A 288,358-nucleotide genomic window follows, 5' to 3' on the forward strand; every position below is an offset into this window, starting at 1 on the left:
TGTACTTTTAGTAAATTTTAGTAAATTACGTACTACAGAGTAACTCTGATTCTGGATTTGGTATTAGGATTTATAGCGATTTTCTGATTCTGGATTTGGTATGGATATTTATAGCGATTTCAAGATCCTTAGATCCTCTGGGTTTGATTGAAAACAATGATCGTCTTTATGTAATTCTCCATTTTGATTATTAATATAAATAACTCCAGTTCAAAAAATAAAAAAATCATTATCATAATTCTTATACATTTAATATATTTAAATATATTTGCATTTTTTTTTCATTTTTTCTTTAGGAATATATCAGGAAGAAACCACTTCAACAATTCCCCTTGTTTAGAAAATAGTAATTAGGATAAACCCTAGATTTTTCGGGGCACAAACCAATGTCAACAAAAAGGCTCAAAGCCATTAGAGCAATATACTCATTAAGAATATAACATATCAAGTATGGGAATTGAACCAAAATGAAGAAGATAACACTACTCTCAACCACCTATACTAGACTACATTACATTTTTCCTTATTTGTTTCATTTTATAAATATTCATAAAATCCCATTACCTTAATTTGAACACAAAAAATCCTATTACCTTCTCCCTCATTTATTCACATGAATATAATCTTCTCGAATTCAAATTTTATTATAAAACATTCTATATTACCTTCTCCCTCATTTATTCACATGAATATAATCTTCTCGAATTCAAATTTTATTATAAAACATATTATATTTATGATGAACTCTGAGAAATTGCATTCACACATTTGTTGTTTATACCTAATACCCCATAATATCCCATATTTACCATGTATTATGAATGAGAAATTTGTTCTTAAATTTATCTTTTTTAAATAATTTCCAGAAACATATCCAGGGTGCTGCACGGTATAGTATTAACTTCTAAATTACGTACAAATGGGATGATTTTCATAAACCTATTTTATAAAATGGGAGCTAAACGCGCAATCTTTTGGAATTCACGTAATGTAAATCATGCCTTATTTGTGATAGAAGCGCGTATGAATAACATCTATATTGTTTCATTTTGGTTTAGGCTCGGTGCCTTGAATATATGAACTTGGAATTTTTTATTCCAAGTAGAGGTGTCTTTTATGTATTGCAAAAACACTACAGCTGCAGGTGATTACCACAGAATTCAATAGCAGGCAGAAGAATCGAATAGTAGCTTATAGCCTGGATAGTAGCTTAGCATGGGGCATGTATTTCATAACTGTTTTTTTCTACCTGTAAAGGAAGAATAACTCGAACAACATTGACAATCAAACTATTGTCATAAAAATAGCGGAACAGTTCTATTCCTCGCATTAATTTGTATTCCAACTTTCCAGATCCCGAGATATTTTTGTGCTTGGGATCCATGCTGCAGGTGTAGGCCTTGTTTTCTTAAAAAAATAGTTATTCCCTACAAATATGAAGACCCTTGGCTAACGAAGGTACGAACTATAAAAGAATGGATTATCAAACAAATTTTGAGCAGGGTACGTGCACAATGAGCTCACCTGAAGCATCATATCAATGTTTTGGAAACAAACATGACAAGCTCTAACGAAATTAATTGAGAAAAAAAACTATTGAAATTGGCTGCAATGTTATGATTTTACAGCGGCATAAAATGGCCTCCGATGCTTCACCCATACCGCATATATTAGATTAAAGATCTCTTCACATTGTAGAGTTTAGATGACTTCTGCCTCTAAAAGCTACAATGAAACATTAGCAAATGTAATAGGGTCTATGTACATGTAATATACATATATTACAAATGATCCAGTGCGGAGGCCTAAAATTCAAGCTTTCTAAATCCCATGTCTGATTAACTGCGATCCATTCGCAGGACTCCAATTGTTTTCAAGAAACGCATAAAAAGAGGAGTGAATAGTGAGTAAAAACTATTCCCTGATTACCATACAATTTTCCAAATATTTATACGTAAGTTTAGCCTACTAACCAAGAGGTGATTTTATGACTCTTCTAGTAAATTTTTACAATGTCAGGTTACAACTCTTGTGACTAACTACATAGAGACGCGTTAGTCAGATGCATAAATTGCTTCATTGGTATGATCAGCATATCTTATCAGAATACCCTCCCAGGGAAAACCTTTTGCCGTAAAAATAGCCTGAAAGCAGCCACTGCTGCATCATGGAGGGGGTGGTCAATAGCAGCGGCAGATTGCTCCAGTGGGGCTTAAGTTGCAAACAACTTTGCAAGAAAGCAGTAACTTCAAAATACAGAGATGGAAAAGTAACAGCACACCATGCAGCAGGCTCCAGCGTCTCTCTCAGGACAACAGCAGTACAGGCTGCATTATTCCGTAAACACCCTCCCTGGGAGAACCTTTTGCCGTATAAATAGCCTGAAAGCAGCAACTGCTGCATCATGGAGGGAGTGGTCAATAGCAGTCCCAGATTGCTCCAGTGGGCCTGAAGGTTGCAAACAACTTTGCAAGAAAGCAGTAACTTCAAATGCCAATGATGGAAAAGTAACAGCACACCATGCAGCAGGCTCCAGCGTCTCTCTCAGAACAACAGCAGTACAAGCTGCATTATTCCGTAAATATTTTACATGCACCACGGCCTGTAGGTAGAGTGTAATAAAGAAACAGTGAAAAACAAGAGAAATTCAATTCTTTGTGTTTGGATAGAGATTTGACGCAACAAAATGAAAATCTTGTATGTTTCTAATAACCCGACAATCTTACAAATACAGATATAAGACTAACCATGATTATTTTATACTGTCCAAGAAATAAATAATTTCATATTCCCTTAAAATGAAAGCTAGATTTGAGACACTGCAAGATGAATTCCCACTTTTGAGATACAAAAATGCTTCTTTCTTAAAGTTTTATTTAAGTTTTAAGACAAGTCTCCCATCTGAAATGCTTCTTTCTTACAAAACAAGTACCTCAAACAGGCAAGATTACCCAACAAATATGACTACTCAGCATTGACTTTCGTTGCCAATACTTTCCAAATAAAACGATTTAAGAGATCAGGAGTTTAGTACTTTTAATACATCGTAGTTCCAAAAAAGATATGATAGATCTATGGCTTGAAAGCAATCACAATCCGGCGTTAATTGGACAAATCATATCCCTGAAACTATTGCAGGATCAAAATTTATTCTTGCCAAACTGAAGTTCTATAAAACCCTAAATGCTAGAAGTATTTCCTAGGAACAATCTTATGTTAAGCATGTTAGAAGTCCTTTTCTCCACCTTCTGATATAGTTAGTCCAGGAGACTCATTAGAAAGACCTACATGCAAAATATAGATGAACAAAACACAAGTATTTGAACATAACATTTGAGAGAAGAGTTACCCATTATTACCTGCCAAGTTGCCACTTTCTACTAGGCATGGTGTTCGAGAATCAATGTGTTATTCAAAAAGAATCAAACTCACTAAATAATCACATCATAATAAAAAACCCATAATCTAGGAATGATACAAATACACTAAAACAGATACAGGAATGATTACAAATATAGGGGGACACAGTCACAGCCAGGTTTTCAGAAAAGTTGGATATGATACAGCAGTGAAACGGCATATATGTACACACACACACACACATTTATCTTTTTCAATTTTTTAGATATCTAAAGCAGCAACAATATCAAATAAATGCATTGTCACATAAATATGAAAATAAAACTGAGATATAATATGTCTAATGATACATCACAAATCAATACTAAATCATGTTGAGTCCTAACTAGGTTCGGTCTTCATAATGACAGATGTAATCATGATTTTATGTATTTAATAAAAAGAGAAAAGATAAATTTATTATTGTGAGTCTTGAGGCATGGGTTTCATGCTCAAGAGAATTTATTTTTATAGGTCAAAGCGCCCATTGAGTGCTTCTAGGTTTGTCATAAAGTCATTGAGTCATTGTCATGTATGAATGACCCATTTGGGCATGTTACATATTGTAAGAAAAAATTATTTGAGTCAAATTAGAGTCAAAAGACCCTCCAAGAACATGTCAAATGTGCAAGCATCAAGTTGGCCTCATGAAGCAACAAATCGGCCTAAAGACACTTCAAGTCAGCCTAAAAGGATGTCTCAAGAAGCCTATATATAGAGCCATCAACCTCATTTGAAGAGCACTCACTCAAGCACAAGAAAGTTCGAACAAGGGACTAGAAGAAGTCTCCTATCCTAGCGAAGTAAGAAGGAAGAACAAGATTATTTGGATCTGCTTTTTGGGCTAAAATATCTCACAGATGCGAGAAGAACTAGGGCTCTCGCTGTTGCAGGGAGACCAAATATTACTATCACCATAGAAGTCCAAACTTGGGTGGAAAATGTTGAGAAATCAGAGACAAGAAGTGATTTCTCTAGAAATGATAACTGCTTGTGAATACTTTTTATTTCTTTTAATTAGGTTCTTCTTTAGCTTGATTATTATGGTGTTCTTTTCATCAAACAACGATCAAAATATGAACAATAATAAGACAAGGGCCACAAGATGTAGGCTATCAGCCAAGGCCAAAACCTTTCCAATCTTGAGAGGAAAACCCAAACGAATTCTTCTTCTTATAGAATCTTCAAATGACGAATTCCAAGACCTAGACCCTTGACCACCAACCCCTCCAAGACGAAGTCAATGCTTCGTCTGGATGAACTTCTTCTCCAAGTCAACGTTGGTTAAACTTGTGTCACAACTTCAAATTTCGGCCCTAACTCATAATTTCGACTAGTTGTTGCAGACCTGCAATTTTCGGCTCCTTCTGCAGAAACCCTAGATCACACGTGTGGCTGAAATATGGTTCGATTTTCCTCTTTTTGACTTCAGTGGGCCTTCTCTTCTCTTTTTGACTATTTGGCTTATCAAATTGAACTTTCTTGACCTAAACGTCGGCTTCTTTTGAGTGATAGTAATTTCAGCTTGTATTACAGCAAAATGATGCCCTAATCTTCGCATGTGTGAATGAGTTTTTAGCCCAAAACAAATCAGAAATTATCTCACTCTTCTTCCTCTCTCCTTCGCTAGGTATTGGGCTTCTCTTCTTCTTTAGATCGAACTCCTTCAATGTTGGAGTAAGTGTGTCTTGAGTGAGGCCGAGTTCCCCTTTATATAGTCCTTCTTAAGCCCACAAATAGGCTGACTTCAACTTCTACAGAGGGTGAATGCTCCTTAGTAGGCCGACTTGATCCTTTGCATTTGACAAGGTCTTGGAGGGGTATTTAACTTTTTATCCGACTCAAAGAATTTTTCTTACAATATGTAATATGCCCAAGAAGAGTTATTCATACATGACAATGACTCATTTGACTTTATAGGCTCTGACAAATCCTAGAAGCTCTCAATGGGAGCTTAACCTAAAATAAATCTCCCTTGAGCATGAAACCCATGCCTCAAGAACAATAAAAATAAATTTATTTTTCTATTTTCATTGAATACATAAAATCCACATTACATATGCCATTATGAAGACCGAACCTAGTTATATATTTCAACGCTCCCTCTTAACTAGGGAGTTATTCATAATCCATACAAGGTACTTGGACATTCTCAAACTGAAGAATTCTCATAAGAGACGGATTGGTAACCCATCTGTATAGCATCATATCATCCAGCATTGTCATATAGCAAGGCCTTGACTAACAGCTCTATCTCTCCCCAACATCAAAACACAATGTTGGCAAGACTAATTATTTATAGGCACCCTCATCATTGTTTCTCTCGGAGCATACCCCACCCTGGTTCTCTTAGAGTATGTTCCACCAAGACTATCCTTATCTTGAATTCTCAGTCCTCAAATAATATCGGCCATTAATGACTACTCTTATCTTGGATGCCTTACCACATCCTCAAAGAGTATCGGATCCCAGATGCTTACCCAATCCTCCATTCTATCTTCCCAGGTGAAGACAAGAATGATGTGTCTATCTCTCCCTCTCAATTAGGGAGGATATGCCCATTCCAGTGAAAAAATGTACCCATTCCTATAAAAGGAATGTAGTAATGTACCCAAGCTCCCTCTTAATTAGGGAATTGATCAAGCTCCCTCTTGATCAGCTTGCTTCCAGCAGCTCTTTAGGTGGAAATCATGGGACAACTAGTTGCTTGGAGAGCTCCTCCTTTCGATGACATGAACTTCTTTTTCTTCGATCAGGAGTCTTCATCTTTTTGGGACTTCTTCGTAGGGCGTCGACCATCCATCACTTTCATTCATGACTCATGTTAGTCATGTCATCCTTTCCTTCATTGGAAAGTGATCCATTAGTCCATATCTAGCCTTTCCTTCATACCTTGCTACCTTCTTCACATCATGTTTCTTTCAGGATTTTCATCCTACCACATGAGTGTCAGTTGTAGATGACATCTACAGCTCTTCCTTAGGTAGCCTTGCATTAGCCCATCCAGATATTGTTCAAAAGATAGAAAATGAACATTAAATCAAAAATACCTTTGCAATGGTCTTTCATCATGACATCTCCTTGTTCGCATCAACATCTTGCACATATATTGACACATCTCCAAAAGATATACAATGTCAAGGGTCTCTTTCTTTTTCAGACTTTATCAGGATCTTCATACCATTCCCATGGAGATATCATAGTCAAATCATCTAGTCCTTGGATGTTGATTGCCTTTTCCATAGTTTCATTTTTCAAGATCTCTTCCTTTCTTTATTCACACATTTCTCCCAAGAACTTTTCAATCATAGATCCTTCAACTTTGTCAACCACCTCATATTTTATATCAGGGCATATTATGTTGATTTCATCTAGTCAATGTGTGAACCATGTCTTCATGCATTCTTTCAAAGGAGGAGATCCTTTCTTTTGATCATGCTCCTAGGGTAGAGCACTCATTCATGATATCTACAACCATATGACATGACTCTAAGTACAAGCATACATACCTCATCTCTTTCCTTTTGGTCATTTAGACTTCCTTCGGCAGTTTCCTTGATTGAAGTAACTTCAATCCCCTGACCTGCTTCACTTCTTTTGACATCATACCATCATCCCATGAATCCCATACAAATTGGAATTCCCGGCGAGACACTTAATTCTTCCAGTAGGCGAACCTTCCAATGGAGGATCTTGATTATCCTTATCCTACAAATGCTCCTTTTGAATGATGTATGATGAGCTCTATACTAGATGACTTTCTTTTTCCCATAAGTACTACTTATGCTTCTAATGAGGTTACCAAGAGCTACATCCTTCTATAGATGACAACCATAGACTTCTATTTCAGCTATCTTTCATGCTTCTTTATGATGATGTTACGAGCTCTTGCTTTGAAGCTTATGCTTCTATGATGCCGTCTCCTAACATGATGCATCCTACGCTTCTAATGATTCCTATCGTGCTAGTTATATTATAAAACAGAAAATCTTGAAACGGAAACTTGAAAAAAACAAGGTGAGGAAGACTATCTTAATCATAGTAGAGATCTTTTACTTCCTCTTTCTTGGATTTATTCTTTTCAACGTCCTCCACTTCTTTAGTGATATGGGCTTCTTCCCTTCCTCTTTTGTTTTTGTCCTTCTTGAGCTTAGGACAATCTCTCTTGTAGTGCCCATATTCTTGACATCCATAACATTGAACTTTTTCCATATTCTTCTTTCCTTTCTAAGGACCGAATTTTTCAAACTTTCCTTTTTCTTTTTTCCATTGTAGCATATGCTTGATTTTGCTCATTTGATCCTACATCAGATTTTTCCTTCAACCTGGCTTCTTCAATTTTGCATAGTGACCATAGATCCTTGAATGGAGTAGCTTCCTTTTTTCCATAAATGCTTGATTTGAAGTTGGTCTCCTATTTCATATATCCTTCATAAAGTATGAGGCTATTCCTTCTTCTCTTGATATACTCATCTTGTAGAGTTCTTGTCTTAACGAGATTACTTCTCCTACAGTGCTTAAGGAAAACAACTCTACAAGTTTGTCATATATTTCTTTTGATGTCTCTAATTTTGATATATTGGGAATGAGGGGATCCTTGATGGATTCTATGAGAATCCTGTGAGCCCTTACTTCCCATTTCATATACCTTGCAAGTGCTTGAGCATCTTCCTTTGGAGGTTTGGTGATTGAGCCCTTAACACGTCCCATGACCTCATTTTTTTTTTAGGTTCAAATTTGTCCTTTTCTTTGATGCAAGAAAGTTTGAAGCCCCGACCAGTTTGTTGCTTTCCTTGCAAAAAGACATTTTGATAGGATTCAGATGTAGACATAAATATACTTACTTGTGAAGATGCTCCTTCAACCGATTGCCTTCTTGAATTTGATGATGATATAGATAATAGAAAACTTCTTCTTGATTAATATGGTTTTCTTCAATAGTGGTCCTTGACTCCAAAGAGAGGGAGATCACCTTGAGACTTTTGATGATGCCAACAGCTCCTTTCTTCTTGCTTCCCTTGGATGAGTATACTTCAAGATGCTTTGATTTGATGATTTCTTCAATTCAAGTGGAGTTAGGGTTTTTTGAGGTCTCCTTCCTTGTGATGGTGATTTGAGCGAGAATCCCAAGAATGCTTTTAACAGTGGACTTCTTCTTTGATCGATTTACGGTTTTGATACTTCCTTCAAGATTATGAAGTAGCCTTTGTCTTCAAATTGCCTTGGAGATGAAAGAATCTTCTTGATTCTTTGATGCCCTTGATATCCTTCTAGAAACTTGAACATTGAGAGCTTGAGTGTCCCTTATTGAGTTGCCTTTCCGTAACTTGTTACCTTAACTCTGGTACCATGTTGAGAAATCTATGGCAGAGACAAGAACTAATTTCTCTAGAAATGATAACTGCTTGTGAATACTTTTTATTTCTTTTGATTACGTTCTTCTTTAGCCTGATTATTGTGGTGTTCTTTTCATCAAACAGCGATCAAAATATGAACAACAATAAGACAAGGGACACAAGATATAGGCTATCAATCAGGGCCAAAACCTCTCCAATCTTGAGATGAAAACCCAAACGAATTCTTCTTCTTATAGAATCTTCAATTGACGAATTCCAAGACCTAAACCCTTGACCAACAACCCCTCCAAGACCAAGTCAATGCTTCCTCTGGATGAACTTCTTCTTCTCCAAGTCAATGTTAGTCAAACTTGTGTCACAGCTTCCAATTTCAGCCCTAACTCAAAATTTTGATTCACTGTTGCAGACCTACGATTTTTGGCTCTTTCTGCAGAAACCCTAGATCACATATGTGGCTGAAATATGGTTCGATTTTCCTCTTTTTGACTCCGGTTGGCCTTCTCTTCTCTTCTTGACTACTTGGCTTATCAAATTGACCTTTCTTGACCTAAACTTCAGCTTCTTTTGAGTGACAGTAATTTTGGCTTGTATTGCAACAGAATGATGCCCTAATCTTCGAACATGTGAATAAGTTTTTAGCCCAAAACTGAGCAGAAATTATCTTGCTCTTCTTCCTCTCTCCTTCACTAGGTATTGGGCTTCTCTTCTTCTTTAGATCGAACTTCTTCAATGCTTGAGTGAGTGTGTCTTGAGTGAGGTCGAGCTCCCCTTTATATAGGCCTTCTTGAGCCCACAAATAGGTCGACTTCACCTTCTAGAGAGGTCGGCTACTCCTTAGTAGGCCGACTTGATCCTTTGCATTTGACAAGGTCTTGGAGGAGTATTTAACTTTGTAATTGACTCAAATAATGTTTCTTACAATATGTAACATGCCCAAGAAGGGTTATTCGCACATGACAATGATTCTTTTGACTTTATAGACTCAATGACAAATCCTAGAAGCTCTCAATGGAAGCTTAACCTAAAATAAATTTCCCTTGAGCATGAAACCCATGCCTCAAGAACAATAATAATAAAAGGCAGTGACCACCTAGTAAGGATATTTATACAAGCACGTAGAGAACTGGAAGGGGGGAGGGAAAAATTCTAAACTGAAGATAGGAATTCAGAACTGAAGATTGGAATTCAGAACTGGAGATTTGAGTAATTATTCTTGAAGCTTTTGGGCACGGAGGTTAGAGTGCTTCAATTACAAAGTATTTTGGAGCTGGGTAACAAGGATTGTGCCCAGTTTGGCAGGGAGGATTTGGTCATTTGGTAACAAGAGCAAATTGGAGATACAACTACGCAGGATCGACTTCAAACTCGAAAGCAAGGTATGTATATGTGAATTAAATTGATCGCTGATAAATTTTGTAGAATTTAGATATTTAAATTCTGAAATAATTAATAGTTAGTAAATTCTGGTAGAATTTCTGAAATAAAATTGTGGTTTGGTCCTTACATTTTGGTATCAGAGCATTGTTTCAAACCTGTGGGACCTTACAGGGCCTACACCAACTTTGTGTTTTGCCCCTCTTGGATTTAGGAAAATTCAACTGTATCTAAACCCACCAAAGCTAGGGCATGGAATTTTGTCGACACGGTTCCAAAGTCAAAGAAATGTTCTATCTTGCCCTACAGTCACTTTCACTGTAGCCAAACACCTGCAAGCGAGAAATAAATTCACACCATGGTAGCACGTCTATTGACCTCATAGCTTCTCAATGTCCAAAACAACACTGTCAACATCTTTTTCTTTTTCTTTTTTCATCCTTTTCCCTACATAAAATTAATGAACAACAAACATGATTGTGTCTCCCTTACCATCCAATAGGTCATTTTAATTTCTATTTCCTTAACCATGCACTGGATCTCCCAGAATGTGAGTTTGTCTTGAAGTTTTATGGCGTATTTCAATATACTTACAGGAATAGTATAGTAGCCGAAGGCTACGTTGATAACCACCATTGAAAAAAGTGAAAGGGGACGTTAAACCCTATGGCACGAAAGCCTGCAAGTTCAGTCAGTTTAAGTCTATTTTAACTTTCCAGTTTGTCAATTTTAAGGTCATATAAAATTGGACAGAAGGAAAGATCATATTAGTGTTTACAAGTGACCAAAACAGCTAGACGTAAGCTTGCGAAGAAAACATTTCAATGAACAAAGACAAATAGGTCAATCACGATCATGTATAAATGAAAGGATTCGAGCCAGACATTCCACCAACCAAAATAGATTGGCGTAAGGTCTTTATTTTGTGATTTGAAATACTGAGATCTTGTAGTAGTTCCACTAATAATTATACGTGATTGTTGGAGAGAGCAATTAATTTAGAAAATGTCGCAGAACAATTCAAACAGATCTCCAGACAAGGTCTATTTGTCACTTTTACCGAAATACATAAGAATAGTGTCTCTGCATAGATTGAGTGTTTAGGCTAAGCGGATTAAGATCGTCATGTCTAATAAATATATGCTAAGTTTCCATCAAAACTATGGTGTTAACCATTGGTCGATAGATTTAGATTAACATGATTCCAAATAAATCTAATTATGTTTTCTTAAATAGTAAATATTATAGCATTTTAAAATTATATATAATAAAAATAAATAATAATTTTACTATATTATAAAACGTATATGTGGAAAATAACCCTTCGTGAGGTGCACTTTGTAAATAGCTCAAATTGATTAAAATTATTTAATTTGAAGTTGTTAAAATTTATAATATATTTACTTTTCATTTTTAATGTTTTATAATAGATTTATTTTTCGACCAAATCTTATAGTTGTCATGATTGTTTGATGAGGCGAGGGAGGATGAAGGTTTACGGAGGTAGCAGGATTCGACCCTAGGCCACCTAGGCCGATGGCCTAGGTTGCTGCAGTCCAGGCTTTCGGTAGGGTTTTGGCAGGTTCCGTAATGGTACGGGAAGCGACAGCTGGTGGATACCCCGAGGCGTAGGACGCGTTAGGAAGTTTTTTGAAGGGCCGTTTAGGGTTAATACAGAGTTTAACTTCGGAACGGATTAGCTCATCGCCAAACCGGAGTGGTTTTTTGTTTTCTCGCTGTTTGTTCTGTTCTGGTGAGCCGGCGGTCGACGTTCCCAAGCGGTCTCGACAGCAACAGGTAACGGGCCGCTAGCGGTGTCAGGTATCGGTTTTTTACTGTTTATTTTACCATGGTGAAACCTAATGAGTCTGTTGACCTAGACCCGGCTCCTGAGGATATACTGTCGGTGTGGGGAAAAGAGGTAACTGCCCAGAATTTAGTCAAGTTTTTCGGGTCAGATGGCAGCCATGCACCCGCTGATCTGTCTGTGGAAGGCGCGTGGAGCATCAAAGGGTCAAAAGCCCTGTTAGGGGAAGATCTGGGTTTGGCTGGGCTGCGTTTCAAAGGAGGGAAGGATATCCTAGCACCGGTTTTCCCGGAGAAAGACTCACATCAGGTTCCAGTCGGCTCTCATGGCAGTAAAAATAGACCTCTCTCAGGTGCAGTCCGACTGTCAGGGGGGCTCGAGGATATTATCAATTTCCAAACAAATCAGGGAGTTTGGAGGTCGGTTGGAGGGGAATTAAAGTCTGGAAGAGTTGTAACGGAAGGGAGCAGTCAGCCAACTGTTATTAGGCGCTCACCTTTAAAAGAGACACCCAAACCCAGTCTGAGCATAGAAGGGTTTATCAATGAGACAAGCGAGGCTTTGAAGGTTGGGAAGGTGGGGGAAACCCTAAGCGATGGAAGGGAAGCAGTGATTTCGGGGCTCGGCACAGCTGATAAGGAGGGTTTGGAAGGCGGTCTCCAGGGTTCTCGTGCTGACATAGCCGTTCAATCCCTTGCAGTAAAGCAGTTTGGACATCAGGAGTCTCAGGACAATGCAGTCCCAATTTCTTTAGGAGGGGAGGAAGATCCCGGTCAGGATAAGGCGGGGGGTAAACGAAAGAAGGAAAAACCCTTAAAGAAGAAGAAGATTGAAGGCAATCTGGTTCTTGGCATGGACGTCCAGGTTGAGGAAGCATTGGTAGTGGCGGAATGCACTTTAGTGGGTAGAGTTAGAGGGAAGGCTTTATCTGGCAAAACTTTGAACCAGTGGGCGGAGATCCAATGGAAAGAAACCCTAGTTAATTCGTTCAGAGTTGCAGTTCTTGTGAAGGGCTGGTTCATGGTCAGTTTTGAAAAGAAGGAAGATGCCGAATGGGTTGCAGGGAGAAACTGGGCCTTTGGGAATCGCCCGGTCTTGTTTAAGAGGTGGTCGCCATTATTTGACGCAAAGAGGGAGAAGGTAGACGAGTTTCCAGTTTGGGTCAGAGCACCCGGCCTTCCTCCTTTTCTGTGGGTGGAATCTGTTTTCAAATCCATAGGGAATTTGCTGGGCACATACCTTGAAGCCGACATGTCGTTTCTTCACACCCACGAAAGAGCTATGGCCAGGATTCTTGTTCGGTTAAACCCTAAGGAGGGGTTAGCAGAATCTATAAATCTTCAGTATAGAGATTATGTGTTTGAACAGCCATTGGATTATGAGCACCTTCCCTTTAGGTGTCACAGATGCCATGAATATGGGCATTTGGCAAGGGACTGCCCACTGGGAAATCGCAGAAGGAGATCGCAGAAAAAAGGTGAGCAGAGGGAGAAGAAATTGAGGAAGGAGAAGGATTTCGTGACTGAGGAACTTCATAAGGATTCCGCTATGGAGGAGATCCATCTCGAAAAGGAAACTGTTGACAGTCAGGCCACAAAACCTGCTCCCGAAGACATAGAGGCCCAAGGTCCCCTGGAGAAGAAAGCCATGGAGACTACAGCTGAAGGAGCTGATATCGTGATGGAAGAACCAAACGGTATGCACCGAGACTTTTGCAATTCCTCTCCTTTCTCAGATCTTAATGATAATCTTTTAAAAGATGGAATTCCTGTTAAAAATTGTAGTATCGATGATCAGTTAACTATAGAAAATCTTATTGATGCAATTCCCTCCATCGACCTGAATTGCGAAGATGTTCCTCAAAATAGCCTGAACCCTGCCCATTCCACACCGTCATGCCATTATAACTTGAGATCTCTGGACAAAAGACAGGGCAAATTGTTAGAATCCCCTGACCCGATTGGTGGGTTAGGCCCTTCTTCGTCTCAGGTTTCCAAAAGGAAGGGTAGGGGTAGGAAATCAAACCTGTCAAAAGCACAGGTTAAAGCGAAGTTTGATGTTGCTGATGGAAAACAAATGTCCATCCCTGGGGCGCTTAGAGCAGCAAATCCCCCCGATCAGGTTGTAAAATGATTCTCTTATCCTGGAATTGTAGGGGTTTAGCCAGTAAACCCAAAAAACTGGCTTTAAAAGAGTTAGTTACTCGTTACAATCCGGATATCCTTTTTCTTCAAGAGACCCTTGGCAGGAGTTTAGAGGTGGAATCTGTACTTAGGATCTCTTTCCCAGGATGGGTTTTCCATGCCATAGATGCTGAGGGGCATTCGGGGGGTTTGGCTATTGGTGTTCGAGAAGGTAGGTTGCAGATAAATAGCCTTTGGGGAATGGCTCATGTCCTTGGTATGGAGGTCTTTTCGCCTGAGATTGGATTCCCTTTTCTGATTCTAAATATCTATGGGCCATGTCAGGGGAGAGAGTCTTTCTGGAACAATCTTCTATCCAAATCTCTTTTGAAAGACAGAAGTTTGATTTTAGGAGGAGACCTAAATTTCTCAATAGGTAATGCGGAAGCCTGGGGTCCCTCAGCCAGGGAAGACCCGCTTTCGGATTTCTTTGCAAACGCTCTCCTCTCCCATAACCTGATAGATGTAAATCTAATCAAAGTAAAGCCTACTTGGAGGAACAGAAGAGCAGGGGAGGGAAGAGTGGCAAAGCGGTTGGATCGTTTTCTCATAAGTGAAGATTTGACAGTCAGCATCCCTATGTTCAGGCAATGGGTTGGTGAAGGGGGGAACTCTGACCATTTTCCCATCCTAATGGAGTTTCAAAAACCTCCCCTTAAACCAGCTGCTCCTTTCAAATTTAATGCCTCCTGGTTGCAGGAGGAATCTTACAATATCCTTTTCAGGGATACTTGGAGACATCCGGGCAGCTCTTCGTCGGAGAACAAAGGGGTCCTGTTCATGGAAAATTTAAAGAGACTTAAAAAAGCTACCATAGAATGGGCAAAAGCTAGGAAGATTACTCAGAATGAGGCGCTTTCCAAAATCGATGCTGAAATTCGAGCTATGGAGGAACCTGAGGCAGAAGGGTATGTAAATCAGGAGTCAAAAGACAAGATCCTGATGCTAGAAAAACAAAGAAGCAAGATTTTATTAGACAGAGAAGAGGAGTGGAGGCTAAAAAGCAGGGCGATCTGGTTGAAAGCCGGAGATGAGAACACAAAATTTTTCCATAACTATGCTAAAGGCCGGAAAAATGCAAACACTATTTGGAAGCTAAAGGATCAGGATGGAAGAGAAGCTACCTCTTTTGAGGACCTTTCAAGAATGGGAAAGAACCACTTCCAGAATCTGTTTACAGAACAAGAAGGGATCACTTTAGCAGAGGTAATCAGAACAGCCCAATGCTTTCCCCGCTTTGTTGAAGAGGAAGAAGCTGAAGGTTTAGTGGATGTTGTGACAAAGGAGGAAGTTGAAAATATTGTAAAATCAATGGCAAAAGATAAAAGCCCAGGCCCAGACGGGTGGACTATCGAACTGTTCAGCCATTTTTTTGATTCAATTGGAGAAGAACTTACTGAGGTTGTGGAAGAATCAAGAAGAAAGGGTGAGATTTTCCCCCCGTTCAATGCTACTTTTATAGCTCTCATCCCAAAAAAGGAGGACCCGGACTCTTTTGAAGACTTCAGGCCTATTTCCCTTTGTAACTGTGTTTACAAAATTATAGCAAAAATTATTGTTGTGCGCCTGAAACCGGTCCTCTCAAGAAGTATATCAAGTGAGCAATTTGGTTTTTTGGATGGTCAACAAATTCATGAAGCCATAGGGGTAGCTCAGGAGACAATCCACAGCATAAGACAGTCTATCAAGAAAGGGGCTGTGATTAAGATAGATTTGTCCAAAGCATATGATAGGATCAGCTGGACTTACCTCAGGATGTTGCTGACCCATCTGGGCTTTAAGCTGGATTTTATAAATTGGGTAATGGGATGTGTAACCAGCGTAAGTTTTGCAGTTTTAATCAATGGGGCTTCGTCTCATTTCTTTAAAGGGCAAAGGGGACTGAGACAAGGATGTCCTCTATCCCCACTGCTTTTTCTCCTAGTGGCAGAGGGTCTTAGCAGATTGATTCTGGAAGCAAGAAGAACAGGTTTGATAAAAGGTTTGGAAGTAGCTGTAAATCTGTTCATTTCTCATCTCCTTTTTGTAGATGATATTTTATTATTTACAAATGGGAGCCTGAATGAATTGAAAGAACTAAAGAATATCCTTGATCTGTTCATGAAAGCCACAGGAATGCAAATAAATCTCAGGAAGTCTCAGCTAATAATGGAAGGTTTCAGCAGAAACGAATGTACCCAGATCACAGCTATACTGCCTTTTGAGGTCTACAATATGGAGACTTCTTTCAAGTACCTGGGATTCTGGCTGAAGCCAAATTCTTACAAAAAGCAAGACTGGAATTGGCTGGTGGCCAAAATTGAAGCAAAAATCGCTCACTGGAGTTTCAAGTGGTTATCTAGAGCAGGCAGATTGACCTTGGTAAATTCAGTGCTGCAGGCCATGCCAGTTTTTTGGGCAGCATTGACCTGGATTCCAAAAGGGATCCTCCATAAGATAAAAAAGATTTGCAGTAGGTTTCTTTGGTCCGGGTCAAAGGAGGAATCTGTTCTACCTTGGGTAGCCTGGGATAAGATAGCTAGGCCAAAAGACTGGGGTGGCTGGGGTATAAAGAATCTCAATGATTTCAGTATTTCACTGGCAGCCAAATCCGGTTGGAGACTCATAAACTCTGAGAATTTGTGGACAAGAGTAGTGAAGCGTAAGTATATAGATCCAGTTCCTCTGGAAGAATGGATCCGTAACCAAAATAAGAAAGGAAGAAATGTTTCAGTGATTTGGAAGGCTACCACTGAAGCATTTAAAATCATAGAGCAAGGTCTGGCATGGCAGGTAGGGAACGGTGAAAATGTGAGGATAGGCAGGGATCCCTGGGTGGGATGCAATGAACTCTTCGCTTTGTCCCCAGGGCTCATCAGACATCTGGAATCTAAAGGCATTGTTCATTTACATCAGATTGAGAAAATAGGGCAGTCTTCTATATGGGGGCAAGCTTGGAAATCGGGAGAAGACCTTGAGATTAGTCCCTTATGGTGGAATGAGTGGCAGACTTTCATTCAGGAACTATCAAGATCCAATGTAAGACTAAGAGATAGACCTGACCAGTTGGTCTGGGCCCATGCTGATTCAGGATCTTATTCCCCGAAAGCAGGTTACAGTTTCTTAATGTCGAAAAAAGGATGGGAAGATCCAGGTTGGTGGGCAAAACCTCTGTGGAAATTAAAATGTCCTAAAAAAGCCAGGCTGTTTTTTTGGTGTGTGCTGAAAAAGAAGATTCCAACCTGGGACGTTCTCCAAGCAAGATTTAAACAAGGGCCTGGAAGATGTCCACTATGTAAAGATGACTCGGAGACCATCTTCCATCTTTTCTTGGGATGCCCCTTCATTAAAAAGGTGTGGGAGGAGGTACAAAAATTACTGAAGAAACAGCTAAGTTGGGATGGGGGAACCATATTGGCTGCTTGGGAGCAGTGGTGGAGCCATCGTTCAGAGGGGAATATGAGGAATCTCCCACCCATCATCTGCTGGGGAGTCTGGATAGCCAGGAACAGAAGCATTTTCAATGACAGAACTCTCTCAGCAGAAGCTATCGCCATTCAAAGCTCAGCCATTCTATCCAGTATTCCTGATCCAGAGGAGACAAGGAAAAAGTCTCAGAGCAGGGAGGAACAAATAAGATCAGGTATTCCGTGGGCTTACTTTGATGGGGCTTCACAGAACAACTCAGCTGGGGCAGGGATAATCATTCATTTAAACGAATCACACTCTTTAATGGCTTCAGTGGGCATTGGATCCGGATCAAATAATTTTGCTGAGCTATCAGCCCTAAAACTTCTCCTCTGTTGGCTTATCCACAGGCACATCTTCGCAATTCAGATCTTTGGGGACTCTTTGAATGTAGTGAAGTGGGTAAATGGTAACAGTAGATGTCTTAATTATATGTTGAGGCCGCTTCTAGAAGAGATCTTGACCTTAAAACAGTCCTTTAATGTATTTTCAATTGATCATATTTACAGGGACCGAAATGAAGCCGCGGATAAACTTTCTAAAGATGGTCTGCAGCAAGCTGTGGGCATTTGGAAATTAACTGAAAAAATCCATGAACAGATCCGTGTGTCGGATCTTCCTCCTTATGCTTAAAAGTTCTCCATATTTCTGCTGATGTTTATTTTTCTTTTTGTATATAGCCGCATGTATCTCTTTTTCTGTTTGTAATGGACAAGTTTTTGCTGGACCGTATGAGCGATCTGCCCAAGAGTTTCGGGCGTCTTTTTGTTGGTGGGCTGTTTTCCTTTCAAGGAGGCCCACGGAAATCATGTACTGTCGATCTAAGTCTTGGTTTTGAAAACACAAAGACTGAGGCCTCTGTTTGGATCGCAAAGGGGAAAAACCTGTCTCAGGAACAGGGGAACTGAAAATTTTTGACGAATATGGTTAGTTTCAGAGAAGCTTTATTTTTCTCTGGGTCTGTTGAGGGAGAAGTCCTCACAGTAACTGAATGCTATGCATCTGCTTGTAACTTTTTATCTATTTTATATAAAAAGTTCGCTTTTTTTCTCCGGAAAAAAATAGATTTATTTTTCATTATTTTTATTGTTTTATAATATATTTAAAAACCGACATTTATTAGACCGGAGTTCCAGAAGTTTGGTTCTGCAATCTAAGCAAGGAATATTATTCCGGTTTCTTTTCTTTTCCAACTATGTAAATCAAGACCAAACTCTAAACTCACAGCCTTATGTGATTCCCAAGATAAGTCCAAGCTTGTTGGCGACTTCATAAATCAAAAAGGTAGAAGCAATTGTTAAAACACAACAGTGTGTGTGTACACACACACACTGTTGTGTTTTAACAATTGCTTCTACAATATTTTAACAATGTGTGTGTGTGTGTGTGTGTGTGTGTGTGTGTGTGTATATATATATATATCTGTGTGTGTGTGTTTTCTAACTCATTTAGGGTCATTAATTCAAAGGAGTACTAATATTTTATTTATAAGGAATTATCATTGTTTAAATAGATATATTAAAATAATTTTCTTTTCAGTCCATTTCTAAAATGTCATCTTCCAAATTCATAAGCTAAGATTTCATTTTAAAAACACAAAACATGATTCACACATATCCAAAAGCATTATTTCTGAAGGGTCACAGAAGGTCATGTTCGGTTTAAAGAGATAAGGCTTTAGAATATAAATGAGGAAACATTTATATAAGTTTTGGAATTGAGATGTTTTTATTTTTGAATTATTTTTATAATTGATGAATGACAGTTGTATTTTTTGATGGTGCTTCGGGAATGATCTGATAGTCAGCTCTGCAATTTGAACTAGGGTTTTGTCGTTGGTTACCATGGCAGGATGCGGAGGAGGGAGTTATGCTCCTTCCTACAGTCAAGTAGTTGCGCATAGAAGCAAGGGAGTTGGATCGCATCGCTTTGAGAAACCAACGAAGGTGGCAACAGAGGCTATTAACACAAAAAAACTGGAAAACATCAGACCTCATGGGCAGGAAGAGAATCATGAGGAAGCTAGTGGGGAGAAGAGGGCAGGGGGTAGCAGTTAGAAATTTGCTCCTATGAGTACAACAAGGGTCTGTAAACCCAAATCGACCATTATTCCTTGGGTCGTTTTAAGTGACCCAATGCTACAGGTGCACAGAGATCACATGGCGGAATACGCGGTTATATGCAAATTTATGGGGATTTGGCCGACGAAGAAGGCTTTGCAAGCATGGATAAGGAACCACTGGAAACCAAAGGGGGAAATAAACCTTCACCTTAGGTCCAAGGGCTTCTTTACGGTGGTGTTCACAAGCTTAGAGGATAAAGACAGAGTGTTCGAGGGAGGACCCTATTTTTACGCTGTTGCAGGCCTTTACATGCGACCATATGAACTTTGTCCCAGAACGAGAAACTTTCACATCGGTACCAGTATGGATAAGACTTTACTCCCTTCCTTTAGATTATTGGCTGTCGGAGTCTCTAAAGGCTATCGGCAACAAGCTAGGGCATTTTATAAAGATCTCAGATGCTACTCTAAGAGGCAAATACACTTCCTTCGCCCAGATATGTGTGGAAATGGACTTATCTGGGGCACTTCCAGACGTGATCATTTTAGAAGTGTATGACGAAGAATGGGTGTAGGCGGTGGCCTATGAACACGTCCCATTTAGGTGTCGTAAGTGCCATGAACACGGGCACCTATACAGGGACTGCCCATTAAACAAACTAGAGAGCAACACGAAAAACACCAAAGGCAAAGATCCCAAGGGTTTTACTAAGGTTGGGGGTAAAGGGAAAGGAGGAAAGCGGTACCAAAAGAAAATTAATGAGGACGGACAACCGAGCCACAATAGTTTCAAGATCTTAGAAGAAGAAGTTGGAAACAACAGGACAAACCAGGAATCGGAGAATAATCCCACTGAGAAGGAAAGGGATGCTAGCATGGAGGATATACCAGAGAACAGCCAACAAAAGGATGATCTGTCGAGCATTATGGAGCTCAGTAGGGACCATGAGATGACCCCAAGTGAGGTTGGAATAGAGGACCATGAACTGCAAGAGATTCTAGAGAGGGAGAATTTAGATCTAGAAAAGTTTCTGGAGCAGGGAATCACCAAAGGGGTAGACTCCCTGCCAAAAGAGGAGTTTGACAGGGTTCAACAGCTCTTCCTCTAGAGATCACAATCAAAGGGTTCTGGAGTCAAAAGAAACCATGATAGCCAAGAGAATAGAGGGGTGAAAACGATGGAGGATACACCGATGCATTCTTCCAAGAACCCGAGTAGGAAAAAAGAAAGAAAAAGATAGAATGAGTTGCTGACCGAATGTGGGAAACTTATGATTAACTCAGGTAAGATGAGAGATCTTACCAGTTACTCCTTTACAAACCTTTTTTAATGAAGCTTACAACCTAGAACATTAGGGGTCTAGGAAGTAAAACGAAACAAAGAAATCTTAGCAGTAGAATAAAAGAAGAAAAAACAAATATGGTTTTTATTCAGGAAACGAAGTGTTCAATGGATAAGATCAGAGAGATACACAGCAAAAGGTTAATCAAGCATGAGTATATAGAGGTTAAAGCAGACAACTCGGCGGGGGGTATTCTTACGCTTTGGGATCCCCAAAAACTTGGAATCCTGGATGCTGAAGCGCCTAGGAACTATCTATCGTTGGTGATTCAACCTTTGGGTGATAAGGAGATTTACATGCTCACAAATGTCTATGGTCCTCAAAAACTAAAAGACAAACTCAAGCTTCTCACCTCCCTTGAGGAGCTGAGAGAGAGATATCCTGATATTCCCTGGATTCTCGCAGGGGATTTCAATATGATCAGATCTCTTACAGAGAAAAAAGGTGGTACCGGAAAACTAGGCAGAGACTCCATTGCCTTCCAGAACTTCATAAATAACATGGGGCTAGTGGACACTGAAACAATAAATGGCACTTTTACCTAGAACAATAAGAGGGGAGGGGCTTCTCAAGTCGCCTCTAAACTAGATAGATTCATAATCTCAAAGGACCTCTTTCTCACAGGCCTTGACATGTCAGCTTTAATCCTTCGCTTTGGAGACTCGGACCATTGCCCTGTCCAGCTTGAAGCTACTTTTATGGGTACACCGAGGAACAGACCTTTTAGGTTTGAAAATGTCTGGCTCTCTCACCCTGACTTCACCAGCAATATTGACAAATGGTGGATGGAAGATATGCCCGTTCAAGGCACTAAAATGTTCATGCTACAACAGAGACTTAAACACATCAAATCCAGGCTTAAAGATTGGAACAAAAAAGAGTTTGGTAATATTTTTAAAGCCAAAAGAGAAGTTGAGCAGAAACTCCAGGGGATTAATCAGATCATCATCACAGATGGTTTTACCGAGGAACGGAAAACTCAAGCTGACTCTCTTCAAAACGAATGGGAAGATCGGTGCATGCAAGAGGAGATTTTCTGGAGACAGAAATCGAGGGTGCAGTGGATTAGAGAAGGAGAAAGAAACACGAAGTTTTTTCATAAATCAACCTTGGATCACAGGTCACATAACAGAATTTCAAAACTTAAAGATTCTCAAGGGAAAGAGCTTGTCTCTCACAAAGAAATGGAATCTATCCTAGTTCAACACTTCCTTAGCATAGCAGAGGAGCCTCTCGTCAACAGATCTCGGTTCATTAACAATTTCACAAAGTACATTCCTAAGCTTGTAACCAAGGAAGACAACCACAAACTTCACAGGCCAATGTCTGAAGAGGAGGTCAGTGAAGTTATCAACGACATGCAAAATGGGAAAGCTCCTAGCCCAGATGGGTTCAATGTGCACTTCTTCAAAGCTTGCTGAAAAACAATCAAACAAGATATCCTTGATGTTGTGGAAGACTCAAGAAGATTCAAAACGGTTTTGAAGGCTCTTAGTGCCTCTTTCATAGCTTTGATTCCTAAGCGGGAAAAAGCTATGACACCAAACAGATTCAGACCCATCGCTTTTTGTAATGTGGTGTAAAAAATTATTTCCAAAGTGATCGCTAACAGACTCAAGCCCCTTCTTCCAGCTCTTGTCTCAGAGGAGCAAACTAGTTATGTGGAAGGAAGACAAATTCTCAATAACATCATACAAGCTCACGAGGTGGTACACTCTCTTAAAAGCAATAAGCAAGCTGGTATGATCATACAGCTTGACCTAGCGAAAGCTTATGATAAGCTAAGCTGGTCTTACATCAGGGCAGTGCTAAGAGCTTATGGATTCGACCACAACTGGATAAGATGGCTATGGCCCTTGTATCCACAGCCAGTTTTTTCATCTTGCTTAACGGCTCTCCCTCTAGAACCTTTATGCCTCCTAGGGGTCTCAGACAAGGGGATCTACTCTCCCCCTTCCTCTGTGTTCTCATGATGGAAGGGCTACGCAGAGCGATCAAAATGGAAAATGCTGAAGGAAGAATCCAGGGTCTGAAACTTACCCCAGATGGTGTTGCTTCTACTCATCAACAATTTGTGGATGACACAATGTTGCAGGGTATTCCCACGGTCAGGGAAGCCAGAGCTTTCAAACAAATCCTGGACGACTTTGCTATGGCCGTTGGTACAGAGGTAAGCCCTGATAACACTGACATTGCTATTCAGAGGAACCTCACAAGAATTCTAGAGTTTCAAAGGGATCAGTTACCTTCCAAGTACCTTGGAATGCTTCTTACAGACAAACCTTTAAGCAAGGGAGTGTGGGAGCCAGTAACTAATAAACTTCAGGGCAAGGTCAGGAAATGGACATGCAGGTCTTTGAATTTGGCGGGGCGTCTTGTGCTTACAAAGGCTGTCCTGCAAGCTATTCCCATTTTCATGTTTTCAGCTCTTCCTGCTCCTAAAGGAGTTATGCAACAAATCAAGAGTATTCAACGAGATTTTCTTTGGGGCAAAGGGGAAGAGAAAAAGAAGTGGGCTTCGGTAGCTTGGGACAAGCTCTACAAACCTAAGGTCCATGGTGGTTTGGAGCTTCATGACCCTAAAACCCTCAGTAAAGTTTCGGGAGCAAAACTTTGGTGGAGGTGGCTTAAGGAATCGCAACCCCTTGGGCCAAGCTTTGGAAACAGAAATATGCAAATAATTGGCAGGAGAGGGATCATATCCGAATGTCAGGGCTCATTAAGGGCTCCCACATTTGGAACCTTGCTTGGGAGAATAGAGCCATTGTCCAGCAGCATAGTTTTTGGGAGATCCGAGCTGGGAACCTGGCACGATTTTGGGAGGATAACTAGCAGCAGGAACCAAATTTGTTTAGGGAAGAACTAACCGCTCTCAAGAATGACATTGACAACAAAGGTTTACTTATGGTAAGTGACTTCTGGGATCAGGTAAGGAACAATGGTAAATGGAGAATATGGAAGGATCTGGGTTATAGTGAAGAGAGCCCTTTGAAGGCCTAGGCGGTTTCTCTTGCTCTTGACTTGGAACAGAGGAAGATTTTGGTGTCATCCTCGTCTGACCAACTGAGATGGGGAAGAAACACTGAAGGCAACTTTAACCTCAAAGAAGCTAAACGAATGGCCCTAGGGTTTGATTATCAAAACCCTAATCAGGTATGGAAGGACCTTTGGCAGAACCCGCATTGGATGAAAATAAAGTTGTTTATGTGGTTGGTTCAACAAAAGAAAATTCTAACTTGGGAGAATCTTTTGAAAAGGGGTTTTGTTGGCCCATCCAAATGCCATCTATGTGGCTTACAAGAGGAGACGATGGAACACTTACTCAACCTTTGCCCATTCACCTCTACCTTGTGGGATTGGGTGGCCTCAGTCTTCAGGCAAACTGACAGGGACAGACTCAGCATCACCAACACTTTGAAGAATTGGAGGAAAGACTTCTTAGGCAATGAAATCATCAACAAAGCTTGGAATCTGGTTCCAGGCTTTATTATCTGGGATGTCTGGAAAGAACGCAATGGTAGGATTTTCAAGAACAAAACAGGCTCGACCCAAAACATCATTGCACAAATATTATGACAGCTCAAAGACACAGTTGGAGCCCTTTTGTGGAAACTTCCTGAGAACCCTCCTTTGCCCCAAGATGCTCGCATACTACTGCAGTTGGGTCTCCATTCGCTAGTTCCCCAGGGCATAAACAAGGGTGTGAGCCAAACAACTGTTGGTAAAGACATCTGGTAGCCTCCTCCTCATGGTTTTTTGAAAATCAATATAGACGGAGCCTCTAAGGGCAACCCAGGGATGGCTGGATTTGGCGGGGTCATAAGAGATGAGCAGGGGTGCATAAAGGATATCTTTCATAGTCATTTGGGGACTACCACTAATAACATGGCGGAGCTCATGGCCTTAGAGCAGTGCCTGGAAATCCTGATCGAGTCAAATTTACACAACGCCATCATTGAAGCAGACTCTGAATTGGTCATTAATGCGGCCAAGAAGATATGTAATGGAACGGCACCTGGAAAAGTATCGAAACATTGGAGGCTATTGCAGGTCTTTCAGCGTATTCATTCCCACTTGCAAACCCTGGGAACTGTCAGTTTTGTTCATGTGCGAAGAAAAGCCAATATGCTAGTGGATCGTCCGGCGAATGGAGTGCTTTGTAAGGAAAGTTATATTAGGTACACTTGGGATTCGACACCCTCGGGGAATTTGCGTGATGATTGTCAAAGATAGGCGGCCAAAGACATGGAGCACTTCCAGACCATGAGCAATGAGTAGAAGGAAGACTAGTGGAAGTAGGAGAGAGCAGAAGTAGGAGTCAATCCTAATCGTTGATCCCACAAAGAATGCTTAAGATAGAGCTAACTACAGGGGAGGAGTACATGGTAAATAGCGGGCTAGTTGAAGGGCCACCGACCATAAATTTTGATGGCCTTCGTTATCGAATGCCTATCGGGTTGGAAAATGATCGAAGGTTAAGTCTACAAGCGAACCCGAAGATTTGTAGATCAGCGATTTATAATCTTTATCGGCAACGGTTTATAATCTTTATCGGCTCCGTAAAGTGGGTAAAGGTCGCACTAGTTTCAGATCCAATATCTCTGAAGACCGATCTGTGAAGCGGGTAAGAGTCGCGCATGTTGTTGGGGCGATATCATTAATGGCCGTTGGATCATACGAGATCTTGATCGAAAGGATATCAGGTTTCAAAATGGGAGGAGATTAAGTCCAAGAACGAACCAGAAGTTTTATACATTAATAGTTTATTTTCTTTGTCGGCTCCGTAAAGCAGGTAAGGGTCGCGTAAGTTTCCGATGCGATTTCTGTAAGGACTGTCGAATCACTGGGGTTCTTATCGAATGGCTATCGGGTTGTATTATGGTCGGAGGTTTATGTATAATCTTTGAGGTTTTGTTTCGGGTTTTGCTGACCCTGTTGACTGTTAATCATCAACGGGTTTGTCTTTTGTTGGTCTTTACACTTGTAAAGACGTGTAACATATGTAATCTTTCTTTCAGTTAATTGAAGGCTCCACTCTTACTTGACCAAAAAAAAAAGAATGACATTTGTATTTTTCATATAAAAAGAAAGAAGAAGAAAGAAATTATTTTAACGTCCACGAGGCTAAAGATAGCCTATGGAACAGATTGTTTCTTCATCCGCTTGATGTTTTCGGTCTTTTTCTGTGAAGCTTCAAAATAAATGCTCCCATCTTCTTGACAAACCCCTCGCTAAATAGATTATCCCAAGATCTAGCTACCAGCATATCTGCATAACTTTCCCTATTGCCTTTGAAGGCCTCACATTCTAAAATGAAATGTTTTATGTTTCCACTTTTCCGGAAGAACAAAAGATGCATAATCTTTCCTCCCACACTTCCTTTGGCCTTTTCCAGCACCCTGTTTCACAACGGAGTTGATGAGAATTAGTCCTTAACTGAGCAATAAGAATTTTGGCTCTCCAAGAGATATTGACCTCTATGTATGCTTTTGGTTGATGACTATGAGTGGGATTAAACACTTCAATATAGTATTTTTTCTTTCTTCCTAGCTCCTTATCCCAAGTACGCTTGTGGAACTTTTCCATAACAAAAGCTTTTATCTCTTTATTGTTTATGGGACACGTGTTCAAGCAAATACCCCATTTACTAAACCATTTGTTATTTTGTTGCATCCAAGTTTTTTTTCTCTTGCACAATCTATCATTAAAGACAACCTTAGGCCATCTACCCTCTTCCATTTGCTCAATTTTTTTAAATACCTTATGACTCGCACCATAGCAATTGCTTCAATAGGAGTAGTCCCTGTTTCACTTAACAAGATATCATAAGGAACTGCACTTTTAATCTTAAATTTGTTTGTAACCAAATGCTTCTGAATTTTCTCAATTTGTCTCCACTACATGTCGAATGTACTGCTGCCCATTTTTCACAACCATAAAGAATCACCGGAATCACTAGAAGCCCAAAAAGAGTTTGAAGGGATTTCCAATCCCATAACTCTGCCTCTCTACACCTATTTTGAAAAGCATACAATGCTTTCCAACCCCCAAAGTTCTTTTCTTTCTACAACCATTCCAGCTTAGGATTTTGTTGAAGTCAATTCCGAGGTATTTGTAATCCGCAACTTCTTCCAAAATGTTGCCTTCAAAGTAGAACTTATGTTGGTTATGTTTTCTTTTCTTAGATAAGACCACTACTTTCGTTTTGCTGATATTGACTTGCATCCCCACACTTCTACAAAAAATCTCAAGGGATAGTAAGTGCTCTTGCAAACCAAGAATCGATTTAGCAATCAAAATAAGGTCATCTGCATACAAAAGAAGCCTTATAACAAACTTGCCCAAATAGATACCATCACCCCCTTGCGAATTTAACCACTCCTCAAGTGTGTCGATATATAAACCAAAAAGGGTAGGAGACGGTGGGCAACCTTGCTGGACCCCGATATCGCTTCTAAAACTTTCAGAAATGCCTACTAAAGTTCTAATTTTGACTTTCACCTCTTCATACAGCCTATGCATAGTTGCTCTCAAATGTTTAGGAACCCCAAGTTCCTCCATTTTGTGCCAAAGCTTATCCCTAGGAACAGAGTCAAACGTTTTTTCTGAAATCAACAAAGCAACAAAAGACTTCTTCCTTTTTCTCCCAAACTTTTTCAATGATGTGCCTTAAAGTTATACAATGATCAACTATGGAATGTTTAGGTCTAAAACATGCTTGCCCTTTAGCACGCTTATCTCTTTCTTCTGCCCACTTGCTAATTTTGTTTTCTAGCATGCTTCCAAATAGCTTTGCAAACAAAGGGTTTATCATGATGGTCCTATAATTGGAGGGATTATTGACGTCACTGCTCTTGAAAAGAGGTATTGCCAGACTAGTTGTCCAATCTGTGGGGAGCCCTTGTTGTATGATGTTGTTGAAGATTTTTGTAATGTGAGGTGCAAGAATCTTTGAGCCCCACTTTAGATATTCTGCTTGGAGTTCAGCTAAGTCTTTTGCTTTTCCAACACCCAACTTCTTGATACCCATCTCTACCTCTTGTACCGTGAAGAGTTCAATATCAGTGTTGACCAAGGGGGGGGAGTCAACCTTGGGAACCTGCTCATAGAGTTGTCTTGCATAGTCAAACCATTTAGAAGTTGTAATAATATTTCCAATTTGTATCTTTTTCGGTTGGAGCTCCTTCCAAAATAATTTGGGATTATTTTTCCCAAGGAAGATTAGTTCTTCCCTCCTTGAACCATGAAATCGGCCTTTTTCTTGCTTAATAACTAATTTTAAGCTTTGAGCTTTATGTTATCCTTGTTTGACTCTTTCCACATTCTCCTTGCCTTTTTGCATTCCCCGTCAAACCAAACATTAACCAGAAAGCAATTTGTTTCAGACTTCTTAATTTTTTCTCTTTTGCACTTTGCAAGTGCGCATTGAATTAAAGGTGTTAATTCATGACAATGAAGGTTGTGAGTTGTAATTTTCTCCTTCTCTAAGAGCCTCTCTAGCGTCATTTTGAAAGTACTACAATTTTCTGGGGTCAAAAGAATTCTGCCCTATGGGGGATTTTGTTGGGCGTGCTGAATCTTTTACTCTAATTGTTTCTTTCCAATCCAAGAGAAACATAAATGAATTGGCTTGTGATCTGATTTCAAGATCTGATTTCAAGTCCCACAGCTGATCTCCAATCAAAACTTCCTCCATTTTCTCACACAAACCATATGAACAAATTACATAATCTACCACACTTGCTCCATTGTAAGTATGGCAAGTGAAATTACCGACTTTGCCCATCTAGTCAAGCCATTACAAATGACTAAATCAAATGCCCCACATAGAGTAAGCAATTGTTCACCAAAGAGATTGCAGCCCTTGTCCTCTGAAATTCTTCCCCACTGATGATTACTTTCTTCTGTAAGCCAAATAGGGTCACAATCATCATTACAACAAAGAATGCTAGCTTGCTTACTTGCAGTCCTAGCATTGAAATCACCCACTATAAGGACTTCACCTAGTTGCAAATATGTTGCAATATCCGCTTTTAAGGCTACAAATGGATCTTTGTGGTCAAACCCTCTACTTTGAAACCTGTAGTGCAAAATAGCATGCTGCAATTCTAATGTGGTTTCCATTTTCTGATATTTTAAACCAAATGAATTGCTTATTTGAGTCTTCTTTTTCTAACTAAATGAGACAACCTTCTTTCTCCCTTACTAAAACCATGATAACCCCGTGCCCTTTGCCATTCCCTATTGCCTTGTTCCAGACTGCCATCTTCAAATGAAACAATGAAGATTCAAATATTGACTCTCTAAATTCATTCGAACAATATGTTTCAAGTGGTACCATGGGGTTTACAATGTGCACATTTTAATCATGATTATTAATGGCCACATATGAAACACCAGCATTTGAAAATTAATATAGATTATATATATCAATGAGAAAAAAGTTAGATTGTATTAATCAAGAATTGTGTTATGTAAGTACGGGGAGTATTAAATTAAAATTATATTATTATTGCGAATCATCATAGTATAACATTAAAAAAAATGTGTTTTGTCAATAATACGGTGGGAAAGAGTGCAGTGCTAATTAAAGTTTATATATTTATTAAAAGAATATAATGAAATTTTTAACATTTTTTTATTTTATTTATATAATAAATTCATAATTTAAAGGTGAATGAAAATTAATATAGATTAAATTTGAATGATTTGATAATTATATGAAAAAAATTGATTGATTGTTGCATTTAGGACTAGAAAATGTTAGGCAGGTATTACGAAGTAATATTATGGTCTATGAAGACCCATGCATTTAGCTAAGAATTATTATGCATAAAGATAGAACACCATGCATTAGGACAAGGAGGAGACGATACCACCCCTCTTGACCTTTGTACCAGTGAGACCTGCCTACAAGGAATAATAGCAAAAAAATATATGTATACTGTTTGTGAGCTTGAATTTATGAAATTATATATATTAAATCTAAATTGTACCTCAGATTTTTATAATCTTATTATATGTCCAAGAAAAGTTGTGATGGTAAATACATATCAACGACGAGGAAACCATCGGGTAGCATCACCATCACTAATGCCACGACCATCGTCATCACCACCACCGAGACCATCATCAGCGCCAACCACTTCAGCACCTATGTTAACCATTATTGGAAGCCATCTTGGAAAGATTAAAAAGGCCACCAATAGCTAATACCAAGGAAGAGCAACCTCAGCTTGAGGAAAGAAATCCAGGGGAGCATAAGGGTTTTGATTATAGACAACCAAAGGAAGATATTTATAGAGAGCTACAAAAGATCAAACTCCCATAATTTTCAAGACGAGCCAGAGAACGTGTCGAAGCATGGCTAGAAGGAATGAACAAATGTTTTGTGCTAAGAGAGTACTCTTCTACCTCCAAGACGAAGATTGCCATCTTTCAATTAAGGGAAAGTGCCTTGGTTTGGTGGGGAAATCTGGGAAAGCAATTACACCTCACAGTGGATAATGTTCTCTGGGAGTTGTTCGAGGAAAGATTATGCGTTAAATACTTGCCACCTCACTTTCAAGAGCAGCAAGCCAAGGCCTTTCATATGCTAGTCCTAGCAAATCAGTGGAGGAATATGAGATAAGGTTTATGGAGCTCATATAATATATTCCTTATCTAGAGACTGACAAACGTCAAGCTGACGCTTTGTATATAAATTATATCCTCGAATCAAGACCATGGTTAAGATGTGGAAGCCATCATCAGTCGCTGAGGCAATTGAATGTGGTCGTTATGCAGAGGAGCATCTCGGGATATAAAGGAATGTTAAACCGACAAGACCCTCACAGTCAAGATTTCTAGGGAAGGCTCCCCGAACTTCTTCAGAGGAAGTAGCTCAAGACCACCTCTTTATGGTAATAGATTTACTCCAAGAGGAGTAAGAGCAAGAGCTCCCATGACAGTTAATACTATAATTGTTGAATCGTCAAACACAAGTTCATGAAAATCTCAAGGAACTACTAATAGAGGAAGAAACGTGAGAGGAAGTAGCACAAGAGGACGAAGTTCCTTGTCTAAAAACTCACAATCTGACTCAAGGGGACCATCCCAGGTTAATTGTTGGGGATGTGGAGGACCGCACTTTCAGCGTGATTGTCTGGAAGCCTCGTCAAATGTAATGCATCGAGCAGGAAAAGAACCATCATCAAATACCCAAGGCAATCATAGAATCCATGCAGTAGTCAACAATAACTAAGCAGAACATCATTCCACTATAGTGGAATCCTTGGGTACTACTATTAACGACATAAAATTTAAAATCTTATTTGATACTGGTGTGACTGATAGTTTCATTTCATCATATGCATTAAATAAATGTGGGTTGGCAGCTTGCAAGAAAAACGATTTCAGACAGGTGGAAATGGCTTCAGGAGAACTTCAGTCCGTAGACTTAAGTGTTGAGGAATGCAGAGTTGATCTAGGGATCTGTTCAACTAAGTTAAAAGTTTATGTCACAACCCTAGGAACTTATGACCTCGTCATAGGGATGGACTAGTTAGAAGCTCATCAAGCATGGGTAGACTGTTACGGGAAAACAATTCTCTATATAAATGATGAAGGGGAGACAATCCAAATCCAAGGTATTAAGAGGAAAGTATCTTTACGCTTCATCTCAGCAATGCAAATGAAGCGTTGCTTAAGAAAAGGTTGTCAGGTATATGTAATTCAAGAAGTAAGCAAAGAGAAAGGACTGTCCTTAGAACAATATTTGGTTTTATCTGAATTTCTAGATGTTTTTCCAAAGGAACTACCAGGATTACCTCCTGAAAGAGAGCTGGATCTCACAATAGAATTGAAACCTGGTACAGAACCAATCTCTAAAACACCTTACAAAATGACAGCTCCAGAACTTCAAGAATTACAAATTCAGTTGAAGGAACTATTGGATATATGACACATTCGACCCAGTATTTCACCTTGGGGTGCTCCTATCATTTTTGTCAAGAAGAAGGATGATTCCTTACAGTTATGTATAGACTATCAAGACTTAAATCGAACTACAGTAAAGAATCAGTATCCAATGCCTCGAATTGATGACCTTTTCAACCAAATGAAAAGCGTTGATGTCTTTTCAAAGATCGATCTACAGTCAAGTTATCATCAATTAAGAATTAAGGAAAGCGATGTCTCTAAAATTGCATTCCGAACACGCTTTGAGCATTATGAGTTCATAGTGGTACCATTTGAGTTGACCAATGCAACAACAGTATTCATGAACCTTATGAATAGTGTTTTCCGCAAATATCTCGACCAATTTGTACAAGTCTTCTTAGATGATATTCTCATCTATTCCAAAAATGAGAAAGAGCATGAAGAACATTTGCGAATAGTATTATCTTGCCTCAGGGAACACCAATTATATGGAAAGTTATCCAAGTGTTCCTTCTTTCAAAAGAAGATTCATTACTTAGGTCATATTATATCTGGTGAAGGAATCTCAGTAGATCCTGAGAAGGTAAAAGCAATCATGGAATGGCCGATGCCAAAAAATGCGCATGAAGTGCAAAGATTTATGGGTTTAGTTAGCTATTATCGAAAGTTTGTAGAAAGATTCTCGAAAATTACAAATCCTATCACAACCCTCCAACGTAAAGGAGTTAAGTATGAACGGACTGAGGAATGTCATTAAGCATTCTCTGAACTTAAAAGATTGTTGACCAGTGCATCAATTTTCGAGTACCTAATATGGACAAAGACTTTACTGTGTGTACTGATGCGTCCAAGCAAGGATTAGGTGCAGTATTAATGCAAGACAGAGGAGTAATAGCGTATGCCTCAAGAACGTTAAAGCCTCATGAAGAACTCTAAGCCACGCACGATTTAGAGATAGCCATTGCAGTGCTAGATTTAAAGATATGGAAACACTACTTGGTAGGGAGAAGCTTTATGCTCAAAAGTGACCATCAATATCTAAACTATTTGTTTACCCAACCAGACTTGAATGCTAGACAAAGATGATGGAGTGAATTCCTCAGTGAGTATGACTTTGGAATTTCCTACATAAAAGGGAAAGAGAATGTAGTGGCAGATGCTCTAAGTAGAAGACCAAGGATCTTTTCCCTCATACCTATCAAGGTAGACTTGAGGGAGCGAGTACTAGAACATATCTTAAAAGATAGTTGGTATTTAAAAGTGAGATCCGACCTTAATAGTAAAAAGCCAAAAGAACCTAAGTTTGAGGGATATGAACTAGAAGATGATGGAATTTTGTGATTTCATGGAAGGATGTCCATTCCTGATAGTCGGGATCTTTGAAACACCATCTTTGAGTAAGCCCACAGAGCATTGTATTGTACACATCCTGGTGTAAAGAAAATGTATGTTGATACATAAAAACTCTTCTTTTGGGCAAGCATGAAACGTGATATTGTCCAATTCATTGCACAATGTCTCGAATGTCAACAAGTGAAGGTTGACCATTGTCATCCAACAGGTCTCCTACAACCTCACGACATTCCTATGACCAAATGGGAGATAATTTCTATGGCTTTTATCGTCAGGCTACCTCTTACTCCACAAAAGCATAATGTCATTCTAGTTGTGGTGGATAAATTAATGAAAAGTGTCCATTTTATTCCCATAAGAGATACTTGCGAAGTTGTTGACGTAGCTTGGGTATTTATAATGAAATTATCAGATTTCATGGAATACTTAAGAATATCATATCTGATAGGGACTCACAATTTACTTCAAGGTTTTGGACTTGTATGCAGTCAGCCGTAGGAACTTAACTAAATTTAAGTACAATTTATCATCCTGAGACTGATAGACAAATAGAGTGGGTGAACCAAGTACTAGAAGATATGTTGAAGATGTATGTTATGGACCAGCAGACACACAGGGAAAAGTACTTACCTTTAGCTGAATTTTCATACAATAGCAGTTACCATAGTTCAATCAGGATGCCTCCATTTGAAGCATTATATAGCAGACCTTGCAAAACATCGTTAAGTTGGGATAGGTTAGAAAATCGGGTGATAGTGGGACCGAAATTAATTCAAGAGATGGAAGAATAGGTGAAACAAATTAGGCAACGATTGAAAGAGGCACAAAATAGACAAAAGAGTTATGTTGATGCACATAGGATAGATAGGAATTATGAAGTAGGAGATCAGGTTTTCGTCTGCATCAGACCAAATAAAAGCATTGTCCAATTCGGAAATGGGACAAAGTTGTCACCCCCATTTATTGGGCCATTTAAAATCCTCGAAAAAGTTGGACCTGACACCTAACATCTTGCACTGCCACCCCATTTGCATAAAGTTTATAGTCTATTTCATGTATATGTATTAAGACATTATATAGCTGACAAATCTCATAACCTTTAATGGAAGGAACTGCAAGTATCGGGTGAGGGAACCATTTCGGTCGAACCATTACGTATACTGGAACGTAGAGTTTGACAGCTCAGGAACTGGCTGGTAGACCAAGTTGAGGTCCAGTGGAACAAGTATAGCGTTGGATCCGCTACCTGAGAAGATACAGAGATCATATGTTGAAGATATCCCAACTTGTGTTGATTTGACGAACTTAAAACCTTATTTTGTATATGACTACTTTATTTTAATTAGATACTTAAGACTATCATTTTGAATTATCACATGTAAAAATGAATTTTATTTTGTTGGTACATGGATACCCATAAAAATATGATGTTTGTTTAACTCTAATGATACATGATATATGTTATTTGCTTAACTCTACTGATACATGGATATGAAATATGTTATTTAATTAACATTGTTGGAATATAAATACCAATATGAAGTTTATTATTTGATTAACCTTGCTATAAATTCTAAATCATGAATTATGTTATGGATGAAGATATCTATAATTTTGTTTCATTTCTGCATATCGACATGATTGATGAGATAGAAATAAAAGAATAATTACATTTCATATGAAAGTTAACTTACTGATATATGGGTTGGATATCGCCAAGTATGTTATACCATAGATAGTAACATATATGAATTATACAGAAATTATTATTTAAATACGAATTATTTTAAATATATTGATGCATATGTTATAATGTATGGACAAGTGCTTACATTGTAGATAGCATCGTTACCAAATGACCACGTGATGACAAAAGCTCCAAAAACAATTGAGACTCAATAAGGTTTCATGATAGGGTGTTGTCCTTGGTCCTACTAGGAGGGGTGGAGGTATTTCCCACTATTTATCATCCAAAACCTAGAATCATGGGAGAACTGTGCGAGTTGCACTCCCCTAGACGTGTGAAGATGACTATCGGATGCCCACTGAGCAATCAGGTCTATATAATCGATGCTGACACCCTTAAGGTTTACGAATGGTTAGGTCAATATAACTTACGCCATGGCATATTCCAGTAGAGGACAGATTGGATGGGAGCGGAAGAGATTAGGAAGGATAAGATGATTTTAGAATAGCTTGGAAGTCAATTGGGGCAGGGCTTGACTATTAAAATTATAAATCAATAAGTGTTCAAAATATAAATTTTAAAGTGTCCTCACAATTATAAATGAAAACCCAATCACAAAACACAATTCTTACATGATCACACTAGTCACTATAGCAATTACTGATATATTATATAAACCCTAAGATTGAGACAAAGTTTTCTGAAAGAAGGGAGTATGTAATGACCCATTTCGATTTATAGGCAAAAAAGTATTAGCATGTGTACGATGTATGCATATGATAGCTACATATGCATACATCGCATGCCTTGCACTAGCATATTTATTAAATAATTATGAAAGATGTTTAAGTACCTAAATTATTAAGAAGAGAAGTATTACCTAAAACTCGACACTCTCAGAATATACATATTAAATATTTCATAAGTATAAGATTATTAAATAAAATTAATACTCTCCATCCTACTAATATAAATATTGATCACCATAGTATTAAAGTTATAAGTTAATAAATTATAATATAAATATAACTATTCACTTTATTTAAATATTATAATTAAAATTATAAGTTAAAATTTATTAATTAATATCACAAACATATTAATACATAAAGTACCTATAATTAAAATTTAAAAGTTAAAATCTATTTAAACATCATATATATATATATATATATCACCTTCTAGCTACATGTAATCTTATGACTATCAAAACCAAATCAGTCGAGAGCGATGGAAGAAGGCGGTGACTGCCTAGTAAGGATATTTATACAAATACGCAGTGAACTAGAAGGGGGGAGGGAAAAATTCAAAACTAAAGATTGGAATTCAGAACTGGAGATTTGAGTAATTGTTCTTGAAGCTTTTGGGCACGGGGGCCAGAGTGCTTCAATTACGAAGTATTTTGGAGATGGGTACCAAGGATTGTGCCCAATTTGGTAAGGAGGATTCGGTCATTTGCTAACGGGAACAAATTGGAGCTATAAAAGCGCGGGATCGACTTCAAACTCGAAATCCAAGTATGTATATGTGAATTAAATTGATAGCTGGTAAATTTTGTAGAATTTTGAAATTTAAATTTTGAAATAAATAATAGTTGGTAAATTCTGGTAGAATTTCTAGAATAAAATGGTGGTTTGGTCCTTACACTACAGCTTTCAATCATTAATCAAGAACGAACCAATCAGCGAGCTTTAATATTGTATCCATTAGGGTCTTTACAGTTCCCTCTTTACAATTGAAGTGAGTGAACTTCTTGTCCTTTAATCAACTTCCATGAAAAATAGTTCCCTTCTTCTTCATCTTCATGCTTTGCCACGTTCTTTTACTTCTTCCTATTGTTAGTCAGACTTGACCTGCAACCTTTATGAAAGAACAAAAAGGAAAAGTACAAGGATAAAATAGTAATAATCAAAATGTGGAGTACCTATCCTTTTGAAGAGTGTACCTATCCTTTTGAAGAGTGTTAGCTCCCTCTTGATCTTGGACTTGTTGACCACCCTTGTCTCCATTTCATCATGATGTCATACCTGTCAAACTCAAAAGCTAGATTATTTTTAAAGTAGAAGCAATTAGTTAGGGTTTCTTTTTCCAGGGTTTTTAAATCCAAGTCTCATCTAGGGTTTATGAGCCCTAGACACCAAAAACCTTCAAGATGTTACAAACTGTAAAATCTACAAACCCTAGATTCTTTACGGTCATCTAGACTGGTCATTCATGCATTGCATGTTGCAAGGCCCTAATGACACTATTTGACATGCCTTTCATTTGATTTCAAAATCTTGTTTACATTTGCAACATGACATCAAACTCACTATCTCTAATCCATATTCATGCAAAACCTTTTCATGATCATTGCCATGACCTAAAGGACTTAACATTATAAGCAAATGACATAGGTCATGGAATGCACAAAAATTATACATACCTCTTGGAATCTTACCTGTCCTTTGTAGAGATCCGATCTTTTTCCTTGAGTTGACATTTATCAACTTCATTCAAACGAGACAGCATCATTTCTTCCAATCTTTAGGTTGGGTTTACTAATGTCATTCTTACTTCTTCAAAGTTGATCCATCCATAACGCTTCAACACTTCAGTCTTCAAGCTAGGATATGAACCAAGTTATCATGCTTCTTTCATCTAAATTTCTCATTCACTTAGAGTTGATCCATTCTTAACATGAAGGTCACTGCCACATCTAGTTACTGTCATATCAAAAGTCAACGCCATTTCTTCAAGTCATTGTTATGTCATCCATCAAGGTCACTCTCACGAACAGATAGATCATTGTTATATCTGCCACTTCATGCCAATCGAAGTCACTATTTTTTTGTCAACACTATCACTTATATGTCCAAGTTATATTCATATAAGGTCACTATATAACTATCATGGGGCACTGTCATCATAAATCTTCATAGTCATATACCCTTAGGTCACTATTATGCCAAGAGTTGCAGCTATAAGGCCATATCAAAGTCAATGTCAATGCCATTGGCATTAAGGTCACTAAGATAGGGCTACTGTCACACTTCGTTATCAATACAGAATTTTGTCATCAATTTCTCCAAGTCACAATTATGTAGACTACTTGTTCATATCTTCAGGTTACATGATGAAGTGCGATCCATTGTGTATACAGAAATCCAGGATTATATCGTCCTTGTCAGACTTTAGGTCGGCTTCGATTGCTTCATACATTTGTCATAAATCTTGTCCTTCTCACAGGTATATATAGAGTCATTGTTCTCACGCAAAGATTAGTGATGCCACATAGAAGCATATGTGATGTTGCTCAAATCACAGAACCACTGTAATGATACTGATGCCACATGAATCATATAGGTGTGATGATGTTCAGTTGAGCCTCAGATGTGATGCCATGTTTGGCTTACGAGAGCCACAAAAACATATACAAGTTGTTGTCGCACAGATTGTCACGACAACGCTCAGACCGGGGGCTGTTCTTCAAAGGGGAAAACCCATTTGACATAGACCCTCATAGACCACCCAGTTTTGCGACCAAATATAATCTAGCAGATTAACACACTAGGATTCTCCTAAGATTCTAATGACAAAATTCATTCCGGCTTTGGGGTTAGGCTGAAGAAAAACTCTGTCGATCATGGATCAGTGAGACGAAAAACCTTCCAGAACATAGATTATCACTAGAAAATTAGGTCCACCTAGGCAATTTACATACATGACTCATATCTACTAAGATTATTTACAATTCACACATGCAGACTGGGTTTACAACATAGTATGATCAAGACGACGATGACTGTCAAATGGCACAGACATGTCGATCAAGCGCTATCCCTTTTTGCGAAGAAAAGGGGGTGTACTGCTATGGGTAGTTGACACGTAGTGGTCAACATCTGGCTCTACTTGGGGACATGTTGCTGCACTGTAGGAATGTGAGAATCTAGAATCTGCATCCATGCAACACACAACAGAAATAAGTAGCGTCCATTCAAACATCATCATATAACATCTAAGCACATAAAAGATAGAAGCTCTTCATTTATTAACAAGGAAAGTAAATCTAATCCTAAATCAGAAATAAAATGCTGAAATAACAAGGAGTAGGGATAGAAATACAATACAAAGGATGCCCTATGGCATCAGATATCATCTTTGAAGAACAACTTGAGCATTTGGCCATTTGCAGGTAGATCAAGTGGTTCGCCATCCAATCTGCTCAAATGGAATGAGTTTGGTCCAGCTACGTCTCAAATGATATATGGTCCCAGCCACAAACTGTCGAACTTCTTATGTTTTCCTGGTTTTTCATTCTTGCAGTCCCAAAGTAGTACCATATCTCCCACCTGCAAAGATCTAGATCGAGAGAATTTATCAAAGCTTTTCTTAATGTTAGATTGATTTTTACATATAGCATCAAAAGCTGTTCTACGAGCTTCATCTAACTCCACAATCTGATCTATTCTATTCTAAACAACATCTTTATTAGTAGAAAAATTTTGAAGGCGTTGATAAGCTAGCAATTTCAGGTGCACAGATAAAGTTACATCCAAGCCATAGACTAATTCAAAGGGAGATTTACCAGTAGCTTTCTTCTTAGTGATTCTATCTGCCCATAAAGCATACTTGATTTTGTTGTCCCATGATCTCTTATTATCTCCTACTATCTTCTTGATAATGGTTATGAGATTCTTGTTACTTGATTCAGCCAGACCATTACCCTGAGGATAATAATTTGACGAATGAGATAAGACAATGCCATATTTGAAACAAAAAGATGAAAACTCTAAGGAACTAAAAGCTTTGGCATTGTTAGTAGTGATCTTAGCAAGGACACCAAATCTAGTAATGATATTATTTTCAATGAAATCCATAATAACCTTTTCAGTGGCATTCTTAGCAGGAATGGCTTCAACCCATTTAGTGAAATAATCCGTAGCAGTCAAAATCCATAAGTAGCCATTGCTAGAATTTTCATGGAACTTCCCTATGAAGTCCAGACCCCAATGCTGAAAAGGTGCCTCTACAATGACAGGTTGTAGGGGCAGGGCAGCAAGCTTCTGTTTCCCAGTGAATAGTTGACAGGCTTGACAGGCTCTAACAAACTTGTGCACATCAGAAAAAATTGATGGCCAATAATAACCAGTTCTCAGGATTTTGTGAGCGGTAGTTCTAGCAGCATAATGACCACCACAAAATCCTGAATGAAACTCAGAGATTAATTTCTTGGACTCAATGTCATCAACACACCTAAGCACTATGCCCTCAGGATTTCTCCACCCAAGGCCATCCTTCATAAGGCAATACTTAGTGGCTTTTAGTCTAAGAGCCCTTCTCTTATGAGCAACTAAATGGTTAGGACATGCAAGATTCATCAAGTAATAAACTATGTCCTTGTACCACTCATGCTCTCCTAATCTTTGCAACTCCGACGAAGATAGATCGCTAAGACAAAACAAACCAAGAGTCTTTTCGTTGCCTTCAGTCAACATCTGAACCAAACCTTGGCCTTTGACTAGCTTGGTGGGTCTGATCTCTAAATCATATTCTTGTATTTTAGTAACCCACCTAGCACGAGTCCCTAAGCAATCGGTTTGAGTTAATATATCTTTAACAGCAGAATGTGGGACGAAAGCAATGATTTTAGAATAACCCACATAAGTTTTGAAGTGCTTGAGAGACTTGACCAAGGCATAAGCCTGCTTTTCCATGGTATTGTACTTCAATTCGGAATTTTGAAGCGCTCTACTCATGAAAGCAATAGGCTGCTCGTGACCATCTTTATTTTTTTGTAACAGGACACCAGCAATGGTATCTTCGGAAGCGAAAGAAAAAATCATGAAATCCTTGGAATAATCGGGACTAACTAAGACAGGAGATTTTGAAATAGCGCATTTGATTTCTTGAAAAGCCTTTTTGTTGTCTTCTTGCCAAACAAATTTTGCATCTTTCTTTAGAAGATTTTGAATAGGCTTAGCTATTTCTGCATAATTTGGAATAAATCTTCTAATAAAATTTGTCTTTCCAAGGAAAGACTGAAGGGATTTAAGATTATGAGGGAGAGGAATCTTTTGGATTGCTTCAATTCTTTCAAGATCAATCTTGATTCCTTCCTTAGAAATGATATGGCCAAGTAATTTCCCTTCCGTTACTCCAAAAACAGAGTTAGTTGGATTCAAAGAAATCCCGTATTCTCTACATCTATCGAAAACCTGCCTAAGATGATTTACATGACTGATACCATCTTTAGAGAAAACAGTAAGAACATCTTGATAAGTTTCAATAAATTTCCCGATTAAACCTTTGAAAGCATAATCCATAGCCCTTTGGAATGTAGCCCCAGCGTTTGTTAATCCAAACGGCATTCTGATGTATTCAAAGGTACCCCATGATGTGGTGAATGTGGTTTAATGACAATGTTCCTTTTTAACCCATACCTGATTGTACCCAAAAAAACCATCTAGCAATGACATCATTCCAGAACCGGTTACTCTTTGCAACAAAGTTTCCATGTTTGGCAAAGGGTAATTATCTTTTTTGCATGCTAGATTAAGGTTTCGAAAATCGACACACAGCCTTATCGTACCGTTCTTTTTCCTAACAATCACTAGATTTGAACACCATGTTGAATGCCTGGTTTGAGCGATAATTCCTGCTGCAAGCATTTTCGCAAGTTCTTTCTGAACTAAAGGGGCTAATTTAGGATTAATTTGCCTACGTTTTTGGCGAAAGGGTTTAGCATTTTCATCTTTTAAGGGGATAGTATGTTCCATGACATCTTCCCTATAGCCCTTTAATTCATCATAAGAAAAAGCTAAAACATCGCGATACTCGCGAAGTAAATCAGTTAACTTTTTTCTTTCCTCCGCACTAGTACCTCTACCAATTTTAACAATCTTCGGGTTTTCAGAAGTACCAATGTTTATCTCGAGATATTCGCCTGGGTCCATCTTATTTTCTTCTCTCAACTTCGTGGCATCATGCCGATCAAAATGTTGCTCTAAGGCAACCACATTTCTAGGAGTAGGATTTATGATATGCTCATGATTTAAAGATCCATTCTCCTCAGAATCTATCCGGAAATCTTCAAACTCATCCAAACTATTAAGAAAACGAATGACTTGCTTTTCATCATTGAAAACTTGCCAATGCTCTGAGTTATCTGGAACAGATGGTCTAAATATTACTTCCATTTTGATCTTATCATTAATTAGCTCATCAGATAACTGGAAAGTAGTAGCAGCTACGGCAAGTTCATCTGCCAAACTATTTTGCTCTCTCGGGATAGCTTTGAGGTCAAGAGCATCAAAGTGCTCCATAGTATCCCACACAGCATTTCGATAATTCCTTAGTCTTTGATTTTTGCATGTGAATTTATTTTTAAGCTGCATGATAACTAAATCAGAATCCCCCTTAATGCTAAGCAACTTGATCTTCAAAGACTTTGCCAATTCAAGCCCCAACAATATAGCCTCATATTCAGCGACATTGTTGGTTGCTTCAAATTCTAATCGATAGGCAAACTTGAAAATGTGATCAAGGGGAGATTTAAGCACTATTCCAGCACCTTTACCATGCCTAGACGATGCACCATCGAAGTACATATACCAAACTTTATCCTTGAGACTCTTAATCTTATCATCGGGAGGAATTATGAAATTAGACATGATGGCATAGTTCCCAATGTCAGATTGCTCTTTGATTATCTCGTTGTGAGGTCTCTTAGGATCTTCGACATGAAATTTTCTTTCGGGCTCTCTATTTAGTCTTACAAAACCATCACCCCTAGGAGAAGGAATCATAGCATATGACCAATTCATTTGAATACTTCCTCCTAGATCAGAGGCCCACTTTCTGGATAACAGCATACCCCAGGCATCAGGCACATCCACAACAACAATATCCATGACAATCATGATGTCTGGGTAAACAGATAGATGAACTTGCAAATCTTTGATCAAACCATGCACTTCAATTTGCTTAGAATCCATGGCACATATGTTATAGTAGGGTCTAGAAACTCTTAAGTTAAGTTGTTCCATGACTCATTACACAAGCTGGTGCACCAGAATCCAACATGAAATTATTCAATTTATATCCATTAACTAATAAGGTGATAAAGAAAGGCTGGTGATCTTTGTTATCAGCATCTAAGCATTGCAAATATATGGGAGCATCGTGATAGTCAGCTTCTCGAGTTTTCTGTTGCGAAGTATTTACTTGAAAACCTTGAATAGCTTTTAGTAATTTGTCTCTTTGGGAAGGGATTTTAGCAATCTTGGAGACAGGAACCCAGATTTTTCCATTGTTAAACCAACTTCCCAAATCGACATCTAATCCAGAGTTTATACCAGGGTTAAAAGTTCGAGGGGGAATTTGATTCCCGCTTTGATCCTTATCCCTTCTCTAGTATGTCAAACCTTTATCTCTAGCAATTTCCAAGATTTGCTCGGGAGAGGGTTTCTCACCATATAACCTAGCCAAAATGTCATCTTCATTTTCAAGGTTATTTATACTAAAAGCTGATGAAGGATTCATAACGTCACGACTCTTTTCCTTGACCTCTATCCAATCATCCATAGACAAAGGAAACTTGCTACCTACTACATTTATTTGATCACCTTTTCCAAACATTCCATTATCTAAAATTCTTCTAACGATGGGACAAGTGGCCTCTTCATGAAGAGCATCGCAAACCCGACAGTAAGGAGGAGCATTATCAACCAAATTAGCTAGCGGATTAGGAGGTCTCTGCTCACTAGATTGACCCTTCTTTTGCCAATTGTTATTTCTGTTATTATTATTTCGAGGTTGAAAACTTTGCGTTTGCGCTCTTTCCATTTGGATCAACCTATTCTGCAAAGTAGCTATCTCCTTATTATGATTGATTTCCATGGTTTCAATCTTTTGAAGCAATTTGAGAACAAGTTCGCTTTCAGGTTCTTGAACTGCTTTTCCTTTAGGTTCTTTTAGTTTTGTAGCAGCCCTATCAAAACCTGGGATCTCAGACTTCCCAGATGTTGCCTTGTCCTTTTCAAGCTCTATAGCTAAGGCTTGGCAATCTCTATAATCATTAAGTTTAGCACGCCTTAATTCATAAGATGGCTCAGGACTAAAAGCATCAATGTAAAAATCTTGGAGAGATTTGTCTGTAGGTTTATAGTCTTGAGGTAATTCTCTAATAATACCATTAAACCTTTTATTAAATTCTTCAACAGTTTCATTCTCTCTCTTTTTTATTATGCTAATAGCTTTTACGAGGTGTCTTCCTTCTCTCTTATCTCCATATTTTTCTTTAAATGCATTAATGATCGATTCTAAGGAATCAAATGAATTCTGGGGCTTTTCAATAAACCATTCATGAGCATCGCCCCCCAGGTTAAAATGAAAATAGTCATTCTAACATCTTCATGATCGAAATCAGGAGACCTTGCGTACTTAGCCATCCATATGCTAAAATCCCTCAGATGCGAATTTGCACTAATCGCATTATCTCCCTGAAAGTTAGGCAACTTATCTATCCCAACTGATGGAAGAGCATTGGGATACCCTGGAATGTTAGAAAAATTGCAAGGGGCATACATATCCATGATGTTGTGCCTAACTTGACTAGTAAAAAGCAAATGGATATCAGAGAGGGCTTCTTGTCCGAGGTTAACAAGAAGTGTACGAGAAGAGAGTTTGTGTAATCGTACCCTGAGGACCCTTTCAGGATCAGGAGTAGGATTGCACAGACTGCTTGGATGTCTTCTAGTATACACTCTTGAAGATAATATATGAAGTGGAGTCGCCACCTGGACAAGAAGTGAAACACGGAAAAGCTCGAAATGAAAGAACCAAGGACAGAAAAACTCTATCCCCAACAACGGCGCCAAAAAATGTTGTCGCACAGATTGTCACGACAACGCTCAGACCGCGGGCTATCACTCTGATCCCCGATCTCTCCGTTTAAGCCTGTCTCCCGCGGCTAAGGGGGGTAGACCCTATAGGAAAATGGATGACCAACTGTGAATCAGTTGGTTTGGGAGACACGAAAGGAAACCAACACTAAATAGATTTTATTAATTTAATGGACCAGTGCCTTATGGGGTTAGTGTTTAAATGATTACTTACTAAATGTTGCAGAAATGTAAACCATGTAGAGCAACCATTTATCATCAAATAACTCAAACAAAGATTAAATTTTATCAAATGCGAGAAAATGCTTAAATGATACTCCAGCAATTTAAAATTTCGAAAGATAAAGTGCTTTTAAATAACCACGCAAATTTTAAACGCTAACCAGATATCACATTCATGATCATTCAAGCATGTCAAATCACATAAAAATGATAAACATTAGTTTCACATCAAAATTTTAGCCTCAGCAGGAAAGATAAAACGTGATAAATCCCCGAGCCAAGACTGAATCTGGCAAAATATTTCCAAAATATTTTTATGTTTTTCAGATACAGCAAAATTTTAAAACTAAATAAAACTAAACTAAAAGAAACATTCTTATTTTTATTTTTTAAATCAAACAACTAACTAAATCTAAAATCCAAACTCTAAACTAAAAAAGAAGAAACTTTTTATGTCTTTTTATATTTTATATTTTTTTATGATTTTTTTTTATTTTTTTAATTTTTTTTATGATTTTAAAATTTAAAATTTTTTATGTTTTTTAAAACTTTAAACTTAAAAACTAAAAAAAAGGGAAAAATAAAATTTAATCTAATCTTAAGACTAAACCATAAAAATTAAATCTAAATTAATAAAAGCTTTAAATCTATTTAAAAATAATACTAACTCGCAGCTCTAATGAAATTCTAAATCAAAATAAAACAAAACCATTAAAAAAAATAAAATCGATTATCGACTTTTCCTTTTTGAACTTTATCAAATCCTACAACGTGAAAATTTAAATTTAAATCTAAGTAAGCAAAAACGTGAATTAAACTAAAGCAGTAAGAGAACTAACGCTAAACTTCTAAACCCAAAACTTACGACTCAAAAAAATCGAAACTGGTTATGCGGCTACAGGCTTGTGCACAGGAAAACAGCGCCGACGGATTGAACTACGCACGGGAGGAAGAAAGCTCCACAGCTGGCTCAGCAGGAACGAGGGAAAGAACGACAACGTTTGGGAATATTGCGTGTAGCAGCGTTGCTGAGATGACCGCAGAGGAAAAATGTATGCGTGAGGGCCACTGCAAGACTGCGCGTTTTCTTTCCTCTCCCTTTTTTTTGTGTTTGCAGTTTCTCACAGGTTCCCAAGGACGCGTGGAGCTCGGATGGCGGAAAGAGATGGGTATGTGAAGGGAGCTGTAAGGAGGATTAGCAGGTTGATGCAGCAGCGAAGTGAAAACGTGGAGAATCCGTTTTGATAAGGAGGGACTGCAAACGGTGATGGAGGAAGGGAAGATCTGAGGGGCGGAAAGCTGTAGCAGAAAATGGAAAACGCAGGTTAGAGATAGCAGATTTACTTGTTGTCGTTTTGTATGGAGGAGTTTGCAGCTGCGGGTTTGATTCTGAGTAGCCAACAACGTGGAGATGGAACGGATTGCCCAGAAAAACCACTGAAGCTTTCCACAAAATCAATATTTGAAGTTCCCTGCTCCAAATTTGCCTAATAAAACCCTGAAGATTTCTCAAAACCTGCACCTGTGACCTGAAAACAATGAAACAAGCAACCAGAACCTGAAAACAATAAAAATAAATAAAACCCTAAGAACCAGCGAAAATTATTTACAGTTTTGTGACTCTGCAACAGCCAGATTTGTCAGTAACCCTCCATAATATTTTCAGGATATCAGATTTACTATGAAGTACTTCAGAAATCTCTCATGCAATTCAGAAAACAAACTTAAATAATAAACCCAGGATCGAAACTGGCTGGGCTCTGCAAGAAAATGCTTGTGGGAGTTGGCTGGTTCAGCCGAGAACTTCCCCAAACGCCCACTGATCTTCTTCAATAAGGGTTTCCTGCACAGCTCACTCCAACCATCAATAAAGAGAGAAAAACAGTACTAGATCTCAGATGCAATGGAGATACCTGCCATTATTTCAGAAATTCTAATACCATTCAAACCTTAGCAAGTGAACAAGATACCTGTGCTCAACAATACTCTATAATAAGTTGTTACTAATGGCTGAAAATTAAAATATGCAGAAAATAAAATAGCTCACAGCACTTCAGGAGAGTAACACCAGCAAGATTTCAACCCAAAAGTCTTTCTTTATTAGCACCAGAAAAAGTTTACAAGAGAGCTTCTTCAGCACAAGACTCACAGATCCAATCATCTCAAATGACCCCTAGCACCCTACTTAAAGGAAAAATTCCCAACGGCTAGTTCGAGTGATCCATGTCAAAATGATCTCAACCGTTGATGAGGATCAAGATATCTCTTAATCTCATCCGTCAAATTTTTAATGCATTAAAAAATTGAAATCCTGCATTTATTTACTCAAAATATTATTATTTTATTATTTTTTAAGTTTTTATTCTATTATTATTATTTTTTTTTAATTTATTTTTAAATGGATCCTCGAACTTAGCCTTTGGAAAAATTAACCTAGGACCTAGGACTTAGGACTTATGAGGGGATTAAAACATTTTCTAACCCTCAAGACACTTTACATCATGACTTTTACAACTTTACATCCCAAGGGGGAAAACCCATTTGACATAGACCCTCATAAACCACCCAGTTCTACGACACAACTATAATCTAGCAGATTAACACACTAGGATTCTCCTAAGATTCTAATGACAAAATTCATTCCGGCTTTGGGGTTAGGCTGAAGGAAAACTCTGCCGATCATGGATCGGTGAGACGAAAAACCTTCCGGAACATAGATTATCACTAGAAAATTAGGTCCACCTAGGCAATTTACATACATGACTCATATCAGCTAAGATTATTTACAATTCACACATGCAGAATGGGTTTACAACATAGTATGATCAAGACGATGATGACTGTCAAATGGCACGGACATGTCAATCAAGCGCTATCCCTTTTCGCGAAGAAAAGGGGGTGTACTGCTATGGGTAGTTGACACGTAGTGGTCAACACAAGCCATTGTCACAAAGTCAGAGATATCATGAGCCACAACAAGAAGAGAGAGTCATGGATAATGATATATCGAAACACAACGATAGCAATGCGAGCCCAAGAGATATGTTATGAATTTTTTTCATACGAGCTATTGTAACATAGACATAACAAGCCATCAAAACAATGCGTAGAGCCACTGTGGCATAGGTACAATGTGATCCTCATATAAGCGAGCCATAATTGTATAGGTGCAATGCGAACCACTGAAATTTGATGACCAAAATATCTCAAAAGAAACTTGTACCACTGCCAGACACCATAGAGAATTAGCATTGTAGTAATTCGAATCATTATTTCAGAAGGAGAGGCATTTCGCACCATGCAACAAACCACACACCTCGAATTCTACAGGACTTCACAATTATGTTATGTTTAGTAGAATCTCGCATCAATAGGTAAGAAGTATCACTGCCTCAGATCATTTCAAGGATGAGTGATTTATGTCAATGTTTAAGAACAGTTTGTATTAACAATGTAACTCACATTATCATCCTTTCATTAGCCTTAGAGCCCTTCGCATTACCAGCATTATATCATAGTAGAATATCATCTCCTTTCTATAGTAGCATGTCACAGTAATCTTGACGCCTTTCCACAGAACTTCAGATAGCATGAATTTTGAAGCGTTTGGATATCTCTCCGCAGAAGATGAAGAACAGAATTAGGATAGTAGAACTCGGATTATATGCCTTCCACAAGAAATAAGAAGTAGAATTTGTATGCCAACAAGAGTGATCTTCAAACTGCCTTACCACCACCTTAGCTCTAATACCATGTTGAGAAATCAGTAGGCTTATGAAATTAGAGTTGATTTCTCTTAGCATGATAATTACTTGTGAATTTGTTGGCTTCTTCTATTATTATGTTTTTCTTCTTTCATTAAGCAATTGCCAAAACATGAAACATGAAGATCACAGAAGACAAAGAACACAAGATATAGGCTCCAAGCGAGGGCAAAACCCCTCCAAGAGAAAAACCCAGAAAATCTCTTCTTATAGAATCAAACCAAAGTGAGAAATCCAAGACCCAAATTCATCCTCCAAGAAGCCAAGTCAAGTCCTCCAAAATCCACAGAAAATTTGCAATTGTTTCAAACCTTTAGTAGTTTGGGAAATTCGCATTGTTTTAGGACTTTTGTAGCCCAGGAAGCTCACATCAATTTTAGAATTTTAACCTTAGGAAGCTCGCATCAGTTTTAGAATTTTAACCTTAGGAAGCTCGCATCATTTCAGCTCTCAAGCCTCAGAAAAATTCGTATCATTTCAACTCAGAAACCATTACAAAGAAGCACCAATTTTTTGGCCGAATCAGAGGAGAATGTATGCCAATATATGGTTGTTCCAACATGTGAAAAGACACATCCTTTCATTGAGCCATCTTTTCATCTAGGAGGGTCGACTTGGCTTCTTGATATGAATTTATTCAAAAAACATTTTTAAAATTTATTTTTCTGTTTTTCTTTTCAAAAGGTCCAAATAGGATTTTGACTCAACAAATCCTAGAAGCATGAAGAACATGTTTATCTAATAAAATAATAATAATAAAACTATTTTTCTTCTTTTTTCTTTTCACATAAAATACATAATGATACAAGTACAATGATATTTATGAAGACCGAACCTAGCTATATTTTCCAACACCCCCAAGGTGAATTCTAGAAAATGTGACATTATAAAGTTAAATCACCTAGGAAAATCCCATAAAGGCAACATGAATCATCCCACCATAGCAACATCACAAGAGAAATGGACATAACAAAAAAAGGCTAACCCATCGAGCCATTAAGTGTGTCCAAAATTACACATCCAACAAATAAGGACCATGTAGAACACCCTTCCAAGTGACACCAAATAATACCACATCATCATGCAATCACCAAGAAACTTCAACAATCATTAAACACATATCTCTTAACCATCATCATCCCCTTGGGGGCTCGGAATTATCATCTGTTGAATTTTGTAGCTATGGTCCGTCTTCATAATTAATATTTTTGGCCCTTGAATTATATAAGACATGTTCTTCATGTCAATTTATTTTAGCCCTTGAAAATATATAATGTAAGACATGTTCTTCATGTCAGCTTCAAAATTTTGAATTTCAAATATTAAGTTTTGGCTCCAAAACATAAAGTCGGCCCTCCAAAAAGTCAGGTCGGCTTGCTCCTATGGTCACACCCATTTAGCCTTCTAGACAAGTATAAGTAAAAGATTCGACCTCCTCCAAAAGGAAACTCGATCATCTTCAACAGAGAGAGATTCAGACCATCTAAGGTAGTACATTGGATATGCCTAAGGCAAAATAATGGACAAGTTTAAGGCAAGGATGGATTTGTGGCAACACAGAGGATAGATCTAAGGCAGAAATATGATGTAGAACAGAGAGATCTGAGACTTATCTAAAGGTCAGTTGACCAGGTATGACCAGGGTTGTGTTTGATGTTATGTTGACTTGATGTATCTTGGTTGAACATAATGATTTCTCTAAGAAAATGTTGCTAGGTTTTCGCCCATGTGGGTTTTCCCAAGGTAAATGCTTGCGTTCTTGATTTGGTAGTCTCTTTATGATCCTAATGTCTATTATTAAAGATCTTGTGTGTAATTGCTCAATGATTAATGTGAATATGAAAGAATCTAAAGTGAATAGCATTAAAGTAATTATCAAATAGAAGACCTACAAAAAATCAACATCATCCACATCCAAGATAAGCATGTATGCCAAAGTTCAACTACCATGAGACAATATGTTCCATATCCATCAGAAGAGCAGCCAAGATGTGCTCAACATGGCAAGCATGTATGAAAAGACCACCAAGCAACAAGCACAATCACCATCCAACCAAGGAGAAGTGCAACTCCCCCAACCAAAGATCTCCATCAAGATATTGAATGCAATGAAGAGAAGGAGCTCCACAAAGATGAATCCTCTCAGGTCACTCCAAAAGTTCAAAGGAACTAGCATCAAACTCAATCAATGTGATGAAAATCACAACACAGAAACTCATAAAATATAAGTTGTAACAGTGTGCAAATTTTTCTTGTTGATCAATGGAGGTGGATCATAACCAAATTTGAAAAGAAACTTCAAGCTTGGAATCATCTTGATCTTCCTCTTGCCAAGAAGGTTACAATTGTCAACAAGATTTTAGCAATCACACACATCTATTGTTCATCTTGTCTTTTTCCATTTGAAGCAACCTACAAACAGTTCTAGAACATTTTTTGAAATTTGCCTTCAAACAAGAAAGGGGGACACAAGGAATCACTTTGGCGACATCGGCTCTAAGTTGCACGAAACATGGAAATGTTTAAAAGTTTATGAAATGGGGACAGTTGAAAACGTGACACTCCCCAAAATGGAAATGTCAAGGGAAACATCATATGTATATGTATATGTATGTATGTATGTGTGAAATATTTTACAAATAAGTTAATAACACAATATCTTGCAAGAAAAGAAAAAAGGGGGACACAAGGAATCACTTTGGCGACTTCGGCTCTAAGTTGCACGAAACATGGAAATGTCTAGATGTATATGAAATGGGGACAGTTGGAAACGTGACACTCCCCAAAACGAAAATGTCAAGGGAAACATCATATGTATATGTATATGTATGTATGTATGTATGTGTGAAATATTTTACAAATAAGTTAATAACACATTATCTTGCAAGAAAAGAAAATAAATGAGACGCATGAATGACAGTTTAGAAGGAAAACTCATTCTAAAAATCTAAAATTATCCTATATTGATGAGGCTGTACACCCAAGATTCTGAAATCAGCCTTTATACATGAGGCTATACATTGAAAATCAGCCTTTATATCTGGTTATATGTGCTGAAAATGAAATAAAATATGAGCTAAGGACAAGTATAATCACATATCCTAATAATCCTCATCCTCATCCTCATTAACATAAACAGAACAAGGTGCATGATCAACAGAATTAAAGTGTGGATTGATTAGAGATGAATTAGTTTGTGGAGTGATTAGAGATCAATTTTAGCAGTAGATTAAATTTCTGTTGGCCATTGAAGGGCCCCACACCCTTCTTGTGTGCTTGAGTGAGCCCACACATTAAAAAACAATCACGGAAATGGGGCAGAGTTGGGTTGAAACACCGCCGAAACGTTTCGGCAGCCTTTCCAAATTAGGAAACTGCATGCAGGCGTTTTGGCCATGTTTCAGTGACATTTCAGCGTTTGGTGTGTTTCCAGTACAGCTATGCCAGTTTGGGGGTCATTTACTGCAACATAGCATCATGCATGGTATTTATGCACATTATGAACGGGTCAAGGGAGTTTATGACTCCTTAACATAAGAGTACAAGGGATGGTTCTTGTTTGCAAATGGGCAGTATCCACAGAGGAGGGGGATGCTCCTTGGCAACTTTTATCTTGGCACTAACTTCGATAGGATTAGCATATTCATGGTATTACAATTTCATTTCAGTTGTGTGACATAATTGGGAATCCTCAAGAATAATAATAATGATTTCAATATCTGCCCCAAGCAAGAGGGTGTCGATTGCATGATAGGTTTTTTTTTTTTGGTGTTCTTCCTTTGCAATTCAAGGAGCCCCAAGATGCCTCCATTTAGCATCACAACAAATTTGGGCATTCGCATTCCCAATGGTTGAGTTGGCCTTTTATCTGGTTGTAGTTTTGTTATCAATAGATTAGCAAGGAAAGGTCTTTTCTTTGGAAGAATATGTGGAAACATGAGCACCATCAATGGCACACATGATGTGCTTTTAACTGGGCTCAAAAGCTCACTGATCCAGAAAAAAATAGTTTTAAAATGCTCCTATTGCATGATTCCTACAGATTGTATTTTCAAAGTGAGGTTAAATGGGTCAAATCCATTCTAGAGGGATTGGAGATGGAGAAATGGGAATCCCTTTCATATCTATGTGACCAAGGATCATTATGAAATAGTTAGGCACGCATCTGACATTGTATGAGTGATACTATGGCAAGTTAGTTGAAGAGTTGCCACTCCATTTGTAGATCACAGTGACACAAATTTTGGGGGTAGCGTCTACTCTATGAAGGGTTGGTTTTCAACAAGAAGCTTCATAAAGTTGGCATGACAGATGTCGCTCATGTTTTGTGTGGCAATAGTGAAACAGTTGAAACCATTCATTGGAGATGTCAGTCTCCCAAATTATTTTGAGCATGGTTTCAAGCTGAATTTTGCTTCGTTTTCATTGCCCTGCTTTTGTGGAATGTTCTGCTTTTAGGAAATGCTTGGATGATCCAGGACCGCTGCAACGCCTTGTGGCACACAACTAGGCTGATTTTAAATAGCCTTTCCATCAAAATACCAAGTTGTGTTTCAATGTGACCACTCCACTTCTGTCCTAGGTGATTTGAAGAGATTTAATTATGAGTTGCCCTTGCTTTTGAGAATCAAACTTGAGTTTTTCCATCAAGATATTGACTCCCTAGCTCTTAGTATGCAAGCTCACACCCTCGCATTTTTGAGGTGGGATTTTCCTTGTACCCATGTTGTTCCTATGATGTAATTTTCTTTGTCCCATGATGTACTTATTTGTTCTATGAATTAATAGATGGCACATTTCCAAAAAAGAAAATACTAATATGTAAATTGTAGTCATTACATATCTTTAAGTGCAATAGTTAGAATATTTCAAGCTAAAACCACAGTTCGTGACTCTGATCATTTTAAGCAAATGCACACCACAATCAAATAATAGTAGCCTTAATCGTTTACAAACAGAAGCATCAAGAAGCCTTGTAAGTGGTCAATGATCAATAACAATGAAGTAGAACTATTATTTCAAGTTATCCCCAAAAAGAATGTCCACAATGCAAGTGTAGTCTATTATCATATATGAAGAAAAATAGGAATTCCATAACATCATAGATATTTACCTGTTGGGCAATGTCGAAACTTTGAGGGTGATTGGGAAACTTCCGAACCAAATTTGCAATAAGAGGAACTACAAAGGCAATTTGGGATTCTTGTGCTTTTTGTAGCAATTCCTTTATAAACTCAAAACATTGAACCATCGCTAAAACTCCATCCATCATCATTGGAAGCAATTTTTTGTCATAACCCTAGCATCAAAGAAACAAAAAATATGGTCAAAAGACGACATAAGATAGATAGGATAAAGCTATTAATGTCCAACAAATGACTAAAACTTAGGTCAATGGGATTAAAGGTGCACCTACTACAAATACAAAGTGGACAGCAGGTCCTATATCAATATTGAAAGTAGAAAACAAAAAAAAAGGCCAAAGAAAGAGAGCATACCTAAATGTCTAGTTATGTTAAACACTAACAATGTAACAAAAAAATAAAATGGTTATGTGCAATGACACACTTGGAAGGCTAGAGTTTGAGCATCTTAGTGCTAGGTAAGAGAGACATGGGGAGATAGGATATCAAGGCCAAAAGATCCTGATGGCCAAAGGCAAAGAGGGAGGCTAAGTTAGATGACACAATGACACGGGACACGGAGGACACAAAAATACAAGTATCCAACATGTACACTATGACCCCAAAAAAAGGACACAAAGGACATGTTTTATATATATAACAAATTAGTGAATTACATTTAAAAAAGGAATATAGTCAAAGGTTCAATTTAGAAAATAAAGAATTTACATGATGATGATACAAGTTTAATCATTCATACAACAAGTACCACATCAATGATGATAAGTTGAGAACACATAAGTAATTAAAATCATAAACTGTAGTTTTCTCATTAAGTCATCAACATCAAAATGTATTACATAGATAATGACTCAATGAATCACTACTACTGTAGGTGAAAATGCCAATGGAAAATACAAAACAAAGTAGATACTAGAACCGTAGATCAAGATGGAAGAATCTCATATTACACATACAAAAATGAAATATAGAAAAAAATTCAAATCTATTTAGAATTCAGACAGTAAAACATTTACAATTTTACATGATGATCATACAAATTCAATCATACAACTAGAGCATATTATAAACAAAATAACACCAAGTACAATCCATCTCTAAACCAAAATAATGTCAACAAAGGGACACTAAATGACCTCTAGAGTCCTCTGCAAAATCTAACAGGTCTAGTGAAAGGCTTCACTGAGCAAAGGGCCAGAATTTATGGCAACAATGAAGCGCAGTTTCCACTATCACCTCAGTTACCTTCCTCCTATTGTTTACTGGTATTTCAACCACAAGGGAGGCTTCCCTATGCCACCTACAAGGTATTCTAATACTAGTGCTCAAGGTGACTTATTTTGAAGGTCTAAGGGTAGATTGAGTGCTTGGCAGGGCCAAAGATGACCAAGATATTCAAGGCTAAGGTTTAAGCTCCCTAAGGTTAGACCAAAGGCAAGGATGCTATACGTTAGGGTTTGAATGATATTCAATTTTAGGGCATGCAATTGTGTATAGCAGCATAAGAAAAACCTTACAAGTGATGTTCAACAAGAAAGGAATAAGGGTTTCCAAAAAAGAATAGGGCTAATTGAAGCAAATAGGTTTTAGGGCTGTTAGATATGCATAAACATCAATAAATGAATGTGACATCAACAATTCTAGGGCATGCAAGGCAACCTAAAATGCTAGATTTGGCTTTACAAAGGTTTATATAGATTAACCTGCAATTTAAATTTTAGAGCCACTCTCATGCAATAAAACAATACTTTACACACAAATCTAAATCTAAAACCCTAGCAGTTTCCCTAGCCATCTAGGACAAAGAAAATTTAAGGAAAAATTATTTTGTTTTGAGATGACCAAAACACTTCTAGACCAGTGCCTACAAGGGAAAATGGAGTCTTAATGGAGAAAAACACCAAGGACCATGATAGAGTAAGGGAGGATGCTCTAGAGCATCCACTTGTAAAACCATAGTTACTATTCTTGTGAGGGAAGAAATTAATTATAAGGTTTGCACATTAGGAGTTTCCTTATAGGCTATGAAGAAGACAATTTTCATGCAATTATGAAGCAAAGTTTCACCAATGATAAGCATTTAGACATGGAACAATAGAAACCCTACTTAAAACATTTAAAGCATGCAAAATATCAATAATCAGCAATAAACTTACAAAATCTTCCACAATAGCACTTCTTTCAATCCCAAAATAGTGTCTCCAAGCAAAAGTCACATCCAATAGCAAGTCGCATCCATAAAAGATCACATTATGCCCAAGTAGCAAATAAGGAAGCTAGTTCGCACTCTTTTTAGAAAGGTTGAATTCACATGTGTGATGATGAAAATAGAAGTGAAGGGGAGGCTCTATTTATATGAGGCTTCTCCCACTCACTTTACAAATAAAATTTTCTAAAATACCTATTAACAAATTCACTTTTTGTTGATTTTGTAGCTTCGAAAGGTCTTTTGCATAGGCTTGTGTCTAGCATGCAAGAAAAGAAGTCCTATCTAGGTTGTTGTCTGAGAAGAGAAACTAATATGATCTCCTTCCTAAGTTTTTAACCTAGGAAAAGTACATTGATTAATTATTTAGTTAATGATGCCTTCCAACTAATGTTTATCTAAGGATAAATACTAAATTATTTAAGTGACTTAGATTCAATATCCACCATTGATCTTAGAAGGTTCAGATTTAATCTTAACCATCTATCACTTTGGATATTAGGGACTTGGCCCATGGAGAAATTATAAAGAGAACCTATGGGAGAGGATGAAGACACATTACATTGTTATTGTTGAGAAAGCAATTTTATCGACGAGTGAGAGACTCTAGGACTGAAGAGAAGGGAAAAGTATTGCAGCAAGAAAATTTTGGGAGCAAATTTCAGGGAGGCCGAGTCTAGGAGCGAGAGATTGAATTGTTAAAGAGAAGGGATAAGTTTTTGGAGGGAGGAAGACATACCAATTTTTCTCAAGTGCACAAGGGTAGTATGAGTGAAAATTGGGTAGCTTAGGAGGCACTCCTACAAGCCTTGGGTGCTAGGTTTGTGAAGAGAAAACCCAGAAAAATATGAGTTTTTGTGCAAAGTACCCAAGCTTGGGGTTTCCGATCCAAAGGTGTAGGCTTGGAACCCAAGGAAAACCAATATTATATTCTAATGTGTTGTTGAGAGGTGAAGTAGGGGCTCCTGAAGGACAAATAGGGCTCCCAAGACACTCACACAACAAGTATAAATATGGAGCCAATGGAGAGACTAGACACAAGTGAGGTGTGACTGTTAGAGAATGTAGCTATGGTCGGTCTTCATAATGTCATAATTGTGTTTGGAAAAACATATTATTATTTTTCCAGCATGTTTATCATGCTTTTATTGATCAAAATTTGTATTTGTGTAAGTCATGTTTTCATGACATTAAAGAAAAAGAAAAAGGAAAATTTTATCATTTGTTATATACCTCCAAGAGACTTCACAATGTCAAGTCGTTCTCATCTCATGTCAAGTGGGCTCAAGTGGGCTCCTGAACAATCACACCCATTTGTATACCTAAATAAATATATATTGGACTAATCGTTCACTTTTGAAGCAAGAAACAGAACTCGCATATCTCTGTGATTAGCGAATGGAAGAGAAGCACATCTGAAGTCTCTTAAATCTCTATTTTAACTCACTCTTACTCCAAGCTGAATGTTGAACTTAAGGATATCTGTAGTGAAGAATTCAAAATTTGTTCTGCGTAATCATCTCTGTTGTACATCCGAATTACTAAAGAAATTCTCTTGTGATAGCATTCAAACCTTGTTGAAGGTGATCCAAGATCTGTTGCAGTATCCTGAAAAATTTGAAGCCTCCTGAAGTAATATGAAATCTATAAACAGAAATATGAGACCTGTGGAGAAGGCTGAAGTGTGTAAGCAAAGATCTGAATTTTGTGGAATGGACAGAAGCTCAAGTTCGGTGATCCTGTAAAGAAGGTTGAAATCTGTGATCAAGCAGTGGTTTAAAGTTTGAAGATCTGATCAAGTTCCAGTTTGGAAAAGCTTCCTTTTTTATCCTATTGAAAGACATTGTGAAGAGCACCCTAGCATTTGTGAAAGGAAATTTTGACTCTGATTTCTCCTGTTGATTGGAAGATTTCCTTAAGAAGGTTGTTGGGTTTTTCACTTTTTGAGGGTTTTCCCAGGATAAATCTTTGTCTCTTGTCTCTTGTGCTTTGTGATTCAGCTTCTTATAATTGAACTTCTAAATGTATAACTGCTTGATGAAAGACATAACTAAAGACTAAAGAAGAATATGATATTCACAAGCTAATTATCAGATTTTAGAAGTCGTTTTCCAACATGGTAGCAGAGTTTTGGTTTGATTGGAAGAAGCATGAAGATCACTCCTTGAAGAAGACCTAAGAGTGAAGTTTGACCTAAGAGAGAAGTTTATGATGTTACCGAAATTCCTCTTAGACACAAGTTCAAATTGCAGGGTCTGTGGTAAATCTGAAGTGAGTAAAATGTGAAAAGCAATTTGAAGTTTTGTGATATGATCTAATGCAAACCTTAATCAGTTGGTATGGCATCCTTGAGGAACAGTGTATAAAGATCAGATATGAGAATCTTCTGCTACTTAATCTAAACTTCTTGTAAGAAAAATGAACATCATCAAGATCGAATTCCATTGTGAAATGATGCCTACTATCTCGTTGATGTGATCCCTCTATGGCATAATGGTGTTATGTTTGGAAATCCTTTTGAGGAGTAGAAACCTTCTTTGATGATCAATTTGTTCAAGAAGAACCTATGTAATACATGATTTAGACCACTCGGATAAAGCATGGGACTGTGTGAAGTTCAAGAATATATCCTGCAAGGAGTTAGGGTTTGGTTGATTTTCTAGTTTTTTTGGACAAAACCCTAGAGTAATATAATCTTGGTGCAAAAGTACATTCAGAATCTTGACTTTTTTTTCTAAAGGGTACAAGGGTTTTAGGGTTTGTGTGAAAAAACCTAATATGAATCATATGCACAACTGACATTAGGGTTTTTGGATAAAAACCCTAGATAAATTCATCGTTTGCAAAAGAACAATTAGGGTTTTACAATTTTTGGATTTCTAGGGTTTGCAAGTCTAGAAAGGCTTGATGAGAGAATGCCTAGGGTTTGGACAAAACCTTAGTATGAGTTGTTGAATCGAAGAAACCCTATTTATGTCTAGACTAAGGACATTGATCTACTAGATGGATGCGAGAAGTACAAGATCGAGAGGGAGATGTTGTTGTTCATAAAAGATGAGTGCGCTATCTCCCTTCTTGTACTATTATTGGTTTTTTTAGTAAACCTAGTCTCTTGCTTTATTTTCATTACTTGATTGTAACTATTTTTTGCGATCTCCCTGAAGAGAATTGCAAGTATATGATTGTTTGAGCTAGAAGTTATGAGAAGTCTAGGATTCAGAGGGAGTTTTGAATCTTGAAAGGGTTGTAGATTCAGAGGGAGCTTTGGATCCAAAAAAACTATGAATTTAAAAGAAGCTTTAACCTCAGAGGGAGCAGTTTAATTCTCAAGTTTTGAGGCATGTATTTAAGTATTAACTTTAAATTATATTTAATGGCCAAGGTATGCTAAAAGTTGTGATGGGCCTTTGACAAGCCTCTATCCTGGATGAAGTACATGAACTTCAGGGACAAGCTTGGACTTGTTAAGATAAGTTCTCTCAGTAAGAGGGAGCATTAATAAGATAACAATAGGGGCAGACATTCTCTAAATTTAGGAAGAATGGCCCAAACTATTGTTGAGGGCAAACATTCTCCTAGTTTAGGAAGAATGGTCCTTAAGGCCTAGTTACTCAGAAGAGTAGGTGCCTTTCTATGTTGGCCCAATCACTCTATAAGAGTGGGTGCTTTTGTCAAGCTCGATTATTTGCTCAGTGAACCTTTTGACCTAGAGTGAGGTTTGTGATGTTAGGGTTTGACCAAGATAATGGCAACCCTATAACGCAAGGATCCTTTAGATTCTCGACCTTGTGGTGTGAGGAGTTGAATGTCCTCTAGGATTTGGCCAACCCTGTGTAATTGGAGCATGGATGTTCCTGGAGGTTTGACCTTGGTGATGGCAAACCTATACTATGTTGTATACCATGAGGTTGAGGCGTTGACCAGATCATGGTGACCTATGTCACAAGGTTCGTCGAACTTTAACCTTTAGGTTCGAATTTTGGCGAACCTTAAAAAAAAAATTAGGTTCGGCGAACCTCATCGAACCTCACAGCCATTGACCAAATCCATAGATCAAAATTCATAACTTCATGTCACAACTCAAGAATGTAATTTATCCTTGTAGTTTCCATGTCCGTGATAGGTTTACTGATGTTGATCGGCGAACCTCATCAAAAATTCGAACTCAAACCGAACCTAATCATTGTCGAATCCGAACTCGAACCCGAACCATGTGACATTGATGGTGACTAGTTGTTGTACCTTAGGCTAGGTAGCCTGTATGATGGTACATAGAGTTGTTGTACCTTAGGTTGGGTAGCCTGTATGATGGTACATATAATTGTTGTACCATAATCTGGGTGGCCTATATGATGGTACATGGGATTGGTAACTTGGCAGTAGCCTAGATGGTACTTAGATCCCTAAAAGATGTAGGGTTGGTACCTTGGAAGTAGCCTAGATGGTACTTATATCCCTAAAAGATGTAGGGTTGGTACATTGGCAATAGTCTAGATGGTACCTAGATCCCTGAAAGATGTTGGGTTGATACCTTGCTTGTAGCCTAGATGGTATCTAGATCCCTAGAATAGTATGTGTTGGTTTGATGCCTTGGCCATAGCCTAGATGGTACCTATATCTCTAGATCAGCATGCCTTTTGGATTGGTGTCTTGGCAATAGCCTAGATAGCACTTAGGGTCCTGGAGAAGCATGTTTGTTGGGTTGGTGCCTTCACTGTAAAGAAAGAGCTCTTACCATTGTGACCTTGGTTGAAGAAAGTCTTGGAGGCAACTCAGATGAGCAGGTTCCTCCCAGTATCATGCTCAGATCTCTTTAGAGTGAGCTTGTTTGGTATTAGGCCTAGGATGAGGCCTTTAGAGTTTCACCTAGACTATGTATGGAGACTAGTTGTTTGATGGTGAACCATGATCGTATATCTACATGTATTAATTATGTTATAGTACCATTGGTTAGGGATGCTAACCTGGATAATGGTACTATGTAGTATGAAGTATGTAACTTTTTTCTTAAAGGAATATTTCAATAGAGAATATCTAGATAGTCATTATGAATACCTCCCTAGCTAAGAGGGTGCGTTGGAGAATGTAGCTATGGTTGGTCTTCATAATGTCCTAATTGTGTTTGGATAAACAATTTAATATCTTTCCAGCATGTTGATCATGCTTGTATTGATCAAAATTTGTAATTTTTTGTCATGTTTTTCATGACATTAAAGAAAAAGAAAAAGGAAAAGGAAAAATTTATCATTTGTTATATACCTTCAAGAGACTCCATAATGTCAAGTCAGCCTCATCTCATGTCAAGTTGGCTCTTGAACAATCACACCCATTCGTATGCCTAGATAAGTATATATTGGACTGATCGTTCACTCTTGAAGCAAGAAACAGAACGCGTGTATCTTTGTGATCAGCAAAGGGAAGAGAAGCACATCTGAAGTCTCTTAAATCTTTGTTTTAACTCACTCTTACTCCAAGCTTAAGGATATCTGTAGTGAAGAATTTGAAGTCTGTGCTGCATAATCATCTCTGTTGTACATCTGAATTACTGAAGCAATTCTCTTGTGATAGCATTCGAACCTTGTTGACGCTGATCCAAGATTTATTGAAGTTTCCTGAAATAATTTGAAGCCTCCTGAAGTAATATGAAATCTATAAATGAAAATCTGAAAACTATGGAGAAGGCTGAAGTTCGTAAGCAAATATCTGAATTTTGTGGAATGGACAACAGCCCGAGCTTTGTGATCTTGTAAAGAAGGTCAAAATTTGTGATCAAGCAGTGATTTAAGGTTTGGAAATTTGATCTTGTTCCAGTTTGAAAAAGATTCCTTTTTTATCCTATTGAAAGACATTGTGAAGAGGACCCTAACATTTGTGAAAGGCAATTTTGACTCTGATTTCTCCTGGTAATTGGAAGACTTCTTTAAGAAGAAGGTTGTTGGGTTTTTCTGTTTTCGAGGGTTTTCCCGGGATATATTTGTCTCTTGTCTCTTGTGCTTTGTGATCTAGCTTCTTATAATTGAACTTCTAAATGTATAATTGCTTAATGAAAGACATAACTAAGACTAAAGAAGAACATGATATTCACAAGTTAATTATCAGAGTTTAGTGCAAGAGTATCTGCCCTAGAAGGAGTTACAGCCTAGAGAAGAAGGTCGAGTGAGGAAGTTTATTTTGTCTAGCAAGGAGAAACGATCTACAGGACTATTCTAGGATGGTCAAGGTGGAAAAGGCTGGTGGAAGGCCTATTATAACATGTTGATGGTTGATGTTGGTGCCTAGAGCGAGGTCGCGGCCACAAAGGAGGTATGGACTATGCTTAACTAAGGGAGTTGAGGTCTAAATTGTGCTAGAAAGTGACCGTCAACTGAATGTAGCAAAACAGAGCAGGGAAAAGGTCATTTGAGGAGGGTTGAGTGCCTTTAAAGCTGAGTAAAGGCTGGCCAAGCTACATTAGAGGTTGTTGTAGCAGGCCGAGTAGGAGAAGAGTTTCGTTAAGGGTTGTTGTACGAACTCAGTGGTCTAGTTAGGGTAGGCTGAGGCCTACAGCAAAGGACAGCAAGACAAGGGGGGCTACCAAAGAGGGTTGAACGAAGTGTTGGTTTAGTTCACTGGGCTAAAGGGAGCAGCCTACTGGTGAACAATAGTTGGACAAAGGTCTAAAGGAGTTGATTTATGTGAACTGAAGAGGACTGCAAGGGTTGGTTGCCAAGGACAACAACAAGAAATTAAGTTATCCATTCTTTGTTTTTCACGAGCAGATGAGAGCTTAATGGATTAGGCCTCAGTCCTAGTTGTTTCAGTCAAAGGATAAACTCGTATTTTATTGTGTATTAGCATTTGTACAAGGATTGTAAAGGGCCATGATCCCTAGTACAGGAGCCCTATGATTTTCTTATTGATGAATTGATAAGGAATGTGTTTGGGCCAATAATTCTTGTGCACTTTTGTTAATTTCTCCACTATTATATTATGTTGTGCCAAGTTGCTTTTGGTTGGACATCTCTACTATGTTTGTGTTCCTAGCTAGGGCATAGACTTGACCAAGGGTGCAAGCAAATTTCAACATGGTATCAGAGCTACTTTAAAGGTCAATTGGAACAGAGTGTGCACAAGGATCAGCTTAAGAGGGAGCTGAGTAGACTTGTCATTGAAGAAATAACATCTTGTCAAATATAGTTATTGGCTTGAGGTATAAGGACAGTTTGGAGGGATTGTCCAACTCTAGCCCATGGAAGGAAAGGATCAAGCTAGTGTTGTTGGTGAATGATCTAAGGGAATTTGTTGATAAGAAGATTTCACCGTCAACCAATGTAGATGAGTTGGTTGGGCATCAGAAGTTAGATGTGAAGGCCAAGTTGATCATTCTTCATGTATTCAAAGATCACATGATACTTCATCTCACCGAGAAAAACACTGCATGGGGAGGTTCTGAAAGGTTTGTTTCTGAACAAGAATATAATGTCCTGCTTTATATTTCGTTAAATATTCAAAAAAATCTTCAAAATTATTACGAATTTTTACATGAAAAAATTATTTCTCGAATTCCATCCAAACACCATACACATATGCAATATTTAACACGATAGATGTTGCCAACAAATAAATCGAATTTGCAATAAACCCAGAAAACAATTGAAAATGGTGTGGCAATAAACTCAACTTTATTATATTTACTGGAATAATACAATACATCTATAATTAGCTGAGATGGCCTCCAAAATTCTGCTGCAATTCTGATGTTGGCCTCCCACAATAAATTGCAACTAGAAAATATGCCCAAATTGAAAATTTGGATGATCCTCACTCAAATCTTCAGATCTGCTCTAGATTTGATCTCCAATAATGTCGTTGAAGCTCTGTGAGATTTCTAAATGAAATATCCTCAACAATGGGTTGGGTTTTCGTACTAAGATTTACGGAAATAGAAAACCACGTTCCAAAAACCTCTCCAACAAGAAAATATCACAACTCCCAGATGTCCCAAATGATTTGCTTCCCCTCCTTTAATAGATCTAATGGATCCCTCCCCATCCTTCTAGAAGCATTTTATTTTATTATTTTATCTTTATTCTAGAAGATTCTCCCCTTTACTTTATCTACGTGACTTTTATTTTATTTTATTTTATTTAAGTCATTTTTCCACTTTTGGCCTTTTTAAGCACTTTACCCTTTTTTATTTAATTAGTGACTAACTAAAGTTGCTTTTAATCTAGGAAAATGGTAAATTTGCCTTCATGATCTCTCCAACCACTAAAAGTCACTTTTCCCAATCCCATCTTGTAGATCTCTTCTTTCCGGTTCCAATGAGCTCTTAAACTAAGGTGTTTTATCAAATACTCCTCCCAAAATGACACCTTAAGCGTATTTAATTAAGATATGCTCAATAATAACCCTGTTTTACGGAAATTGTCAAATTGCAGCGGAACCAAGAATAAGTTGTGCGGAATTGATCTTGATGATGAATTATGCCCAACGAACTCTGTCAGGCCCCATAAGACTTATCCAAAGCCCTCTAGGTCTACTGATAATAAAATCTCGCTCCCGTGACCAAGCTATCACCAACCCTAGAAATCCATCCTAATCGCATCATAAGGGAAATTGAAAATGGGGACATTACAAATCCTCTCACCCCAAGATCGCTTGCCCTCAATCAATCCTCATCTAACCACTATAGAGACATATGAACATTGATACCAGGATCCCATACAAACCATTGTGTGACACCATGCCTCCATGTCAACCAACCATAAATGGATCCCCCAATGCCTGCATCCCAAACCAATCATCAACTCCTCCTCCCATCAATAGATTCACCTGTGTTAAAATTGGCAACTAGGGCCAAACTCCATGTGGGTCATCTTATTAATGGCAGCTGATATTTTACTTGGATCCTTCTCATCGAGAGGTGTAATATTGATCTAAATATCATCTGATTCCGATAAGTATTCATGGAGATATGAATTTATTTGTGTTATGGGACAATTCGTCAAGGTCGGCCAGCAACCAAATAAGCTCCTCTTGTGCTCAACGTTTTAATATAAACAAAGGTGCCTTGAAAGTCATTTGGACACACATCCTCTTGGTGATCTCTTCCTCTCCACTTGTCTTTGGGTTTTGGTGGGTGGAGAGATCTAAAGAGGATACATTGCCCTAGAGGATGCCCTAGATCCTAATGCTATCATGGAGGAGATTTTAACGCAATGAAGAAAAGGTTCTACGCAGCTAGTCAAGATTCCTTCTACACAGCCCTAAAGGAGGAGTCTTGGAGGAGCCCTAGCCGCAGGTATACATGCCCTAGCTACAGTTAAGGAAGGAAGTAAAGTATAAGCCCTCAACGCTGTCAAGAAAAGGCTCTCTAGTCTAAGGAGTGTTGATTTGGGGTAGCATCGGATGTGCTCTAGCCACGAAATTTGGTGGAGAGGTTGGGGCACATGAGATCTCCAATATCCAGAAAGGATTTGGGCAGATTCTAAACAGATCAGGAGATATTAAAATAATTACTATTTTTAATGGAGTCCCTAAGTCTAAACTTAGGGAAAATAAAATATTAATGTGTATTAATATGAATTTGTGTTAGAATGGTCCAAAAGACATGGATCAAGCCAGATTTAATCTTAGCCGTTGATTAGGGACTTAATCTCGGCCATTGCGATGTCAACAGGAAAAGTATAAGAGGAGGCTTGAGGGTCACTTGGAGGATACACCAGAGTGATTAGTCATTCTATTCTCTAGAGCGGGGTTTGCTAAGAGAAATAGAAACAGCAATTAGAGAGCAGCTGAGGAGCATTGAGTACAAACAGAGACAAAGAGGCAGAGATAGTGCCAAGAAAGCAGCAAAACAGCTAGAGAGAGTGACACAGGAACAGCCAGTGCTCACGCAGGGCCACACAGAGGTAGCTAAGTGCTGCGTAGAACACTAAAGAGGCCAGCGTAACTGACGCAGAGGCTCAGAGAGCTGACGCAGGGCCTCCTAGGGCTAACGCAGGCCAAGATAGGCTGACACAGGGCCAGCGCTGGGCTAGGAGAGGCTGACGCAGTCCAGATTGGGCAGACGTTGGGGTTTCTAGGGCAGATTGGTGCTGAATAGCTGTTGGAAGGATTATCCGAGGTTTCAGCCAGTGGATTTGTCAGAAACTGAGAGGTCTTACTGCCACGGAAATTCTTTGCTGGGTAGGCTAGTTTCGGCACCCAGATTGTACTCCGATATTGCTTAATAAGAAAACCCTCAGATAGCTGCACCGATTTTCCCACACTAGGTTTTTCCGGGGACATTAGTCTAAAAATAATGGTGTCATATAGTGTGTTTGTTTCTATTTCTTTTTAGTTGCTGATCTGTAATATGTTGAGCATGCACTTTTATTTTCAGTATTTACATTATAAATAACTTGTTAAGGAAAATAACAAGTAGGTAGGAATAAATCAGATGAAGTGCACGGAGGGTTTCTAACTACGTTAGAAACTTCAACAAGGATCTTCAACGCAGATCTAAGGAGTACTAGAGGGAGCCCTAGCCGCAGTAGAAAGAAGTCTACACATAGTTGAAGGATAAGCCCTCATACGCTGTCCTAAATACCCTAGCCACAGGTCGTGATTTGTTGTCACAAGTAACCCTCAAAACGCCGCAAAAGAGAACCTTGATCTGACATCTAAGTAGCTCCTAAACCATTGTCCTTAAAGATCCTAATCCACTGTCATAATGGAGACTCTAGCCACTGTATTGAGAAGAGTTCTATATGTTGTCTAGTGGAAGGTCATGAAGCCCTAGCAGCAGTGAGGAGATCTGAAAGGGAGATGTATTACGCTATCAATCTAGAGACCTAATTGGCAACCCTCATTTAACTCCTATTTGCCATCATGAAAAAGGTCTTATACGCAGCTCTATTAGCCGCAATAGAAGAGGCCCTAATCAGCGGCATACAAAGACCTAAGACTCAGCATGAAGTGGTCTCATACCGCAGCAAAAGGAAGTATTCCATTAGCACTAAAGTCACATTGCTGTAGGTGACAGCGTGACACATTTGAGATTTGTTCTAGGCATACTGTGCTGCAATAAGGCTGATTGGTAGACATTGTTCTTCAAGGGTAATAGCTGGGTACTGTATGATAACCTTGCTTGTTGCTGGGCTAGGCTGCTGGCTATGTTTTGTTAAGGGTTGCACAAGGATAAGGACTGAAGGTTGATGTGACTACTTGTATGGTCAGCATGTTAGACAGCTTGGTTAGATCCAGCAGTTGGATGCAGCATGGTATTAGAGACAGCAGTGAAGTGCAGAATAGTAATCATTGAGTGCAGAGTGCAACATTGAGTGGAGATCTGTGATGAGTGCAGCTCAGTGATTGGAGGAGCACAGTGACAAGAGCAACAACATGAAGTGCCTAGCATGGTCATTAGGTCCAGCACTATGATGATGAGTGCAACATGGTGCTGCACGGTGAGGTGCAACATATGGATGAGATGTAGCACAATGATAGGTGAAGGAGTCACCTTGGAGAATCAGTTGAAGCAACATGTCTTCAACTGATCTCATGTAGAGATGATCTATTCTCTTATCTTGAAAGTCGAAATGTTGACTTCTGTTGTAAATGTACTATCCCTCTCTCTCTTTCTCTCTCTGTTGAACCATTGAAGAACATATAAGAAGAATTGATCAAGGGTTTCCCCACATTGGGGTTTGTCCCTGGCTAGCGCCACATCTTGTGTCCTCTTGTCTTGACTTGTCTTCTACGATTTATATTTATGTTCTATCTATAGTTTACTTTAATGCTGATGTGACTGCTAATCTGGAAAAGATATTGAGCTAACTGTGAAAATTGAAATAAATTACTCTAGCATAGAACATACCTAAACTTAACATAGTATCAGCGCTGAGGTGAAGACAAAGCCCAAGCAAGAGTGAAAGAGAAATCACCGAAGATAGTTGGGAAAGGACAAAAGGATCAATGGATTCCTCATCCCTCTTCAAATTCACCAAGGGTGAAGTCGAAGTAGAGTATATTATCAGAATGACACAGCAGAAGCTTCTGATGGCCTACTTAAAGATCACTTCATGGGGAAGTTCAGATCTAAGGGAGGAAGGAAAGGCAGATGCCTTGGTTGCAATAAGTTCGGCCATTATGCGAAGGAGTGTCCGAATGGCAGGGACACATCACTTGATGATGATAACAATCATTCCAGGGACATCTTCAATGATCAGAGGAATGACAGGTAATGCAGGTCATCAAGGAAACGGCAGACTCTTCAAAGAAAGCAAGGAACTCCAATTATGAAGAATAAAATGTTGTTTCTAATAAGATAAAGAAGCATTATCTTCTCCTTCAAATTCTTTGGAAATCTGGCTTATTGATTGTAGGGCTTCAAGGCACTCTAGGATAGAAGGGTGCTCTCTCTAATTTAAAAGAAATGGAAACAGTTGTGGGATTATACTTGGAGTCGATGCCAACTATCCCGGAAAGGGTGTAGGAAATGTTACCCCTCAATTAAATGTGGGTAAGTCGATTCATTTACAAGAATCTCTTTTATGTACCTGATCGCAAGAACCTGGTGTCCATTTCAGCAACGGAAGTCAAAAGGTTTCATGGTGGCATTCATCGATGGAAAGGTACATGTTTGAAAATAGAATTTTCAAAAGATGATTTTTCTCGTGGGTTCAAGGTTGGCAATTTGTATCAAGTTGCAAGATGGTCCATTGGGGATCATGTCAATTGACATATCTCGTCTATAACACTGGAGGTCTACTTATGGGGCCCTACCCGATGTGAGTCAGATGGTGACAGGGATGCCTGAATTCAAGAAGAACACGAAGGTACATGTCTGAGATGTACCGAAGGAAAATCCTACAAGGGGACCATTCCCCTCACGTAGCAGGTCCACAGGTTTGGAACAACTTGAGGAGTTTGAGATTCATGATCGGAATCTCATATATAAAGGTGGAAGAAAGCCCTCTGTGGCTTGAAGCAAAACACCCCGGGCATAGTATGAGAGAATTGATAGCTATCAGATGAAGTTGAGATTCACTAAGAGTGAAGCCAATCCAAACCATTGTTTGAAGGTTGTGGATGATAGACCTCTCATACCAGCACCTTCTAGGGATGACCTATTTCAAATAGGTGCAGACCCTCTCACTTGCAGAAGTAAGAGGGAGTTGGATTTCGGATTTGGAATGGTAAACTGCAAGCCCGTGACTACCTTGAGGATCTTAACTTTCAAAAGTTATATGGTGATGATGCCGGACCAGATTTGGGAAATGCCTTTGAGTTTCATAAACTCAGTTGCATTGATGTTCTTGATGAACTTCCATCCGGACATATGTTTTGCAGTTAACATGGTGAGCTCATATTTGGTTGAACCACTGGATTGGTGCCAAGAATTTTCTGAGATATCTTCGGGGCACAATCTCTCATGGATTGAGATACACTGTCGGAAATATGAAGCTGCATGATTATTCAAATGTTGATTGGGCAGGCAGTGTGGAGGATCACTAGAGCACTTCTCAGTGCTAGTTCTCTTTGGGTTCTGCTTCGATATCATGGATGAGCAAGAAGCAAAAGTCGGTTGCTATAAGCACCGCCGAGACCAAATACATAGCTACGAGTATGATCTCGTATGAAGCTGCCTAGTTGTGGAAGCTCTTTAGTGAGTTGTTTGTACATATGATGAATACCACCGTGATCCTCTGTGACAACCAAGGGGGGATTCGATTGTTGAGGAATCCCGTATTCGATGATTGCTCCAGCAGATAGACATCAGATACTACCTTATCTGGGATACGGTAAGTCGATGAGCGAGGAGGCTCCATCGCATTGAGACTGATGTACAAGTCGCAGACATTTTGTCAAAGCCCCGAGGAAAGGTCAAATTCTTAACTTTCCGAGAACGACTTGGTGTCGTTTAGAGACCCTCTTATGAGGGTCATGTATGATGCACACATTTAGCTCTGAGAGCTCCAAGGGGCACAGCGTACTTCTTGGAGCGACATACGACCACAGGGCGATTCACCCTCCCCTGGTGGTGCGCTATGTACAGGGTGACAGGTTCAACCTTCCCCTATGATACCTCGTGGAGACTGTGGAACAGGATGATTAGTTCTCCTGTGGGCCGGGATGATCAGTTCTCTTGTGGCAACTGTGAAACAGGATGATTAGTTCTCCTATGGGCCGGTATGATTAGTTCTCCCGTGGCAACTGTGGGACAGGATGATTCGTTCCCCTGTGGACAGGATGATTAGTTCTCTTGTCGAGGCATCCTACCCATGCAATCTAGGACTCATGGGAAGTACCTCTCATCTGATCAATGAACAGGGAAATGGGGTTCGTTCTCTGATCAAAGTTATCCGGAAAAGACTCAAAAAAAGATAAATGGGTTGGTTGGGGACCATAGTAGTACTATTGATGGACGCATCGTTGTATCTACCATACTCCCTATGCTAGGATGACCTACATTGATCTAGGATCAGTATGAGTGGTTTGAGACACTCTCTTGTGATATTGATCTGGGATCAATAAAACTGACTTCGGGTCACTAGAGAATGGTATGAGACAATCTCGATCAATTCTTCTTCTTCATGGTTCAGTAGAGCAGAGCTCAGCAGAGTAGAGTAGAGCAGTGCAGGGCACTGATGGCAGAGATAGTACAGTCAGACATATGGATTAGCGGATGGAGTTCTCCCTAGTTGAGAGGGAGTGTTAAAATTGGCAACTAGGGCCAATCTCCATGTGGGTTAATGGCAGTTGATATTTTTCTTGGATCCCTCTCATCGAGAGGTGTAGGATTGATCTAAAGATCATCCGATTTCAATAAGTATTCATGGAGATATGAATTTATTTGTGTTATGGGACAATTCGTCAAGGTCGGCCAGCAAGCAAATAAACCCCTCTTGTGCTCAACATTTTAGTATAAACAGAGGTGCCTTGAAAGTCATTTGGACACACATCCTCTTGGTGATCTCTTCCTCTCCACTTGTCTTTGGGTTTTGGTGGGAGGAGAAATCTAAAGAGGATACGTTGCCCTAAAGGATGCCCTAGATCCTAACGCTATCATGGAGGAGATTTTAATGCAATGAAGAAAGGGTTCTATGCAGCTAGTCAAGATGCCTTCTACGCAGCCCTAAAGGAGGAGTCTTTGAGGAGCCCTAGCCACAGGTATACATGCCCTAGCCGCAGTAAAGGAAGGAAGTAAAGTATAAGCCCTCAACGCTGTCAAGAAAAGGCTCTCTAGTTTAAGGAGCTTCAACACAGATCTAAGGAGTACTAGAGGCAGCCCTAGCCGCAGTAAAAATAAGTCTACACACAGTTGAAGGATAAGCCCTCATACACAGCAAAAGAGAGCCTTGATCTGATGTTTGAGTAGCTCCTAAACCGTTGTCCTTAAAGATCCTAATTTGCCGTCATAATGGAGACTCTAGCCACTGTATTGAGAAGAGTTCTATATGTTGTCTAGTGGAAGGTCATGAAGCCCTAGCAGCAGTGAGGAGATCTGAAAGGGAGATGTATTATGCTGTCAATCTAGAGACCTAATTGGCAGCCCTCATCTAGCTCTTATTTTCCATCATGAAAAAGGTCTTATACGCAGCTCTATTAGCCGCAATAGAAGAGGCCCTAATCAGCGGCATACAAAGACCTAAGACGCAACAAGAAGAAGTGGTCTTATGCCGCAGCAAAAGGAAGTATTTCATCAGCACTAAAGTCACATTGTTGTAGGTGACAGCGTGACACATTTGAGATCTGTTTTGGGCATACTGTGTTGCAATAAGGCTGATTGGTAGACATTGTTCTTCAAGGGTAATAGCTGGGCACTGTATGATAACCTTGCTTGCTACTGGGCTAGGTCGCAGGCCATAGCCAACAGCATATCGTATTAGGGGTTGCACAAGGATAAGCACTGAAGGTTGATGTGACTGCTTGAGTGGTCAGCATGTTAGACAGCTTGGTTAGATACAATAGTTGGATGCAGCATGGTATTAGAGACAGTAGTGAAGCGTAGAAAAGTAGTCATTGAGTGCAGAGTGCAGCATTTAGTGCAGATCCGTGATGAGAGCAGCTCAGTGATTGGAGCAGCACATTGACAAGAGCAGCAGCATGAAGTGCCCAGCATGGTCATTAGGTCCAACACTGTGATGATGAGTGCAGCATGGTGTTGCACGGTGAAGTGCAGCATATGGACGAGATGTAGCACAATGATAGGTGAAGGAGTCACCTTGGAGAATCAGTTGAAGCAGCATGTCTCCAACTGATCTCATGTAGAGATGATCTATTCTCTTACCTTGAAAGTCGAAATGTTGACTTCTGTTGTAAATGTACTATCTCTCTCTCTCTCTCTGCTGAACTATTGAAGAACATATAAGAAGAATTGATCAAGGGTTTCCCCACATTGGGGTTTGTCCCTGGCTAGCACCACATCTTGTGTCCTCTTGTCTTGACTTGTCTTCTGTGATTTATATTTATGTTCTATCTGCAATTTACTTTAACGCTGATGTGATTGCTAATCTGGAAAAGATATTGAGCTAACTGTGAAAATTGAAATAAATTGCTCTAGCATAGAACATACCTAAACTTAACAACCTGGATTAGAATGCCACCATGGCCAATCACCGTTGCCCATGCCTAAGGGCTCCAGCTGTATTATACTCCAGCCAAAGATATCCTCCCAAGAATTGCCCCATCAATAGGATACCAACTCATAATCTCCCGCAAATCCAATGCATTAGAAGGATTGAATGCATGAATATTCGTGCATGGAGTAAGTCCACCATGTCGATGTTGCTCCGCCTGGTCAACCAACATGATCCATCTTGGAAACTATGCCCCTCTCTCTCCAAAGTATAGAGGTGGGCAAGTAGTGTTGTAAGCCCTATCTATGTACTCCTGAAGAGCGCTGCTCTAGAACTCCCAAATGTACTCCTCTTGCTGCCTTACTAGGAACTATAGTCGTCCCTCAATGCTAGATATCTTGCTCGTTGACTCGGCACACACCACTCTAAGCTCCCCAATTATATTATTTTGCTACAAGACGGTGCCTCGTACTATCTGGATCCTCTACTTCAATGCCATAAGATCGATACTGAAATGCTCAATCTTCTCCTGGTGGTTACTATCTGAAAATACTGCAACGTTGCTAGCTGCCTTTGCATCTATTTGCAACTCATTGATGGGTGGACCCAAAGATGGATGCTCAACCATCTCCACCACGTCTCCAACTTGAGCCTTCAACTAGCTTTCAAGGATGGCTCATCATGCACATTGTGCATATCCTCCTCATTTGACTCGCACTCCTCTATGTGCTCTCCATGCTTGATCATCATTAGAGGCAAATCCTTCAAATCCTGAATGCCTTCTTCACACATGGGAATAACCTGTTAGGTTATTGGTCACTAGGGGTTTCATTTATCTCCTCTTTCAGCGATCAAACATAGATGCATAGTTGAACTGTTGTCGACATCTTTGTTGAGATTTGGTAGCTTGGGAGGTAATCCAAGCCCTAGGGTTCAAGGTTTGGAGGTTGGAGCACCACAAAAGTGATTTGTGGACTTGGAACCCAAGGTGTGGGCTTTGCACCCAAGCTTGTGGGTGTGAAACCACTAGTGGATTTTGATATGTGATGATTTTAGATGATAGACGACCTTGAGAGGAGAAAGAGGCAACGAAAATCACTCAAATCCAAGCTCTAGAAGTGGAGATATTAATTTTTTATGTGGCTCGTGGGTTTTATGGGTGACAAGTCATGTAGGCTTGTGTTTTGTGACAGTTGTACAAGCACACTAGGATAGTTTGTTAAAGCCCTCTTCCATCTTAGACAGTGCTCCACATCCCCTATAGGGTGCTATCTAAATGAGTGGCTTCTCCGTGACGCCTCAACAAAGGGTGTCCACAAAACTACCAAGAGATTTTCGACGCCAAAGGGAAGAACGCCAAGCATGCAATCTGAATCAACTAAAGTTTAGCATCCACTAAGAAACTATCTCAACTATGTATATCCATCATGAACCATCCCTGATGCTACAATCGATCTTGGACCATCCAGGGGCTGAACATACACCATGTAGCCCAAATCTCATGAAGCACCCGCAAGCATGGTGTAGACATGTCCGAAGTAAACCCAAAAACACAATAGTTTTGTTATTTTGTACCAAAGACTATTCATCATAGCAAGAGAGTTAAGAAATCAATGTTTCTGTATCCAATCAATCAATGGACTTAACATATAAAAAATTAACAAGTAAAATAAATTTAAGAGACTACCTGAAAATGGAGGAGCTTAAGCAAAATTGGAGTGGCATCTAGAAGAGACGAGATGAATGCACAAATCAACTGTTGTGCCTCAAGCATGGAACCTGGTTGGACATCATCTCTAGCTGATGTATTCTCCAGACAAGCCTCTAAAAGAATTTGGCACACTAGGCTGCAAAATTATTCACTATTTAGATATGCATAACTAGATGACATCCTAAAACATTTTGGAAAATATCAGCTTTAATTCTAACCTTGCATATCTTCAGCTTTCAAAAATTACAAATTGCCTAGCAAATTCAACCATACCTTTCCTGTGCAGCAAGTGCCCCCATAATTTCATCGTGTTTCAGTCCATCTTTCCTTCCTCCTTGTGAAACGCCAGCCAGACAAATTCTCCGATTTTTTACAAGTAACTCCATTAGAAGATCTAAGAACACTGAAAGAAGAGGAGTACGATATACCTCATTTTTGCATGCTAGCAAGGCTAGAGGTTCCTGTGCAAGTTCAGCATATGATGAGACAAAGCTTGAAAGATTCAGGTTGACCAAGGATATTTTTAACTTCTGTAGATTGCAACTGCTGTTTGTGTCAATGTCCATGGGCGAAATTTTGATAGAACTGAAAAACAATGGAACGAGAAGCTCTATTTCTGCATATGGCAGGCCTCGCCACCAATCACAAAAACACTTTTGCAAGGGCCTGGCACAAGAATCCTCAAGAAGCAAAGGAACTAGATCATTAACTACCACAGATTGTACATCAAATTTGTTTTCAACAGCCTCAACCTGAATGGCTTTCAATGTTCGGAGTGCAAGCAAAGGCTGCACTAAAGCATTCCTAAAAAGTTTACGCACCATATCAACTGAGAAAAAATGTGGATAATCACAATGATTTCTTTTATCCTCGTGTGCATCCAGGGAGTTAAGAACTATTTCACGTCCTCCAACCCATTCTAAATCTTCAACAACTGGAACACCTTCAATGGCAAGTTCTGTTTGTTTGTCTGATTCTTCAGAATCTTGCAGTAATTTTTGAATGAGCAGACGTTCAGGAAACAAATGAGAGGCCAAGCTGAGCCACTGCAAGTTATATATAAGCAAAGACAATGTTATTAATTCAAGGAAATAAACCACTGAAACACCTAGAATTCAGATCAGAGTCAAAAGTTCAAATAAAGCACAGCAGTAAATTCATTATTTAATATTTTTGCATGAAGATTTTCACAGTCAAGAACTTGATGATGATGAAAGCTTCTGGTAAACTGTGTGTTATTCTCATTGAGATGCCCTACATTTTGGGTGAACACTTCACCCATCTTCAGGGACATAAAGCTTAACTGATGATGCAAAGAGTGCCAGAACATGAATAAATAGAGGATGAAGTCAGAATCTAACCGTTAGGGTAGGTGAAAAGAAAGTGAACATTGATATCACTTAATAATTAATAATGAAAATAATAATTATTAACAACTATTAGAATTTAACCTTTTTAAATTCGAATATCCGTTAATAATTATTATTTTCATTATTAATTATTAAGTGATATCAACATTCACTTCCTTTTCACCTACCCTAACGATTAGATTCTGACTTCATGCTCTATTTATTCATGTTCTAGCACTCTTCGCATCATCAGTTAAGTTTTATGTTCCTGAAGATAGGTGTTCACCCAAAACATCGGGCATCTCAATGAGAATAACGCACAGTTTACCAGAAGTTTTCATCATCATCATTATATAATATTCAACAAAATTTTGAGATAACACCCTACTCATAGAATAAAGACAGATTGAATTGCTTCTTCATGATGTCAAAGTTTTCCTTGCTGACCAAAGAGTCCATTGAAATGCATGCAATTCACCTGTGGAAATAAATGTTCATATGTCGTCCAGTGATCCTCCATATAGAGCAATAAGCTGCGCAAAGGCAGATTTGCAAGCAGTTTTGACCACTGAATATCTTCACTGTCATCCAACTGCAATGAAGCTGAACCACCATAAAGATAACCAAAATATATACCTGCATTTTGCAATACCTGCTCTCTACAAAATATATAAAAAGTAGTTAATGCTGCTGGTGGCACTAATTCAGCCTTTAAATTGTCAAGACCATATTTGCATCTATGCAAAGCATCATAATAGTCAGTTTTGGTCCTCCTTCTTTCCTCTTCTGTAATCATATGATGTGAACAAACAGGCTTAATGGCTGCATCCAGAAAACTACAAGGCAGAGGTTGCATTCTGAATTCCTGGACCGAATCTCCTCCCCAAGGGCTCAAAGATGTCATTTCAGCAAACATCTGTACCAGTTTAACAACTGTCTGCATTCATCCAATAACTTTCATGTCACTAACAAATATTTCAATATCTTCATCTTTCTGGAGATTTCTAACTATGATCTAAATATCCACAGTATAATCATGAACCAAATCCTACATCAAAGTCTTATGGACAAAAACCCCTGTGATATAAGTTTAAATTCTCAATGTGGCGGTTGGATCTTGAATGATAACAAATGCCTAAAAAATAAGAATAATAATAATAATTGCTGAAAGAAATATTAAAGCACTATACATACAGGATGTAATGGCTCTGCAGAACATGAAATGCAATGCATAACAACTTCACGTATGTCAACTGCACAGCGCATAAAATGTCCAGACAGCATAAGTTGGCTGAGAGACTTCAGCAATAAGTCAGCATTTTTCCTGTAAAACCCCCGCTTGAGACATTATTATATTGTTCTAACCAAAGTTAGCATATACAAATTCGAATTCAATAGGATTCAAAAAATAAATCGAATGGAAAAAAAATTCAATATGAAGGAAATACGAACATGTATCCCACTTATATGAAAAAATGCCAATTCTTCACAATTTGAAAAAATAAAAAACTGTAGAATTGTTGATGGCACTGGAGTGATGAGTCGGAAAACAATCACCACAAGATGTTTTTCCTTTTTCTGCTTACTTTTCAGGGTTTTTTCACTTGGCTGAATCACCATTAGATTGTAGAAGTATTTCAGTCTAATGGATGCCTAATTGAATTGTAGAAATCTAATTGGATTCAGTCAACAGTACATTGACCGAATTGAATTGAGTTTCTCAAATAATTTGACTGAATCGAATTACAGTCAACCTTTTGTATTGAAATGACCAATACAGCGGCATTATGCAACTATGGCTCTAAACTTCTAAATAGCACATCGTATAGCCAGGTTTATATGTTCCCAATCTTGTAATTTATAAAACTGTATCTATTGTCAAGAAGAGTCCACAGTTCTTCAATGCGGTCATGATCCCTGACTTTCACCAAATATCATAATAAGCATAACTTCCTTTGACTAAATGCAGAACAATTCAATCTTGGAATATGTAATTTTATCAATAATGTATAGTCAAAAATTATAAAATAAGATTCATCTTATTAGGATCTTCTTCACACGAAAAAAGATCTTCTAAGTTTTGACATCTTAGTATATACTTCGTACTATCTATTCAAATACATTACTAAGCAATCCCAATTGCCATCTTTGTTATAACATTATTTGTTCCTCTTGGACTAGACTGAAATTAAAAATGAAAAATAAACGATATGCATCATACTTTCAAGTTTCAACGAAATAACCATAACAGCTTTCCAACATTAGATAGTCAGAGATCCATTTCATCTGTAACAAGCATGAGAGAAGCAAACATTCTCAAATAGGTCTCACAATAAGCACCCATTTACGACCAAGACTATGAGAATGAACATCACAAAATTCCCAAAAGTAAAACCCGAGAACAACAGAGGATAGCCAAAAATGTACAAAATTACAACCATGAATCTAACCACATATCATCATGGTGGTATTGAGCACAAATTTATCTATTAGTCATATGCAAATTTATCGTAGATCACTTTTTAATCAATATCGGTCTTAAAAGTTTTGAATCATATTTTAATATGAATTGTGTAAAGTTCCAATTTCCCTATGAAGATAGTATGATGTACAAAACAAATGTCTTGTTTCTGGAATTGATGAATCCTTTGATTGTTACATATCAATTTAGTTTTGACTTCCCAAAATAACCAGAAAGAACATAGTGCCCAGGAGGTTTCCCCCGGGATATATTATCTAGTTAAACGAAAAAAGGCAAAAGCATGAGTCACCATCTCACCTTACAACAATAGCTGGTGGCATGTGAAATCTCAGCCAAAGGTTAAGGTACCAATAGAGAAAATCCACGTCTTATTGAAGATGTATTGGCGTAAAAAGTAAATTAGCTGAATTAAGGCCCCCAACAAAGTTAAGGTATCACAATGTATTAATCTAAGAAATGGGACACCCTATTCAGGGCACTTGTCTCATGTTGCAGTCTCTAACACTCAGACACACAGGATATGCATCGCCTGCATGTTGGACATGCAAAGGATGCACATTTTTTATTCCTTTAACTTTTTTATATTTTTCACATATAGATAATTGACACACACAGTACACACACATGTCAATTGGGGTTATCCTGAGTAGTTGGGAGGAAGGAATGAAATCCTCCCCACCCAGGTTCAATTGCTGCAAGTGGCATGATGGATGTTGACAGTATTGACAGTATACATATATTCCATATGCAGAATATAGGGCATTGTACCTGTGGAATATAGAGCGTGTCCAACATGCAGGTCCTGCATACCCTGCATGTCCAAGCATCAGACACCATGACACAAGACAAATTCCCTCAATAGGGAGTACCATTGTAATATACCAGAGCTAAAATATGCCAACAAAATTTGAAAAAATCCAATCTTTTCGTTGATGACTCAAATCGAACAGTTAATGCACAGGATTTATGTCAAATATTTCACACAGATGGAACAAAAATACTTGCAGCACAATAGATTCCAGGGCAAATAACAATTTCATTAACTTGTAGGACAAGGATTTCAACACACAATGAATCTGAGGAACCTGGTGTAGCAGTCTGATCTACAGAAATGGCAATACAATCTCCTGGATCTGCTTCAGCAATATGATGTCAATTTTGGGCTCTTCTGCTACAGGTAACCCAGCTCCAGATTTGCTAATAAACACAGCCTCTACGATCTGGTAACAGGATGATTCAGTCACTCAGCTTCAGAGGTGGTAACTTGCTCTGAGGCTTGGTCTCCTGAAAAGATAATGACTTTACTGTTAGCTTTTGTAGCATCGGCTGTGTTCTAACCATGAAATTTTGTGGAGAGGGTAGAATACATGAAATCTCCAAAACCCAGAATCGTTTCTGGAAATTCACCTAGAAATGACTTAATTAGATTATTAGTCAGTTTTTAAATATTTCCTAAGTCTAAACTTAGAGAATATGACTAATTAATCAGAATCAATTAAGTTATGGTGTGAATGTTCTAGAAACTTACATGGATCGACTTCAAATTAATCCTAATCATCGATTAAGATCTAATCTTGGCCATTGAAGTCTCAACAGAGGACTATAAGAAGTTGATGGGCCTTGGAGAAATTACTTCAACAGTTCGATTTCATGAGCAGTTCGATTTCCTGAGTAGCAGCAGTCAGTTGCCAGAGAGAGAGCCAGAGAGATCGTAGCAGTGAGAGAGGGGCAGAGACAGTGAAGTCGGAGGAAAAATTCCAGATCTGATGAGTGCATTTGCAGAGAAGCAAAAGATCCACAGAGAGGCTGACGTTGGGGCAGCTCAGTAGCCTCTAGAGGCATAGTCAATTTGTTGGGAGAGTTTGACGTTTTCAGTACCAGAAGTCGGGAAGGAGTCCCAGAGTGCCGGAGAAGTGCCTTTCTGATCAACAGAAGGCAAAACGACTTCCTCAGAGTCCAGTTTGAGGCTAGACGTCCAGCGAGCTACGCAGAGCAGCGTAGAGGCTCAGAGGGCCAAAATTCTGAAGGCAAGTTGTGCCGGGAGGTTGCCTATGGGGTGAGGAAAATTCCTCTCCAGATTTTGGCAATATTTCTCTGTAGGATTGTCATTTTCGACATCCAGTTGTACTCAGATTATTTCACTGCTGCATAATAATAAAACCCTTAGCTGCTGCACTGGTTTTCCCGAGTTGGGTTTTTCCGGGGACATTGGTCCAAAAATAATTGTCATTTTACGTGTGCATGCTAGTATTTCTTCTAGTGTTTATTTCTTTTGCAATTTATTTGTGTAGGTTGCAGTGTGACTGATTCATTATTTGATGTAGCACATAGTAAATAAATTGTTAAAATTAAGTTAACAATTAGGAAAAAATTTCCACTTGCTGCAATAGGATTCGGGTCACCGATTTTTCACATGCTATGGTATCAGAGCACAAATGACCAGTCGGAGAGCTCAGTGGCGAAGAGGGAGTTTCGTTGTTCATTGAGGTGCAGCAGTTCAAAACCCCAAAGGCAGTGCAGTCACCTTGGCCAAGAGCGTGAATTCTTGAGGAGAAATCGTTTTTTCTATGAGAGGGACAGAAAAATTCGATCTCTCCAAATCGAGGGTTTGCACACGCAAAGGGAGCAGCCAGTGTTTTTCACAGAGCAAATCTCTAGCTAGAAGCAGCAGTTTTGCACCAACATGACTAGCGTCGAGAGGAAGAAGAGCACACACTGAGGGAAAATTTTCCTCAGGGAACTTCTAGTCTCAAGAAGTTTGAATTCCCTTGCAGATCAACAGTCATTGTGAGCAATTTTTCTCATTCTAAAAGGGAGTGTGAATAGCCTAGCAGCAACTGAGCAGAAGGGAAGAGGATATTTTTGAATCATCAATGACAGTTGAGTAGCAACAGTGGTCGAGTAGCAACAGCGGTCGAGTAGCAACAACGGCCGGGTAGCAACAGCTGAGCGACGGTCGAGTAGCAACAACAGTCGAGTAACAACAGCTGAGCGACAATCGAGTAGCAACAGCGGCTGAGTAGCAGCAGTAGCCGGGTAACAGCAGCTGAGTGATGGCCTAGTAGCAACAACCGTGTTGAGGGAAAGAGGGAGATTCCTGTTTATTTTCCAGTTTTTGAGTTTTGCAGATTTTGCAGCTTTGCAGAGATGGCCATACGAGATTGCCAGAGGAGGTCGTGTGAGTTAGCCAGAATGCAGATCTGGGCAGCAAATCGAATTCTAGTTGTCAGAGACAGGTACCAGAGGAAGTACGAGTTGTCTAGTGTAGGTTGCAAAGCGAAGAAAGGTCCCAATAAGGGATAAGGCTCAAAAGGAGATAGTGAGGCACCAGATCCAAGAGGAGTATGAGACTCCAATGTGCCAAATTAGGCAGGATTCTTAAGGAGGTCCACCCCTTGAATCAATACCTTGCTACGGGGCCCACAATAGTTTGTAGCAGGATGGATCAGTGGCACTAGATACAGTCAGATGCTAGAGTGACAGATGCAGAGTCTAGTCGCAGTCAAACACTGGACATCGCAGTGCAGAGTTGGAAGCAGTGTAGAGTGGCACAGTGCAGAATCAGCAGCAGCGCATATGCCTAAGTGACAGCGCAGATACTAGCAGCAGTCAGAGACTCGGGTGACAAATGTATCATACTGATCACAGATGATTCAGTATTTAGGATGCTTTTAGTTGCAGATGCTACAATTGCAGCAGCAACAGATGGAGAGGGAGTTGTAGTGCAGATGTAGTGTTGGCAGCAGTTCAACAAGGTCTGCAACAGCACAGATGCAACATATATCAGAGTTGCGTAGTGGTTGGTGGGCAACAGCACCCAGACATCAACAACGTGACAGGAGATGATGCAAAGACAAGGTGGTGCTAGAGGGAGCAACAGCACTAGAACACATTCCTTGCTAAGAGGGAGTGTTAGTTTTTGTAGCATCAGATGTGTTTTAGCCACAAAATTTTGTGTAGAAGTTAGAATACATGAAATCTCCAAAACCCAGAAATCGTTTCTAGAAATTCCACCTAGAAATGACTTAATTAGATTATTAGTTAGTTTTTAAATATTTCCTAAGTCTAAACTTAGGGAATATGACTAATTAATCAGAATTGATTAAGTTATGGTGCGAATGTTCTAAAAACTCACACGAATCGACTTCAAGTTAATCCTAGCCATCGATTAAGATCTAATCTTGGCCATTGAAGTCTCAACAGAGGATTATAAGAAGTCGATGGGGCTTGGAGAAATTACTTCAACAATTCGATCTCATCAACAGATCGATTTCCTGAGTAGCAGCAGTCAGTTTCCCGAGAGAGAGCTAGAGAGATCGAAGCAGTGAGAGAGGGGCAGAGATAGTGAAGTCGGAGGAAGGATTCCAGATCCGGTGATCCGGAGGAAGATTTCCAAATCTGGAGAGGCAGTAGCAAGAGGTTGAGTTATTTCGAGTGCAAGCTGAGTTATTCTGAGTGCAGGAAGGCGCGAGTGCAGCAACGCGCGAGTGCACAAACGCACGAGTACAGGAATGCGAGTGCAGCAACGCGCAAGTGCAGGAACGTGAGTGCAAGCAACACGAGTGTCGGGGTTACTTAAAGAATATCTCTACCAGGTTTTCTTGCTATTTGGATTGCCGGTTAGGCATCCATAGATGTACTCAAATTTCACTGCTGCATAATAAAATAAAACCCTCACTGCTTCACCGGTTTCCCCGCATTGGGTTTTTCCGGGGACATTTGTCCAAAAATAACGATGTCCTATGTGTTTGAACTTTGTATTTCCTTGCTCAGTTTCTATGTTTCAGAATCATATTTAATTTGGTATAGGTTGCTTCAGTAATTTACTTCAATGTTTCAAGAAGAAATCTGAAACAAGTTTGTAATGTAAATTACGATCTAGGTGAAGTAGATTTAGTTGGTTGCAATAGGATTCCTAAGATTGTTAGATCTAGGAATTTTCACATTTCATGATATTAATTTTTATCTCAATCCAATGTCCAGATCAAAAGTTATGCCCATTTAAATTTTAGTCATTTAATCCCTCCCACATAGACAATGACCTACCACGGGTAACCCCACCTCACTGAGGTGGTTCCACATCACTTTGGGCTCCAACGTGGCCATGGCTAAGTCCTCGTGGCACCTGCCACATCACCTAGCCCATGGACCCCACAAGTCTGGCCCTTAATGTGTGAATCTGATGTTTTTGTTATATCAAACTTCCTAGAAAATCTGGCTTTCCCAATTTTTTATAGCGTTTTAGCCTCTCAGATGCATCCAAATCACCCCCAATATCTATTGAATACAATTTTTTATTAAGGTCACTTCGGTTTTAGCCCAAAATAGGCCCCAGCCTAGATGGCCTCCTCCTCAACTCTTCCGCGAATGTATCTAGGACTCAATAGAATCTGACTCCTCTACAAAGGTTGCTTCGTGACAATTCCTAGATACTGTCGAAATTCTATAGCATGTGCAGTAAGATACAATTTTCTGATCTGATAATTACTTCCTAATGATTTGCAAACAGTATTTCTCATGCCACTAATATCATTAGCAATTACATAGAAAATCTCAACTATAAATGCAGTGGAAACAATAAAGATCATAGAAAGACAACCATGCATAGTAGACACAATATTTTTACCCTGGGAAACCCAACCTTGGGAGAAAACCCAACAATCTTTTCTTGAGGAGAAATTGTCTTTTTAACAAGGTTTATGATTCAGAAATTTCAAATTTGTCTAGAAATTTGTGTCAACATTACAAGTCAAACACTAGTTAAACCTGGTCAAACACTTATTGGTTAAACCAGTGAAAATATCAACTATAGTCAATGTTGGTCAAACTAGGCCTACAGTCAAACTTGGCCTGTGATCACCAATCTGCAGTGAATCCGCCATGCAGCCTTATGGTCAATGGTCTACAGTCAACTCGATCAACCTGCGATCAAATTCAGTCAAACCACATGTGGTCAAACTCAATCAATTGCAATCAAAGTTTGCAATCAGTGCTGGTCAAAATCCTCACATATGCGGCTGTACGAACTGGTCAAAACTCGTTGGTCAAACTCAGTCAACTCCTCACACGTGCAACCTTTAAGAGAGATAGAAAATGATATATAACAAAATTCTCCTTAGACAAATTTCTCCTCCACTAGAAAAGATTGAAATGAGCTTGCCATCTTGATGATTGTCTCCTCACATGCATGTCTACTTATATAGAGCTCTAATGTTGAGTGGAGACCCAATAAGAAGCTCCTCATCACAAAGAACCCCTTCACTTATTGAGCCAACATTCCAACTCAACAATAGACTAGAATTGTCATTCCATTGTTGGGTGAAAACCCCCATTAAATAAATAAATCGACCCTACTCTATAAAAAATAGATGACTCCATCTGAGACAGAGTAATGTGAATACCATGGGCCAATCTCCCCAAGCCAGACACTAAGGCTAATGGAAGAAAGACCACCCTGGGCCATTCACCCCTAGCCAAATCAGCATGGCCCCATGGGTGAATGTATCATTCTCCCCTAAGTAAATCAGTATGACCTTGTGGGAGAATGTCTACTCCAATGATGCAAACTGAAGAAACATCAACACTCCTCAGCGAGGGAGACATTTTGCACGCCAATCTTGTCCCTAAAGTATATAAACTTTCCCCTAGACAGAAGATTGGTGAAAATGTCCGCAATCTGCTCACCTGTGGATATGTATTGGAGCTTCACTGCTCCCTTTTGCACCATGTCTTGGATGAAGTGATATTTGATCTCAATGTTCTTTGACCTGTCATTAAATATTGGATTCTCCGAAAGCTTGACATAGCTTTGATTATCACAATATATCAAGGTTGTCTCTAGCACCTGATCAAATAGTCCTACAAGAAGCTTCTGAATCCATATTGCTTCTTGATTTGCGACATTGGTTGCAATATACTCTGCTTTTGTTGTATTGAGTGTGACAAGAGTTTGCTTCCTGCTAATCCAGGATATCATAGTTGATCCCAAGCTGAAGTAGCGCTTAAGGGTGCTCTTTCTTTCCATTGCACTCCCAGGCCAATCAAAATTAGCATATCCCTACACCCTCACTTCACCACCTATGAGTCGAGACATATCTCAAACCATATCCAACTATACCACGTAGGTACCTCAACACATGCTTCACTACAACCCAATGTACATGCCTCGGCTCAACCATAAACTGGCTCAAGGTGTTCACTGCAAAGCAAATATCTAGCCTGGTGTTAACCAGGTACATCAAGGATCCAACCAACTACTTATACATGTCGGTATCCACCAAATCTAAATCTAAAGCAAAATCGCTCAACGTCTTTAAATTTGTCACCATAGGTGCAACCATGGATGTATAGTCCATCATACCAAATCTCCTCAAGATATGAACTGTGTACTTCCCTTGTCCAAGGAAGATCTCACCTGGCCTCTGCCACACCTCCAATCCCAAGAAATAATGCATCAAGCCAAGATCCTTCATCTCGAACTTTGAAGCCAACTCCCTCTTGCACCTGACAATGAACCTCTCTACCCCAATAAGGAACAAATCATCAACATACAGCACCAAGATTAAAGGATCACCATCAACAACCTTGTAGTAAAGGTTAGGATCCGCATCACTCTTGGTGAAGCCCAAACTCATCAAGTATCCATCAATCCTAGAATACCATGCCCTAGGTGCCTGCTTGAGTCCGTACAAAGCCTTCTTCAATCTGCAAACATGGGACTCCTTCCCATGTATCACAAAGCCCTGAGGTTTCTCTATGTACACTTCCTCCTCAATCACACCATTGAGGAATGTGGTCTTTACATCCATCTGATGTAACCTCCAACCCATAACTGAAGTAAGAGAAACAATAGTCCTAATAGAAGTGTACCTGACGATTGGAGCAAAAGTCTCCTCATAGTCCTCTCCCTCTTTCTGGGAGAACCCTCTCGCCACAAACCTCGCTTTGTACTTCTCGATGCTGCCATCTGTTGCATGCTTGATCTTATATATCCACTTGGAAATCACTATTGACTTCCCTTCTGGTCTCGAAACTATCTCCCACACATCATTCTTCATGATGGACGGATACTCCTCTATCATGGCATCCTTCCAAGCCTATTGGCCTTCTACCTACTCATAACTGGAAGGTACAAAATCAATGATGTAACTCATCAATGCCATATAACTCGATAACCTCTGTGGTCATCTGCTCTCCCTAAAAGTACCATTGGGAGTTGCTTGCCTCTTTGTATCCTTCAAAGCATCACGAAGCCATGTTGGCCTCTTCTTGGTCTTGGAAACATCTCTAGGCCGGTCCACTGGCTCTGCTGGCTCTACTAACTCCTTGTGATAGTCTGAAAGATGAACAACTAGACTAGAGGGATTTGTACCCATATCCTTCAGAGCCTACTACTCCTCACTATCAACCTCCATATGAGACTCTCTAGACCTCCTCAAGACTAACTCCTCATCAAAAATAACATCCTAACTAACCTCAATCTAATGTTGTCATGGAACATAGATCTTGTAGGACTTTGAAGTCTCATTGTATCCCACAAAAGTAACATTCTTCCCAAAAGGTTCTAACTTCTTCCTCTTCTCCTTGGGCATGTAGATGTATACTAGACAACCAAAATCCTCAAATGACAGACCTCTGGCTTCACTCCCTATGAATGCCTCCTCAAAGTCTTGTCCTCCAATATCCGATGAGGACTCCTATTATGAACATAAACTATCGTATTGGATGCCTCTACCCATAAGAACATGGGTAAATCCTAATCATGAATCATCGCCTTGACAGCCTCCACAATGGACCTGTTCTTCCTTTCCGCAACCCCATTCTGTTGAGGGTTGTAAGGAACTACCTACTCCCTCTTGATCTCTAACTCCTTGCACAAATCACTGAAGTCCTTGGAAGTATACTAACCTAAAAACCATGAACTTCTTCCCTGTCAAGTTCTCTACTTGAGACTTGAACTCCTGGAACCTGTTGAAGACCTCATCCTTGGTCTTCATGAAGTAGATCCATGTCTTCCAGGAGAAGGCATCAATGAATGTCACATAGTACAAAAAGCCACCCAAAGATGATATTGTCATCGACATGCATACATTTGAATGTACTACATCTAAGATCCCCTTGGACCTACTATCACTGCTCAGAAAAGATCCCTTCGTATTCTTTTCAAGTGCACAACCTGTGCAAACACCCTCATGCTCTACCTGAAGCTCTAGAAGACCTATATCCGTGCTCCTCAATGTTGGCAAAGCCCTACAATGCAAGTGAGCAAATCTCCAATGCCATGACTCACATAAACTAATATTGTCATGTACCAATGCATGGGTTGGAGGTCCTAACAATCTGTACAGTCCACCCTCTCAAACACCAATCACAACTACTAATTCTATGCTCAAGTCCTTAGGCCATACAAAAACCTAATCGTCTACAAATGAAACTCTGTAACCTCTATCCTCCAATGTTGAAATAGAGAGCATGTTCTTCTTCAATCCTAGTACAAACAATATATCTCTCATGTGTATAGAATCTTTAGCTCCAACTAAAATGTTGTCCCAACTCCTTTTACCGCATACTTGGCATTTTATCCAAGTTCCACCTGTAATGTTGAATCCTTCTCTGTAAAATTGGTGAGAAAATCTCTCAAACCTGTCATGTGCCTAGAAGCACCATTATCCACCAACCAAATATCATTATTGTCTGTAATAGTGCTTGAAAGAGCGGAGACAAAGAAATATTTTTTTCAAAATCCATTTGCAATCTCATTAAGTTTAGATTCCTTTATCTTCTTCTATGGTAGATGCTCATCATCATCAACATCGGTTGTTGATGCATGCTACTTTCCCTTCCTTTTCTTCTAAGGACACTGGGAGGCATAGTGACCAAATGTACAACACTTAAAGCATTTGATCTTTGAAAGATCCATCTCTTACTTATCTTGAATTGGAGTTGATCTTCCACCAAAGCTCTAATACCATATTGAAATTCTATAGCATGTGAAGTAGAATACAATTTTCTAATCTAATAATTTATTCCTAATTATTTTCAAACAGCATTTCTCATGCCATTGATAACATTGAATAATTACACACAAAAAAGCTCAATTGTAAATGTGGCGGAAACATTAAATATCATAAAAAGACAGCCACGGATAGTAGACACAATATTTTTACCGTGGGAAACCCAACCTTGGGAGAAAACCCAGCGATCTTTTCTTGAGGACAAATTGTATTTTCAGCTAGAAATTAGTGCCAACATTACAAGTCAAAACACCGGACAAACTTGGTCAAACAGTTATTGGTAACAAACCAGTCAAAATATCAACTCTGGTCAACACTGGGCAAACTAGGCCTGTAGTCAAACTCGGCATAGTATAACTCGACCTGCGGTCAAATTTAGCATATGGTCAATCTACACGTGCGGCCCTATGGTCAACAATCTGCGATCAACCTGCAGACAAATTCGATAAAATCTCTTATGGTTAATTGTGGTCAAAGTCTATGATCAACTACGATCAAAGTTTGTGGCCAGTGCTAGTCAAAATCATCACACATGTAGCTGTACAGACTGGTCAAAACTCGCTAGCCAAACTCAGTTAATTCCTCACACATGTGGCCTCCAAGAGAGAGATAGAAAATGATAACAAATTCCTCTTTAGCTGAATTTCTCCTCCACTAGAAAAGATTGAAATGAGCTTGCTATGTTGATGAGTGTCTCCTCACATGCACGTCTATTTATATAGAGCTCTAATTTTGAGTGGAGACCCAATAAGAAGCCCCTCATCACAAGGAACCCCTTCACTTAGTGAGCCTACATTACAACTCAACATTAGACTAGAATTGTTTATTCCATTGTTGTGTGAAATGCCCCATTAAATAAACAAACAAACCATGCTCTATAAAAAATAGATCACTCCATCCTCGAGCAGACAATGTGAGTACCATGGGTTAATCTGCCTGAGCCAGACACCAAGGCTAACAGGGGAAACACTGCCCCATGCCATTCGCCCCTAGCCAAATCAGCATGGCCCCAGTGGTGAATGTATCATTCTCCCCTATTCAAATCAACATGACCTCATGGGAGAATGTATGTGTGACGTTGCAAACCACAGAAACATCAAGAGATACCTTATGAACTACCCCACATCTGGCCATTCAAGTCTTTGCCCAATTGGGCCCCACTCTCAATTTAACTTCTTCGCAAATATATTCAGGCCCTTTTGAATTTGGTGCTTCCACAAAAATGCACCAAGGCAGATCACCTGAATGCCCAGATATGTCTGGGTTGCTTATAGTGTATCCGACCAGGAAATAAAGCTCCGGGATCAATCATATTCTACCTTATACTAACTCAGAAAGTCCTCAAGTAGTTCAAGGATTTGGTCAAGGTTCTCCTAGGAACCTGACCTAGCCCAAAACGTCTAGATTTACAAGAATGCATCCTCATACCAAGCACAATTAGACCAAGTGCTAAACATAGATAAACTACAATCACAGAGATATAAATTTGCCTACAATCAAGCCTTGAAACAAGCCAATCCATGGATAACTACACTATAATTCCAACTACAACAATACCAAATTCCTCTAAAATTGGATCTGAACAACTCCATCAAATCCCCTAATGTACCATGCATTATTTTAGTATTGGACAATAGATAGAAAATAAAGGAATGACCAATCATATACAATAGAAACCCATGCTAACTCTTAGCATGCCATACAAAGCACTTTAATAGCGAGTTTCATTAGTTATTAGATAGCAGAGACTCCTTGACAATTATCATACCCAAGCCATGGAATTTCACACACCATAACAACTTAATTGGGTTCATTATACCACCATATATAAACATGTAAATAGCTTTGCAATTCAAGAAACAAATTAGCATCTATAGGGATCTACAAGTCCCTTACACCATGACAATCACATAACCATCTCATTGCAAATACATAGGAATATGTTCCCTCATTAACAATGTTGATACACTCATTTTCATATAACAATAGTCATCTTACAAGTGGCACATCTCTACAAGTAAATATACTTATCTTATTATCTTGAGTGACTGGAAACTAAGGGAGGTGTTGACCACTTTGTGTCAACTACCCTATAGCAGCATACAATTTTTCAAAGCATTCCATAATGTTCGCGCAGTTAGACATCCAAAGATCATCATCATCTTTAAGCATTTTTTTCAAAATTGTAAACCCAAATTCTGCAACCATATGGACCATATCTAAAAATGATTCTAGCATGTTTATAAAGCCATGTAAAACACTTAGGTAAGGTTAAGATTTTCAGCAAAGAGTTTCACTCTAGGGAGTTTTTTAACCTTGACTAATTATTTGTGTTTTTCCTAAACATCAAATAATTAGCAGAGTTTTTCTCCCAAACATACCCCAAAGATAGAGTGGGGCTCAATGGTGAAGTCTTAGGCGAGTCCTAGTGTATAGAGTCGATGTAAATTATCATGCTAAATCATGTCTTGAGTTTCGCAAAATTTGGTTAAGTCTAACTGTTTAATTTTAATTATTAAAATTTCCCACTGGTCGGGATTTTAACAATTATTTTGATGTAAAATGTAAAAAGTAATGTTTATAGAAGTTGATGGGGGTATGGGTACTCATAATTAGAACTTCTACACCTCAACTCTCTATTTAGACAAAATTTGAGAGTTGAAATCATGTCTATCCCCTCAAATTATTTTTATTTTCTTTTCCCGGCAAAAGATCGCAAAAAAAATAGTTGGAAAATGGTCAAAAATTAAAAATGAGAAAAAATAAAATTCTCTCCAAGTTGAAAACCGATTTTTTGGAAAACGAAGGCCTTCCCGAGGAAGATTAAATTTAAAGGACTCATTCCCAAGGCAGAAAAATCCCACAAAAAATTCCTTGGACTAGGAAAAATAATTTCTCAAGGAAAATCGATGTTTTTGGTTCAAGTGGTTAAATTGAATGAGGGCATTTCGAGGAAAGAAAATGGAAAATATTTTTGAGGTCCCCTATCAAAGGAAAATTTTGATTTTTTAAGAAAAATCAAACTTTTAGACCATGGTGGTTAATTAAAGGGGGGTTTTTCAAGGAGAAAATTTTGAAAAAAATAAAATTGGACCGGGATCAAAGCCTTCATCAACAAATTCGAATTTCTTCTTCAAGATCAAGGGTCAGAATTGAAGTTTAGCATGGATCAAGCTTCAACTAGTCGTTATTCTCTGGGATCAAGTCAAATTTGTGCACTTCATTGGACCTAGCCATTTTTCACTTGGAGGGGGATCTAGATCTCTCATTTTTCTATAAATTGAGACCGAGGCTCCACATTGTAAACATCTTTGGATGGTGTAATTGGCTCTGGAAGCTCTCTCTTTGTAATACCTTTTTTTAATACTAAATCAAAAGCATTTGGGGTTCATTGATGGTAGTGTTTCTCTCATGTATCTTATGGTAAATTTTTCTGGATACTAAACTTAATGCTCTACTGAATAAATTTTAAAGAGTTGTTATTTCATTAGCCATTTGTGGAGTAACTATTTGCACAAGTATCTTTCATTAGTCACTGGTTTTAGAGAATCATTTTAATTCAATTGTTCTGGCAGGTATCTCTAGTTCTTGAGAATTATTTTGTTATCTAATCTCTATTGATCTAACAACTTGATCTTAAGTGTGTAGAGATATATTTCATATTCAGATCTTGGGTTTGAGGGGAAGTCTTCAATTGGACCAGCCAACTCCCAAGACATAAGATCTGAAGAGCCTACTTGATTGAATTTCCAAAACTTATCTAACGAATAATTTCTTGCAAGGTTTATTGGCTAGTGCTCCATCTATTATTCACCAACTCTTTTATCTATTGCACTTTAAATGATCTATCTGCTATTTCTAGAGCTATATTATTGGATCTATGGGCAAAGGTGTCCTCATACCCATAGATTAGACTTGTAAATTACTTGTAAAATTTTGTATATATTTTTCTATCCTTTTCATTGTAAATTTGTATATATTTTAAAACTAACACTATATAGAAATCCTATTGACCTTGTACATATATTGTTGTTGGTTTCTCTGATTTGTTCTACAAATCTGAAGAGAACATTAAAATTTCTAGCTTGGATCTATTTTTGCAAGCTTAATCCCATTGAAAATTTGAAGGAAAATCAATTTTTGAAGTTCGCATCTGCTTCCTAACCTAAAAGTCTAGGGTTTAGTAGGTTGTATAGCATTTCCTTCACAGCGGCAAGGGTTTTTGAGGCCTATCTTCCCTCAAGACCGGATTCTCCAAGGGTTCTTACCCTCATAATAATTTTTGCAAATTTGTTTCAAGGTTTTGTTTGGGGGTTTGGCATTTTTTGTTTTAGATCTGATTCCTTGGGCTAGTCGCTAACTTTGGAGGGTTACATTTGGCATCTGCAGGTGTTTGGGCATCATTTTGTTACTTTAAATAACTTTTTGAGACTTTGTAAAGGTCGCGAGCCTTTCTAGGTCGTAAGCCCTTAGGTCTCCAAACAAATTTGCATTCAAATCTAAGTTGCACGAAACGGGGAAACGGGTACGAGTTTCCGAAATGGGCACGGGTACGAAACGTGACCCCCCCCCCCCAAATTTTGGAAACGGGGAAACGCGAATATATATATATATATATATTAGGACATTTAAGAAATATGTGCAATCATAAAGCATATATGATACATTCTAATTTATTACATTATGATAAAATTGTCAATTGTCAATGCATAAACTATAAGTCTCTAAATTTACATCACATTTACTCATGAATGATCACATAATGAAAATAGAAATATCCAAAATCAGCCACAAGAAATTTCTAATTTCTTGTCTCGTGCTTGATTGGGAGTCTCCTACATAGTCGAACAACCTTAGTGCTCTTGATTAAATACAAGTTTCATACCCTAGTACCCTACATGCTCTTGATTATTGGGAGTCTCCCCTGCATAGAGGGCTTGGTTCTCTTGATTAAATACAAGTTCCATACCCTAGTACATGATAAAATCCAATGGAAACATTGCAATCCCCCCAATCCTGAAATCCTAAAAAACAGATAAGTCTGCTGGATTTTGAGTGAGATCTAAAATTCTACTTTCTCCATATGAAATGCAATAAGGGTGAAACCGCTCTCAAACATTCTGAGTCATTTCATGGTAATGTTAAAAATTTAAGTAAAAGTGATATTCTCCTTTATTTTTCATTTTCATTCTCCTTTACATTCTTAACATTACCATGAATTTCATTTTAATAACCTAATTAAAAATTAGAAGATAAAATAATAATAACAAAAAAAAAATTAAGTCAAACTGCATGTGGAAACGGCATTATACGGCCCAAAAACGTGTTTCCGGCCGTATTGGCCACGTTTTAGCCTCGAGAAACGTGCCAATACGGCCGGAAACGCGTTTCTGGGCCGTACCATACGCATTTCTGAGTTCCATTTCCATTTCCGTACAGAAAGTCCTCCCCTGCGCACGTTTCCTGCAACTTAGATTCAAATTATTTGCTAACCCTTGTCCTCTTGCAGGTGTTTTCGATGAATTTTTTTTGGAGGGTTTCTTCACATATAAGTTTTAATATTGGATCTGATCTCTGAAGTCTTTAAATTTTGCCATACTAACCCTGATTTGCTGTAGAGATTGACTGACTTTTGTGAAGGGTTTCTATCATTATTTTGAGGCAAAAGTTCTGATTTTGAACACTGATCTTTACTAGTATATTTTTGGAGGAAGTCGCATTACATTTTGAGTCCTTTTCACAAGGCTAAGAGTCCTTTTTGAGAGTCTTGATACATAACAAATTGCCATAATAATTTTACATTAAATTTTAAATGAAATTTGTGGGCAATTTATGGGCTAGCTGTGAGGAATAGAGGCCTAATTCCTCTAGGTCATGACCTCTTTTGGGTGACTGTTGGTTTTATTCCCTGAAGTTTGAGAGCCATTGAGGGCTTGATCAATTGTTTTGTAGCATTTGCAATCATCTTTGTTGGCTGATCCGATTTGGTTTTGTAGCTTGAGGAGGCTATTTGTAGGGTGATCCATCATTTGTAATCTTCCTTGAGTGTTGAGAGTCCTTCCCTTTGTCAAAGGATCTCTCTCTTGTAACATAATTATAATAATGTGTTTTTGTGTTTTGAGAGAGCATGGGATCTCAAATCCCATGGTATCCTATCTCCTTGTTTGAGGGAGGCCTTCTCTTTCTCTTCCCTTTACTCTTAGCCCTATATCTAACTTGCTAACCCGTTCTCTTGCATTGTTCGTTTAGATCTCATCTCATAGTTGCATTGCATTAGCTACTTGATCTTGGAATTGCTCTTGGTTTCATTTGTAAGTTGAGGATCTAAAGTAGTTTCACTATAAAACTTCATTTGTTTCGTCTATCTAAGATAAGTAAAGATATCTTTAAAAGCATCTCTTGTTAAAAGGCATTTGGAATATTGCTCTAATAATCTAATTTGATTACATTTCTATTGTTTCATTGAGTAACATTTGTTTTGCTTCATTAATAATTATTGTAAGCTAATCATCTTGTGCTCATAAGTGTATTTAAATCATAAATGAATTGGCTCTTTATCTTATTGAAGCATTTTTGTCATTGAATCTCATTGAAACAATCCAATCTTCTCATATGTCATTTGCACTATCATCTTAGATTTAGATTTGCAATCCTAAAATTTACCTCCAAGCATAAGCTTGGTTGTATAGAAAGTTTACGACGACCTTCTTCATATCCAATTTGAGAAGCTTGACCCTTACTCAAAGGTTAAAACGAGTGACCTTGTAGTTCTCTTGTGGGCAATCCTTTGTAGGAATGGAGGCACTTGGGTCGTTAGAACTCTTGAGTAGGTATAGTTAATGAGGCCTTAGCCTCCTTCCCCGGCAATTCTTTCTACAACCTTGTTTAAGACTTTCTTTGATAATTGAGGAGAAGGCCTTCATCTAGATGAGGCATTTGATTTAAAATTAACCAAAATCTTGCATCTCACCTAGCTAAGCCTTGCACTCTTTCTAACTTTATCTCATTTGGCGTATTGAACTGTGAACAATTTATTTCACTTACAATATCGTATTACTGCACTTGTACTTGTCATTTAATTCCCTTGCTCATTTTCCTTTTCATATTGTTATATTCTATTTGAGCATTTCTTGAAGCAAAGAACAAGTTTCTTTCATCTTGCAAGCCATATTTTTTGCTCAAGTTTTCAATATTGTTTCATCTCTGTACTCACACTTGTTTTGCAGCATTGTTGTTATTGTAGCTTGAGATAGTTTATTCACTTGCAAGTATCTTGATCTATATTGAGCATTGTTTCAAGGCATTGGTCTTTCATCATTATATTTCGTGTTTGCCTCATTAATCTTAATCAGATCCATCTCATACACATTGCTCATAAATAATTACACTTGCTCTAATTAATAATCAAGTGACATTAATAACAATTCCCTTGCCCTTACATCTCCTAGATTCCTTGTTCCAACAAGTTTTTCCTTTAGTTTCATCCTTTAGGGACTACACCGCTTAGCTTGCCTAGCAGAAAGCTTAAATGGAGTGAGTAGGGAATAGGTGACAGCCCCTACTTTGAGGGTTGTGCCTCTAAAATTACACCTAGTGGGATTGGGATTTTGACCACATTGAGGAATACATTTTAGGCAACAACAGAAGGGAATTCAACTCTCCACCCAACCATGGGCCAACTACACTACAATTTTTATTACAACTGACCAACCCCTAGCTGGATTCAAAGTCTGAGGAGTTAATTGCTTGGGAGTATTCTCTCCAATAACCAATCAAACAGATGGTAAGAAGAGGAGTCCACCTTCTAGGTGGTTTATCAACTGCCTCCAACAATAAACAGCACGGTGACTCTCTATCCCAATAGAAAGCAACCACAGGAATTTGTTTAAGGCTTACTGAATTACACCTCAGTTCAAGGAGAATGAGTACATTATCTGGGTGGCTTATCAGTTGGCTTCTTTGAGCTAGCACTACAGGAGTTATGAGCCCACTATCCAGGTGGTTTATCAACTTACTGTGCTAGCACACAAGTGGTTTATCAACCCCAAAGCTAGCACTTAGTGTTCTGACTCCACTAAACTCTCATTGGCCAACTGATTCACTAGCACGCACATTGGCCTTCACAAAGAATAGAGAATACTATCCCAAACACAGGACACATGCTAGAAAAGATTCTCTTTCCTTGGCAAACCCACGTCCACTACCAATTCTGGGCTTTGCGTTTTCTTGCACTTATGTGGTCGTTGTTCTTTTTCTTATGTAAGTTATCTCTTATTTGATACCACTACACAGTCTGGCTACGCTTTTCTTGCATCTCTGCCTCTCCACACCTTGTCTCCCATCAGGATTTGCTTCACATCATTTTTCCATGTGTGTTGACCACGCCCACACTTCCCACAAAAACCGGGATTGCATGGTCTCGTCCTTAACTCAAGAAGCCCATTCCTAAATTCAATGTTTGCACCAGTAATGCCATAAATCCATCAGGGAGATATGTGGTAAAATAAATATAGTGCCTTGGGTTTACAAGCAACTCCTCCTTAGACCTTTGAATCCATGTCCACTTTTGTCAACCAATCAATCTTTGCATTTCCGCAGTATTTACATGAATTACAATTCATAGCAATATTTACAAGAGGGTTAACAAAAAGGGTTGTCACAAACCCCACCCCCATGGAGGAACATCGTCCTCGGTGTTAGATACCTGAACACAAATTTTACAAAGAGCTTTATATACCCAGTTCTTTTACTAACACACTGATAGTAAACAAAAATGGGTATGATACCCTCATTTGATCAGTGATTTTCCAAGAGACTTCATCTAGTCCAAAGTGCCTCCACTGCACTTTGACCGACTCAATTACTCGATTCTAGAGCGTGATGTGCCTCCGACCCACAATGCAATATGGCTTTGGTTGGAATTCTCCCCAGGATTCCACTTGTATCACGGACCAATCAACAAAATGATTAGCATCATGAACATATTGTTTAAGAAAAAAATATGGAAAATATCATGTGCCTTCACTATAGATGGTAAGGCCAATCTGTAGGCCACTGGCCCCACACTTTCGATAATCTAAAATGTTCCACAAGATCAAGGAACTAGCTTTGCATAAGACCCAATTTTTAATGAACTTTTCCTTATCCTGATGTGAAGGTAAACATGTTCCCCCACTTGGAACTCCTTGTGCATTCTTTGTTGATCTGCATAATTATTTGGCCTGTCTCAAGCTATTTTTTAATTTTTCATGATAACTATTTCCTGTTCCATTTCCTTCAGCATATTAGGCCCAAGAAGCACCCTATCCAACGGCTCATTCCAGATGATGGGAGTGTTACATTTCCTGCCATGCAAAGCCTCAAAGGGACTCATTTTTAATGATTCTTGGTAACCATTGTTCTAGGCAAACTCTATCAAAGGAAGAAACTCCTCCCACCTTTTAGGCTAATGCATAACATACATTTTGAGCATGTCTTCCAGCTTCCTGTTAACTCTTTCCCTCTGCCCATCTATTTGGGGATTGTACGCTGTGTTGAAAACAAATTTTGTCCCAAAACCAGCAAACAACGCTTTCCAAAACTTTGAGGTGAACATGGCATCCCAATCCGAAATAAACTTTTTGGGTATGTCATGCAATCTAAATATTTCTTTCATAAAAATTTGACCAATGTCAATTGCCTTGTAGGTGGATTTAGTAGCTACAAAATGAGCTACCTTGCTTACTCATCTACCACCACCATTATGGCATCATGTTGCCTAGATGTCCTTGGCAACCCGATGATGAAGTCGATTGAAATGACAGTGGGGATTAGCTATAGCAATACCTTTGGATGCCTACATTCCACCTTTACTTATTGGCACTCCAAGCATCTAGCAATATATTTGGCCACATCCATTTTCATACCTAGCAAATAATATAGATTTTTCATGGTTGTTAACATCTTATAATCACCAGGATGACCAAAATATGGTGTTTTATGAAATTCATCCAAGATTAATTTCTTCAATCGCCAATGCAAGCTATATACCACCTGCCTTTAAATTTCAACATGCCATCCTCCGTGAGGTAGTAGTTCTTACTCAATGTTCCTTCTGGCTCTTGTTGCAAGTGTTCCTTTACTTGATGGTAATTCTTATCATGGTGCATTGCCTCTTTAATCTTTTCTTAGATGTCGAGTTCACAAGTATTGATGGTTGTCACATGAGCCACTTGTAGCCTTCTACTAAGTGCATCAGCTACTTTATTTTCCTTGTCGTTGATGTACTTGATTTCAAAGTCAAATTCACTAATAAAGGCTAGCCACCTTGCCTATCTTGCATTTAGCTTGGGTTGATCAAATAGATACCTTAGCCCTCCATGATCCGGCATCAAGATAAACTTTCTTCCCAACAAATAATGCCTCCACACTTTTATTGCATGCCATTTCAAGTCCAGAGTGACATAATTTTGCTCATGTTCATTCAACTTTCTCGATTCATAACAGACCACCTATCCTTCTTACAATAGGACTCCACCCATCCCTTCCTTGCAAGGATCCGTGCAAACCACATAATCCTTTTTCGGGTCTGTTATTCTTAATATTGGTGCATGTGTGAGAAGATATTTTAACTGCTCAAAGTTGGTTGCACATGTGGATGTCCATTGAAATTTAGTTCATTTTCTCTGTAATGATGTGATTGGATGTCTAATCTCGAGGGAATTATGAATGAACCTCTGGTAATAATTGACCAATCCCATGAAGGATCTAACTTTTGTCACATTTTGAGAAGTAGTCCACTCAATGACGGCTTTGATCTTCTTTGGATCCAATGCTACTCCTCCGGAGACACTGTGTCCCAAATACAAAACTTGTGACTAGAAAAATTCACACTTGTTGAGTTTGGCATAGAGCTTGTGCTCTCTCAGCAATTGCAACATTACTGCTAAATGTTTTTCATGCTCCTTGGTTTTTTAATAAACCAAGATGTCATCGACAAAAAACAGCACAAACTTGTCCAAATATGGACTAAGAACATTATTCATTAAACACATAAATGTTGTTGGGGCATTTGTGAGTCCAAATAGTACAACCACAAATTCATAGTGCCCATACATAGTTCTAAATGTCGTCTTATGAATATTATCATCCTTGATTCATACTTGATGGTACCCAGACCTCAAGTCAATTTTTTTTAAATATGACAGCCCTCTCAATTGATCAAACAAGTCGTCAATCCTTGGCAAAGGGTACATGTTCTTTATGGTGGTTTAATTTAATTGCATGTAGTCAATACAAAGTCTCAAGGTGTTGTCTTTTTTCTTTACAAACAATATAGGTGCTCCCCGAGGTGATTCGTTGGATCTGACGTATCCTCTGTCTAGAATCTATTTTAACTACAATTTTAATTCCACCAACTTTGGTGTGGTCATGCGATATGGGGCTCTTGACACTGGTGTTTCCCCTGGCAACAATTCTATTGCGAAATCTATTTCCCTTCTTAGAGGAAATCCTAGCGATTCTTCAAGAAACACATCATCAAATTGCTTTAAGATCGGGTGTTCTTCCAAATTGTTGTTAATTTCAAAGTTTCTAATCACTTGGACTGCGTACAGTTCATACCCCTTCCGATTGCACCTCTTCATTTGCAGCACAATTGTTTGCCTAATCGTAATAGGGTTTCTCTTTCCCTGCAACGTCATCCTTTCCCCTTTATCACTAAGACACTCCATCAACTTGTTGTAGAAGTCGACTTTGGTTTTGTGAGCCGCTAGTGAGTCCATTCTAATTGGCACGTCATATGAGCCCAACAATAAAAAGTTTAGATATGCAGATGTGAGCATGTCATTTATCATGATTGGGCATAACTTTGACACATATTTTACTCGTCTTTTAGTCCATGTGGCCAGCTGTAGTAACCACGACCTTTCATGGACCGTCCTCTACAACGCACACTTTTCTGCAACTTGTGGAATTACGTAACTGAAATTGTAGCCAAGATCAATCAAAATTGAAACAAATCGATTATTGACCGTATCTTCCATTTCAATTATAGAGGCTTGGTGATCGGCCTACTTGTTGTCCAACGTGGGATAGATTAGTGGCACACTCTGAGCCACATCCTTCACTATCTTCGCTTCTTGCACATTGTACAGCCTTAGGTCGTTCCTCCGTAGCTGAGGAAATCCCTCCATAATTGGTCTTCCCCACATTCCCAACACTCTATGAACCTTCTCCTGAACCCCTTTGTTTCCTCTCTTACAAACTTAGAGAGTTGGTCTTGATTAGCAGTAATGGAATTTTGTTGAGGCTCACCCCTTGCAGGAGTGGTCAACCTCACATTCCTACTTGGCAGAAGTCCTGCATTCTTTTGCCCTTTTCCTCTAAGGTTGGGTTGTCCTTTTGCTTTCCAATCAATTTGGGGCTTAGTCCTATGTTTGGACGATTCATAGCAACAATTCACGTTGTGAAAATTCCTTGATTGCAATTACTGGATATTATTCTCCTAATTGCTAGCAATTTAAATTGTTTACGGCAATTAACAAATAATTCACAATTGCAATCTTCACCATAAAAATGATGAGGAAATATAAAATCTAAAACTGAGAAATAGATGCACACATAAAAATTGACACCAATATTTTTGGACTAATGTCCCCGAAAAACCCCGAAGAGAAAACCAGTGCAGCAGATGAGGGTTTATTTTATTATTATGCAGCAAAAATGGAAAGTACAATAATCTGGATGCCTCACTGGCAATCCTCCGACAAATATCTGGCAAAATCTCTGGGAGAGAATTTTCTCCCTCTGCAAATCAACTCGCCTCCCACTGCGCTGCTCGCACTGCCTTCTGGAAATGCTCATTGTTGGCCTAGAAACAATTCACACAGTCTGTTAGCTGGCTTCTGGTGAGTTGTCCAACCTTACCTTGCCTCTAAAGAATTTCGCTCTGCCTTCTAGATGACATTCGCGACCTCTGACAGCTGAAACGACCTCTCTCCGGCAACTCGCGTTGGGGTTTCTAGCTACTCAGCCTCTCTATAGAATAATTTCAGCCTCCCTTTTCCTGCCTCTCCGACACTAGAAAACTGCTAGGAAGCTCCTCCGAAATTCTCCTCTGCGGCTTGCTCAATCACCGATGCTCTCCTTCTAGCTCGAACTCTCTTCCTTGTTGAATCACTGCAACTGGATAGCTCGATCTGCTAAGGTAACTCGCTCCCCTCTTGTGTCTTTCTCCATCCCATCAACTTGCTCTTATAATCTCTCACTGGAGCACCAACAGCCATGATTAGATCCTCATCAATGACTAGGATCATCTCAGACTTGATCCGTGTGATTTTCTAGAATTACCTAGAGCATAAGTCGATCTCCTTAATTAATTCACTTTCGTTAACCAGTTTTCCTAAGTTAGAGGAAATATTTAAATGATGGCTAATTAATTTAATTAAGGTGTTTCGCAAGCTTATCTCCTGAAACCTTTTCTGGGTTTTTGAGATCTTGTGTTCCTTATCCTCTTAGATACAAATTGATACTAGAACACCCTCTTAGATACAAATTGATACTAGAACACTCCCTCTTAGCGAGGAAGGTGTTTTCTCCACTCCACTACATTTCTACTCTGTAGTCGAACCACGTTGTTGGTGTCTAGCATCTGCAACATACTTTCATTGTCCAACAAGCTATTATGCATACTATGATTCACCTGCTAACTCTGCAGTTTAACCACCCTGCATCTTCGGTGCTACTGACACTGCATTTTGCCTCCCTGCACTATTGCCAACACTATTTGTGCCGCATCTGATCTCATGTTGTTGTTGTTGCTGCAACTACTGGAATTGAGAACTCATCGATTGTCCCTACAACTGGCTTCTACAACTGTCCCTTGAGTCTCTAACTGCAACTAGCTCTACTCTATCTACTAAGTATTTGACTACACCCAATTGTCTTTGCGCCCCTCTAGTATCTAACTACAACTAGCTCTGCAAAGTCTCTCAATATCTGACTGCGCCTTTGCTGACATCTCGATCCTCCTGCTACTAAATACTATGGGCCCCCGTAGCTAAGGTAATGATCCATGAGAAGAGTATATTGCAATTGTTGCTCCTCTTCCATGGACCCTACCCAAATTTGCAACTCTAAGGCATTATGCTCCTCCTCCATCTGAAGTTATAGTTGTTATCAATGCAAACTCCTCCAACCTAGAGGTCAACTCATCTATCTCTATTGAAGTTGTCGTTTTCTCTTTCCCCTTCTTGCCCTTCTTGCCCTTCTTTCTCTTGGGACACTAAGTAACATAGTGGCCAAACTCGCCACAGCCGCAATAGTTAACCTTCAACAGGTCCTTCTTCTTCTCACCTCCCTTTGAGTTTTGTCCCTAACTGGGACGCTTCTTCGTGTTTCTCTTACTAGCAAGGGCTACATTCTCCTCTTCCTTCTCAACTTTCGCCCCCTTGTTGTTGTAGCTGGTAGTACCCTCGACAAGACTGACCCTTGCCTCCTCTTGTGTGAAATCAATCCATAGGTGTTCCCAATTAGGCATTTTATCTCATCCAGCAATCCCCTGAACAAAAGTTGTCCACTCTTTGGTAAACCTATTCAAAGTTTATTTGCATAAGTTCACCGTCGTTTGGTTTCTCTCCTACAGTTGCTAACTCATCTCGGACATTCTGAATTCTGATGAGATAGGGAGTCAAGCCCTCACCCTTCTACATCTTTGTGGTCCTTAGTTTCTCCTTGACAATCATTTAACGATTCTCTGATCGATCTTGGTATAGCTTCACAATGACTTCCCACATTTCCCTTGTTGTATTCTTCTCAACAATCTGCGGACGATATGATCCCGAACCCCGTCTAGGACCTGTCAGTTTTTGTAGCATCAGATGTTGTTTTAGTCTCGAGACTTTGTAGAGAGGCTAAAACACGAGTTCTCCAAAACCCAGAAATCGTTTCTGGAAATTCCACCTAGACATGGCTCAATTAAATTAATTGACCATAAATAAAAATTTCCTTAAGTTTAACTTAGGAAAAAAGGTTAATTAATAACAATTAGTTGAGAAACATGAGAATTCTATAGAAACTCACACAAATCGATTCGCAGATGATCTCAACCATCAATTAAGTTTCAATCTTGGTCGTTGGAGTCCCAACTGGAGATTATAAGAAGAGGTCGATGGGTGGATGGAGAATACACCAATGCAGATACTTAGTGATCTGGGCAGTTCAATTTTCTAGTGCAGGTGACTCAGCGGGAGAAATCGAGCCAGTAGATGGAGTAGCAGGTGGCAGAGGGGCAATAGAGCAGTATTCTGGAGAAGATTCCACTCCCAGAGAGTCAGAAGGAGCAGGCCGAAATTATTCTCCTGGAGGCTGCGTAGAAGCAACGCAGAGCCTCAATTAAGTAGCTCGATTAAGCTAAGAAGAAGCTCGTTTTCAGTTCCAGAGGCCAGGAATATTTTCCAAAGTGCCAGAGAGACAGTTTCCCAAACAGCAACAAGCAGGACGACTTGATTTGTAGGAGTTTCAGGCTCAGCAAAAAAAGGGGTGACATAGGGCCTGCGCAGAACTGGGTAGACGGCTTGCTTTTAGAGGCAATCAAGTGTCGGGATTGCTCGAAGAGGGTAAAATCCCTCAATATATTTTTGCCAGTATTTCTCTTAGGTAGAATGGCCAGTTTGGTTACATTTAATTGTATTCAGAAATTTTGCTATTGCATAATTAAAAAAAACCCTCACTATTGCACCAGTTTTCCCAAATTTGGTTTTTTCGGGGACAATTGTCCAAAAATGATGGTGTAATAATTTTATGTGTGTGCTAGCATTTTTTTCTGCAGTATTTTATTTGTGAAGATTGCAGTGTGGTTAATTCGTAGTTACCGTAACAATAAACTGCAAAATGAAATTATAGTTAGAAGAATCAATTCCAGTTGCTGCAATAGAATTTCAGTAGTGAAATTTTCACATGGTATCAAAGCTTATTTGACGGATCAGAAGCTCAAAAGCGAAGAGAAAAATTCGCGGCTCAGAGGAAGGCCCAGTACAATTTTTTCGAGGGTTGCATGGGTCAGCTCCAGATAGCCGCAAGTGTCTCGTGAGATTTCCATATACAGTCACGCGGATCATGCGAGTACAGATTGTACAACTGCGAGGCAGCACAAGTAGAAGTTGCGGCTGAGAGTTTTTGCAAAGCAAATTCATGATCTGGGCGCAGAAGGATTTTGCAGCAATTGCTAGAGTAGAATCAGTGTCGGGTTAAAGAGGAATAGCATACAGACTTGCCTTAAGTGAATTCTTCAATAAATCCATGGACAGAATTGATATTCAAGAGGCTTCAGAATTGTCTTCCAGGTTGGGGGATGAATTTCCTTGCTTATTAGGCTCAACTTCATAGGGTCTCTAGTATATACACAGTGGAGCATCAACTCACATGATAACCATTAGAGAATATTTCTCTAGCTACAATGAGGAGCATATGGACTTCTAGATTACGATGGGAAACAGAACGAAGTGTACTCCAGTAAGGAGAGTTACCATCAATTTTCAGAGGGAGTCGGGAGCAAGCACCAACGCTACAGATGTACTGCATGTGTTAGGGTTTGGTATGACCCTGATTTCAGTATCTCAGCTACAAGATTAGGGATATGATGTCCACTTCGTAGCGAAGAAGGCGTTTGTCAAACTCCCGCGCTGGAAGAAGGTGAGACAAATTAGAGTTTGAAGCAACAATTTGTACAAGTTGCAGCTCGACTATCCAATGGCATTGATAGACAGTGACAGTGGCAGTGAGAAGGAACTGAGTGAGCTATGGCATTGAAGAATGTGACATTTACAACATGCAACACTCAAAATGCTCAGGGAGACAGTAACAAGAATTCCAGAACTTAGCACGGAACATGATGATGTGTGCAGGGGGAAGAAGCATGTAACACAATGGTGTATATTCAAAACAAGACTCCTCATAGAGCATTGGGGAAGAAAATGTCAGAAGAAGCCTTCACAAGGAAGAAGCCAAAGGTTAGTCACTTTAGGATTTTCGACAACATTGCTTATTGCCATGTGCCATATGAGAAGTGCACCAAATTGGATCAAACTGCAGAAAAGGGGTTCCTCGTTGGATATAGTGAAACCTCAAAGGCATACAAGATCTACATTCCTAGCAATAGGAAGATTGTAGTGAGACGAGACGCAAAGTTCATGGAGGACAGAGCCTTCAAGAGGTCCAATGAGATGCCAACATGAGATCAGAATGAGCCAACAGAAGCTCCATTGGTCCAGCCACAGGTGCAACCAGTGGGACCGCCAGTAAGACAGTCACAGGGATCTAGTACAAGCATTTCCTTGAGTTCAAGGAATCCAGTGAGTCCACAACGGACTGAGCAGCATAGGCAGGATGAGGAAGAATTGGTTGAACCTCCCACCACTATTGGTCGAGCCAACAGAGTGGTTCGTCAGACATTAAGAGATGCAGAGGAGTTTATTGGAGCTCTTAGGACGAACAGGAGAGAGCGCAGACAACCCTAACAGGTATCAAACATTGGTGGCTCAGGTTGCATAATCTTCCAGCTTTCAGGAAGCCTCATAGCATCAAGTGTGTGTAGATGCCATGGTAGAGGAGTACAACTCTATCATGACGAATGATGTTTGGGAGGTAGTAGCGAGGCCTGAGGACAGGTTAGTTGTAGGTTCTCATTGGATCTACAAGATCAGGTATGCTGCAGACGACAGTGTGGAGCAATACAAGGCTAGATTCGTGCCAAAGGGGTATGGGCAAAAAGAAGGGATAGATTATGAGACCTTCGTCCCAATTGCCACATACAATTCTATCCAGTCGGTTATATCCCTAACAACTCAGATGGGGTGGAAGATTCACCAAATGCACGTAAAGACAACATTCTTGAATGGGGTGATAAAGGAGGAGGTGTACATAGAACAGCTAGAGGCCTTCGACACTCATGAGAGGCGCACTCATGTGTGCAGGCTGAAGAAAGCTCTGTATGAGCTCAAGTAGGATCCCAAGGCATGGTATGGTTGGATTGATGGCTACTTCCAGCATATGGGAAGAGTGACGCAGATCCCAACCTTTACTATTTGATGGTAGAGGATGAGACATTCATCCTAGTGTTGTATGTGGATGATCTCTTCCTGACAAGGTCATCAGGGCTCATAGAGGACTGCAAGAGGAACCTGGCAGCAGAGTTTGATATGAAGGATTTGGGGTTGATGCACTATTTCCTAGGATTGGAAGTATGGCAAAAGGACAAGGAGATCTTCCTTGGTCAAGGGAGATATGCTACAGATATTTTGAAGAGATTCAGAATGCAGGATTGTAGACCCATGTCAACGCCCATGATCACCAACTAGAAAAAAATAAATGCATCAGATGACAAGGATGTTGACCCCACCTTGTATAGTCAGCTCATCGACTCTCTCATGTATCTGGTCAACACTAGACCAGATCTCTGCTTCGCGGTCAATACCCTCACTCAGTTTATGGTGGAACTGAAGAGGGTACATTGGACAGCAGCAAGGCATATCTTGAGGTATGTGCGAGACACAATAAAGTATGGGTTGAAATATACTTGAGGGGATGATGTCAAACTATGCGGGTTAACAGATGCAGATTGTGCAAGTAGTTCAGCGAACAAGAAGTACCTTTGGCTACTACTTCAACGTTGGATCAGGGATGGTTTCTTGGTGCAACAAAAAGCAGAAGTCAATAGCACTGAGCACTGTGAAGGCAAAGTATATGGCAGCAAGCACAACCACGTGTGAATCCATATGGCTTCAGAAGCTACTGGTAAGCTTGTTCAGGCAGATGATGGAGGCTACCAATGTCTACTGTGATAATCAAAGTTGCATCCATCTCTCTGAGAATCCAGTGTTTCATGCCAAGTCGAAACACATAGATATTTGGTGTCGTTTCATTAGATATTGTGTGCAGCGTGGAGCGGTCTAGCTACAATATGTTTCCACATATGAGCAGGTTGTGGATATACTCACAAAAGCTTTAGGGAGAGCTAAGTTCGTCTATTTTAGAGAACAAATGGGTTGTCTATTTTAGAGAACATATGGGTATGGTGGAGAACCCATTTCAGTACCAGGGATAGAGTATATTGGATGCTTCTCAGTTGCAGTAGTTGCAATAGCAGCAGCAACAGTTGAGAGGGAGTTGCAGTGCAGATGCAAAGTTGGCAGAAGTATAGTAGTATCAACTGCAGCACAGATGCAGCACCAGGGTTGCGCAATGGTTGAAAGGCAATGGAAGGCACTCACAGTGGCCAAACATTAGCAGTGTGTATGGATGATGATGCAGAGACAGGGTGTTGGAGCAATTCAGTACTAGAACACCATCCTCGCTAAGAGGGAGTGATAGTTTTTGTAGCATCAAATGGTGTTTTAGTCTCGAGACTTTGTGGAGAGGCTAAAACACAAGAATTCTCCAAAACCCATAAATCATTGCTGGAAATTCCAGATAGAGATGGTTCAATTAAATTAATTCACCATAATTAAAAAATTTCTAAGTCTAAATCAGGAAAAATGGTTAATTAATAGCAATTAATTGAGAAAGGTAAGAATTCTCTAGAAACTCACACAGATCAACTTGGAGATGATCTCAGCCATTGATTAAGTTTTAGTCTTGGTCGTTGGAGTCGCAACTGCAGATTATAAGAAGAGGTCGATGGGTAAGATGGAGAATACTCTGAATGTCCTTCTCCAGCTAATACATTGCCTTCAACTGCTCACTAAGACAACTCGCTTAGCCTTCCGAATGTCCTTCTCTGGAAATTGGCACACAAACTACAATCTATACAACTTGAACAAGCTATTCTAGAAAACTCGCACTAGCCAAATAATCTCGCTGCTTCAACCTGCTGCTACTAGAAATCTCGAATCTCATCCTGAAAACTGGATCTAGAAACCCTCTGAGAAATTCTAGAAATTCCTTTTTAATGTGCTTTTCTCTTCTTGCCTGCACAGATTTGCAGTTGAAAGTTTGAAACCCTTGCTGCAAAACTTTTGTGCCCAGATCCGCTCACTGAAACCCTTTATCCAACAAATCCACTACCTGTCGAAATTATGCTTTGGGCAAATCAAACTTTCCCTGCACTCTGCTTTTGGAAATCGATTATCCTACCCAGCAATTCACACTACTTCGCTGCCCTGCACAAATCTAAACTATATGCTTCAGGTCTCCCTCTAAAACTACACCATCTACTAATATTTCACTTTTGAGCCTCTGATCTGATCTTCAATGCTCTGATACCATGTGAAAATTCCTTGATTGCAATTATTGGATATTATTCTCCTAAATGTTAGCAGTTTAATTGTTTATGGAAATTAACAAATAATTTACAATTGCAATCTTCAACATAAAAAAGTTGCGGAAATATAAAAATTGGAACTGAGAAATAGATGCACACATGAAAATTGGCACCAATATTTTTGGACTAACGTGCCCAGAAAAACCCTGAAGGGAAAACCGGTGCAACAGATGAGGGTTTATTTTATTATCATGTACCAAAAATGGAGAGTAAAATAATCTAGATGCCTCACTGGCAATCCTCTGGCAAATATTTGGCAAAATCTCTGGGAGAGATTTTTTTCCTTCTGCAAATCAACTAGCCTCCCACTAGCCTACTCGCACTACCTTCGGGAAATGTGCACTGTTGGCCTAGAAACAATCCGCACTACTTGTTAGTTGGATCCTAATGAGTTGTTCAGCATTCCCTTGCCTTTGGGAAAATTCTCTTTGCCTTCTGGATGACTTTCCCGACCTCCGGCAACTGAAACAACCTCTCTCCAGAAACTCGCGCTGGGTTTCTGGCCACTCGACCTCTCTACAAAATAATTTCAGCCTCCATTTTCCTGCCTCTCCAGCGCTAGGAAACTCCTCTGGAATTTTGCTATGTTGCTCACTCAATCACTAATGCTCTCCTTCTGGCTCGAACTCTCTTCCTTGTTGAATCACTGCAACTAGGTAGCTCGATCTGCCAAGGTAACTTGCTCCACTCTTCTGTCTTTCTCCATCCCATCGACTTGCTCTTATAATCCCTCATTGGAGCACCAACGGCCATGATTAGATCTTCATCAATGGCTAAGATCATCTTAGAGTTGTTTCATGTGATTTTGTGGAAGTCTCTAGAGCATAAGTCAATCTTCTTAATTAATTCACTTTAATTAACCAGTTTTCCCAAGTTAGATTTAGGAAATATTTAAATGATGGCTAATTAATTTAATTAAGGCGTTCTACAAGCTTATCTCGCGAAACCTTTTCTGGGTATTGGAGATCTCATGTTCCTTAGCCTCGTAGACACAAATTGAGACTATAACACCTGCCCAATGCTACCAAAACAACAAAAACTAACATCTTTCGAATGGTGTCCTCTAGAGTTTGTGGCTCATCAAACTCTACTTTGTCCCTAAATGCTTGTGGCAACCCACTAAGATAGCTTCAATTCTTTACCTTCTCGTCCTTGAGGTAAGGAACATCCTCAACAACTCCAAGAATCTAGTTGTATATCCATTAGTTGTTAGCTGCCCTAGTTTGTGCTCATAAAATTCTTTGGCGTTTTTATCATAGTACCTTTCAGATAGGTAACTTTTCCCAGAAAAAATATCTCTCAAATCTCCTTCAGGACAGCTCCTCCTCTTTACTATTCTTAACATTCTTCAAGTCTTCCCATCAGATATCAGCCTTGCATTTCAAGTTGAAAATGGCTACTCTTGCCTTCATATTTTCAGAGTAATCATGAACCCTAAAATATTTCTTCATTCCTAATAACCATGCTTCTGCTTCCTCAACATTCTTCACCTCTCCATCAAATGTAGGAGGTTTTCCTTCTTAAATTATTCTAGCAGCAATCCTTTTTCTTTTGTTTTCAATTGGCAGTGTCTCTTAGTTGCAGCGCTAGACAATTGCTCATGACAGTCTGCCCTCCTCTCCAGATTATTTAGTGGAGTTCCACCTCTCACTGTGTCCTCGCTTGCCTGCCTATGTTTTTCTTGGATCTATTGGATTTTGCACCATCGGTCTTCAATTCATGCTTCCAAAGTCCTAATGAGCCTTGCCTGTATTTGTAGTTTCTTAGGTGGCCAACATCTAGCTCATGTTGCTTATGTCTTTACAAGATTGATAGGCTCTACAATATAATTGCATTTACTTCAGCTTGTTTCTCTTTAGCTTTGAAAATCTTCTCATTGTCAACCTTTCAACTTCTTAGCTCAGCCCTTGAACTTCTAAGAGTTTCCATCCAATCAGGGGACACTTCTTCTCTCCTCTTTCCAACTAACTCATTTTACTAACCATGTTGGGATCTACCGGCATTGTACCACACCATTTTGTTGCCAATCCTTTCACTCTCTCGTTGTTCTTTGGTGTCTTCTTATGTGTTGTGACACACACATAGCTATTAGCCAAACCAAAACATAAATAAATATATTTACCAATCAACTTGGAATAAGTGCAATAAGCGTGCTAATGTGAGGCTATCTAAAACACCAAATCTCAAGTCAGTGTACCAGTTAGGAAATAAACTAACATATCAGAACCTACTATCTCTATCATTTCACAATTTTGATATCAACACAGATATGCATACAACACAGTCTACAACCGACACCCAATTGGACAGCAAACAATCACTAGAAACACCACACTCTATAATAGATTTCCATATTTTTATCTCCAAAAGTCCAGTGTAGAACCTTCGCTCTAATACCACTCTGTAACACTTCCACACACCCCCTTGGAGTCTTCCAGACTAAATGGAAGGTGTTACTTTCAACTAACTTCGCCTCCATGATTATGAAGATGGGGTTATAAATTTCCTTATTTTCCAAAGTTAGTGGAAATAACTTTGGATAACACCAATGCGTCTAGTTCGTTAAGAGCTTTCCAGTGATATAAATTTTATCTCAATTCGATGCCTAGATCAAAAGTTATGCCCATTTAAAGTTTACTCATTTAATCCCTACCACATAGTTAGGGACCTGCCACGTGGCACCCACATGGAAACCCCACCTCACCCAAGTGGTTCCACATCACTCTAAGTGCCAACATTGCCATGGCTAAGTCCACATGGCACCTGCCACATCACCTAGCCCATAGTCCCCATGAGAATGGCCCTTAGCATGTAAATCAAATGTTTTAGTTATATCTAGCTTGTTGGAAAATCTGGGTTTCCCAAGCTTTTACAATGTTTTAGCCTTTGAGATCCCCGAATGCATCTAGATCACCTCAGATATCTATTGAATAGACCTTTTTATCCGGAACACTCCATTTTTAACCCAAACAGGGCCCCACCCCAAATGGCCCCTTCTTAACTCTTCTGCAGATGTATCCAAGATTCAATAGAATCTGACTCCTCCACAAAGGTTGATTCACAACAATTCCTGGATATCCGGATTCCCAAATACCTTGTGAACTAACCCCACATCCGACCTTTCAAGAGTCTTTGCCCAACTAGGCCCCACTCCAGATGTACCTTCCACTTAACTTACTCGCAAATATATTTGGGCCGTTTCAAATCCAACGCTTCCACAAAAATGCACAAGGCAAATCACTTGAATACCCGAATATGTCTGGATGGCTTACAGTGTATCCGGCCAGGCAATAAAGCTCTAATATTAATTCCCAACCCCGAATGTAAGGCAAAATTCTACCTTATACTAACTTAGAAATTCCTCTAACAGATCAAGGATTTGGTCAAGGTTATCCTAGGAACCTAGCCTTGCCCAGAACGTCCAGATTTACAAGAATGCATCCTCATGCAAATCACAATTAGACAAAGTGCTAAACATTAATAAAAAACAATCACAAAGGTATAAATCTGCCTACAATCAGACCTTGAAACAAGCCAATCCATGGCTAACTACACTATAATTCCAACTACAGCAATACTAGATCCTTCTAAATTGGATCTGAACAACTCCATCAGATCCCTTGATGTACCGGGCATTATTTCAGTATTGAACCATAACTAGAAAAGAAAGGCAAATGACCAATCATATACAACAAAAATCTATGCTAACTATTAGCATTCCATACACAGTGCTTTAACAGAGAGTTTCATTAGTTCTTACACAGCAGAAACTCCTTGACAGTTATCTGGGTTTCCCAATCTTTTACAATGTTTTAGCCTCTCATATCCCTGAATGCATCTGGATCACCCGGTTATCTATTGAATACACCTTTTTATGTGGAACACTTCAGTTTTAGCCCAAATAGGGCCCTGCCCCAAATGGCCCCCTTCTTAACTCTTCTGCGGATGTATCCAGAATTTAATAGAATCTGACTCCTCCACAAAGGTTCCTTCACAACAATTCCTAGATATCCAGATTCCCAAATACCTTGTGAACTAACCCCACATCCAGCATTTCGAGAGTCTTTGCCCAACTAGGCTCCACTCCAGATGTACTTTCCACTTAAATTATTTGCAAATATATCTGGGCCCTTTCAAATCCAACGCTTCCACAAAAGTGCACCAAGGCAAATCACTTGAATGCCTGAATATGTCTGGTTGTCTTACATTGTATCCGGCCAGGCAACAAAGCTCTAATATTAATTCCCAACCCCGAATGTAAGGCAAAATTCTACCATATACTAACTTGGAAATTCCTCTAACAGTTCAAGGATTTGGTCATGGATTGTAGATTTCTGTGGTTAGGTTTTTTGGAATCTTCACTCAGATATTCCACAGTTTTCATTTTTGCTTTGTCGACGTTTTGAGTCTAGACCCAGACTCATCATCAGGGCTTGATTTACAAAGGAGAGAGACAGCAGAGATAAATAGGGTTAGGGTTGAGATGTCAAGTATGTGAGCCGACAGCCTACTGATTTGAATTAACTAGATTTATTTATTTATTTATTTTTATTTTTATTTATTTATTTATTTATTTTATTATTATTATTATTATTATTAATTTTTTTTAATAATTTCTTATATGGATTAACTAGGTTTATAATATTATTATTATTATTATTTATTATTTTATTATTATTATTATTATTTTATTTTTATTTTTTAATGTTTATTATACATGGATAATTCTTATTTATTTATTTATTCATTTTTTTAAATGAACTGTAATTATAACATTATAATAATTATGTTTATGTTTTTGTTTAATTTTTATAATAGTTTTGTTTATGTTTTAGTTTAATTCTTTTTTTTTTTTACAAGATTTTAGCTACTAGGGAGGTTAGTATGGTATAAAAAGTTTGTTTAGGATAATTTTTATGTTTTAATATTCTATAATTATTATTTTTTTTAGTTAAATTGTTCTTGCATTAAGTTTTCTATTTTATTCTATTTAATAAGTAATTATTTAATCATAATGATTTTACTTTGACTAATTGTAATTTTATGGTAATTAAGTTTGTTGTTATTTAATCCTTGCAAGTTTTTAATTACTCAGGAGGTTAATGAATTGATAACGAAAGGAGGAGAAAGAGAGGGTCAATTTAATCCATGGGTAAGGAGGGAGGTCCAATTCCTACTAATTTCCAAGCCTCCATCCCTGTTGAGGTTATGCGGCTGTTTTATGATCTCAAGAGCTTCTCTGAGGTTATGCGGGTGTTTTATGATCTCAAGAGCTTCTCTGAGGTTATGCGGGTGTTTTATGATGTCATGGTTCTCCTAGGAGCCTCGCCTTGCCCAGAACGTCCAAATTTACAAGAATGCATCCTCATGCAAATCACAATTAGATAAAGTGCTAAAAATTAATAAAAAACAATCACAAACGTATAAATCTGCCTACAATCGGGCCTTGAAACAAGCCAATCCATGGCTAACTACACTATAATTCCAACTCCATCAGATCCCTTGATGTACCAGCCATTATTTCAGTATTGAGCCATAACTAAAACAAAAAGGCTAATGACCAATCATATACAACAAAAATCCATGCTAACTATTAGCATTCCATACATAGCACTTTAACAGATAGTTTCATAAGTTCTTAGACAGCAAAGACTCTGTGACAGTTATCACAACCAAGCCATGGAATTTCACACACCATAATCGTTTACTTGGGTTCATTATACCACCATACATGGACATGTAAATAGCTCTGCAATTCAAGAAACATATCAGCGTCTATAGGGATCTACAAGTTGCCTACACGATGAGAACAATCACATAACCATCTCATTGCAAATACACAGGAATACATGTTCCTTCATTAACAGTGTTGATACACTCATTGTCATATAACAACAATAGTTATCTTTCAAGTGCCACATGTGTACAAGCAAATATACTTATCTTATTATTTTGAGTGATTGGCAACTAAGGGAGGGACTTCAACTCTCCACCCAAGCATAGGCTAGCTACATTGCAATCTTTCTTGCAATTTACCACCCCTAAGATGGATTCAAACTCTGAGGAGTTAATTACTCAGAAGTATTCTCACCAGAACCAATCAAACAAATGGTAAGAAAAAAAGACCACCTTCAAAGTGGTTTATCAACTACCTCCAACAGTAAAGACCACAATGACTCTTTGTCTCAGTAGAAATCAACCATAGGAATTCATCCAATGCTCAATAAGTTATAGCCTAGTTCCAGGAGAATGAATACACTATCTAGGGAGTTTATCAGCTGACTTCTCTTAGCTATCACTACAAGAGTTAACATCCCACTATCCAAGTGGTTTATTAGCCTACTGACCTAGCACACAAGTGGTTTATCAACCCCAAGGCTAACACTTAGTGGTTTATGAGTCCTTTAGCTAGCTCCTGGGAGTATCAATCTGTCAAGTGGTTTATCAACCCTCCAACTAGCATCCCAGTGGTTTACCAACCCCAAGACTAACACTACACTTGGGGTTAGTGGGTTTTGAGGGTCTAGAACACATTTTTACCCCTCAAAGTTTATCATAGTAGAAAGTTGAGGGTGAGAGGTGAAATTTTGAGCACACATACCACATACAACTTCTCTAGACATCACTTATTACATATTACATTCAGATTTTATTCAAATTTCCACCCTGTGGGAAATTTAAAAAATTAAAAGAAAAGACCCCTAAATCTAACCAAATTACACGAAATTTTACGTGTTTTAGTATGGTAACATACAATGACTCTAGACACTAGGACTCACCTTTAAGTCATCCTCCGGCTTTGGGGTTATGCTTGGAGGAAAAAACTCAATTAATTATTAAGTCCCCACAAGGATATAATAATTAACCAAGTGAAAAAAAACCTCCCAAAGTAAACTCACTTGATGACAAGGTCCCAAGTTACCTAAGTTTGTTACATGACTCAACTTCTTCATACTAGCATCACTTTACATCATCCTCGCAAGGCTTATGGAATCTGAGTACAACACAAGAAGATGAGAAGAAGTAAAGTTGAAAAACTCTGGTGATATGATGTTCTTTGATGGTACATGAAGCCTCTGAGTCTTCAAAAATCTTTGGGTACACTTTAGTGGTCAACATGTTGACCACACCCACACTTTCCACAAAAACCGGGACTACATGGTCTCATCCTTCACTCAAGAAGCCCATTCCTAAATTCAATGCTTGCACCAACAATGCCATAAATCCATTAGGGAGATAAGTGGTTTAATAAATACAGTGGCTTGGGTTTACAAGCAACTCCTCCTCATACCTATGAATCCATGTCCACTACCCTCAGCGAGTTAATGTTTACACTTCCACATTATTTTCATGAATTACAATTCATAGCAATATTTACAAGAGGGGTAACAAAAGGGGTTGTCACTGAAAATACTTATGTTGAAGTACATTTGATTAGTGCATATATTCTTGGGCTTTCTTGTGTAATTGAATGGAAATAAGTGAAATATGTACTATCGTAATTTATATTTTAGATTCAACCCTAATGCTAAAGTACATGGGAAATGGTTCTGGCAAAACACAAGTAGATGAAGTGAAATTTCTAAATTTGCATTAAGAAGTGATGTTCAAAATCTCAAACAGAAACAACTAGCTATCAGATGTATGATTGTGACATGCTTGATGATATTGACATGTGACAGTTAATATCTTTTTCATCTTGTAGTTAATTGTACTGCCTACTTTATGAAGGCAAACTTTGGTAATGTATTGCCTAAAACCTAATAAATAAAACAAATTTCAGGTGACCAGTGACACAAGTATTGTGATTTGAGAATATGTGATGTTTGCATTTTCTTTCTAATTCTATGTAATCATTTTCTTTTTTATCATTTATAATTATATCTATCTATATTTTGAATATATATTAAATCTCGTTTCCTTGTTTCCTACAATTTTTGAGGTGGTCTTTACCATAGATACCAAGTCTGAATTCAAATTCAAAGTAAAATTTGGTATGATACAACAAAAATTCGAATAAAAAAAAAATTCAGAAAAAAAATTCAACAGTATTTTCATTTACGAAATTTCCACAATTGCAATAAACTGGAATTTAATCTTCTATCTACTAGAGATTATGTAACATTCTAACTAAAGAAATATAGTGAATATCAAAACATGAACTAAGCTACAGCAACAAATAAAGCATGCAAATCTGAAACTCCACACATGCAAGTAAAATTAGAACCATTGTTGAGAAGAAATAACAATTTTGAGCCATTTTATTATGTTTATAATGCCAATCTGAGTACAAGATGTAGTGGAATGGGTGCATCTGGGCTTGGTACAGCAAGCATGCAATACCCATGTGAATATGAGTGAATCTCCTCGCTGAAATTGGCTGGACTGATTGTGCATTTTGCTCATTAAATTGTTGCAACTGCTGCCTGAGGCAAACTGTGATTTAGGGCCTCAAATCTACTGCAAAAATTCTACAAATTTAGAGTTAAGCTCCTCATCCCACAACCAACAAAACCCAAAATGCTTTGGACCTAATTCATAATGCCCGGAGATACCTAAATTTGGTGCGAATTTCTCCAACTGTTGACCTAGAGTCCATCCTAGAAAATGCATTGTTGTTTTGCTCCAAATCCTTCCCCAAGTAACTGTAAATTCACTGCAAAATTATCTTCAAAAAGGTATGGGAAATTCCTGCCCCCAAACCAGCTCAATTCCCAGTCAACCCCTGCGCTGCAATTATGCCCAGAAAGACCCCTGCACAGGCCCTAGGAATGGCAAATTCGATCCACCCAAAAGCAGCAATATCCAGCCCTGCTAACCACCAAGATAACTCGTCCTTCCTCAAGGGAGATTTCTACAATTTTTCCAAGTGTTTCTTCCCTAGAAGTCCCCTCAACCAAGCTATGCAAAAATTTTCTCTTGCATCCTCCAGGGAACTTGCACAAGATGAACAAGCAGTGATATGGGCTCACAATAGCTAGAAATTGGTCCTCCAATCAGCTCCAAATTCCTCTACTAGGGTGACACACTCTGTTCAATGAAAGAGAGTTGGGATTTTCCGCTTGGAAATCCCTGTGCTAATCAGCACCAGTTGACTTGGCTAAACAGCTCAAGCAAACTCGAAATCTGAAAATGCACAATCAAGGAACCCCAAAAATGAGATTGCTCCTCGTAATTATAATTTTTTCCCCTTCTCTTCCTTGTGGGCCCACTAGTTTGAACTTCCCCTTTGCCTTCCTCCTCCTATGGTTCAAATTTCTCCAAGGGGTTCGATTTCCCTCTTTGGATGGCCCCCACAACCCCACTAAAAGTTACTAATGTTTTCATTTTTCATTTTTTCCTAAGTTGGTCACCTTTTCCTCCTCAAAATTTGATTTATGCCTCCAATCCCTTTCTCCTAAGTCAAACATTTGTAAACTACCAAAATTGCAAAATAGTGAACCTAGCAAAATTATTTGTTAGGGACATGACAGTCCTCCCCTCCCAAATGTTGCTTGTCCTCAAGCAATTGTAATGTTGGGTGCTGCAAAATTTGCTCCCCCTCCCAGGTGGCATCCTCCTCAGGTAAGTCCTTCCATCTGACAAGAAACTCCCTGATTGTCCTACTCCTGAGCTTCCATTCCCTGTCCTGTAAGATGGCCTTCGGCACCAAAACTAAGTGCCCCTCATCATCCATGGTCGGTAACTCCATAGTACTTGTCACTTGATGTCCAATGCCTTTTTCAGGCAAGACGGATGAAATACATTGTGCACCTTGCTCCCTAGTGGGAGCTCCAACTCATATGCTACCTATCTTACCTGCCAAATCACCCTGTAAAATCCATAGAAGCGTGGCTTCAGCTTTTTAGCTCCCTTCTACTTCATCATGGACTACTAGTATGGCTGAAGTCTCAGAAAAACCAAGTCCCTCACCTCAAAATGTCGCTCAACTCTACCCCTGTTTGCATACAACTTTTATTGGTTTTGAGTAGTCTGCAAATTATCCTTGAGGGCACTAAGGATATCTTGACTTCCCTATATCCAATCCTTGGCCCCTAGGGCCCTGCTATCTCCAAAGACCACATCAACAAAAGTTAGTGCAACATAACCATATAAAGCACAAAAGGGTGACATACCTATAGACATATGATAAGTGGTGTTGTAACAATACTCCCCAGGGTGTAGCCACTTCACCCACGCCATCTATTGCACGGTCACATAGTTGTGCAGGTAGCCCTCCAACCACTTATTTACTATCTTCATTTGTTCGGCTGTCTGGGGATGGTAGCTTGTGTTGGGGGTAAGCTCTGTGCCCAACAAGCGAAATAGCCCCTGCCAGAATCCTCCAATGAACCTGTTGTCCCGGTCATTAACAATCGTCTTAGGCAGCCCATGCAGCGTGAACACATCCCGGAAAAATAACTCAGCTACCAGTGAAGCTAAGTATATGGCTGAAATGGCAAAAAAGTGGGCGAATTTGTCAATCTATCAACCACCACATAGATACAATCTCGCCCCTAAATTGTTGGCAACCCTGTAATGAACTCCATCAATATTCTCTCACATTTCCTCTCAGGAATAGGAAGAGATTGTAGTAGACCATATGGATGAGCATGCTCTCCCTTGTTCCTTTGGCAAATATCGCACTCCCTCACATGCCTTAAGACATCCTCCTTAAGACCCCGCCAAGGGAAATGCTCTCTAAGGGTCTTGTATGTCTTGTAGAACCCTTGGTGCCCCGCCAAAGGTGAGTCATGAGTTGCGCATAGGATCTTTTCCCTCAACTATGAGCCTAGCAATGAGCCTAGCACCAGGTAAATTCTGTCCTTATAGTAGATAACCTCATCCATCACCCGATACCTGTCATCTCCATGAGTACCATCCAAGATCTTGCATGTTTATCGATCCTTGGAGTACTCCACCAATAGTTGTGCTCTCCAATCTTGTGAGATATCCATCAACAAGAGTGTCGCGGGCCTCCATGATAGTGCATCAGCCACTATGTTTTGCTTACCCTTGACATACTCAATCTCAAAATATTATGCTTGGATCTTGCTGACCCATTTTTGCTGCCTCTCCTGAAGGTTCTGTTGCTCAAGGAAAAATTGAACACTATTGTGGTCAGTCTTCACCTTGACCCTGTTTCCCACCAAGTACTCTCAGAATTTGGCCAACACATGCATAATTGCCAACATCTCCTTACCGTAAATGGAGTACAACCTCTCATGTGGCTGCAGTTTACGGCTCTCAAATGCTATAGGGTGGACTCCCTTTGTCAGCACTGCTCCAATGCCCTCTCCAGATGCATCGCACTCTAGAACAAATGGGCATGAAAAATCAGGTATGGCCAAAACAAGACAGCTACTCATAACCCTCTTGAGGCGTGTTACTGCCTCGCTTGCACACCTAGGTTAGTGTGGGAAAAATCCTCAACCCCACACGATCTGATCTTGGTGGCAAACTAAAAGAAGGTGTTGTCATCTAATCCCAACTATCTCCATTAAAGCTCTCTCATAGTTAATTTAAGAGGTGTGGTTCCTAAGGAAGGTTAATGAAGTGAAGTGTGGGTTTCTAGGAGACTAAGGTTAATGGAAATATTTATCAAAGATAACTTGATATTCAAGATGTAAACAAGCATGTAAATATATGAGCAATATTCAATGATTCATTCAAAATATAGACTAGTGTTTAAACAAATAATTGCTCAAAGTAAATGATAAGTACTTGCTTGAATGGAAATTCAAAGTACAGTGATAAGAAATCCTGCAGAACCAATGTTAGATGAGCTAATAAATATTACTTGCAAAATATAAATGGAAATTATACTTGTAAAGGAAATGCTCAAGTAACAAGAGATAATGACATCAAATAATAATGAGTTAATTCATCATCAAAATGACAAGTACATAGGATAACAATGTTGCAAGTAAAACTTAAAGTGCTCATAAGATGACTAAATTAAAATGATGTGCAACCTATCTATGTGTAATGCAATTATCTTGATTAATTTTAATCTATATGTCTATCTTAAAGCGAGAAATTCTCCCCTCAAGTTCTTACCCAAGGGGTAAAGATTGGGGTGACTTCCAAGAAAGAGGGGTTGAGGAGGCACTACGTCCGTCATTAACGATACCCTTTCGTTAATACTTACAAATTATGCATGACGTCGTTCCTACAAGAGAACAAAGTCACCTTCATAACTATAGGGTCACGCACTTTACCTTACTCCATACCAAATGGAAGAAATTTCAAAAACAAATTAGTCCTATGTTGTCTATACAACCAAGCTTGTGCTTGGAGGTAAGTTTTAAAGATGCAAATAGGTATTAAAATGCCTAAATGAGATGCTTGAGTGAATGTCATTGTTTCCAAAGAAAAGTATTGATATCAATGCTTAGAAATAAGAGGCAATGCTCAAGTAAATGGTACCAATATCTTCAATGGAAAGTGTAAGTGAAAATTAGTTTAATGTAGCTCTACAAGTTCCAAATAGATTGCTTGCAAGTAAATGAAATAGATACCAAATTGCTTCAAATGAAGTGACACGAGAATGCTTTAAGAGACATCAACAATTATCAAAATGCCACATAAACATGAGAAGAAAATAAGTTGATGAAGCAATTGTATTCAAGAGACTTGTGAGACCAAGTAGATCGATAAACTAGTCTAAGCTTTCCAAATAAATGTAAAGTACTTTCTTGCTCAAAAGAAATATTACATGTGTTGTAGATTGCACAATACAAGTATTCAAGAAATGGAGATGGCAAACTAAACCAAGATCAATTTACATCAAATGAAAGTAGATATAAGTGTTATTTTAAGAGACTAATCATGCATGAATGGGATTAGCAAAAGAGAATTAGAGAAACGAAATTAAAGAGATTACTCCAACCACGAGAAAAGATCATCCCTCTAAATGGGGAGAAGGGATACCATGGGAAAATTTCCCAAGCTCCCTCAAAAGAAAATTAATCTTTTAATAAAGATAAAATTACAGTGATGAGCCTTCTTTTGTATGTGAGAGAAAGGCTTCAAGATTTGACAACTTTTTTCCAATAAAATTCAACTTCTAGGCACTAGGATCCCTCCCTTGGGAATTAGGAACAATTTTTTACAAAAGAGAAATGGCTACAAGATGTCAATGATCCTCTCTTATAAATTTGAAACTTATGACAGAATTTTGTCCCAAAAATTGTAGCCTTCAATAACCAAGAAGAAATGCTCAAGCAAGAGAGGGTAAGCCTCCCTCAATCCCACGATTAGCTAAGGATAAGTTGCAGCCTTTGGGACCTTTTGGGCAGCAACAAATGAGGCTGCAAACAGTCACTAATAGGGCTGCAAACAGACACAAAGTGTTGAAGAATCTAGGGCAATTAGGTTAATAAGATTCTTCTCACAATGATAACTATTTGTTAGGTACTTTTTACTTTTTCTTACAATCTTCTTTTGATATTATTAGAGTGTGTTTTCTTACTTCATCAAATAGTTACCAAAACAAAAGAGACAAGAACACAAGATGTTGGCTCTCTGCCAGGGCTAAAACCTCTCACTCTTTGAGAGGAAAACCCGCACAAATTCTTCTTATAGAGATTTCAATTGACGAATACCAAGACCAAGACCCTTTGACCTATAAGCCACTCCAAGACCAAGACACCAATCCTCTTCTTCATTATTGCTGAGATCATCATCACTGCTACTGAAGTCATCACTGCTGCAACACTGAGGTCATCTCTACTACACCACCGAGATCATTATTGTTGCACCATTGTTGAGATCTTTACTGAGATCATCCTTGTTGCACCTTCACCGAGATCACCATTGCTACACCTTCACTAAGATCATGATTCCGTCTATGTTTATATCATGACTACATTTGGAATGTATGCCACGATAGAGAGTGTCACTGTGGGATCGTTGAGATCCATTTTTATCACAAACATGTCGAGACTATGATGACTATGACTAGAGTGTATGCTGAGAGTGTATCACTGTGAGATCACTTAGATCCTCCTCATCACATTTATGTTGAGACTGTGACTGTGAGACAGTGATCACCAAGACTTGTGAGGAGGCTGAAACCTTATCTCTGTGGTACCCATCCGAAAACCACAGAGATAACCTCATCCTGCACCATGGATAGACTTCCAAAATATCTCACTGTGGCATATGAAACCCTTCCTGTGATTGCCCTTTCTTCCTGTGACATCCAAAATCTTCCCGTGACAGCCTTCCGAAAACTTCAGATGTACCCGAGTTTTTTGTTTTCTGTGGTGACCTCAGCCACCTATATATATTGGTTTGCCTCTACATTTGAGCCGACATGACATGTTGAACGGGTGTGTCTCTATAGGTGAGCCGACATGACTTCTTTAGCTATTTTGGAGGCCGACTTTTTCAAGAGGGATTGTGCTTGTCTTTGGAGGGCTTCTTGACATTTCTATAGACTTGTATACATTAAACATAGGCTCAAGAAGAGCTTCTTCATACATGACATTGACTCTTTGACTTAATAATAAATCCTAAGACTCTCAATGGGAGCCACTAACAAATAAACCTCTTGCTCATGAAAACCATGTAGCAAGGTATACAAAAATAATTTTATTCTTTTATTTCATCATTTAAAAAGATCATGTCATTATGAAGACCGAACCTAGTTACACTTTTTTCATCACACCCTCTTAACTAGGGAGGTATTCATAATGTACTTGGTCATTTTCAATCTGAATAATTTCTCATAAGAAGAATCGGATTGGTAACAGATGAACTCCATGTGACAAAATGACATGGAAATGACTTGGAAATTATCTCAAGTCAAAGAGCAAGTCAAGAGGCAGTTAAATGGAGATTTGGCACATGACATCACAAAAGAGATTGGGCACATGGGAAATCTTGTTTCTAGCTAAAATTGAGGAGTTTGATTTGATGACATGGTAGCATGGGGTCTTCTTGACGAGCAATGAGTATATCATGAGATTCTTTTGAAGAGTTAAGTGGAGTCTCCACTCCACTTCAACTCCACCTATCCTCACCACTTGTACACTCACTTCACTTCATGCCACATACATTTCTCCAAGGCAGCCACACGCATTCGTTAATGACTCACACGCGTTAATGATTCTTCGAAAGTGGAAGGTTCATCCTCAATGAGCTTTGACATGTATGCTGCATATCCTAAGTATCTTTTCGATTTCTTGCTCTCACTGAATCTTCCTCTTGTGGTGTGACCTTCTGCTTCTTGAAGTGTAGAAGTTAACCAGTTAGGTTTCTTTCTTCTTTCAGGGAGAGAGGTTGGTTCACTGGGACCTTCTTCTTCATGATGAGAGACTTCTTCTGCCTTCTTAACTTCTTCCTCAAACATAGGAAGATCCTCCTCATCAGAATCGGATGGGAGATCTTTGGATTTCTTGAAGGCAATGCTCTCATCAAAAATTACATCTTTGCTTACTTCTATTTGATGTCCTTCCTTTATGTAGATCCTGTAAGCCTTGGAAGAGTTGCTATATCCAACAAATATTCCTTTCTTGCTTGCGGGATTGATTGAAGGACAAAAGGAAGCGAGACTGTGTCTTGTGCTTGGAGGATCAACTAGTCAAGGGTCTAGGGTTTGGCATTTGTCAATTGAAGCTTCAATAAGAGAAATTTGCAGAAGGGTTTTCCTCTCTAGGTGAGAGAGGTTTTGCCTTGGCTGAGAGCCAACATCTTGTGTTCTTGTCTCCTTTTATTTTGGTAATTGTTTGATGAAGTAAGAGAACACACACTGGTAATAATAAGAGAGGATTGTGCTAATAAGAAAAGTAAAACTACTTCACAAATTGTTATCATCGTCAGAAGAATCTAATCCTAATCTAAATGCCTCAGAGACTTGTGGTGATGGTCTCAGACATTTCTGAGGTGAGGCTGATGATTGATCATGTTATTTATTGAGGGGTTAGCAGAGCCACTACGTGGCGAGGTGCAAGCATGCAAACCAATATCGTTGAAGGATGTCATTAGCCAGGAACGAGACATGCTTGACGCAGTCCCAAAGGCGAGAGCTCCGACACCTAATAGACCCACTTTCCCTCAGAAGGGGAAAGACATCAAACCTCCTCAAAAGGAGTGGTCAGGGAGAGGACAACTAGATGATGAGACCAGGAGGGACCTCCGGAAGAGGAAATTGTGCTTCATTTGCCAGGAGCCATGGGCACCAGGGCATCAGTACACTAAGGGCATGGCCCACTACATAGAGGTATTTTCAGACAGTGAGCTGGAGGAGGAGGAGAGCAAGAGGTAGATACAAGAGATTGTGGACCTCAGAGTACGGGAGGAGGTGGTCCACCACCCCCACCTGGTGGAGGAGCATTCTTGCCCACTTAAGGGGTTATTGCTTCACTTCAAGGAATTTCGAAGTACTTGACATTACAGATCAGGGGTATGATACAGGGGCAACGCGTGTCAATATTGGTGGACAATGGGGCTACCCACAATTTTATAGATGTACAGTTGGTTGAGCGGAGAGGCCTTCAACTGGAGTCCTTTAAGGGGTTTTCAGTATTGGTGGCAGGAAATAGGACCATGCACTGCACTAGATACGTTCCTAGTTTGACTGTGACCATGGGGAACTAATCGATGATGGATCATTTCTTCATAGTTGACGTTCCCAACACCAATGTGATGATGGGAGTTCATTGGTTGTATTCTCTCAGACGAGTCACTACAAATTGGAAGAATTCAGATATGGAGTTCATAGGCTCGAATGGGAAGCTAGTATTGCTAAGGGGTATGCGCTCGTATCCATCCCAGACAATGTCAGCAGATAGAATGGAGGTCGCATAGTTGCGGGGGAGCGCCTCACCCCCCCCCCCCGAACTCGCTCCCGAATCGCGCTCCCGAAAATCGCCCCCGTCCGGGGGAGCGCCTCCCCCCCCCCCCCCCCCCCCCCCCCCCCCGAATCGCGCTCCGGGCGGGAGCGATTTTCGGGAGCGCGCTCCCAAAATCGCTCCCGGACGGGAGCGATTTTCGGGAGCGCGCCCCTGAAGAAAAATTTGTGCTCCCTGCCATTTTCGGGAGCGTTGTAGGGAGCGGTCGCTCCATCGCTCGCGGAGCGATTTTTTAAGCCCGAGAGCGATCGGGGAGCAATCGCTCCCGATCGCTCCCGGGCATTAAAAAATCGCTCCGGGAGCGTTTCGAGCGGCGCCGGGAGCGATCCGGCGGAAAAAAATTCCGCGGACTTAAAAACAGAAGAAGAACAAACACATAAAAATAAAAATAGATAAATAAATAAATTAATTGTTTTAAAAGCCCAATGGGCCTAAAAAAACTTCATTATCACTTCATTGAGTTGAGTTTGTTGGAGAGCAAGAGCAAAGGAGCAAGGAGAAGCGAGGAGCAAGTGCCGAGGAGCGAGGAGCAAGCCTGCAGAGATAAGTAACTTACTAATTTAGTTAGTTTAATTTAGTTAGGTAGTAATTTAGTTAATTTAATTTAGTTTATTGAGTTTAAAAATCATGAATTTAAATTAAATTAATTAATCCCAATAAATTAAATTAATTTGCAGATTCAAGAATCAAAACCCTACAAACATCAAACACCATGGACCTGGCTATATTTCTTGGAATTTTCCTCTTCCTGGTCCCTTTTATGGTTATTATGGTGCTGGAGAGTAGGAAACGGAGGGGCCAAACTGAAGAGGGGGATGAAGAAGCTGGAGAAAGTCGAATTGGTGAAAACCCCGATGAGGAGGAGCTAGGGGAGGGTGAACATGACCCTCAAAAAACTAAACAAGACCAAACCCCACTGTGGAAATATGTTAACAGGGCTGAAACAGAGAGGGGGTGGAACCACTAAATTTCATTGCCCCCATTGCAACACTGATTACACAAGTTCATACACCCGTGCTAGAAGACACCTCTGCGGGAAAAGGCCATGGGATGGAGACAAACAAATAGGAATCAAAACTTGTACAGCGGTGTCAATGGCGGATAGAGCCAAATACATAAGGGAAGAGGAGGAAGCCCAATACAAATCAAAAAAATCAAGGGGTTTCTTTGAACCAAGCTCACAATCACAAAACTCCTTCAGCATCCTCCCAAGGCAGTGAATATGGAGGCACAGGGTCATCATCTTTAAGGCGTAGAACCATATCAGATTTCCTTGATGAGGGGTGTAGGAATGATGTGGATTCAAAGGTTTATAGGTTTCTCTATGCATGTGGGATACCATTCAATGTTCTTCGCTCACCTTATTGGCACGAAATGGTTTCTGCCATAAATGATGCCCCTAAAGGATACAAGAGCCCTGGGTATGACAAGGCAAGAACCGTTGGCCTTGATCATGAAAAAGCAAAAATATCACATTCTTTGAATAGAATGACAAGTTCTTGGACTGACCATGGGGTGTCCATTGTATCTGATGGATGGACAAATGTAAAAGGCAAGCCATTGATAAGTGTTCTTGCTGTGTCTGTTAGTGGTCCCATCGTTCTAACTGCACATGATTACTCAGACAACTTCAAGACCGCCATCAACATTGCAGAAGCATTACTTGAAACAATTGAGCGTATTGGGCCATACAATGTCATCCAAGTCATCACTGATAATGCTCCTAATTGTAAGGCAGCGGAAGCAATTATTGAGGATAAATACCCCAACATATTTTGGTCTGGATGTTTGGTTCACACATTGAACCTTCTGTTGCATGATATTGTCAAGAACAAAAATGAACAATACCAATGGATTGGTGATTTGTACAAGAAAGGCAAACAAATGATAAAATTTATTACAAATCATAGCAATACCCATGGACTTTTCCGTAGTCACTCGAGATTGGAGTTGTTGAAGATTGCGAAGACCAGATTTGGTAGCTATTACCTCACCTTCAGGTGCCTTTTGAAGGTAAGAGAGGCATTGGCTAGCATGGTATCAAGTCCACATTGGCGGGTATTAAAGGAAAGGGCTACAAATGCAGCTGACAAGGGAGGTTTTGAAATGGTGGAGGAGGCTGCTCTTGATGGTCAGTTTTGGACAAGTGTGAGGCAAGTATTGGATTTCACCAAGCCCATTTATCACATGATTCGGTTTGCAGATACAGACAAACCAGTGATTGGTGAGGTGTATGAGCAGATGGATACCATGTTGGGGGAAATAAAAGATATTGTTCATAACAGAGATCCCGACTTGTACAAACTTATTCACGATTGTGTGTGTGAACGGTGGAATAGACTTAATCTTCCACTACATTGCTTGGCGTATATCCTTACGCCAAAATACTACTCTACATCTTGGTTGGGCCAACCTGCAACAGGGGGTGGGGTTAGGACCAAACCCCATTTAGATCCAGAGGTAACTAGAGGATATTTGGAAGCATTAGAAAAGTTGGTACCTGACAGGGAGGAATGTGCAGCTATGCGCTTTGAAATAGGCAGATACTTCAGTGGCACTGGTTTGTATGGTAACTTCCATGCAATGGACGACAAAGATAGATTTGATACTCTCAAATGGTGGGAAACATATGGCGGCCAGGGACTTTTGCCAAAATTGGCAAAAAAAGTTCTTTCACAGGTTGTAAATACTTCTTCTGCAGAGAGGTGTTGGAGCACCTACAGCTACATACATAATGTGAAAAGAAACAGACTCAATGAAAACCGAGCAGAAAGCTTGGTTTATGTGCACTACAACTTGAGGTTGTTGAGTCATTACTGTGATCGGGCTTATGAGGATCCCACATATAAAATTTGGGACAATCACCCAGAGGATGACAATTTGGAGGATGGCATTGTACATATTGAAGAACTGGAAGAGGAACTTGTAAGGGATGAAGATGAAGCAGCTGCAGCAGCCATGCCACCTCCACCTCCACCATCCAGTAGTAGTGCTCGAGGTCTGAGTCTTGTTCCTTTGCTGTCGCCACCTCCATCTACACCCTTACGTGGAGGTTCTAGTTCTGGTCGTCGGTCTGTGCGGGAGTCTCCTAGAAGACCACCACGACCTGCGTATACTCCTAGAGGCTCTCGTGGCAAGGGCCACATGTAGATTTACAGTTTACTTGTCTTTTTTAGTTTCTATTAGACTTTAGTTTTCAAAACTGTTGAGTTTTGAGTCCTTGACTCTGAGTCTTGACTCTTTCATATCATAATGATATTTTTTGTAAACAATATATCACTGTGACAATGAAAATTTGAAGTTTGAAGTTGGGCCTTGGCAATTATAACTCATTGGTAATGATTGTGAATTATGAATATGATGCTTCGTGAAAGACTAAAGTTGTTTCATTTCATTTCATTATTCATGTTTCATTTTATAAATTTATAACATTTCATATCATGTTAACAGTTAGAAGTTAGGACTTAGAAATATCTTAGATATTACTTCTTGTAATGGTTAAACTTAGCTTACAAGTACAACTTTGGTGATCAATGATGATAATTGTTATTGAATCTTCAATTTCGAAAGCTTGAAGTTGAAACTTTAAGATTGAATTTGATGAATCATGATTCATGAGACTCAATATGTTGCAGTTGTAATATGTATTTTACTAACTTGTGGACATGGTTGATGACAATTATAATTTCTAGATGATTGATGTGATATGGTTCAATGATCAATCTATGTTTTTTTTATGTTTTTTATGTCAAATTCATCATTCTACATGTTTTTGTTGACACATATATATATCAAAAATTAAAAAATATAAAAAATATATATATTTTTTAAAAATCGCTCCCGGATTCACTCCCAAACCGGGAGCTTCTGAAAATGGTCGCTCCCGCTCCCGTTTTCGCTCCCGCTCTCGCTCCCAAGCAGCATGGGGAGGTCGATTTGAGGCATGGTGATATAGCTTGGGTTGTAGAGTTGAGGATTTCTGAGACACAGGGGCCAACGCAGCAAACACATCCAGACATATTGGCTCTCTTGGAGAAGCATCAAGTAGTATTTAGAGAGATCCCTCCAAGTCGACCACCAGACAGAGGATTCGAGCACACTATTGAGTTGGAGAAGGGGTGCATGCAGTCATTATAGGCATCCCAAGGCATATCAAGATAAGATTGAGAGGGCGATACAGGAGTTGTTGCTGTCACACCCACCCTATCTTGGCTGCTCATCACCACTATTGTCCCCCATGAAATCTCTGACGTCCTCAAACTCTGTATTTGAAAAATACTCAGGCTTGTCCTCTCTACCACGGCCCCTTCATCTACCTCTGCCTCTGCCTCTGGGACAGTAAACTACTCCACCAAAAGGCCCTATCATCACCTGCTCTTGAGCCCACAACTGGCCAAGAACATGCTTTGATACGACTGTATTATTCTAATTAAAGAAATGTAGTGAATATCAAAACATGAACTAAGCTACAACAACAAATAAAGCTTGCAAATTTGAAACTCAACACATGCAACTAAAATTAGAGCATCGTTGAGCAAAAATAACAGTTCTTAGCCATTTTATTATGTTTATAATGCCAATCTGATTACAAGATGTAGTGGAATGAGTGCAGTTGGGCTTGCTACAGCAAGTATGCAATACCCAGGTGAATATGAGTGAATCTGCTCACTGAATATGGCTAGACTGGCTGTGCATTTTGCTCAAAAAATTGTTGCAACTGCAAGTGGAGGCAAATTGTGATTTGCCGCCTCAAATCTACTCCAAAAATTCTGCAAAATTAGAGTTAGGCCCCTCAACCCCCAACAAACAAAAACCCAAAATGCTTTGGGCCTGATTCTGACTGCTCGAAAATACCCAAATTGCGTGCGAATTTCTCGAAATGTTGACCCAGCATCTAGCCCAAAAAATACATTGTAGTTCTGCTCCAAATCCTTCCCCAAGTAGTTGTAAATTCACTGCAAAATTATCTTCAAAAAGGTAAGGGAAATCCTTGCCCCCAAACTAGCTCAAATCCCACTCAACCCCTGCGCTGCAATTATACCCGGAATGGCAAATTCGATCCACCCATAAGCAACAATATCCAGCCTTGCAAACCACCAAGATAACTCGTCCTTCTTCAAGGGAGATTTCTACAATTTTTCCAAGTGTTCCTTCCCCGGAAGTCCCCTCAACCAAGCTAAGCGAAATTTTGCTCCTGCGTCCTCCAAGGAACTCGCACAGGTTGAACAAGCAATGATATGGGCTCACAATAGCTAGAACATATCAAATTGCACCAAATTATTAGCATTTGAACAGAATTATTGAATTTTCACATCTTTTCCCCAATTCAAGTGAATTTGGTAACTATATTGTTTACAAAACTCCTAAATGTTTTGAATACCATCCTGTTTCCATGTTCAGGTAACTAGGTCGTGAGGCAATCCAGCCATCAAATGTTATTAACTTGGACTTCTTCCCATTGTATTCAACTTGATGCATATGATATCCTACCTTTATCAATAATCATAAATTTTCTTTGATTTGACAGATCCCTGGCATACTGGGCATTTCCACCTTAACTCCCATTTTACAAAATTAGAAGCTTCCTATTTCATCTTTAGTACATAGGGACTCCAAAATCAGGGTATTACAATATACCATGTCAAGAACAACATCAATGCACAATGTTCATGTTGGCTTTATTTTTCAGCAACACCAACAAAGTGAAGACAGACAGCTTGACACTCATTATAACGCTTGATCATGAGCAAGTTCAAAATAAAATGTTCGGTGCCTTATGAGATAATGTTGAGTGAAACAGGAGCAACTTCCATTGAAGCAATTGCTACGGTGCGGCTCATAAGATACCTAAAAAGAATTAAACAAATGAGAGTAGGTAGATGGCCTAATGTTATCTTCAATGAAGGCATCAATGAAAGAAAGAAAACATGGATGAAACAAAACTACACATGGATGCAAAAATGGGATATCTACCTCAATGCCTGTCCCACAAATAGCTAGGAGCTAAAGGATTTTGTTATGGAGAAGTTTCGTAAAAAGGTATGGGGAAAAGATTTGGGTAGAAAGAAGAAATATTACATTGAGGAATTTAACCCTACGTGTGATTTACAAAAAAAAGAGTTCATTGGAGCTAGCATTTCATGGAGGGCAAAGGTTCTTATTGCTCAATTAAGGACCAACTCACATCAACTTTGGTGTGAAACAAGACGGTGGAAAAAGCCTAAAGAAGCTGGGGAAGAAAGGGTGTGCACATTTTGCACATCTAGGGCTGTCGAATTGGAAAAACATTTCATTTTGGAATGTGATGCATTCAAAAACATCAGAGAAAGTTATGAGAACATGTTAGCATCAGTGTCTTGGCATTGTCTTTTTAGCAAGGAGATTGTTGGAAGGTTGGGTCAGCTCATCATCAACTTGAATCGGAAAATGACTGAATTGCAAAGAGCGAAAAACAGGGAACTAATGGTCTCATAGGCTATTTTTAGTCTCTTGGACCTTCAAATATCATTTCATTTTCCAAACATTTTGCATTTCTGCAGTACAAACTCAGAAAAGTTGTCAGATTTCAGTTTTCAATTTTCTGAAAAAATTGCTAGTGTTTAATTCAACATTTTATATTTCAACAAAGTCCAGTTATAAAACCCATTTAAATAAGCATCAATATTTCATCATTGTCATGTACGAAAGATTGTGAAATGCAAAGGGCAAGTGAGCTATAAGCATTTTCTCAGTAAACAAGACTAAAATACATTCAACCTATCAAAAATATGGTAGCATCAGCAATACTAACGAAGTAACAAAAAGGAAACTAAGCTATTAATCCAAACATACTTGGTACTATTAATTGGACCTCGAGGTCGAAGAGCAGCAGCAGCTTTTGCAACTGAAGTTGGGTCAGAGATTATTCCAATACTGGCAGCAGCATCACAAAGATCCATAAGAGATGAATTATTAACTTCAACGTCCATTCCGATGACATCCCTAACAAACTGTAATAAATTACAGACAATCACAGTCAGATAAACTACATGAAAGATAAGAATATGTAATAAAGTAATCAGACGGCATAAATTTTTCACTCTTTAATTGAGTTTTACAAATGAGACAAAATTTCACTTACCTTAGAGTTGGCATATCTACTTTAACGGTAGCTACCATTGTTATAGTGATATTGTCTCTCATAGTTAGATTTGTGCATTTAAACAAGTAATCAAAAGTAAAAGGAAAAGTCCATAAAATAGCATATTAAAAATAGGAAAAGGTGCTGCACTATACTACAAAATAAAGGCATAGATAAAACAACATAAGCAAACAATGTTTCTCAACATATAAAGATGATCAATCATTTGAAACGCTTCTAAAGGAGGGTACTTATGGAGATCAGATCAATCCACAAATAACTAATAAGAACTTAGAATCACTATGATGAACTCCATCAATTGAATCATGAACTTGTGTACCATGAGTGTCAAGCAGTATATGTAATCCTTAATTGCTAAAGAATTAATATAATAAACCTTCATCTGCAGAACTGGTTTCCCCACATTGGGTTTTTTCCAAGGACAATTTATCCAAAAATATTGGTGTCTATTATTTTGTGTGTGATATTTTCTTAGTTCCTGTGATTTAATTTTGGTGAAGTTGCAGTAGTGTTTTATTTAGTGTTTGTCATATATAATTTACAAAAGATAATATGTTGAAGATATGTGAATAATAATCAGTCAACTGCAACAATTTTAAAATTTCACACCAAATTCATTGCTTTTTCATTTCCTTTCTTCCTCTTTCAGCTTTTGATTTGTCATGGTCTCGCTGCACTGCATTTTTCTGCTAATCAAATATCATCGAGCATCCGTCCACACTGATACACACCAAAAATGGGTGACCCTATAGGAGGAATTTTTCTCCTAGATCTCTCTTTAGCCGAAATTCGGCAGTCAGTGGCCCCTAACAGCGACTAGTATAGCCGATACATTGTGCCATTTGATCTCAGCTCCCTGCATCTGTCATATGTCCCCCCACCCATCTGTCAAGAACATATGCTTGAAGGTGGGAAATCCAACCCAAAAGGTATGTTTTTCATTGTGAAATTGGGAGCTTATGCTTGTTTTTTTTTGGGCATGGATTATTGGGTGACTTGGAAGAAGGAAAGATTTTGACCATAGTTTTGTTCCCTCACCTTAAATGGGGGTTAATCCTCAATCCTAGTCTCATGGGATCTAACCTATTGACCTATGGCTTTAGGAAGGGCACTAACTGGGAAACCACGATTTTGGTAGCATGGTCCCATTTTCCCAGTTCACATTTTTCACTCCCATCCACACATTACAAGCCCTATTCCATCATTTTCCCTCTTTGGGTCCACATGATCACTGGCACACCCACTCCCCTTATCCACATGTTTGGGTCAGGCCTAGAAATGTTTCCCTAGAGGTTGATGCAGCTAAAAGAAAGTTAAAAGCATATCCTGGCCACAAGTAAGAAACGAAAGAAAAGAATATTATAAAATGCAAAAAATGGTTGAGACATTAATATAGCACGTGGGCAAAAGCCAAACATGAGCTCTACCCCTCACTATGGCCATCACCCTGATTCCTATGGCCCCATGAGTGCCCCTACATCATTAAGGAACCCATGCACATCCCAACCCCCGGTGGGCAATGATCTGCCCCTCCTTAAAGGGGTAATAATTGTTCACATCATACACAACATGCCCTCATTTCTTGGAGCCCCAAGCAGTAATACAAAGAAAAATCAAGAAAAGGCAAAAGGCAGATATAGAAGGGAGGAAAAGCAAAGGTCGGGGTAACTCATGTATGCACGATTGCTCCCTCCTACAGCTATACATTCGATATGTGGACATCCTTCATCATTGCCACCCTTCAACCCATGGCATTTGGCCTTGAGACCCTCATGCCCCCATTCATTCATCACCATTCACATGACACCTATCAAATGAAGGATGTACCAGGGAACTGTCTTTTCCCTTAGGGGCTGAAAACACCTAATCAGTTTGCTTATTAGTCACTCCTACCTAGGGAGGTGACTCTATTAGGAGCTTGAAGCCCATAATTTGGAAGGGAATCCCACTCTGAAGTCTCAATCATGCCCTTGATAAACAATCTTGATTCACTTAGATGCACTAATGAATTATTGTACCCGATGGTGAGGATGCACATTGGACATTATATGGAATTGGCAAGTGGTTTCATCATGGGCTGGGAAACTTAATTGGGGCCCATGCCCACTAGAGGATCATATTGGCACCCCAAGGGATGCGTTGAGAGCCATGGGACTCCCATCATGTGCAGAGCATCATTTCACACCATGGGCAGTCTCAGCATTGTTACCACTCAAACTAGCAGGGGCAACTGCTAGGTCAAGGGCAACAATGGAGACTTAGCCCACTGTCACCACAGCTAAAGCTCCCTACTCTTTACGAACTTTCATCGATGGGAGGAGATCCGATGTATAGAGAGACTTGTGAAGGATAGGTCAACAATGGATATGAAGTGACCACAATGATCCTTTCCTAGAAGGGAGTCAAGAGTGGGGCTTGCTTGCTTCTTGAGCAAGGTACAAGGCTTTCTAGGAGGAGGTGAGGACTTAAGGGCTAGGTTAAAAGAGTGTGACTTGTGAAGGAGCTCCCCAATCACTAAAATCCTTGCAAAACTTGGATTCCCGACTTGTCTTTGAAGAATTGACTTTGATGAGAAATGGGACCACACGGGACCAAGTGGACCCAGCTTAAGTTAAGAGGAGGGAGTTTAGCAACCAATGATGATTTTAACCTAAGGGAGGAGGGGAAGAGGATCAAAGAAAGAATTTTCACTTAAAGATGCCAAAATGATCATATGAGGTGCTAGCCTAGGGAAATCCATGACAAAGTTAGATCTCAGGGCTAGGGCTTGGGATATCTCACAATCCCACTGTCAGAATTTCTTCAAATTTGGAGGAGACCTTGAGGACACACCAGCGCAAGAGAGGCCAGGAGATCAAACTTTTTCTATGGGTATTTTGTCGGGAAAATGATGCCCTATGTGACCCAGCGTGGCTAGACCTAGAGAGGAGGAAAAGGTGAAGAAAAATGGTTTTAGGGTGATCACCTTATGGTGGACCAGTGCCTAATTCCATTGGGGGTTATGGAGTCAAGATGAATAATGAGAATGGATTTTGTTTCTAACTTAAGGAGGCTCTAAGGACAGCTTCGTTTGGTATTAGGGCAAAGAAGGAAAGTGACCTTAAAAAGTTTATACTTCGTTTGCAAATCAAAATGGCTTATCAAGATGAATTCGATCTCTAGGAAAATTTGCTCAACATATATGGCCCATACATAGAGATATGTTAATTAGAAACACAATTCCACAATCCAGCAGTAAATGCATGCAGCAATTAGCCCTAAAATAGCGAAAATCCGATTACCAATGCATGCGACAAAGTAAAAGAAAATAGCATTAAGTTTGTACTTACATGTAAGAGAATATATCCAACCACCAATAGATTTGCCAATCAAGAAGCTCCAACACAAAAAAATGTAATCCAAACATCAAAATTCATCAATACTCCAATTTTGTCCACTAAGAAGGAATAGTGAAAATCTCGAGAGAGAATGATCCAATCCTAGCGATGATTCAAAATGAATTCACATCACCCCTATTTATATACTTCTTAGGAGTTCGAATTACCTAATTAGGCCTACATTAGCCTCTAAAATGAAATAAAGTGCAATATAACTAACTTTTGATGACAAGCCCACCAAACTAGCTCAAAAACAAAATAATAAGCCTCTTAAGAGGTCAAATGATGAATAATACATGTCGTTGGGCCCTCCAAGAGGCCTGATGAAGTCCATAAGTGCCATACTAATGAATATGACTCTCAAAAGTGATGGACAAGGGGGTGGCCCCTTGTTCTCCAAACAATAAACCTGTGGTGCTCCCAGTGGGTGTGGGGGCATCCAAATAACCTCATGGGTCTCCAAGTAGATCGAAGATGCCTGTAGACCATCTGTAAGGGCTCAAATGATAATATAAGTGATGCCACATCAGCATACAAGTCCTGGGTCATCTGCCAAGTGCATGGTACAACTGTGGGGTCGGCTGGGCATGATGAACCAAATGCATCTTCCTCGTCCAATAGGTGAATCTCGAGCAATCTCTAACCATCTCTGGGGATCCATGGAGTGTTGTCTACTGTTGTGGAGGCCCATGGCTCTCTACACACACCCTACATGTGCCAATGTAGCCCTCTGGAGAGTTAGGACCCCATATAGGGAGACCAAACTCAGAATGGAAACCATCTGCAATCCTGCATAAGATCCAATGCGTCCCCTAGCCTTCCAGCACAACAAGTCATTAAAGTAATCGGGTAAAAGAGCTTACAAACCATGGACAACAAGTGGACACTTCATAATGGCATGCCCTTCCATAGTGGGCTTTGGCATGTGCTAATGTCTCCAAGCTCCAAAGGGGGTTAACCAAGTACCTTATTAGGTGGTTTCTACCTTTAGAGGGGATAGTATGTCCAAGGTACACCCTTCAAATGGTGGTGGCATGTGATAAAGAGGTGAATGGAATAGGGAATGAAGAGGGGCAATCTTGGGCCACATATTAGGGTACAAGGGTAGCTAGAGAAAGGGAAGCCCAAACCTAGGTATATAATGTATAGAAGGGAGCAATCATTGTACATGAGGTGCCCCAACCATAATTTTTCCACCCTTCTTTATATCCCTTTTGCCTTTCATGATTTTTCTTTGATTAACTGCTCAGGGCTCCAAGGATAAGAGCATGATGTGTAAGATATAGCAGTGAATACCCCCTTTAAAGTAGGGCGGTTCATTGCCTACCAGGGGTTGGGACAATCATGGGTCTCTGAATGATAAAGGAGGCTCATCTAGGGCCTATAGGAATCAGGGTGATGGCTCACGTATTAGCTTTTGCCCACATGCTAAATGTGTTTGTCCGACCATCTTTTGCATTTTGTGGTACATTTTCCTGTTGAATGTGGCCAATTATGCTTTTACTATTCTTTTTGGCTGCTTCAACCTTCGAGGCATTGTTCCAAGCTTGACCCAAGGTGGGGACAAGAGAAAGGGGAGGCTAACCTTGTGTGGACCCAGTGAGGAAATGTGAACCTCGGTGGGAAAGATGATGAATGGGGTTATAATAAATGGAAAGGGAGTGATATACATGGATGAGGGAGTGGGACCACGCAACAAAAATTGGGGTTCCCCATGTAGTACCACCCTAAAACCAAATGGTCAATAAAGGAGATCCCACGAGACTAAGATCCAAGGGTAACATCCAAAAGAGGTCTAGGGGACAGAAGCACAGACCTAGCCCACTCTTTCCGTCGAATCCCCCCATTATTTCATGCCCAGAAGTGTCCATGATAAGTAAAGTCAATACTCAATTACCAAATGACAAGACATACCTTTAGGTTCAGAAGGCCCACCTTCAAACATACAATCAAGACAGATGGGTGAGGGGCCACATGGCTGAATCAGGTGGCGGAGAAATGGCACAATGAGCTAGATGGTGGTTGCAAGGGGTTGTTGGCTACCGACTAAGGACCATCTTGGAGAAAAAATTTCTCCTAGGGATATCACCCACAAAGTGGTGGGTAACAAGCAACTTCAACAATTTGTTTATTGCCCCACATTATTCACGAAATGATGCACTTGGACCAGTGTGCCCAGTCGGCATACCATATGGAGTGGTAGTTGATCTGAGGCCCAGAGGAGGTTTGTCTCACCCTTGAGACATGGGAGGGCAAGCACCATCATCAAAGCCCTTATTTGGAGCATTATACAAGGTATTCTATCATCAAAGGGCCCATGAGATAAGCATTTGTGCCCCAAACCCACTTTGGGGGCCCACATGATGACTTGCATGGAGAATTACAGGCCATCCCCTAGTTCTCTCATATCTCGGCACCTAGAGGACTCAACGTGGCCCTCCAATGACCTTGCATCAACATGATGTCATCAACTCGACTAGCATTTGGATGGCTAATTCATAATTTGTAAAAGCTACTTGGTCGGCTTGTGACCAAGGCATGTATCTTATTCATTATTATAATATTTTGGGGGTTAATATGCTAAATTCAATTTAGGACTCATATAAATAAAACTTAGGTTCATTTGTGAGACATCATCATCACACTTGGGAATTTCAGCCTTCTTGGCAAATTTGCAATTTTTCTTTAGAGAGCTTTTGGAGTATATTGGATGCACTTTAATGTGTGGAGCTGATTTTTTATCTTGTCTTGGAGCTACTTCTTGAATATGGATGGATACATTGCATATTATCTTGTAAGTTCTTTTGTTAATGGAATCTTTCCTTGAAATTGTCTAATGTATGTAATTGCTACAACTAAAGTAAATGTTCTTGTGCCCTAATTTTGTTGAAGAAATTTTTGGAAGCTATTTGGTTGGTTCTTGCATATATTATTCATGGTATAACATGCAATGAATGTTCCTAATTATGAAATATTAGTTTTCTTCATGAAATTCCATATTCTAATAGTAAGTAATTGTTGCAGGCTGGTAGCTAGAGCATCAACTTTTAACCTCCTTGAAGATGAAATATTAGTTTTCTTCATGAAATTCCATATTCTAATAGTAAGTAATTGTTGCAGGCTGGTAGCTAGAGCATCAACTTTTAACCTCCTTGAAGACGATATTAGCCAATCTAAAGCATCTAGGACTCCATAGCCCAAAGAAGAAGGCACTAGTCCAAGCCATTTGGTGTTCAAACCTTCTTTTCTCCTTCCAAAATTTCGGTCCTCTCTTCTTGGATGACTAAGCTAGAGCATAAAGCAAAATCTTTTAGAGAGTGAAAAGATGAATTTTGGGAGCACAAACATCAAGTCTAGGTTCTTATATACAAGACCTCAAAGTTTGATAGGCATCCCTTGGACTTTCATCCATAAAATCTCTTGCCCTAGGTGTGCCCTAGAAGGGAAACCTTAGCTTGTATTCCTTTGACTTGGGGACTTCTTTGAGGGTTGTATGAGCTTAGTATTCATTGGAATAAATCATAAGAAGCCCTTTCTTCCCCTTGCCTTGATCTCGGGAGTACCTTTAACAATGACTATTCATAAAACACTAGGTCTTGTGCAAGTTTCTTCTAGGTTTCTTAGAGGGAGTGAAGGAAGGTTACTTGGGAGCGAGAGCGAAAACGGGGAGTGGTTGCGGAAGCGACATTTTCAGAAGCTCCCAGTTTGGGAGCGATTCTGGGAGCGTTTTTTAATATAATATATATTTTTTTATATTTTGATGCATATATGTCAACAAAAGCATGCATAATGATGAATTAGATATAAAAGCATAAAAAAACATAGATTGAACCATATAACAACAATCATCTAGAAGTTATAATCTTCATCAACCACGTACACAAGTTAGTAACATACAACATATTGTGTCTCATGATTCATCAATCTTGTTGAGTTTTTCTGTTTTTAATAAAATAGGCAAAAATCTCAGTAGGTGACAACAATCTGATTTGGTTGCTATATTAGCTCTATTTTGTTGGGAGTGAGTTAATGCATCCTATATTTGCTGTAGGAGGATTTATGAGGCAGTTAGATCCTCTTAGCTATAAAACAGGTGTCCAGACGGATTGGGTGGAGAGCGTGAGAGTTTGTGAGGAACTGAATTATCATGTAATCTCCTGTTTGATAATAAAATTTTGTCGATGCCTATGTTTGGTGGACGTAGCCCAGAATGGTTGGGTGAACCACGTTAAACCCTGTGTCTCTTTTATGATGTGTTTATCTGCTGTTGCTTGTCTATTTTTTGTTTACCCACTGAATGCTCCAACAATTGGTATCAGAGCATGTTGGAGGCGTTGACACAGTGTGTGAACCTGCGTGGAGGTATTTCAAATCTGCGTGGAGGTATATCAAACCTGCCTGTGTACCTGCGTGTTAATGCGTGAGGGTGCTGAGTTTGCGTGCTGGTGGTGCGTATACTCCCTTGGCTGCGTGGAGGTGGAGCTTATACAACCTGCAAACGATTGTTGCATGCTGCGTGGAGGTGGAGCGTATATAACCTGCGTGGACCAACTGCAGATGCGGAAACCTTGCTGGTGCGGTGCTGGTACACTGCTGCGTGGAGACCTTGAATCGCACAGACCTTGATTGCGCAGACCTTGATAGCGTTGAGAACAGCGATTGATTAGTGGACACAGTTGTGCGTTCAGCGGTGGAGAGTTTGACCCCGCGGATAAGGAGTTTGATGATTGCTGCGTTGGAAGCTTAACTGCCAGCATTAAACGGTGGAGTTGTTTTTTTTTCAGCCAGGTGCGCAAGAAAAATTCATGAGTGTAATGCCAGATGCACAGATGCATTTTGTTTTTTTTTGTCTTTCAGTTTTGGGATTGGCGCGGATTATTCCATAACAGTAGCGCCAACCAACAGAATGGCACGGATATTATTTTATTAAGTGCGCCAATGCGCCCATTTCCTCATTAGCGCGGATCCGAAGGTGAAAATCGCGCCAAGTTTTTTGCCTTACACCGATTTTTTATTGGCGCGGATCGTCAGTTGATCTGCAAGCGCCAAGTTTATTTTATGTTTTTTGTTGCGCGCCAGTCCGGTTACACTGTTTGTCAATTGTAATTTGAAATACAAACAGCAAAGGGTTTTTTAATATAAAGTAGAGGCATTGTACAATAAGGCATAGGCGGTGTGTTATTTATTAACTTCTTTGAAATTGGAGATTCTTTGTTTTAGACGAGATGGCGAAAACTCAGAGTGCCCGATTTGAAATCGAGAAATTTAATGGCAAAAATAATTTCGAGATCTGGAAGGTAAAGATGCATGATCTGCTGGTACAACAGGGCGTGGCAAAGGCGTTGTTGGGCAGATCCAAACTGCCTTACCCCGTGACAGATGATGAGTGGAATGAATTGGATGGAAGAGCCTTGAGCGGAATTCGATTGTGTTTGGCTAATGATGTTTTATTTAACATCGTGTCAAAGAAGACTGCAGCTGGTTTGTGGACGAAGTTGGAGAAGCTGTATATGACAAAATCCTTGACAAATTGGATTCTCCTGAAGTGGCAGCTATACAATTTGCGAATGAAGGAAGGCACTTCCATTACTGATCATTTGAATGTTTTTAATACTCTAATGGTACAATTAGAAAGCATAGAAGTAAAATTTGAATCCAAGGATAAAGCCATAACTTTATTGTGCTCGTTGCCTGAGTCGTGGGATCATTTTGTTACTTCTACAAATCTTAGTTCATTCGAAACCATTGAATTTGATGATGTCGTCGGAGCTTTGTTGTCCGAGGAGACCAGGAAGCGGTCGAATGCTGACACCTCTACATCAGAGGCAATGATGGCTAGAGGTCGTTCTAGAGAAAGACGCTCTGGTAAGTGCAGCGATTCGCGTTCAAAGTCCAAGGGGAAGAAGAGTAAAGTAAAGTGCTGGTTCTGCGGCAAATCAAGGCATTTGAAGAAGGATTGCTGGAAGCGACAACAAACTTCTAAAGAAGCTTCATCGACAGAAAAGAAGGAAGCAAACACGACTGATACAGGTTCAGCATCTGGTTCAGGTATGAGCGACGAAGTCTTATCAGTTAATTTGTCAAATCATGATCAACATTGGTTGTTAGATTCCGGTGCATCAAACCACATGTGTATTCATAGGGACTGGTTTAAGACATATAGATCAGTGAATGATGGAGTCGTGTACATGGGTAATGATGTCACATCTAATATTGTGGGAATAGGGAGTATACAGCTGCAAATGTTTGATGGGACAACCAAAATGTTAACTGATGTAAGACATGTACCAGATTTAAGAAAAAATCTAATTTCACTGGGGGCACTTGATACAAATGGATATAAAACTGTCATTCAAGGTGGAGTAATGAAAATTTACAAAGGTATTTTAGTAGTAATGAAAGCTAAGAAAGTAGGAAATCTGTTTCAGTTAGAAGGAAGAACAGGGTCAGTTCATGTGTCTACCGTGTCTGAACATGACAGTAGTTCCATTTGCCTATGGCATCAGAGGTTGGGCCATATGAGCGAAAGAGGGTTAAAGATTTTGGCTGATCGCAAGTTACTTCCTAATCTAAGATCTGGAAAGTTAGATTTCTGTAAACATTGTCTGTTTGGCAAACAAAGTAAACAAAAGTTTAAAACAGGCAAACATACTAGTAAAGGAATACTTGATTATATCCATTCAGAGGTTTGGGGTCCAGCACCTACAACCTTGTATGGTGGCTCGTCGTATTTTGTGTCGTTTATTGATGACTTTTCTAGGAAAGTATGGGTCTACATGTTGAAGAGGAAGTCTAATGTTTTTACAGTTTTCAAGCAGTTTAGAGCATTGGTAGAAAACAGCACTGGTAGAACTATAAAATGTTTAAGAACTGACAATGGTGGTGAGTTTACTTCCAAGGAGTTTGACAACTATTGCAAGGATGCAAGGATCGAGAGACATAAGACTACTGTGTATACTCCTCAGCAAAATGGAGTTGTTGAACGCATGAACAGGACTCTTTTGGAGAGAGCAAGGAGTATGCTGAGTAACGCTGGTTTGCAGAAGGAGTTGTGGACAGAAGCAGCGGCTACCGCTTGTTATGTGATAAATCGATCGCCATCGACAGCGGTAGGTTGCAAGATTCCTCAAGAGGTATGGAAAGGACACCCTTGTGATTATTCTAAACTCAGAGTGTTTGGTTGTGATGCATATGCTCTAGTGCCTAAACATCAGCGAACTAAATTAGATGCAAAATCAAAAAGGTATATCTTTGTTGGGTACGGTGATGGAACAAAGGGATTTAGATTGTGGGATCCTACTACCCGCAAAATCATCATCAACAGAGATGTAAAGTTTGATGAATCCTCTCTTGTACAGTTAGATGTAGATAATAAATTGAAACAGGATGATGTTATCTGATTTTCAACACATTCAGTTTGACAGCACTTCTGTGATAGTCATGATGACCATAGTTCAGATTCTAGTCATGAACAGGTTTCAGAATCAGGTTATGAACAGGGTTCAGATGTAGGTCATGAACAGGTCTCAGATGGTGATCATGAAGAAGTTCCTACAGATGGTAGTCAGCCAATTGTGGAAGCACCGGAAACATCCTTAAGGAGGTCTACAAGGATCAAACGCCCTCCGAGAAGGTATGATGATTATGTTACTTTAGTTGCTTTGACCGCTAACGATGATGAACCTTTGTGTTATCAGGAAGCTGTAGAAGGTTCAAAGAGTGATAAATGGAAAGCAGCCATGAAGGAAGAAATGATGGCCTTAGGTAAGAGTGGCACGTGGGATCTGGTTGAACTTCCGAAAGGCAAGAAAACTGTGGGATGTAAATGGGTTTTCAAGGTGAAACGGGGTGTGAATGATACAGAGGACAGATACAAAGCAAGGTTGGTTGCAAAAGGATTTTCTCAGAAAGCTGGCATAGACTTTCATGAGATATTTTCACCAGTTGTTAAAATTGTTTCAATTAGAATTGTGTTAGCGTTAGTTGCTTTGCTTGATTTAGAATTACAGCAACTAGATGTTAAGACTGCGTTTTTACATGGTGATTTAGATGAGGAAATTTATATGGAACAACCAGAAGGGTTTGTTCAGCATCGCAATAAGAAATTTGTCTGCAGGCTCAAGAAGTCATTGTATGGTCTGAAGCAGTCGCCTCGACAGTGGTACAAGAAATTTGATTCTTTCATGTTGAGTCAAAAATATATAAGAAGTGAATATGATCATTGTGTTTACTTTAAGCAGTTAAGTAATGGCATGTTCATTATCTTAGTGTTGTATGTTGACGATATGCTTTTAGCAAGCAAAAGCATTGAAGAAATCAATAGGTTGAAGACTCAGATGGCAAGGACGTTTGATATGAAAGATCTAGGAGCAGCAAGACAAATTTTGGGCATGGAGATTTTCAGAGACAGGAGCAATGGTAAGCTGTGGCTATCACAACAAAAGTATATTGAGAAAATACTTGTGAGGTTTGGTATGAACAATGTGAAGCCCGTGTCAGTCCCTTTAGCTTCCCATTTTAAGCTTTCTTCCAGTTTATGTCCTAATACAGATGAAGAAAAGAATTATATGTCTCGAATTCCATATGCCAATGTAGTAGGATGTTTGATGTATGTGATGGTTTGTACTCGACCAGATATTTCACATGCAGTTGGGGTTGTCAGTAGGTATATGGCAAATCCAGGTAAAGAACACTGGTCAGCCGTGAAATGGGTGCTTCGGTATTTGAGAGGCACAAGTAGTTATTGTATTACTTACAATAAGAGTAGTGAATCTGTTTGCGGGTATGTTGATTCTGATTTTGCAGGTGATTTGGATAAGAGAAGGTCAACTTCAGGGTATGTCTTTACTCTTGCAGGTGGCGCTATTAGCTGGATGTCAAAGCTACAAAACATTGTTGCTCTATCCACTACTGAAGCAGAATACATTGCTGCTTCGCATGCTTGCAAAGAGGCGGTTTGGTTGAAAGGTTTGCTTGGTGAGTTTGGTAGGTTATAGGACAACATCAGGTTACTTTGCGATAGTCAAAGTGCAATACATTTGGCTAAGAATCCGGCCTATCACAGTAAATCAAAGCATATTCCAATTAAGTACCATTTTGTAAGACAGGTTATCACTGAAAGGGGAGTCTCTCTTGAAAAGGTGCATAGAAAGGAAAACTGTGCAGACATGTTCACGAAACCAGTTTTGTTGGAGAAGTTGCGTTGGTGTTTGGCTTCTCTTGGCTTGCAGAAAAAATAAATAATAAAGAAACAGGGCATCAGGCTAATTGTTGTCAAGGTGGAGATTGTTGAGTTTTTCTGTTTTTAATAAAATAGGCAAAACTCTCAGTAGGTGACAACGATCTGATTTGGTTGCTATATTAGCTCTATTTTGTTGGGAGTGAGTTAATGCATCCTATATTTGTTGTAGGAGGATTTATGAAGCAGTTAGATCCTCTTAGCTATAAAACAGGTGTCCAGACGGATTGGGTGGAGAGCGTGAGAGTTTGTGAGGAACTGAATTATCATGTAATCTCCTGTTTGATAATAAAAGTTTGTCGATGCCTATGTTTGGTGGACGTAGCCCAGAATGGTTGGGTGAACCACGTTAAACCCTGTGTCTTTTTTATGATGTGTTTATCTGCTGTTGCTTGTCTATTTTTTGTTTACCCACTGAATGCTCCAACAAATCTTAAAGTTTCAAGCTTTGAAAATTCATAACATTTATCATAATTGATCACCAAAGTTGTACTTGTAAGCTAAGTGTAACCATTACAACAAAGAATATCTAACATGAAATGAAATGAAACTTTCAACTTTCACGAAGCATCATATTCATAATTCATTACCAATGAGTTATAATTGCCAACTTCAAACTTCAAACTTAAATTGACATATATTGTTTACAAAAAATATCATAATAAATATGAAAGAGTCAATAGTTATTAAAACTACTAGAAACTAGAAAAGACAAGTAAATCTATCATCTACAGCTTCCTCTTGCCGCCACGAGAAATGTCTAATTTCTGAGCAGATCATGGTGGTCTTCTAGGAGTCTCCTATCGTCGCACGACCAGAACCAAAAGGCACATGCCCTCCACGTCAGGATGTACATGGAGGCAGCGATGGCAAAAGAACAAGACTTGGAACTCGAGCACTGGCACTACTAATGGATGGTGGGGGTGGCATGGTTATTGCTTCATCTTCATCTCTCATAAGTTTTGCTTCCAGTTCTTCAAGAAGTATAGTGCCATCCTCCAAATTATCTTCCTCTGGGTGGTTGTCCCAAATTTTATACGTTGGATCTTCATAAGCTCAATCACATTAATGACTCAACAACCTCAAGTTGTAGTGCACATAAAGCAAGCTTTCTGCCCGGTTTTCATTGAGTCTGTTTATTCTCACATTATGTATGAAGTTGTAAGTGCTCCAACACCTCTCTACAAAAGAAGTATTTACAACCCGTGAGAGAACCTTTTTTGCCAATTTTGGAAAAAGTCCCATGTCGCCATATGCTTCCCACCATGTGAAAGCATCAAATCTGTCTCTATCTTCCATTGCATGCAAAGAACCAAACAAACCAGTGCAACTGAAGTATCTGCCTAATTCAAGACGCAGATTAGCACACTCCTCCCTGTTAGGTACCAACTTGTCTAATGCTTGCATATATCCTATAGATACCTCTGGATCTGTATGGGGTTTGACCCTAACACCACCCCCAAGTGCAGTTTGGCCCAACCAAGATGGAGAGTAGTATTTTGGCATAAGGATATATGCCAAGGCATGTAATGGAACATCAAGTCTATTCCACCATGTACACACAATTGTGAATCAGTGTATACAAGTTGGGATCATCTTTCTGAACAATATCTTTTATTTGCCCCAACATGGTATCCATCTGCTCATACACCTACCCAATCACTGGTTTATCTATATCTGCAAAACAAATCATGTTATGAATGGGCTTGGTAAATTCCAATACTTGCCTCACACGTGCCCAAAATAGACCATCAAGAGTGATCTCCTTCAAAACCTTGCTTGTCAGTTGCATTTGTAGTCCTTTCCTTTAATACTTGCCAATGTGGACTTGATACCATGCTAGCCAATGACTCTCTTACCTTCAAAAGGCACCTGAAGGTGAGGTAATAGCTAGCAAATCTAGTCTTTGCAATCTTTAACAGCTCCAATCTTGAGTGACTGCGGAAAAGCCCATGGGTATTACTATGATTTGTAATAAATTTTATCATTTGTACGCCTCTCTTGCACAAATCACCAATCCCTTTGTATTTTTGGTTTTTGTTCTTAATAATATTATGCATCAAAAGGTTCATTGTGTGAACCAAACACCCAGACCAAAATATGTTGGGGTATTTATCCTCAATAATTACTCCCGTTGCCTTACAATTAGTAGCATTATCAGTGATGGCTTGGATGACATTGTATCCCAATACGTTTAATTGTTTCAAGTAATGGCTCTGCAATGTTGATGTTGGTCTTGAACTTCTCTGAGTAATCATATGTTGAAAGAAAGATGGCACCACTAATAGACACAGCAAAAACACTTATCAATGGCTTGCCTTTTACATTTGTCCATCCATCATATACAATGGACACCGCATGCTCAGCCCAAGAATTTGTCATTCTACTCAAAGAATGTGATATTTTTGCTTTTTCATGATCAAGTCCAACGGTTCTAGCCTTGTCATACCCAGGGCTCTTGTATCCTTTAGGGGCATCATTTATGGCAAAAACCATTTCATGCCAATAAGGTGAGCGAAGAACATTGAATGGTATCCCACATGCATAGAGAAACCAATAATTTTTTTAATCCACATCATTCCTACACCCTTCATAAAGAAAATATGATATGGTTCTACGCCTTAAAGAGATGTTTGGTCATGTGCCTCCATATCCATTGCCATGGGAGGATGCTGAAGGAGTTCTTTGTGCATGTTGATGTGATTGTGAGCTATGTTCAAAGAAACCCTTTGATTTTTTAGATTTGTATTGGGCTTCCTCCTCTTCCCTTATGTATTTGGCTCTATCTGTTGCTGACACACTTGCACAAGTTTTGATTCCTATTGGTTTATCTTCATCCCATGGCCTTTTCCCACAGAGGTGCCTTCTGGCATGGGTGTATGAACCTGTGTAAGTTTTGTTGCAATGGGGGCAATCAAATTTAGTGGTTCCACCCCCTTTCCCTCCTTCAAGCCTAGAAACATATTTCCACAATGGGGTTTGGTCTTGTTTAGTTTTTTGGGCTGAATCATGTTCACTCTCTTCCTCCTCACCAAGGTACTCCTCTCCGGGGTTTTCATCAAATCCACTATAACCCACTTCTTCATCCTCTTCTTCATGATCAACCCTCCTTCTACTCTCCAACACCATAATAACCAAAAAAGGAACCAAGAAGAAGAAAATGTCAAGCCATATAACCATGATGTTTGAACTTTGAAGTTTTGAGTCTACAAAAAAAATGGAGGAATGGAAATGGGAAATAGAGAATAACCAAAAATAAAATAAAATAAGAAAATAAAAAATTAAAATAGCAATGAACATAAAAAAAGATGCTAGATGAGAGTGTAGATACTACCTCTTTGGCCTTCAATCCCAAGCTCCAATCTCCCCTTGCAAGCTCCTCAAGCTCCTCCAATCTCCCCTTGCAAGCTCCTCAAGCTCCTCCAAGCTCCTCTCTCACCAAGCTCCTCTCTCCAAGCTCCAAACTCTCTTGCTCCTCTTGCTCTCAATGGATGAAGTGAATAATAGGAGGGGAGAGGGTCTATTTATCTTTTCCCCCTCCCCTTTCCCTCCCTTTCCTCTCTCCTCTCAGTCGTCGGTCATCGCCCTCCCTCTCAACCGCACGGCGTTTTTTTTTCAGCGCTAGCAAACGGGAGCGTTTTTCAGAGGGGGGAGCGGTCGAGGAGCGATCACGGGAGCATTTTTTCCAAAGGGTGGGGGGGAGGGACGGTCGGGAGCGATTGCTCCCCAACCACTCCCTCCTCTGAAAAACACTCCCGAAGCATACAGGAGTGGTCAAGGAGTGAATGCTCCCGACCGCTCCCCTAAACGCTCCCAAAAAACCAAGGAGCATTTTTTTTGTCAGGAGCAATTTCGGGAGCGCACTCCCGAATAGCTCCCACCCATAGTGCGAATTGGGAGTGGGAACGTGAGGGGAGGGGTGCTCCCCGCAACCCTAGAGCGAAGTACCTTTGAAAGCCTCTCATTATTTCCCTAGGCTTCCCTTGAGAGACCTTACCTCATCACCTACCACCATTAACCCTACAACATCACACAAAGGTGATTATCTATCTACCAAGACTCCTCCCATTGGTGAAAGTCTGTAAAGAGCAGGCAACATCGGCTGAGGTGAGAGTGGGCCATTGCCCCATTGTTATCACTTAGTCTAGCTCCTTGACCCATAGCCTTTCCCTCCTTAGGGCCTGCTAGATTGTGTGGTAACACACACCACATCCATTTTCATTAGATATACTAAGCAAGTGGTCCACTTCTCTGGTTAAGGTACCAGTGAAATGTTTTCCACGTAACTAACAGATACATTCTAGCCGTTCCGTCTTTACAAGTTTCCATGCCTCAATGATGGATTTTCGAGGTGCCATCTAGTTAATATTCTACTCATTGTCCCTTGCTTAGAAGTTAGCTCTGCTCACTGTGCTCTACTTATAAGTTTGGGTTTGGAAAAATTTAAGATTATGTTTAGGGTTAATCTTTTAAATTTTATGGTCATGAAAGTCTCAAATTCCAATGAATAAGAGGGAAGTAGTAAGAAGTAAACTATAGTTTACACAGATTTTTCATTAAGATAACAACAACAACAACAAAAAATTATCAAGTACCAGTAACAGCGAAGAAAAATATAAGTTTGATGCATATTTCATACCAAGCTGAAAATGTGAAACTTGGAGGTTGAAATGGATCAGTTAGAACCTTGAAGGTTGAAAATTTGTGTATCTCTAAGTGTTGGACTAAACCCTAGCAACCCTAGCCACACACTAGAGTTTGGAAGTCTAGATCCTAGTTCGACATTCAAACAGCCTAGAGACTAGAGTATGTGACTACTATCTCGGTCCTAAGGCCTATGGGTATGGCCATAGCCTGCAGTCCGCAGAGAGAAAAGTTCACAATCCAACTATGAATGTGGCTACAACAAGATTGCAAGTAGGCTATGTGGGTGTCAATGTAACAGAGTCGCAAGTTGGAGAGGCATGGGTGCACTTTCAGGCAACAAGCGGTGTCTCACAATGAACACGGGGATGCGATCGCACTGTGGGTGCACACAACACTCTAGTCTCAACATCAAATCTGAAAAATTGTAGTTGATCGAGCTGTTGCCTACAAGTAGAGTCAACTAGCAAAGAACTCATAAGAACGAGATGGAGTTTACAGTGTACACAACAACTATGTGGAGGTAATTTGGAAGGAATTATCCACAGTGTGTCTTGGGAGAGGCGAAAACCATCAGTGCCAGCAAAACCAACATTGAAATAATTTAGGGTTTTTTTATTTATTTATATTTAATCTTCCTCCAATTTGAAGGGTTAAATTTGATCATTTGCCCAAATTTTACCGCCAAATTATTCGGTTTAGATTCAAATTCAAACTCCAAATTGAATTCACAATCAAATTTGACACATATCCTTAGATTTGATTGAGCTTGACATTCAACAAATTTTGAATTTTAAGCTTGAAATCCGTCAAATGTGGTGACATAGGGTTGAGTATATGGCTTAGAATAAGCATTGGAGTCCTTGAAGGCTTGTAAGAAAAGCATTGGACACATCTTGTGGTGCACCCTTACATTGGATCTGTGTTGCAAGAAACAATTGCCAACCCAATGTACCCATACCAAAAACGTATTGAAATATCGAAACGCTTTTGATCGTACCATATGACATTTCAAGATTTGGAAATATCGTACAGTACAACAGATGGTGTTTCAGCCGAATTCCGCCACATTTCAGCACAAATTTATGGGCAGCTTTTCCTTCACAAACCCACTCAAGAGCCCAAGAGAGGCATGGGGCCCTTCTATGGCCAAAGACAACCAAATTCGTCATCAAATTTTATTTTGATTCACTCTACAAACTAACTAACCCAATTTTACATTCATTTTAAAACAAACTAAAATTAGAATTCTCTATAAATCCTAACAACATTCTTTTTTCCATAAAAAGGCACTTTGTTCACTCATTCCTCACGCATTCTTCAGCAAGAGGAGCTTCCCACAACAACAACAAGCATTTTACTTGTGTCTTGGAGCGTTGAAAGCAAGCTTTAGTGCATTTCCAACAACAAGGCAATTGTGAGTAGCAAGAAAAAGGGTGTGGGCAGTAGATTTGTTTAGTGATTGGATTTATTTATTATTGTTGCAGCACTCATAGCTTCTCAAAGTGATATTTAAAGGCCCTCGAGCTCTTCCCAAACAAACAAGCAGCCATAATAGTGTCCTCTTTGGAAATATGTTACCAAACTCTAGCAAATGGGTGGTGTGGGTTCATGGGGAAGGAAGTGCAATTTATGTAAAATTGATAGGACCTTCAAGGGCTCTTACACAAATGCCAAGGCTCACATTTTGCATGAAGAGGTAAAAGATGTTGAAGTTTGTTCACACACTATAAATATGAAGGAGGGGGCTAGATTTGAGAGATAGTGAGATGTTGCTCAAAGCTTAAAGGATCAAAGAAGCAAAATTGGTACAGGTGTTGCTGCCTCAAAATCTACCAAATCTTGTGAGGGATCTCACAAGACAAAAGCGAGACTAAGGCACAATAATGAAGTGTGTTGACCACTGAACTGTACCCAAATATTTTTTAAGACTCCATGCCCAAGGATGTATCAGAGGCTTCATGTACCATCAGAGATCATCATATCACCAGAGTTTTTCAACTCTACTTCTTCATCTCATCTTCTTCTGTTGTACTTAAATTCCACAAGCCCTGCGAGGATGATGTAAAGTGATACTAGTATGATGAGTTGAGTCATGTATTAGGGCTAGGTAACTTGGGACTTTGTCATCAAGTGAGTTTACTCTAGGAGGTTTTTTTACTTGGTTAATTATTACATCTTTACAGGGAGTTAATAATTAATTGAATTTTTTCATCCAAGCATAACCCCAAACCCGAAGAACGGCTTGAAGGCGAGGCCTTGGGTGAGTCCTAGTGTCTAGAGTTATTTTATATTACCATACTAGATCACTCGTAAAATTTTGTGGAATTTAATTAAGTCTAAGGGCCATTTTTTAAAAAATTTAAATTTCTCACACGCCGGAAATTGGAATAAAATCATAATGTAATATGTAATAAGTGATGTCTAGATAAGTTATATGGTATCTGTGTGCTCAAAATTACACCTCTCACCCTCAATGTTTTACTATGACACACTTTGAGGGGTAAAAAATAAGTTCTAGACCCTCAAAACCCATTTTTCGCAAGTTTTGTGGAAAATGTGGCAATAAATTAGCCCAACGATTAAATAAATTGGAGAAAACAAATATCCACACATGCTAAATGATGTGAAAATAAGGCTGAAAATTATCAAGGAGTTAAAGAGTGATGTGGACTCCACCATGAACCAAGAATCAAGGAGAAACATGTGACAAAAAGGGAAATCGAATTTCTTGGAGAAAGACCATGAATTCCCGAAGACAAGTCGCATAAACAGTGAAAGATAGCTCGAGTTCCAAGTTGAGTTGAGTATTTGGTGGAGATTTGATTGAGTTTGCATGAGAAGAAGTGGAGAGTGGTCTCCTACCACTCCACTTCACACAACCACATGTCCCTTTCTCACTCCAATGAGTTCTCCTCAAGGATTGTGTGGGCCTCTCTAGAGGAAATCGAATGGCCACTTGGGAAATTCGAATTTGCATGTAGAAGCATTGGGATTGTCACCCATTTGTCTTGGGATTGTCACCATTTGCCTTGGGATTGGATCCCAAACTTCTATATAATAGAGCCATGGGCTCTCACTATGTATTCATTGTTACGAGTTATTGTGCTTGGGAAAGCTCTGCTCTTATGTACACTTATTCTCAATTGCAATAAAAGTCTTTGGGGTTCATTCATGAGTGTTGTTCTTTTGGAGTATGATGATTAACTCACTATTGATACAATTTCCTTTGCCCATGCTTTGATTTATGTTATTTCCATATGCTCTTGTAGATTTGTTAATGTAAAGTTATCTTACATTGGTAATTGATTTAGGAGTATGCTCTAGGTGTAGAAGTCTCTAGCTATTTTCCAATAAATTTCTAGAGTTTTCTTATCATTGCACTTGCTAAATCTATATGGGACTAATGTCAGATTGAAGTTTTGTGGAGGAAAATCTTGTTGGATCAAATATCAAGCGTAAGGGGAAGTATTTGGATAAACTAGTCCTCTTGACACATTATCCAAGGAGCTCTCATTGGTTCTTTGAATTCCATAGTTTATCTTACGAAGTGATTTTCTTGCAGGGATTTTCTTTGACATAGTTTGTATATAAGTAAATACTTCATAATTTAAATCTCTTTTTAAAAAAATTGTGTTTTCATTGATTTATATAGCTATTTAAGAGCATTTCCCAAACTAGGCAAGTGATGTCGTTCACTCTCATCACTTGATTTGGTTTTGTATATTACTTTGTATCATACTTACATGCTCTTTTTACACTAATCTTGTCTTAGTTTTGCAGCTCATAGTTGGAGTTTTGACACAAAGGCATTGAGGAAATACTATAGAACTCAAACTAGTTTTCTTGTAGGACCTCTCAAACATCCAAAAAAAATTCAAGGAGGTCGTGGACACTAGAAGGAGATGCAAATAAGGATAGGTCATGGGCCTTTGTAGAGATTGTAATTTTCAGATTTTAGCAAGTCTTCAATGGCCTTTGAGATTGCTATTATTAGAGAGACATTATAGCTATTTCTGGCTCCAAATCTTGTGTTATTTCCCTTCATCTTTGGGCAGCCCTCTAAGAGGCTTTAACTCCATTGTAATATCATAATAAAAGATCTCTTTTTCTTGTGGGAGCCTGGGTTTACCCAAGGCATCCTTTCTCCTTTTTTAGAAGGAGGATTTTGTTTGGGTGGATTAATTTTGCATTTTATATTTTCTAACTTTCATTTTTAACTCATTTGGCATGTTTTAAAATTAACACAACCTCACCATCACATTTCGATTTCTAAGTTAGATCTTGCTAGTTCATTTGATTCTTTGCATTTCATTTTTCTTTGAAGTTAGTTGATATCTTGCTTTAGAGCAACTCACTTCTTTCATGCAAGTATTTGGAGTTATGTGGCAAATTTAATTTAGTTTCTTAACAATTTGCTTTCTTTGGGATACAATTGCCTCACTATAGGCTCATTTGTTATCTTGCTCATTTATTTTCCAAGCATACTTTACAAGCAAACATTCACTTTTTTTTAGCTTCATCTCATTTTCAATTGCTATAAGTTTATGGTTTGTGGCATTTACTTGGAGATTTCATTTGCTTATGAAGCTTATGTTTATGTGTCTTGTACAATTTTGAGAGAAATCTTTTCAAGTTATATCATTGTGAGCATTTCCATTTACTTGAGTCAATTCCTTTCTTTTGGTAAAGCAAACTTACTTGCATCATTCTAATTCACTTGCAAGTTAATTTCCTTTTTTGAAGTTACATTTGCAATTTACTTTGAGCATTATCTCATTTCTTGAAGCATTGCAAATTTCTTTGGGAAAACTTACTTGCATTACATTTAGGCATTTTAGCATAGTCTGCATTTTAATTCAATCAACCTTCAAGCATAAGCTTGGTTGATAGACATCATAGGGAAAATACTTTCTTGGAAAATTCTTCCAACTGCTACGAAGTAAGGTAAAGAGTGTGTGACCCTGCAGTTATGGAGGTGGCTTGTCCCCTTGTAGGAATGAAGGCACATTTTTTGGCAAGAGTTCAAGAGGAAAATCTCTCACGTAGAATAGGCATTTAGCTTAAAATTAACCAAGATAATTGCATCTAACCTTAGTTAAGAGCATTTCATCTTCATTCACTTTGATTTTCAAGCTATTTTACTTGCAATTTATTTATATATATGATTGTCATGATGAAAATGTTTTGAATTAATTATTTTGTAATATCTCATTTGAGAAGTACCATATCTTTCATTTTGCAAGTGAAGTTTTATCTAATTTTCATTTTGCAAGTTATTTTATGTTGCTTCTTTACATGCTTAGAATCGTGAATGGTTATACTTTAAAAGCATTTCTTTGAAAACAATTTTAAATCTTGAAAGTGATATGACCTTTTTCTAACATCTATTTGATTGAAAGGGTTACTTGTGTTTCACTTTGAAACATTTCAATTTAGAGCAAGTATTATTTATTTTGAAGGCACTAGTTCTATTTGCTCATCTTTTATTTATGTGTTGATGGTTATTGAAACATATTTCATTTCATATCGCGCATTATAGTTGCTCATACTCTCAAGTAACCCAAATTGAGTTTAACGTCTCCTAGAAACCTCACATCATCTTTTAACTTAGCTTTTCATTTAGGGACCACCACCCTTAGCTTACCTAGGAGAGAGTTGGGAATAGGTGACAGCCCCATCTCTTAATTTTGACACCACCACACCTTGTGGGGTTAAGGGCTTTTCTCACTAACTTACGTGTGTGTGTGTAAGGCAGCAACAAGGTGGATGCCACTGTCACCTCAGCACTCCATCTCCTATTCTTTAGTGGAATTTCACCACACAAGAGGCTTCCTAGCATAGTCACCTAAAAGGTATTCTAGGTCAAAGGATCAAAGGTGACATTTTGGTAGGTTTAATAAAGGTACCCAATCTAGGAACAAGGCTCAATTTTTTGTGATAGGGAATAGTATACCTATGAAGAGGCCTACTAAGAGACTTGTAGCCTACGGTTTTCAAGATATGATTTAGCAATAGCACAATTACGCTACAAGAAGGAAAAATTTTGCTTGAGAGATATGATCAACAATAAGAGCAACAAACCTTCAAATGACCCTAAGTTGAAGCCTTAATGTAGAATTAGGGTTTTTCAAGCCTTAGAATTACCTAGGGTTGACAATGTCAACCCTAGAGAAACACTTTCAACCTTGAAAATTGTTATATTTTGATGTATTATGATTCAGCAAGGTGAAACGATTTCAAATCTACTCAACGTCAATCCCTAGTTGAAGATGACCCAAAACTGTAACCCTAACAGCTTGCCATGAAGGGCCAAAATTTTAGGAGAGAGAAAACCGTAAAGTTTAAAGTTTTGATCAACAAAATGGATGTCAGTGCTTTCTATCTACTTGGCTAATGGAGTCTTAGGGATTTTGACCATGAAAATATCAAACCCTTAAAGGGAGTGAAGGGGAAAACCGTAGGTTTTCACTTGATAACCCTAACTATCACTTTATGAGGGGATAAATTTACTAGAGAAAAGCTCTCCATGAAGTTCTCAAGGGAAGTTCAAGCTTACAAACTAAAGCATACAAAATTTACCAAGCATTTCATATAAATATAATCATTTAGACATGGAACATAGAAACCCTAGCAATATTCATTACATTCGAAGATATTCAACAAAAAGTATTCACAAGGTATCTGACAACAAGCCTTCTTTGTCCCAAAATGGTGCCTCCACAACAAGCACTAGCCTCCAATAGCCAAAAATCCACATAGGATCACATCTCCACAAAGTAGCGAAGTACAAATAGCTAGGCCGAGTTCTTTAAGAGAGGCTGATTTTTCACAAGTCATGATATTCATTATGAAGGAGGTGATCCTCTATATATATGAGGTCTACCTCTTCTAATTTCTAACTAAAAGCCCCTACTTGAGTTTGATTTTTGAGTGGACAAAAGTAAAATTGGGTTAAAAGCCAACCCACTTGCTTCACAACAAAATATGCCAATGAAAACCCATAGTGTGAGTCTGTCATGTCCCCAATTTTGATTTTTCACATTAGAGACGATTTTGGAAAGAGGAGACACTTTTTGCATTGGGACTTAGGAGTTAAAAGGAGAAATTGCAACTCTAGTGGAATGTGGGGACCAAAAGAGAGAGAAAATCGACCCAAGGAGGGAACTCACACTCTTGGAGGAGACAGAAAAGAGAAGGAGGTGCCAATTACAAATAGTGGGGGCCACAAGAGAGAGGAGGCCAGCAGGTTATAAATAGAACTTGAGGGCCTCCCTTTGTCATTTTTGGTCATTTTACAATTCAACATTAGTTCTCTTGAGCTGCTTATCCAAGAACACCCCTGTTGTTCAACACAAGGGATTTCCGGGCAGAAATTTCAGCTCTACCTTCAGTGAACTTCGAGTGTCACACTAGGAGAGAAATTGGGAGTTAGTTCAAGGCATTTGAGGAGCCATTTCACAGGTTTTTCTTCAACTGGTGTGTGCTTCTCCTGGGGCACAAAAGGAAATTCGTGGGAGTGAGAAGGGCCATCAGACAGTGGAGTTTGGGCAGGAGATTTTGCAAAGTTTCATCCACAAGGAGGAAGAGTTTTTCCTTAGTGATTCGCAGGGCCGAGAGTCCTGCATTTTGGAGGCCAAATTTGTCTAACTCAGGGCTTGTGCAAGGGTCACTTATTATTAACTACACAGAAATAGAGAGCAATATTTTGTGGGGAATTGGCCAAGGAGAAATAAGGAGGTTTGGGGCAGCTATTTGCAATGGGCTTGGAGGAAATTCTCCAGCGATTGTTTTGGGCATTTTACGGCCATATCTGCTCTATAGCATATTCAGCCAACGAGTTAGAGCCACACGCATTTCTTGGGGTCACCGGGTGAAGTTGGAATCAGCGCAAATTATTTTTGGGTTTTTGTGGGTTTATTGAGAGGAAACCCCTGCTAATTTTACAGAATTTTACGAGCAATGTTTGGGTCAGAATCCTACATTCTTATAACAGGGCGTGTTGTTGCTTAGTTGAGAAATTCACATCACATTGTGGGTTCGATTTTGGCTTGGAGTTAGGCCAAACCTTTTCTGTATTTTTGGGTTTGAGGGGAGGAGCCCGTGGCAGTAATTTCAAAGCATTTTGGGCATTATTTTGAGTAGAACGTCCAATTCCTATTGGCAGCCTATAGCAGATTTTTTGGGTAGTGTGCATTATCAGTTAGAGCTATTTCAGCAGTTGGATCGATGGTTTTCACTTGGGGTTTGCTTAGCTTCCATAGCAGGGCCAGGTTTTATCTTTCCTTGCCATTTATGTACTCAAATTCATGTATTAATAAAATGGCTCAGTTGTTTGCCACAATTTCTTGTGTATTTTGATGTGTATGCTTGGAATTGTTTATCGTTGTCATTTCCTTGTACATGTCTCTGTTATCTGATGTAAATTTCAAATTTGGAACATTACAAAGTCGTAGACCTAAAAAGGTGATGATGTCTTTCCCTCTTAGGGCTCCAAATGTTCCATTAAGGGAAGGACAAGGTTGAAAATATCTTCGAGCATCATGATGATCCTCCATTTGAGGAAAATCTCCAAATCAAGCACCAAAGCAACTCCAAGGGTTCAAAATACAGTCGTGGGTGCCACGCGTCATCTCCATGGGTGTCAAGTGAGTAACGCGATAACTCCTTTCTCCAACATTAGGGCTCCATCAGAGGCACCAAGCCCTCTTCAAACATCCTAAGGATGATCATCCTCATCTGGGCCCTAGATTATGACATGTCCATCAAGTAGTGTCAAGGCCAACATGGGGGCATGTTGGGTCCATTGGTACATCATTAAGAATCCTCCATGCTAGGAAAGAGAATCCCAACATTCTTAGGGCTCCAAATGTTCCATCAATACAAGGACAAGACTGAAAATGTCTCCAAGCATCACAAACATCATCCATTTGAGGAAAATCCCCAAATCAAGCACCAAAGCAACTCCAAAGGTCCAAAATCCAACTATGGGTACCACACACCATCTCCATGGGTGCCAAGTGAGCAAAGAGGTAACCCCTTTCTCAAGCAATAGGGCTCCATTAGATGCACCAAACCCTCTTCAATCATCCTAAGGATGACCATCCTCGTTTGGGCCCTTGATCATGGCATGCCCATCAAGTAGTGTCAAGGCTAGCCTAGGGACAAGTTGGGTCCATTAGTACATCATTAAGAATCCTCCATGGCAAGAAAGAGAAGCCCAACGTTCTAGCTCCTAGGTGCTCTAAGATGTATATCAATTGCTCAAGCCATCAAAAGGTCCAATGCTTTGCCAAAAGTGGGCAATGTTTCATCGGCTAAGGAATCATGCTCTCTTGAATGTAGTGAAGGCCTAGGTGTTGAAGCTAGTGGTAGCTTCAGAATATCTTCTACATAGTCTTCGTGTCTTAGCATGTGGAAGACATTATTTGCCTCTTCTAGGTGCTTGCTTGGTGGGGTAAGTGATTTATGTCTTCTTTCCTAAGTCTAACTTAGGAAAAGTGCAATAATTAAAGCCAATTAATTATTGTGGACTATTAAGTCATTTTCCAAGGATAAATAATTTAATTACTTAAGTGACTTAGAAATAATCTCAATCATTGATCTCCAAGATGTTCTAGAATGAAGATTAGGGTTAGAGATTTGGGCTTAATGAAAATTATAAAGGAGGCCTAGTGAAGAGGTGAAGACACAAAGAACTCAAGTGAGTCATCATGATGAGAGAGTTATTTTCTCTAAGTGCGAGTGACTCAGTGGATTGAAGAGCGGAGAAGGGGAAGTGCGAGTGGATTAAGGGTGAATCCAAGTGCGAGTGGATTAAGGGTGAATCCAAGAGGTCGAATGGAGGAGATTGCAGGGCCAAGTTCCTAGAGGGAGATCAATTTAATCTCGAGGTCGCTTTGCTAGAGGGTCGAGTTTTCCTAGTGCGCAGTAGTGGCATGCAAGGAGGGAATAGGTCAATCTTGTTGGCTAAGTTTTTGGGTCGATTTCTTTAAACCGATTTCTTTTGGAGGCTGATTTCCTAAAAGTTGAAATCCTTGGGCCGAATTCATTCTATGGGAGCCGAGTTACAGGTTCCATATATTGTATTTCTCCTTGTGTCTCTATGGATTGAAAACCCACATTTTCAATATTAATAGATGATGGAGAATTGTTGTGGGTGAATTATTTTTGCAATGTGTGATTGATCTCTCTAATTTAAATTTCGTTGCATATATTTATTTCTAGAAGTTAAAAATACCAGTGATTTTATTTTTTGGTAATTTAGTGTTTATTTGAGTAAATAAATAAATTGTTGGGGATAAAATAAATTGTCGTGAGAAAATAAATCTAGTTGGTATTCAAAATTTAACATGGTATCAGAGCATTCTAAAAGACTATGAAACAGAGGGTTGGGATCACGAAGGCTTGCAGCAACGAGTTTCGATTTTGCAGCAGCAAAATTATTTTCTTAAAATTTTGCAATTGGGTTTTATGGTCGTGGTCGATTTGTGGAGATGCCATCATTTGATCAGTTTGCAACATGAAGACAGGTTGGATGGGGCATCAAATTTCAGTCCCTGGAAGGAGAAAATTACCATGATTTTGAAGATGAATGCTCTGGGGATATTGTGAGCCAAGACATTCAAATTCCTTCAGATCCAAACCTTGCAGCAGAGCATAAGCTCAAAGATATGAAAGCAAGCTACATAATTTTGGATGGTGTGAGGGATCACATAATTCCTCACATATCAGGGAAGGACATTGGACGACAGATGTGGGTAGCTCTGACTGGTCTTTATCAGAGTTCAAATGAAAACAAAAAAATGGTGTTGCGAGAGAAATTAAACAGCATCAAAATGAGCAGATCTAAGACCATGACATCTTACCTCACGAGGATCCAGCAGGCTCGTGATGAGCTTGCAGTCACTAGCGAAACTGTGAATGATTTGGAGTTGGTGAAAGTTGCTCTGAAAGGTTGCGTTAAGCTTTGGACCACCTTTGTGGATGGGATCCTTGCTAGGCAACAACTTCCTGATTAGCGACAAATGTGGGATGACTTCATCCAAAAGGAGACCTAGGAGAACCCATTGACTAGAGGGCAACGAAAGGGTGTTGAGGAGAAAGATGAGCTTTCTCTTGCTGCACAAGCAAAAAAGGGAAAAGCGAAGACCAAGCAAAACCAGAGTGGAGGAGGATCTTCACAGAACAAGAAGGAAAAGGACATGAGCAAAGTTAAATGCTTTGCTTGTCACAAGTTCAGGCATTTTTCCAATCAATGTCCAAACAAGAAGAAGGGCAAGGGAAAGACTACAACAGTAACTACTATACAGATGGAGGAGATGGCAGAGAAGTTTGAGAAAAACTTCGCCTTAGTGTCTTGCCTTTCTAGAATTGTCATGAGAGGTGTCTCGTTCATGGACACTGAAAACATCTTGCCATATGACGAGATCTTGAGACGTCTTCACCAACATGACCAAGGGACCCAGGGATGTACATGTGGAGCTTGGTGACAAGGCCAAGTATGTAGTAGAAGGCATTGGGAGTATTGAGTTTCAAAAGGACTCTGGTGGCATCATGGAGGTGAACGAGGTGTTATATATACTGCGGTTCGAGAAAAATCTCTATTCAATTTCGAACATAAAAGACAAAGGACTAGAGGTCAGCTTTACAGGAGGTGACGCTGTTGTTGGGCCAATAGGGGTTGATCTCAACACAAACCAAGTAATTGGAAGAAGGGAGAGGGGTCTCTATTTGTTGAGAGGATAGCCAGTGAAGGATCTCATACATGACAATGACAACCAAAGCGAGAATTGGCATAGGAGGATGGGAAACCTACACTACGGTCTATTAGAAAATTGTAGTTGTGATCGTTAGTTTCATCATCAAAGTCAGAGGAGAAATTATTTGGTTTCTAATGTCCAAGTCAGCCCCAATTTGACAAGTTGGCCATGCCACATGAACGGGTTTGACCCTTGGTAAAAAACCCCTCCAATTGAACACTTATATATTGACAAAAGGTTCACTCCATTTGATCATCACATCAATCACAATTTAGACCTATTCTTCAAGGATTATGTTCACAAGTGCGAAGGAGGACGATGAATGTTTTGACCAAGTGAAGTTGATTGTCTGCTCTTTGCGTTGTACAGCATTGACTTGCATTCTTCTATTGTGGTTTGACCAAATCTTTGCCTATGGTTGAAGGCCAAATGTTCTTGGAATCAATGACCAACTATTGAATGAGTTTTGGAGCTGAATTCTAGGCATTGAATGAGCTTTGACCACAGGTCAAAGTTTGTGATTTGATCAAGTTTTTCTTAGGTACTGCAAGACCAAATTTTGGCCCTTTAACATAGAGCTGCAAGCCAAAATTTCATCCCCTTGACCAAACCTGGAGCAAAATATTGATTCTTCTCTCCTTTGACTTGATTTGACTTGGCACATTTCATGAGGTCAATGGTTGACCTTTGACTGGAATATTCTGAAGTATAATTTGATGAATTGAACTCTCTCTATCTCATAAGGAAAGGTTACCGGGTTTTCCCCCTTGTGGGGTTTTGTCCCAAGAAAATTTGGTGTCTCTTGTGTCATTGGTTTTACTGTGATCTCTACTGCTCTACTGAAGTTAATGGTCGAAATTGTCAAAGTGTAACTACTTAATAACTGGAATGCTCTAAATAAGTCAAAATTGTATCATTGGAAGTAGTTATCCTATTGAAAATTGTTTTAGTCATGTCTACAACTAGAAATTAACACAGAGCTCTCCCTAAGTTGCAAAGGATGGTTACTAGTTTTCCAGAGATTAGGGTGGAGCAAGATGCAGTGTGTAAAGGGTGTGCACTTGGCAAGCAGGCCAAAGTTGTGTATCCTCACAACAAGACTAGGTCTAAGGGAGTGCTAGACTTGGTGCACTCAGATATTTGTGGTCATATGTTTGTGAAATCAATCACAGGGTCTTTATGTTTTGCAACATACATAGATGATTATTCCACTAAGACTTGGATCTACTTCTGAAAGACCAAGGATGAGGACTTCGATTGATTTCAAGAGTTCAAAGCTCTTGTGGAGAATTAGATGTTGAAGAATCTAGGGCATCTAGGTATGATGAGATTCTTCTGACGATGATAACTATTTGTGTGGTACTTTTTACTTTTTCTTATTAGCACAATCTTCTCTTATTATTATTAGTGTGTTCACTTACTTCATAAAACAATTACCAAAACAAAAGAGACAAGAACACAAGATGTTGGCTCTTAGCCAAGGCAAAACCTCTCTCTCGTAGAGAGGAAACCCCTTCTGCAAATTTCTCTTATTGAAGCTTCAATTGACAAATGTCATGCCCTAGACCCTTGACCAGTAGATCCTCCAAGCACAAGACACAATCTCTCTCTTGTGCCTTCACTTATGTTCTTCAATCAAAGTCTTCTTCTTCACTGCACCTTGGTCTCCTCCTTCACAATTCTTCCGGCAACTGATGGCACTTTCCTTCACTCTTTTTCTGGCAACTGCAGAAACCCTAGGTCTCCTTAGAGACCTCTTCTTTGGTGCCTTCCTTTTCTTCTCTACCTCACTTGGCAATATCCCTTTTCCTTGATGCTTAGGCTAGAGAATAAGACCTTTCTTGAGAGATATTTCCGAGTTGAGAGGTTGATCCTCTTTAGCCTACAGCAGACCTGATTTCTTCGCACGTGTGGCTGATCTAGGGCTTGAGATAGATCTTTTTACTTGCTTCCTTCTTTCGCTAGGTGTGGGACCTCCTTCGCTTGATATGGAGGCCTATTTGAAGCCTCTTTTTAGCTCAATCAAAACTTCTTGGAGGGCTGCAATTTCTGACCTGTTGCAGTAGTAGAATGTCCTCCTTTTCCTTCGCATGTGTGAATGAGATCAACCCAAAACAAAGATAACACTTGCCTTTTCTTGCCTTTCCTTCTTCGCTTGCCCTAGAAGACTTCTAACTTCTATTTCGCACCTCTTTCTCACTGAATTGCAGAGCTAGTCGAATTGCTTCTTGAATGAGAACGAGTTGCCCTATATATATAGGTTGATCTTCCTCTTTTGGGCCGACGTGATCAACTGGTGAGGCCGACATCACTTTATATACAAAAAATTCATTTCTTGAGCCGATTTGGAGAGGAGACTTCTCTTTGCTTTGGAGGATCACTTTTGACATATATCTTTGACTCTAATACATAGATTTACATAGTGCAACATGCCCACATGGGTCTTCAATAATTACATTGACTCTTTGACTTTCGTAGAAGCACTTAAACATGTGCTTGACCTATCAAATGGGCAAGAAACCCATTCTTGATAATGACAAAAATAATAATTCTTTTCTTTTACAAGTACAAAAATCAAAATTACATTTATGAAAACCAAACCTAGTTACACTTTATTCAACACTCCCTCTTAACTAGGGAGGTATTCATAAATCACATTACAAGGTGTCTGGACATTTTCAATCTGAAGAATTCACATAAGAGAAATCAGATTGGCAATCCATCTGTTCTAGCATCATAATAACCAACATTGCTTCCACAGCAAGGCCTTGACTGACAGCTCTATCTCTCAATAGATCAAAGCACACTGTTGGCGAGACCAATGACTATAGACACCTTCATCATTGTCTCTCAAGGTACATACCCACCGGGTTGTTTACTGAGTATGACCTTCTAGGACTATTCTTATCTTGGGTTCCCAGCCCTCAAAGAATATCGGTCCTCTTGCCTACTCTTCTCTTGGATGCCATACACATCTTCAAAGGGTATCGGATGCCGGATGATTACTCAATCCTCCATTCTTTCTTCCCAAGTGAAGACAAGAATGTTGTGTCTATCTCTCCTTCTAGACTAGGGAAGATATTCCCATTCCTATGAAGGAATGTACCCAAGCTCCCTCTTACCAGGAACTTGCCCAAGCTCCCTCTTAATTAGGGATTTGTCAGAGCTCCCTCTCAACTAGGGACTTTCCTTTCCATCAGCAACTTTTTCTTTATGGATCCTTCAGCTGCTTGATCACTTTCTTTTCTTGATGTCATGAAATTCAGTCGAGCTTCTTCTTTGTAGGGCACCAGCCATCAGTCACTTTCCTTCTTAGTTCGTCATGTCATTCCTTTCTCCATGGAAAGTGGCCTTCTTGATATATATTTGGAACCTTCGTCATATGGCTACTTCTTTCTCACCATGCTTCTTTCCGAAATTTCTATCCTCCACGTGATTACTAGTTGTACTTACACTTACAACTCTTGTTCCAGTAGCCCTACATGACTGCATCCAGATATTACTCAAGAAAAATCAAAATATAACATCAAATCAAATAGTACCTTACGAGATGGCTTGAATCATCAGCATCCTGTATTTTCACATCTCCAAGGCCTTTCCAGATGTCAAGGGTCCTTTGATCTTTTTCTTCCTTTGTCAGAATTCTCGTGCCTTCTTCCGAGAGATGTTTTCAACAAATTTATCGGATGTTGATTCCTAGTGACCACGGTGTCCTCTTATTTATGATCTCTTTTTCCCATATGCTTCTTTATAGATTCTCTTGTTAATCACCTCATACTTCATATGAGGATATTTCTCATGTTGACCTTTTTCAGTGTGTGAACCATGCCTTCATGCATATCTTAATGGAAGAGGTCTTACCTTATTCTTGACCATGCTTCCAGAGCAATTACAAATGATGACATGACTTAACTAGAAAACATAGATGCATACATACCTCATCTTAGTTCTTTCCTTGATCATCTCAGCTTCCTTTCACGGCTTCCTAGATTGAGATTGCCTCAATCTTTGCTTTGCTACATCTTTCCTTGCCTACATATCATCCTTTCTTGAATCCCCATAAGTGGAATTCCTATCGAGACATCTGCTTTTCCTAAAAGTCATGAACCTTTTATTGAAGATTCCACCGGAGGACCCTTATAGTCCTCATTCTGCAAATGCTCCTTCCTATTGATGATAATGGCTTTCCAAGATGATTTTTCCTGATCATTCTTTTATGCATTAATGAGGTCATTCAATGGTTACATCCTTCCTACATGAATATCTTTATCTGAGCTATCTTTACATAATGCTCCTATATTCCTGAAGATGCCATTCTCATAAATCATGCATTCTATTCTACTGCTACATGTTCCTATGATACCCAAAACCTTAAAGAAGACTTATGTGAAGAGGTTGACCTCAGTCATAGTAGAGATCTGAAGGGTCGTCCTTCTTCTGCTTCTTGTCTTCTTCTTTCACTCCTTGGGTAATGTGGCCTTCTCGTTTCCTCTTATTGTTGTCCTTCTTGAACTTAGGACAATCCCTCTTATAGTGTCCATACTCCTGGCAACCAAAGCATTGGATTTTGGACATATCTCTTTTACACTTTCTATGTGGACCAAACTTGCCAAATTTCCCTTTTCTCTTGGCCATAGCAGCAAATGCATGTTCCTTTGATCCCACATCGTCTTTGGCTTTGAGTCTAGTCTCCTCGATTTTGCATAGAGACCAAAGTTCATTCGACGGGGTAGCTGCCTTCTTGGCATATATACTTGATGTGAAGTCACCCCATTCCTCCGGTGATGCATTAAGTACCACAGTTGTCATCTCTTTGTCTGACATAACTTCTCCTAATCCTTGCAGTTGGTCTCTCATCTCAGAGACCTTCATGAAGTAGGGAGCTATTCCTTCTTCCTTGGAGATCTTCATTTTATACAATTCATTACACAATGATATCACTTCTCCAATTGTACTAACTAAAAATAGCTCCACCAGCTTATCATAGATTTCTTTAGGTGTTTCAAGTTTGGAAACATAAGGAATGGATTCTATCTTAATCCTTTGAGCCCTTGTTTCATCCTTATTATACTTTGCTAGGGCTTGAGTTTGTTCCTTAATAGGAACAGTGACACTCCCTTCGATGTAGTCCAGAAGTTCATTTTCTTTGAGGAGTAGATCAATGCTCATTTTCCATGCAAGGAAATTAGAAATCCCAACCAATTCGTTGCTTTCCTTGCAAAAAGGCATTCTGATATTTTCAGAAGAGGACATAGAAATACATACTTGAGAGAGTTGTTGTGAAGAGATCTTGTTGCTTCCTTGAAGATTTGATGATTTGACTTCTTACATCTTGGAGTTCTTCAAGATGCTTCCTTCAAGGTGCCTTGCAAGAGATCTACTTGGTGATGAATGTTAGTTTTTGGTAGCATCAGAAGTGCTCTAGCCTTGAAAATTGGTGGAAAGGCTAAGGCACATGAGTTCTAAAGAACCCAGAAACTGTTTGGTGAAATTCCATCACCCTGATTGTATTTTATTAAAATAATTAATATTGTTAATGGAGTTCCTAAGTCTAAACTTAGCGAAATTAAAATATTAATGGGTATTAATCAAAATATGGGTGAGAATGATCTTGAAGGCGAATCAAGTCATGTTTTAATCTTAGACATTGATTAGAGACTTAATCTCGGCTGTTGAAGACTCAACTAGAAAAGTATAAAATGGAGGCTTGGGGTTCATTTGGAAACACACACACAGAGATTGAGGAAATCAATTTTCTAAGGTGAAAAGTTCTCAGGAGGAAAATCGATCGGGAGATCTTGCAGCTGAGGGGCAAAGAGAATCTGGGAGAAGGAATTTCCAAAAAATACAGAACAGAGAGGCAAAGAGAACTTGCAGAGAGGCAACGCAGTAGCCAGGAGAGCTAACACAGAAAAGTTGTCTGTCACGTAGAATCCAGAACAACTGAAATTGTCGAGAACTGTCGGAACTGCCGAGAACTATCGAAATAGTCGGGAGAGCTAACACAAAGGCAGCACAGTAGCCGAGAGAGTTGACGTAGAAAAGTTGTCTGTCACACAGAATCTAGAGTTGTCGGAACAGCCGAAACTACAGGGAACTGTCGGAACTGCTGGGAACTGTTGGAACAACTGGGAGAGCTGATGCAGAGGCAGCACAGTAGCCGAGAGAGCTGACGCAGAAAAGTTGCCTTTCACGCAGAATCCAAAACTATCGAAACTGTCGGGAACTGCCGGGATAGCTGACACAGAGAGCAGAGGAGCTGACGCAGAACCTGAAAGGCTGACACAGGGCCTACGCAAGGCTAGCGCAGAAGTAGCCGAGGTTAGCCAGTCTTGTGCCAGATCAGCCAGAATTCTTCCGGGTGAAGTGAGTTTCTCACTGAGATTTTCCGCCATTATTTTCTCTGTAAAGGGTTGCTAGATGAGCATCCTAGATTTGTATTCAAATATTTCTCCTACATAATAATAAAACCATCAGAACTGTTGCACCGGTTTTCCCGCATTGGGTTTTTCCGGGGACTATTGTGTCCAAAAATAAGTGTGTCCTATGTATCTTGTTATTTGCTCTGGTTTCTGTTTCATGAGATCAAATATTTAATTAGTGTAGGCTGCAGAAGTAATTTTCTTCAGTATCAAGAGAATAACTTGATGAATGTAATTTAAAAATCAAGTAGGTGAAGTAGATTCAAATTTGCTGCAGTAGGGGTTCCTTTAGAATGTAGGAATTTTCACAATGAAGACTTCTTTCATGTGTAGATCTGGAGATCTTCAATGATGGGCCTGGATCTGAGTACCTTCCTTTGAAGATGATGAGTCTTTGATGTAAACCCTTCTTAGATGAGCCTTCTTGAAGATGCCTTAAGATGGAATGTTTTTTTTTGTTCCCAGAATGATAGTCCCTTTTGATGGATCTAGGAAAGAAGATAGTAATCCTTCTTGTCTTTGATGGATCTGGAACTCTTGCTTGTAGATCTAATGCTTCAACCTTTGTGTGCCCTTGCATCTTGATCTTAATGCTTCAATATTCTATGTGTTGAAGTTTCTAAGCTTACTTAGTTTAGAAACCCTTTCATGCACATTTTCTGATTTATTCCTACCTACTTTTTATTTTTCTTTAACAAGTTATTTACAAAGTAAATACTGAAAATAAACACCAGTGCATGCTCAACATATTACAAATCAGCAACTAAAAGAAACAAGAACAAACACCCCACATGACACCATTATTTTTGGACCAATGTCCCCAGAAAAACCCAATGCGGGAAAACTGGTGCAGCTATCTGAGGGTTTTCTTATTAAGCAATATCAGAGTATAATTTGGGTGCCGAAACTAGCGTACCCAACAGAGAATTTCCTTAGCAGCTATACCTCACAGTTTGAGAGAAATCTCCTGGTTAAAACCCTGGAAAATCCTTCCGGCAGCTCCACAACACAAAACTGCTCTACAACCCCAGCGTCTGCCCAAACTGGACTATGTCAGCTCCTCTTTGTCTCACGCTAGCACTGCGTCATCCTTTCTTGGCTTGCGCCAACCCCAGGAGGCCCTGCATCAGCTCAAGGAGCCTTTGCGTCAACTCTCGGAGCCTTTGCGTCAGCTGCGCTGGCCCCTCTGGAGCTCTGCGCAGCACTTGGCTGCCTCTGCATGGCCCTGCGTGAGCCCTCGCTGGCTCTGCGTCACCCTCCTTGGCTGCTGCGCTGCTCTCCCAGCACAATCGCTGCCTTCTCTGTTTCTCTGTACTCAATGCCCCTTAGTTGCTCTCCTGATCACTGACTCTATCTCTCTTAGCAAACCCCACTCTAGAGAATAGGATGACTAATCATCTGGTGTGTTCTCCAAGTGACCCTCAAACCTCCTCTTATACTTTTCCTGTTGACATATCAACAGCCGAGATTAAGTCCCTAATCAACGGCTAAGATTAGATCTGGCTTGATCCATGTCTTTTGAACCACTCTAACACAGATTCATATTAATACACATTAATATTTTATTATTAATTATTTTAATATCTACTAATATGCAATGCACCTTGGTCTCCTTCGCAATTCTTTCGGCAACTGATGGCACTCTCCTTTGCTCTTTTTTGGCAACTACAGAAACCCTAGGTCTCCTTAGAGACCTCTTCTTTGGTGCCTCCCTTTTCTTCTCTACCTCGCTTGGAAATCTTCCTTTTCCTTGATGCTTAGGCTTCTTGAGAGATATTTCCCAGTTGAGAGGTTGATCCTCTTTACCCTATAGCAGGCCTGATTTCTTCACACGTGTGGTTGATCTAGGGCTTGAGATAGATCTTTTTACTTGCTTCCTTCCTTCGCTAGGTGTTTTTAAGTCTTCTTCTGCAATGCACCTTGGTCTCCTCCTTCGCAATTCTTCCGACAACTGATGGCACTCTCCTTTGCTCTTTTTCTGGCAACTACAGAAACCTTAGGTCTCCTTAGAGACCTCTTCTTTGATGCCTCCCTTTTCTTCTCTACCTCGCTTGGAAATCTTCCTTTTCCTTGATGCTTATGCTTCTTGAGAGATATTTCCAAGTTGAGAGGTTGATCCTCTTTATCCTACAGCAGACCTGATTTCTTCGCACGTGTGGTTGATCTAGGGCTTGAGATAGATCTTTTTACTTGCTTCCTTCCTTTGCTAGGTGTGGGACCTCCTTCACTTGATATGGAGGTCTATTTGAAGCCTCTTTTTAGCCTAATCGAGACTTCTTGGAGGGCTGCAATTTCTAACTTGTTGCAGTAGCAGAATGTCCTCCTTTTCCTTCGCACGTGTGAATGAGATCAGCCCAAAACAGAGATAACACTTGCCTTTTCTTGCCTTTCCTTCTTCGCTTGCCCTAGAAGGCTTCTTCCTTCTATTTCATACCTCTTTCTCGTTGAATTGCAGAGCTGGTCGAATTGCTTCTTCAATGAGAACAAGCTGCCCTATATATAGTGGTTGATCTTCCTCTTTTGGGTTGACTTGATCAACTGGTGAGGCTGACATCACTTTATGTGCATAAAAATTCATTTCTTGAGCAGATTTGGAAAGGAGACTTGTATTTGCTTTGGAGGATCAATTTTGACATATATCTTTGACTCTAATACAGATTTACATAGTGCAACATGCCCACATCGATCTTCAATAATTACATTGACTCTTTGACTTTCCAAGAAGCACTTAAACATGTGCTTGACCTATCAAATGGGCAAGAAACCCATTCTTGATAATGACAAAAATAATAATTTCCTTTTACAAGTACAAAGATCAAAATTACATTTATGAAGACCAAACCTAGTTACACTTTCTTCAACACTAGATTAGGAATAAGATTAAGGTGTTGAGATCGGATAATGGGAGCAAGTATACCTCCAATGAGTTTCAGGATTTTTGCAGGTTAAGGAGCTCACAGTACGTTGCAACCCTTAGCAGAATGGGGTTGCCAAGAGCAAGAAAAGAACAATCATGGAGACGGCGAGGGCGATGATCTATGACCAATAATTGCTTGTGTTTTTATGGGCGAAGGCCTACAATACAGTTGTGTATGTGCAGAAAAGGAGTCCTCACAGGATATTGGAGGACGTGACTCCTGAGGAATTGTTCACAGGAGTGAAACTAGATATGATCCATTTGCGCATATTCGGTAATCTAGTTTATGTCCACGTTCCCATAGAGAAGAGGATTAAGCTGGAGCCCTTGTCAGAAAGAGGGGTATTTGTGGGCTATAGTGAGGTCCTGAAGGCCTACCGAGTCTACGTTCCAGGACAGAGGAAGGTGATCTTGAGTCGAGATGTCATAACTAATAAGGGCAAGACCCTTAGGAGATCTCATGAGAAGGAGCCAAGAGTGGTAGAGGAGCGGGAGCGAGAAGCTCCTAGGGCTAAACAGGGACCAGCAACAGGCACACAATCAACAGATTCGGAGGGTGAGTTGGATATTCCTTTGAGCTCTACTAGGAGGAGTCTGAGATGGGCCAGCAGAACTTGAGAGATGTTAAGGAGCATGTGGAGGCTCCTAGCAACACTTTCAGACAAAGCAGACCACCTACCAGATTTTCCAGTTATTTGGCATTGTGGAGCAACGTCAGCGAGTATCCACCTTCCACTTTTGAGAAGGCTATAGAAGGGCAAGTATGGAGGATGCCATGATAGAGGAGTATGGCTCCATCATGAGCAATGATGTATGGGATAGTGTTGAGACCAAAGGGAAAGTTTGTGGTCACTTCTCGATGGAGCTATAAGATCAAACATGCAACTGATTGTAGTATCAAGAAGTATAAATCAAGGTTCATGGCGAGAGGGTTCTCCCAAAAGGAGAGAGTGGATTACGAGGAGACATTCGCAACTGTCGCCAGAAATGCATCCATTAGAGCAATTATGTCCAATGCTTCAGAGATTGGCTAGAGGATACATTATATGGATGTGAAGACTGTGTTCCTCAATGGAATAATTGAGGAGGAGGTGTACATTGAGCAGCCTCAATGCTTTGAGGTGTATGGGAGAGATCCCATGTATGCAGGTTGAAGAAGGCTCGTTATGGGCTGAAGCAAGGTCTGCACGCATGGTATGCTAGGATCGATGGATATATTCTTAGTTTGGGCTTCACCAAGAGGGAGGCAAATCCCAACTTGTACTTTGTAATTGTTGAGGGTGAGTCGCTCATCTTGGTACTTTATATGGACAATCACTTCTTGACGGATTAGAGAAGCTCACAGGGATGTGCAAGGAGAATCTTGCTTCGGAGTTCAACATAAAGAACAACAACTTGATGCACTATCTTTTGGGATTAGAGGTGTGGCAGCAACTAGGAGAGATTTTCCTTGGACAAGGCAAGTATGCAGTTGAGATCTTGAGCAGGTTCAAGATGGAGGATTGTAGGCCTATGTCTACACCGATGATCACTAACCTAAAGAAGCAAAGTGCTTTTGAAGGTGAATTAGTGGATCCCACACTGTACATGCAGATGATAGGTTCCTTGATGTATCTAGTCAACACTAGGCCAGACATATGTTTTTTTGTCAACACACTTAGCCAGTTCATGGTTGACCCGAGACAGGATCATTGGGTGGCAGCAAAGCATGTGCTGAGGTACCTGCGGGGTACAGTAAACTTTGGGCTGAAATATGTCAGAGATGGAATGGAGCTATAAGGGTACACAGATTATGGTTGCACAGGAAGTGTAGTAGATAGAAAATCCACATCTAGACGTTGTTTCAGCTTGGGATCAACCATGATCTCATGGTTCAGTAGGAAGCAACAGTCAATGGCACTTAGTTCAACAGAGGCAAAGTACATGGAAGTGAGTATGGCAAGTTGTGAAGTAGTGTGGCTTCACAAGATGCTTGCAGGATTATTTGATCTGGAGATGGGACCAACGGTGATTCACTGTGATAATCAGAGTTGCATTAAGCTCTCTGAGAATCCCATGTTTCATGATCGGTCCAAGCACATCGAGATCAAATATCACTTCATCAAAGATAGGGTGCAGAAAGGTGTTGTGAGATTGCAACACATTTCTATATAAGAGTAGGTAGCAGATGTTCTCACTAAACCTCTAGTGAAAGGAATGCTTGTAAAGTATCAAGATAAGCTTGGGGTGGTGGAAAATCCCTTCCTAGCTAGGAGGGAGTGTTGAAGTTATTGATAGCTTCAGAAGGTCTTCTACGTAGGCTTGGTGTCTTAGAATGTGGAAGACATCATTTGCCTCTTCTAGGTGCTTACTAGGTGGAGTAAGTGATTTGTGTTTTCTTTTCTAAGTCTAACTTAGGAAAAGTACAATAATTGAAGTCAATTACTTACTATGGACTATTAAGTCATTTTCTAAGAATAAATAATGTAATTATTTAAGTGACTTAGAGATCTCAATGATTGATCTCCAAGATGTTCTAGAAGAGAGATTAGGGTTAGGTATTTGGGCTTAATGAAGATTATAAAGGAGGCCTGGCGAAGAGGGGAAGGCACACAAAACTCAAGTGAGTGAGTCATCACGAAGAGAGTGATTTTATCGAAGTGCGAGTGGCTCAGTGGACTAAAGCACAGAAAAGGGTAAGTGTGAGTGGATTGAGGGCAAATCCAAGAGGTCGAGTGGAGAAGATTGTGGGGCCGAGTTGTTGGAGGAAGATCAATTTGATCTAGAGGGGCCATTGCTGGAGGGCCTAGTTTTCCTAGTGTGTAGTAGTGGCACACAAGGAGGGGGCATGTTAATTTTGTTGGATGAGTATTTGGGCCAATTTCTTTAGACAGATTTATTCTAGAGACTAATTTCCTAAAGGCTGAATTTCCTAGGCCAAATTCATTATGTGGGAGTCAAGTTACAAATTCTGAATATGGTATTTCTCCTTGTATCTTCTGGGTCAAAAAACCCATATTTTCCAGATTAATAGATGGCGGAGAATTGTTGTCGATGAATTATTTTTGCAATATGTAATTGATCTGTTAATTCATGAAAATTTTCGGAGAAAATCACATGGAGGATATTTGGTCGACGCATTTCGAACCAGCCAGTGTGGTTCATCTTCAGGACAAAATGAAGAGGCAGATCTTAGATGAAGGTTAAATAAGAAAATAGGTCAACCTAACTATTAGAGGAAAACGACATCTCTGCATCTCTTAAGGAAAGCAAGATCTATCTTCATCTTAGAAACCTGCAAGCGTGCTCGTTCAAAATTATGAACCTTGATAGTAACGGCCCTTCCGTGCAAGGTAGTGATATTCGAATTTAAGCTTCTGTGATCCATAATTTGTTAATTCATGAAAATTTTCGGAGAAAATCACATAGAGAATATTTGGTCGACGCATTTCGAACCAGCCAGTGTGGTTCATCTTCAGGACAAGATGAAGAGACAGATCTTAGATGAAGGTTAAATAAGAAAATAGGTCAACCTAACTGTTCGAGGAAAACGGCATCTCTGCATCTCTTAACGAAAGCAAGATTTGTCTTCATCTTAGAAACCTACAAGCGTGCTCGTTCAAAAGTATGAAACTTGATAGTAACGGCCCTTCCATGTAGGGTAGTGATATTCGAATTTAAGCTTTTGTGATCCATAATTTGTTAATTCATGAAAATTTTCGGAGAAAATCACATAGAGAATATTTGGTCAACGCATTTCGAACCAGCCAGTGTGGTTCATCTGCATGTAATTGATCTCTCTAATTTATTACACTACATATATTTATTTCTAGAAGTTAAAAATAATAGTGATTTTACTTTTCGGTAATTCAGTGTTTATTTGCCCCGGATGCGGGTGATGGCATGTCAGACAGGGACGAGCCACATGCCCAGCATGTGCCGCCCCGTGCCAACGACGCAGAGTAATGGCTCACCGCCGCCGAGGTATAACATTCAGCAGCCCGAGCTCTGGGCATTCAATGCTGAGCAGAGTGAAGCGACGGGGAGGCAGGAAGCAGTTATGGAGGGCTCTGTTCGAGGGAATGTTGAGAGATATTACAGGGAAGTCGGATCATTGCAGATGCATTGGCTTGTTAAGGTCTGGGTGGTGCAGGCTTGGAAAGTCTCCGGACGGGTGGGCGCTTTCCTCCCTCAAAACGCAGTCACTGCAACCTGGTATTGTGAATTTGGTGAATGGCTCAGAAAGGAACAGAACTCCAAGAGCAATTGGAGCGAATTTGAGGCGGAAATTGAAGTCTCTCGCTCGGGCAAAGTCTGCTCCGGGTTTGCTACTTCTGTGCGTGGTCTTTGGGCAGTGGAGTTCCGCCCTGCATCATCTTGGGTACTGTTATCCTTTGGCAGTCACAGCGGGGACTTCAAACCCACGCGCTCGGTCCTGGAACCAGCTGAAGAAGACGTGGAATCTATGGCTCGATTGCGGGAGAGACAACCGAGCAGAAGGGGACCAGGGCGAGGTGCTTCTTCTCGCCCCCCTGCAGCAGATGTGCACCATCACTGCTGCTGCTGCTACTGCCACAGGAGAGCGAAAGCCACCCCAATTCAAGCCAACCAGTTCATGGAGGTCGGCAGCTCCAGTGGAGGAGAGCCTGTGCTTCCAGCATTTGGCTCAGTCGTTTTCACCTTGGGCAGCTCGAAGGATAGTGCAGGCATCAGTGCACATATCTCAGTCCTCTTTACCAAGGTTCCTGAGGAGAATGAAGATGGAAAGCCACCAGTTTCGGCTGAGCTACTTCCAGAAGGCAATCGTGAGGAGAGTCCAGTGCTGCAGCCATCAATTGAAGAAGGAACTTCAGGGAAAGAGCCCAAGCAAGCCCCTCCCCAACTTCCAGAGCAGGAACCTCTGGCCACTGCAAAGGATCCAATGGCAATGTGGGCAGGCGTCCCTGAAGGCCAAGGATGGTGCTACGTCGTGGAGGAAGAGCCTGAAGATTGATCCCCAGAAGCACTCTCCAGCCCTCTCTTCTCTCTCTCGGCTATGGTCTACCTCAAAGGTCTCTCTCGGCTACGTTACTGTGTCTGTTTATTTTCAGTTCTTAATTATGTCTTGTATTCTGCGGTCATGCGTCTGGGCAAGGATTCACGTGAAGTTTTTTGAATGGAAGCCCCTGCGTGGGCCGTATCGCTACTGTCTAAGCTCAATTCTGTTTCATGTTCTGTTTCTTGTTCTGGTATAGCCGTGTCATTACTGTCTTTTGTTTTGGTCTGTTTTGGAAGTGTTTTGGTATATTCAGGAGGTGCTGCCCCTGCGAGGGAGCATTTTGGTGTCAAGCTAAGTCATCCAAGGTGCCACAGTTGGCCCTGGACAGCCTGTCTCTCTGCATGTAAAGTTTACTTGTAAATATAATATAATAGATTAGCTAGTTTTACCGAGAAAAAAAAAAATTCAGTGTTTATTTGAGTAAATAAATAAATTGTTGGTGATAAAATAAATCATCGTGAGAAAATAAATCTCATTGGTATTTGAAATTTAACACTGGGCATCATGTGGAGTAGGGTGCCCTCAAGGTCTTTGTTGCTCTAGACCACCTGGAAAAACCAACTCAAACTCAACTAAAAGGAACCATTCATTTGGGACTAAGATCATAAATGCATCTAAGTGGACCATACTTAAGTGTTAAGGGCATATTAATACTTCAAACTAGGATCGCCTTCAAATATCTAACTAGACCAAATTCCATAAAGTCGTTCCCTACATTTGTTGGGCTAGCTAAGTAGTCAACACTATTAGGTGCTTCCAAGTTCCAACCCCCAAGGGGAGGTGGAATTTACAAGGTTAACACTTCAATCAATAGGTGTTGGTGTAAGTAAGTGGCAATGGAGGAGAAAGACTTCATGGCTACGTGCAATGGTTAGGGGGGCAGGTAATGGGAGTCCACATACTGAGTGTATAGATGTAATGGAGGGAGAAATCGTGAATGCATGAGTTACCCTGCTTGGCCTGCTTTTTCCACCCCTCTAGTACACCATTTACTTCTTTTAGATAATGCTTTGTATTTTGCTAGATAGCTCAAGGATCAAAGCTTGCCCTTTATGATATACCACTTTAATTTACCCTTTAAGATGAGCTAGTCCTATCACTCATCGGGGTTGGGACATGCAAGGGTTCCTTTTATGACATGGAACATCAAGTGCTCAACCACTAAATGATGGCTAATGAGGAGGGTAGAGCTCATGTTAGGAATTTTACGACGCACTAAGTGATGTCCCAGCCACCTTTTGCATTTTGATTTTCTTTTCTTTCATTGAGGCCATATTATGCTTTTACATTCTTTTCCATTTCAGTTTATATTGTTGTAGCTTGAAGATATCATCTATTATTGCAAGTACTTCATTCCTTTGAGCATATATTATGTTCCTTGAAAGACTTGATTTTGGCATGGCATTGGTTTACTCACATTTTCCTTGTAGGATATCTATATTATTGAATTATATTGGTTTACTCACGACTTGATATTAATGCTCATGTTTATTTATACTTCCTAAATTGTTCATTTCATTGCTTCAAGTTACATATTTCAATTCTCTGAATGGTTGATGCTCTAACTATTTTGCAAATTATCTCCTAGACTTGTTAGTTTAACAAGCTTCCTTTAGAAACCATCCTTAGGGTCCAACCCCCTTGGCTTTAGCTAGGAGAGAGCCTAGATGGAGAGAGTTGGGATTAGGTGACAGCCCCTTCTCTGAGCTTTGCCACCAAGGCCACACCTAGTGGGGTTGAGGATTTTTCCCACATTAACTTAGGTGTGTAAGAAAGGCGGCAACAAGGCTGTTGGCTGGTTGGCTGTCCAAATTAGGAGAAAAGTTCTCCTATAGGGTTGCCCATTTTGGTGGGTAACAGTGATATTGTTTAAGTTGATAGTTAAAACACGTTCTCCATGTGCCATCCCTCTTTGGAAGAAGTACAATAGTTGATCCACCTGGTGACAAACTAGGTTGGATGCAACCTTCATCCAACAAAACTTATCTGCCACTTTATTTTTTTCATTTTTCAATGAAGGGGTCCTGCACAATGCTTCATTCGGTAGAACAAATCTTTGTTGCAACTCTATGTAGTGTTCACTTGCATGGCTTGGAGGCATTTTGTGTAGCTCTCCAGAGTCCAAACAACTCAAAATAGTGCATCAATATTTCATGCCACTGCCTTTGAACCCGTGATTTTTCCTATCACACAGTATTTGTGCACAATGAAGCCTCAACGTCCTTCCACACTTGTTTGAGAATGCCACTCCTGTTGTGGTCATAAAACTAACATAGCAAACTATCATTAGTCTTTAATAAATATTTGTTCTTTATGGATGTTGGAACTTTTTCTTATGTCAATAAGTAATCTTGGTCATCTTTAACAAGTTTGTATTAGTTCAGGCTCCTCCAATAAACAACCCCTCAAACCTAAAAATAAGGATTGGCAAAAATAACACCACAAATATCCGAAGTAATGACATCAAACTCTACTTCATCAATATAATCTACTAAGATAACAAACATTACCTTGTACTTGAAACGGACACACAAATCCTTGTTCTCACTAAGCAAACCCAAAGAGTATGGTTCAAGATGCAAGATTGTGGGAAGGTTATATTTATTTACTGTCATTGGCCACCACTATCAAATACTGCAATCATAAGATCCTTCTTGATCTGTATCTTAATGGCAAATAATTTCATGTCTTTGCACATTCACAATTCACAATTTCCATCAAAGAAATGCCTTGAGGCACTATCAAGAGTGTTATATCTCTCCCTGCCTTAGCATATTCTACTTCTAACGTTTCTCACAACGTAGCCCCCAACGTTCATCCTTGGGATGTTCGATGTACTTACAATAATTGTAGCATGAAACATCACTCTTTTTCTTCATCATGTTCTATCCTCCTTTAGGCTGCTTAGATTTATTCTTCTATTGCATAATCACAATGAATGTCTTCTTTTGCACACTATCTTTGACAATGGTCATCTTCCCTTCACTAGAATTTGCTTCGGCAACATTATTAGAATTCCTCCAACTATTCAAATCTTTCACTAATTTAGACTTCCAACAGGCATCTTCAAGAGTGTGGATGTCAAACATTTCAAGCTGTTTCAGAATTGATGTGTAATCAATTGTCTTCTTTGCCCGATAACCCTAAGTCAAATAGTAAGGGTTGAACTCTTGCATGTAGCCATCTATCATCTTTTTGGGCTTCTACTGCAAGTATTGCCACTATTGTTGTTCCTCCTTGCAATAGTCGATATGTTAAAATTTATCCTTGATTGATGTTTTGAACTCGTCCTGAGTTAAGGCTTGTGCAACGCCAAGATTTTGTCTACACACATAAATTCTTCTACCAAAGAAAAATTTCTGCACATATGCACAACTTTGTGAAAGCAACTATGTCTTCATCTGTAATTGCTGTACTTCATCGAAGGAATCTAATTGTGGCTTGCCTCAGCCAATCATTAAGTGATATGGCATCTATTTGACCGTCATAGGGTAAAATCTCCACCTCAGTTTCCACTTTAAGAGAGAACACAAATTTGGTAATGGGTTCCCTTTCAAACTACTCAAACATTCACTCAAATTGCCTCCCAGCAGTTGTGCCAAAATGGTAGCATACAAAGTCATTAGAAAGGTTCTCAAAGTCTGCAGCAAATGGTCGATATTCACTAATTAAACATCCATGTCCCTGAGTTCCGTATTAATGCTAGCAACTTTGGCTTCAAGTAACATTGCCTATCTTTTTTGTGTGTGTAAGAAGTCTTTAATGGAAACTACGTAATAAATCAACTAGTAGTTGCAAAATGAATGCTCTGATATTAGCTTGATCCATGGCAGTGCAATTAAGCAGAACAAACACATTTACAAAACCAGAAATGTGAATGTGTCACTGGCAAGTTCATCTTGCTCCCAAATTCATGATATTTTTGGCCATCAAAAGATATGATAATGTTGATCTTGATGATATTGTTCCACTTTGATTGTAGGCCTTGGGGCCTATGTGGGAAGGCCCTAATTTACCACGTTCTTGTGTCTGGGCTATTGATCATTGATGTAACTATCACTTTTTGAATCTAATATATTAAGAAAAAGTTGAGTTGCACAATCATATTGTCATCCATGCTCTCAATTTCATGATATTTGATAGTCATGTTGATATCTTTTAATTCTATCTAAAAAGTTTAATTCTATTAGCTCGATCCATGGCAATGCACTTAAGCAGAACAAACACATTTACAAAACCAGAAATGTGAATGTGCCACTGGCAAGTTAATCTTGCTCCCAAATCCATGAGATTTTTGGCCATCAAAAGATATGATAATGTTGAGTTTGATGATATTGTTCCACTTTGATTGTATGCCTTGGGGCCTATGTGGGAAGGCCCTAATTTGCCACGTTCTTATGTCTGAGCTGATCATTGATGTAACTATCACTTTTTGAATCTAATATATTAAGAAAAAGTTGAGTTGCACAATCATATTGTCATCCATGCTCTCAATTTCATGATATTTGATAGTCATGTTGATATCTTTTAATTCTATCTAAAAAGTTTAATTCTATTAGCTTTATCCATGACAGTGCACTTAAGCAGAACAAACACATCTACAAAACCAGAAATGTGAATGTGCCACTGGCAAGATATCTTGCTCCCAAATCCATGTGATTTTTGGCCATCAAAAGATATGATAATGTTGAGCTTGATGATATCATTCGACTTTGATTGTATGCCTTCGGGCCTATGTGGGAAGGCCCTAATTTGCCACGTTCTTGTGTCTGGGCTATTGATCATTGATGTAACTATCACTTTTTGAATCTAATATACTAAGAAAAAGTTGAGTTGCACAATCATATTGCCATCCATGCTCTCAATTTCATGATATTTGATAGTCATGTTGATATCTTTTAATTCTATCTAAAGCGTTTAATTCTAATAGCTTGATCCATGGCAGTGCACTTAAGAAGAACAAACACATTTACAAAACCAGAAATGTGAATGTGCCACTGGCAACTTCATCTTGCTCCCAAATCCATGAGATTTTGGCCATCAAAAGGTATGATAATGTTGAGCTTGATGATATTGTTCCACTTTGATTGTATGCCTTGGGGCCTATGTGGGAAGGCCCTAATTTGCCACGTTCTTGTGTCTGGGCTATTGATCACTGATGTAACTATCACTTTTCGAATCTAATATATTAAGAAAAAGTTGAGTTGCACAATCATATTATCATCCATGCTTAGTCATGTTGATATCTTTTAATTCTATCTAAAAAGTTTAATTCTGTTAGCTTGATCCATGGCAGTGCACTTAAGCAGAACAAACACATTTACAAAAACAGAAATGTGAATGTGCCACTGGCAAGTTCATGTTGCTCCCAAATCCATGAGATTTTTGGCCATCAAAAGATATGATGATGTTGAGCTTGATGATATTGTTCCACTTTGATTGTATGCCTTGGGGCCTATGTGGGAAGGCCCTAATTTGCCACGTTCTTGTGTCTGGGCTATTGATCATTGATGTAACATGCACCTAGAGGTCCTACCTTTTTAGTTGAGTGCAGTCTATTGTTGTACTCCACAAGATATTTTCATTATTAATATTCCATTATCACAATGAAATATAACACCTGCTTGTGAGTTTAAATTATATCAACTTAATATCAATGCTCTTTCTTGATGAATTAAAGGAACAAAATCAAAAAATAGCAAGTAAATAGTTTAGGTTCTTCAAGCTCACTTTCTTTGTAGAATCAGTAAAAGATATCAGGTATGTTTCTGATTTACCATAGCAATATCAGGGTAGCGCCGTAGTAGTAGCTGAACTACTAACCACACTCCCACTTCTGTTCCTGGATTGGATGATGCCAGGTGAGAGAAGACAGATCTCAGAAGGGATGATATACAGCCATAATATAAACCTTTTCTTGATGGACTTAGCAGACCAGGCACTAGACAAAAGAAGGCAATTCCTAACTGCAGTGTAGAGTCAGTAACAACCGTGAGACGATGACCAACTGCTACATCCTCTGAACTAACAGATTTGCCTCCTAGGGCATGAAACCAGAAGTTAACCTGAATTCAGAAAGAGTTACGATCATACACAGAACACATTATACGGGCAACAAAGCAACGATAACTAAACAATACCAAGCAAGGAGTACACTACTGATGCTTAGAAGAATCATACGGCAGCTAACAGAGTTCACCTCCTCATTGGTGGGTTGTAAGTCACCTGCACAAGTGAGCACACAATATAACCTAAGGTGCCCATGCAAACGCCCCCTCCATCCCTGCTCATTAAATGCCACTTCTGCATCTGTAATCAATGCTCTTCGCACATGTTGAACAACCCCCTCGATGTCTTTAAGAGAAGCAGGGACCGCTGCAGAACTAAAATACTCTTCTAACTGATTCGATATGTTTTTCATTTGCTGCAATCTTGGCAGAAAATGCACCGGTTCCCTTGATGCCAAACACATAGATGATAGGATCCATTTTGAGGTCTTTTTATTAGAAAAGATTAATCTTGAAAAAAATTCAAGCTCATCGTGTAACAGTTCAACAGTAATGTGCATGACCATGTCAGCGAAGGTGCATCTTTTAACAAGGGCTTCACGACAAGTGAAAGCTAGCTCAGGAACAGATTGGCATAGAAGAACAAAAACCCAACACGCTTGTTGTATGCAATGAGAAATTAGCAAAGCCTGATGTTTGCTAGCATCTTTGGAAGCCTGATATGAAGCTGTGTTCTGTGAGACAGAACAAACATCAGGGTATAAAGTATCTCTGCCATTTTTTTTAAGAAACCTTGATAAAAAGTCTGCAAGCAACATTACAGTGGTTTGTTGGATGAATGGATTATTTATTAAAGTAGCTGCTAAAAGAGTTGCACCCCACTTTGCTGTAAGCAGACCCTTCGCAAGAATATCTGCATAAAGCACAGCATTGAATGTACAATCAATGGTTATCAGACTAATACTTAAGAAGCACAAACATACTTACAAAACATAAATACTCCAGTAAGGGAAATTCAAGGAAAAGGAATGTAATAGATTATCAATAGTAAAAGATAAAGATGCTCAAAGATGGAAATTAAACTAGCTGCTAAAGAAAAGTGGTTCTGATGGTTCAACATAAAGAGATTAACATAATGTGTTATGTATAATTGAAAGCCGAAACCTGGTTCTAATAGATCAGGACAACGAGAAACTGCAATTGGAAGCAGAGACAATATATCTGAAATAAAAGAATCGTTGCTCCAGATGCTTCCCTCAACCTTGTATTTTTTAATCCACAAGCTCTCTGCATCAGTTCCCAAGTTGAGTCTAGTATAGAATTCAGATGCAGCCTTACGTAAGGAACTGATTGCAATCTTTGCTCGATTAATCTGTGAAATAGAATAAACCCCATTATTCATCATGCAAACACCATGTGCAATACAATCAGTATAGCAACAGATTGAACTTGAACAGGTGGCTAAAAAATTTTAATCAATGAAAGACGCTGCATATGCAGATTGTAACTACAATAGCCAAGAAAAGCAATAATCAAGAGAAAGCACTGAAAGCAGAAACTGGGCCTGAATCAGAAATGGAAATCAAAATATATTTTAAACTTAAAAGCAAAATCACCAGACTCAGAATCAGCAAAACCCCGCCAAAGCAAAAGAGCAAAGAGTTTGAATCGGATCGGGAATAAATTGGTCAAAACTCAACAAGTACAAAACACAGTTTAAATTTAAATTTAAAATAAAATAAATAAATAAAACATTTTTCATTGATATCCAACAAAGCCACGTCCATATAATGCACAATACCATAGATGTCCAAAATTTCAAGGATGAATAGGTTTTTCATATATGATGAGTCCAAAAGGATCCAAATTGAGAACTCGAAGCATCTGCTTATTAAAGTTAACTAAAAACTGAATACTAGTTAAAAAATACTGAGTAGTTTCCCCCATGACAGATAAATTTCACTGAAACAGGCTGAAGTTTGAACAATGACTGAAATCACACTGAAAAGGGATTTTAAGGCATCCTGGGAGCTCCATCAAGTAAAACTTGGTCAACACAGAGTTTGACTCTTCCAAATCAGAAAAAATAATCTGCTCACTTATGTGATCAGTACTTGCCATCTGGAGGTTTAAATCGTGATTCCTCTAATGCTGCTTTGAAGTTCCATCCTAGGAGTAGCTTGTGAAAAAGTTACAAACATTGTCCAAGACTGTTAAGCATCCTTCACCAAACAAAACGATAAAAGAGAATTATCTTATGTTTCTTGTTCATTTCCTACAAATTTATCCCAAGATGTAATATAGAGAAATAGAGGCCACTGAAAAATATTGGTAATCAAAACTGTACCATATGTCAAAACAAGAAGTAATGTGGAAGTTCATTTTTTCTTCGTTTAAGGGATAATCATAAAAGTTTAAAACTCTTCACAGAAGCCTTCACTCTGAAATTACGAAATTCTTAGCAAGAACATTATCACTGGCACGGATATGGAATCTAGATGGAAAGAGGATGCTCTAAGAAGGGAAAAAGATGTTTGCAGTTCGTGCCAATCCTAGAAAGATGTAGTTTGTCAATAACCTTCATCCAAAGCTGGGAAGCATCCTACACTGAACTACAGGATAAAAGAGAATTAAATTCAGGTCCTTCGTTTTCTCCTACAAGATTATCCCAAGCTGCACTTGAGAAAAATTATAATCAACTGGAATAAAGTTAATAACCAATATTCGTGTCATAAGTCTATCTTGCTTTAAAATTTCTAGTCGAGTTGAATGTAGGTTCAATATCAGATATGCAGTTGTGGGTACTAGGTATAGCTAGTAAGTCAAAACAATAGCTAGTAAGTATGTAAGTAAAATTATTAATGTAATGACCACAAAAGTAGTTCAATGGGACTGAAGAAGAGTACAGTCAGTACGACTACAATGTGGTAGTGCAAGTGCACCACCTAAAAAAATGCTAATAATAACATATAAAGAGAAAGAAACCAGTAGTAGTGCTTCCATGGCACGATACAAAATAATTACGGTCTGTAATATCCCTCTGAGAGAGATTACCCTTGTGCTGAAATTCTGAGTTAGGCTTTCAATAAACATGTGACAGAATTGTATTCTATAACAAGGATGCAGTGCTTCATCAATCTATAGAAAGGTGATGCCCTTTTGTTGAATGCACAAATAGTATAATAAGGTACTCAAGCAACAATTGATTATTCAAGCAGCAACTGTAAATTAGGGCTAATTTGACCAGCTATTATGCAGCACAAAGATCCACAGATCTCCAACACAAACTACTTTCTATGCTTACAAACTGAAATTATCCATGGTTATGTTATTCAACAGCTGGGCACACAAACTATCTTAACCTTAGATCAACTGACGCCGCTCAGATTTGCTGTTGGACTGTGTTATTTTCAACCCTAAATTCACTGCTTCAGTCCTTCCATGTGTCGCTCTGATTCCAAATGTTGGGAAAAATACTGGGGGGGGTGAATCAGTATTTTCAAATCATTAAACTTTTCAATTTCATATCCAGATCTCTGTACGCGACTTTATTGAAGGCAACCCGCATATGTACACAACTGGTATTCAGAGTCCAAACAACTAGAGTACATACAGTAAACTTACTTTTTCAATTAATTCATCTTCTGTTTATCATAAGCCAGTGCATCAATAATTCATTAAACATTAAACAGACAATAACCATGTGCAGTAATAACAAAATAAACCCTCACACATAAGCAACACACATGAACACAAAGATTTAAGGTGGAAACCCAATGTGGGAAAAAACCACTGTTGCTGTCGTCTTTGTCTTCTTTTAATATAAAGAAAAGCCTTTTACAATCTTGTACTCATGCAAACTCATACCAGCACGCAGGCACCCACATGTAGAAGACTACAACCTTCGCTCGTTCTCCAGTTCCCACTGGAAGGGAGTTCCAACCCCCTGTTCTTGTTTACCAGCACCCTCCGGAAGGGAGCTCCAACCCCCTGATGTGATCTACCAGCTGCTACTGGAAGGGAGCTCCAACCCCCCTGATCTGATCTACAAGCTGCTACTAGAAGGAAGCTTCAACTCCCTCATTGAAGGCTCCAACCCTCAACACTTCTGTGGACCACGTTTCATAAATTTTCATACTAGATCCACTTGCTACAAAACATCACAACTTGTAGGCCACGTTTCATCAAATTTTCAGACTGAATCCACTACCAACATTTAAGCCCAAAACCAAATAGCAAAACTGAAACTAATCACTGCAACAAATCACTTAATCATCAATTGAAACAACCAATCTTTGACCCAACTGAATCAACTATCAACTAAAACCCAATCACTAAATCAATCGAATCAACCAATCAACTGAAACCCAAATCAAAACAGTCATATCATTGTAACCAGAATACCAATCAACATACTACACATCACAGAAACCAAATTTTGTTACTGCAAACTTTGATCAACCATATATCAAAATATATACGCTACTTTACAGTAGCAAACCCGCGTGTGTACGCGCTTTCCATGAAGCATATCCGCGTAGAGATTTTAAACAACTGAATCCTGAAAATTAAACCAATGTTACTATGAAATAAATACTGAATCATACACATATCCACTGCATCATTCTCAAACAATCACAGAACCTTCACTAAACTTCAATCATAAATAGCAAGTATCTTCAACATTCTTCAATCAGTCAATTCATCCTTTAAACATTACTGTTAAGCCCAAATCATCAAGAAGACTTCATTGACAGATAGCGGAAACATAGCAAGATTGATTAAACTGATCAAAGATCCTTTTCATCAAAACCCTAGTTTTTGTACGCATTTTCCTCAAAACAAACCCGCGTGTATACACGCTTTTCGAGAAACAAACCCGCGTATAGATCAAGAGATATACGCGACTTGCCAGTATTAAACTCGCATGTGTACGCGCCTTTCAAGCTATAAAGCCCGCGTACATATCTGCAATTACTGGCACAAAACTTCGCTGCATCACAGAACTTCAAACATACCCAGATCTCGGCATACACAGAAAAATCATGCGTCAAGACACTATCAACACAGATCAAATCACCTCATAATCAAGATTGTCATCTCAGATCTATTGGATCTGATCCATCATCAAATTCCTGGGTGCATACTTAGTTTTAGATCAAGAAAAACATCAACATCCCATTACATGCATATTTGCTTCAAATCTAACTATTCATAAAATATTCATCACTTGCACACCATCTATCACTTTGATCTTCATCTCCTTATATAGCTTAGCCCTTATCCAATACCACAGGTCAAAACCATACTCCAGCTAATGGTTTTCTTAGACGGGATCAAAACATCCGTTGTTGGGATCAATACCACAGGGAAATACCATGGTGCGGAAATTGTACGTGCCTTTGCTTCTTCATACCCACATGTGTACGCGGCTTTTCTTAACAGAACCCGCATATACTTCTTGAAATTTCATCTTTGTCATTCCTCTGCCTCTAAACTGTTATCCCTTTGTCCAAACTCTCTGTCACATTTGTAGACACATCCTGTTGACATCTGTATCAAGTTGGTTTCCATCAAAGGACAACTCATCAAGTAGGAAGGACAACACATTAGTCATAATGCCAACCAATGTTGTTAAAAGCGCGAGCGGGATTAAATCAACGCCGGGAATAAAGCGGAAAAAATCGGCAAAAGCGGGAAAAAAGCGGAAAAAAGCGAGAAAAAAGCGTTTGGCACAAAAATATTCATTTTTTTTCATTTTTTTTCAATTTTTTTAATATCTAAACCATCTACAACATAAAATAAATACATTGACACATAAATATGATAAAAAAACTAATATATAAGATGTTTAATATCATTTCTAGCGCTAAAATCACACATAACATTGAATCATGTCCTGAATAGTAAGTCCTGAGTCCCAACTCAGCCTCAAAATATCAACAAAAAATATGATAATGTATCTCATCATGTCATAATGACATAATGTCATATACAATAAAATGAAAGTCTAATCCTATTGATTTCCTCTGCCCCTCTTGCGAGAAAATGGCACAGCTTTCTCTTTCCCTCTAGATGTAGAAGCTGGTGCCTGTGCTGGTGGAAATGGCAGTGGAGTCTGACGTGCTCTAGAAGCTGAAGAACTAGTAGTAGCAGCTACAGGAGGCTGAGGTAGACGGAGACCACGTCCTCTACTGGTGGTAGTGGTAGCCCGGGTAGGCGGTGTCACCTCCTCCTCCTGCTCCTCCTCCTCCACCTGCTCCTCCTCCTGCTCCTGCTCCTCCTCCTCCCCCTCCTCCTCCCCCTCATCCTGCACTAACCAATCATCAGTGGGATCCATGAGAGGCCTCTCGGTCTCAACCCTCCATTCAGCAGTGGTGTCAATCCCATCCAATGAGATGGCTTCCATATCAGGTGTCCTCTCTAGTTGCCTCACCCACAATCGAAGATTGTAGTAGACATAGACCATGTCATTAAGTCTATGGGACTCCAACCTGTACAAAGTTCATGAAATAATAATTAATAATTAATATTATAAAAAAAATATTGTTTAAAACTTTAATGAATTCAAAAATTTATTTGGAAATTTGCAATATTTTAAATGTTTAAGTGTTAACCTATTGCGCTTCTTGTTGTGTATTTTTTCAAATACACTCCAATTGCGCTCACATCCTGAGGAGCTGCATGTTTGGCTGAGGATGCGTACGGCAAGCTTTTGCAAAAGGGGTACTCTGCCACCATACATCTTCCACCATGCGTCTACAACAAAATTACAAATAAAATTTTAAATAAACATAAGAAAAAAATGGAATTTGAAGAGACAATGAAATTTGAAACAAAGTTACAAAGTACAAACTAAAAAATACCTGGCATTTTAATCGTCCTATCAGTGACAGCCATCTCAAAGCCAAATGTGCCACCTGACATCTTATATGTCTCAATTTGTCTAGAGATCTCTATACGTTGTTCTGGAGATCTCACCATCTTCTGGACACAGGTTAATAATCCTTCCACGACCTCAGCATCAAAATCAAACCCACATGCATAAGAAAATGCAGGGTTCAGGAAAAGCCCAGCAGCATGAATGGGACGATGGAGTGTGTTGTTCCATCGCTCATCAATCACTTCCCATAGAAGGAGTTGTTTCTGAAACCCATCATCTCCCTTATCATCATAGTAGGACCGAATGGCTTCTTTGGCCCTGTCCATGGCTTCATACAAATAGCCCATTGCGGGCTTCTCACCATCAACCAACCGAAGAACCTTTACCAAAGGTTCAGTAACGGCGCACACCTCCTGCACTCCCGCCCAGAAGTCTTCCTGGTATGAAACTAGTCTGCATACCGCCTCTCCTTCTGGTTTGCGGCTCATTGACGAAGCACGCCACTCCTCTGAAAGAAACATTCTCTTCAAATCCCACATAGAATTCAAAAGGGATTGAAGAGATATGAAACTCGTCGCAAACCGTGTAATGGCGAGGCGCACCAACTCTTTGTTGTTGGTGAATCTTCTCATCAAGCTAAGCACAGATGTATGATTATATATAAATTTTGTGATGCTTTTTGATGAGTCAACAATATCTTTGACAAAGGGAATTTTCCCTATGTCCTCTAACATCAAATCAATACAATGGGCAGCACAAGGTGTCCAAAATAAAGTAGGATGCCTGTCCATAAGCATTCTACCAGCAGCAACATAATTTGCAGCATTGTCCGTTATGACTTGGACAACATTTTCTGCACCCACCTCCAAAATAAACACATCCAGCAAATCACATAAAGTTCTTGCATCTTTGATTTGATGAGTTGCATCAATAGATTTGATAAACATAGTCCCCTTGGGACAACTAACCAAGAAGTTTATAAGGGTTCTCCCCTTTTGGTCAGTCCAACCATCTGACATAACAGTGCATCCTGTTTGTGCCCATGATGCCCTAAAATCCTCTAATCTTTGGGTGCAGTCACGCTTTTCCTCTTGAAGAATCCGGCCTCTGAAATCATGATAAGAAGGGATTTTGTACCCCGGGCCAACACTGGCAATAGCATCAACAGCAGGTTGGAAAAATGGATTATTCCTTACAATGCTGAAAGGAATATCACTCCAGAGGAGAAATTTTGCCATCAACCTATTAGCTTGTTCTTTTTCAGTTCTTTTTAGCATTGAACCGATAGTTGGTTGTGAACCAGGTGTGGTTCGAGGAACAAAAAATGATGATGCAGCTACCGGATTGACTGACGCTGCAGTAGAACCAGTGCCACTTGGTCCACTTCCTTCAGCTGACCTTCTTAGTTGCCTTTTGAGTTCTTCTTTGGCCTCTCTAGTGTGCTCTAATTCTCCCAATGCTCTCATGGCTCTTTGGATAAGTTCAGGATTTGTATTTATACAGGGCCCCACATCACGTCCAGGGATTTGTGCAAGGTGGTACTTCAACCTGTACACCCCCCCGCTTATCTCCTTTCCACACAACTTGCAATTCAAGTTTTGTCTATCATTCGGAGCTTTAGGTTCACCATATTCCCAGAAAGGATCCAATTTCCTTGGCATGTTTGTTTTTGAATTTTGAATTTGCAAACCTATGGAAAAATAAGGATTAGGAAATAGGAATTTAGGATTACATAATACAAATTACAATTTAGCATTTACAAAATTACAAGTTAATTATTTCCAAAATCCCAATTTCCAAACCCAAGTTACCCAACCAAATGCCAATGGCAAATGCCAAAAAACAATGAAAATTCAAAAAACATAAACAATGTTTAAAAAAAATGAAAAAAAATAAATAAAAAATTGGTTCTCATAGTCATAACAAATTACCCATCCCAAATCAATGAAAAATTACAAAAAATTCTTTAAAAACAATGAAAAACAAAGTTTTTAAAGAAGCAAAACAAAAAAAAATTAATCTACATACCATTTTTATGGACAAATTGGTGATCTTGTCTTGGATTTCTCCTAAAAACACTTGGATTCGCTCCCAAAGTCGACCCAAACCCTTCAGCTCTTCTCCTTCAGCTCTTCTCCTCCTCCTCCGCGCGGCGACAGTCAGAAATGACTTAAAAAAATTCATTTTTCCTTATTAAAAGCCCGCTGCCCGCGCCCTCGGCGATTTTTTCGGAAAAAAGCGCTATAAAAAAAACCGGCGATTTTTTGGGATAAAACGCGCGTTTTATGCGGTCTGGTGAAAAAAGCGCGATTTTTTGAAAAAATCGCGATAAAATCGCGATTTTAACAACACTGATGCCAACATCACCTTTGTTCAACCAGGTGACATCACTTATAGCCCAGGCTTGGGCTTGGCCTTGTGCTGACCCACTGTCACAAAATCCCACCAGTCGTACTATCCCTTGTTGCCCCATCTTTCAGCCAACCACACCCTTTAAAACATTGAACATGGCCCCCTTAGGCCACCTGCTACCCTGAATTTAGTCTTATCCTATTACAAAAGATGAGAAACCAGCCCTTTCGCTACCTCAAACAAGCCCCTGCATTTCACTACCTAAGATAACCCAATCTGTTGCCCTTTTCTAGCCCTCGTTGTCTCTAAGAGATAGATCCCAACCACTCGCTACCTCAAAAGGTAGATTCCAACCACTCGTTGCCTCAGTAAGATAGATACCAGTGCATCGCTGCCTCAGAAAGATAAACTCCAGCCCTTCACTACCTCAGAAATATATATCTCAACCAGATTTTGGTCATGTAGCAAGGAAAAGTGAAAATATTGGCGAGGGTGGAATCTTTCACCATTGGAACCAATCACAAAAAGGGGTCTTAAAACCCTCCAAGAGCCTCAGCCCAAAACCAAAAAGAACAACAATTCAAATTGATCATAATGACTCTCCTCCCTTCCTTAAATAGATTCTCTTTGGGGTTTTTCCCTCCTAAACTAAAATTTGAACAATTTGCAAGTTTCCTTCCATTTGCCCCAAATTAATTTTATTATCTAATGTTACCTAAGTAACATTATATAATAATTCCCCCTTTTGAAATGACTATAGCCTATGGGGTTAGATAGGCTACTACGTCCTTCCTTGGGCAATTAACTCGAAGAGGACATTACAGATGGTAAGGCCTGCAAATAGAGCTAGAGATTTTGGGTCTAGCCCAAGTGGTTGTGGGATAAAGTATTATCTTCCCAATTCTATTCCTGTAAGTGAAATGTTGATCTTATTATGTGTATATTGTCGTAATGGCTTTAAGCCCTGTGGTTGACCTAGCCTTATGCCCCAAGGAATCTAGGGTTTACCTAGGGTACCAACCTCGTGGGGAAGTGCCCTAGGGTTATCCCCAGGATATGATGATGATGATGACGATGGTTATTAATGTCAACTAACACCAACTTTGGTCTATCGAACCTTAAGAAAACATAAGGAATTACTTGGTTTGCTTTAGAATTTCATTTCTATATCACCATAGTTTTGATGAGTTAAATGTTTGGAAGGTCGATATTGTAGCAACTATTTTGAAATTAAGATCTAATGTGGGTGCAAGCAGGGCATTTTAAGAGAGAGTGTTTTTCATCTTCAACTTTCTTAGTGTCACAAAGGTGACAAATTCTATCGACCCATGACATTTTAGGAATTGTCCAATGTCATATTTCACAATGGAGCTCATGAGGATTTGTTCTTAATTTGACAATGTTGCCTTTCTTTACATTGGTTAAAACAAAGAGATACTTTTGATCTTCTATATTAGGGTTGATCACCACCTTATAGTATCTTAATTTTCTCCTCAAATTTAGATGCAATAATATTTTTAATAATATTGGGGTGGGGGAGGCAAAAGCGAGAGTGGCTCTCATTGTCCTCGGCGGAAAAATCGAAGCTCAATTCCCGTGGGGATTCGGTCAAACTACAAACAACCAAGCAGAGTTCCTAGCTCTTTGGAAAGGTTTGGAAATAGCCTTGAAAAGAAATGTCTCTAGGCTTGTGGTTTTTGGAGATTCAATGGTAATAATTCGACAGGTGGTTAAGGCTAAGTGTGGAATGAGTTATGATCTTTTTTCCATTCTTCTCTAGATTCTTTTATTGACCTATCAATTTGAGCATATAGAATTTATTCATGTATATAGGCACCTTAACTCCATGGCAGATGCTTTGGCCTAGTGTGGTTCTGATATGGCACAAGGATTACTCGAGATGGAGCAAAGGAAGTTTAAAATTGTTAGTTTTTGTAGTATCGGAGGTGTTCTAGTCTCAAAACTTTGTGGAGAGGCTAAAACAAGGGAGTTCTCCATAACCTAGAAACCATTTCTAGAAATTCCACCTAGAAGTGTCTCAATTAGATTATTAGCCTATTTTTAAATATTTCCTAAGTCTAAACTTAGGAAAAGTGGTTAATTAATCAGAATTAATTGAGATAAAGGTGTGAATCATCTAAACACAAATTGATTGGGAAATAATTTGGGCCCTTGATTAAGTTTTAATCTTGGTCATTAGAGGTCCAACAGAAGATTATAAGAAGTCAATGGGTAGATGGAGAACACACTTGTGAGACACACAAAGATCGATTTCCTTGGAGAGTTCAATTTTTTCAGAGAGCAGTTGTTGTCAAAAGAGTTCGAGCTTCAAAAGGGAAGCAAAGACAAAGAGGGGCAGGGACAATGAGGCCGAAGGAAGATTTTCCAAATCTTGAGGGTCAGGGACGGTGAAGTCTGAGGAAGATTTTCCAAATCCGATGAGTACTTTGCAAAGAGGCTAAAACTTTCTCCAGGAGGTTGCGCAGAGGCAGCACAGAAGCCTCAAAAGGGCAGTTGATTTTGCTGGAGGTGAAGACGTTTTCAGTTCCAGAAGTCACAAAGAGGTTCCAGAGGGCCAGAGAAGCATTTTCCCAGTCAGTAGGAGGCAGGACGGCTAGATTAGCGGTCGATTCAGGCAGCACCAGAGTGACGCAGAGCCTGCACAGGCCAAGTTGGACAGTTAGCCTTTCAGAGCTCAGACAGTGTCGGGATTGCTCGGAGTGAGGGTAATTTCCCTCAAATAATTTGTTCCATTCTTCTCTCTGCAGGATTTCCATTTTTCGACATCCAAATTGTACTCAGATTATTCGTTGTTGCTTAATAATATGAAACCCTCAACTGCTGCACCAATTTTCCCAAGTCAGATTTTTCCAAGGACTTTAGTCCAAAAATAAGTGTGTCAAATTTTATGTATGTGTGCTAGAATATTTCTCAGTTTCCAGTGCTATTATTTTCCGCAGTATTTTTGTGAAGATTGTAGTGTGTTTACTTCATTGTTGTCATAGCAATAAACTGCTAATCTAATTAACAATTAGAAGAAATAAGACCAGTTGTTGCAATATGATTTCAGTAGTAAAACTTTCATTGTTTCACATGGTATCATAGCATGTTTGATCAGATGAGGAAGCTCAAAAGTGGAAGCAAAGTAGGACAAGTTTCTGGAGGCTGCGCAGACCCTAAGCCAGGCAGATCGATTTTTCAGTGCAAGTTGGCAAAAAAATCAGCTTGCCAGTTGATTGATTCCGGCAGGTAGAGGGAGCAGCAGCAGCTTAGATTTTTGCTTAGCAGATTCCTTGTTTGGGCGCAGAGGGTTTTGCAGCAGTTTGCAGTAGAAAAATCAGCGTTGGGTGGATGAGAAATAACACAAACACCGGGAAATTTTCTCTCAGGGGATCTCGAGTTTTAGAGATCTAATTTTTCCAGTTGCAGTTTGGCAGTAGCTGTGAGTAGATTTCCTCACTCTAGAAGGGAGTGCGTGTAGCAGATCCAACAGAGGGAAAGAGTGAGATTTTCAATTAGATCCAAAGATGGCCACAGTTGGGATTAGAGATCAAGATAGGTTGGAGGAAGCCTCCAACCATGTCATCTGGAAGGCTAGGATGTCCTTCCTTCTAGATGAATATGGCCTGAAAGCCTATGTGGAGAATGTGGTAGCAGTGCCCCAACATGTCGACCAGCACAAGGAGTACAAAAAAGAAATGGCAAAGGCGAAGCGGATGATTTTGGATGGAGTTCGAGATCATCTAGTCTCCCATGTGGCAAACAAAGGTACGGCCAAGGAGATATGGGATGCTCTCTCTAAGCTATTTCAAAGTTCTTCCAAGAAGCGGAAGATGTTTCTCCAAGAGAAGTTGAGGAGCATAATGTTGGAAATCAGAAAGGCAAAAAGATTTTCTTTATGTTTATAATTACTTGTGATATTCTTATGTTCTTATTAACTTTCTTGTGTTCTTTTATCTTAGTTCATCAAGCAATTACCAAAAACCATAACACGAAGATCAAAGACACCAGATGTAAGCAGACAGCCAGGGCAAAACCCCTATCTAGGGGAAACCCAGTCAACAACTCATCCTTTAATTATCCAAGACTCCTTGACCTAGCCACAGACTTCCTCGAATCACCAAGTCAACCCTTCCTTTCTTCTGCAATTGATAACCTTCCCGCAACAACTTTGACCTAGCACTTCGATCTTGCAGCAGCAGAATTTCGACTTCCCCAGTAGCAGAATTTCGACCCAGTAGCAGAATTTCGACCTGCAGTAGAATCCATAATTTCTACCCTAGCAGTACCCCAATAAATTCACACGTGTGAGAGAGATGACCCAGAAACTTCGATCTAGCAATCCTTCTCTTGCAATTTCGTACACTTCTTTTTCTGCTTGTATATCGAACTTGTGAGTGGAAGCTCCAAATGAATCGAATTGCACTGTATTTATAGCCTCTTCTGGAGTTCAAATTACCCTGATGTAGGCTGACTTGGTGTGGAGGTGACAAATGTCTTATTTGACTCAATAAAAAAAAATTTACATGATTCAAAAGCCCAAGAAGGTTCTCATAAAATGGACAACAACTCTAATGGCTCAAAACAAAACCTAGAAGTCCTCAATGGGGACTTTGACCTATAACATGATGACCCAAGCTTGAAACCCATGTTTTAATAAGCCATAATAATAATAATAATAATAATAATAATTTATTTTTCTTTCTTCTGATAAATACATTTCATTGTGACTCAAATACAAATATGAAGACTGAACCTAGTTACATTCTTCAACACTCCCTCTTAACTAGGGAGGTATTCATAATTACACATATATATACAAGTATATGGAAGATCTCAAAACACATGAACCACAACAAGTTTAGGCACACACGGTGCCACGGACTAGATTCCTGACCAAGGCAATCTATCCATGTGGGACTAAGATGGACTAAAGCTTTCAACCACTCTAGGCACCATCAGGCTTACTTGCTAACCATCAACCCAAGAAACTCGGTGCGTAATGCAAGGTCAGAGCTCTATGACGAACGCCACCCTCCCTACTTCAGGAACTAAACATCAACACACAGGCTGGCCAGATGTCCTCCCAGGCATTTTGTATTACACACAATGCCTCAACACGTCAAATCTCTCCCAATCAAACAGATTGATAACATCAAGCATGCTTCCAAAACTTCGAGAGGTTTACCTGAACAATCATAACCCCAATTAGTAACAACCTTTCAAATATACATAAGTAAACACAAACCTTTGGGGCCTTCAGACATCTTGATGTTGCCTTGATTGTCTCAATTTATCAGAATAGGACTTAGAGACTTCCCAAACGAATCTTGACAGAGGTTTCCTCAACCATACAACTTCTTTCCTACTTCACATGCAGCAACATATTCTACAATCTGATCCTGCTTTCCTTCTTTCAGCAGCACCTTAATATGCATTCTCCAATTTCTTCTTCAAGGTATCCATCATGACTATAATATGCCCTCCCTCTCAACTTGGGAGATATACCCTTTCTTTTATCTATGCTCCCTCTTAACTTAGGGAGATCAACTACTTTCTATGACATCGGAGAATCTTTCATGGCTTCAATCCTTCTTATCAGAGTCATCTTGATCATCATCATTCATATAACTTCCTTCATCATGCTTGCCAATCAAGTCAACTTTTCTTACAAATATCTTCAACATCTTGAAGATTATGTACCTGCACAACTTAAACAGCAAGTACAACCAAATACATATATAGTAGTATGAAGTTAACTATATCAGAATCATGGAAGCATTAGAGTTTAGACCAGTGTTGCGAACATCTCGATTTTATCTCGAAATCACGATTTTTTGGCTTAGCCGATGTTTGACAATTTTTAAAAATATTTTTACGGTATATTAATTTCGCTGATGTTTGCCAATTTTTACTAATATTTTCTCGATTTTTACGATTTTTTTGTTTTCCGGACCCTTGTCGATTTTATCCCAATGCCAATGTTCGCAACATTACTTTAGACATCAAATACCTAAACTTTGTTAGGTTCATAATCAACAAGAGACACATACTTCTATACTTCAACTTCTTGCTCGGGTTTGGTTATAAACCCTAGATCACATCATTTAAAGTAACTCAATCAAGATATCAGTCTCATTATATCTAGGGCCTCAATATTACTTTCAAAAATATGACAGACACTATTGTGATATACTGCAAAGTTCAAACCCTATAGATCTACAATGCATCTAATGACTTGAGAATATGTTAGACTTCTACTAGAACTTAATGCAAACCCTAGATTCCATCTTAGAGACACTAAGCTAGTAAGCCTTAGACATCAACAAATAAAACCAAGCGCAGCACAATCTAAGGTTTCAACGATATGACCAACTTCTACTAGGGTTTGTTATAAACCCTAGATTCATCATCAAGGCTAAACAATATCATTATATCCTAGAATATCAAACTTCTACTAGGGCTTAGTTACAAACCCTAGAATTTACACACTATGAGCATCATTATTAGGTTAGCACATACACATATCTAGGATTTCATAATCATGCACAAGCATATCAATATCCACTAGGTAAGCCCAAGACACAAATTTAAAGTTAGACATATAGCAATCTCGATTAGGCTAGGGTTTTGATCAAACGGACAAACATACACCTAGGGTTTCATTCCTAGGAGCTTACTCTATTTATTATAAGGGTTTTGCTCATAAACCCTAATTTACCAAAACCTCGAGGTCTAGGAATACATTACCATCCAACCTTAAAGGACTAGGGTTTCCATAACAATACTACAAACTCCAAACATGACATGACCATAAAAACCCCAAACATTAAAAGAATAGTATTTTTCTAGATTTCATCAGTAACCCTAAGTAGACTAGGGTTTTTCACATTAGCATTGACACACCCTTGTTGATTTCTGGTAGCATCAGATGTGCTCTAAGCCTCAAAATTTGCAGGGAGGCTAGGACACGTGTATTCCACAATACCCAGAAATCGTTTTGGTAAATTCCACTAGGAGATAGTTTTATTAAAATAATTAATTATTTTTAATGGGTGCCTAAGTCTAAACTTAGGAAATTTAAAATAATTAAAGGGTATTAATCAAACTAAAGGTGAAACTTCTAGAAGAAGACAGAGATTGAGTCCAAATGATCTGAGCCATTGATTAGAATCTAATCTAGACGGTTGATTACTCAACTAGAGGATTATAAGGACTTTGATGGGCATTTGGAAAACACATCGGGGAGAGATCAAGAGATCAAATTTCTCAGAGAGGGCAGCGCAGCAATTGCTAGAGAGAAGATCAAAGTGATTTCTTGCAATGAGGGGTAGGGATAGTTCCAGTTGGAGAGTTTCCTGATCTGGGAATACACATCGCAGAGGAAGCAAAGAGAGATCCAGAAGAGGCAGCGCAGAGGCCACATTGGGCAACATAGGGCCATGCAGAGGCAGCACAGGGATTCAGAGGTAGTCCGAAATTCAACTGGGAAGTCGACTTCCAAAGCCAAACGTCACGGTGTGGGACCGGAGAGCCAGAGGAATGAAGCTCCAGATAGCAGGAGATCTGGGAAGAGGTGACACAGATCCCCAGAGAGGTTAACGCAGAACTGTGTACGCTGACGCAATAGCTGCGCAAAGCCAGCATGGGGCCAACCATCCAGGGCCTGGATTAGTGTCTGATCGCCAATGATAATGTGGGGCATTACTCACTAATCTTTTGCCAGTCAGATTCTCTGTATTGGATAGCCAGTAAGGCATCCAACGATTGTTTTCAGAAAACTATTGCTTAGTAATACAAACCCTCAGCCACTGCACCGGTTTTCCCGCATTGGGTTTTTCTGGGGACATTTGTCCAAAAATAACTGTGTCATGTGTTGGGTATTTCTTTCTTGCTCAGTTTCTTGTTTCCACATTTAATTTAATTGGTGAAGCCTGCAGTGTATTAGTTTCATTATTTGTTGTAGGATGTAGTAAATAATTTGTTCAGTAATTTAACAAATAGAAGAAACTTAATCAATTGCTGCAGTAGAAATTTGGGTATCCAAATTTTCACAACCCTTAGGTTAGAGTTTTACATAGAACCTTTTAGGGTTCTACAAACATGATGATTTTAATGAGGGTAGATTCAATCTAATGATTAATCACCCAAATAAGAATCTTTATGGTTCAAAGGTCCTAGAATAACACTTGTTAGTAATGCAACGCAGATTTATTAGAATGAATAAATATACCTTTATCATGAAGAGAACAAAACTTATAGTCTAAGACATACCTTTGAGTTAGACAAACCTTATAGGACATCAATTCTAACATAACTTCTATCATGCTTTGTCTTGTGAGGTCTTCTCCATAACCCTTGAGCATATCAGCAAGCTTTTCGTAAATAAGGAAAATATGAAAAGAAATGTCATTAGCATCTAATCAAACACATCTAGATAAGAGAAGGAAAACAAATATAAAAGGATAAAACAAGGAATAAGATACTTATCTTTAAAAAATAGTGAAGGCTCCCTCACAATCCAATCTCGAGGTATACCTATAGCTTTATCAAAACAATTAAAAATATTTTTCCAAAGCATGTTAAACCTACAAGTACTAGAAATCAACGCATAAAGGAAAATAATTCAAAACTTTAGAGTAGAGGACTGTGTAAGTCCCTTATTTCTGATTCTCTGGTCTTATTCTTCTTTGGAGATCCTTCTTCGGCAACATTTGCTTGATCCATGTTTCTCTTTTTATTCCTAGGATTGTCAGGACAATCATTTCTATAGTGACCCATCTTGTGACAATTGTAGCATTCTATCTTCAATAGGTCTACCTTCCTTCCAGGCCCTTTAGACTTCTTGAAGGTTCCTTTGTTCTTGTGATGAGCGAAATAGGTATTTGAAGTTTTCTCCTCTTCATTCTCTTTGTTGCTTACTAATGAAATTTTGACTTCTTCTGTTAAAATTGGCAACTAGGGCCAAACTGCATGTGGGTATACTTATTCATGGCAACTGATATTTTTCTTGGGTTCCTCTCGTCGAGAGGTGTAGGATTGATCTAAAGATCATCCAATTCTGATAAGTATTCATGGAGATATGAATTTATTTGTGTTATGGGACAATTCGTCAAGGTCAGCCAGCAACCAAATTGCCCCCACTTATGCTCAACGTTTTAATATAAAAAGAGGTGGCTTGCTAGTCACTTGCACACACACTCTTCTTGTGATCTCTTCCTCTCCACTTGTCTTTGTGTTTTGGTGGGAGGAGAGATCCTAAGAGACAATGTTGTCCTAATGGAGAAGGCTCTACGCTATCATGGAGAAGGCTAAACGCTGATATGAAGCAAGCCCTAACCGCTGTCCTAATGATGCCCTAAATGCAATCATGAAGGCAGAATGCCCTAGCCGCAAGTCTAAAGGGAGTTTATGCAGCAGAGGAGACCTGTCCACGCAGCAAGAAGATGTCACCTAACCGCAGTCACTAGAAGCCTCTATGCTGCCCTAAAATGAAGGTTCTATGCAATGTAATGTAGGATCCTTTCACGTTGGGCATAGGAGCCCTTAACTACCCCTAATAGCAATCATAATGAAAGCTCAGAAATTGCCCTCGCCGCAGCAAGAGAGGGAGGCTCTAAGACAGCATGGAGGAGGCTTGAGTTCCTTGTTGGAGGCCGAGTTAACTACTGGAGCAATGGTTTGTTTTTGGGTCACTTTGATGGAGGCCAAGAGGTTGTCTTGGATGTCATAGGCTATTCTTGAGGGCCAAAGGCATGAGGAGTTGTTTCATGGGGTTAGAACCCTTGGAAAGGGATAGGCTTGCTGTAACAAGCCATAGTCCCCTATACACCTACAGCTCTGCGTTGAGGCCAACAAGGAGGGCGTAAGGCCAACGTGGGGTTTAGGAGTGCTGGAGAAGGGTGACCGTAGCCTTGGGAGGGATGTTGCAGCTGATGTGTGAGGGTTGGTAGGACTGTCATTGATGCCCTAACCAATCCATGACCAGTGATGATGAACGCTGCAATGAGATGCAGCGTAATGGGTACAGTGAGGCGCAGCATGATGATGCAGCGTAGTGAGGTGCAGCATGATGATAAGGTGCAGCAGTAGTATGATGAGTGCAGCATAGTAATGAGGTCTAGCATGATGATTGGGTGCAGCTCAGTGAGGTGCAGCATGGTGATGGAGTCACCTTGTAGGATCAGTTGAAGCAGTATGTCTTCATCGGAGTTCAGATCAGCTACCTCATGTGTTATCTTCATAAAGAAGATCTCTACTCTTATTTTGATAAGTCAAAAGGTTGACTTAAGATGTATATGTACTACCTCTCTCTCTCTGTTGAACTATTGAAGAACATAAGAAGAATTGATCAAGGGTTTCCCCACATTGGGGTTTGTCCTTGGTTGGCACCACATCTTGTGTCCTCTTGTCTTGGCTTGTTTTATGTGATTTATGTTTATGTTCTATCTACATTTTACTATCATGCTAAATGTGATTGCTAATATGGAATTGATATTGAGCTAATATGGAAAACTGAAGTAAATTTGCTCTCAGCATAGAACATACCTAAAATTAACATCTTCTTGACTACATGCATTCCATAATTGTTTGAATGTAGGAGTTTCCTTCCAACTGTTGGTACCTAATGAAAAGGCACTCCAAGATGTTGGTAATCCTAGAAGTGCAGTGATTACAAGCTCTTTTTCAGGTACTATCTCATCTATTGCCTGGAGTTCATCTCTGATTCTAGCTATTCTTACAAAGAAGGATGCCACAGTGTCATCCTTTATCATCTTCATAGTTCTTAGTTCATTCTTAAGACTTGCAATTTGACCAAGATTCTTGATTGTGAACAATTTGGATAAGGCCTCATACATCTCTTGAGCAAAACCTATGTTGGATATGTATGGAATGAGGTTGTCCTTTATTCCATCCACCATTAGGGTCATGGCCAATATCTTTGTTTCCCTGAACTTTGCTTTTCCTACATCACGTGATTCATTTGCGGGCTTCTTTACTTGTCCTTTGACTAGATCCAAGACTTTATTCTTCTCGAGGACGAGATCTATCCTCTTTTTCCATGCTCTATAATTGGATGCTCCTTCTAATTTGTTTTCTCCCTTTAATGAGTTAGACATTGTTCTTGTAGATAGTAGGCTTGACTCCTTGTATGATCCTTTTCCCTGATGACCCTTATTTAGACTTCTTAAAATTCCTTACTCTCCTTTCAATAGATCTTCAAGTTGCCTTTTTTCTTCTTCTTCACCTTAGCTCTGATACCATGTTGGAAAATCAGAAAGGCAAAAAGATTTTCTTTATGTTGATAATTACTTGTGATATTCTTATGTTCTTATTAACTTTCTTGTGTTCTTCTTTTATCTTAGTTCATCAAGCAATTACCAAAAACCATAACACGAAGATCAAAGACACCAGATGTAGGCAGACAGCCAGGGAAAAACCCCTATCTAGGGGAAAACCCAGTCAACAACTCTTCCTTTAATAGTTTCACGAGATGATCCAAGACTCCTTGACCTAGACACAAACTTCCTCCAATCACCAAGTCATCCCTTCCTTTCTTCTGCAGATGATAACATTCTAGCAACAACTTTGATCTTACAGCGACAGAATTTCGACTTCCCTAGCAACAAAACTTCAACCCAGTGACAGAACTTCGACCTACAGTAGAATCCAGAATTTCGACCCCAACAGTAACCCAGTAAATTCACAAGTGTGAGAGAGATGACCCAGAAACTTCGATCTAGCAATCCTTCTCCTTCTCCTTCTCTTGCAATTTCGTACATTTCTGCTTTTTCTACTTGTATATCGAACTTGTGAGTGGATGCTGCAAATGAATCAAACCGCACTGTATTTATAGCCTCTTCTGGAATTCGAATTACCCTGATGTAGGCTGACTTGATCAGGTGAAAGCTAACTTGGTGTGGAGGTGACAAATGTCTTATTTGACTCGATAAAAATTATTTTTACATGACTCAAAAGCCCAAGAAGGGTCTCATAAAATGGACAATGACTCTAATGACTCTACACAAAACCTAGAAGTCCTCAATGGGGACTTTGACCTATACCATGATGACCCAAGCATGAAACCCATGCTTTAATAAGTCATAATAATAATAATAAATTCCTTTTCTTTCTTTTGATAAATACATTTCATTATGACTCAAATACAAGTATGAAGACCGAACCTAGTTACATTCTTCAACACATAAGGATGTCAAAGGGCAAAAGCATAGATGGCTTCCTCACCAGGATTCAGGAAGTCTGAGATCAGCTAGCAGCTATTGGGGAGGCACCCCAACCCACAGAGCTTGTACGATTGGCACTGAATAGTGTCTCAGATGACTGGCAGGTGTTTGTCCAAAGTATCTTGGGCAAAGACACATTGCCTAAATGGGATAGGATGTGGTTTGATCTACAACAGGAGGAGTTGAGGTAGGCTCTTGTAAAGAGTACCATCATCGACAGCAGCAACAAGGGCATTAAGGGTGATAAGGAAGAAGAAAATGTGGCCCTAGCATCTAAGGGTCCCAATCAAGGGCAGGGGAAAAAGAAGAAGAAGGACCTATCAAAGGTCAAGTGCTTCAGATGTGGTGAGTTCGGTCACTACAGTACTCAGTGTCCTCTCAGGAAGAAGGACAAGCAAGAGAATCAAAATTAGGCAGCAGCGTTTGCTGAGATCGATAAGTTGTCCTCCAGGCTGAAGGAATATTTCGCAATGTTTGCAACTATACCACGAGCAGAGAGGTGGGGCGATCTAGAGCTTTAGTCCTAGAGCAACGCAGACAAAAGCAGTGTCCATTAAGGTGTCCTCCTCATGGATCATTACCTTGCTATAGGGGCCCACAATATTCAGTAGCAGGATGGATCAGTATCGTTGATGCAGTAAGATTACAGGGTAACAGTTGCAGACTAGTAGCAGTCAGATGCTAAGGAGCACAGCGCAGTGTTGGCAACAGTGCAAAGTCAGCAGCAACACTTCAGTGGACAGTGCAAAGGCTAGTAGCAATTAGGACTTAGGAGACAAATGCATCATATTGAACAAAGTTGATTCAGTATTTAGGATGATTCTCAATTGCAGTGGTTGCAGTTGCAGCAATAGCAACACAAATGCAGCATCAGAGCTGTGCAGTGGTTGGTGGGCAATGGCAGTCAGTCACAATGGCCAAACATCAGCGTTGTGACAGAGGGTGATACAGAGACAAGGTGTTGTAGTAGCAATCCAGCACTAGAACACCTTCCTCGCTGAGAGGGAGTGTTAGTTTTTGTAGCATCGGAGGTGTTCTAGTCTCGAAACTTTATGGAGAGGCTAAAATACAGAAGTTCTCCATAACCCATAAATCGTTTTTGGAAATTCTACCTAGAAGTGTTTCAATTAGATTATTAGCCTATTTTTAAATATTTCCTAAGTCTAAACTTAGGAAAAGTGCTTAATTAATTAGAATTAATTGAGATAAGGTGTGAATCATCTAGAAACTCACACGAATCGGCTAGGAAATAATTTGGGCCCTTGATTAAGTTTTAATCTTGCCCGTTGGAGGTCCAATTGAAGATTATGAGAAGAAGTCAATGGGTAGATGGAGAACACACTTGTGAGACACACAGAGATCGATTTCCTTGGAGAGTTCAATTTTTCCAGAGACTAGTTTTTGTTGGAAGAGTTCAAGCTTCAGAAGAGAAGTAGAGACAGAGCGACGCAGGGACAGTGAAGCCAAAGGAAGATTTTCCAGATCTGGTGAGTACTTTGCAAAGAGGCCAAAATTTTCTCAAGGAAGCTGCCAAAGGCAGCACAGAAACCTCAAAAGGGCAATTCAATTTTGTTGGAGGTGAAGATGTTTTTAGTTCCAAATGTCGGGAAGAGGTTCCAGAGGGCCGGAGAAGCATCTTTCCAGTCAACAGTGGGCAAGATAGCTAGATTGGCAGTCGATTCAGGTAGTACATCTGGCAGGCAGCGCCAAGTGACGCAGAGCCTGCATAAGCCAAGTTGGACAGCTAGCCTTTCAGAGCTCAAACGGTGTCGGGATTGCTCAGAGTGACGGAAATTTCCCTCAAATAATTTTTGCCAGTCTTCTCTCTATAGGATTGCCAGTTTTCAGCATCCAAATTGTACTTAGATTATTCATTGTTGCCTAATAATATAAAACCCTCAGCTGCTCCACCGTTTTTCACAAGTTGGGTTTTTCCAGGGGCTTTAGACCAAAAATAAGTGTGTCAAATTTTGTGTGCTAGAATATTTCTCTGTTTCTAGCACTATTATTTTCTACGGTATCTTTGTGAAGATTGCAGTGTGTTCATTTTGTTGTTGTCGTAGCAATAAACTGCTAATTTAATTAACAGTTAAAAGAAATAATACCAATTGCTGCAATAGGATTTCAGCAGTGAAACTTTCACAAAAATCGCTCATATTCCATAACATGTCAAATCTTATATGTTTCCTTTTGAATTTAAAATTTGTTCCAGGTGGGAAATTCTTGTGTCAAACAGAAAGGACCTTCAGTTTCTGCGGCGTGCAAGCTCAAGGTATTATTGATTCTCTAAGAAACTGAGGGATTTTTTCGCTTAGGTGTCACGAGTCCTTCCCCCTCCATAGTTTAAATTGGCTTCTACATTTGTACTCCATGTGAGTTTGGCGGAACGTCATTTCGAACCCTATCTATCTTTTGTCGAGAAGGTCAATTGAATTAATGTCGTTGTTTAGTGTTTTTATCTCTTAGTCCTCTCAGCGTCCCCCATCAATCTGTTGGGATTTGGCTTTGCCACCCCCAATGGATCCATGGATTTTCCTTGCTTTTGGTTATAAAAAGATATGCACAGCCTCCCAAATTTTCATGGTGTTGAAATATGTAACTAGGTTCGGTCTTCATAATGACATGTGTAATCATGATTTTATGTATTTGATGTAATGAGAAAAATAAATTTATTATTGTTATTCTTGAAGCATGGGTTTCATGCTCAAGAGAAATTTATTTTTAGGTCAAGCACCCATTAAGTGCTTCTAGGGTTTGTCATTGAGTCGACAAGTCAATTGAGTCATTGTCATGTATGAAAGGCACATCTGGGCATGTTACATATTGTAAAAAGAATTTATTTGAGTCAAAGTAGAGTCAAAAGACCCTCCAAGACCTCGTCATGATGCAAAGATCAAGTCAGCCTTCTCAAGTGAACAAGTCGGCCTAAAAGGAGCAATTCGACCTAGTGGGAGACCTATATATAAGGGTGACTTCAACCTCACTTAGGACATTCACTTCACACACACAAGTTCGATCAAGAAAGAGAAAAAGGTGCGAAGAAAAGAAGGACGAGGAGAAGTAAAGAAAAGTGAAATGTTTGGACTGGTTTTGGGCTACTATTCTCCACACGTGAGAAGGAATCTTTGGGAGGTCAAAGTTGCAGAAGAATCAGTTGGCGGGTCGAAATTGCGGAAGTTGTTGGAGGTTGAAATTGTAAAATGTTAAAATTGGCAACTAGGGCCAACTCCATGTGGGTCATCTTATTTATGGCAGCTGATATTTTTCTTGGATTCCTCTCGTCAAGAGGTGTAGGATTGATCTAAAGATCATTTTTATTCCGACATGGAGATATAAAAAATTGAAGTAAATTGTTGTTAAGTTTAGGTATGTTCTATGCTTAGAGCAATTTATTTCAATTTTCACAGTTAGCTCAATATCTTTTCCAGATTAGCAATCACATCAACATTAAAGTAAACTGTAGATAGAACATAAACATAAATCGCAGAAGGCAAGCCAAGACAAGAGGACACAAGATGTGGCACTAGATAGGGACAAACCCCAATGTGGGGAAACCCTTGATCAATTCTTCTTATATGTTCTTCAATAGTTCAGCAGAGAGAGAGAGAGAGATAGTATATTTACAACAGAAGTCAACACTTTGACTTATCTAGATAAGAGCATAGATCATCTCTAAGAAGATGATACATGAGATCAGTTGAAGACATGCTGCTTCAACTAATTCTCCAAGGTGACTCCTTCACCTATCATCGTGTTGCATCTCGTCATCATGCTGCACCTCACCGTGCTGCACCCATCATCACAATGCTGCATCTTATCATGCTTCATCAATCATGACAGTACCCATCACTGTACTGCATCATGTACCCTCATGTGCCATTGTTGCACCTTGTTTTGCCACCATGTGCTTGTTGCACCTTGCTTACCATACTGCTGTCCCAATTGCTATTGCAGCACCATGTCTTGTTGTTGTCCCAATTGCTATTGCAGCACTATGTCTTGTTGTTGTCCCAATATTTACTGTTGTCCATGTGCCTTTGCTGCCATGTCACAGTGGTCCCATGTATCTTGATAGCACTATGTACCTTCCTGTTCCATATATCTTAACAGCACTATGTACCTTGTCGTCCCATATATTAGCATTGTTGTACTAGTTGCCTTGTTGTCCCATGCATCTAAGTATCAGTCCACAAACAACCCTCAATTCACTGCATGCTACTGTTGATTTCTGCCTAGGGTTCTGTGCATGTACTTGATTGGTTAGGGCACACCAACAAGCCTAACGTATAGGAAGAATACCCCTATTTGCCTCGTCGTCCTTAGAGATGATTGCGGCCTAGTTAGGAGGTCATTTCTCTCCCAACAGTTGTTGTAATAGTCCCTTACTACGTCCCTATCAACAGAGATATACACCCCAATATCATGCATAAAACAATCATGAAACTCACCACTAGACTGTGGCCTGATTTGCACAGTAAAACTGCTCCAATGTGTCACCTCAAGCCATCCTTCTTGCCTCATGCAATGACTAAGAGCTGCAGCTCTTCTTCTCTAAAATCCGCACCCAAAACAGTCCACAAACTCGGACCTGCCTCAGCCTTCCTTGCTCCAAATTCGCACTATATTTCAGACCTTAGGATTGCATTAGGGCATCCAGCGTTAGGGCTGCTTTAGGTCTGCGTTAGGGCAGCCTTTAGGTCTGCATCTAGGGCAACCTTCCATGTGTGTCTAGGGCAGCCTTCCATCTACGTCTAGGGCAGCCTTCCATCTGCGTCTAGGGCAGCCTTCCATGTGTGTCTAGGGCAGCCTTCCATCTGCATCTAGGGCAGCCTTCCATGTGTGTCTAGGGCAGCCTCTCTTCCTCCAACGTCTAGGGCTTCCACTCCTAGATTTCTCTTCCACTAAAACCCAAGACAAGTGGAGAGAAATCAAGATAGAAGTGTGTGTGAAATGACTCTCAAGTCATCTCCTTTTATACTAAAACGTTGAGCACATGTGGGGTTTATTTGGTTGCTGGCCAACCTTGACGAATTGTCTTATAACACAAATAAATTCATAACTCCATGAATACTTATCGGAATTAGACGATTTTTAGATCAATCCTACACCTCTCGATGAGAGGGATCCAAGAAAAATATCGGTTGCGATAAATAAGATGACCCACATGGAGTTTGGCCCTAGTTGCCAATTTTAACACTCCCTCTCAACTAGGGAGAACTCCATCCGCTGATCCATATGTCCAATTGTACTATCTCCGCTGAGCTCTGCTCTGCTCTGCTGAACTATGAAGAAGAAGAATTGTTTGAGAATGTCTCATACCATTCTCTACTGACCCGAAGTCAATTCCATATGAAGAGAGTGTGTCATATCACTCTTACTGACCCAAAGTCAGTTTTATTGATCCTAGATCAATATAACAAGAGAGTGTCTCAAACCACTCATACTGATCCCAGATCAGTTTTATTGATCCCAGATATATGGAGGTCATCCTAGCATAGGGAGTACGGTAGATACAATGATGCGTCCATCAATAGTACTACTATGGTCCCTAACCTCATTTCCCTGCTCATTGATCAGATGAGAGGTACTTCCCATGAGTCCCACACTACATGGGTAGGATGCCTCGACAAGAGAACTAATCATCCTGTCTACAGGAGAACAAATCACCCTGCCCACAATTGCCCCGGGAGAACTAATCATCTCGGCCCACAGAAGAACTAATCATCCTATTTCACAGTTGCCACAGGAGAACTAATCATCCCGGCGCACAGGAGAACTAATCATCCCGTTCCATAGTTGCCACGGGAGAACCAATCATCCCAGCCCACTGGAGAACTAATCATCCTGTTCCACAGTCGCCAGGGGGTATCACAAGGGAAGGTTGAACCTGTCACCCAATACATAGCGCACCACCAGGGGAGGGTGAATCGCCCTGTGGTCGTATCTCGCTCCAATAAGTACCCCAAGGCCTCCAGACCTCCCAGAGCTCAATAAATGCAACATGCAGGACCCTTATAAGAAGGTCTCTCAATGACTCCAAGTCGTTCGGAAAAGTCATAGATTTGACCTTTCCTCGGGGCTTTGACAAAATGCATGCAACCTATACATCAGTCTCAATGTGATGGAGCCTCCTCGCTCATCGACTTACCATATCCCAGATAAGGCAGTATCTGATGTCTATCTGCTAGAGCAATCATCGAATACAATATTCCTCAATAATCGAATCCCCCCTCTAATAGTCACAGAGAATCACAGTGGTATTCATCATGTGTTCAAATAGCTCACTTAAGAGCTTCCACAACCAGGCAGCTTCACACGAGATCATACTCATAGCTATGTATTCGGTCTCGGCGGTGCTTATAGCAACTGACTTCTGCTTCCTGCTCATCCATGATATCGAAGCAGAATCCAAAGAGAACCAGCACTGAGAAGTTCTCTAGTGATCCTCCACACTGCCTGCCCAGTCAGCATTCAAATAATCATGCAATTTCATATTTCCGGCACTATATCTCAATCCATCAGAGATTGTGCCCCGAAGATATCTCAAAAGATTCTTGGCACCAATCCAATGAGGCTCAACCAAATATGAGCTCACCATGCTAACTGCAAAGCATATATCCGAACGGAAGTTCACCAAAAACATCAATCCAAATGAGTTTATGAAACTCAGAGGCATTTCCCAAATCTAGTCCGTCATCACCACAATATAACTTCTAAAAGTTAAGATCCTCGAGGTAGTCACTGGCTTGCAATTTACCATTCCACATCCGAAATCCAACTCCCTCTTACTTCTGCAAGTGAGAGGGTCTACACCTGTAAGAAAAAGGTCGTCCTCAGAAGGTGTCGGTATGAGAGGTCTATCATCCACAACCTTCGAGCAATGGTTTGGATCGGTTTCACTCCTAATGAATCTCAGCTTCATCACACAGCTATCAATCCTCTCATACTATGCCCGAGGTGTTTTGCTTCAAGCCATAGAGAGCTTTCTTCCACCTATATACATGAGATTCCCGATCATGAATCTCAAACTCCTCGGGTTGTTCCAAACCTGTGGACCTACTACATGAGGGGAATGGTCCCCTTGTGAGATTTTCCTTCGGTACATCTCAGACATGTACCTTCATGCTCCTTTTGAATTCAGGCATCCTTGTCGTCATCTTTCCATCAATGAATTCCACCCTAAAACCTTTGACTTCCATTGCCGAAATGGACACCAGGTTCTTCTTGCGATCAGGTACATAAAAGAGATTCTATAAATGAATCGAGTTACCCTCATTCAATTAAGGAGTAACATCCTACACCCTTTTCGGAATAGGTGGCATCAGCTCCAAGTATAATCCCACGATTGTTTCCATCTCTACCAGATTCAAGAGAGCACCCTTCTATCCGATGAGGTGCCTGGGGTTCCTTGCTTTCATTGAAGAATCAGTTGTATCCTTGATGACCCGCATTACCTATCATTCCTCTGATCATTGAAGATGTCCCCGGAATGATTGTTATCATCATCAAGTGATGTGTCCCTGCCAAACGGACACTCCTTCACACAATGGCCGAACTGCCTTTCCTTCCATCCTTAGATCTGGACTTCCCATAGAAGTGATCATTAGGTAGGCCATCAAAAGCTTCCGTTGCGCAACTCTAATAATATTCTCTACTCCGACTTCACCCTCGGTGAATTTGAAGAGGGATGAGGAACCCATTGATCCTTTTGTCCTTTCCTAACTGTCTTCGGTGATTGCTCTTTCACTCTTGCTTGGGCTTTGTCTTCACCTCAGCTCCGATACCATGTTAAGTTTAGGTACATTCTATGCTTAGAGCAATTTATTTCAATTTTCACAGTTAGCTCAATATCTTTTCCAGATTAGCAATCACATCAACATTAAAGTAAACTGCAAATAGAACATAAACATAAATCGCAGAAGGCAAGCCAAGACAAGAGGACACAAGATGTGGCACTAGATAGCGACAAACCCCAATGTGGGGAAACCCTTGATCAATTCTTCTTATATGTTCTTCAATAGTTTAGCAGAGAGAGAGAGAGAGAGTACATTTACAACAGAAGTCAACACTTTGACTTATCTAGATAAGAGCATAGATCATCTCTAAGAAGATGATACATGAGATCAGTTGAAGACATGCTGCTTCAACTGATTCTCCAAGGTGACTCCACCTATCATCGTGCTGCATCTCGTCATCATGTTGCACCTCACCGTGCTGCACCCATCATCACAATGTTGCATCTTATCATGCTTCATCAATCATAACAGTACCCATCACTGTACTGCATCATGTACCCTCATGTGCCATTGTTGCACCTTATTTTGCCACCATGTGCTTGTTGCACCTTGCTTTCCATACTAATGTCCCAATTGCTATTGCAACACCATGTCTTGCTGTTGTCCCAATTGCTATTGCAGCTCTATGTCTTGTTGTTGTCCCAATGCTTACTACTATCCATGTGCCTTTGTTGCCATGTCACAGTTGTCCCATGTATCTTGACAGCACTATGTACCTTGTTGTCCCATATATCTTGACAACACTATGTACCTTGTTGTCCCATATATCTTGACAGCACTATGTACCTTGTTGTCCCATATATTAGCATTGTTGTACTAGTTGCCTTGCTGTCCCATGCATCTAACTATCAGTCCACAAACAGCCCTCAATTCACTGCATGTTATTGTTGATTTCTGCTTAGGGTTTTGTGCATGTACTTCACTGGTTAGGGCACACCAACAAGCCTAACGTATAGGGAGAATACCCCTATTTGCCTCACTGTCCTTAGAGATGACTGCGGCCTAGTTAGGAGGTCCTTTCTCTCCCAACAGCTGCTATAATAGTCCCTTACTGCGTCCTTATAAACAGAGATATACACCCCAATATCATGCATAAAACAATCATGAAACTCACCACTAGTCTGCGGCCTGATTTGCATGGTAAAACTGCTCCAATGTGTCACCTCAAGCCATCCTTCTCAAAGAGCTGCAGCTCTTCTTCTCTAAATCCGCACCCAAAACAGTCCACAAACTCGGACCTGCCTCAGCCTTCCTTGCTCCAAATTCGCACTATATTTCAAACCTTAGGATTGCATTAGGGCAGCCTTCCATATGTGTCTAGGGCAACCTTCCATCTGCGTCTAGGGCAGCCTCTCTTCCTCCAACATCTAGGGCTTCCACTCTTAGATTTCTCTTCCACTAAAACCCAAGACAAGTGGAGAGAAATCAAGATAGAAGTGTTTGTGAAATGACTCTCAAGTCATCTCCTTTTACACTAAAATGTTGAGCACATGTGGGGTTTATTTGGTTGTTGGCTGACCTTGACGAATTGTCTTATAACACAAATAAATTCATAACTCCATGAATACTTATCAGAATCGGATGATCTTTAGATCAATCCTACACCTCTCAATGAGAGCGATCCAAGAAAAATATCAGCTGCAATAAATAAGATGACCCACATGGAGTTTGGCCCTAGTTTCTAATTTTAACAATTGCGCTAAGCATAGAACATACCTAAAATTAACATAGTATCAGAGTTGAGGCAAAGACAAAGCCCAAGCCGGAGTGAAAGAGCAATCACCGAAGACAGTTGGAAAGGACAAAAAGGCTCAATGGGTTCCTCAGACCTCATCAAATTCACTAAGGGTGAAGTCGAAGCAAAGAATATTATTAGAGTGGCGCATCGGAAGCATCTAATGGCCTACCTAAAGATCACTTCAATGGGAAGTCTGGATCTAAGGGTGGAAGGAATGATGGATGCCTTGCTTACAATGAGTTTGGCCATTATGCGAAGGAGTTTCTAAATAGAAGGGACACATCACTTGATGATGATAACAATCATTCCAGGGGCATCTTCAATGATTAAAGGAATGACAGGTACAATGGCAAAGGAAAAAGGAATGCAGGTCATCAAGGAAATGGCCGACTCTTCAAAGAAAGCAAGAATCAAATGTTGTTTCTGATAAGCTGAAGAAGTATTATCTTATATTGGCCCTCTCGACTACTTCTCCTCCAGACCCTTTGGGAATCTAGCTTATTGATAGTAGTGCTTCAAGGCACTTCATCAGATAGAAGGAAACTCTCTCTACTGAAGACGATGCCACCTATCCTAGAAAGGGTGTAGGGAATGTTGCCCTTAAATTGAATGAGGGTAGCTTGATTCATTTTCAAGAAGCTCCTTATCTCAAGAAGAACCTGGGGTCCATTTCGGCAATGGAAGACAAAGGTGGCATTCATCAATGGAAAGGTACGTGTGTGGATAAGGAATTTTAAAAGATGCTTTTGAGTTCAAGGTTGGCAATTTGTATCAAGTTGCAGGAAGTCCATTGGGGACCATGTCAGTTGACACATCTCTTCTATAGCACCGGAGGTTTGCTCATTATGGGGCCCTACCCGATGTGTGTCAAATGGTGACAAGAATGCCTGAACTCAAGAAGAGCATGAAGGTACATGTCTGAGATGTATCGAAGGAAAACTTACAAGGGGACCATTCCCCTCATGTAGCAAGTACACAGATTTGGAACAACCCGAGGGGTTTGAGATTCATGAACAGGAATCTCATGTATGCAAGTTGAAGAAAGCTCTCAATGTCTTAGATCAAACACCCCGAGCTTGATATGAGAGGATTGATAGCTAGCTGATGAAGCTGAGATTCACTAGGAGTGAAGCCGATCCAAACCATTGCTTGAAGGTTGTGGATGATAGACCTCTCATACTGGCACCTTATGAGGACGACCTCTTTCTAACAGGTGCAGACCCTCTCATTTGAAAAAGTAAGAAGGAGTTGGATTCCTGATTTGGAATGGTGAACTGCAAGCCCGTGACTACCTCAATGAAGCCTAACTTTAAGAAGTTATACGGTAGTGATATCAGACCTGATTTGGGAAATGCCTCTAAGTTTCATAAACTCATACTAGCATTGATGTTCTTGGCGAACTCTCGTCCGGATATATGTTTTGCAGTTAGCATGTTGAGCTCATATATGGTTGAGCCTCACTCGATTGGTGCCAAAAATCATTTGAGATATCTTTAGGGCACAATCTTTCATGGATTGAGATACATTGCCGAAAATGTGAAGTTGCATGATTATTCGAATACTGATTGGGCAGGCAGTGTGGAGGATCGCAAGAGCACTTCTAGGTGTTGATTCTCTTTGGGATCTGCTTCGATATCTTGGATGAGTAGGAAGCAGAAGTCGGTTGCTTTGAGCACCGATGAGGTCAGATACATAGTTGCGAGTATGACCTCGTGTGAAGCTGTCTAGTTGAGGAAGCTCTTCAGTAAGCTGTTTGGACATGTATTGGATATCATCGTGATCTTCTGTGACAACCAGAGGCGGATTCACTTGTTGAGGAATCTCGTGTTCTATGATCGCTCCAAGCATATAAACATCAGGTACCACTTTATCTGGGATATGGTACATCAAGGAGCGAGAAGGCTCCATCGCATTGGGATTGATGTGCAGATTGCCGACATTCTGTTGAAGCCCCTAGGAAAGGTCAAATTCTTGACTTTTCGAGAATGACTAGGAGTCGTGGAGAGACTCTCTCTTAAGGGTCCTGTATGACATGGACATTGAGCTCTGGGAGCTTCGGGGGGCTTGGGGGTACATTTTGGAGCGATGAGCAACCATAGGGTGAGTGGTTCAGCCTTCCCCTAGTGGTTTGCTATGTAGGCAAGAAGAGTGGTTCATCCTTCTCCTGTTGAGACACAGTCATAGGGTGAGTGGTTCAACCTTCCCCTAGTGATTTGTTCTGTACAAGGTGAGTGGTTCAGCCTTCCCCTGGGATACCCCTGGCGACATGTAGGCAGGATGAGTGGTTCACCCTTCTCCTGTTAAGACATCCTACCCATGTAGTCTGGGACTCATGGGAAGTACCTCTCATCTGGCCAATGAGTAGGGAAATGAGGATAGGGACCATAGTAGTACTGATGGACGCATCGTGTTTACTACCGTGCTCCCTATGCTAGGATGATATTGATCTGGGATCAATTAGAACTGACTTCGGGTCAGTAAGAGTGATATAACTCACTCTCTTTTGGAACTGACTTTAGGTCAATAAGAGTGGTATGAGACACTCTTTATTTGGAACTGATTTCAGATCAATAAGAGTGGTATGAAACACTCTTTTTTATATGGGACTGACTTTGGGCCAGTAGAGGATGGTATGATACATTCTCGATCATTTCTTCTTCTTCATAGTTCAACAGAGCAGAGCAATGCAAGGCACTGATGGCATAGATAGTACAGTCTGGCAGATGGATTAGCAGATGGAGTTCTTAACTTCTCCCTAGTTGAGAGGGAGTGTTAAAATTGGCAACTAGGGCCAAACTCCATGTGGGCCATCTTATTTATCGCAGCTGATATTTTTCTTGGATTCCTCTCGTCGAGAGGTGTAGGATTGATCTAAAGATCATCCGATTCGGACATGTATTCATGGAGATATGAAAAATTGAAGTAAATTGCGCTAAGCATAGAACATCCCTAAAATTAAGACAAAAGTTGTTGGAAACACATCAAACAGGAAAGGTTTGACTTGGTCTTGGAGGGTATTGGTCAAGGGTTATAGGTCTTGGAATTCGATAATTGAAGTTCTACAAGAGGAGAAGAATTCTTGTGGTTTTTCCTCTCAATTGGAGAGGTTTTGGCCCTGGCTGATCTCCTATACCTTGTGTCCTCTTGTCTCATTGTTCTTTATGGTTTGATAGTTGTTTGATGATAAGAACACAATAATAATCAAGTTGAAGAATAAATCTAATCAAGATCAATAAAAAGACATCACAAGCAATTAAGAAAGAGAAATCATCTAATCTAGTTGTCCCTAGATTTCTCAACATGGTATCAAAGCTAAGGTGATTACATCAAGGAAAGGCAGCTTAAAGAAGGATACTCAAGGGCCGAAGCACAAGAAGATCATTTGGGAAACATCAAGAGCATCAATCATCAAGAAGGACTAGCCCTCTCATCATCTTGAAGAAAGTAATTAAGAGCATCAAAGAAGACCTCAAAACCCTAGCTCATTCAAAGAAGGGTTATTCAATTGAAGCATTCTTGGAAAGTTTACAATCTTCATCACAAAGGAAAGAAGACCTCAAGGACCCGACATCCAAAGAAAGACCCTACATTTGAAGTACCTTGGGAAGGCCATCACATTCTACACTATCGTCTAAAGAAGCAAGTACATAGGATGCCATCTAAAATTCAATCTAGACTTGTAAGGATGGAACTCTTTTATCAATCTAGACTCTTAGAAACCTGTACTGGGGTCTTCTACTGAACACATTATTAAAGGGAACATCTTTTTACCTTCAACATTTCTTGAGTGGGCTTTTTGATGCCCTGCTTTTAAAGATTTGCCTTTTATTCCCCTTTCCTCTACCTCAATGATCCAATTTAACTACTCCCTGACTCTTTTTTATATGTTTCATTCTAGCCACTTTGATTCCTTCAACCACTCCCCCCATGCCTGCCCAACTCAAACTTGCAAGTAATGATAGAATCGCAATTGTTCACCATTAGCTAAAGGATCAAGCTAAGTCAAGGTCAATACAAATGAAAAGAATCTCTCATGCAAGTCAATGTCCATTTCTTCTTCCACTTTATCAACTGAAGGAGGCATTTTAATCAATGTAGAAATCCTCTACAAGTTTGTTGGACAACTCAAATAAATTGAACTTGCCAAACCTAGCTAGTTTTTGTCATAGACAAATTATTTCCTTTGCATAGCATCGAAGTTACTTTTTACACCTTCACAGCTATCCTTCTATTTGCCATTCTAATCCCATGACATCAACGAGTTCATAGACAACCAGAAAATGGAACTGAACCAATGTTCTCTTTGAGCAACGAGGTGAGTACTTTGAGGTCGGTGGAAGCAGGGCACTTTTTAAATTCCCACCCAAGTTTAAGATTCCTGTGTGACATGTCGTTGCCACCGACGCCACTGCCAGCAAGCCAGCTGAAGTAAGACAAAGTTCCTCACTCTATATCCGTCTAATTGAAAGACTCCCCGAAAAATAAAATAGAAAATAAAAATAGTAATATACATTTAGAATGTGTTAAAATAGTCATCCATTTAAGTAACAATAAGAAGAGTGATTTTGTAAAGGTAACACTGTCTCTGTATATAAACTTTGAGTTGCCAAAAACATAAATGGCCAGTTGGCAGTAACTCGTTCTATTTACGGAGAAAATAACACTCAGATTTTCTGTGCAATTGTAGAACAGGGAACGAACAAGGAACGTAGGTGTAATGTAGAAGTACGTATCGATTCACATATTTATTGCCAGAAATTCAAATATTCATTGCCAAAAATTCTAATATTAAGAAAGAACAAAGCAAAAACATAAGACCCTGCCTCTCGACAAAGCCCCAGAAAACACCATAACTACATCGATTTCCAGAACAAACAAACGTTAATTTCTGGCATATTTAAAAGAAGAAATTTGCATGTGAACAAATTGCAGATAAATTCCTATATTTCTGTCAGAACTTTAAATGTTAAGAAATCAAAATCCCAAAAAGAAAACATAAAGGAGAATGCGTGTACGGTAGAAGAAAAGATGACTTCGCGTTTTTTATGACAGAAACTTTTATGTTAAGAAAGTAAACCAGAACACATGAAAACAAAATGAACAAATAAAACTTCTTCAATATTTAAAGAAAGTGTTCGTATGTAAACTATTTTACTGAATGTAGATCAGAAGAGAAAACATGCCTCGTCAGCGGCCTCGAACGTCAAGCATTCGTCCACGGAACAAGATTTGTTGAGCAAACCCCAGTCTCTCTGCCACCAGTCCTCGTTCGAATCTTCGTCCTGCTGCACACCTGATAAATGAGCATTTTCGGCCTCTTGCGTTTCCTCTGATAAAACCAATTGACGGACTTCGTCATAATCGAGTAACGCGTATGCCATGGCTTTAGGAGTTCGAGGGTTCGACACCAGAGGAAATAGGAGAAGAGGTGCGATGGATGGGTCGTCTGTGGCAGCAAGTGCAAGGGAAGGAACGAAGTCATTGGCTTCTGAATAGCTGACAGACTTTACTGGAGAGGGTGAAGCTCCATATTTGAGAAAATTCGTGATCCTCTCGGCCATCGCTGTGTTTCACTGCTTTTGCTTCCGCTGGAATCGAACTCGGCTGTCGTCAACCTGTTCTGGCAGAGGAGTATGATGATCAGCCAATAGAGCTAACCACAAATGACATGTATATATCGGAGTCAAGAACAAATGCCGGTGACTATTTATATGTATGTTTATTATATGTATTTTGGATTAGTAACATTTTCTTATTGTAAATCAGAACGCTCGAGAAGCTATATTTCAGGATTTTATGTTCTTGGGAGGGTGTGATAATGTTTTTGTTTTTAATAGTGTGCATTTTAATCTCAATCATTCAGCTTGATGATGTCTTTTAAGCTTGATATTTACAACATTGGTAGGGTTAGCGGGTTCGTTGAATCAATTTGAATGAATTGTGTTTAAGGTAGAATTTGGTGCGAGGGCTTTTTTCCAAATCTCTATGATATTTATTGAGATAGGAGAGAGATTTGAAAAATAATAATAATAAATTAAACAAATTAATAAAGGAAATTTTAAATAATAAAGTTTATAATTCAAATTTTAAATAATAAAATTATATGTCATAGTAATAATAGAGAAATTAATAAAATATAATTGGGAAATATGTGAAATTTTAAAAAATAAAGTTGTAATGAAATAAAATGAAATGATATTTTAAGGTTTATGAGAATAAAAATAGTTTATGAGACTATTGGTTCCTTGTTTTTTGTCTTTTGCAATTCAATCTTTTTCATATTTAAATTGATGGTGAGTTGGCCCAACCTTCCAACAATCCTCTTGCTGAAAAGACAATGCCAAGAAACCAATGCTAACATATTCTCATAACTTTCTCTGATGTCTTTGAATGCATCACATTCCAAAATGAAATGTTTTTCTGATTCCACTGCCCTAGACATGCAAAATGTACACACTCGTTCTTCCCAAGCTTCTTTAGGCCTTTTCCACCGTCTTGTTTCACACCGAAGTTGATGTGAGTTGGTTCTTAATTGAGCAATAAGAACCTTTGCCCTCCATGGAATGCTAGCTCCAATGAACTCTTTTTGTTGTAGATCACACGTAGGGTTGAATTCCTCAATGTAGTACTTCTTCTTTCCACCCAACTCTTTTCCTCAATATATATAATAAATAATAGAGAAATTAATAAAATATAGTTGGGAAATATGTGACTCAAAGGGATTTGAGCTAAGTGGAAAGAGTGATGACTTTCACGCCATTTCATATTATGTTCTGAGTTGTTAAAGACTAAAAGAGATAGCAAAGTTAATAAGTCATAATTTGGACTGTAAGGCTTGGAACTTAGTGTAAGGAGTGATGATTGTAATCAAGGTCTCATGTTACGTTTTTAGTTGTTAAAGACTAAAAGAGATAACAAAGATAATAAATCATAATTCCAAATCATGTCACCTATAAGGCTTGGAGCTTAGTGTAAGGAGTGATGATTGTAATCAAGGTCCGACTTTATTTGGTGCCATAAAAGAGGTAGTGGTTAAATGTATGAGAGTCACTTAGCACTAGTTACATGCACATATAAGTGAATCAAAGTATACCCCTTGTTTTTTTTAAGGTTTATCAAGTTATATATATATTGAGTACCTTAAGATAGCCCTAGGGGTTTGGAGGAAGTGACAAATGTGTGTTGGTGCATAACATTACCTAGGTGTATGTATACACAGAAAAAAGCCCAAACCCTGGTTCTTCTTAAGGTGTTCTAAATTATGTATTTAGCTAATACTTTGTAGTAGCCATGGGGACACTTGAAGGTAAGGATGGAACATGCAAGGCATACATAGCACTCCACATATGTGGAATAAAGCCCACACCCGTGTTCTCGTCGATGCCCACCAAGTCCTTTAAGGGAGATTATAACATGGCCGATTAATAAAGCTTGTTCTTTTACACGAGAGAGATTCAAGGTTTGAATATCTTCCCCCACCCTTATAATATATGGGTTTTGCACTCTAGTACTCACATGAGCCTATCCTCTAGAGGTTTCATGTTGTGCCCTACTTCTATGTTGTGTTCATGCATGACCTACCTTTTGAAGACACAATTTCCTCTTATCATTCATTACAAAGGCTCTTTTGTCTTAGACCACTCAGTGTTGAGTCACACTGCCCTTGTGCAAATGTACCACCTCTTAAGGATGTCTAATGGTTAGATAAGGTTTCCCTGTTAGCCTCCCCCTTAATCATAATTATTGGTTACTAATTTGATCCTATCATACCCTTTAGGTCACTTACTTACTCAAATGGACTAGTTTGGGGATATGAGCCTTGAAAGTGGCTTATAGTTGCTTTAAATGCTTCATTTGAAGTCCTCAACAACCCAAATTCATTTTTGTTTCTTAAATGGGGCCCTACTTTGATCAAACCTTGCATTGTCACCACTTAAGGTTACTCTTAAAAATATTTAAATCATGTTTTGGGGTGCTTCGTGAGATTTAGGGTACATGGTGTATAATAAACCCCTCAATGGTCCAAGATGGATTTGCACATGGTGATGCTCCATGGTGGAATTACACATTAGAGATGGCTTACTCAATTATTTCTTGACCTTAGTTTCTTTTTTACATGATATTCTTCCTTGGGACATTGAATATCTCCAAATAGTTTTGGTGGCAATTTACAAGAAGGTCACATGTATATGGTTGCTTACTTGGAGAACATCTTACATAGGAGGAGGATCTTTTGCATGCTTGAAGAGGTCATTACACCCTAAACAACACAAGGTGCCTTAGATGCTTGCAATGAGGCTTAAAGTTAGGCTCAAGGTGCCTAGGTTATGATAGAGTTCATGCAAGTGGAGTGGACCTAATGGAGTACATGGCTTGGGAATATTGTTGGAGTCTAAGTTAGAAGTTTGTAGTAGGAGCATTAGACATGCCTCATGGAGCACCACTACATTTTGGGTCTTGCTTGTAAATGACATCACCTTGGAGCTTGGCATGTATACCCTTGGAGTGCAAGGCTCCACACGCATGAGCGTACATGTTTTACTATAAGTTGTTTATAAGGGCATTAGCTTATGTATGTATTGTTACCCTTCCTTACCTCTCAAGTATAAAGGAATGAGAAAGTATTCCAATCACTCACACATTATTAGTCATTCTTGTGTAGAGATGTGATCAAGAGAAGTGTACCACTTCTCCTCTCTCTCTCTCTCTCTCTCTCTCTCTCTCTCTCTCTCTCTCTCTCTCTCTCTGGATCATTTCATGTGTTTGATCTCTCTCTCTTTTGAAGTCGCTAGAGTTTATAGAGCTCATTGGAGCATCTCAAATATTAGGGTTAGGGTTACAAGCCTTAGAGCTTTGGAGATTAGAGTATTGAGATGAAGCTCTAAGTTGTACTTGTTAAAGAGAAGACGAAAACGAGGCATCTTGCCTTCAACTAGGACATGCTTGTGTGATGCATGTTTATTGGATCTCTTTGGTGTGAGTTAGGGTTTGTTTGGTTTTCCCTAGCTAGGGTTTTGGAAAGTTGGAGCATTGTACTTGCCTTGGGATAAGTCTTTGTACATGTGTTATAGACATTTTTGTGCCTTACAGCTATAAGCATGAAATGTCCATAATCCAAGGGGTCCAAAGTCCCTAACACATGTTGTTCCTACCCCTAGAGGAACAAGGCTAACAAACCACAGCAATTCACAGAAGTTCTCCACCAGAAACTGCTCAAAAACAAGTCAATTCAGAATCAATTTAGAGGCTCCACTAGCTGTCTGCGCTGAAATGCAGAGATTACACTGGCTAGGTGCACTGCAACGCAGGTAGAAGCACTACCAGGGTGCGCTGAGCGGGAAATGACAAATGGCAAGGTCCTTTGTGCGAGGTGTAAAGACTGTGGAAGCTTCCAGAATCTTCCTCCATGACACTTGCCTTGATGAGTTCGACTAAGTGATGAGTAAGAGGCTCTTAGTCTCCAAGTGGAAGCAAGAACTGACAGAGGGAGAGGACACTAGTCAGATCTCAAGCTGACTCATCCTCTCTCCAAACATCTATATATGGATCTCTCCTCCATGAGATCCAGGAGGCTGGAATTTTGTTATTGCAAAGAATTGATGTTGGTTTGAGATTGGAATCATTGGGTGCTTAATGCTTTGAAGGGAGGTGAAGAAAGGATTTCATTCGTTGGGAGGTAGATGCTGGATTGGAACTCTCTTGGTTGTATCTCCTCCTGAACCTTGTTATTCATCAATAAAGCTATCTTGGTTTCTCCTATATACTGATGTATCTTTGATGTATGATTGCATTAGTATGTTTAGTTTATTTCTAATCCTGAACTAGTTATGAATATGAATCTATGTCTTTGTGTAGTGTTCCCTTCTTGTGATCTTGCAGGAACCTGTTGAAGCTGGGCGAGCGAGAAGGCAAGTAGCTGGGAACTCTCAAAGAGAAGAGAAACCGGATCGAGGGACAAACGGAAGACACCGGTTAGTCCATCCATCTCTCTTCATTCTTAATTCATAAAGGAAGAATACTAGAATAGTTGTTTCTGTTTGTTGCTAAGGCACTGTCACACCTTAGGTGGATAGGATTGTCCTATATAGGCATTTTTCCCCACAACAAATTGGCGACTCCACTGGGGAATCGATTTAGTCATTTTATTTGTGTCTCTATCATTGTTTGTTTCATAGACTCAAGAGCAGCAATCGAACTGCATCTCCTATTTTCGGATGCAAAGTAGTCAGCTGCTGCTTTGATCCAATCACTGGATTTATCTATGATCTGAACAATGGACTCACAAATGATTTGATGATCCTTTGTGATAGATCTTAGCCCTCCTTCAAATCATCCCTTTGATTGTACCTAATTGATAGCTTTGATCCGGCCAAAAACTATTGATTTAACTGCAAACTGTAACCCAAAACCCAGAAACAACTCTCGTTTCTGCTTCAGCGCAGACTCTGTGAAGAGGTTTTGCATTTCAACGCAGGTCCCGTGAAGGCTACCTGCGCTGAATGTCAAAACCTCTGTGTTAGGAGTGCGCTGATCAGTCTTTGCCTTGTGCAGCTGTGGTTCTCTATTTCTTTTAGCTCAGTTTTATCTATGTTTTTTGCAGCCTGTTATCAGTCAGTATACCTATCTGAAACTCCTTTTCTCTGCTTTAATTCCGCCTCCTTTTGTACAAAAAGACTGTGAGTGTTTTTATGTGTTTGTGGCGTCATTTACAGTTTTCCTTTGCAAGAGTGAAATAGTCGACCTGTAGCCCTTGATTCCGATCTGTTGATTTTGATCTTAGGAGAGAGTTCATTGGCTGATTGACAGTTGATTATACGTTTACTTTTGCTTTTGGTTTGAGTTTGTCTCTTTTAAGTGTCGAAACAAGTGTTCATTTCGAAAGTCGTAAAGTGTTGTATTCTCTTCTACCCTTTCTAATTTCGAAAAAGTAAACTTGTTTGTATTTGTCATTTAAAAGCAAATTCAAAGTTGTACAAAAAGCTTTCTTTTTAGGCATCAATATTAAGAGAGCGGAAAACAAACACCTGCATTGTGCATTTGCATCTTGATAGTTTGCATGCTTGATTTAGGAAAAGTGCATTTAGAGTGTGCTGATTGCTCTTTGAGAAAAGATGGTGTCTTTCTTTTCCCCTTTGTAGCTAGGATTTTCATTGTTGTAAAAGAGATAAAATTTGCTTATCATCTTTTAGACTGCATTTAGGAATTGTATCATACATCTCGTGGTGATCCAAAAAGGCAAACTTCTAAGAAAGATCAACCTAAAATAAATTGAATGAGCTTAACAACGCTTTGTAACTTAACGCACAACATAGAGGTCTAGGCTAGAGATGTGTTCCGGCGTCGTAAAGCCTGGTGACTGTCGATCTCGCTGATGGTGGGTGATTCCTCCTGAGGGACGACAGCGCCAGTACGGATTGTGCTCCCACGTACCGTCGAGTATATATTGGGAGACCCCTATAGGCATAAAACCTTTATCCTTAGGAAGCTGTGTCGGCCGCCCTACTGATCGCAATGCACTGAACACAGCATTCAGGAAGATTGACCGCCCGTACCTTAAAAAGTATTCTGCGGTTTTGCGAAAAGTTTGGCACACCCTCTACCTAGAACTCCAGAGTAGTTCCTTTTGGCCTTTTTCAGACTCTATAACGGAAAAAGTCCATCCGAGCATTTGTCACTTCGGGCTCGTTAAAACATCGAAGGAGACTAGAGTCATCTTTAGCTTTTTCTCGACTCTTTAAAATTGAAAAAGCAAGTTGTGTCTAAAGCGTCGTTAAAATTTATTTTAAACGGAACATTCACCCCTTTTTCCTGCGTTGATCTTTAGGTTGAGAAAATGGAGCACACCAACCAAGGAATTCCCCTTGGTGGAAATCCTAGTCCCTTCTCCTCTTGGGGAGATGTTGGTGCGCCCCATATGGCCACATTGTCGCTTCCAGGACTGACAATTGGCTTGCCAGTCTGGCTCTTCTCAACCAATGTCATTCAGAACACCACTATTCCTGAACAGTCGAATCAACAGTTAGACCAGACCAGAGTTACCCACCAGCCTTCTACTTCATCTAATTCTTCCTCTCCTCCTTCCTCTTCACTTGACGGAACTGGTAAAACAAAAAACCAAGTTCCTAAGGAGAAGAAGGAAAAGAAGAAGAAAGAGAAGAAGAAGAAGGAGCCAAAAGCGACTGGGGGCAAACAAGTGTCGTCTGACAAAAATCCACACACAGCACTGACTAGGCCTAAATCGCCATGTGTCATATGCAAGGGAGACCACTTCCACAGAGATTGTCCCTGCATCCCTCGGATACTAAGGGACTGGTCTCCCCGTTTGCACAATTCGGTGGCGTCAACCTCTGGTAGCCATGTTGATAGCACACCGTCAACTAGTGAAAATGAAGCCACGGGACAGAGAGGGAGAGCTAGATTTCCCTGCAAACTGTGTGAGGGCGACCATGCCATCCACCGTTGTCCCTTCTTAGACGAGGCTAAAAGAGTTTTGGAAGATCGCCCGATTTTACCAGCGCGACTTCCTCTTGGATATCAAAAGCTCCTGCCAAGTCCTTCACCAGTTGAGAACCCGACTGGCCCGCTCAGGTGGTCAGCTAAAGCACCTATCATTGAGGATGAACCATCCGAATCCATACCTGACGAAAGTCAAAAGGTCGAGGCAGCAGTTGACCCGGTCTTGCCTTCAGAGGTTCTATCTTCGAATGATACCATCACAGAAGAGAATAAAGACGACACCGTCCAAATTCTCTTCATCAACACAGACTCCGATGAACACGGGGGCAATCCCCCCATTCCTTTATCGCAGGAAGGAAGTTCGTCAGAGCGATACCTGGCCGTTTACTCGGTCCCACCGCCAAGCAACCTAGTTGTCTCCTTCGACTGGAACCAACTAGGCAGACCCCCGTTGCCAGCAAGCATACCATTCAGAATTATCGTTCAAATATACAGAATGGTAATGGCTGGCACCATCATTGATGAGGGGGCATCTGTGAGTATCCTTTCCTCTATTTCTTGGAAAGCGCTTGGTTTGCCAACACTTTTGCCTGAAATGAGAAATCTAACAGGCTTTGATAAAGGAACCAGTTGACCTTTAGGGATCCTCCCCAATGTGCCTATCACATTGAAAGGGAAGACCGTTCAAATGAATGTGATGGTCGTTCAAGGACCCTTGGATTATAACCTACTCCTTGGACGAGACTATATATATTGCATGTGAGCCATCGTCTCCTCACTCTTTAGAGTAATGTGTTTTCCGCACGAAGGAAGAGTGGTCAAGCTCGTGGACCAGCTTTCATTTCTCGGATCACGCATCGCAAATAGTCATATACCATCCCTAAATGATCTCTTCACGCAAGAAATGTCTCAACCCAGGGTCCGTCCTCCCGATGAGCGCGAGTAATTCGGAGGGATATGACTGGAACCCAGGGGGCATGCGTCCTAGTCTGCTTCGGCAGGAAAACTTTGGGTATAGAGTAGGTTTCCGCGGGAGAATATGACTAGTTCGTACCCCGTCCGTGATTGAGACAGGGGTTGTTCTAGAATAAGATTCTTTTGTCAAAGTTATGTGTTTGACAGAACAGAGTCACTCACCTTTGTTCATCTCGGTGGACATCGCCGAAGAAGTGTTTTGTTTGAAAGATTAACAGGACAATCTTTGGGTAGCCTGAAAGAGGTAGGCCTCTCTCGGTAAAACAATTGTTTTGGCGGAAGTGAAGTAGAGGTAACCTTGAAACTCTGTTTTATACCTGGGGGCATGCAAACCTTTTGGAGTGCAAGCAAGGGGCGGCTATTTATTTTTTAAATTTTTAGGACCTCTAACCCTTTAAACTCGTAGGATTAGTCGTTTCCGAACTTGCATAAAGAAAGGATTCCCGGAGCATAGCTTTGTGAGGTGCAAGCTCCATAAAAAATGGAATCTTACATGTGACATTCTTATCATATGACTGGAACATCGAGCAGTTTTAGCACACAGTTCATGCTCGTTAAAAAATAAACGCAAGATCCGAGCAGTTTTAGCGCATAGTTCATGCTCGTTAAAAAATAAACATAAGATCGAGCAAATGTTTCCACCCGCGTTTAAGCTCGTTAAAAAATGAACTATTCCGGTAAATAACCACCGTGAATGTAATATCATCAGCCATTAAAGCCTTGGTCGTGTTTGCCCATCACCTCCACTTTTCCATTGGCCGATCGTTCACCTCCATATGATTGTTTACCCATTTTGAGGAAGAGCTGCGAAGAGTGATTTCACTAGCCATCCTTGTGACACTGCCGTGATTGGAAAATAACCTGTACCTGGAATCAGCTGCTAACCCGTTTTATCACTCGTTCCTCAAAAGACGAGTCTTCTTTAAGCTCTTTTCATCTGACTCGTGAAATATGAAAAGATTGCCGAGTTTTGGCCTTCCAACTCGATAAAGTGACCGGAAGTGCTATCCCTCATCTAGATTTTAATCTTTTTGGACCTGAGGGATTATTGCACAAAAAGATCGAGCGCTTGTTTTGTTCGGCTCGTTAAAACTATCGAAAACTCATCCCTTCTGTATTGTTTTATACTTTTTCGGACTTAAGGGATTAGATGACGAAAAAGGACTTTCGGAGTTGACTTTACGTACCTTTTCAGAGTCTCTAAAAATGAAAAGGACCGAGTTATCCTTGTCGTTAGACTCGTTAAATGCATGAAATAGCGACAAACTTGTCTTTAGATGAGAACGAGTTTCACTATCGCTAGGCTCATTAAAACATAGCGATGGGCTTGCCCAAAGGGCAAGTTATAGAACAAGCATATGTTATCCTCCTCAAGCTTGACAAAAATAAAGAGGTACTGGTCAGCAATGACTGAGGAAAAATTGGGAGAAACTCAAGAAAACTTTGATGGTAGCAAGTCGCTCTTGAACATGACACTTTTCCTCCGGACCACAATCGGGTTGGGTTGTTTCATTCACCAGTCACATCGCCATGGTCTCGCCATACCATCCATATTTGGGGTAATGCTACCGATCCATCGCATAAGTGTCGCCATATGTTCAAGAGAAGTCGTTCAGAGAAGTCACCTGTGTCCCATCCACTACCATACATTATACTCTTTCATGACCGCCACCCTGAATCATATGTCATCAGATCGTTTTCACCTCCATCAAAATCATTAGCTCCGTTCCGTGTCATTGATGTGGGATTCATTAAGGCCCTCCTTTGACGGATCACTTCTTGTCGACATCAGATCATTATCCAAGAAGTCGATCTAGGGACACCCCCTTCAGTACTTTGAAGCTTGCATGCCTCAATGGCAAGTTTCTCACTTCCGACGACAGGTACACATCAATGACCTTCGACCGAAAGATTTTGCGTGGTGTTCGACGCCAAGTCCTCTATTTGCACCACGTGAATTGTACTGCAGTACCTTGAGGGTCATCTTCATTATCGGTGATTCCTCTCGCGCTTGTTAACAGTTTACATCATTGACTGGTAATCAAGCGATGTCTTTCCATGTTCGATTTCAGAACAATTCTCACATGGATCGACTTGTACTTAGAGTGAAGATCAGACGAGATTGAAGACCCCGGATCTAGTTTCATCCATCCGGGCTGCGATATATATTCAGAAAATGAAGACATAGAAATGTACAACTTTACAACACAGATAATCATCCTACCAAAAGGATGATGGCTCTATCAGAATCATCAGTCTACCATCAGACGATTGTCTGTTATATGTACATGAAAATGAATTTATAAAGCTGAGCATGGGAATGCCCGCCTCAGCTAGATCATGAAAAAGTATGAAAATAATGTATTATATTGTATTGTATTACAGGTCTCCTCCCAGCATTGAAAGAACTTCGGATCCTCCTAATAAAGCATTTCACCCGATAAATGACCTCATACTTTAGGGGGCAACTGTTATAGAAATTTTTGTGCCTTACAGCTATAAGCATGAAATGTCCATAATCCAAGGGGTCCAAAGTCCCTAAACATGTTGTTCCTACCCCTAGAGGAACAAGGCTAACAAACCACAGCAATTCACAGAAGTTCTCCACCAGAAACTGCTCAAAAACAAGTCAATTCAGAATCAATTCAGAGGCTCCACTAGCTGTCTGCGCTGAAATGCAGAGATTACACTGGCTAGGTGCACTGCAACGCAGGTAGAAGCACTACCAGGGTGCGCTGAGCGGGAAATGACAAATGGCAAGGTCCTTTGTGCGAGGTGTAAAGACTGTGGAAGCTTCCAGAATCTTCCTCCATGACACTTGCCTTGATGAGTTCGACTAAGTGATGAGTAAGAGGCTCTTAGTCTCCAAGTGGAAGCAAGAACTGACAGAGGGAGAGGACACTAGTCAGATCTCAAGCTGACTCATCCTCTCTCCAAACATCTATATATGGATCTCTCCTCCATGAGATCCAAGAGGCTGGAATTTTGTTATTGCAAAGAATTGTTGTTGGTTTGAGATTGGAATCATTGGGTGCTTAATGCTTTGAAGGGAGGTGAAGAAAGGATTTCATTCGCTGAGAGGTAGATGCTGGATTGGAACTCTCTTGGTTGTATCTCCTCCTGAACCTTGTTATTCATCAATAAAGCTATCTTGGTTTCTCCTATATACTGATGTATCTTTGATGTATGATTTCATTAGTATGTTTAGTTTATTTCTAATCCTGAACTAGTTATGAATATGAATCTATGTCTTTGTGTAGTGTTCCCTTCTTGTGATCTTGCAGGAACCTGTTGAAGCTGGGCGAGCGAGAAGGCAAGTAGCTGGGAACTCTCAAAGAGAAGAGAAACCGGATCGAGGGACAAACGGAAGACACCGGTTAGTCCATCCATCTCTCTTCATTCTTAATTCATAAAGGAAGAATACTAGAATAGCTGTTTCTGTTTGTTGCTAAGGCACTGTCACACCTTAGGTGGATAGGATCGTCCTGCATAGGCATTTTTCCCCACAACAACATGAACTTCACACATACACGTGCGTGTGTGTGTGTGTATTGGACATAGCTTGAATGGTTGGGAGAAATGTTGTTATCCTCCGCACCCAAGATTAATTCCCACATGTCACATGTTGAGCTCATAATGAGTATATCCTTGTAATGGCTTTGAGCCTTATTGTCTAAGAGTCCCTTGAGGATCGAAACATGTATATTTAACATATGGAATATAAAGATATTTCTTCAAGGAAAATACACACACACACACACACATATATAGAGAGAGAGAGAGCCTTGAAGCCATTACAACAATATGCTCAATATGAGCTCAAAATGTCACTTGTAGGAATTAAACTTGGGTAGGGAAGATAACCTCGCAACCCATTTGAGATAAATCCAATTGACACAATTTTCCAACATTTTCCAATTAATTAGGTTTATCTCAAATGGTTGTGAGGAATGGTTGTGAGGGAGCTTGTAGTAGGAGCATTAGACATGCCTCTTGGAGCACTGTTGCATTTTGGGTCTTGCTTGTAAATGACATCACCTTGGAGCATAGCATGTATACCCTTGGAGTGCAAGGTTACACACGCGTGAGCGTACATGTTTTATTGTATATTGTTTATAAGGGCATTAGCTTATGTATGTATTGTTGGCCTCCCTTACCTCTCAAATATAAGGGAACAGAAAGTCCTCCAATCGCTCACTCATATTATTCTTTCTTATGTAGAGATGTGATCAAGAGAAGTGTACCACTTCTCCTCTCCCTCTTAGATCTTCTCATGTATTTGATCTCTCCCTTTTGAAGTCGCCAGGGTTTATAGAGCTCATTGAAGCATCTCAAATATTAGGGTTAGGGTTACAAGCCTTAGAGATTTGGAGATTAGAGTATTAAAAAGAAGCCCTAAGTTGTACTTGGTAAAGAGAAGACGAAAACGAGACATCTCGCCTTCAACTAGGACATACTTGTGTGATGCATGCTTATCGGATCTCCTTGGTGTGAGTTTGGGTTTGTTTGGTTTTCCCTAGCTAGGGTTGTGGAGAGTTGGAGAATTTTACTAGCCTTGGGATAAGTCTATGTTATGTACATGAACTTCACACACACAAGTGTTTGTGTGTGTGTGTGAATTGGATGTAGCTTGAGTGGTTGGGAGAAATGTTGTTATCCTCCCCACCAAAGTTCAATTCCTACATGTCACATGTTGAGCTCGTAATGAGTATATCCTTGTAATGGCTTTGAGACTTGTTGCTGCTTGTCACCTACACCTACCAGTTAGTGAGAAAAGCCTTTAACCCTACAAGGTGTATTTGATGGCAAGAACCAAGAGATGGGGTTGTCAACTATTCCCAACTCTCTTCGTTTAAGCTATCTCCTCGGTTAGCTAAGGGGGGTGGTCCCTAAATGGAAAACTAAGTTAAAAAATATGAGGTTTCTAGGAGATGTTAGAGTGAAATGGATTACTTTTTTGAGATTACAAGCAAATATAATATGAGCAATATGAGCTAAAATCAACTTCAATAATCATCAACACATGAGATAATAATAAGCATATGTAAAACCAGTGCCTTCAAAATATTGCTCAAAATGAATGATACTTGCTCAAAATAAAATAAGGTGCTTCAAACTGAAACACAAGTAATCCTGAAAATGAAACAAAAGATGTTAGCAAAATAAAATATCAATGCAAGATATTAAAATGCTTTCAAGATATATGATCACTTATTAATCCAAAGCATACAAGGAAAGAATATCTTGCAAAGGAAACCAATTAGAATTCTACTTGCATAATTAGATGATACTTTCACAAAGTATCCAATTCAACACATTCATAAATGACAAGTGTAATAATTATTTGCAAGTAAAAAAATAAGATGTGTTAATATGAAATGCACCTAAACTAAAATTGGATGCAATTATCTTGGTTACTTTTAATCTAAATGTCTAATCTAGGTGAGAGATCTTCCTCTTGAGCTCTTGCCAAAGGGTAAAAATTGGGGTGACTGTAAGAAAGAGGGGTCGAGGACACGATGGTGTTGTTAACAATACTCTTCCCCTGAGTCTTACTAGTCAGTGTGTGCCTTCATTCCTACAAGGGGACAAGCCACCTTCATAACTACAGGGTCACACGCCTTTACCTTACTTTGTACCAATTGGAAGAACTTTCCAAGAAAGTATTTTTCCTATGATTTCTATCAACCAAGCTTATGCTTGGAGGTTAATTTGTTTAAAATGCAACTAAATTAGAATGCCTAATATGATATGCAAGTGAGTTTGCAAGTGCTATGTAAAAGATAGAATTGCTTCAAGTAAATATGCTCCACAAGATCACTTGTATAGTTGTTCAAGTAAACACAAGATGCATAAGCTTCATGAACAATTAAAATTGTGAGTTGCTAAAGATAAATGATGAACAAACTAAAGCAAATGAAGCTTGAAATGTGTGTGTTTTCCAAATGAGCCAATAAAAGGCATGTAAAATTTCTCAATGTAAATTGCAATGCTTTGAAAATGAATTGAGATAAGATTAATGCCCACAATAGCTTTGCAAAAAAGAACTTTGAACTTGAGAAAAGAAGATTAGCTTGAAATGAAAGTAAGTAGTTGTTTTGGAAAATAAATTGTCCAATGCACAATGCTTCAATATACTCAAAATGGAAATGTGGCATAACAATAACGCATGAATTATTTAGACAAGTGCCAAGCTAAATGTACCAAAGTTTGCTAAAAATAATAGAGATGTTTGCATAAAGTAAGGGTAAATTGCTTTGCAAATAGAAATGTAAACTTGAAACATGTAGCAACATTGATAAGTGGTGCAAGCTTAAAACATGTAGCAAACTTAAAGAAAAGGAAATGTGATTTGTGTTACTTCCCAATTAGAGCATGCATGTTATGTGAAAATGAAAGAAATGGAAATGTTAACCAATCAATCTACCCACGAACCTTTCTCGCTAAATGGAGAAATGGGATGCCATGGGTAAAACCCATGCTCCCACAACAAAACATAATTTTTTTATTATTATGGTGTTACAATGAGGTTAGAACCTCTTAGAGGGCTGCCCAAGGAATAATGGAAAGATACAATATAAGATCTTGCAATAACACGAAATTTCCTTCAAACTATGGGAGCCTCAAGAGATGAAATGATTCTACAACTTGAGAGAGTAAGCTCCTAAAAAGGAACATGGCCTAGCCTCTTTCACAAACTCTCCTAATTCCCATGGCCTCCTTGTAATGAGACTTGAAGCTTGAGAGGACCTACAAGAAAGAATGGTAGAGCTGCAAAGCTAAAACAAAAGTTAGTGTGAAAATGAGAGCATGTAAGTGGGCGATAATACTACAAAATAATATACAAAAAAAAACTAAATCAAGTGATGGAAAAATACCCCACCACTTGTCTAGATTATAAGAAGCTCTTGATTAGCTAGGTAAAGAGATGAAAACACTAGATCAAAATATATAAAGGATTTTTTGATATTTTGACTTATGCAGAAACTATGTAAAAAGAGAACCCTGCAAGAACAAGTACTTCTAAAGATTATACTTATGAAAATAAAATAACGATGAGAGCTCCTTGAAAAACAATGTCAAGAGTGGGTTGGTCTCTGGTGAGCCCTGGTATTGCACCAAGAGTGTTGCAACTCTCAGAGGCTCCTCAACTCTATTATCAACCTGGGGTTTGTACAAACTTCGAGGTGACAGTGCTATATACACAGTAGATGGAATTCTACTCATGCCACCCTCAACTAGGTCATTTGGTCATTAGGACTCCACAACCATTCTTTTACTGAACTAAAGGGGATTAACTACTGAAAGCATGATTCAAAAGCTACACCTAGTGCAGAAAAAGTAAATGTTGTCAACTTATGAATGCTACTGAATCAATCCATGAGAGAACACAAGAATTATGCTAACTACAAAAAGGAAAGCTACACTAATTGCAATCAACGATCTAGCTATCAAATTCACTTGAAAACAAAAGATTTTTCTACCAATTCACAACTCAAGAATTCATGCATCATTTATCTATATCACATTTGCAGATTAAGTAATGCCCTAATTTCCAAATATGTGATGAAGGAACTAATGTTATTTTCTATTACAGTAAAGGAAAATGAATGGAGGGAATGGCCTAGGTGATACCTTTGATCATGGAGTCCAATCTGGGGGTTAACCTACTCCTATACTAAGCTACACTAGCATTTTAGGTCAAAATATGGGTAAAACAAGCTGCTACAAGTGTGCTACAGGAAGTTACTACAAGATTCCTGTATTGCTACAAGAAGTCCTAAAATGCTACAGGAAGTTTGTTGAGAGGGTTTGGAGGGTAAGGATGATGGGATAAAGTGATGGCAAGATGGATGAAGGTTGTGGGAAATGTATGGAAGGTGACCAACACCCCTAGCCAAACCCAACACTTCAGGAAGGCCAGCTTTGGGCTAAGAGGGTTGCTCACGGTGACCTAAAAACAGAGATCAAGAACATTGGTTGGCATTCATCAAAAGAGAGTGGAGAAGTCCTGGATGGAGGTGGTGAAAAGATCCCTTGCCTGTAGATCCAACAATCCTGCAACATCACATGCACCTGTTCTTCTTTTCATTTGCAAAATATTACAATAAATGGTGGAAAAGATGAGTTGAATTTGGAAACTATCTAACTAATGCTAAGAACTTGATCTATGCAATGAATTAACTTCTAAGCTACAACAATCATATGTAAAGCAAGATAACAAATGTAGACTTTTCCAAGAAATCACACAATGTTTTTGGGCTGTGATGGTGGAGTCCTCTAATCATGCTCCCATGAGAGAGATGAGATAGAGGCCACAGTCACAGACTTTTTGAGGAACTATACTCTACTAAAATGCAACAACTAATCAAACATTCTAAGCTAAAAGAAGTATAAATACATAAGAGGGACCTAAGCTACTAGGGTTGGGCCCAAACCCAAGATCTTCAGCCCTCTGGACTAACTTAGTGATGGATCAAAATGAAACTTTTCATTATCATTGCAGAAATGTCATATACATCACACAATAATAAAAAATAGTAGTCACAAGTGCTTGAGCTCAATAACCTCCTAGCTACAACAAAAATTCGGATCCTAACGAGTTCCTTAGCATGTTTATTTATACAAAATGGTAGCTACCAACATCTCCCTAAAAAATAGAGATGTTTGTCTCCCAAACTCAAGAAAGGTGGATCTATATCTTCCTTGAACTACACTGGCTTGGTTGCCAATGACCTCGAGTTGATGAGAGATAGAGTGGTGATCTTTGACTAATTGGATGAGTCAAGGAGGTGGACAACCTCCTAGAATCTCTCTTTGTTGTCTACTTCGAGCTCCTGCACTCAAATTATCTCAAAATTGCTCCAATTCCTACATTTAAGACATATTAGGCCACATGACATAGCAACACATCTTTTACTCCTCACACTAAGCATAATATAACAAAATTTGTAAATAAATGTGAGAAAGAGATGATTTTAAAGCTGGAGGATGGCATTGTGATCCTTATGATATACCTATTGATGAGCCTCATCATCACCCCCCTACTGAAATTGTTGCTCATCCTCTGAGAAAATCAATCATCTATGTCCATGTCTTTCATGGCCCTGGTGGCCTCTCTAACATCCCAAGGTTCTGTAGATGGTGTGCCTTCTTGAGGATAGAAGCCTGCATCCTTCTCTATGTCTATCCATTGCTTCCTTTCCTCTTCTTCATTCCTTCCTTCCTGTAGACCCAACAGTAAAGGTGGATTGAGCTTGAGTCCAATCCAGTTGACTTTTAATCTTTGCATGAGCCTTTTGTACAGGGGTGTCCTTTCCAATGCATTCCTCAACCTTTCAGGAGAGTGATACTCCCTGATCTGGAGACTGTGGGGTAAGGCATTCCATCTTCTTTGGCATGCTTGTTGGCTTTCTGTTCCTAACAACCTTAGTGCATCCTCAAAATGTGAGATGGACCGCTCTTATGTGGCAAGGTATCTAGATGCTAGATCAACATCATTGGAGATTATGTTATGAGTACTAATTACAACCATTGGGCTTATTTGATCAACCCTGATATAGGTGGTTCTTTTTCTTCCTTTTCCATTACTTTATGTACCTCCTCAGCTCTTGCCTCCTCATGAGTCATCCAAGATGCAAGGGTCATCAGTTGTAGGTCCCCCAACTTTGCATTGGGATCCCAAACATTCATATCAATCAAGGTGAGGTTATGCATGTAGAATTCAACCAATTTGGCTTTGTCTTCTATGCTACTTTGGTCACACAATTCAATGAAATTCTTGTATTCCTGAAATGACATGGATCCATGTTGTGCTAAGGTCTTGATTTGGAACTCCATCCACTGCTCTTTAAGAAAGAGTGCATAAGACTTGGATGGTTGTCTGCACTGTAGTGCCGCCATGGAGAGGCTTGCCATTGTGGCCAGTGGGGTTTCCTTTTCTTGCAATTACTTCCTCAACCATCTATTTTCTGCCTACAAATATTCTCTCATTGTGGACTCCTTCTCCCTTAACTCACTTAACTCCTTGCCCATTTTCAAGGGCCTTCTCTTCCACGAGGCCCACATCTTCCACCTTTTTGGATTTAGCAATTTGCATCCATCTGTGGGTCCTTCCTCTTTTTGCTTCAAGTTCAAAGAAAAGTGGGATTACAAAATTTTATGGAATAACTCTTCCTCCTTCAATGAATTTATAATAGGATCTCAAACTAGGTTGTGGATTAGGCTCTTGTAGCATTGGGAAATCCTTCTCAAATGTTTTTGGGGAACCTTCCCCCTCCTGTTTCTCATTCTACTCTTCCTGTAGCACCTTTTGTTCTTCCTGTAGCACACTCTGTTTTTCCTGTAGCATGCTCTATTTTTCTTGTAGCTTCCCTTTTCCTTTTTGTTGGAGTGTGGTAGGTGTCTTGGGTTGTTTAGAGGAGGTTGATATAGTGGTGGGTCTCCTTACATATGTTATGGGAGTCTTTGATATGTTTTATGGAGAGGTGACCTCCTCAACTTTTATTTCAGTGGGCCCTACCTCCTCCTTTTTACTTGGGGACTCTTCAATTGTGATAGGGGCCTTTGTGGGATTTTTAGGCCTCCCTTGCTTAATCCTGGTGCTTTTTCTGGTTTTAAAGTAGAGGAGAGATTTCCTTTGCCTTTTCTTTTTGGGTTTGACTGGTGTGCTCAAGGTAGCTAAGGTGGCAGCTACCTCTTTTTCAGTGGGTCCTGGAGACAAACTTGTTTTCTATAGGGATACCTCTTCTTCTCTAGATGCAATAGTTTTCTCAAGGCTTGGTTCTTCATGTTGCTCCTCTTGTTCTTCATCTTGCTCTTTCTCTAATTCTTCATCTTGCTCTGGGTCTTCCTCTGTTTTCTCTACCTTTGTCTCTCTTTCCTCTTCTTCCTCTTTTGCCTCTACCTCTTCTTCCTCTTTTGCCTCTGCCTCTTCTTCTTCTTCTTTCCCCTCTCTTCCTCCAGCACTAGAGGTTGGGGTCTCACCTGGTGCGAGGGTTTGGGTGTCAATGAAGGTCTCTCTATCCATATCCATGATTTTGGACTAGAGGACAGGGACCCTTTGTTTATTCAAAGCATCTACTGTTATCAATTTAATGAGGCCATGGCGGCCTAGGTGTTGGTGCTTGCTCTCTCTCATATTTTGGCTCATGTCCCTAATGGACTGTAGGAGGAAATATGGTACATTGAGTCTTTGGGCTGCGGGAAATTCTGCTTGAAACCTTAGTTCATGGAGAAATCTAAAATGGTAGCCATAGACTACACTAAGCCTTCCTTCACAGGAGATGAATTTTAAGATATGGTAGGCCACCTCATCCCAGGGATAGGGTAGGCTTTCCTTCCTAACTCCATTTTTGTCTTCAATAGGTTTTTCATCAACAGTGAAGAAGTTCTTTTTGGCAATGGCACTGCTAGTCTTGTCTTCTATTCTCCATTGGATCCCTAGGGGAAGGGTTGTCTCCTTATTAATTAGCTCAGGACGATTGAAATGGCTAATCCTCTCACCACAATGGTGGCACTGACTCATGTTTGAGAGTTTAGGGCCATGGAAAATTCATATGTAATGTCATCATCATATCCCTTCAGTAGTTCAAAGAATCCTAGCCATTGATGTCTTCTGAAAATGTCTAATACAGGAGGGTGAAGATGAATTCTTTTAGTGTTTGTAGGCTCCCTTCTATTGAATCCCCCTCCCATCTCTTTCCTCTATTTTCAACTAGGTGAAGGAGGGTTGCTTCCTGTAATAGCTCTAATGTATAATTTGGTGGAAGTAGAGGGTTGGAATCTTTAGTTGATGACAATTTTATATATTCCCTCTAATCTATAGCCAGAAAAATTCTTGCAATCCACAATTTGACTGATATTTCCTATGGACTTTAGGGTGCACCAACATACAAGTTATGGACAGATGAATGAGAGGGTGCACTTACTTTTACCACATGGCCTGAGATAAGGATAATTGGAGACCAAATCAACCCTTGGCAGCGTTCTTTCACCCTTTGAGGCTTCCTGTAGCATTTGTAGGCTTCCTGTAGAAATGGCAGAGTAGGGTTCGACTCTCCTCGATGGCTCCCCATACTCGTCCTTACCTGAACTATTTTTGAAATTAGTGTAGATGAGCCTCAATACATTATATGCTACTTTTGGCTAGGGCTCGGAGCGTTGTGATGACTTGGAAAAGGCACGAGGTTTCCTCTTTTGGAGCATTGTCCCCACTTGGAGTAATCATTCCCTCATCCTTCGTAATCACCACCCACTCTTTGTGATCTAATCTTGACTGATGGGACACATCCATGTTGCATGAGGGCTCATAAGTCACGTTTTGTTCACTGACCGAGGGTGGGCAAGTTAACCGGCCACCTCCAACTTATAAAAATACCTCTTCTCAACATTCATACATTTTTCATTATTTACACATATGGAGGACATGAGAAGTGGCCATACTTGTGCCTACCTCGCGATTGACTGATGCAGGGGTGTGCATGTTGGAGTGTTGGACCTTTGTACTGTCGTTAAGGAGTTGTCTTGCTGTGTTTTTTTCTTCTTTTGTTCTTATCTATATCTTCTTTGCTCCTCATGGTATTTGATTGTTGTTGTTGCTATGTATGCAGGTCCTTTGTTGATGTCCCAGGTGTTGTTGTTGTTGCTGGAGAGTCCTACTTAGGGTGGAAGAGTGCCTCATGAGTTAGTATCACCCCTTCTACTTGATGGAAGGAAAAAAACAGGATTATGGTTTGTTGTAATGGTTGCATAGGCTGCTACAAGAGAGTCCTATAACAACCCTTTTCTTCTCTTCCAAGGTCTTTTAACTACATGGGAGTGATGATAAAGGGTGTAGAGGGCTTGAAGGATGATGCTAGGGCTCTGATTGAGTAATGTAGGGTTGTAAAAATATAGGGAATGTGCTTTGTTTTTTTCAAGCAATTTTCAGGATGAGATAGAGTGGAGGGTTAGTTTTGAAAGATATTGACTTTTCTTGTGAACTTTGATGTATGAATTATGGATGGGTGGTGGATCAAGGTGGGAGAACCTAATTTACCTTTGGCAAGGTCATCCTTGGTGGTCTTCTTGTTTGGATCCTCTCCCTGTCGTTTCTTTAGGATCTCCCCGTAACAATTATAGTCTTCCTATAGCAATCCAGAGAGGGAATGCAATTTGATTTTTGAGCCACTGGGATGATGGAGAGTGGTGAGGACATGGGTTTGGATGAAGGGAGAAGTGGAGTTAATCCTAAGGATGTTGTCCCTATAGCTCGGGAATTCACCAATGTCCTCAAACCTGCAAAATGACAAAAATGATTAACAGACATGTTGTGGACCCATGTCCTGAGTTTCTCCTTTATTTTGTTTTTTTTTAGAGACACACAAGCTGCCTTAGGAGAGGTTTTCAACCTGTATGCCTACCTTGAGTGCCTCAAGGGAGGTTTTCACCCAGGGATCTTTATTTTTTCTTTTTCTTTACTCCTGGGCTGCCTCAGGGAGGTTTTCAACCCAAGAGTTGGCCTCATATGCTTCATAAAGGATTTCATCCACGCTTTTCATTGTTTTTTCTTTTTTCTTCTTTTTCACCAAAAGAAAAGTATCTAAGAATTTTGTGACTTGGAAGCTATGACACTTCCAATCACATTAACCTCTTTGTTGATGGTGCTGATGAATTCTTCCTTAGACATAGGCTTTATGTACACCTTCAATTTGTAGCAATTGACAAGCAAGGGAATTCCTTCCTCATCAATGGTCCTAATTTAAACATATCCATTGTCATGGCGTTTCTCTATCAAGTATGGGCCTAACCATCTTGCCATCAATTTTCCTTTGAAATCCTTGAACCTAGAGTCATATATCAAGGTCCAATACCCTTCTTGAAAAACTTTGTCCTTGATGTGCCTATCATGCCAGACCTTTCTTTGCAATTGGATAACCTCGGTGTGTAGGAGGGCTTGCATTCTGAATTCATCCGAGTGATTTAATTAGATTAGCCTCTCCTGTTGTGATTTGTTGACATATAAATCCAATTGGGCTGCCATTCTCAAAGTACTATACTCAAACTCAATAGAGAGCAAAGCTTTCTTTCCATAGACCAAATCATATGGGGTAAAACCAGTAGTTGTTTTCCAAGTTGTGTTATAGGCCCAAGTGGCCTCCACTAATATATCTGCCCAATCCTTCCTGTTGTTGCTCACAACCTTGGTGAGGATGCCCTCTAATTCCCTATTTGTGACCTCTACTTGTCCATTTTCCCGAGGATGATAGGAAACAGATTTTATGCGCTTGATATGATGCTGCCTTGACTTATTCTCGATCATATGTGATGTGAATTGAGCTCCCTGATCGGTGACTATCTCTCTGGGGTACCCAAATTTGTAGAACACATTCTCCCTTAAGAAATCAACCACTTTCTCCTCTATTTTTGCCTTGACAGCCTTTGTCTCAACCCACTTTGTCAAATAATCAATGCACACAATGATGCACTTTTTATGCCCTGATGGTGGATCAATTGGTCGAATGAAATCCATGTCCCACTTGTCAAATGGTTCTAAATCCACCTGAGGTTGGAGGGGAATTTTATCCTTGGGTGTAGGTTTCCCCATTCTCTGGAACTGATCACATTTGCTGGTATATCTTCTTGCTTCTTGGTGGAGATTAGGCCAGTGGTAGCCATCTTGTAGAGCTTTGAAAGTTATTCTCTTGGAAACAAAATGACCTCCACAAGGCCCATCATGACAGGTTGAGAGGATGTCAAAGACATCCTCTTCCTTGGAACATCTCCTCAGGATCTGATCTGGTCCCAGCTTGAAGAAATTGCCCCCAATCTAAGTGAAAGGGGCGCTCTTCCTTACAATTGTGCTCTTCTCCCTGGATGACAGATTTGGAGGAAATTTTGCAGAAACTAGGCAGTTGGCTATGTCAGAAAACCATGGAGAGAGCATCGAGATAGCAAATAAGAGCTCATGTGGAAGTCGATGATCAAGCATCCCTTCATCACCTGCATGCAAAACAATTATGGAAAGAAAATTTGCAATTACATTTTCTTTTCCTGGCTTGTTAATGGTAGTTAAATCAAATTGTTGTAACATTAGAAAACATCTAATGATTCTAGCATTCACATCATGCTTGTTCATCAAGTATTTGATAGCTGCATGGTCAGTATGCACAAAAGTTTGGTATCCAATGATGTAGTGTCTGAACTTGTTCAAAGAGTGTACAACAACTAGGAGTTCTTTCTCAGTTACAGTGTAGTTCAATTCAGCCTTAGACATATTTTTACTAATGAAGTAAATGACATAGGGTAACTTATCATCTATTTGGCCTAAAGATGCCCCTACAACTTTGTCAGATGCATCAACATGGATATGGAAAGGAAGAGTCTAGTTTGGGCCTCTAAGTATGGGTGTAGTGGTTAATTTGTCTTTCAAGATCTCTAGGGCCTCTTGGCAGCTATCTGTCCAACAGAATTCTAAGTCCTTGGCCAACATTCCAAACAATGGTGAGGATGCTTTGTTGAAGTCCTTAATAAACCTCCTATAGTATCCAACTAAGCCCAAGAAACTTCTAAGATCCCTTTGCTTTTGAGGAGTAGGGACTCTTTTTATGATGGCAATTTTGTTTGGGTCCACTGGTATTCCTTCCTGAAATATTGAATGGCCAAGGACATTCCTTGCATTCATTAAGGATTCACACTTCTCAAGACTAAGCGAGAGGTTAATTTCAATGCACTTCTTCAAAACTTTCCCCAGATTAGAGAGAGCCTCCAGGAAGTCACACCCATAGGGAGTGAAATCATCCATGTAGATCTCTACTGAGTCATGGACCATCTCAATAAAGATGCTCATAATTTCCCTTTTAAAAGTGGCAGGGGCATTGCATAATCCAAAAGGAAGGACCCTATAAGCAAAGGTATGCCAAGGACAAGTGAATGTACTTTTGTCTTGGTCCTCAGGGCTGATCTAGATCTGATTGTAATCACTGAATCCATCCAGAAAAAAGAAGAAATTATTCCCTTCAAGACCATCTAAAACTTGATCAGTGAAAGGTAAGGGGAAATGGTCTTTCTTGGTGGCTTTGTTTAGCTCTCTATAATCCACATGGATCATCCACTCCCTAATCTTCTTTGGGAACAAAACTAGAGGGGACACCCACTTGTTATCCAAGATGGGGTATATGAACCCTGCATCCAACAACTTTTGCAATTATTCCCTTACTATGTATTTGAGGGTTGGGTTCATTCTCCTCTGAGGTTAGTGCACAGGTTTGCATCCCTCCTTAATGTAGATGTGATGAGTACAAACCGAAGGATGCACCCCTTTCATTTCTTTATAGCTCCAAGAAAAGGCATCTAAGTGCTCTCTCAACATTTTGCACAACTTCTCTTCTTCGTTGGCTAAGAGAGAGGGGTTAATCTTCAAGGTTCTAGATGGACCAAATTCTACAATTTTGACATGTGCAGGACTTCGGTCCACTAGGCATAACTCAGTCCAAGGATTACCCTCAGATTCCTTCACAAGCTTGTCAAGAGGCATGGTATTAGGGGTTGGTTATGGAGGATTTGGTCAATGAGATCATCTTCATCAGGTTTCCCCCCTCCTATAACAACATCTAGGGTACAAAATGGAGGGGATGTTGTATGATACACTTCATCTTCGTCCTTCTCCTCCAACCATAGGGTTAAGTCATGCTCAATGGATGGTTGAGCAGGATGGTAATTTACTAAGTGTTTGGACAAATGCCCATTCTTAATGATCATGTTTCCAACCCTTCAACTTATGCAAGCATCAACAGTGGCTAGCCATGGTCTTCCAAGGATGAGAGGATAAACATTGAATTTGGTTTTGCGTTGGAGAACTAGGAAGTCAGTAGGATACTCCTAAGAGTCAATAGAGACCATTACATCCTCAACAACTCCCTCAAGAGCCACTGTGGACCTATCTTCAAGTTGCATCACTGTAGTGGTCTTTCTCAAGAATCCCTTGAGTTTTAGATTTAGTATGGTTTCTTTAGTCATCACATTGATGGCAGCCCCAAGATAAATCAAGGTGTGAGGGATAATGATGCCATCAATGTGTACATCTACCACAGGACTTCCAGGGTCTAGATATTTTGGGCAAATCACTCTCCCCAACATCAAATCAGATAATTGACCAATAGCATTGATGGTGGGGGTGTCTTTATTTCTCCTCCTAGGATGTTTGAAACATTTCTCTTTGATAAGCTTATTGTAGATGGGAACATCCTTGATAGCTTGGAGGAGGGGAATTTTAACACATATATTCTTCAATTCTCCCAGAAGTTTAGTCTCTTCTAGGGTGCACTAGTTAGAATGGATCAATATCTCAGGAAAAGGAGGTGGATTTTCTTGAGGGTTACTCTCTTCCTTTTCCTCTTCAAGCTCCTCAGGTGGAGATGGAGGTTGGTTATCTGGGAGCACTCTTCCAGACCTGAGGTTGATTTCTTGAATCTCCACAGCATAGGCAGGGTAAGATATCTCTCCACTATAGACCTGTTGTGCCTACATGTTATTCGTGTTCGAACTGGGTTGAGCAGGCATCTGAGGTTGCTTGGGTGGAGTAGGATGAGCGAGTTGTGGTTGAGATGGAGGTGGAGGCATTAAAGTAGGCAGTTGGTTGAGTTGAGGCCTCCACCCTTGTGATGGATTATTCCACTGAGGATGTGGAGAAGGATATGGTTGAAATGATTTATTGACAGGTTGGGGAGGATATTGAGGTGCATAAGGCCAAGAAGAGGTGTGGACCATGATGGATGAGTGGAAGAGTACCAAGGTGGCAAGGGTGCATTTTGATTGGGATGGTAATAAGACTAGGATGCACCTTGCATGCCCTGTTGGTATGGCCGAGGTCTTTGAGGCCTCCTTTGATTGATGAAACAGAGTTGCTCAGCCCCACCTTCTGCCCCTTGGTATACAACTTTCAACCTAGGCAAAGAAGGACACTTATCTGTGGCATGGTTTTCCTCACAGACCAAGCATACCTCTATAAAATTTAATGGACATTCATTTCTGGGGTGCCTTCTAGTGCATTTAGGGAAAAATATAGTTAATTCCATCTCTACATCCTCTTGTCTCCTCTTGATCTGCATGGTATCCATTTGCAAAGAAAAGGTATGCAACATTTCACTTTTAAAGTCCTACAAAATGTTTCCAATTTCATTCTTGATGGATGATGTCGAGGGAGAGGAACTGACCAAAGTTTGACTAGCCCTACCCTTCTTCTTAGCAGTGCTAGAATGGTTTTTGAACATTGTTTTGATGTCATCATAAGGTAGTTGATAGATGTCTCTCCTAGACAACATGTTGATGGTTTCCAACATGTCCTCCCCGATTCCTCGGAGAAGGACTAACTTGAGTGATTCAGGATCAAGGGTGCATCTGACCCTCCTATAACTGAGATGGAATCTTTCCTCATAGTCTTCCAGGGATTCATCAGGTCCAAGAGTCATTCTAAAGATTTCCTCTTTGGTGTCTTTGGACCTACAATAGTCCCTGTACTTGTTGTTAAAGGCTTGCTGCATTTGAGCCTAGGTAGTGATGTTATCCCCAGGTAGACCCATGAACCAACACAAGGTTGCATCCTTAAGGGTAGATGGGAACAACTTCAGCTTCTGGTCATCAGAGGTATAGTCATAAGTTCTACAGACAACAACAAACTCAAACATAAAAGTATCAGGGTCCTCAGAGGTTAAGCCATGGAAGTGAGGAAGGGCAGAAGGGCTTATATTCTTCATTCTAGCATCTCCATTAGTTTCTCTGATAGGGAAAACCTCCTCATTCATGTTTTCAGCCATGGTGTGGGTATGTGGAATGGGTTCTTCTTCTTCCCCAATAGGTTCTTCAAATATCTCAGGTTGTTCACCTAAGGGGTCTTCTAACTCCCCTGTAGTTAGAGAGGGAAGTTGACAGTCACCGAAGAAGAGTGAAGGTTGATTGTTTGATGGTGTGGGGGTGTTTGGCAAGAATTTTCCTAGAGTGTCTCTACTCCTACGAGGCATGAAAGAAAACTTTTTCTTCTTTTATATGATTTTTTCAAAACTGAATGCAAAACAGAAAGAAAATCATAAATAACATCTACCTAGACACCTCCCCGCAATGGCACCAAAAGTGGTGAGCCTTGGTATTGCACCAAGAGTGATTCAACTCCTAGAAGCTCCTGAACTCTATTTATTAACCCGGGATTCGTACAAACTTCAAGGTGACAGTGCTATATACACAATAGATGGAATTCTACTCATGTCACCCTCAACTAGGTCATTTTATCATTAGGGCTCCAAGACCATTCTTCTACTGAGCTAAAGGGGATTAAACCTTGAAAGCATGATCCAAAAGCTAGTCCTAGTGCATAAAAAATAAATGTTGTTCAAATCTAACTTGTAAATGTTGTCAACTTGTAAATGCTATTGAATCAATCCATGAGAGAACACAAGAATTATGCTAATTGCAGAAAGGAAAGCTACACTAATTGCAATCAACCATCTAGCTATCAAATTCACTTGAAAACAAAAGATTATTCTACCAATTCACAACTCAAGAATTCATGCATCATTTATCTATTTCACACTTGTAGATTAAGTAATGCCCTAATTTCCAAATCTGTGATGAAGGAACTAATGTTATTTTCTCTTGCAATAAAGGAAAAGGAATGGAGGGAATGACCTAGGTGGTACCTATGATCATGGAGTCCAAGATGGGGGGTTAACCTACTCCTATACTAAGCTACACTGGAATTACAGGTCAAAATATGGGCAAAATAGGCTGCTACATGTGTGCTACAGGAAGTTGCTACAAGATTCTTGTATTGCTACAAGAAGTCTTGAAATGCTACAGGAAGTTTGTCGAGAGGGTTTGGAGGGTAAGGATGATGGGATAAAGTGATGGAAAGATGGATGAAGGTTGTGGGAAATGTATGGAAGGTGACCAACACCCCTAGCCAAACCCAACACTTCAGGAAGGCCAACTTTGGGCTAAGAGGGCTACTCACAATGACCTAAAAACATAGATCAAGAACATTGGTTGGCATTCATCAAAAGGGAGTGGAGAAGTCCTGGATGGAGGTGGTGAAAAGATCCCTTTCTTGCAGATCCAACAGTCCTGCAACATCACATGCACCTGTTCTTCTTTTCATTTGCAAAATATTACAATCAATGGTGGAAAAGATGAGTTGAATTTGGAAACTATCTAACTGATGCTAAGAACTTGATCTATGCAATGAATTAACTTCTAAGCTACAACAATCATATTTAAAGCAAGATAACAACTGTAGACTTTTCCAAGAAATCATAAAAAAAATCACATAATGTTTTTGGGCTATGATGGTGGAGTCCTCTAATAATGCTCCCATGAGAGAGATGAGATAGAAGCCACAATCACAGGCATTTTGGGGAACTATACTCTACTGAGATGTAACAACTAATCAAACATTCTAAGCTAAAAGAAGTATAAATACATAAGAGAGACCTAAGCTATTGGGGTTGGGCCCAAACCCAAGAGCTTCAGCCCTCTGGACTAACTCAGTGATGGATCAACATGAAACTTTTCATTATCATTGCAGAAATGTCAAATACATCACATAATAATCAAAAGTTGTAGTCACGAGTTCTTGAGCTCGATAGCCTCTTAGCTGCAATAAAAATTTGAATCCTAATGAGTTCCTTAGCATGTTTATTTATACAAAAGGGTAACTACCAACAACTCCCTAGAAAATAGATATGTTTGTCTCCCAAACTCGAGAAATGTGGATCTAGATCTTCCTTGAAATGCATTGGCTTGGTTGCCAATGACCTCGATTTGATAAGAGATAGAGTGGTGATCTTTGACTGACTAGAGGAGTTAAGGAGGTGGAAAACCTCCTAGCATCTCTCCTTGTTGTCTACTCTGAGCTCTTGCACCTAAATTATCTCAAAATTGCTCCAATTCATGCATTAAGACATATTAGGCCACATGACATAGCAACACATCTTTTACTCCTCACACTAAGCATAATATAGCAAAATGTTGGAAATAATAATCCCAACCACTGCAATAAACAGTCGGACAATAGCCATACCTGTCAGACGTACTTTTTGTAGGTTGCGTCTCTGCTTGAAGACATTTTTGCAGGTTGCGTCTCAGTGTGAAGATAGAAGGACCGAAACCAGACGCGAACCACTCAGAAGCTCAGAAAAGGCATTTAAAGAACTTATGTACTTAGGTAAACAAATATGGGCGAGCTTTAATTCAACAACCTTACCCACACTCCAGGAAAACTTGTACGACTCTGATCACACTCAATAACAACATCAAAATTAATTTCGCTCTATCATGAATTAAATGTAAAAATTGTCTGTTGAGTTAAATATGAATGTAAAATTCATTTTGAAAGTAGAGCGTAGAAAAAAAAACTGTGTAGAGAGGTTAGAGAGCAAGTAGAAAAAGAGCGCAAGTCTCTGTGGAGAAAATTGTGGAGAAATTTTTGGTGGGTGCGTAAAACAACAGTTACTGTGTAGTGTTGCACGTAAGTTTAAATCTCTGTAAAATCTTATTTTACTTTGTAAATGAGCCGCAGTCTCATGTAGATGTATTTCCATGTTGAAGAAATGAATACTAAGTTTTGTGTTGCTCCAAACCTATCTTGTTAATTTTACTGCGAGTATTCTTTAAGTCTCTAGAATAGTTTAGAGGTGCACGAAATTCAAGCCTGGAAAATAGTCTAGTGGTGCGCGAAGGTAGCTCCGCGAAATCGACCTCGCTGTGCGCGAACCTAGTTTGACGAAAATAGCTTCGCGAAAGTTATAACTCTCTGCCTCTCCCCTCCGCGAAAACGAAAATAAAATTCGCTCAAATATATTTTTGACATGGTATCGGAGTAGATTAAACTCTGTTAGTGTAAAAACAAGTGTTTTTACTAACAGTGAAAATTGTTTTGAGCGCGGATTGTGTTTAACATATTTACCAACAGGTAGAAAGTTTTTTTTATGCTCAGAAATGGCAACATCAAGCACAAGCTTGACTAATCCTCAAATACCTCAGTTTAATGGCAAAAATTATGATTATTGGGCTATTACAATGAAGGCCCTGTTTTCTTCTCAAGACATTTGGGATTTGGTGGAGAATGGTTTTCAAGAACCAGCAGATGCAACAGCATACAATGCCTTATCTCAACCAGAAAGAGATGTGTTAAGGGACAACAAGAAGAAGGATTCAAAAGCCCTATTTTATATCTTTCAAGCTTTTCATGAAAGTATTTTCCCAAGGGTTGCAGCAGCAACGAAGTCCAAGTAAGCATGAGACATCCTCCAGACAGCCTACCAAGGCATGGCAAAAGTCAAGACAACAAAGCTGCAAATGTTGAGGAGAGATTTTGAAACACTTTGTATGAAAGAGTCTAATAATATAGACTCATTTTTTACACATGTAAGTGGGTTGGTTACTCAAATCGGGTCTCATGGTGAGACACTTGAGGAAAGAAGATTAGTTGAGAAAATTTTGAGAAGTCTGCCAGCAAGGTTTGAGGCCATTATTGTGGCCATAGAAGAGACAAAGGATCTCTCACAATTTTCAGTGGATGAGCTTAACGCATCACTAATTTCTCATGAACATAGACTAAACAGAGCAGCAAGCTCCTCAATGGAGCATGCCTTCAAGACACAAGTATCATCTAGTCAAGGTCGAGGCAGAGGAAGATCATATGCTATAGGAAGAGGGAGAAGCCCACATAGAGGTGGAAGAAGCAACCCTTCAAGCTCAAATGGAAGAGGCAGCAACCAAAATCCAAGTCAAGGCCCAAGCCAAAATCAAGCACAAGGTCAGAGGTATGATAAATCTCAAGTTCAATGTCAGTGCTGTAAGAAGTATGGTCATTATGCAAATGAATGTAGAAAGAAGCAATATGATATTAGTAACAAACCAAGTTTAAATTTCACAAAGAGAAAATCAGAACCATGATAGCATGTTTTTAGCCTGTAATGTAGCACAAGAAAAATAGAGTGATATATGGTATCTAGATTCAGGGTGTAGTAACCACATGTAAGGAAACATAGAAATGTTTTCTGATCTAGATGAAAGTGTAAAATCTGAAGTAACATTAGGGACTGATAGCAAAGTCTCTGTCATGGGAAAAGGGAGAGTTAATATCCTAACAAAGAAGGGGGAGGAGAAATACATCTCTGATGTTTACTTTGTGCCCGGTCTGAAACATAATCTCATGAGCGTTGGATAGCTCATGCAAAAATGCTACAATGTCTTCTTCAAAAATGATGTGTACACAATTTTGGATAGGCCTCCAAGCAGATAGTTGATTACAAAGGTTCAGATGACAAACAATAGAATGTTTCCCCTAAAGATAAGATCAGATTTGAAAGAAGGTGCACAAGCACAACTATCAATGAACTCACAAGAAGATGGAAGAAAAGAGGCCGTTGTCATAAACTTTCAAGCAGAGGTAAAAGATGAAAACTGGTTATGGCAATTGAGATTTGGACATCTCAACTTTGGAGGCTTGAATTTGCATAGGAAAGGCATGGTGAAGGGTTTACCACTCATAGAAAAACCAGACAACATATGTGAAGGATGTATCTTGGGCAAGCAACATAGAGAGACATTTCCAGCAGGAAATTCAGCGAAGGCAAAGGCACCTTGGAGATTGTCCACTCAAACTTATGTGGACTAATGCAGACACCATCAATTGGTGGCAATCACTATGTATTGACCTTCATAGATGACTACACAAGGAAGACATGGGTTTTTCTCCTAAAACAGAAAAGTGAAGTGTTTGAGCACTTTCGACAATACAAGCCTCTTGTTGAAAAGTAAAGCGGACATTTCATCAAAGTCCTTAGGACAGACAGAGGTGGAGAATACATCTCAAATAACTTCCTTCAATTTTGTAGGGAACATGGAATTCACAAGCAGTTTACAACAAGATATACACCACAGCAAAATGGTGTGGCAGAAAGGAAGAATAAGACCAATATGGAGATGGCAAGGAGTATGTTGAAGGAAAAGCATTTTCCAAATGACTATTGAGCTGAAGTTGTTGCTTGTGCAGCATATATTTTGAATAGATGTCCAATCAAAAGTGTCCAAAACATTGTTCCTGAAGAGGCATGGAGTGGAAGAAAACAAAATGTCACTCACATGAAAGTTTTTGGATGTGTGGCTTATACACATGTCCCGGATGAGTTGAGAAAGAAGTTGGACAGCAAGGGGGAGAAATGCATATTTGTTGGATACAATGATGAATCCAAGGCATACAAACTCTACAATCCATTAACCAAGAAAGTCATAATCAACAGAGATGTGCAGTTCATAAAAGAGGATGCATGGGATGGAAGTTTAGAAAAGACAATCAATGTTAAAGCATGCATACCGCATGAGGACAGAGAGGAATTAACAGCAGCAAGTAATTCCTCAACTCTGACTCCCTCTACTCCTATTCAAGCGCAACAAAGTGGGCAGCAAGCAAAGCCATCAACAAATAATAGGACAGTTTCGTGCAGCTAAGTAAGTGCTTCTCCAAGCACACCGCGAAGCGCGACACCAAGTGACATATCAAGCCCATCTTCAGCAAGCACAAGAAGGCCAAAATTCAGAAATTTAAATGAAATTTATGAGCAACATGAAGTTGATAGTGGCGCAGGTCTGAATTCCTTGTTTGCATTATTTTGTCATGTAGATGACCCAATTCACTTTGAAGACGCTGACAAAGAAGAAAAATGGGTTGTGACAATGGAGGAAGAAATAGAAGCATTAGAAAGGAATGACACATGGGAGTTAGTGAGCCTTCCAAAAGGAAAACATGTCATCGGAGTGAAACCAAAAGTAACATTGAGGGAAAGATTGGAAGGCACAAAGCAAGGCTAGTTGTCAAAGGATACAAGCAACAACATGGAAGAGATTACGTGGAGACGTTCGCGCCAGTCGCGCAGATGGAGACAATGTGCGCAGTTGTGGCGATTGCCGCGTAGCATAAATGGATAGTGTATCAGATGGACATAAAGTCAGCATTCTTGAATGGAGTGCTGAAAGAGGAAGTGTATGTCACGCAACTGCCTAATTATGAGATTGAAGGCCAAGAAGACAAAGTGTATCGGTTGAAGAAAGCTCTTTATGGATTGAAGCAAGAACCACGCGCATGGTACAACAGGATAGATGCTTACTTGTTGGACAATGGTTTTGACAAATGTGATGGTGAGCCTACTCTCTACATCAAAGAGAGCGAAGGTAAGATTCTCATTGTCGTCTTATATGTAGATGATTTGATCTTTACAGGCAGTGATGATTTCCTCATTGCTGATTTTAAACAAGTCATGAAGAGTGAGTTTGAAATGACTGACTTGGGATTGCTAAGATATTTTTTGGGCATAGAAGTGAAGCAAACAGAAAATGGCATTTTTATCTCTCAAGCAAAGTATGTGGCATAAATTTTGGAGAGGTTTAAAATGCAGAACAACAAGTGCGCACCAACTCCAACTGTCATAGGGTTGAAGTTGAGCAAAGAAGATTGCAGCAGCAATGTCAATCCGACATTATACAAAAGCATGATAGGCAGCCTGATGTATTTGACTGCCACTAGGCCAGATATAATGTATGCAGTAAGTTTGGTGTCAAGGTTCATGGAGACACCCAAGGAGACACATTGGCAAGCAGCGAAAAGGATTCTAAGGTATGTCAATGGGACAAAACAGTATGGTGTTTTGTACACAACAACAAGTGATTTCAGGCTGGTTGGTTACACTGACAGTGATTGGGCAGGCAGTGTCGATGACAGAAAGAGCACGTCAGGATATGTTTTTCATTTGGGTTCTGGAGCCATTTCATGGGCCTCCAAGAAGCAGCCAATAGTGTCATTGTCAACAGCAGAAGCTGAATATGTCGCAGCAGCAGCAGCGTGTCAGGCAGTTTGGATGAGAAGGATGTTGAGGGATCTTCGTCATGACCAAGAGGGCGCGACAACTATTTTCTGCGACAACACCTCAACAGTTGCATTGTAAAATAATTCTGTCTTCCATAAAAGGACCAAGCATATTGATACTAAATATCATTTTATTAGAGAGTTGATTAACAATGATGAAATTTTGTTGCAGCATTGCAAGTCACAGGAACAACTTGCTGATATTTTCACAAAGCCATTGGCAGGATAAAATTTTGTTTATCTCATAAACTGTTTATGAATTGTTAATGGCGGCAGTTTTGATTAAGGGGGAGTGTTGGAAATAATAATCCCAAACACCGCAATAATTGGACAGCAGCCATACCTATCAGACGTACTTTTTGCAGGTTGCGTCTTTGCTTGAAGACATTTTTGCAGGTTGCGTTTCAGTGTGAAGATAGAAGGACCGAAGCCATACGCGAACAACAACATCAAAATTAATTTCGCTTTGTCATGAATTAAATGTAAAAATTGTCTTTTGAGTTAAATATGAATGTAAAATTCATTTTGAAAGTAGAGTGTAGAAAACAAATTGTGTAGAGAGGTTAGAGAGCAAGTACAAAAAGAGTGCAAGTCTCTGTGGAGAAAATTGTGGAGCAATTTTTGGTGGGCGCGTAAAACAGCGGTTACTGTGTTTTATTGTGTAGTGTTGTGCGTAAGTTTAAATCTCTGTAAAATCTTATTTTACTTTGTAAATGAGCCACAATCTCATGTAGATGTATTTTCATGTTGAAGAAATGAATACTAAGTTTTGTGTTGCTCCAAACCTATCTTGTTAATTTTACTGCGAGTATTCTTTAAGTCTCTGGAATAGTTTAGAGGTGCGCGAAATTCAAGCCTGGAAAATAGTCTAGCGGTGCGCAAAGGTAGCTCCGCGAAATCAGCCTCGTGGTGCGCAAACCTAATTTCGCAAAAATAGCTTCGCGAAAGTTATAACGCTTTGCCTCTCCCCTCCACGAAAACGAAAATCAAATTCGCTCAAATATATTTTTGACACAAAATTTGTAAATAAATACGAGAAAGAGATGATTTTAAAGCTGGCAGATGGAATTGTGACCCTTATGATATACCTATCGATGAGCCTCATCAGTGCCTTGAAGACTTCCCTCACTCTTGCTAGTTGATTCAACAATGATCCTCTACAAAACTTTCAACACACATTAGCTCATATGGATTAAACAATAAAGAATAGTGAGATAACTCTAGAAAATTATATGAAAACAACTAGATGTAGTCTACACCTGGAGCATATTCATAAACCAATTGTAAATGTAAGATATTTATACATCTACAATTCTATAAAAGCATATGAGTAAATGAAATACAATCCAGAGGGAAAAAGTAGAGAGGATTATACCATCAATGAACCAAGCACATGTTCCAATGGAATAAGAATCATGAATGAACCCCAAAGTCCTTTTATTCAAATGAAGAACAAGAGTACATAGAAGCAGAGCTTCCCCAAGCACAATAGCTCGTTGTAAAGATACAATATGAGAGCCCAAGGCTCAATTATATAGGAGAATGGGTGTGTTTTTGCACAGATTGTCACGACAACGCTTAGACCGGGGGCTGTCACCCTGATCCCTGATCTCTCCGTTTAAGCCGTCTCCCGAGGCTAAGGGGGGTAGACCCTATGACATGAATGAAGACCAACTGTGGATCAGTTGGGTTAGGAGACACAACAAGGTGAAACCAGTACTTGATTGATTTTAGGAATTAATATACCAGTGCCTTATGGAGTTAATGATTAAATGATTATTTATTAGATGTTGCAGGAATATGAACCATGTAAAACAACCATTTATCAAATAACCCAAGCAATGCAAGATATCCAGTAAATTCACAATGCTTTAATGATGATTCAACAATTAAACTTCAAGAAAAATTAAATGCTTTAAATGATCATAAAATTTAAATCTTGACTAGTTACCACTTTCACATAGCTGACTTCATATGAACATTTAAGTGCATTTAGCTATAGAAAAATACCACAAAAAGACACCAAAATGATTTTTCATTTTTTAGCTAAGCTTTTTCAAAATTATTATTATTATTATTATTTTAAGCTAAAAATGAGAATAAAATTAAAATCCTAAATAGAAATAAAATCTAATCTAAAGTCTAACAAAAATAAAAAAGGAACTTTTTTATCTTTTATGATTTTTTTTTTTTTTTTTTGAAATAAAACTAAACTAATCCTGAGAAAATTCTAAGACTAAAATTTATAGAATAAGTAAGAGGGTCTAACTCTAAAATTATATAACAAGATAAAAATCGAACTTTTTATGTTAAAACTAATAAATATATACATAAAATAAAACTAAATAGCTGACTAAATTGATCATTCAAGCCAAAATCGAAATCTATTGAAGCCAAAACCCAAATATTAACTAAATTCACCAACTAAAGAAATATATATAAAACCTAACCAAGAAGAAAACGAAAATGAAAATCAGAGATACTGTAAAAAAGACCAACGCTTATTCAAATGAAAATCAAACACGCATATCTGAAACCTAGCCGTATATGAAAAGAATTGATTGTTTTTTTGTTTGTCGTTTGCTGTGCAGGTGCAATGGGCAAGGGAAGAGCAGGTGTTTGACGGCGACCTGAGAAAGATCACGTGGACAAAGGCAACAATTACTGAGAAATGGATCTACAGGTTGACGTCAGGCATTCGATGGATGGAAGAGCTGCGGAATGGTAACCCGGGGCTGCGAGTTGAACGATGAGGGTTGAAAGAAAACGATTTGAGCGTGGAAAGGTGAATGCCCAGGTGGCTAGCGTGGATGAAAGAATGCAGGTCCAAACGGTGGAGTTGTGGAGGAAAGCAAAAAAAAAGAAGTCGTGGGTAGCAATGTTTCGATTTGCAGCAAATGGATGTTGGCAGAGGGATGCATGGACAGGACGACGGCAAGTTGAGGGTGGATCTGCGGATTTTGTATTAAAGTTTGTGGTGTGTTTGCAGATTGGATAAGTCAACAAAGGTGTTGAGAGATAACAACACGATGGTAAGAGCCACAACGAGGGAGGAAAACGCAGGCATAGTGTGGTGATGGCTGCGTGGAGGTGAAACGTGGTCATCAGCAGGTGCACACTCAGGTGAAGAGGAAGAGAAGGCATGGATAGAGCAGTGGAAAAAGGTTTGTAGCAACGTGAGGAAGGTTGGGGGAATAACAAGTATGAGGGGTCATGCGTGGACAGCAAGGGAAGAAGTGCAGAAATGGAGCTGCGTGAGGGCTTGATAAGCTGCAGAGAGATGGGAGAGCAACTATGAGGGTTTGGACAACTACGGGAGAAGGGGATTTGATTTGCAGCAGAGTGAGAGGAGTTGAAATTTCCAGAAAACCCCAGGACAGCATACACAAATCAGAACTTTTCTGCTAGAAAAATGACCTCAGCGAACAGAAAGACTGAAAACCCAGGCAACAGACAGGAGAACTTCCACCAGAACCTCTAAATATTTTCTAGAAATCTTAATAAAAATTTTAGCTCGCTCTCCCTGAGATTTCTTGAAACCCTCAAAAAAATTTAGATATGAAAATGAATGATTTTAAAAACCCTTGGACTGCAAGATTGCTGGTTGATATTCCTGGAAAGCAATTTTTTATGAACCCCAACAATCAAATGGCTTGGAAAACCTCGAATTTCTTCATAAAACTTTTCTAGAAAACCCCTGCAAGAGTTGCATCTAAGGCCAGATCTTACCCTCCAGGGCCTAGATCTGGCTTTAAACAAAAATATCCTCTTCAGCTCTGCAACCTGCAATGACAAAACAAAATATCCATAAACAATATGTGCAAGGATGAAACTAAAAATTCTAAAATCAGCTAAATAATTACAGTATTCACGGACTGCAGGCTCTAAAATAGCCAGATTTCTCGTTATGCCACATAAACATTTTTAGAATTTTAATTTAATGTGAGATGCTTCAAAAAAACCCTTCATGAATTCATTCATAAAAAAAAATTCAAATGATAAGCCCGAGATCAAGAACTGGTTGGGCTCTTTCAGAAAACGCAATCCAGGAGTTAGCTAGTTTAGCCGAGAACTTCCCCTAACGCTCGGTAAACTCAAAACTAAGATTTCCTGCATAGCTTAAAATCAACCATTAACATAGAGGGAGAAAACAATAGTGAAATCCAGATCAAATGGAGATACCTGCCATTATATTTCAGAATCTAAACTATCATTCAAACCCAGAGATCAGACAAGATACCTGTGCCTAGATCAATCTTCATTAAGCTATCATCAATGGCTGAAAATAAAATTATGTAGAAAAATAAAACAATCTTACAGCATTTCCAGAAGAGTAACACCAGCAAGATTTTCAACCCCAAAGTCTTTCTTTATTGCACAAAAAGTGACTACAAGAGAGCTTTCCTTAGCACCAGACTCTCAGATCAAATCTTATCCCAAATGACCCCTAGCACCCTATTTAAAGGAAAAATTCCCAACAACTAGTTCGAGTGATCCATGTCAAACTAATCTCGACCGTCGATGAGGATCAAGATTTCTTTTAATCTCATTCGTCAAATTTTTAAATTCATTTTAATATATTAAACAATTAAAATTCTGCATTTATTTACTCAAAAATTTGACTTTTTATTATTTTATTATTTTTTAAATTTTTATTTTATTTTTAATTATTTTTAAAATTTTAAAATTTAATTATTATTTTTATTTATTTTTTAAATTTTAAATTTTTATTTTTGGATCCTCGAACTTAGCCTTTGGAAAAATCACCTAGGACCTAGGACTTAGGACTTATGAGGGATTAAAACATTTCTTAACCCTCAAGACACTTTACATCATGACTTTTACAATTTTACATCTCAAAGGGGAAAACCCATTTGACATAGACCCTCATAGACCACCCAGTTCTGCGACCAAATATAATCTAGCAGATCAACACACTAGGATTCCTCTAAGATTCTAATGACAAAATTCATTCCAGCTTTGGGGTTAGGCTGAAGGAAAACTCTGCCGATCATGGATCGGTGAGACAAAAAACCTTCTGGAACGTAGATTATCACTAGAAAATTAGGTCCACCTAGGCAATTTACATACATGACTCAACTCTGCTAAGATTATTTACAATTCACACATGCAGACTGGGTTTACAACATAAATTGATCAAGTCGACGATGACTGTCGAATGGCACGGACACGTCAATCAAGTGCTATCCCTTTTGCGAAGAAAAGGGGGTGTACTGCTATGGGAAGTTGACACGTAGTGGTCAACATCTGGCTCCACTTGGGGACACGTTGCTGCACTGCAGGAATGTGAGAATCCAGAATCTGCATCCACACAATACACAATAAAACATAAGTAGCGTCCATCCAAAAATCATCATATAACATTAAGCACATGAAAGATATAAGCTCTTCATTTATTAACTATCTGGAAAAGTAAATCTAATCCTAAAACATAAATGAAAATGCTAAAAAAAAAAAAACAAAAACAAAAACAAAAAGAAGGAGTAAGGTTAGAAATACAGAGGATGCCCCATGGCATCAGATGTGTTCAATATAGTGTATACTGAGCATTTGCCTGCTTTCAGGCAAATCTATTGGCTGCTTGTCGGATGTGCCATGTCCAATTCTGCATATGGTAGGACTCTTTCCTATCCGAAAATCAAGCTGCTCGCGGCCATCTGATGCATCAAATCTTCTTCTCATTTTCTTCCTCTTGCGCTTTCTCTTCCTGGCAGGGTGTATCACTGATGACGTGGAACTTTCTTCTTCAAAGCTCTCAGATGAAGTATGTAAGATATGCGTGACATGTCTTTCTTCATTCTGCATCTGCCCTGTAAAGGATGATGGACCAATCTCATAGGTGCCATGAGTTATAACTTGATCTTCTATGACTGGTGGATTAACCATGTCACCTTTAATTATCCACTTTTCAATGGAACAAAGGACCTCATAGTATGATGGAGCTTGTTGTAACAGATAAGGAGGCTCCTGATCTATTAACGTTCCTTGGTTTCTTTCATCTTCTGGCCATTGTTGAAATTTCTGAACCTGTATTTTAATGGCATCTATCTGACTAGAGTGTTCAACCTTTATAGCACTGATTTCCCTGGCGTGGTCTTCTTCCATGGTCAATAACTTTTTTCTGAAGACATATATGATTAGCTTCCATATCTTTTATTACTTTATCGTCTTTTTCTTTTATGGTCATCAAGCAATGCTGCATAGAGTTTATCTCTTCCTTATGATTTGCTTGCATGGTAGCTAACTGATTATTATGATCGAATGTCATGATATTCATTTCTTCATCCATAGTTAAATACTTGTTTGGCATAGAATTAATTTCCCTATCATGATTAGCTTTCATGGTCGTCATATTTTCCTCTAAGCCTGATAACTTGCTTTGCATAAAACTAATTTTCGTGTCATGATTAATCTTCATGGCCTCAATTTCCTTAGTATGCCGATTTTGCATGATCTCCATCTCCCTAAAACGTTTTTCCAAGTGGGTGCATAAAGTTCTCACATCATTGGTGTAATTAGTTTGATTTATCTCCATATTTTTTACCAGCAGCATTAGTTCTTGTATAATTTGCTTTTGATTTTCCTTTTCACTGTCATTTGTCCCTGCTTTTCCACTATCATGGATTTGATCTGGAATGGTACAGGTGGATGGCACATTCTGATATGAAGCATCGTCTTGTAATCTTTCACCGACAACTGAACCTTTCATAAGATTACTTTCATTCTGTTGCACAATTTTAGGGGCACAAGGCGAGCTATCTAGATTACCATATCTATCTTTAAAAGCATTGACAATGTCTTGTAAAGAAATGAAAGAATCCTTAGGACAATTGTTAAACCAATTCAAAGCATCACCCTCTAAAGAATGGACAAAAAGACGCATTTTGACATCTTCATGATTATACTAAGGGGGTCTACAATATATGATCATTATATGAGTAAACAAGCCTAGATGTCTTTTAACAACGACTGGATCACCACTTGAGAACAAAGGTAATTTAGAAATGGCCACTTTCGATAAATCATGGAGATCATCAGTGAAATGACATGGTTTAAACGAATAATCCATGATGAATAACGAGGGACCAAATGGATGATAGAAAGAGATCTCTGCTCAAGAAAATCAATATATGAAAGAAATGGAGTCACCACTTGAACAATGAATCTAATTCTAGGATCCAAAAAAGCAACCAACAAGATATGAGGGAGGCTTCTTGTCTGGGAAAAATAAGAAAATGGAGTCGCCACCCAAACAAGAAACAAACCGAAGAGAAGCTGCTGATATGACAAACGATAAGGTGATGAAAAGATCAAAAGACGCCAAAGAATGTTGGCCGTTTGACAGGCTAATGAATGGCGTAAAAGATGAGATGATGCCAAATTTTTTTGACTCTGCCATCTCAAATGAAAAATAAGAAAGCCCCCGAGTCAGGGTGGGTGATAGCCCTCGGTCTGAGCGTTGTCGTGACAATCTGTGCGACAACAGGGTGGAGATACCAATGAAGAAACAAATTCCAAGTGTGATGATGACAATCCCAAAGCTCCCTCATGCAATTAGAATTCCCAGAGAGGCCCACTCAATCCTTGAGAGGAGGTAACTCGTTGTTGAAAAGGGACAAGTGTGTATTGGAGTGGAGTGGTAGGATACCACTCTCCACTCATCTTTAGTGAAACTCCAAGTCAAATCCCACCAAAAAGATAACTTGCCAAGGCAATTCGAATTCTTTTCCTCAATAAATGCATTTCCCTTTGAGAAACTCGTGGCCCCCTCCAATAATTAGTTTTCTTGGAGCACATGTACTTTCCTTGATTTTAAGAGTTCACATCTCCTTGGGACTTCACTTTAGCTCCTCCATAATTTTCCACCTCATTTCCACATCATTTATCATGTGTGGATATTTATTTTTCTCCATTTATTTAATTGTTGGCTTAATTTATTTTCACTTTTTCCACTAAACTTAGGAAAAGTGGGTTTTGAGGGTCTAGAACACATTTTTAACCCCTCAAAATGTGTCATAGTAAAAATTTGAGGGTGAAATGTGCAATTTTTATTACTCATACCCCATAAAACTTCTCTAGACACCACTTATTACATTTCATATACAAATTTTATTCCAATTTCCAACTCGTGGGAAATTTTAAAAATTAAAATATGACCCCCTAGCGCTAATCAAATTCCACGGATTTTTTTATGTGGTCTAGTATGGTAATATACAATTATCCTAAACACTAGGATTCACCCAAGGCCTCACCATCAATACATTCGCCGGATTTGGGGTTATGCTTGGAGGAAAAAACTCAATTAATTATGAAGTCCTCGTAAGGAGATGATAATTAACCAAGTGAAAAAAACCTCCCAGAGTAATACTCACTTGATGATAAGGTCCCAAGCTACCCAGGCCTGTTACATGACTCGACTCCTCATACTAGCATCACTTTTACATTACCTCCGCAGGGATTGTGGAATTTGAGTAGAATAGAAAATCATAAGTAGAAGAAGTAGAGTTGAAAAACTCTAAAAGTATGATGATCTTTGATGATACAAGAAGACTTTGGTACATCCTTGGGCATGGATACTTTAGATAATCTTCAGGTGCCACTCCAGCGATCAACAAGTCTTATTGTCTAAGAGTCCCTTGAGGACCGAAATATGTATATTCCATATCTCTCTCTCTCTCTCTCTCTCTCTCTCTCTCTCTCTCTCTATATATATATATATATATATATATATACTAGAGTTTGGAAAACAATAAAAAAAAAAACCAATCTGAAATAAATGGCTCTGAAAAACTTACGATTTTCTTGAATTGAACGTGAACGAAAAACTCAACAGTGTCTTTTTCTCACCAATTGCAGCCTTTTCTTCGCCTAACTCCCACGACTTCTCCTAGCAGGTCCTACGCATTCAAGGTCTTTGCCAGAAAAATCCTTAGACTGGCGACCTTTTAGTCTTCAATATTAGAATAAATATCAACAAGTTACAAAGCTTTGATTACAAAGGCTATTATGCTCATATAAGATTAGAAGGAGAAAGCGACTCAAATTTCACACACATTGACTTCGCTTCACTCGTTATGCCTCAATGAGGGGAAGAGAGTCTTATTTATAGCATAATTTTGAGTCATAAGTTTCATTAAGTGTTTGAAGATATGTAGACCCAATCTCTTCAAATAATTATAGAATATCGAAATTATTCAAAAACTTTCCCACTAACATGCATATTGGAATTTCTTCCAAGTCTAACATCTTGGTTGTTGCATATATATTAAAATCAATATCAATGCATCCAATTAAACCATAATATTGTAATTTAAGTAAAACATATATTTTTTTATGATCCCACATTTCTACCCATGGGCGCGAGCAATGCAGAATAGTGAAGAAGAGCTTTACCTTTAAGCTATCGTATATAGGAAAAACCAAACATAACTCTTTTGGAATTCCAAATTTTATTCCAATATTTTCCGTGTAATGCCCTCTACACTCATTTATCCACCTGTTTCTCTACAGCCTCAGTCCCACCACTTTTTTTTCTCTTTTGTCACTTGTGGTGCTATTTCTTCAAGCATTTGGAAGCTCTGAAAAAATGTTCTTATGTTGTCTAGTTCTACAAGCAATTTGTTTTTTTGGGGGGATGTACTAACTTTGTCTTGATCATCTTCACCATTTCCCTAGTCATTGCATCAAGTAGCCAATTAGTACTTCCAGAAATCCATTTGACATGAAAATCATATTGTTGAAACCAAATTTACCATGATAACAATCTTCCTCTAGCTAATTGTTTGTTTATTTTTGCTTCCAGGAAATATTTGAAATTCATGCTATCTGCTCTTATGAGTAACTTCACTTATGCTAGATAAATCTCTGATTTCTGGATACCATTGAAAATGGTCAAAGTTTCGTTTTCTGCTGTAAAATATTTCTTTTGGGCTGGTGTAAACTTTCTCGATTTATAAGAACAAATAATTTCTTCATCCCCCATTTTTTCTAAAGGACAACTGACCAAAAATCATCACTTGCATCTATTTGTAGAATAAGTGGGCCATTAGTTGGGGGTTTTAATTCTAGCAACTGTTGAGATTCTGATGTAAGTGCTTGCACTGCTTGAGTTTCCTTTTGAGACCATCCTCTTGCCAAATGTTTTTTGATTGGAAAAATTTTTGGTGCAATTCTTGGAATATATTGATGAACATAATTCAAAATTCCTATAATTTTTTGAATTCGTTGAATAGAGGTGAGTTCATAAGGGAAATTAGATATTTTGTTCACAATATGTGGTTGCATATGGATTTTCCCATTTTTAAAATATATTCCAAGGAACTCAATCGATTTTAAGAAAATGTCAATTTTCTTATCAGATAAACCTATGCCATGCTGATGGCACTCCTTTTCAAATATGGCTAAATGCTCAACATGATTTTCTTGTGATAAACTATGTACAAGAACATCATCAATATATATAGTAATGAAATCATATTTACCAAATATGTTATCCATTCTTCTTTGAAAATAAGTTGGTGCATTTTTCAATCCAAAAGGGACAACATTCGATTGAAAATGTTGGGTGGACATGTGAAATTTGTTTTGTGTTTGTCCTCTTGTTTAATTTGGATTTGATAATACCCACTTTTCATATCGAATTTCAAGAACACTTTGCTATTTTGGCTTTTCTACATAATCACTTCCTCCGTGGGCAGTGGATAATGGAAGTATTTTGTAATAACATTCATAGGCTTATAATTTACCACCATTCTAGCTTTGCCTCTTACCATTTCAACATGATTCCTGACTATAAATATTGAGCAACAATAATTAGAATTAGAGGGTTCTATTAGCTTGAGTGTTAATAGTTCCTCTATTTCATTTTTAATTTCTTGCTCATCTGCACGTGTATATGGAATCATTTTACCTTTCACTCCATTATCATACAAGGTTTCTATTTCTAATTTTGTGCTTTCTTTTTCCCATAATTCTTGTGGATTGCTTGAGAAGAGTTTTAACAATTTTTCTAAAATTGGTCTATATTCTCGTTTAAGTTCTTCAACTCCATATGCTTTATTTTTGTGTTTCAAACTCAATTTTTCTTCATAGAAGTTAAGAACTTCTTTCCAATCTCTAGAGTCATTCTCGTCCTTCCTTATATTCTGCTTCTTCTTTGTTGTTGCATATTTGTTTTCTATATTTGTGTTTGTTCTCATCAACCTTGGAACACTTATAGCCTTATTTTTTATATTGTAGATTACTTTATCCTTTGCAATGGTGAAAGGCATGACCACAGAGATAAAAGGCATTCCTAGCATTAATTTGCTTGATGGATCATAAAATTGTACTACATTTATTTTCATCTATTGACCACCCAATTTTATATTGACATTGTAACATAATGAGTAAGCATTACGTTCCCATTTAACGTCTCCATTTGAAAAATATTCTTGAGCGGTTTCCAGAGAATTTTGAACAAACTGGGCCTTGCCAGATTATTAGATCCCCCAGAATCTACAAATGCACCTATCTTTATCCATTGTTTTCCCACTAAAACTTCCAATGGTATGTATACCAAGTTATCAATTTTGATTAATTTCTTGATCATCTTACTTTCGGCCTTTTCATCATATTGTGGTAATTGTAGTGGGGTAGAAGACGATCCTATTTCTTTGGGAAAGGGGCATACATATCTTGCTTGCTTAAAAATGTCTTCTTTTGAAGTTTTTCGCTGGGGGTACAAAACATCCCTTTTCGATTCTTCACTACTTGTTTCTTCTGTTTCTTCTATTTCTTCTGATTCTTTTGTAGTTCCTGAACTGTAATTACAATCTGAACATGATTCATTCTCATATACATTCCTATTCATTTTTTGAACATGTTCAAAATTGTCTTCAATTTCTTCTTCTGATTCATCTTATGATATTTTGTATACTTCAGATAATTTTTCATCATTGTTTACAACTCACCATTCATCCATAAAATCCTCTACTTCTATGCATTTATTTAATTTGGATGAAGAACTTTTAGGACATTTAGCAACAAAATGTCCCTCTTGTTTGCAAATAAAACAACATCTCTCTTTTCACGAATTTTTTCTTCTTTTTACATATCTGAAATTTCTAAAGGGCCTTTTGGGATTATTTACCCTTTTAACCCTAATTTTACCCTTCTTTTATTTTCTACCCTTCTTTTATTTTTTTCTTCCGAGGGGTCCATGGTAATATTTCCTTGAAACAATATTTAGAGGGAGGTGTACTTTCTTGAGCAATTTTCTAGCAACATATATATTTTATTTTTTCTTTGCATTTGTGGATTAAATCACTCCAATAAACCCTTTCTAATTATATCTCTTTAGCTTCTAAATTTTTCATCACTAGGTCGCCTATATTGTTAGGCAATTTTGATAAAAAAGAAACCTTAGGCATAAAGTCATCTAGAAGCTATGATTTTACTACTAATTTAAAACACTGCTTTGAAAATTTATCCAAATATTTTGGATTTTACAGTGCCATTCTTAATAATTCTGTCATTACTATTTTTTCTTTTATCTACTGGCTCATGACATAATTTCGTTTTTAGCAACATTTCTAAAGTGTATAACCCCATTGATAACATTGCATTTCTCTGATCTTGAGATTGTGCATTCCACCAATCATATACAATGTTGGCCATTCTCCTTTCCGCTAAGGCAAATATGGATTGGTTATCTAATCTTCCAGTAAGCTGCATTTGATATAAACTATCAATCCAAACTCTAATAACATCTTCTGGATCATCTGAATTATCTAAATCAAGTATATATCCATTTGAATTGGTCGGCATCAAATCTTCTTCAACCTTTGGATATTTTTGAACATGGTTTAAGATATGAACTTTACTTATACTTGGTCGAATAAAGTTGGGAAATAATACTGAAGGTTTTATTAGTGAGACCTTGGATTTCTGAAGATCCAACTTTGGTATTTTTTCTTTAGATGGATTCAACTTAGAAATTTCAGGTTTTATTTCTTCCATCTCTCCACCATTGAAAAAGGAACTAGAAGTTGGTTTAGTAGATTTGACGAAAACTCTTAGATAAATTAGCTGGATAATCTTCAGAGCTTAAAGATGTGGCAGGAATACCTAATGCTTCTGCATAATAATGTTATTTCTTTTTCTCCTTAAGATTCTTCCTTTTTTCTTTATTTTGTTTTTGAACGTGTTCTTCTACTTTCTTTGCTTGTTGTTCATTATATAGTAATTCTATATTTTGCAGAATTAAGTCAGCCTGAGTGCCTGACTCATCTATAGCTATTTCTACATATCCACACCAATTAATAAGATCATTTCCCAATTGGTAGATAGGATTTCTATCTTATGGATTATTGACATCAACTTCTACCATAGGAGCATTGTCTGCTCTGCTGGTGGGTTGTCTAATATTGGGCGAGCTAGTAGTGTTGAACTTGGTTTTAGGAGGCATCTTCCACCTCTATGATATTTGTGACTATTTACTTGCCAATATTTTGTTACTTATCGAATAGGATCAAATGTGCGAAAAGCTTTGGCAAAGAAAGGCTTTTCTTCAGGAATACTAAGTTCTTGAGGACTAGGGAGAACTCGAGTGATTGAATTGTTTGAACTTTCTACTACATCAAAAGAGAGAGGATTTATAGAGGAACGTTTAACTAGTTTAGGACCTTGATATATAATAAGTGGTTCTTTTGGAGGAATGAGTTTGACCTGCCCATCTTTTGCTACTACTCTTTTTTTGGGCTTTTAATTTTTTTCGTATTGACTTCTATTGACCTATATTGAAAATACTAGTCACTTGGGATAGCAATTCCATAATAAGATATCCCTTCAATTTCAGCATTAGAGGCTTCAGTGGTTACACAATCTTTTAGAATTGGTTGTCAAATTTTTAGATGGGTTGTATTAGTTAATTGAAAAGAGGTCTAGATGATTAAAGAGATAAACTCAGAATATTCTACCATAGATAATCCTTGTACACCAACTAAAGCTTTCCAAGCATCTTTAAGATGGGGATATGCTAAATTGAGAGCATAATCTGGATATATAGTGCCATACTGAGTATCCAACTTTAAATTTCCAGTGATTGATCCAATGCAGGCATGTTCATAATTTTAATGTCTGGTGTCAAATAGCTTGACCAAACAGGTAGTATTTATACCATGTCGAAATAAAGGAGTTATTCCTATTCCGACCCCCCCAGATGACATAACTATATTTTGATTTCAGAACATACTATGCAAACCTTTTTTAATTCTTCAGTAGAAATTAGATTTAAGGCTATGATTTGTGTGCTTGGCACAAATATTTTTATTTTGACTTCAGTTTCTTTAAGCAACACCTTTTTCTTCAAGACATCTATCATAGACTTATTGTAGACCTCATCACAAGTCAATTTAGGAGGATTACAGGACTGAGGATTTTCAATTTCTGCAATATTAGTTTTTACTGACTGAGTATGTACTTCTTCTGCTCTTTTTTTATCAACCAGAGAAAGAAAGCGACTAAAATTTGAGAAAGCCATTTCCCCCAAATATTCGATAACTTGGAAAATAATAAACAACGTTTGCTACCAAAGGCTTTGATACAGAAGAACAACATTTGTTCATAGAATCAAAACGCTTAAAGAAATAGCACCAAAAGTGACAAAAGAAATAAAAAAGGTGGTGGGACTGAGACTGCAAAGAAACGGGTGGATTAATGAGTGCAGAGGGCATTACACAGAAAATATTAGAATACAATTTGGAATACCAAAAGAGTTATGTTTGATTTTTCCTATATACGATAACTTAAAGGTCAAAATCTTCTTCACTAATCTGGATTGCTAGTGGCCATGGATAGAAATGTGGGATCGTAAAAAAATACAGGTTTTACTTAAATTATAGTATTATGGTTTAATTGGATGCATTGATATTGGTTTTGAAATATATGCAACAACCAAGATGTTAGACTTGCAATAAATTCCAATATGCATGTTAGTTGGAAAGTTTTTGAATAATTTCCATATTCTAGAATTGTTTGAAGAGATTGAGTCTACATATCTTAAAACACTTAATGAAAATTATGATTGGAACCATACTTTTCCCTCCTATAATCTTTATGGACCTTTTACGGATTGGGATATTAGTGGAGGGTTGTGACATGTGTTGGCATTATGTTCTCTGGTATGGCTATATGTTACAGATGTTGTACTTGATGGCAACTCCCATGACAAGGCTCTCATTTTATTGAAAAATAAGAAGGACGCAGGATATCAGTTCAGAAGGTGCGTACCCGCAGGTACACCTTGCAGGGACCGCGTCCAGAGACGCAGGCCAGCCATTCAGGAGGTGCGTCCACCCAGTGCACACATTTCAAGGCAGAGAAAAGCTCACGTGGGGGTTTCTTGTGTTTTACTCTTGGTATCTAGCCGACGGTATTGTGTTATTATGGTGTCGGCTCGTGGTATTGTTCCATGATTTGAGGAGGAGCTTGCCTATATAAAGCAAAGGAGATCATTTGGTTTAAGCATGGTTTTGGTTGAATATCTTATGAGGGCTAGATCTGGTCTAGATCTAAACAAGGCGAATCTACTGATGGACCGAGATCTCTTCGACGCATGTTCAGATCTATAGATCTGACTGTCTGGGTTACTTCTGAAGTCTTGAAATCATCTATGCCCGGAGGGACGCAGGTGCAGTAAGGGTTCAGGTGCGCCGGGACGCAGGCGCAGAAGGTTCAGGTGCGTCGGGACGCAGGCGCAGAAGGGTTCAGGTGCGTCGGGACGCAGGCAGTTCAATAGACTCAGAGCGAGGGACGCAGGCAGTTCAATAGACTCAGAGCGAGGGAGCAGGCTATCAGTTGAGCAAGGTGCATCCGGGACGCAGGCTAGCAGTTGAGCAGGGTGAGTCTGGGAAGCAGGCTAGCAGTTGAGCAGGGTGAGTCCGGGAAGCAGGCTAGCAGTTGAGCAGGGTGAGTCCGGAAGCAGGCTAGCAGTGGAGCAGGGTGCTTCCTTCTCTTAAAATCTTTGTTTATCATTGTTGTGTTCTGGGTTTGGTCCTATTACTGTTGATCTAGTTACTACAGTTGATTGGGTGATTCTCTCATACTTGATGATCAATTGATGCTTATGGATCCAGTTTGAAAATTTATGAAAAGTGGTCCTTGTAAGAAAAGAAGTAGGGGGTTGTAGCTCCCTTCCAGGAGAGACTGAAAACGAGAGAGAGTTGTAGCTCTCTGCAGGTTGCAGCCTGCGTACTGGTAAAGGACTGCACCAGTACAAAACCATTGTAAAAGAAGTTTCTAATTTGAAAGAAGATAGAGACATATTGGAGCAGGTGGTTTTCACCCACATTGGGTTTCCACCTTACATCTTGTGTTCTTTGGTGTGACTATCTGTTTTCTTTGTTCATGCACATTATTTTATGGTACTGACATGCAAATATAATTCAAAGATCAAATAAGGAAGGTTCATTAAAAGAATTAGATAATACTGATTCACCCCCCCCCCCCTCTCAGTATTATTTCCAACAATTGGTATCAGAGCAGGTCCTTCTGAGGAAGCTTGATCGCTTGAAGGAAAAGATCCATCAGAATGGCTAATCTAGAAAGATAGGCACACATCAGGCCACCAGTCTTTGACGGGAACAATTTTACTCACTGGAAGATAAGAACCATTGCATATCTACAATCACTTGGAGCAAAAGTTTGGGGAATCGTAGAAGGAGGATACAAATTCCCATCAGCAACTCCTACAGATCCAGCAGAGAAAAAGCAATATGAGCTCAATGCCAAAGCTGTTACTGTCCTATTGAGTAGTTTGACTCAATCAGAATTTATGAAGATCATGCATTTCAAATCAGCTAAGGAAATATGGGACAAAATCGTCACAAGCTACGAAGGAGATGATCAGGTAAAAAGAGCAAAGCTTCAAACTCTCAGAATCCGGTATGAAACTCTTAAGATGCGTAATAATGAAAGCATAGCTAATTATTTCCTGCGTATGGATGAGATTGTGAATTGTATGAGGGATCTGGGTGAAGAATTTGAGGAAGTTGTCTTAGTTGAAAAAGTTTTGAGATCTCTGTCTGCTAAATTTGACTCTAAAGTATCTGCCATAGAAGAAAAGGAGAATGTGCAGAAAATCACCATGTCACAACTTCATGGGATCTTAACTGCTTTTGAAATGCGACAAGAGGTACCACCAGAGGCCGCATTCGAAGTATCAGAGGAAGAAGATGAGGTAAATTTTGTCAAGAATCTTGAACGGGGAACTGGACGGTTCAAAGGTAAGCTACCTTTCAAATGTTTTCTATGTGGTAGAGTTGGTCACTATGCTGCTAGATGTCCTCATAACAAAGGAAAGATATCTGAAGAAGATGGTAGAAGCTATTATACCCATATTAAAAGTTCATTCAATGATAGTGAAGATATTAGAAGTCTCATGGCACATAAGAAGAAGAATGCTTCATCCAATAATAGCGAAGATATTAAAAGTCTCATGGCACATGAAGAGAAGAATGCAGAAACTGAAGAAGTTGCCAAATTAAAAGAACAATTGGAGACAGAAATCAAGGTAAGGGAGCAATTGCAGGATATAGTAAAGGATCAGAGTACAACTATTCAGAAACTTGAATCAAGGATCCTCTCTCTAAAAGAAGATCTTAAAAAATCAAGAGAACAGAACAGAGAAGATCTTGAAGATCAAGAACATGAAGTGATCAAACTAAAGCGACAAGTGGAAGAAGGAAGAAAAGCTGAAGAAGACCTAAGGAATCAATATCTGAAAAAGGAAGAACAACATCAAGTTGAGGTAAATATCTTGAAAGGTAAAATAGAAGAAAAGGATAAGCTTTTACGATTTCAAGATAGTACTAAAGTCTTGGATGATATTCTTAATAGTCAAAGGTCTCCTGCTATCAAGACTAGTCTTGGTTTTCATGAATATGTTGAAGGTGAATCTAGTTCACAAGGTGAGGCAAGAAACTCTAATGAGAAATCTGAAATGCTCAACGAGGAACAACCAAGGAAAGAAATTCCTCAAGGAAGATCCTTTACTCCTAACTATGATAGACGATTATTTCCTCCACTAAAAAATGTTGAATGTTATGTATGTCATAATCTTGGACATGTTGCAGCCAGATGTAGAAGTAGAATGGTTCAAGATAGATCATCGCATCCCAGGTATTTCAGAGGATATTGTTTTGCCTGCAATGCATATGGACACAAAGCAATTGATTGTGATAGAAGGAACATGAAAAATGTAAGATGTTATACATGCAACAACTATGGGCATAAAGCAAGGGAATGCAGGAGCAGATTTCAAAATTCAAAACAAAAGGACCATACATCATCACAGTTGCAGAAATTGAAGAAGACAGAGACAGAAAGGTGTGGCATAATTCAGACAGCGGACATAACAGACACAGGGGAATCTGAAAGTGATGAAATTCAGTATTCCATCTTGCATACGCTGATATAATGAAGACAAGTCGCGTATATACGCGAGTTACAGGCTGCAAAATCGCGTATATGAAGAAAGGGGGAGCAGAACAGACTCAGGAAATGGTTCAGTCATGGTTAGCTCACAGGTTCAGGGGGAGCATATAATGCATTGTTGGCATTATGGAGGATGGTCAGAAGGAGATCTTGCTGCAATATGTCTCTATCTCTTTCATGGTGGATTATGGTTCTTTGTTGCAGATCTGGTTCATTTTCAGGAGGAGCATGATCTTAGGGGGAGCATACCCCTTTGCCCTTGATGTCAAAGGGGGAGAATGAAGCTGAAGATTGTAAGGTTGCCATCAAGTCCAAAGGGGGAGATTGTTGGCATTATGTTCTCTGGTATGGCTATATGTTACAGATGTTGTACTTGATGGCAACTCCCATGACAAGGCTCTCATTTTATTGAAAAATAAGAAGGACGCAGGATATCAGTTCAGAAGGTGCGTACCCGCAGGTACACCTTGCAGGGACCGCGTCCAGAGACGCAGGCCAGCCATTCAGGAGGTGCGTCCACCCAGTGCACAAATTTCAAGGCAGAGAAAAGCTCACGTGGGGGTTTCTTGTGTTTTACTCTTGGTATCTAGCCGACGGTATTGTGTTATTATGGTGTCGGCTCGTGGTATTGTTCCATGATTTGAGGAGGAGCTTGCCTATATAAAGCAAAGGAGATCATTTGGTTTAAGCATGGTTTTGGTTGAATATCTTATGAGGGCTAGATCTGGTCTAGATCTAAACAAGGCGAATCTACTGATGGACCAAGATCTCTTCGGCGCATGTTCAGATCTATAGATCTGACTGTCTGGGTTACTTCTGAAGTCTTGAAATCATCTATGCCCGGAGGGACGCAGGTGCAGTAAGGGTTCAGGTGCGCCGGGACGCAGGCGCAGAAGGGTTCAGGTGCGTCGGGACGCAGGCGCAGAAGGGTTCAGGTGCGTCGGGACGCAGGCAGTTCAATAGACTCAGAGCGAGGGACGCAGGCAGTTCAATAGACTCAGAGCGAGGGACGCAGGCTATCAGTTGAGCAAGGTGCGTCCGGGACGCAGGCTAGCAGTTGAGCAGGGTGAGTCCGGGAAGCAGGCTAGCAGTTGAGCAGGGTGAGTCCGGGAAGCAGGCTAGCAGTTGAGCAGGGTGAGTCCGGAAGCAGGCTAGCAGTGGAGCAGGGTGCTTCCTTCTCTTAAAATCTTTGTTTATCATTGTTGTGTTCTGGGTTTGGTCCTATTACTGTTGATCTAGTTACTACAGTTGATTGGGTGATTCTCTCATACTTGATGATCAATTGATGCTTATGGATCCAGTTTGAAAATTTATGAAAAGTGGTCCTTGTAAGAAAAGAAGTAGGGGGTTGTAGCTCCCTTCCAGGAGAGACTGAAAATGAGAGAGAGTTGTAGCTCTCTGCAGGTTGCAGCCTGCGTACTGGTAAAGGACTGCACCAGTACAAAACCATTGTAAAAGAAGTTTCTAATTTGAAAGAAGATAGAGACATATTGCAGCAGGTGGTTTTCACCCACATTGGGTTTCCACCTTACATCTTGTGTTCTTTGGTGTGACTATCTGTTTTCTTTGTTCATGCACATTATTTTATGGTACTGACATGCAAATATAATTCAAAGATCAAATAAGGAAGGTTCATTAAAAGAATTAGATAATACTGATTCACCCCCCCCCCCCTCTCAGTATTATTTCCAACAACATGTGTACCAAATAGATGCATCCTACATTAGTTCATGGATATTTTAGAAGCAAACACTATTTGATAAATATTATTGCGTGGGAAACCATATTCATTGGTGAAGCACCACAATATTCAAATCCTTTTGATCAAATGTTTCAGACCCACAGGTTGGTGGGACATAATGATATTATACCTAAATATAAAAGGTGGTTGAGAGAATTCCATTTAAAACCATTGGTAGAAAAAAGGGTGGTATTAGAAGAATTTAATAGCATATTTCTAGAAATCAGGCATGCATGTAGCTTCTTTATAAATCAAGAATCGTTAATAAGTCTAGTCATAAAATCTGGAAAATGGAGCATTGATGTGCTATTAATGGTATATTTGATATTAAAATCTTGGTCATGTTCAAGAGTATTTTTTGATCTTGAATGGTTAACATATGAAGCAAATCCAATTAATGAGTATTGTGAAGATTAGATAAGAAATTTCTTAACAAAAGAAACCAGATATACTGACTTAATTGGTGTGGAATTTAAAGTTCAAGATATTTCCATGCACTTAAAAAGTCGAGACAGGGAATAAACGTGGAGTGTAGACCCATTGTAAAGCTATGGCCGAATAAGAAGAATAGGAAAAAGCAAAAGCAACATGAAGGAAAGGAAAAAGGTATAGTAAAATTGCAGGACCGACCAAATAAATGGCTTTGAAACTTGAATTGAAACTAAACGAGAAACCCAACAGTCTCTTCTACTCATCGATCACAGCGTCTTCTTCTACTTCTCTCAACAGGTCTTACGCAATAAAGGTATTTTGCAGAATAATCCTTAGACTAGCGACCTTTTAGGCTTCAATATTAAAATAAATATCAACAAGTTACAAAGCTTTGATTACAAAGGCTATTATGCTCATATAAGAATAGAAGCAGAAAGCATACTCATACTTCACACACATTGACTTTGTTCACTCGTGATGCCTTAATGAGGAGAAGAAAGTCTTATTTATAGAATTTTGCCCCAATATTTGGTTACCTATGACTTACACTAGTAAGTCATTTGGCGCGCAGTCCATGTACTCAAGAAATCTTATAAAATCCTATGGATTTGCGCTAGTGGGGACTACCACTAGTTATCTCATCCCTTAAAGGATCGACCATTATATAGGAACCAGATCCTGACATCTACTTTTTTTGGGACAATAACGGTTAGATTTATTTGGGCGGTAAACCAGCTACCGCGTGCTATTACAGTTCTGGAGATTCAAAGACAGAGAACTGGAGAGTTCTTGATGATGCAGAGGATGATCGCTTCTAAACCGGAGATTTGCTGGTCCAACCGGTGTTTTGAAACGGAGAAGAAATCTGCGTCGACTTTGACATAAGGTCGCTTAGTATTGGCTGTAGAACGCACAATGCCATCAGACTTCAAACGTAGCTTGAGTTTGCTGTGCCACAGGCCATCGCTGCTAATGATCTTCCTGCGGATCTTAAAATACTGAACCAAAAGGCGTCGTTGGCATAGGGACCTGAATGACCGCGATTTGGGGAGAATGCTTCATCAGCTGGAAGCCCCAACGCAAGATTTGGGTAGAATCGCTATTGCTGCTTTTCGGAAGTGATAATCTCTGTTTATGCTGAACCAAGCCTTCAGGGAAGAAAGCGTTTATAAGATCTAACTGAAATTGGGATGCGCCCTTGAGGTTCCTTAGAGGGCTTTTGTGAAGTAGGAACAAACATAAAATAGAGGTCAATGAATGGAGACTGAGATCAGGCTCGGATTGTCGGATTACTTGAACAGAGGTCCCGAGGAAGAGGGGGGAATAGGAAACCCTTGGTTCAAGGAGGATAGGAGGATTGAACAACAGGAATTTTAGGGAATGAAACAGGAAGATTCTGTTGAGTTAACCACCAAGGATCTCCGAGAACATAGGGCACCAAGATTGGCCTCTGTATCAGCTTGGGAATTGAGATTTCTCAGGATATGGAAGAAGGAGATTTTATTGAATTTGGGCAGCAGTAGTCTGATTTTCCTGATGATGGTGGCTAACTGAACCTGGTGGGAGGTCTTAGGGCGAAGCGTGGCCTGGATGATAAGTCTTGAATCTCCAAAGACTGAGAGAGAAAGTATATTTCTTTTAATCGCCAGTGTCAGCCCCTGCCATAATGCTAGAGCCTCCGCTCTGTTGTTGGTTTCAGTTCCCAGACCCCAGTGAAATCTCAGTTCCGGAAAACCTCCAGGACTAATTAGAACTCCACCATTGCCGGCAACCCCTGGATTTCCTTTAGAGGCCCCATCGAAGAATAAACAGTGATCTTCCAGGGCCGATCTCCACTTGATGAACTCTTGTTCTTCCAACCTAATCTCCCAATCGGCATGAACGGAAACAGGGTGAAAGGGCCTTTCCTTCAGATTTGGAACCAATTCTTTGAACCATTTCTCCTCTTCTTTGAGCAGACTCATTTCATTCCTTGATGAAGTATTGGCTTCCATTGCCTCGCCCAGCAAAGCTTTTACTTTTGAGATAACTCTTATTGCAGTGCAACTTTCTTCACGAAAAATTCTGTTGTTCCTTTCCAACCATAGTTTCCAGCAAATAAATTTAGGGATCCACATCCAGCTGATTTTAAGAAGACTTTTATTTTTAAGGCAGAAGGGGGATAAGCTGGCCCAAGTTCTGAACAGGGCAGGAATATTATCTGGAAGATCAAGGTTAGTTGGCTCTAACAACAGAACTCCCCTCCAGACTTCTTGAGCGAAAGGGCAAAGCAGCAACAGATGACTGATAGTTTCTTCATCAGACCAACAGAGTGGACATCTGGAAGGTCCTTCCATCCCTCTTCTTCTCAAATTATCTCTGGTAAGAATGCTTTGGTGGGCAGCGGTCCAACAGAAAAAGTCGATTTTTGGGAGAGCTGGGGAATCCCAAATAAATTTCCATTGGGCTGGATTTGGAGGAGCATGTGGGACAGCCATAGTTCTTTGATAACCTTCAGAAACAGTATAATGGCCAGAGATGGATCCCTAGCCTCTTTTGTCTTTAGCAGTGGCCTTTGAAGGAGATTTACCTTGGAGTATATCTAGAAGTAAAGAAGCTTCCCCCTGCAGCATTATGGGGACCTCCCCCAGATTCCAACCATCCCAGGTTCTATCAGGAGCTTCCTTCCAATTCGAAATATCCCACAATGTGTGCAGATTGCAAGACTGAAGCCAATCTTTGATGTTTGCAAGACCATCCACATGATTCAATGGCTGGTCACCCAAGATCGAATCATCCCAGATTTTGATTTTCCTTCCATTACCAGGGATCCAATAAAGGTGTTGGCTGAATTGCTCCCTAGCAGCATTGCAAAGATTGAATATTGGTGAACCTTTTAGAATTCTTGGAGGCTTATCCAGGCATCTCAAGCGCTGCCCTTGGAAGTATTTCTTCCAAATAACTCTTTTACTCCAGCTAGTGTTTCCAGAGACTAAATTCCACAGAATCTTGGAGCCCAAAGCAAGATTTTGGGCAGCCAAGTTGCGCAGATGAAGGCCTCCTTCCAGAAATGGACGCTTGAGAGTTTCCCAGCTCACTAAATGGATCCTTCTATCATTTTTATTCCCACCTTCCCACAGAAATCTTCTCAACAGACTATCTAGCTTACTGAGAAAGGTTTTTGGGGCTAGGAGAATAGAGTTTTGGAATAGAGGCATACTTATTAGGACCGATTTCAAAAGGATGACTTTCCCTGCATTGTTCAGCCAAGAGGCACCCCAAGCTTGGATTCTATTCTTTATATTATCAAGCAGAGGTAACCAGTGAGCAAATTTAGGCTTAGATTTGAAGATTGGAATCCCGAGGTATTTAAATGACTCCCAGTTTCGAATTCCATCCATTTCTAAAAGTCTTGTTATGTCAGACAGCTCTTTGGTCGAACAGTTCCAGCCATAGATAGAGCATTTTCGATAATTGATTTTGCTGCCCGAGATCAACCTGTAAATGTCCAGTTCCCTCTTGAAGTGTCTGGCAGAGATCATGCTGGCTCCTCCAAGCAGCAAAGTGTCATCGGCGAATTGGGCATGATTAATGTCTTTCACCTTGTGAGTAGTTCTGAGGCCAGGCAGAGTTTGATTTTGCTGGTTATGATCTAATTGGAAACTAAGCACCGAGGCTTGGACAACATATAGGAGCGGAGACAAAGGGCATCCCTGTCTCAGGCCCCTGGAAGCTTGGAAGAAGTCAGTAGAACGGCCGTTGACCAAAGGCGCAATCCAAGGCGAGGCAATACAGGCTTTCACCCAGTTTATGAAGTTTGTTGAGAAGCCTAGTTTCTTCATCACAGCAAACATAAATTCATGTCTCACCCTATCGAATGCGTTAGCCAAGTCGAGCTTAATCACCATACCTTTCTCCTTTCTTTGGCAACTAGAGTGAACTGCTTCTTGGACCAGCACAATGTTATCCAAAATCTTTCTTCCTTTTATGAAACCGCCTTGATTTTCAGGGATGATGTCTGGCAAAATGTTTTTCAGCCTGTTGGCTATTATTTTGGACACCAACTTATAACTGGAATTGCACAAGGATATTGGCCTAAATCTACTGAAATCAGTGGCGCCTTTCTCTTTTGGGATCAAGGCGAGAAAGGCTGAGTTGATGCCACCGCCTATCTTTACACAATTCTGGGATTTTCTGACCATCCTCAAAAGATCTTTTTTAATTGTTGACCAGCAAGTCAAGAGGAACCTGACAGAGAACCCATCTGGGCCTGGGGCTTTATCAGGTTCCATGTTGTTCAGCACCTCCTCAAGCTCTTCCATACTAATCGGAGCTGTCAGCCTGGCGTTTTCCGAATCCTTGACACATTTGGGGATTAAATCGATCGGATAGGAATGGGGATCAATAGCTGGTTCTTCAGGAGCTGAATAAAGATCTTGATAGTAGGAATATGCAGCTCGCTTGATGCCTTCGAAATCCTTAATCACAGTATTTTGGTAATGAATCTCTGAGACTGATTTGAAGTTCTTTCGGGCTTCCGCTTGCTTATGAAAGAAGCTGGTGTTCTTATCTCCGGATTTCAACCAAAGGTTCCTAGACTTCTGTCTCCAAAATTCTTCCTCCTCCCTGCTAGATCTATGAACCTCTTTTTGGAGCTCGACTTCTTTAAGTAGCAGACTTTGAGAAACAGGACTGTGCTCCATATCTAGCTGATGAGCAACAAGCCTATTTAGATTTTCTTTTCTTTTGGCTGTGGGGGATTGCAGTCTTTTAGCCCAATCTTTAAGATTTCTTTTTAGAACCCTGATTTTCTCTTCCCAGACAAAGAAAGGAGAACCATGGACGGGCCTATTCCAAGAGTCGGAGACCACCTCTTGAAAGCCTTCTTGCTGGATCCACAGAGGGCTAAACCAAAATGGGATGGGGCCAAGATTGCAATCTAGGGAAAGCTCGAGAAGAATGGGCTTATGATCAGAGGTGAGATTTGGGAGAATTTTAGAGGATGCCATAAGACCGCAGGTTAGGAAAGAAGAGTGAACAAGGAATCTATCCAACCGGGCAGCAATGTGATTGGGGGCTATTCTTTTATTGGACCAAGTGAATTTACCTGAAGAAGGTTTAATATCCTCCAGGTCCCAGCCCAGCATTATGTCTTCAACCCATTCTCTGGCAGGATCCCTGACAATGGAACCTCCCTTTTTCTCATCAAGAGCAAGGGTGACATTCAGGTCCCCTGCAATGATGATATTCTCGGGATTTTGCTCTAAAAGAAATGAATGAAGCGAATTCCAGCAGATTTTTTTCTCGCTTGGCAAAACAGGAGCATAAACATTAAACATACTTACTTGCTGACCTGAATCCTTGTGAAGTAGCTGAGTGAAGAGCCAGTGAGGGCTGCTTTTTTCTTGAATAAAGTCATAAATGGCACTGTTCCAGAAGGTGGCTATTCCACCAGAGGCGCCTCTTGCACTAACCGCTCTTCCATGGCCTTTTTTCCAAAAAACTTTACTAGATTGGAGGAGAGAAAGATCCTCCAGCTTTGTCTCCTGGATGAGGAGGATTTCAGGCGAATATATTCTCACTAGATCTTTCAGGGCTTCCTCTTTCAACCTGCTACCTAAACCTCTGCAATTCCAGGAGACGTATTTCATTATTTACTTTTTTGGGGAGATGAGGCTCCTATTGGAGCCTTGTTACTCTTGCGCCCAGATCTGGTGTTTATCATTGATTTGAGAGTTTTTTGGGAGCCTTGGAGGACATCTTTGTAAGTTTCTTCCTCTCTCTGTTTCTTCTTGGATTTCCGCCCTCTAGTCGTCTTGATTGGAGTGACTAACGAGTTGTCAGTTTCAGAATCTCTCTCTTCTGATTCTCCCTCAGAGTCTGAGGCTAGAATAATGTGTTCTTCATTGCCCCTCTGACACTCCTCTGGTGAGGGGACTGATGGTTCTGCTTCATTTACATTCCCTTGTTTCTCCTTATTTTTGGTTTTCTCTTGGGTCTCCTTATCGTCCACCTTTTCTCCAGAGGGGGATCCATCTTTAGAAGCAGCAACGGATTTTGGATTGAAGTGAGGCTTCCCCGATGGAGCGGAGATGTTCTGTCCCGGAGGCTTTGGAATAGCCTTTCCCTTTCTGATTTCTTTCCATCCTTCTTCTTCAATTGTGTTCCCTGTTGGAGCTTTTGGGCAGTTTCTCTGGAAGTGTCCATGCTCATGACAGGTTCGGCATTTCAAAGGCAGCTGCTCGTAGTCCAACTTCTGGAAGTGCTGCCATTCTCCAACTTTGAGTTTGATCGCTTCTGGTAGTCCGGCTTCCAAGTCGACTTCCACGCAGATTCTAGCACATGTATATTGGCCCTTGTGATCAGCTTTGTCAATGAATCGACCCAACCCATTACCAATCTTCTGCAGAGATTGGTAGCTCCAACAATGAAGAGGGAGATTGGGTAAACGAACCCAGACCGGCGCCTCCTTGGGGACATCGACGGATGGGTCGAAATCAGGACTCCATTTGTTGAGATACAGTCCCTGATTTCCCATAAAATACGACCCGTTTCTGAATACCAGGTCGCGGTCTTCTTTGGTGGTAAATTCAAAGATGAAATAACCTCGTCCAACAGCATAACAAATTACATTGTTTTCCAGCTGCGGTCTCCAGTTTCGCTGAATCCAATCGTCCGTGGTTTTAGTGGACGGCCATCGGCCCATAAACTGCCCTACCAGGCCTCTGTCAGACAGCGCAAGAGCTATTTTAATAGGTTGTTCCTCTGGAAGTGCTATCTCTGGTATTTCGTCGAGCTTTTTTATGAATTTCGACACCTCAATGTGCTGTTGCTTCTTCCCTTTCTGCGTGGATAATGGCGGGGAGGGAGCGGACTCCCCACCCCTAGGGCCGCTCATGGCTGCGTCCAAGATCTTTGGCGGCGGCGGACCTTCTCTCGGCTCCGCGGTTCAAAGCAGCGCGCGCGAAAAAAAGAGACAAATCCTTTGTTACCCTCAAAACAATTAAAAAAATTGATCCTGACATCTACTTTAAGGACACTTTAACAGTGAATAACAAAGGGTCCTGTCAGGAATATTTACCTGACGATGTCTACTCAATTACTTTGACTTCTACTTTACATGGCATTCTAACTGTGAATAATTGAGGGTCCTATCAAGAATCTGATGGTGTATACTCAATTATTCTGACATTTACTTTAAAGGACATACCAACAGTGAATAATTGAGGGTTTCATTAGGAATATTACCCTATTAGGTCTACTCAATTATTTTGTACACTTATTCAGAATCATTAAAACACACACAATCATCTTCTCCACAAGAATATCCCATTAGTGGTGAAGGAAGAGATTCAATGTATTTATTTAGCGATATATTTTCAATATGCTCTTCAAAATTCCAATCTTCACCAAGTACTATGTAAGTGTAAATTGATATTACACAAATTGAAAATCCTCAATCCTTGAATCCTCCTAAATTGACTTGTGATGAGGTCTACAATAAGTCTATGATAGATGTCTTAAAGAAAAAGGTGTTGCTTAAAGAAACTGAGGTCAAAATAAAATTTTTGGGCCACGCACACAAATCATAGCCTTAAATATATTTTTTGTTGAATAATTAAAAAAGTTTGCAGAGTATCTTTAGAAATCAAAATATAGTTACATTCATTTTGGGGGGATCGGAATAGGAATAGCTCCTTTATTTAGACATGGAATAAATTCTCCCTGTTTGGTCAAGCTATTTGACACCTGACATAAAAATGATGAACATGCCTGCAATGGATTGATCACTAGAAATTTAAAGTTGAGTACTCACTATAGCACTATATATCCAGATCATGTTCTCAGTTTAGCATATACCCATCATAAAGATGCTTGGAAAGATTTAGTTGGTGTACAAGGATTATCTATGGTAGAAGATTCTGAGTTTATCTCTTTAATCATCTAAACCTCTTTTCAATTAACTAATGCAACCCATCCAAAACTGAAGGGGTATCTTATTGTTGGGTGTGGAGCCTGATTATCTTCCTTATTAAGAGGTATCGTCGCATTGGACCTCATTTCGTAATGTGGCGACAACGCTGCCCGTAAAATGTACGCCGCGAGGGGGGTTGATCAGGTGATCATGTTCTAAGTGGAAAAAATGCTCAAATTTTGAATTGCTCAGAATTGGTTGAAACCAGAATGACATGATCCTGTAGCCGTGAACGACACTCAAATTCGACATTGTATGTGAAGGTTATTCAGGTTTGGAAATTCACAATTTCATGTAAAAGTCCAGTTTGACTTGGGTTGACTTTGAATTTAAAAAATATATATTCGGGGAATATTCCTCGAAATATTCCTCGAAATATTCCTTGGAATATTCCACGAAATATTCCTTGCTGGCCAATGAATGGATCCCACATGGCTTGCCCGGAGGCCGCCACGTGGGCCCAAGACCATAGGTTTATGGTGCAAAATTTTTGTGTCTCCGTAGGATTTGATCGCGGGTCTCCGCACTACCAGCCTATAGGCCCGCCCTCACAACAGTTCTTAACCATATCAGCTCGCGGTTTATACTTATTATGTTACAGGTTATGGTTTGGGGGGATAGACTGCCAGTGGTTCTAGGAGACGAGTTCACATGCCACCATTTGCGTCGCGGTTAACTGCCAACTCCACAGCCTTAACACGTTAACCGCCCCCGAATCGCGGTCACATGCGCAGTGTACTCCGACGGTCATGGTTAGTTAACCCGCTGACTGTAACTGCCGCCAGAATCCCGGTCACATGCGTGCGATTTAGGCCGACGGTTACGGTCAGCCCGAAGGTTTCTCTGGCAGAACTCTAAATTTAACCCCAATTGCCAAAATTAGTGGAGCTAACTACAATTACTCCAATTTTGGTGGAGTTTCTTTAGGGCAGATTGGACAAAACTTCAGTTGGTCATAACTTTCACTAGGGAGAACCTTTTTGAGCGAATTTTCTTTTTGATTTTGGGTATTCTAAGCATTATAGAGCCAATGGTACAGGTTTCAGAGCCAAAAAAGCTCATCTTTAGGTACTTTTCAGTAGAGAAGCTTGGAGAGCCATTAGGGCCTAGGGAGTGTTGGAGCTATATTGGGCTATGGTTAACCATTGGAGGTGAAACAAAAGCCATTCTTTATTGTTCTTTGTGTTCTGAACTCATTTCCACAACTTATTTTGCCTGTTTAGGCTTTCTTTTCACTGTATAACCAATTTGAGCATCTAATAAGAGCAAGGACATGCCCATTTGGGGGCCTTGGACCTGGCAGATGTAGCCCAAGAGGGGTGAACTGCCTTATCAACTGTTGTGTTATATTATGTGATTTTATCTTGCTGTGTTTTTCAGATTTGATATGCTAAACAGTAAATTGAAATAATACTCCTTCACACATAAGACTCAGAAAATTATCAAAAACACTTTGTTTCAATTGCAAGACATGAGTAACAATTTGCACATATTTCAAATTTGATATGCTAAACAGTAAATTGAAATAATTCTCCTTCACACATAAGACTCAAAAAATTATCAAAAACACTTTGTTTCAATTGCAAGACGTGAGTAACAGTTTGCACATATAATTTAATGGAAATGAATACCTTGAACAACAAATACAAGTAGTTTCATTTTCAGATTAGTTGGTATCAGAGCTCAATTTTGAGTATTAGTTTTGTGCAAAGATATTTTTAACTGTTTTGCAAGTTTTAATGCTTACCAAGCTTAAGCTTCAAAGAGGGAAAGGACAATTGGTTAGAGCACAAGATAATCCTCAACCAAGGAGGGCTAGGGTGCCATTATCTCCACCTTCTAATTCACCCTCAATAGCCTTAAAGAAGCTTCAAGTAAGTCTAAAAGGGAAGGAGAAGTTCCTGAAGACATGGATCCAAGAGAAGAAAAACGGGTATTCAGAAAAGCTTTTTTGGACATGACTGAGATGGTAAGAATATTATACCAGGAAAGGAATGATAGGTTGGTTGGAGAAGGGTCTAAACATCAGAAAGAAGGAGAGGGCTCTCTAAGAGGAAAGAAAGGTGATGATAATTCAAAGAAAGGACATGGAGGAAATGGTGATCTGCCATCTCCATCGTCATCCTCTACCTCGGTAAATCAACCTCATAAGCTTAAATCTTCTGGAAAAAGTCCATTTTTAAAGCTAGATGTTAAATTTGAATTACCCATGTTTAATGGTGAAGTCAATGTAGAGAAACTTGACAACTATATAAGATAGTTGGAAGTTTATTTAAGGATACAAAACTTACAGGATGACAACACCAAAATTCAGTTAGCCTCTTTAAGAATGGATGGAGCGGCATTGGTATGGTGGGAAGCCAAGACCAAGGATGAAATTAAGAAACATGGTAAGATTACTTTAACATGGGCTGAATTTATTTCCGCAATTAAGAAGCAATTTTATCCTCTTGCTCATTTACAAAAGGCTATAATGAACTAGCAAAACTTTAGGCAACTAAAGGGACAAAATGTTCAAGACTATACCCAAGAGTTTAGGAGAAGAGCACTCTTATTAGGGGTAGACTTACAAATTCAAGACACTTTGCTGAAATATATAGGTGGTTTGCACAACTACCTTAAACATACTATCCTTATGTTCAATCCTACTAGTCTAGATGAAGTTTGTGTACAAGCTACACATTTAGAGACTAGAGGGAAAAACACTTTTGATGAGGGTAGAAACAAGCCTTTTAAGGGGAAAAACAAAGAGAAAACCTTTAAGGGAAAAGGCAAAAAAAAATGCATCTGTCAAAAAGGAGGGTGAGAAAGTGATATGTAAACACTGTTCAAAAGAAGGCCATGAAGAGAAAAATTGTTGGAAACTTTATCCTGAAAAAAGAAATCAGTTTAACAAAAACAAAGGAAAGAAGAAAAATACAGCTACTACAACTACACCGCAAGATTTAGGTGATGATTCAGGGGATGAAACCAAAATTGCAGCCATGGATTTAAAGAGTATGAAGGGAAAGGAAACTGAAACTAAAGTGCTAGTACTTCAAACTGTCATGTACAAGCTCCTAATGAGGAAGAAAGAATTGAATTGTTCCATGTGAGGGTAGTTTCAAAACATATAAAAATTGACACACTGTTTGAGAGTGGGTCACAAGAAAATCTCATATCAGAAGACTTGGTCAAACAGATTAAACTTGAGACCATTCCACATCGAAAGCCTTATCCACTTGGGTGGATATGCAAGGATGCAAACTTACAAGTCTCAAGAAAGTGCATATTGCACTTGGCAATTACTGCACACTTTATAGACACAGTTGAACTTGATGTAGTACCGCTTGATATATCAGGAATTGTTTTGGGAAGTCCTTACTTATTTGACAGGAAAGCGATCTTCCATCGCCATGAAAATAAATATCATCTTTTCAAAGATGGCAAGGAGTACATTGTCAGGGCACATCGCAAGAAGGAAAATATAGCGATGGTAAATGTGGGATAGGTAAAAAGGCTAGTTAATTCAAGTAAGAGTTTTGTACTGCTTATGATCAAGCCTAAGGTTGATGTGAATCATGAGTCATTTGAAAATTGTGATTCCAAGCTTAAATCAGATTTATATGATGTAGTTGATGCACATCATGAGATGTTTCAGGAACCAACAGGTTTTCCTCCTAAAAGGGAGATTCAACATGAAATCCATTTACATCCAGATTGTCCTCTTCCTAACATAGGCATGTACTACATGTCTATCATGGAGAATGCTGAAATAAAGAAGCAAATTAAAGACTTGTTGGACAAAGGTTTCATAAGACCAAGCACTTCGCCATGTGGGTCACTGATAGTGTTGATTCCAAAGAAAGATGGAACTTGGCGCATGTGTGTGGATTTCAGGGCATTGAACAAAATAACGGTAAAGAATCGTTACCCACTCCCAAGGATAGATGATTTGTTAGATCAGCTGAAAGATGCTAAATATTTCACTAAGTTAGACTTACGTAGTGGTTATCATCAAGTTAGAATTGAAGAAAGTGACATTTGGAAGACAACTTTTAAAACCAAACAAGGACTCTTTGAGTGGCTTGTTATGCCGTTTGGTTTATGCAATGCACCTGCAACTTTCATGCGGGTAATGGATGATGTCTTACGTCATTTTCTTGATGATTTCGTTATTGTCTACTTAGATGACATCTTAATTTTCAGCAAGACTAGAGAAGAGCATGTCATGCATGTTAAGAAAGTACTTGATATTTTGAAGAAAAATCAGTGATTTCTTAAAATGTCAAAGTGTGAATTTGGAAATACTTCTTTGGTTTATTTGGGACACATAGTAGGAGAAGGTGCTTTGAGAATTGATCCTTCTAAGGTAGAAGCTATTGTAAATTGGCCTACTCCCAAATCCATTACAGAGGTAAGAAGTTTTTTCAGTGCAGCTCAGTATTGGAAAAAGTTTATTTCTAACTTCTCTACCATAGCAGCTCCTATGCATGCAATGACAAGTGTGAAGCGTGCTTTCCAATTGGGAGGCAAGCAACAGAAAGCTTTCGAGTCTTTGAAAGAAAAGATAAGTTTAGCTCCAGTTCTTGCATTACTGGACATGAGACAGCCATTCGAGATTCAGACCGATGCTAGTGATTACACCATGGGTGCAATTCTCTTACTACGTGGTAAGCCTATCGCATTTCATTTTGAGACATTTAATGGTGCTGTTGTGAATTATCCTACATATGATAAGGAGTTTTATGCATTGGTACAAAGCGTCAAAAAGTGGAAACACTATTTGATGGGCAAAGAAACAGTTGTTCATACCGACCATCAGCCTTTATAGTACTTGCAGTTGCAAAGTAAATTGCAGCAGTCACGACATTTCAGATGGATGGGCTTCCTACAGCAATTTCACTTGGTAATAAGGTACAAGAAAGGTATTTTCAATAAAGTTGTTGATATGCTTTCAAGGCCTATTATTAGTGCTACTACTTTACTTAAGAATGATTCTATTGTACATGAGAGCTACATAGAATAGTATGCATCAGATGTTGATTTTAAGGATGTGTATGCTAACTTGAGTGAAGGGAATCATGTTGAGGAGAATGATTATCATTTGCATAATAATTTGTTGTTTCATATGGGCAAGTTATGTATACCACAGGGAGAGAGACTAAGTATCATGAGAGAATCTCATTCTTCTCTTATTGTTGGACATTTCGGGGTAAGTAAAACGGTGGCACATTTACAAAGGTATTGTTATTGGCCTCGCATGGTAGATAGTGTTTCACGTTTCATTAGAGGTTGTTCATTATGTGCTACAAGCAAGCCTAGCAATAGGAAGCTTGGATTATATACACCATTTCCGGTACCTTCTAGACCATGGGAAAGTGTTTCTATGGATTTTGTAGGAGGTCTACCATTATCTAGAAAGCAACATGATTATCTTTATGTAGTAGTTGATAGATTCAACAAGATGTGTATTCTTATGCCATGTAAGAAAACTATAACTGCTGAACAAACTGTTGATTTATATTTTCAACATGTATGAGTTCTTTATGGATTGCCTACTTCTATTGTTAGTGACAAGGATTCCAGATTTGTTGGGAATTTTTGGTCCAATCTATGGAAGATGATGGACACCAAGTTGAAGAAGAGTACTGCTTTCCATCCGCAAACAGATGGCCAAACAGAGGTAGTGAACAGAACCATTGTACATCTTTTGAGAGGTTATTGCAGCAAACATCCCAAGCTTTGGGATGAGCACTTGTATTACAATCAACATGCTTACAACCGGGCCAAGAACCCTTCTACAAATACTCCACCTTTTGAAGCTTGTTTTGGGTATTTGCTTTAGTCACCTTTAGATTTCATTCTTGAGAAGGATGTTGCCATTGATGGGCATAGTGACATTGACAAAGCTCGCATGTTCATTGAAAAAATTCAGCTCATACATCAGCAAGTTCAAGAACAGCTTGAAAAAGTCAAGGCAAGTACAAGGAGAGACATGATAAACATAGAGTTGATCATAAGTTTCAAGAAGGAGATGAGGTATGGCTTCATATTAGTAAGGAAAGAAAGCAAGGAGAAGGTAAAAAGCAGAATCCTATTCGTTATGGTCCATTCAAGATCCTTAAACAAGTTGGAAATAATGCTTTTCAACTAGATTTGCCTTCATATATGCAAATGTATTCCATTGTGAATGTGGAAAATTTACGTTTGTATGAACCTCCTTTAATTGTTGATTATGAAAGTGACATTCAACTTCCATCCATAGATAATTTCTCACTAGAATTTTTGGATGAGCTGAAAGAGGATGATATCCTTGACAGAAGATCACGCACTTCGAGGAGGGGAGATGTTGATTATGTTCGGGTTGGTCTTAAAGGCAGCAAACCGAGTAAGGCAAAGTGGATGGAGGTGGAAAAGGTGAGGGAGCTGTACCCTCACCTTCTTAACAGGTAATTGAAGGCTTTTGGGGTCCAAAAGCTTCCCATTTGGGAGGTGTGATCATGTTGTAAGTGGAAAAAATGCTCAAATTTTGAATTGCTCAGAATTGGTTGAAAGCAGAATGATAGGATAGGCCTTGTCGATATGATCCTATAGCCATGAACGGCACTCAAATCCGACACTGTATGTGAAAGTCATTCAAGTTTGAAAATTCACAATTTCATGCAAAAGTCCAGTTTGACTTGGGTTGACTTTGAATAAAAAATATATTCTGGGAATATTACTCAGAATATTCTGGGAATATTCCTCAAAATATTCTAGGAATATTCCAGAGAATATTCCTTGCTAGCTAATGAATGGACGCCACGTGGCCTGATCGGAGGCCGCCACGTGGCGCCAAGATTGCAGGTTTATGGTGCAAAATTTTTTGTGTCTCCACAAGGTTTGATCGCTGGTATCTGTGCTACCAGCCCTCAGGCCCGACCGGCCCGCCCTCATAGTAGTTCTTAACCATATCAGCTCACGATTTATACTTATTATGTTACAGGTTATGGTTTGGGGGGATAGACCACCAGTGGTCCCAGGAGATGAGTTCACATGCCACCATTTGCGCCATGGTTAACTGCCAACCCACCAGCCTTAACACTTTAACAGCCCCCGAATCGCGGTTACATGCGTAGTGTACTCCGGTGGTCATGGTTAGTTAACCCGTTGACCGTAACTGCCACCAGAATCCTGGTCACATGCACGCGGTTTAGGCCGACGGTTATAGTCAGCCCGACGATTTCACCGGTGAAACTCCAAATTTAGCACCAATTGCCAAAATTAGCTGAGCTAATTGCAGTTACTCCAAGTTTGATGGAGTTTCTTTAGGGAAGATTGGACAAAACTTCAGTTGGTCATAACTTTCACTAGGAAGAACCTTTTTGAGTGATTTATTTATTTATTATTATTATTATTATTTTTTTTTTTTTGGGTATTTTGAGCATTCGAGAGCCAATGGTATATGTTCCAGAGCCAACAGAGCTCATCTTCGGGTACTTTTTCAACATAGAAGCTTGGA

General features: G+C 39.5%; 2 protein-coding genes across 4 annotated transcripts; both read right to left on the reverse strand.

Moving 5' to 3' along the window:
* Positions 1-1,682: 1,682 nt before the first annotated feature.
* LOC149260536 (uncharacterized) lies at positions 1,683-218,620 on the reverse strand. Of its 3 annotated transcripts, XM_089420797.1 has the most exons (11): positions 218,112-218,620; positions 183,079-183,286; positions 182,106-182,827; positions 181,684-181,971; positions 132,220-132,377; positions 76,954-77,083; positions 76,238-76,696; positions 74,684-75,456; positions 74,387-74,546; positions 53,916-54,101; positions 1,683-2,602 (listed from the first exon to the last, which is right to left on the reverse strand). In XM_089420797.1, exons 1-11 carry the CDS (start codon positions 218,487-218,489, stop codon positions 2,333-2,335), a joined length of 3,732 nt encoding a protein of 1,243 aa, XP_089276923.1. In that variant the 5' UTR covers positions 218,490-218,620; the 3' UTR covers positions 1,683-2,332. The 3 variants fall into 3 exon arrangements, with proteins under 3 accessions (XP_089276923.1, XP_089276927.1, XP_089276931.1); XM_089420801.1 differs by lacking the exon at positions 218,112-218,620 and having other exon boundaries at positions 183,176-183,285; XM_089420805.1 differs by lacking the exons at positions 181,684-181,971; positions 182,106-182,827 and having other exon boundaries at positions 183,176-183,286; positions 218,112-218,618.
* On the reverse strand, positions 187,818-189,373 carry LOC149260537 (uncharacterized). Its single transcript, XM_089380205.1, has 3 exons — positions 188,781-189,373; positions 188,532-188,673; positions 187,818-188,408 (listed from the first exon to the last, which is right to left on the reverse strand). The coding sequence occupies exons 1-3, from the start codon at positions 189,334-189,336 to the stop codon at positions 187,931-187,933; spliced, it is 1,176 nt and encodes a 391-aa protein (XP_089236331.1). The 5' UTR covers positions 189,337-189,373; the 3' UTR covers positions 187,818-187,930.
* Positions 218,621-288,358: the final 69,738 nt, after the last annotated feature.

Source organism: Pinus tabuliformis, chromosome 6, assembly GCF_031772625.1.
Source record: "Pinus tabuliformis cultivar Carrire ecotype Pingquan chromosome 6, CPIR1, whole genome shotgun sequence".
Classification (NCBI taxonomy): Eukaryota; Viridiplantae; Streptophyta; class Pinopsida; order Pinales; family Pinaceae; genus Pinus; species Pinus tabuliformis.

What these genes read in the sequence shown, in the direction of transcription:
- LOC149260537 (XM_089380205.1), bottom strand. Translation starts at nt 189,336, where the DNA reads ATGTGGGATTTGAAGAGAATGTTTCTTTCAGAGGAGTGGCGTGCTTCG. An exon ending in TAGGACGATTAAAATGCCAG is followed by an intron (nt 188,674 to 188,780) that starts GTATTTTTTAGT and finishes ATTTTGTTGTAG; the next exon opens with ACGCATGGTGGAAGATGTAT. An exon ending in CACAACAAGAAGCGCAATAG is followed by an intron (nt 188,409 to 188,531) that starts GTTAACACTTAA and finishes AACTTTGTACAG; the next exon opens with GTTGGAGTCCCATAGACTTA.
- LOC149260536 (XM_089420797.1), bottom strand. Translation starts at nt 218,489, where the DNA reads ATGGCCGAGAGGATCACGAATTTTCTCAAATATGGAGCTTCACCCTCT. An exon ending in TCCTGATCTATTAGAACCAG is followed by an intron (nt 182,828 to 183,078) that starts GTTTCGGCTTTC and finishes TGCTTTATGCAG; the next exon opens with ATATTCTTGCGAAGGGTCTG. An exon ending in GTTTCGACATTGCCCAACAG is followed by an intron (nt 2,603 to 53,915) that starts GTAAATATCTAT and finishes CTCTACCTACAG; the next exon opens with GCCGTGGTGCATGTAAAATA.